This window comes from Centropristis striata, chromosome 16, assembly GCF_030273125.1.
Source record: "Centropristis striata isolate RG_2023a ecotype Rhode Island chromosome 16, C.striata_1.0, whole genome shotgun sequence".
Classification (NCBI taxonomy): domain Eukaryota; kingdom Metazoa; phylum Chordata; class Actinopteri; order Perciformes; family Serranidae; genus Centropristis; species Centropristis striata.
In genome coordinates, this window is record NC_081532.1 from 15,765,882 (window position 1) to 16,037,467 (window position 271,586).

Genomic DNA, 271,586 nt, shown 5'->3' on the forward strand with positions numbered 1-271,586 from the left:
AGTCCTTTCTGCGGCGGAGCCGGGTTCGAATCCGGCCTGAGCTCCCTTTGCTGCATGTCTTCCCCTCTATCACCCCCTTTCTATCTATCACTTTGAATAAAAAGCAAAAATGCCAAAAGAATAATCTTTAAAAAAAAAAGTAAAAAATAGCATCAAAGTACAAAAGTAAAAGTACTTATTCTGTGGAATGGGCTATTTAAGAATCATATATACAATAACACTGGAATATAATGAATGTGTTTATCACTTTAATGTTACCTTAACCTGCTAATTTTAATTAATTTGTACACTGCTGGTTGGTTTAACCTGTAATAATTCATCATTATTTATTGGTTGATTTAATTTTGTCTTAGTAATCTGAATCTACGAGGTAATTAATGTTCTCAAATTAATGTAATGAAGTAAAAAGGACAACATTGGGAATATAAAGTAGAAAAATCAAGTGAAATACAAGTATCATAAAATTCTACTAATTACAGTGCTTGAGTAAATGTACTTGATTATATTCCAGCACGGACTAAAAGGCCTTAAAAAGTGTCCTGACTGTGACTGCAAACTGCTCCATGTCTAAATCTACTGTGTTGCATGTGCAACTTCTACTTTCTCACGCAGACATCGGGCATGACTAAATTAGGAAACCCTTTAATTTCCAGTTTCCCTTTCCTAATAATTTCAAGAAAGGCCTTTATTTGTAACTAGTAATTTACTAAGAAGTGTCCCGGAACCATCATTATATATTATATAATGTTGAAAATGGAGTAAAAGTGTACTAGGAACAGCCAGTAAGGGCCTCAGTTAATGTAACTTTCTAAGAAAAGGGTCCAGTAATTATATAGTAGTTACGTAAAAATAAAATAGGCCAGTTTGATTGAGTTCATAAGGAGCTGTTAATGTCTTAAAATATTTTCCTGGAAGGAGCTGTCAGGATGCTGGATTCCTAATTGGAAAACTGGAGACAGAGATCCATTGGGTGATCCGTGTTGGTGGTGGGTAAAGTTTATTTAAACACTGTAGCACCTTTCTGAGTTATTAATAAAAACCAAGCAATTGAGAGTTTTTAGACACAAAAACATTAATGACAGACCAGTCTGTTCAAGCAGGTCTTAAGAAGCTGAACTTAATACAGACCAGACTACTGTGTCTATGGAAAAGTTGTGCCAGTGTATTGAAGCCACAAAGGAAAAAGCGTTGTCATCCCACTGTTGAATTTTGCCAAATATGCTTATTCAATATAACTCTCATATCTGTACTTTAAGCTAGAAACCAGGAAACATTTAGCCTAGTTTAGCTTAGCATAAAGACTGGAAGCAGGGGGAAACAGCTAGCCTGGCTCTGCCCTTAAAAATGTATTTTTTTGTTTGAAACAAGATATAATGAATAAGTTAGCTTCAGAGGTACTTAGCTTAAAGTTAAGATCTAGGCTTCATTCTCTTTGGTGCCACTTTTGGCAATAATTTATTGTAGTCATCACTTTTTTCTTTGTTTGTTCAGACATAGCAGAAAAACATAGTGGAAAAACCAAGAGAGACAAATAGTAAATTTGTGGCATTAGCTCTGCCTCTCCTCGCTGGTGGACCAACCACTGCCAGGTGATAGAAAATGGTCACTAATTGTGCTTTGCTTGTTATTTTTCTCTGGAAATGAAGCTTCACACAATCATTGGGCCCAATCACCATTGTGTTTCTTCATTTAGAAATAGATTATGACTTCAAATATATATATATCTACAAATCTACAAATCTAAGAATATTACTTTAATTAACTAAATGTGTGTGCTGTACTTCTTCATGTTCACTGTAATTAGCACAAAATGCCAATAGTTATGTTAGGACACATACCATTTACACATAAACACATTTCTAAGCCATTCCTAAAAAACAAAGGAACTCAAAAAATGATTATCTATTGTCCAGAGACAGCTAAAGAACCTCTTAGTGTTGTATAATAAAGATAATACAACCTTTATGTATTTTTTCTCTCATGATATTTGAGCTTCATGAACCCATAAGGGGCAAACATCCAAAAACATGGACAGTGAATGCATTGAGTTGTCCTGATATGCATCTACACACACAAACACAGAGGCAGTAACAGAGCTCTCTGCTCGCTGGCCTTCGAGTCATCTCACTACATCAATAAATACAGCAAAATAGCATTAGCAATAACTTCAACTATATGACCAGGCTCTAATATGATAGAATTAGTATCAGTGTTTTAAGGTTTGGCCATTTAGGTGAAATTCTAAGCCGGGCAGGGAGTAATTTGGACACAGGGAAAATTGATTTTGACCATCAGCACTTTCTCATTTTCAAACAGCGCCTGCGGCTAAATGGGTTAGCCTGTTAAGCACATTACACAGGTAGCTTCTCCTTTCCTCCCCAATGATTATGTGTCCGCCTTGAGCAATTGATATTTCTTGCAAATAAGAAAATTATCATATTCCATGACTGGAAAGAGAAATTAGGGCCTGCTGTTATGGAGTAGAGTCTCAGGACTGAGAGAGGGAGACCAAGGAACATTTTTCTTTCCTTTTTTTGTTTTTAAGGGTGGGGTGCAAATGTATCAAATGTCCCAAGCTATATTGGAATTGGGGGCGCTGTCAGGCCTCATCAATAAAAATATACCGTGATAGTCTGTAAGTGGTGGAGGGGGGACATTGAGACAGAAGGATGGGCTTTTACTCTGTGGAGGTAGAGAGAGCTGGAAAAAATATAGAGCAGTGTGTGTCATAGGCAAGCTGTAATTTCACCACCAAATGTGCATTGGTCTCATGAATCATAACTCTAGATTTCTCCTGTGAATTTTTATTATGTGGCTTTTTTAGAAGCATTTTGAGCCAGATGATTTGAACTTTTTTTTTTAAATCACTTAATATATGCATGAATCTTAAAATAAATATTACCAACCAGGTCGTCTTTCATTGACCTATCTTATCATCCAAGTAAGCAAAGAAGCCCAGTAATGATCAGTGGGCAGTAAGGCAGCAAAGAGGCCATGAGGCACCAGTTGCTAGCGATGATGTGTGTGCCGTGATGTGGGTTATTGAGCCTGCTGCATATCCACTCAGTGGGGCCTTTCCCTCGCCGCTCCCGCCCTGTGGCCTGAGAGGCTGTCTGCAGACTGTAGCTGGAGCCCCTGGCGGTTTAAGTGGAACCACATGGGGGAATCTGATAGTGGCGTTTGGCCAGAGGAGAAGTTAAACTGGGCAGTGCGGCAGGTTAATCCAGGCCCTGCGAGATGGATGGTCACTGCCGCCCAGCCCTGACCCATTCATACATCCACAATATCATCATGCATGCACACATATGTATGCACGCTCTTCTTCTCACTTGCCCTGATGTATACACTTCATCCATCCTGCCCGCTCTCAGGGGTTTCTGCGGCTGCAGTGCCCTCAGGAGTGGCCGACCGATAAGGAGCATTTACCGTAGGGCCGGTCGGCATGTGAACAACACCAAACACACTAATGGGAAGGAGACAAAGCCACAGGCCACAGACATCCAGTAAACAGCAGACCACAGTCCACGAGATGTATACTCTCTCCTCCATTTGACCATGCAGGTACACCAACCGGAGTTGTGACTTCCTCAAGTCTTGTGTGTGTTACCACTTGCTGTGCGGCCGGGGTAACTTGAGTAACTGTCTCCAGTAGGCTTGAATATACTCGTAAAAGGCCAGCTACTGTAGGTGTCATTAGGTTTGACAATGTCTTACACCTCAGCACTGTGAAGGATCTTTAATTGGTGGGTCACTTAATGGGAATAATCAGTCTCTCTCCTTCTCTCTCTCACTCTATCTAAGTGCTCTGCAGCCATGTGCTTCCAGTTAAGTTGGCGCTCAGCCCTGAGCAGAGGTTAAGTGAAACTACCTGCTCCTCTGTGTCTGGCGATTATTTGCTTTGTCCGCGGCGCTGCCAGATCATAAAACACTTGCGTCCACTTTCCTCCCGCTCTCAAAGTCCCCAAGGTTCATTACTGTTACGCCTGGACGTGTGGCTGTACAAGGCCGCCTTTTTAATGTCACGCTGTGACAGCCCACTGAGGGTTTCACTAACAACACGTACCGCAAGGCCAATATTTCAACAGCAAAATGCACTTCAAAACCTTTTCCAAAACGTTTTTGCCCCCCTTCATTTACTCAATATTGATGATCATCAGTCTGGAAGTGATACAGTAAATAATGAAAAATGAGGTTTCTGCAGGCAAATGGGATGAGACATGAAAGCGGACTGCAGTGCTGGCTCTGGTTTCCTGTCTGAATGGCTGTTAATTAATGGAGCAGACGACGGCCATAATTCTTCACTGGCCCTAAACTGCCACAGTGCCAGGCAGTTCAGTGATCACAGTCGTCCACATGCTGTTGGCCTCATGCTTAGATTGTTTTAGAGCATTTTTTTCTCAGTTTGAAAGAATTCATGTCTATTAGTCTGCAGGGAAACCCAAACCACTCTCTCTTTCTTTCTTTTGTACCACCCACACACTTGCAGAAAAGAAAGAGAGATAGGGAATCTGAAGCAGCTGATTCAGCAGAGATCAAACCTTTTTCACCCCCTATCAGTTTGGAAAGCCGGTCCATTCTAAATGATTCCCAAAACCGCAGGTGATTCGTCTCTGTCTCTCCCCTTGACTTCATTTGCAGGATTCGGAGATCAAAAGGGCACGCAGCTCTTCTAAGATGAGCTCTAATCGCTTGAACTCCAGTGCAGTCATTAAATACAGTAGTATGGATGTCTCTGCCCCAGTGCCAGCTGAAAATGTCCCGCTCTAAATTTCTTCTCTCTTTAGCAGACGCCACTCATGGGGAAACATTGGCGCCTCCCATAGACCGTGATTAAAGTACATGAATGAAATAAGATACAAGGAAATTGAAATGATTAGTTTTTATAGTAACCACGATGACTGGCAAGGCCTCACTGCTCCAGAACAGGAACGACTGAGCCAATAAAGCGATTGCATTCTACTGTAAACGAAGGGGCGGGCAAGCAGGCGAGGAGGGTATAAGAGCACATAGCAGAGTAAGACAAAAATTACATTGATTATGTATTCCAAACCGTGGGTTTCTCTGTGAAATATGGTCGGCTTTCAAACATGGTTGAATTTCAGAGGTATGGTCAGAAATCCCCTGAACAATGTCTGGTTTCGATCACTGACAGACGCTGACGTTTCTGTCGGGCTTGTAGTTCCCACCAAAATACTTTGACATCTATTTTGCTCATAGCATTTTTTTTGCAATATGCACATTTTAAACCTACAGTAATCAGAGTTTGTCCACTTAACACAATATTGTAATATTAATTGTATCGGCCAAGTGACATTTGAGATTTGTTTATTTGTTTGTCTGCAGGATTATGGAAAAACTACTGGCCCCGTTTTCATGAAACATGGTGAAACGGTGTAGCATAGGCCAAGGAAGAACCCAGAAATATTTTGAAGTTGGGTCCGAATCACAGGGTGGATACACAACTTTTGTTTTACTTTTGTTAACATTGCAAGATAAAGCATGGCCCACTTGGCAGATGTCAGCGCTCTAACCCTACAGTTACATTTTTAGACAAAGACAGTTCACCCCCTAATTTACACAGTGTTTTTGGTTTGTTTGTTTGTTTGTTTGTTTGTTTGTTTGTTTAAAATATTGTTTTTTGGCCATTTTTCAGTTTGTAATAGAGAGAATGGAAGGGGAGACATGTCACAAAGGGACCTCAGGGCAGATTTGAACCCAGGTCTGCTGTGGTAGGACAACATTGTTTCTTTCTTTCTTTGTTTGGCATCCTAATGAGCCAACAGGAAGCCCTGATTGTTTTGGAGTGAGTTGCAGATAGTGGAGACATCTGTCGTATCAATATCTGCCTTCTCTTGAATATAATCGTTACTCAAGGTTAACCACAGACCTTGTTTTGTATAGTTCCATGTCCAAGACCTATACTTCAAATTCATTTTTTTTTTTTGGGTGCTTTGAGTACCATATAGTTACTTTTTTCGAAAGAAGGCAGACATCTCTTTTGTCAATATTTCCAACTCTTGGCAACTCACAACAAAACAATCTACAGTGATAAATAGCACTACAGGTAGGAGGCAAAGACATGTCATTTTAATTTCTGGGTCAACTGTCCCCTTTTCTCTGAAAACACAGAACTAAAACAGTGAGCTACACGGCTATAAAGTTCTGAGTAGTTGAGGGAAACTGCAGAGTTGGATGATAATCCTCTGGGCTCATGACCCCTTTCACATTCTGTATATTTAGTAATGCAATCTATCGTTTTTCTAAAACTATTGATTATAGCTGCATTAATGTTTAGGTTAAAATTGTGCTGCGGCTTCATCGGCTTCATCTTTGACCTCAGCTATAATTCATAAGTTGTAGGTATCTTGAACTGACTTAAGTGATTTATTTTTATTAGTAGAGTATGTCAAAAAGCTGAATTCCTTCTCACCATAATGAGTACCCAGGCACTGTCATGACCCATTCCCACAATATAATGTATGTCTCTTTTTATAGACTTGAATTCATACATATTTAATTCATGCTTGACTTGGTGAACTTGTTTTGCTCTGTCAGCTTCACTCTTCATGGCTGTTTATCTTACTTATTTTTGTGTTTTTACACCTCATTCTCCCTCTCTGTGTCCTCAGGCGTGGGTGTAAAAAGGGACCGCATTCCCAGAGGGGACAGTTAAGTCCCTCACGAGTGGAAGCAATCAGACCCAAACCTCCAAATGACGAGTGTCATCTTCTTCCCTCCCCATCCGGCCGGAGCCTGTGAGTGGTGGTTGGTTTGTCCCATCCTTGCCACCACCGCTGCTGCTGGGCTGGGGTTCCCCACCGACAACCCGCACGCCGGAGCTGGAAGGGCTGAGATAATGAGACGCTACGAGGACAACAAATGGATCTGCCCCCGCTCTTAGTCACATTGCAAGTATGTATGTGAAATTCCCAACCTCAAATACAGTATGCAGAATCAGAGTTTGGACAGTGACACTGTTGACTGGCAAATTACAGACAATGGTCGTGGTGAAAAAAGTGGTACACATTTCACAGAATATGCTTTGCTAGTGCACATGGAGTAGCAATTTAAAACATGACTGAAACTATAAATACCTCACATTAACAAGTGCTTTGCAAATCTCTTACGGAGCCTTTTTATCTGCAGGACAAACAGTGCAGGAGCTTTTTTCACTTGAAAGTTGTGTGTCACATTGAGGGAAATGAAACACAGCATCTAACATTTCATGAATGGGTCATTAATGGCCTCAGTAAAATTCCAGAGATGGGAAAACCTCATAAACACTAACTGAGTGCGGGTGCGAGGACGATTTGTGCTGTTAATTAATCACATATGAATTAAAAAACGCCCAGTCAATTGACCACTCATCACACAACCACCAACCCCCACCACCACCACCACCCTCCACTGCCTCTCTGCTGTTTGATCCTGTGTCCACCCACCAGCCTCCCAGTGCCCTCTTTCATCCCCCGCCCACCTGGCAGGAGAAGAAAGGCTGCCTCTAAACACAGTGCAGAGTGGGCCGGGCCCAGCGGGCATCGTGCCATGCGTACATTTCCACATTCTCTCATCGCCTGTGCTGTGTTTCCTCTCCAGGAGCCATACATCAGCCACCGCTGGGCCTGCGCCTGGCCCTGCCCAGCTCCTTTCCGCCTCACAACACGACTACAAAGCCACGGGGTAAATGACAGGAGTGGAGACCATGTACAGCGTGACGGGGGAAGAAGAGAGGGGGGCGGATATTTAACATGGAAGTATTAAAGTGAAGTAGAAATAGGGGCATAGTCAAAAGCTCTCGAGTGAATTGAAACATTCAGCTGCATCAATGGCTGTCTTGCTGTGAAACTGGGTGAGGGTGTGGATGTCATGGCTGGTTGCCAAGTTGGAAGCTTCGGGGCTTCCTAGTAGGGCACAAATTGTCATCTGCACCAGTGGCCAAACCCAAACCACCATGACCAAGGGTGGAAGTGACATCATTCTCTATGGCTTGGCAGGCAAGGATGATGGCATTATAATAGCAATGGCGTCGCACTGGAGGAACAAGCCAAGAATTGGTTAACCGCAGAGGAAAAGACATGGGGACGCAATGAATGACAAGAAAGGAAAGGAAGGATTTGTCTTGTTTGTCAGGTGAAGGTTAATTGATCCTGTTTTTCACCCCACACTAGCAGCATGGGTCTGTGGATGGTAATGTTGCTCCACCGCTTTGGCCCAGACTGAAATATCTCTACAACTGTTAAATGGATTGGCATGAAATTCTGTACACGCATTTCATTCTCCCCTCAGGATGAACAGTAATTATCCCTTACTTTTTATCTAGTGCCATCATCTGATCAAAATTGTACTTAGTCCAATACTTAAAGGCACAATTTGGATTTAAAAAAACAACAACAAAAAACAACAATATAATCTTTCTCAGTCATCACTTATGAACCAGGTGTGTATCTGCAGAGACCCTGCCTTCTACCTGTATTTTCTCTTTTCTTATTATTTTAATGTGTTTTGGACATTTCTGGGTGTCATCCTTTGGACACGATGTGTAGCACCTAACCGATGTATGCAGGGTGTGAGGGCTGGATCATGCGGGTGACATCAAAGAGTAAGCTACAAAAATGGTGGTCACAGTGCTGAAAGAAACGCAAAAAAAGAGCACGGCCAAACACCAAGTGGACAGAGCTTGTTCCAAAACAAGAGTAAGTCTGGGGTTGGCTTCTATCCACTGCCGAGCCCTTTTGGTGTCACCCAGCCGGAGAGAAGGTGCCAACTTTGAATGTTGTGTTTATAAACTGCAATGGACAAACCTAACTCATTGTGTTTAGCGCTTATTAGCAAATATAATTAATTAATTATTATTAACTGCTGAACGTGCAAAAGTGAAAGTGCTAACCAAGACACCAGCTGGCCCTGAGCCAATATCAGCATGTAAACAATATACCAGCATGTTAGTAATGTAATTTTACACATGTTAGAATGCTGGCATGAGCATTTAGCTCAATGGACCACTGTACATAGGTACAGCCTGTCAGAACTGTTCAATCACCGTTTAAAGGCACAATGTGCAGGATTAGACCAGATTGCAGTTTGTAAACACAAAGTTCAAAGTTGGCCCCTCCTTGCAAGCTAAATGACATCTAATTAGTCAATGAGTTGAGGCGATCTTTAGTCTAGGTAGGTAATTGGCATTATGTCCAGACAGGAGAATTTAGCTGAGCCTTCTGAGCTTCCGGCTCAGATGACACCAATTACAATGTCAGAAGAAAAAATTGCAAAAAATTGCAACACAGCAAAATGAAAAGAAAAGATAGAATCCAGGTAGATTTCTAGTGGGTCATAAGTGATGGTGATGGGGAATATTGATGGGATGGGATATTTTTGTAGGAGTCACAAGTCATATTTCCATCAATGAATTTCTATGTGCATTTTGAAGATTTGAACTAAGAAAGCTTAATAGAAACACCAAAATTCGATGAATCTTTTGAAATTCCGCATAAAAGTTTTCACGCTCGCTTGATGTGGTTTTTGGCTTGTTGGAAAAATAGTTAATGCACTAAATGGGAGATGGAAACGCTTTCCAAATAAGTTCTGATGTAGTGAACATTTAACTCACATGACCGATCAGCTGTTTCTACGTCTGACATGAAAGAACAATTATAAGTTGCCCAGTTGAATCCAATTCCTGACTTCTCCACTTTCTCTTGTGGGTGGCCAAAGTTGTCCGATTACCAACCTCTTTTTTCTTGTTGGTTTTTCTCTCTCTTTTCAATCTCTACTTCCTCCGATGTTAACTGACCGATTATCCTACAGCAATACATTATGCTGCCATCTTCTGACAAAAGTAAGTTTATGCAGCTTTGCTTATTCACCCAAAACCAGTTGATGGAAACGTCCCCAATTTCACATTTTCTTCAATGCGACATTTCAAAATCATCTCATTGTGCCTTTAAGTATAGGCTACAGTTCATATTTCATGTGGTGGAACCAAAATTCTGTATCATGTATTAGTGACAAATAAAAAAAAATATATACTATATAAAGTATATCTTTTATCAATAAAGTTACCACCTTATTATCTATGTAACTGTCAAAATAAATGGAGACTGTAGAAATGTCTTTCCAGATGCTAACTTGTATTTTTTGGCCCCATACAATTTTGCAGCAGCCGTATCAAATGGCCCCTTTTCAAACACCTCTTTTAGGGTTTGCTGTCAGGACACTGCAGCTCCATGCTCAGCACTGGGGCTTTCAAACGAATGATACTCCCGAAGCATCCTGAATGTGTGTTTATAAACAAGACTCAATATTATTGTGATGTCTGAGCTGAATTCGATAGATTCCTCCTCTGTCAGTTGTGCTTCCGCTGCAATACGATCCGAAATTACATTCAACAGCAACAGGAGACGGGCACGGCTCATTCTCTCTCCCTGCTGTAGCGATCCCGCTGCCTCTCTAACTTCATCACAGGGGCTCGGCGGGGCTCGCCAGGGGCCATGGGAGTCTGAAAACACCCTGGTCCATTACTCAGAGTGAGAGGCTAACCTGGAGGTAGAGTGTCTTGGCTACCTCCATCAGAGTCCCGTGTCTGGCTCGAAGCGTTCCCTCAGAGGCTTTTGGATTTAATGGACTCTGCTAAACGCATTCTCTCTGTATATTACCTTTAGGATTGGCCATATCTGGTTTCTATATACTCTGTTTACACATGGCTCAAGCTTGTTCTGCCCGATGCTCTCCTTTTCTTTCCTTTTAATCCCTTCCGCTTTCTGCAAATATTCCTTTTTCTCTACATTCTTGAGTGTTTTTGTTTGTTTTTTGTTGACATCAATTCTCTTTTTCCCTTTGCATACACAAGGTATAGAAGTATACTCTGAAGATTTTCCCCAGCACTCTGCCTTCTACTCTCTCCCAAGAGGGTCAGATTATAGCCCACATTAGCGAAAACACCTCATTCATTCACACACATAACCCTACATCACTGCAGATTGTCTGGCTGAGACAGTTCATTGACTTTGGAATATCCGTCACTGTTTTCCCTGTCCTGTTCAGCGCTCCCACGTGTACGTCTGGTTTTAATGACTGCGCGTCACCCACAGAACCGTTATAACTTGATGGACCAAATAGTGCCAATACCACACTGGAAATTTTTACACTTTAAAAAAGCTTTTTTTTCAGCCTTTTCTAACACCAGCAATTGCTTTTGTCATTAATTGTGTTTGGTTGTCTTGGTTTGGTGTCATGCCATGGCTCTGTCCTCCTCTCTTTCCTCTGCTGCCTCTTGTTCTGATTCATCACTTCTGTGTGCACGCTAACCTCTCCTGTCATCTCACACCTGCCCACAAGACATTACTGTTGAGTTTCCTTACGTTTCTATACCTCTTTATCAACAATCAGCCCTGCTGTTTTAACTCTGTTGTACATTACATCCGTTATAGGTCCTTAGCTCTGTTCTGCCTGACTTTAAATTATTACCTTAGTGATCAGTCACGCTGTGGAGTTGACCCTAACATTAACATGTGCATTAATTATCAAGTTTCACGTTTATTAATTGTCATACCAGCCATATGTAAAGACAGAGGAATGAAACTGCGCTCTCAGAAGTGCATTAATAAATTAGATGCCTAAAAAACACAGTTAAGCCAAACGAAGACAATTCAATAATAATAATAATAATAATAATAATACAAGCAGCTGTTAAACGAGATCAAAGCTAAGATAAAACAAAACAAAAAATCAGAACAAAGTACTAAAATTAGAAAAATTGTATAAAATCAGCCTTAGTTGCACGTAGTATGTTTCCAGTTTGTCTATACTGCTGAAAAGCAAAAGTGCTAAAATAATCATTTTTTAAAAGGTGCAAAAATACAACAAAATCACATAAAAGTGGCAGTGTATTTTCACAATTAAACAATAGAAATATTAACTTCCTGTTTATATAAATGTATGATATACTTAGAATGTCACCTGATAATATTAGTCCTTGCAATCAGTGTCAAAGAGTAAAGGGGAGACTAATTTTAGCTAAATCTGGTTATGGACTTCAACTTCTGCTTGAAGAACAATCCTCGATGTGCAGTACTGCCTGCCAATGCTTCTTGTTTGATCCCTTCCATCAATAATCTTTAGTCAGTCCTGTTCAATTTTTAAGTGTTGGGAAGTAACTATGGATAGATGTAACAGAGTTGCGTAATTAATTTACAAAATAAATGTCATTGTAATCAGTTACGGTTACTGAGAAAAAATTGTAAAGAAAAGAAATATATTATTTTCGGTAGAATATAACATTGATTCTGTTGGTTTGTATCCTTTTCATGCAGAAATGCCTTATTTTGGTAAATTTCTGTGACGTGGATCAGCAAAGTTTGAGTGTTTTCTTATTCACTAAATCATTTATAACAAGTTGGTTTGAAAGGTCATCACTAAGTAATCAATTACTTTGATGAAGTAATTAAAATAGCAGCATTACGAATTCAATTTTTAACAGAATAACCAGTATTCTGTAACCTAGTACAACCTCTCTACCTACTCTGGCCTTTTAACTAAATAACAAAGTATTATATTTTCTCCCATTGCAAGGTCTACTTTGACATTATTCCCAGGGGAAAATACTCTCCACCTTGAAAGGGGCTAAATTAAAATGTTCTGCTTTACAAAATAAGATGAGTTTGTTCATGAATATAAAAGGCCTCTTTAAGCCCTAAAGAGTTCAGAGGATAAACCATACTGACCACGAAGAAAGAGCTCATTTATCACTCAGCAGTTCACAGTGGTGTTGTTGTTGACACTTGTTTAGATATTTGGCACTGGTGTGTTCATCATCAGATTTGGAATTAGATACATTGCCTTGAACTCGAGATGAAAGGAACCACTACAGTTTTTGTGCTAAACAGATTGTTAGTTCTCAGAGCACAAAATTGGGTGGGAATGGGATGTGTTTTGTGTGTGTGTGCGTGATTTTGCGCCCCCACATGCAATTTTGACACGTGTGCGTCTGTGTGAGGTTTCTTGATCCGGCAACTGATTTTGCGTGTCATGCCGGGGACAGATAGGGGAGACTGTTCTCCTACACAGCTGCATGTCCAGAGGCTGTTGACTGGCCACCTCTTATCGCATCCCTCCACAACAGCGTATTGTTTGGCTAAGTGAGAACTTGACTCTCTCATTAAGGTCACTGGGTAAGAGGATGGGAACTCAGAAGCGGAAACCCATGACGCTTTTTGGGCCCCGCTCAAGGGAAGACACTCGTGTTGAACTTGTGTGTGGGGGTATGGTGGTGAAGGGATGCTTCACAGCAGATATGGAGCCCAAAGCTTTCATCTGTGGTGAGAACTCTAATTTATTGGTGATTGTGGCTCTGGGATGCAGAGACACAATTGCATAAGTAAGAATAAAGATATAAATGTGGCATTTTTAATTTAATATTCTCACTCAGATTTAATGTGACTGTCATTTCTGGTAAAATAGCAGGGAAATGCCTCCCTCTTGTGGTAAATGTGAGTTTAGTGGGCTATGGGAGAAGTGGAGAAGAGTCTTCCCTTCAAAATACTTTATATTCTACACCTCAGGAGGAACATCTCACAAACACTTTCCACTGATAGTCCCGCTTGGACCGTTTTACCGGAATTGCTCAAACTTTTTTATTGCATCCTCAGAGTTTATATTGTTGTTGCACTTTAATTTTGATCAGTAATTATGATCATAAAGTTTGTGGATCTGTCTGAGTTCCTTTGGATGACAACACAGGAGACATCTGTGTGCCCGCAATGTACGGGCCGTGGAGCTGCTCTCCCTGTGGTTGCTGCTAGTGGAAAACCCATAATGGCCTTTAATTGGGACTTTAATTGTGTGTGGTGGAGCAAAAGCATTGACTACAAAACTGGTGGTATTTGAGTGCATACATGCGTCTTTGGTGTAAGTATATGTGTCGCTCACCAAATCCTCTTCCTCTCTTGGCCTGTGACTGGCTTCAGTTGGAATCAGAGCAGCTAGCGCCGTGTCAAATCATACACTTCATGATCTATGTGATATTTGCGTTATTTTGCCTGCAGGGGAAGATGGGATTTGGCGTGTCAAGCTCTATAAGGATACACATACATGGGCATTTGTGTTGACACAAAGATGCTTTTGGTATCAGGCGATTTACAAGGACTCCAGTCCAAATAGCCCTATCTTTATTCATCCATGCCCTTTGGATATGTCTAACAGCAGCAGCAGCAGCAAATCAATGGGAGGTATTTTGACTACAAGAGACGGCCAGTAATGATGGGCTGTAAGGAATGTGTCCACTGAAAATGAGCTTGATGACATTATGACCCTGATAGAGATTACAGTTTCTAATTTAGAACATGTAAAGTTGCAATAAGTATTTTGGCAACAATAAAAACAGTTTCTCCCAGAATATGTCTTATCATCAGTGGTGGACAAAGGATTCAGATCCCTAACTTAAGTAAAAGTACTAATACCACACTGCAAAAATACTCCACTACAAGTGAAGTATCAGCATCAAAATGTACTCTGTACTAGCATCAGAATAAAAGTAATCATTATGCAGAATGGCCCCTCAGATTTTAATACATTTTAAAAAAGATTATCATATTGTTTGTATTGATGCATTTATGTAAGCAGCATTTTGATTTTGTAAAGATAGGGCTCATTAAACTACTTTATATACTGTTATGAGGTATCTTGGGGGGGGGGAAGTGTAATCACTTAAAATTAAATCATGTTTTTATGTTAAATCTTCACCTGTAAAGTAACTAAAGCTGTCAGCTAAATGTAGCGGAGTAAAAAGTACAATATTTGACTCGAAAATATAGTGGAGTAGAAGTATAAAGTTACATAAAATGGAAATGCGCAATTAAAGTACAGGTACCTCAAAATTGTACTTAAGTGCAGTACTTGAGTAAATGTACTTAGTTACATTCGACCACTGCGTATCATCACCCTGTATGTAACATTAATAAAGGTGCTGTCCAACATGGACTAGATGACATTTAGAGGCATGTCAGGAAAAAAAATAGAAAAGAAGAGAAAGGATGTAGTCGGAGGAAGAGTAGTATAAATGGGGTGGAGAAAAAGGTGGCAGGGCATGTGTTGAACACAGAGAAGCAGCAAGAGAACAAGAGCACGAGTGCAGAGGGGAGGGAGGATGAAGGAGAGATGAAACAGGACGGGTTGTGCCTGTCATGATTACACTGGCACCAGTGGGAACATTTGGATGAGATGGAAAACAAGACGCCATCTTGTGTTCCATTCATGTCTGCAGCGCCTTGGCCTCTGTTCCCTATACACACACACATACACTCACGTTTACACATTCACACAAACACACACTGGCAGAGCGAGGCAGGAGCTTGTGGTTCCAGTCCAGTGACAGCGGCCTGTAGTCAGGGTGGCGACGCTTCAGGAGTAGCTCCTCGTATTGGAGAAGCATGTTTGTGTTGGCCCTGAATTAATAACTTTTCATTTAGTGCGGAAATGACAGGAATAGTAATTAAGGAAATGGAATGATTTTATTGGCCATGATGTTTATATTAAGTTCCAGATGTGAAGCAGCTGCTTGCACAGCGAGAGGCCCTGCCCCCCATGTGCTATCTAGAGAAACTCTTATTAAGAGCAAGATAACAGCGCCAGTAAAATGTATGTCTGTGTGTACGAAAACATGTCATTCGCAGCATGCAGCAAACTGAACTAATATCATGTCCAGTTTGATTAATGCTTATGAAGGACCATGAGGTCTGCTATGTATTCATAAATGTGCCTCTAAAGTGCCATTTATTTGTAGATATAATGTTACTCTATTTCAGGCCTGATTTGCCTGACTGGAAAAGTTAATATCAAGGAGTGGCTGCTCAGCATTTTTGGGTGGCCTCAACACATGTGAGATCCATGTCATACTGCACTTTAGGATTCATATACCTTAACTGGCAATGACAGCATTATACTGCCTGTCACAAAGCCAGTGTGGATTTCAAATTTAGATTAAATCAATCTCCACTGTAACATATGAAGATATTGTTTGGCCCATGAATAACACTGGCACAGGAATGAACAGAGTGACTCCTTTTCCTTTGCCTTAACCTGACCTAGAGTGTTGCCACAAGGTGTTCCTGAACAGTATAGAAATAGAAAATGAGTAGAACGGAAATTGCTAAATTGCAATTGGCTAGCAAGGAATTCTGCGCTCCTCCCAGCGAAGTAGTTCCCTAGCAGTGGGGAGTGAAGTGGAGGTACTGTTGGACTCATTTTCTGTAACCAGTGTTGCATGAAAGCATGGAGGAATTAGCAAAATAGCTATCTTACCAGCAGGGGGTTAAGATTAAGATTAATTACTTTATTAATCACACAATAGGAACATTCAACCTCTGCATTTAACCCATTCTCTTTTTACACAAAAGTGAACACACCATGCAAGGAGCAGTGGGCAGCACATTACTGTGCCCGGGGAGCTGTGCAGGGGGGTTAGTAGCTTTGCTCAAGGGCACTTCGGTCCTTGATCTATCTGTCTTGGGATTCGAATCGGTAACTCTCCAGTTAGAAGCCCGATTCCTGACACGGACTGGTTGGCTAGTGATTAACAAATACAGTTATCAATCACCTTGCAATAACAATGCAACAATAGTGTGTGGATAAATCAAAGATTACCTCATTTAGTGGCTGACTCTTTATGCTGTATACTATTGAACAGCTCGTTTGGTCTTTATTGTAAATCAGCCTGTGACTTGCCACAGGTCAGCTTATTAAACAGAAATATATATGAAAGTTAGCCCCCTTTGATTTGAATGGGACTATCCATTTTATTCTATTGTATTTCTATGCCTTACATGTACTGTAAATACTAATCTTTCTGTAATGTGCAAATATTTCATCTTCTCTGAACTGATTTATGTTCAACTATAATGTATTCTCTATGAAGCAGGTCCCCAACAGTTTCACTATTTGAATCCCCATAAACGGTTCAAATGGAAGCTACCACACTGTAACTTGGTTTTATACATGGCATGAACATTAAACATAAAGTTACTGTAAGTTCTTGCAGCCAGCTTTCTTTCCAAGCAAAACATGTTGCAGCTTCCAGGGCAGTGAGTGAATACACCCTGAGGGGAGCTTAGTGAACATATGAGAATACTTGGGAACTGTAGGAAGTGTGGACAACATAAACAAAGAGATCAACAGCTATTGAAGACAAAGAGCACACCCGTGAGACACACTGCAAAAGCTCACATTCATTTTGTACTGATGTCTGGAAATTTCAAGTCATATACACAACTTTATTAGGAAAACTTTAGGGGAAATGCTAATTAGCTTCATCTCCTTTTTCCTCTTACTTACTCTCTTCATTTGCTAGTCATTTATTATGAACATGTTTTCTCTTTTGCATGGCAATAGTAGAGCCCAGCCCATTACTGTAGCCAATGATGTTTTGTTCTGTTGTGATGTGTTCCCATCTGGTTTGCAGTGAAAATGCATCACTCCATTAACATTGCCTCTGATCTAGAGGATGCTTTAATCTAAGACTATAAACTCCACTTAATTACATCCTCCAAAAGAGCTCTATTAGTATAATGCAATCAAACAGTGAGCACATCCATTTTGGCAAGTCAAACACGCTCAAATGGCTCTTGAAAGGGTTTACTTTTGTCTTCTGATCTGATCATAGTTTCATATTTGGTGGTCCCAGGTTATGTTCGAACGACCTGACTGATGCTTGTGTTGTTGTTTTTTAAAATAAAAAATAACATGCATTGCTAATGCATATGAGATTATATTTGACTGCGGCAAAAACAACAATAACAATTGAGTTTAGAGGAGTCTGAACGGACTCTCTGTGTGTCACACTGATGACTTTATGCTTGACCTTTCATGCCTCTCACTGTATAACCTCCAGTCATATTCATAATTGCTTTCTGCGTGCGTCATGCCAGTTTCCATTAGTCTAGCAGTATTTTGCTATGAATTTAAACTTCAAAAGGAGGCAAGATGGCCTGTTTTAAAATTGTACACAAAGAGATTACTGTAAAACTCAAGATGCCTGACAACTACTTTTGCCATGGTGCCATGATAAGAAGTTCATTACAATTAAAGGAAGTAATTAAAGTCAGAGTTTCTTGTGGTGATGTAACGGGTTTGATATTGATTTTACGTCCAATAACTGTAATCTGATGACACTAAACTGCTTGAGGAGTTGCCAGTTTTTAGACAAATCTGCTTCTGTCCTCTTTGATTCCTATGCCTCTGTAATGGAAACAGCTGTGTTGTTATGTTTTTGAGTTGTCCATCCATCCGTACGTTCTTCCACCCATATGTACATATGTCTGTTTGTTTGTCCATCTCGTGTACACAATATTGGAGGATTTCCTGGGAAAAACTTCTTCAGATTTGGTGTAAACGTCAAACGTCAGGATGAACTGATTAGAATTAGACTTCAAAGGTCACTGTGACTTGCAGACAAGGTGAGAAGAGTTTAAAAATAAATAAATAAATAAATAAATAATAATAACAATACTACTACTACTACTACTACTACTACTAATAACAATAATAATAATAATAATAATAATAATAATAAACCATCTGGTTATCCAAGATGACTTTGATTTTGTCCCTCACCCTCCTCTCTGCCGCATTTTCTAATTCCTGCCTGCTCACCAAGCTAAAAAAAAAAAAAGCTGGCACATATAATAATAATAATTGTAGTCATTGTCATATAATTTGCATTATGTAGCTTTCTTTTTAAGTCTTCCTTCCTTGTTGTAATTTAGTGTTATTTCAACTTCATCCACTAGATCTGTCTGCTCCTGAATTTTCTTACTTACAGTAAAAATAATAAATATCAGCCTTTAATTATGCACCACTCCATACAAAAGAGAAAATAATGGTCAAAAGCTCAACATTTCCTATATTATTTTGGCAGCCATATTTCTATGTTTGCATATACTGTATAGAGTGACATGAGCGTGTCATAAACATGACATGGGAGGTGTCATGAACATTAATGACACTTTGAAGTAACATTAATGCTCATGATACTTGTCATGTCATGTTTCTGACAGGCTTGTGTGACTCTTATGTAGACACCTTCAAAATAAAGTGTTACCATATCTTGCTTAAGTCACAAAGGCATATTCAAAAAATTGCCTGAGTCATTTATTTATCTTAAGTTACATAATTTACACATAGTGTTATTACTATGCCAATAGCCATCCTTTGTTACATCCTTTTTGAGTGAAATGATCAATAAATGTCACATGTTACACTTTTGGTGATGTTTTTTTGTTTCCTGCAAAACTTGAAAAAATGAGTTAGGTTAGGTTATAACAGGGTGACGATATCTGAAATATAATAAAAGAAAAATAATATTAGATTTAAAAAAGACTAAAGGTAAAAAAAAAAAAAAAAACACGATACAAAACATAAACGTTGTTGCGAAGATGTTTTGTTATTTTTACTGATTTTATCTATTCGGTCATCTTAAGAGGAAGAAATTGAGCCTCAACATATTTTGGAAAATAAAATAAATGTAAAAAGTTTATTTTTCGTAATATCCGGCGTGAACATCACACTTCCTGTCTTCTTCCTCCGTGTAACAACAATGGCGTCCTGTAGTGAGGTTAGTACTTTCTTCATTTTAATACGAATATACCCGATTTATTTGATGGTTAAGACTATTATCGTCGATTTATATATTATCGTTTGAGAGTGGTGTTTCATTTAGCCGGAGACTGTGGTTTTGTTACACATTAGTTGTTCACAATCCCTTGTTGTTGTGCTAACTAAGCTAACAGATGCTAGTTACAGTTAGCTCGTCACAGACCATTTCTGCCAGATGTTTTACGTTATCTTCTCTGTAAAGGACTATATTCGGTAATTAAAGAGTCTCGTTTCATACAGTATTATTCATAAACAGTGGAGACATTAACCGTGTTTTTCCAGGTGTCTACTACAGCAACTGAAGAGGAACAGACTGAATCTCTTGCATCCCAGAAGAGAGAAGCGAGATTACGTAAATTTCGAGAGTTACATTTCAAACGGGTGAGTTGTTCACCTTTACCTGATTAAAGCACATTTACATTATAGAGCTTAAAACCTATTTTCGATTGTTTCTATGAGCTTTCTGTCTATGCGGTGTTGGCAAGCTAAGCTGACTCACAGCTCGTCACACTGTTAAAATAAAAGCCTAAGTCATTTTTTGTCAAAATTGTTTTTGTTTTTTTTGCCTAAATCATCTCCTCATGACGCCTATGGTAAAATCGCCTACATCCTTAGTTGACCAGATCATGTGATTTTACCCCTTTAAGATAATGGCCTATGTCAAGTGTGTGACTTAAGCGGATTTATTACACTAAGTCAAAATAAAATGTGAAAATGTGTGAATTTTTTGAACATGCCTTTGTGACTTCAGCAGGATATGGTAACACTTTATTTTGAAGGTGTCTGCATAAAAGTGACATGAGCGTGTCATAAACATGACATGGGATGTGTCATGAACATTAATGACACTTTGAAGTAACATTAATGCTCATGATACTTGTCATGTTTCTGACAGGCTTGTGTGACTCTTATGTAGACACCTTAAAAATAAAGTGTTACCATGTCTTGCTTAAGTCACAAAGGCATGTTCAAAAAAATGCCTAAGTCATTTATTTCTCTTAAGTTACATCATTTACACACAGTGTTATTACTATGCCAATAGCCATCCTTTGCTACATCCCTTTTGAGTGAAATGATCACTAAATGTCATATGTCAGAGTTTTTTGTGTTTCCTGCAAAACTTGAAAAAATGAGTTAGGCGATTATTTTAACAGGGTGACGAGCTGTTACTAAGACAAGATATAATCATGTTTAGGCACACACTCTGCCCCAAGTCATTTAGATGCTTGGCAAGACGAGAGGAATTTATTTGTATAGCACCGTCTATACACAAGGTCATTCAAAGTGCTTTACAGAGGCATAAAAATTAATTTAAAGAAAAGTACAGGCATTGAAATGGACATTAAAATCACGAGTAGCTGCATTGAAAGAAGAATTAAAGTATATTAAGACGGTAAAAATGATTTAGAATTGAATAAAAACAATCGAAACAAGCAATTAAAAGGATTAAAAAACATGTATATCTTGTACTTGTGAGAAAGCTAAAGTAAACTGTAATGTCTTCAGCCCTGCTTTAAAGGGACTGACAGGTTCAGCAGACCTTGGGTTTTCAGGGAGCTTGTTCTACAGACGAGGAGCACATAAACAAAATGCCGCTTCACCTTGCTTGGTTTTGATTCTGGGAATACTGAGTAAACCTGTTCCAGATGACCGTATGGGTTTGGATGCTTCATAACGAACAAGTAACTCTGAGATAAATCTAGTCTTAAAATATCTATAGTCTTAAAATATATTCTTTGACACAGGGATGTAAGGACAGGTGTGATGTGGTTTCATTTCCTAATGTAAGTGAGGACTCAGCAGCATTCTGGAAGAGCTGCAGCTGCCTGATTGATTTGCTCAGACCTGTGACGATACCATTACAATAATCTAACCTACTAAAAATGAATGCATGAACAAGAACAAGAAATCCCTTGATTCTTGCTATGTTTTTGAGGTTCCAAAAGGCTGGTATGGTAATTATTTTCTCTCTTGTATGAGTAATAGGCTGGTTATTTCTGATATATCCTACTTCCATACAGGTGCTTGTACAACATGTCAGCATGTGTTATTTTTCCCCTGCAGAATGAAGCACGTAAGCTCAATCACCAGGAGGTTGTGGAGGAGGACAAGAGACTGAAACTCCCCAGTAACTGGGAGGCTAAGAAAGCCAGACTGGAGTGGGAGCTTGCTGAAGGCGAAAAGAAAAAGGTATTTAAGTCTCTAAGCATTCAAGTACAGTATTCATAAACTCTATAGGACTGTGCATAGTCAGCATGATGACTGTTGTCACTGACTTGGCCTACAAACATGTAATCATATATGTGTTAGATGTCATTTCTCTCCCAATATTACTCGTGTTGAACTGAAGTAGCATTGAATTATTTTCTAAGCACAGGTGTAGTTTAGTCAAGTGGAAGGCTGCTTGTGGATAAAAAATGTTTTCATTTAGTAAACTGTGTTGAACTTAGGCAAAGACACAGTGGTAGCACATCAATCACCATGCAAACTATTGAGTTGGCATTTTTTCTTTAATACACGGCTTGCAGACTACTTGTTTGCTATAAGCGTGATTTCCTTATACGTTGCTCTCTGCTGCCTGCATCGCTATTCATACATTCAGAGCCCATATTGTATGTTACTGCTTCCTCTAAGAGCATACTAACAATATAGTGGGTGCCCTCTGGTGAACCAATAAAACCTCCATCAGTAAATTTTACATATCCACAAATTCAGCCTAGGGGCACTTTACTCATGAAATACCAAAACAGAGAATCATATATCATATATAACATAACTGTTTGGCTTTCAGGACTGTGCTGCCCGAGGGGAGGACTATGACAGGGTGAAACTGCTTGAAATCACTGCTGATGATGCAGAGCGTTGGGAGAGGAAGAAAAAGAAGAAGAACCCAGACACCGGATTTGCAGGTTAGTTAAGGGGACAAGACACGTCATGAAGTGTGAGTGGTTGTCTGTCTTGATGTGTCACCACCTGTTCAGGGTGTACCCTGCCTCTCGCCCAACCCAACGTCATCCAGCAAGGTGCTGCATTGGCCAATGAAATATAAGCACACGTTCATGCTGGATTACTTTGTCAAATGAACACTACAGAGTATGTTATTGTTTACCTGATAATCGTCATAATGAAAGAAAAAATAGTTGGCCCTTTGTTTTGCTGTGTTTTTGATGTCTAATATGCCTTGGGACATAACAATACAGGCTCTTGCACTTAAATGATCTTTTGCCTCTTCAACACATGCTGGCACCAACTCCATATTCACTTAAAAAGACTAGAAGGGCACTCAGAGATCGCAGATTTTTGGCGAGACCATGCCCTATTTTGCATTTTTAACAAAAGTTTTAAAAAATGTGTTTCTAACCCATGATTCAGATCCTTGTTTACTGAATATGAGGCACTAGTTTTCCTGTAATGCAGCTGACAAACAAACTACTGAACCAAAAAAATCCCCTCCTTGGTCGTGACAATAACTAGTTGTGTGAATTATTATGCCCAAAGTACACACCAAAGACTGCAGTCTTAATTTCATTTATTTTTGAAAAGAAACATCTTTCCTCATCAATCTAAAGGACATTTCTGTCCCTTTCACACCTAATATGATCAGCATTGGCAGTCATTGTTTAGCATACCGAAGTGGTTGTCACTCACTGATGGTATTAACTCTGGAATTTTATAGACACGTCAGGAAGTACATGCCTGATTGGATCAAACTGTTTTAATTTTGGCATGACACCACATAACCTCAGTCTACTCATTAAGTAAATTCTAATTTAATACAGTTGGCTCTTGAGGAAACAAGTGGTACACCGTGATTCTGGTCTGCTATTCTGTTCTGCTGTGCCATGGCATGTGACCTTTGAAAAGTTTTCCACTTCTTTACCACAGTGAAATGTTGCTGCCTCAGGCTACATTCACACCAAATTGGGCGTTCCAGAGATTAGCAAGGGTTATGCAGCTGTCTGTCGCCCCTCTGTGTCTCCATCTTCTTCCCCATGGTGCTACCATTTAGCCATGCTGCTAGTTAGTCAGGTCCTACACTTACCAGGATGCTAGGTCCATTAAAACGGTGTTTTAAACTGGTGTAGTTAGTGACTACGTGTAGAACATAATGTTATGTCTATTGTCCACTCTGATCACCAGTTACATGATTGGCCACGGCAGTGTGATGTCAGGTTGTTTCTACAAAAGTTGATTCTGTTGGGGTTTTTTTTGTATCACCTGTGATCCCCACCATTGCAGTCTAAATGCACTCCCCACATTCAGATAAATGGGACAGAATTTGCTGCTTTAATATTACATAGCAGCTGTGTCTAGAGTAATACTGGTTGCATGTAAGGACCCCTTGGGATGTTAATCATCTCAAACTGCTACCAATTTAATCTCCTAAAAAAAGACATGCTATGTCTCCCAAATATGGCTGCCATCTGTTGCATCAAAACCTCTGAATTAAAACCTCTGGGGAGAAAATTATCACCAGAGGGGCTTCAAGAGAGGAAGGGAGGAGGAGAGATGCCTCTTCATCTCTCCCTAACCAGCCGCAGGTTGTGTTCTTAGCCTCGTGCCTGCTTGCTGTTTGTTCCGGTAATTATAACTCTGTCAATTTTTTTTATTTCTCTCCGTCTCACACAATGGACTCCAGGTTATGCAGAGGCCCAATTCCGACAGTACCAGAGGCTCACCAAGCAAATCAGACCAGACATGGAAGGCTATGAGAAGCAGAGAGAAGAATGGTGAGTTAAGCCTTTGTCCTGTCTTCTATTGCTGTAACAATACTGTATTTGTGTCTTTCAAGACTTTAACCCAATAGACAGATGGGTAACCAAAATAAGGCTGTCTTATTTGATAAACTTGTTTTTATGAAGGTTAATGCGTTTCACTTTAAACTGTGAAAACATTTCTTCTGGGGGAGCATGTCCCTGGAACCCCCCTAGAAATTCCTGTAATTCATATTGCAAAATATACAGCATAAGAAAAATAATGTCAGTATATTTTAATATCCTCTGGCCCTAGTTCCCACTAACAGGGCAGTGAAAATGATGCTATTAAGACCGTAACTGTGAAATTTCTAGTCAAGTAAAATGAATTGTCCCATCACATGTGCACAAAGCATTTTCTATATGATAAGTAATGTACCCCCTCATTTGCCCTGGGGTTATTGTAGACACACTACAGACGTAATATTTAGGATTTTAGAATACAGTGCACACAGAATATAAGATCTAAGAAGAGTGCCTGCAGGTTTTTTCACCATTAGAGACTGACGTTCATGAAGGACACACATACGCGCTTTCCCATGAAGGCCACATGATCTTCTTCCATCGGGATGGCCATAATCACAATTATGACATACAAAAGTCAGTTTTAAGCATGTAAAAATTGTGATTATCTCTGGTTATGCATCTCTAATTTATATGCTGGTGCTCCACAGTGGTGAGGACTTCCACCCCACGACCAACAGCCTGATCCATGGCACCCATGTGCCCTCAAAGGAGGGCATTGACCGCATGGTAGAAGATGTTGAGAAACAGTAAGTCGAACTCAAAAACGGTTAAGTAGACAGGCCATATCCTCTCCTGACCAGCTGTGAATTTCATCTCGGTCTCAGCCAGCCCATTAAGTATCAGTTTGTCTCACTGGGCAGACCACTAAGATAAACTTTCATACCTACTGACTGCTCTTTGATTTCTGCTCTCTGAGGCTGTTGCCACAATAAACAAATACCAAGAAGCTCCTGACCGGGGGGAACAAGCTGAATAATGGAAAACTTCAGCAAAATAATTAACCGGTTCCTTGCTAATTATGATTAAGCAATTCTAACCGTTTTTGTCATGTAACTCAGAAATACAAAAAGACGCATTCAAATCTTTTTCCGGTCCTGGTACACCACAAAAAGAGTGTGGAGGCTGGAAATATAAGACATCTCAGTCAGAATAAATTATGCGTGGCAGGAGTGAGTTCATGACCTTTTTTCCCATTTGGAAGAGGGTGCTGTTCCGTGTGAACCAGGGTCTATCAGATCTGAAGAAATGCTTCAGAGTGAAAATCCTGGTTCAAGCAGCTGATGAGAGACAGTTCATTATTAACTGCATGGTGAAATGCTTAGGTGGGACAGTGTCAGAGTCAGACTAATTATGTCAAACAAATGGTCCCAGGCTGTTCTCATTCACTGTTTGTAGTTATATCTACAAATGTAATTACCTCTCAAACTGCTGTTTGTTGTGAGGCCTCTAGCACCTTTTGTAATTATGAGGAGCGCCAAGGAAGATGTTAGGGGATGTAACAAAAATACAGGGAAAGAAAAAGTTTGCGCAATGATGACGTTGCGGTAATTGAACAAACACAAGACTTTCAACCAGGAGTCTACTGTGTCCACTGTGAAACCATTAGTCAACAACGTTTTTGTTTTTTTAAGTTAATCAAATCGCACTAGGGTTCGTTTGGAAATGGACTGAGACCTCCTTTCGCAAGTGGTCTCGGCCCGGTTGTTTTGGCGTTCGCAAGCGACCAAATGACCTGTAACAAGGATTTAACCGCACCAGAGTTTGATTAAAACAGACTAAACTTTGGGTTGTGAAAGCGCCCTAACTGCCAGCTGCTCCAAAGTGTTCAGCTCCTCCACTGGTCCAGTAAAGGCTTTGCCAAAGAAGTCCTTTCACCTTTAAGTACCCTGGTCTTTCCCTGAGCTGTTCTACATTGGAGACAGTCTTAGGCCTGTGTTTGAGATGCGACTGTTGGGCATTAGACAAGGATTCAGTTGCCAGGGTATGACGCACAACAATGCTTTGAAGACACAGTGAATCAGGACTGCGAGCTCACAAATTGACAGTATTTTCCTCTTGACTGTGTATGTATGTGTGTGTGAGGTTTTCCATTGCCACTCTTCCTTGCCAAATTTAAATGCACACCCTCAAATTATTGCCTGTAGCCAATTATTGTTATTGGATATGCCATGGATAGTGGCCATGCTGGTTTATGAAATCCTCCTTAAGCTGCTTTTATTTGCGATTGTCAGGATAGAGAAGAGGGCCAAGTACAGCCGACGCAGGGCCTACAACGACGACGCAGACATCGACTACATTAACGAGAGGAACGCCAAGTTCAACAAGAAGGCGGAGCGTTTCTACGGCAAATACACAGCGGAGATCAAGCAGAACTTGGAGAGAGGCACAGCTGTGTAGAGGGTCCAGGTCACTGCGTCAGCTTTGTCTTCATTTAGTAGTCTTAGACGCATCCTTTTCTTCTCCATGCTTGCTAAATGATACCAGTAATACATGTATTAAAATGCTGAAATAGACTCTTGAACAGTTTTATATCTTGGTGAGTTATTTTGAGTTGAAAGACGATTCAGTTATTTATGCGATGTGAGGTTTTCCTCTGTACAATATTAGAAGTTAATACAACTGTTGTGATTATTCTTATCCTTCATTTTTAAATAAACCACTTATCTTGCACACTTGTTTGTTTTTTTGTGGGTTTGCTGCGTGTGGTCTCATGATGGAGAGTTTTTATAGCGTGAGAATGAACCATCAAACCTCGGGGCAAATTTAGCCGAAGATGCCAGCCAAAAGAATGTTTTAGTGTAGGTGCACAAAGAGATAAGGACCAACAATTGAGCAATTCAATTTATTCATTATCATCTGCATCTCAGTCTCACTAACTTGCCCCAAGCTGCGACATGAGCAGGAAAGCCTTGTGACTGGAGAAGAAATAAAAGACAACAGGTTCCCATGCAAGTTCCTCAACTCCTGCCTGTGTGAATGTACGGGGCAGTGAGCCCTCTACAGGGCAGACAAGCATCCGTTTGTGCACTTATTATAGTCTGTTATGTCTAATCTGGATGAATCAATCCCTGTGAACCTCCCAGAATAAATTTATGGGATGCCCTCAAAGGATAGTGTGCAAAGACGCCATGACACAAGTTGTTTATGTTTAACTGATGAAGGATAAGGGAGGGCTTCAAATTATGTCTTTGATATCTGACTCTGCTGGAGCTATTAGGGAGTGGATTAAATGTTCACGTTTATGATTGTGATATTTTTGTAGTTTTATCTGATTAGCCTGAAGACATTGGCTGGGAATCGTATAATAAAATAAATTCACTGTTGTGTCTCACAGATGGTCTGACACCTCTGATTCTTTCCAGGCCAACTGCCAGTTAAAAGTGTTCCCTGGAAACCAAAATGGGTACAATTTAACTCTCGAATATATGGACAGTGTAAGCAAAAACATGGGTTACTAACGTATGAGTTTTTCCATTGACAAAAAAGCCTATGATACCATTCAATGGTGGAAAAAGTATTGAGATCCTTTACTTAAGTAAAAGTACTAATATCATACTGAGAAATTACTCCACTACAAGTAAAAGTCCTGCAATGAAAACAATACAATAGTATCAGCATCAAAATGTACTTGACATCAAAAGTAAAAGTACTTATTATGCAGAATGGACCCACTTAGAATGTTCTATGTATTCTAAAAATACACAAAAAATATTATTTTATTATTTATTGATGCATTTATGTAACCTTGTGAAGATAGGGCTTGTTTTAAGTACTTTTTTTTTATTTTTTTTTTTTAAAGTGTCTAATCACTTTAAACTGATCATGTTTTTCATAGAAAAACTTGACCTGAAAAGTAACTAATTGTAGTGGCAGCTAAATGTAGTGCAGTAAAAAGTACAATATTTGCCTCAAAATGTAGTGGATTAGAAGTAGCAGTAGATGGTCACATTAAATGGAAATACTCAAGTAAATTACATGCACCTCAAAACTATGCTTAAGAACAGTACTCGAGTAAATGTACTTAGTTACATTCCTCCACTGTATATACAGTAGTGTTCAAAATAATAGCAGTCCAATGTGAATAACTAGATTAATCCAGGTTTTTAGTATATTTTTTTATTGCTACATGGCAAACAAGGTACCAGTAGGTGCAGTAGATTCTCAGAAAACCAACAAGACCCAGCATTTGTGATATGCACGCTCTTAAGGCTGTGCAATTGGGCAATTAGTTGAAAAAAAAAAAAAAAAAATAGCAGTGTGGCATTCAATCAGTGAGGTCATCAATTTTGTGAAAAAACAGGTGTGAATCAGATGGCCTCTATTTAAGGGTGAAGCCAGCACTTGTTGAACATGCATTTCTCTTTGAAAGCCTGAGGAAAATGGGTCTTTGAAGACATTGTTCAGAAGAACAGCGTACTTTGATTAACAAGTTGATTGGAGAGGGGAAAACTTACAAAGAGGTGCAAACAATTATAGGCTGTTCAGCTAAAATGATCTCCAATGCTTTAAAATGGAGAGCAAAACCAGAGACACGTGGCAGAAAACGTAAGACAGCCATCAAAATGGATGGAAGAATAATCAGAATGGCAAAGGCTCAGCCAATGATCAGCTCCAGGATGATCAAAGACAGTCTGGAGTTACCTGTAAGTGCTGTGACAGTTAGAAGATGTCTGTGTGAAGCTAATCTATTTACAAGAATCCCCCGCAAAGTCCCTCTGTTAAAAAAAGGCATGTGCAGAAGAGGTTACAATCTGCCATAGAACACATCAACTGGCCTAAAGAGGAATGGAGGAACATTTTGTGGACTGATGAGAGTGAAATTGTTCTTTTTGGGTCCAAGGGCCGCAGACAGTTTGTGAGACGACCCCCAAACTCTGAATTCAAGCCACAGTACACAGTGAAGACAGTGAAGCATCATGATATGGGCATGTTTCTCCTACTATGGTGTTGGGCCTATTTATCACATACCAGGGATCATGGATCAGTTTGCATATGTCAAAATACTTGAAGAGGTCATGTTGCCTTATGCTGAAGAGGACATGCCCTTGAAATGGGTGTTTCAACAAGACAATGACCCCAAACACACCAGCAAACCAGCAAAATCTTGGTTCCAAACCAACAACATTGATGTTATGGAGTGGCCAGCCCAATCCCCGGACCTTAATCCAATTGAGAACTTGTGGGGTGACATCAAAAATGCTGTTTCTGAAGCAAAACCAAGAAATGTTAATGAATTTTGGAATGTTGTTGAAGAATCTTGTGGAATAACAGCTGAAAGGTGCCACAAGTTGGTTGACTCCATGCCACACAGATGTGAAGCAGTTATAAAAAAACTGTGGTCATACAACTAAATATTAGTTTAGTGATTCGCAGGATTGCTAAATCCTAGAAAAAAACGGCAGACACTGCAATTTTTTTTAACACACCCCTTTCAACTAATTGCCCACTTGCACAGCCTTAAGAGATCACGAATGTTGGGTCTTGTTGGTTTTCTGAGAATCTACTGCACCTACTGGTACCTTGTTTGCCATGTAGCAATAAAAAATATACTAAAAACCTGGATTAATGTGGTTAGTCACATTGGACTGCTATTATTTTGAACACCACTGTATTGTATTACAAGACAAACCTGTCTGTCTTCTCCACTTTCTTTGGTATAAGTAGTGACTACTAAGCTTTGTTTGTGTGCATATCAATATATTAAAAACTCACTACTCTCAATACTATCACTTCTGCTCCAGTAACAGTTGCTGTGTTATGTATTTGCATGTCTTATCTCCTATGAAAGTAATTAATCACTTTACAGCAGGAGACACACAGTCTAGCTGTCAGACATAATCAAAACTGTGTGATTTTACCTTTTTATTACAACAGATTGTGACATGTACCTAAATATCAGCCTGAAAATCTCGAGAGCATTAAAATTTATTACTCACTTAATAGATCGTTGTCTAACCCAATAAGTAAGTTACCTTCTGGCAATAATAAACTCGTATTTTAAACATGTGCCAAGAACCAGTCAATCTGAACACACACACACACACACACACACACACACTTCAGGGTTTTTAGCAGCCGCAATGGCAGGATACATCAGGATACTCAAGTAGGAACATGTTCACATCGTGTGTAAGCAGACAGATGATCACCACAGAGTCCCAACGGCCAAAAAAAAAAGAAGAGATCTGTGAGTGTGGCTGTGATTTTAAGATAGTGAACAATACATTACTACGGATGTTATACACAGCAGAGGTAGTAGGAAAAGCACAGGTGTTACTGATAACATGAACCATGGCGTTATGTTTAAGTGTTTCTGTAATCTATGCCAGAAACCCAAAGCTTAATGGAATTCAGCCATCATAAAGTTTATTATTTGACACTTTTCCTACTGATGTCTCAGAATGACTTCTGTTGAAAAGGCTGCTGTACAATTTGATGCTATTCGGTTCTTCATGATGAAATCTACTGTAGAGTATTTCATTTATTATGGGTTTCTGTACTGTAACACTACATCAACTAAACTGATATTCAGACTGAATTGCCGTTTCGTATATTGTTTGTATTTTGGTTTCGAACTAGGCTGCTGCTTCAACCTCACACTGAAACATTACCCATCCCTAATATAGTGACATACCAAAAATATTCGAAATGTATGATAATACTGCCACTGTGTGGTCATTTTAGAAACAGCAGCCATACACAAACTCTAGTGTAGTATTAAACCCTTCAGAAACTTGGGGGAAGTGTGCAACTGGCAATGGACGGCTTAGAAACTAATTCTGTGTATTTTTTCACTGAGGGAAATTCTTTTACTTCAAATGTCTGATTATCTTCTTGCGCCTTGCTTATTTCCAGACAATATACATTTTTCACTGAAGCAATTTTGACCTGCCTCAGTAGGAAAGATGTAGGTTTAAATAATGAATGACTGATGCCGGAATTTAACGGTGTTGATTTCAGGTTCCCAGTATGACGCATGATCTCAGACAGACCCATAGTTGACCCCAGATCTGTGCCTTTTCTCCTATGACAACTCAAAATGTCTGCTGTGGAAAAAGTGAATAGTTTTAAATATGATTTCCTAAAAATGTTATTGCATCTCATATTTTGATTAAGGTACACTTTATATCCCACCATATTTTTTAAAACTTAGTTTTTAAGTATTGACATAGTTAGATGCATTTTATATACCCATAATTACTTATATTTATCCCACTGGAGTATCCAAATGCTGATACATTACTCTAGTAAGTGGGTCAATAGTAGCAGGAAATACACCTTTATGGATAATTAGGCTTGTCACTCTTGATCAACCAGTGAAAATCTCAAGCAATGAAAACTTTTTGCTGAACAGTTTTTCAAGGCTTTGGAAGAAGAGTCATTACATGCAGATTACTTTATGAAACTACTAGCAAAAAGACAGAGACAAATCTTTTTATCAAATAAATATTTTTATTTCAGACAAACAGCACAATATACAACAAGGGGAAAAGAAATAATCCCACCTGAATGAACTCTTCACTTCTTCCCATTTAATTCTTTAACATCTGGAAAAAAACGTTGACCATGAAATGGTAAAACAGATGAGCAAAAATATTTACAGTATTTACAGCGTCCATGTACTCTGCTATGCAAGTGTGTGTTTGCGTGCGTTGGAGGAATGGCGTGATCTCACTGGGACCCAGTGGCCATAGGGCTTCCTGCTTTCATAGCTGTCCATTCTGGAAGTTACCTTAACACTAGATGGAGCTGCTGCTGTTGGTTTGACCACAGAATTCTAAAGGAGACGAAGGAAAAAGACAAATATACGCTCAAATAATGTGAAGCAGTGTTAAGTTTGGCTTTTAACATTGGCAGTTTAGGAAAACCAGAAGAAGTTGCTCAGAAGTCACTTACATTAATGCTGAAAGAGATTATTTTCCTTTTTGGGGACATCTTTGGGCTGGACATTTCATCAGACTCCGCATCACTGCTCTGTTTCAAAGAGACAAGAAAAACAGGCAGAGTTAGAAGTGTGTAAAACTGATGGAAGTCAGCTTTGACAGTTTGAAGTTCATATAGATAGATTAGAGTTCCCATTGCTAGTAGTGAAAAGCACTTCTATGGCATAGTTAATTATTCAAGTGTTAGCTTCAACACTTAACCAACCCCCCCATCCCACTGCTGTCAGAGGCTTGGCTCGACATTAAATGAATCCTACAAGGACAGACCTTGAAACAGAATAAAACAATTAAATGCAAACAGAGTAAAAAAGGATGTCTTCTCTGTCTACAGTGGCAGAATGATGGTGACACAGGTTTCCCAGCCCTCAGCTGGCGAACCGACTTATCTTTGGCACATGGAGAGGAGTTCTTCGTCTGTTTTTAGCTCTCGACAGGGATAGTCACTATAATGCAGTCCACACGCCTTTGCTCCATCAGCGAGTGGAGGATTCTGCTAAATAACAACGACCCATTTCAACGGCAAGCATAAATACATTTGAAATGTCAAAATTCTCCTGCCTTTCTATATGAAGTGGAGTCAGTGTAATACAACATCTGAATTGCTCGTGCATCATCTATGCATCTATGTGTATAATTAGCATTTGTATGGCCTGTGTGCATGTCTGATTGGAAGTTAAACTACATGTGTTTTAGTGCAAACCTATAGTTGATTAACTTACACATTGTTAACATTAAAAGAGTTAACAGATAACCTTTCACGCAAACACATAGTTGTCACCCAAGTCACATGACAGCCCTTTAATCCGAGGTGCCGAAGAGTGAAGGAGACCACTGTCATGTTATCTACGAAAACAGGAATAAATACAGAGAGCATGTGTATTCCCTCAGGGGTGCAAGGATTAAAGCAAGACACAGGAAATTCAACACAACATATACCTGAAGCTAATAATATATCTGTAGCAATTACACTGTGCTTCATATTCTGTATTCTTTGTTTTTTATTTCATGAAATGGAGTGACAGCCAGGATCAAATTACTATAAAAGTGTTTACAATTAACAAGTCATTGTGTACTGCTACAGAACTGGGTCCCTTACTCATGGTAAAAAATGTTATCATGGTCAGTGCACTGTCATGCACAAGTATTATCTATCCCTAAAATGTTCTATCTCAACACCCCTTACCTTGTATTTACATGTTGTCCAAGATGGAGAAAAAAAAACTCTGCCTTTCATGAGAATATACAACAAAGAATTATGTTAAGTGTGTATTGTGTTTAATGTGAAGCTGACATTTACTGTCAGACACCCACCTGTGATGGAGTCTTTTCAGGGTCTTGTCTCACCCATGTCTCTGGTGACACCCGTTTAGTCTCAGACGGCTCTGATAGGATTGGTTTCACACTCTCAGGAAGTTCCAGCTTCTCCACTCCTAGGACTGTCGTAGCATTGGCCACTGCTGCTTTCAGTAGTTGACTTTTATCTGGGGAACAAAAAGTTTGAGAAAAGATTTAATCACTTGTGCAATTCAACATTTATGTCAACTTCAAAGTCTACCTATTGGACAACAAGTACAAACACCATGGGTATTGAATATTGCCTCACTTAATCAAATAAACTTACTGTCCAAACTCAAGTTCCCAGAATGCCCTGAAGATCCAGACCTGGAGCCCCCTCTGCGAGTTCTGGATGGAGATCGAGAAAGACGCCTCACTGTCCTCCTGTACTTGCGAGGGCGTCTGCTATGCGAGGACCTGTCTGGCGAGGGTGAGCGGCTGTAGGAGCGAGACTGGGCCCTGTAGCGGCGTGGTGGGGATCGGCGGCTACGGCCATATCTACGATGGTTGTCACAGCGACAGCGGGAGGAAGGTCTGTGGCAACGAGGGTGAGAGCGGGACCTGCCAGTGGAGGAGGACCTGCTGCTGGATGAAGAAGATTTTTTAGACTTGTAGCCTCTCCTGTGGCTGTCACGTCCCCTGTAGCGGTTAGAGCCAAGGGAGCTTCTACTGCAGCTGCCGCTTCTGGATCGTGAGCGGGAGTGAGATGAGGAAGGGCTGCTCTGGTCAAAGATTACATTGATGCCATCACTCTGACAAACGTTGGCCATTTCAGAGTGAGAGTCTTCTCCCTTAGTCATTGTTTGGTTTTCTGCCACAAGCTGAAATGAGACAAGAAACTGTTATACATTGTTATTCAATATGTAATCAAAGCACTTTTCAAAGTACCTTAAACAAAACAAAAAATGTATCAATACATCTGAATTGTTACTATACTAACATTAGGTCTTACCAGCTGTTCTTATCAATCTTGATTGCATGTTTTGATCATGATTATTTGATAAATTATTTAAGTGACTGTGTTGATGAAAACAAAATCTAAATCATTCGAATTAAAGCATTTCCTAACCTTGAAAACATAACGCTTAAATTTAAGCCTATACCAAACATACACGATTTTGTACCAACTCATCAGTAATCCTTGACAGGCCTTGATTATATCAGCCAAAGTCCACGTTTAAGCCGATGGCCATTGTTGCATAACACAGCGAGCAAAGCAACGTAAGAGCGACGGCTGACTGGACGGTGCTCGAAATTTACGGAAATTACGCAAGCTTCAGATAGCTTCAGCTAACATATTTTCGCTCCAAAAGACATAATCGCTAATACCTTCGCTTGTTATGAAACACATTTCGACATAAACCTTAAATTACATTGACACTCCGTGTATATTGACCAAACTTAACACATGTGACTCTTGTTAGTCTAAACAAAATTAGCATTAGCTATGCTAGGTAACGTTGTAGGCCTCAACTTACCAGGTCGACTGGAGCTTGAAACCTTTGTTGTGGAAACGTCGATGTAAACGATATATGTCAAGACAGTCGCTTTAAAAACGTACGATTTGACAATAATTACAAACAGAACTTAAAAATGGTCAAATTTATTTAGTCTGAAACCAATTTCCTTGAGAAAGCGCAACCGTCGTCTCTCGGTCGAAGTTGAACCGTCCGTCGTCGTCACTCGAATGAAAACGAGGCTGACGCGTATACTGGGGTAGCAACGGTCAACAGGCAGCCTCTGGAAAATTCCAGTCACGTGGTCTACCCAACGAGTCTTTGAGTCTTTGAACGGTTCTCTGTTATTGACTCAGTAAACCAGGAACCAAAGAAGTCGATCTAGGATCTGGGTTTTCCACAACTGCCATTATTATCTAATAATATGTCCCCGTTAATATAGAAATTATTAAAATAATATAGAAAGCCTTTATTGTCACTGTCTAACAATAACGTCACCCTGTTAAAATAATCGCCTAATTCATTTTTTCAAGTTTTGCAGGAAACACAAAAAACGTCATCAAAAGTGTAACATATGACATTTATTGATCATTTCACTCACAAATGATGTAACAATGGATGGCTATTGGCATAATAATAACACTGTGTGTAAAGTATGTAACTTAAGAGAAATAAATGACTTATTTCAACAGTGTGACGATATACAACGAAATTTGGAGCGCTGCTCCTCACCTTTGAGGAACAAGACTAGTGCAAGAAATACAAGAAAATATACTCAATGCAGTGGTGGAATGTAACTGTACTTAAGTACAATTTTGAGGTACTTGCACTATACTTGAGTATTTCCATTTTATGCAGCTTAATACTTCTACACCACTACATTTAGCTACTAGCAAAAATAATAATTATTTATTTTAGGTCGAGATGAACATGAAAAACATTATAAATTTAAAGTGTTTTTTTTTCTTGCTTGTAATTAAGCCTCATAAGAGTATATTAAGTAGTTAAATGAGCCCTATCTTTACTAAATTAAAACACTGCTTATATAAGTGCATCAATAATAACAATCCAATAATATATTTAAAATATATAAAACAATCTGAGTGGGACCAGGCTGCATAACGAGTACTTTAACTTTTGATACTTTAAATATATGGATGCTGGTACTTTTGTACTTTTACTTTAGTAACTTTTGAATGCAGGACTTTTACTTGTAAAGGAGTAATGTCACAGTTTTGTATTAGTACTTTTATTTAAGTAAGGGAACATATTCATTTTCCACCACTGATGGTTGTGACCAGATCGAAATGTACTGTATTATCATTATTATTATTATTATTATTATTATTATTATTATTATTATTATTATTATTATTATTATTATTATTATTATTATTGCAGTTAATACTGTTATTTTAGCGGTATTGCCCTTTAAATATAATCTCAACATGCTTGCGATCTCGCGATATTTTACGTAACCTCGGCTCTGTTTACCTCGTTGTTTCCTGCCTTTCCGCCAGGCTTATAAAGTCGTTGATCGGCGTGCCGCTGCCTTCGGAAGATTTGAAAGGCAGTCAAACATATCGAGCAGAGATGGATGTTCAGACTGTATTGCCGCCTGCCTTTGGATACGTTATATTGACCTACCTGTACAGCTGGATCATGCTGACATATTTAGGAGTGAAGGTCGGGGGTGCAAGGAAGAAGTACAATGTTAAGGTAGTTGAAATTTAATTGTAGTGGGAAAAATGTGAAACATGTTGAAGTGGACGCTCATACTTGTATTTGAAGCGTTTTTCTTAATAATTCTAACTAATGTGCGATATGTTTTATGTGCGCTTTATTCTGCAGTATCCCGATATGTACAGTGACAAGGAGCCGGTATTCAACTGTATCCAAAGAGCACATCAGAACACCCTGGAGGTGTACCCTCAGTGGCTTGTTTTCCAGACCATTGCAGCTCTTGTCTTTCCGGTATGTACCGTTTTTACACATAATAAAACTATATTTTTGTTTGTGTTGTCTATATTCTTTAGGGGTTGGAAGTGCATATTAAGTGCAACTTAAATCATTGTTACACAATGTCAGACCTGTGGGTGGGGCGAGCAATCCTCATGATCTTTGACACAAATCCTCCAGATAACAGTCAAGTGAAAAGAGAGTGTCACAATGATTAAGCATATTTTCATCAAACACTTGTTTGCTTGATATTTTACTGCTTTTACACTAATGCTGCTATTCGTTTGGGGTTTTTTTTGCACATATTCTCCTGTAGACTTGAATATCCTCATAAAATCTTAAAATATACCAATTCATAGAACCCTGTGTACTCTGTGCACCAATTTTAAATCAACTGTGCACTTTAACATTTAAAATGTTAAACGATTGCCTTATATTTTCTTTTATTTCCTGTGCTAGTCCTGTGCTAGTTTGTCTTCTTGAACTAGTCTCTCTCAAAGCAACTAAATGAGGAGCAGTACTCCAAATCTTGTTGTATACTGGTATGCAATGACAATTAAGGCTTTATATTCTACTCTATTTATTTCCATTCTACCTCTCCTTTTCTTTGTCCATGATACTAGTTGTCCGCATCTGTGCTGGGGGCAATCTGGGTGACCAGCAGGTTTTCATATGCCTGGGGCTACTACACAGGAGGTAAGACAGAAGGAAGGAAGGCTTTAATATCCAGTTAATTCAGTTAACCCAGTCTTGCTTGGCTGTTTAATAGATTTGCATAAAGGTTGAAACAATTAATTTAAAATACAGACATGAATTGGATGTAATATGATAGTACATGGGTCAAAGTTATATGAGTTTGTGGGCCGTAAATAAATAAAATACAATCTATCACTGCACTGCTAGTGATGAAGTTACTCCAATACTGATCAGAGTAATTTCATCCTATCATTCTTTTTAGAGATTAACTCACAACAGCAAATCTATTATTTCCACTAAATAATACTCATTGCATTGTAGCACTGGAAGTGTAAAGGCTGTAGTCCAAGTGACAGAGGTTACACTGCGGTGATTGCCAGGGGACTTTTGTTGGTCCTCACCTAGTTTGGTTTAATAATTTACAGAGGATAGCATTGAGCAGTAAACAACAATAAAAAGCTAAGACCTGCATTAATATGGCCTAAATTGTGGTCATTGTCATACATTCATCTTTACTTATGTCACCTTTCAAACTAATCAAATGCACTTCATTATGCTTTTACAAGCAAATATGGAGAGCGAAAACTCTCCATAAAAGCCTGACTAAATATATCTTTTTTTAAGCTTCTGTTCAATATCAATTTATCAATATTTTCAGCCCCTCTCAGTTCTTAATAATAGCTGAAAGCAGCATTACAAATTGTTTGTTTAGTGGAACAGCTAAAAGAGAAATACTAGGATCATAAACCAACACATTTCTGAGAGGCAGTCTGGTATTAGTAGTATAGTTTATAATGCACTCCATGACTGTAATCATGGAGTGCATTATAAACTATTAAAATAATTTTATAATCGGCACAAAAACAACATGGAACAAGTGTAAAAACACCATAATGTGTGCTCTCCTTTTGCACTTAGTCAACACTCATGCAACAGAATTAACTATAGACGATTCAATGTTTTCCTTGGTAGAGCACAAAGGAGAGTGAAATAACAGTCGAGCCTGCCTGATATAAAAGCGTGCATCAGTCTTTCCGTGTTATGTGGAATTTAATGTATTGTCAACAAAATAAAAGGTGAAAAAATACAAACCTAGACCACAACATTCCCCTGTTAACAAATTCAATATCCATATAATTCGGATTTTACGATAATTTGTCCTGTTTTATGTTTTATTCCAGATCCAGCCAAGAGAATGAATGGTGCCTATGGCTACATTGGATATCTTGGCGTCATCGGTCTGTCCATATATATCGCCTTGCAACTGCTCTTTTAAGACAATTATCATCTTGTTTACTCATTTTTTCACTGGCTTTAATGGTTGTTAAAATATATCAACTAGAAAATATCTGTGCACTTCTCAAATGCTGTTTCAAATTATGATCCTAAGCATATTTTTATGGACCACTAACTTGATATATTTTTATTCCAATATTTGTTGTGAATGTCTACTCCATGTGATCATCAAAAATAAAGTAGATGCTGATTAATGCTGCAGCCTCAGATATGTCCTCTAGTACTCTGTTCACAGTCGCATGCATTAAAGTTTGTGAATAATGAAAGGGTCAGCAGCATGACTAAAGACCCCATGTGACTCACACATGATGTCTCAGGAACAAATGTCAGATCAGAATGCAATAAAAAAATCTAAAACCAGTCAAATGTGTCTTGAAATTTGTTTTCTTTGAGATAAGTGTAAATTGATCTCCCTTTGTGTCAAACAGCTTGTTTTAATTGTTTAGCTGCTCTGCACCATTTATTCAGTCCATGCTCTGCACCAATCCCACTGAACCACAGATTAAGCAGTTAAATTCAAATAACCCATATGTATGAACCTTTTAATCATTCAATAAGTATTTGTTGTTTTGTATTTTTGCTTAGATAGGCGTTAATTATTTCCAGGCTCGATTCCAGCTTGTGTTGTAGTCTGCAATATAAAGTAAATGGGAAGTATGGTGTCTGCACGGTGCGTCCTTCAAGGACCTCGTAAACTCGTGTTTCCAAAATTTTTAAGAAATTAATGTCCGGAAGAAAATGAATACAACGTTGGCATTGAGTGCTTCTAGCATAGGTAAGACATTACACATGTATATGGTATTTTATACCGAAACTGTAGTATTACAGTGGAAAATCCCGCACTTGTAGTATGTTGTCTTCTATTTCATCGCTTTTACTATGAACTACTATCTACACCCATACACTCATTTATACTTAACATGTTTATCATGTCTAAGTCAATTAATTTACGAACATCACTACATACCAATGACATTATACCACTTTTTGAGTGGAGTTATTTCATGTTCTTGTAAAGTTGCACGAATTCCCACTTTGTCCACAACACTTGAAGGTACCAATATCAACAGCGTCTCAGAGGTTCTCAGGGTGTGTGTGAACTGCGCATGTGCGGGACTGAGCTATATCGGAAGCAAAGTCGGGCTTATCCAGGGGGTTCACATCAAAAACCGAAAATAAAAGGTAAGAATTCCTTTGAAAATGACATTACAAGCAAGCAATGCCGTTGGGACGTATGTTTTACCTTGGTACTACTGCTGTCCTTTTAGTTATGCTATCATTTTTATCAACTTCGTAGCAAGAAGAAACCTTCAAGGAAATGTTTGCTAATGCCAAAGCGGTGAACAAAAGAATCCGACGACACAGCCCTGTTTTTATCTCCTGATTAGAATACACTTTATGTTTTACTGTACTATAAAGTGACTACATCGACAGCCTTGTTGTCGAATATATGTTACCGAGCTTAGTGTACAAACAGTTGGTGAGTGTTGGTAACCTATATAAACCCAGGGAGTTAAGCATCACCCGTATAGTACAGCGACTGCGCACAAACAGAGACATTTGTTTTTCACAGTTCTTATATCTGTGGTTAGCGGAATATTACTTGGCTGTTAAATATAGCGTACACGTGTGATGTCGAGTATTTCAGTAAAGTTTTTGATGTTGTTTTCACTTTGACACACTGTTGGACATAACACCCTTTCGTTCCCAGAGCCATGTCTGGTTTCCTGGACGGAATCCGGTGCGGAGACTGCGAGTGCAATGTGGACTGGGGAGAAAGAAGAAACACCATTGCATCTGTAGCTGCTGGAGTGCTGGTATTTCACTCATTTTCTCATTAAAGGCTAGACTGAAGACACAGTGTCAGTAGAGCTATGGGTTTTTGTTATTAAATAACCAGGTTTCAGATCTGTCATCTGCTGACATCCATGTTCATACTTGCCCTTGCAGCCCTCAGGCTAACTGTGGATCTTGTTTCAGTTCTTCACTGGTTGGTGGATTATCATCGATGCAGCAGTCAAATATCCTGATGAGGGAACGTTTCATCACGCCTATCACACATGTGGAGTCATCGCTACAGTGGCCTTTCTCATGTAAGACTAACTCTGCAGACTGCTCCCGTCACACTGATCATACTGTCTTATCACAAGGTCCAATTATTTGCTGTTTCTGAGGCTTAAAGCCCCGTCTCCAGGCCTTCCTCAGCATAGGGAGCTGCTCATTTGTCATGGAGATGTCACATGATAATAAGGGTGGTCTCCTTCATTGTTCAACAAATAAACCATCTTCATCGAAATTGAGCAACCCCAGTTCCATGGCATGGTAAAATAATAATAATTTATTAATCCCTGGGGTGGAAATTACATTTTAAGGCACATACATTGGCATGAAATACACTCAAACAGGACCCATATATATGCAGTTGGAGAGAGATGTTAAAATGATTGGCCCAAACAGTTAGGGGGTCGTTACATTGCCTAAGGGCGCCTTGGCACTAACCTGACACTGACAGATGGTTTGTTACAGAACCATCAGAGAAGCTGTCATTGGAAACAGCTTAGAAAAGGGCAGGCACTTTCTAAAACTTCTTAGAATGTGATTTGATGAATCCTCTGTCAATCACTGTCTACGTCACAGTCACCCGTGTTGCTTTGAACATCGCCTTGTGCCGACCAGTAATCACACACACCTGTGGCTGCCACAAGCTCCTCACAGCAAACTGACTAGTCAAACAATGAGCTGTTCAAAATCAAACGCATTACTTGAAGCCTGGCAAGATGGATTTGCGATCTCATGATTCTAGCATGATTCTGTGATATTGTGAGAATCAAGCTGCAATGCAATGCAGTGCCCAGGAGTTGAACTGGCACCACACCAGCTACAGGTCCACACTCAGGTCCAAGCTTCTGAATCGCCAAATAACTGGAACTTGTGATGGTAAAAAAAAATCATATTACTATTTCCCTGCTTGTTAGGGGCTTCAGTTTGGGATTTGAGACCTTTATAATTTCTATATTTCACACAAGCTAAGGGATGGGCATATTCATTGTATTCAATTATTACCATTGAGATAAAGTAACTTACTAAGTAGCTTCTGATATGTTTATTTTTTTTCTAATTTGACCCATCTAGGATAAATGCTGTTTCAAACGGCCAGGTGAGAGGAGACAGCTACAGTGAAGGCTGTATTGGACAGACAGGTGTGTATGATAGGATATGATGAACTTATTTATAATCTTAGGATGTCTCCCTACAATCACATCTCCACCTCCTTATTACAGATACATATACTGTATGTGTTAATACCATCACATCTGATATCTGCAGTATCTGCCCTACTTTCATTTCATCTGTATTACTATTACAACATACATGCAGTAAAACAGAAACCCACGAAGAAGCGCTGTGTTGCATCAGAGAGTAACGCACCCTTTCTTATCTCTGTTTGCAGGCGCGCGAGTGTGGCTCTTCATTGGCTTCATGCTGGCTTTTGGCTCCCTCATTGCCTCCATGTGGATTCTGTTTGGAGGATTCGTAGTGCCTCGTAAGTCTTGTTTTTCTGACAAAGGGTGTTATTTAAGTACTCAATTTTGGTTGTGTGATGCTGAGACAGGAGTTTTACAGTATGAAGCAACTGAGAATAAAGACAGTAAGATGCAATAACTGTGCTACATATGCTGCATGAAAACAGCAAAATGTTGTATAATGAAGAGTTCTTAATTTACTTCTGTGTCAAATTATAAATGTGGCCTGTTTTATAACTTTTTAATCTCTTGCAGAAAAGGATGCCGTGTACCCCGGTATTGCCATTTTCTTCCAAAATGCGTTCATTTTCTTTGGGTAAGTTAACAGCCCTCTGCAGCATCTTACTTCAAACCCATGCTTGCACTTCAGCAAGTATTTTGTTAAAATACTTTTCTTTACACCATTTTTGTCTTCTGTTTAGGGGTTTGGTCTTCAAGTTTGGACGTACAGAAGATCTGTGGCAGTAATGAACCCTGTGTGTCTTCGTGTCAACTGTTTATACACTTGGCTTCTTATGTTGTATGAGACAGTATGCTTCAGCGGTTATTCACTTTATATATAAACCTTTTTAGCTTTCAAATTAACATGTTTAATTTATATTGTTTGCTGTATAAAAGCTTAATCATTACTAAGCACAACTTTTCATAGAGTCATTTAAAAGTTTTGAATGTGGCACATATTTAAATGTGTCTATTTGCACTCAGACTGTGTAGCCATGTTAGAATGATTTACAACTTGTGTATAACAAAATGTGTATTTTGGGAGCTTTACTTCACATTTCCTTTGGGTATACTTACTTGTACAACATCCTTTAATTTGAACAGTCTTTTAGTGGAAACCACATAAATTATTATGGTACAAAATATCATTGGGGGCAATATTTCATATACTGTACACATTTACTGAATGTAACCATAAGGGGTTGTTTGTATTTTCCTGAAATACCACGGTTACTTTGTCAGCGCAGAAACTTTGCAGTCATCCAGATTTATATTCAAAGGTTAATAAGCTCACACTGCTGACATAAAGTCAACAAAGGTTTCTCGACTGTGTGACATATATGTGTACTGGAGATTTGTGTTTGACTGCAACACGTAACCCATTTACTTGTGTAACATCCAAGCCATGAGGTCAGTTTCTGACCACCATGGCATCATTAAACAAATACATTCTGGGCAGTAAATGAGTCTTGCATTCTTGGTTGAACCTTGTTTTGTTTTTTTGCACACATAAAAACATCTAATAACTTGTATGAAATTATATAAATTAATATGAATGAACACAAAAAGTGGTTTATGCTTCCAGGATCAGACTCCGTCTTCTTACTTGCGCACCGCAAGATGGGGAAACTGCAAAACATGAAAATATTTTGTCTGGTGCTCTTTAACCAATTAACCCTTTTAATGTATAGTGCCAAATAAATGAATATCAAGCTGTTTAGTATCACAGTAGATAATATAAAGTCTTACCTCCCAGTAAGCCTGATCATCAAAACATTTCTTGTCTTGGGGCGGTCTCCAGAAGTTCCACTTAAGTATGACCCCTTTACACAATGACATGTACAAGTCATTAGGAAAATTCTAGAATGATCAGCATCCTGTATAATACGGTGTTGATGTACATGTGACCTGAAGACTTGACCTCTGGATTTCACTAAACTACTAAATAACCAAAGGTAACATAATATGTGTTACAGACTTTTGATAATGTAAACCTCACGAGAGAGAAAACTCACCTGTAATGAGTCCCATGCACAAGCTTACACTGATGGTGATGAGGAGAGATAAAATGTGAAATACAGCAAACCGGATTGCCCTACAAAATAAAGGACAGATTACACAGGGTGTCATGCCTTTTGTGTGTGTTACAATGTGATCATGAGACAGCAATGCTAAAAAAAAGCCAAAAGCTACAATGAGTCACAATATTGGAGGATCTTATCATTTTTGTGTATTTATGTCATTTATAAATATATTAAAAAGTGATGATGGTGTAATTTTTCTGCAAAGTCTGTAGAAGACAATCCGTAGTAGTATTTTGGACTTTTACAATGTGATTTGGATATGCCACTCCATATTGCCATTTATATGAAGATTCTGCTTAACTGTGCACCCCTATGTTACAGTTGCATGCTTACGTTGTGTGATCATCACAGTCTTTAATCTGCAGGAAGAGATGTGCAACCCATCCCAGTAGACCAGGGAGTCCATGTGTGCTCAGGACAGTACAGGTGTCATGGCACTCAAATGCGAGCAGCATGTGGATCTGGAAAATAAGAGTTTATGATGAGCTGTGATGTATCGATTAATCAATCAAGGGGGTAGGTGTCCATGTAATGATGAAAACCTTGATATATCGGAACCCAATCGTTGATACAACAGCAGCGGTGAATCCAATTGTCATAGCTTCCCATGGCTGATGAACCACTGGCATGGAAACACCAACAGCAACACCACCAGCAAGGATGCATGACTGCATGTGGATCTGACAGGAGTGAATATATTCTCCATTATTTATTGGATCTCACAGGTATTAGGCGTACTGATTGATTCTATTTTTTAGCATATCAAGTGTCAGAATACCAGGTTGAGTTTTCCCTTGGGGCTTGTGAACACGGACACCGCAGCTGCTGTTACAGCACTGACAGCCAGGGCCAGGTAGGTGCTGCACACGGCCCCCAGCTTCCTCCCAGGAATACCGTTATCCACAAGGACCGAATTAAAACTGGGCCAAAACAACCAGAGAAACAGAGTCCCTGCAGAAAAGAATATCTAGATTCTAGTTGATGTAAGCTTTTGGTGAGTTTGAACTTGAACATCACCAGTTAAATAATTGCTTCACCAATCCTACTTTAGCAGTAATTTCAGCTGAACAGCCTACACCTTACCCAGAGTGGAGAATAGTCCTGATTTGCGGTCAAATTTCTCTTTTTCAAACCGCTGCTCAGATCCTTTCCGATAAAGGATAAAGGTCACAATGACTCCAAAGAAGGCCCCAAAGATGTGAAGCAGCATGATGCTGTTCTGAGGCCGGACCTAGAGTTAGAAGACATCATTATAAGCACATGCCTGGTCTGAGGAACTGCTGTAAGGTTTAAACACCGGATTAAAAGTTACTCATACCATCAGCAGAGATTGGAGTAGCCATTCATTCAGGACAAACCCAGACACCTCCAGCAGGGCGATGAGGACGAGCTGGACAAGGTTGGTCTTCCCCACAAGGGCTCCGATTGAAATGAGAGCAGAGGCTGCGCACATCTCAGCAACCACTAAGCTATATTAAAATAACCATTGATTATAAAGCAGAACCATGAAATAAGGATTTAAGTCAGAATTTTGTTGATGTTGATGATTTTATTTCGCCATATACAGGTGCTTCTCAATAAATTAGAATATGATGGAAAAGTCCATTTCCAGTAGTTCAAGACAAATAGCGTCAACCAAGTATTGAGTGCATATAGATGGACATGCTTTTCAGAAGCCAATATTTCCATATTAAACATACTTTTAAAAATTGGTCTTTTGTAATATTCACATTTTTTTGAGACACTGAATGTTAGGTCTTTATTAAATGTAAGCCATAATCATTATAATTAGAAGAAATTAAATTAATGAAGACATGAAATGTTTCACTCCGTGTGTAATGGATCTACAGTCATGGAAAAAAAATATTAGACCACCCTAGTTTTTGTTTGGACAAATATAAGAAAACCATGGAAAATGGCTAGATATCAGCTCTTAAATTTGTTACCATTATATTTGTCCAAACAAATGTACCTTTAGTTGTACCAGGCATTAAAATGAAGAAGAGATTGAAGGAAAAGGGTGGTCTAATAATTTTTCATGACTGTATATAATGTGTTATTTCTACTTTTTGAAATGAATTACTGACATAAATAAACATTTCTACAATATACTAATTTATTGAGATGCACCTGTAGGCTTTATATACTATACAAAGACAAATAGATCCAGTCAAGATCATTTGTTCAAACAGATGTGTGAGAAAATGCATCGGTCAATGACCTACCTTCTCAAATCCATCCTGATCTTCCCCCTGTAATACAAGGACTCAACTCCATTGAGTATGAGAGCCCATTGGGTGGCCATGGCAGCCACAAGGAGGTTAAACCCAGAGCTACTGAAACCATGCCGCACTAGAAAAGTGCATAAGAAGCCAAAACCTAGAATCACCATCACATTTACATCCTGGAACTCTGCAAGAAAGAAAAAGTAATAGGCTTTAGACACGATAAGACAGCTGAATCACAATAAAGTCCTATAAAATACAGTCAACTGCACTAGCTTACAGTTAAATTTTAAGGAGACAGAACCAGGTCATCCACTCCTCAAGAAGCAACAAGTGCATGAGCTTATCACTGTCCACCAGGAATAACTGCAGCCCCTCCCCATACTCCTGGATTCTACTTTATACATTTATTTACATCTTATATATGAAGTTGCTTTAAATGTATTTTTCATTTAGGAGTTATTTACCTTTCTGCACCCATTGCCTCTCCCCTGCCCTATCCCAAACTCACTACTTACCTGAGTAAAAGCTGCTGAAGGCAACCCCATCTACTTTTACATTGCTTTCGATCTCAATGTAAAAGGCAAATACGATAATGAACCCCGTCTGCAGAAATACCAGCAAAGGTGCCAGACGGGAGCGCAGACTTGGTGCGTACTGAGGAGCCATTAGAGATGTCCACTGCGTACTTCCCTTCCAACTGACACAATTTGAACTGGGTGCAACCCAAAGCACGTTTAGTTTTATCAGCTGCTGGGCATGAGCACTTTGGTCTTGATTAACAGGCTCAGCAGGCTGGGGGCTGAGGGACTCTTACAAATAAGGCTTTAGGTCATGAGACAAATCTATCCTTTCCTGTTTATTTGCATATTTAGGCCTGAGTAAAGTCATTATAGCCAAAAAAAATGCAGTTTCCAAGAAAGTGGACAGAACAAAATGCGGCATTATAGCCTAATAGTATACATACAAACAACATCTAGACTGTTAGGGAAATAAAATCGTAAAACACAATCAGTAGTATTAAGATTCCTTACTAACACTGAAAAATTACTTCACTACAAGTAAAAGTCCTGCATTCAAAACTTATTTAACTAAAAGTACAAAAGTATCAGCATCAAAATTTACTTTAAGTATCAAAAGTAAAAGTACTTGTTATGCAGAATAGAGCCACTCAGATTGTTTTATACAAATATATTATTAGATTATTAGTATTGATCCATTTATGTAAGTGTTCTAATTTAGTAATGGTTCAGGGCTCATTTTAACTACTTAATATACTGTTATGAAGTTTAATTTAAAAAAAATCTAATCACTTTAAATTGATCATGCTTGTTTAATGTTAAATCTTGACTTGAAAAGCAACTAAAGCTGTTTAATGTAGTGGAGTAAAAAGTACAATATTTGCCTCAAAATGTGGAATAGAGGTATAAAGCTACATAAAATAGAAATACTCAAGTAAAGTACACATACCTCAAAATTGTACTGAAGTACAGTACTTGAATACATGAACTTTGTTACATTCCACCACTGAACACAACTATGGATTGCAAAGCAAAACTGTATTAATTATATTTGTATTTTTGCTACAAGAACTATTAAGGACCCTTCAGTTCTGGCCATAAACTAAGATACATCTTCAAAAAATATCTCTCTTCCACTTTTATTTTTATCATGTCACTTTGTTTTGGTCCTAAAGGCAATAGTAAACAAAAAGCCATTATTTAAGTTCATCACATTACAAGCAGTGACAACTGCAACCCATTTAAACACTAAAGCACTATGCACACATTTTAACCTGGTAACAAAACAAAGATGGCATTCAAGGCCTTGGGGCAAGTCTGCCAATGAACAACACACACAAAGACCTGATATAAATAACCCCCGTACGTTGGAATGGCTGTTTTGTGTCTCGCACAAAGGGAATTTTGTCCCCAAGACTGCATATTTTTCTGCTCATAATAAACCAGAGGCAAAACCCTCTAGGAAAAGAACCCGCCTCTGCTGTCAGCTCATTGGTCAATCAGCGCTTCCCGATTTGTCCACAAAAATCTGATTGGTTAAACGGCGAGACGTCCCATACTCAGAGTCCCTACTCCTCCTCACTCTCCCTGCTGTCTTTGGCTCATTTCTGTATCTGTCAATGCCAGAGTCTTCGGCGGATAGATAGATTGGATATACCAGCCGTCTGAGAAGTGGACGTACGTCACACACTACGGTCATACAGCGCGGTTTGGGCACAGAGCGCCCTTAAGCCCCGCCCCCACAGGAGGGGAAAACAATCCATCAATCTCCATTAACTTTGTATTGAAAAAAGGAGCCTCCTTGACAATTCTGCCTGATTGCAAACAACAGAAAAATGTCTAATGGGTGCTATGTGGTGAAATGCACTACCAGCAGGGTAAATAACCCATAACTAAATTTGTATAAGCTGACAAACCCTTTTAAGGCGACAAACATGAATACAGACTTATACAGACTTCAGTATATTCAGTATACTTATTGTTCAATTAACGTATGAAGTGCATTTTGTCACAGTCATACTTCCAAAGTCAGTTCCAGGATAACTACATTTCTATAAGTTAAGCTAAAGCAGTGACAATATGTAACTCGGCTGATGTTTACTTAAATAAACGTGCAATAGGCCTATTGCAATATTACTTCCTATGTGCAATTAATTTTTGTTAATACTATTATATATTTTTGTTATTCACATTTTTTATTCACTTATCTCTTTGTGTTATGCTTATTTTACTTTATGTTGTTCTTATTTTAATGTATTTTTTGTACTTCTAGGGCAATCTGGCTCAATAATTTCGTCCTGGATTAATAAAGTTATCTTATTGTATCTTATTGTAGAATGGATAATTCAGAATATGCAGTATTAAGTGCACATAGCACATATTAGCTTGCTGATAGCCATGTCGTCCCTGTCCATGTTTCTGGTAGACATAGAGTGCTAGAATAATCATATGATTTGCTTAAATGTCATAGTTTAAACAGACACTTTGTTCGGGTTTCAGCATGGTTGTGTATGCGGCAGCCCCCCCTCCCCCCCCCCCGGTGGGCGTGGTCTTCAGTGTATGACGCGCTGCGCTCTGTCTCTATGGAGTCTGCGCTAACAGAAAAAGAGGAGGTTCCCGAATAGAGTCCTTTATTTATTTCTTTGTTTCCAGTGGGGAAAAATAATAACAGCGACATATACCACAGGCACTTTATTTATTATCTTTGTCCGTATACACAAGAAAACTGGATAAGATTACAGTGGTTACTCGAAGGCCAAAGCCAAGGGGAGGAGGATGAAGCGGCGCAATGCGGACTGCAGCAAACTCCGACGGCCGTTAAAACGGAACCGAATCACTGAGGGTATATACGGCAGGTAACTCATATGGAGCCTGAGGAGGGTCCTCCTCACCACAATGATGGGGGGCACTGAATGGGGATGCTTGCGGCTTGATAGCTGCAGACTGTGAAACTTCCTAACGCTATCATTGATGTCAATGAACTGCCACCGCTAGCTAGCTTATTAACCTAGCTAGCTGCTAGTGGTAGCTTAGTGTATGCTAGCTGTATGTTGTCGTTGTACATTAGCAGGTAACGTTAGCTGTTAAGCTAGCCGTAGCGCTAGGCCCCAAAACAGCCCGCTTTGAAGCTGGTCACAAGGTGTCTGTCACAGCAACGTTCCTGTTTAAAATAAATTCTACTCGATGTTTGGACACTAACTAAACAACCTTGACTATCTATGACTTGCACACGTCAGTTGTCATCTGCTAGCCGCATTAAAATTAGTTGCTTCCCTGTAAGCTAATATGTTAGTTAGCCCAACAACAGCTTTATCTACGTTTCTAACTTCACCACAGCATTGCTTATCCTCTAATAGTGTTATATATGTTAACACGAGTTGATAAGACTGCAGCAAGTTTGTCGGACATCTGAGGCTTTGTGTTGCACTATTCATACAACTTAAAGTTGCTTAGTTGTCTTTCCCAGCCACACCTGACAGGTCCTACCTCCATGTAACTTCCTATGTATATCTGATGAAGCAAACGTTAAAGGCCACTAGCTACACACGTGGCATCTGGAGCTAGAGATGTGGGGCAGTTCTTGAATTATTGAACAGGTGCCCCATCACTAAACAGTCATGCTTTGACATCAAAGAACACCCCTACTGTGTCACTTTCTGGGTCTGAGTGATTCAACCACTAAAAATGTCATTTGCGATCAAATATATCTGTTCTATTAAATCAACATGTATTGCAGCACTAGTAAAGGAACCACAACCTATTAAAACACGAAGTGTGTATGCATTATTCCACAAACCTTAGAAATAGATATGCTGTAGCTTGGCACTGTTGCCATGTTTAAATGTTCACATAGGAACACGTTAAATGTTTTAGTTTTTACTTACAACTCTTAAGTTTGAACTTGCTCTGTATGTATTTATTTATGCTATATTTTATAACATCAAGTACTTCAGATAAGTGCATTGCACACAGGCATTTCATCTGTCAAACGGCAGCAAAAGGCTCCAGATATGCATCTTACACTAAATTCACACACACCCACACATGCACTTACAATAAACCTGAATCTCTTATGATGTAATGACTTGATGATGATTTGCTATATATTGACAGTTAGGGGTAAATAGGAGTACCATTCTTGTTAACATAAAATTGCCAATATATAAAAGACTATTTAATATTCTAGTGTATTTGTGTTACAAAACATCTGGCGTCATGCAATTCTTCTTCTCCTTTTTTAGTACCTTCCTGTACCTGAAGTTCCTGGTGGTGTGGGCACTGGTGCTACTGGCAGATTTTGTACTGGAGTTCAGGTTTGAGTACCTCTGGCCATTCTGGCTCTTCATCCGGAGTGTGTACGACTCCTTCAGATACCAGGGGCTGGTGAGTGGCTTTGTCCTTATCTTTGTCACAATTTAATAGTGGTGAAAAAAAGAGCATAACCGTCTTTTCAACCATTTGTTTTTCTCTGTTCACCACTCTACTTTTAGATATTGCACTAAAATAAACAAGTACAATACAAGCAAAGAGTAGTACACGTGTAAGCAAATATTTCCAAAATCTGAATCATCCTTAAAAATGAAAAGTCTAAATACTGTTAGTCATTTGCCACAAATGAACTGGAATGGTTATTTTTAAAATACAGATACATGCAAACAGTAATGCTAAAGTGTCTCTCACACCATATAACTAGTTTTATCACTGCATTGTCTGTCCAAATGCTAACCTAACCTAAATATGAACAAGTTATTACTGTAGCATTGTTTATCAGTTATAAAATCAACATACTCAACGACAAATTGTTTTTCACTGTCACCTCATTTGCTGCCTCATAGGATCAGAACTCTAATCTGGCACAGTGTACAAACTACAGTTCACATTAGGGTCATTAGTTTTCCTGTGATCTAAATGTTGCATGCTAATGTTTATCATAATATTATTTTGCCTTGGATCCATTATTTGTGCTGGACAGGTTGTTCTTATTGAAATGCATTGTGTAGGTGTGTGTTTGTTGGTTGGTGTGTCTGTGCCTCACAGAGATGCAGAAAAGGAGAACCATAAATGTAATATTCACATAACCTTTTGTGGTATAATACAGCAATGAAATATAGAGTTTAATCACGCAGAACGAGATCACTTCCATTATAAAGGATTAAGGCTTGAGGCTGGTTTTTTAGCCTGGAAACATTTCCTTTTTCTTTTTCTTTTTTTAAAGGGATTGTTTTAAACATGAAATTACTAACGGATACAAACAACCTACATATTTATTTACTGCATATGTTTGTTTATCATAACCACCTCTCATCTCCCCAACAGGCCTTCTCAGTATTCTTTGTGTGTGTGGCGTTTACCTCGGACATCATTTGCCTCCTCTTCATCCCAGTGCAATGGCTATTTTTTGCTGCCAGTACCTATGTGTGGGTGCAGTATGTTTGGCACACAGGTGAGGCTTGATATTTGTTATTGTAAATACTGCACTTAAAAAATCAGCCAATGCTTGCGATTTACTTGGTTTCTGCTATAAGTCTCCTCTGTCTCTACACTCATTCGATTTAAGAAAAAAAGGAAGGAAGAAGCTTTCTGTGTATTCAAACGACAGACTAATAAGATAAATGAGTGATAGGCCATACAAGTTCTTAGAACTTGCACTATTTTATGTCCACTTAGTGCTTCATGGAAAAGCAGGTGTGGAAAACATTGTGCAATATCCAGGCACATTGTGTTATCTTATTTACAAATGGTTGTCTTGCTTCTTAGAACTTTGCATGGTGTGTGTAAGTGAGCTGCACTCTGCGGATTAGTTGTCAGTCTGATTTAGCGGTATCCCCCTGCGTTGACCAAAGGCCAGGTGTCAGATGGAAATCCTAGTGCCAGTTGGGGGAGGGAGAAACATGGAGTGGTCCCCAGTTGCTTTCGGAGCCCTCCAACTTTCCTCACTAGAGACATTCACAGTAAGAGTATTAATATCTCTTACCACTCCACAGCCTGGTGGTGAAAATGCCTTTTTATTGCAGCTGAGGAGACAATGGGCAGTGTCTGTATCTTGACCACTGTTTACTGATAAGAGGATGTCGATAAAGACCTGCATAGAGAAGTTTAAGCTATCTACAGAATGATGATCTACCTGTCCTGTCTGAGCAGGAAAAGGCCAGGTCGTTGTGCATCAAGTTTTTACTTTCATGATATGGGCAGGTGCTGTTTCATCAGTTGACCTCTTACCTGGATAATTTCAGTTTGCTTGCAGTAGTGGCATTTTGGATGGAAGAACCATTCAGTCTTGAACCACAGACAAAAATGAAACCTGTATATCTTAGATCAAGAGCACAGTAGGGGCTCTTACAGCAGGGAGATACGCTCTTTAAGTTGTTGCCAATGTCTATATTGTAAAACTTTATTATTTTATTTTATTATGTTCTAACACTTTGGGACAGTTTAATTTGCTGCTACCCGATCTAGTGGGCACTTGGTCCAAATCAGCAGTAACTGTCTAAAAGCAGATAATCATTTTTCCTCAAATGTTTGTCTGTCATAAAAATGAGTGCAAATGCATCATTGTACACTAATGGTGGAGATGCATCAGATCTGTTGATGTTTGTGAAGTCAGCGGATCCTAGTCATTTTCCTATGGAGAGCAGGAGATCCAGCTGAGTGTTGCATGATGAATATGGCCCATTCACTGTATCTCAATTTACATAATCACAACTTCAGCTTTATGCAAATTAAGTCTGTCCAACACAACACAACAGCCTCTCAAAACTTGGATTCTGCCAAACAAGGCAGTGCTGATCAATTACCATTCAAGATTCTGTTACTGCATGGCCTATCTCTCACCCCGAATTTATTCAGAAACATATTTTAGTCCACTGTTTAGCTGTACACAAGCCCAAGCTAAGCACAGCCCACAGACCGCAGCTAACTGGACTATCTTCAGTTCCTGCACCTCTTGTTTGTTTGCTGGATTAAGTGTATCTCCATCATAAAAGACTAAAAAGAACTTTGCCTGAATAGAGCATTGAATAATCATTTTGGCAGTTTCTTAAGAAAGAAAAAGTAAACAATGTATTCTGTGCCAACTTTGCCAGTTTTGGTACTCATTGCTATGGACACAATTTAGGTGGTACTCATAATGTTCAATAGGTATTCATAATATTTCTGTCCTGCTTTGCTTTGTTTCTTTCAGAGAGAGGTGTCTGTCTGCCAACTGTGTCTCTATGGATACTTTTTGTGTACATAGAGGCAGCCATCAGATTCAAAGACCTGAAGAACTTCCATGTGGATCTGTGTCGTCCTTTTGCTGCACACTGGTGAGCCGCTTTTCTGTCGTAGGCGGAACGCTGTCCTTAACAGGCCTGCTTGACAGAAATGCATGTCTAGGTTCAGTGCCGACTATGAATATGTCGCTGCGGTGAAGAGGAATGATGTGAGGACAGCATTATATTAACTCATTTAGATTTTCACTTAGCTTCATTTATTGCTGCACACTACATGAAGTCAGTGTCACATGATTGGTTATGTGGTGGGCCACATGCCTCTGTTTTACTTCCCTTTGCCTTATTTTCATAAGTAAGTTAAGGGTGGATTCCCTGAGTGTTTTAAAGAATAAATATTCTTAAATATGCCTTGATATACAAGTAGAAACTGTAGGGAGACTTTTATGTTTGCACTCTTCCCACTTTATATAGAAACTGCTGCAAAGCAATTTCCCTCAGGATAAATACAGGTTTATCTCTTATCATAAAAGAAGTGTTGAGACTGTTGCTGTGCTAGTCAAATGAAGTTTTGTGCCACAGAAAACTGCATGTTTGCGTATTTTTTTCTTAGATTATCCCCTGAAGACTACATATTTATGAAAAATCCTGAAAGAGGTTTAAAGTAGCACTTCTACAGTGTAGGGCTTCAAGATGGATCTGCCTATTATGCTGTTAAGTTGAGCTGTTACTATGCTATTATAAAGAATTCCGAATGACTGATAACTTTTGTGCATTTTTGTGACAGTATAAGCATACTTTTTGTGTCTGTCTTTGTAGCATTGGCTACCCAGTGGTCACGCTGGGCTTCGGCTTCAAGAGCTATGTAAGCTATAAGATGCGCCTTCGAAAGCAGAAGGAGGTACAGAAGGAGAACGAGTTTTACATGCAGCTCCTGCAGCAGGCTCTGCCTCCAGAGCAACAGATGCTTCAGAGGCAAGAGCGAGAAGCAGAAGAAGGTAAGATTCAAACAAACATACATGCTGAATGCACATATGAAGCACCTGGTTCAGGAAATTGGAGGCTCACATACACAATCTGCAAGGACTAAACATAAAATCTCATTAAATGTTGAAAAATGTAGCCCTTATTTTTATTCAAATAGGCATATAATATTATCTTATTGCTTTCCTGTTTGGCAGATCATTCCACACCCAATCCACAGATCATCATCACTAACTCAAGGCAGGTAGCTAGCCAATCAGTCTTGTTTCAGTCAGGACTGTTAACTGAGATCGCAGGTTGCCACCAGAAAGTTCCAATAAAAGGCCATGATGCCTGAAGATCTTGTTGGGCTTTGTGTTGGGCCAGACAGAAACGGGTTTCTAAAGAATTTGAATCCTGCTCATGTGATTTTAACTGATTGTGACTAAACGTGGAGCATAGAGACAGAACAGAAATGCATTTTATATATACAATGCTTTTATTGAGTTTGTGTTGGTTTGTCATCAATCTGGTCTTGTCAAACAAGCCAACATTACTCCAATGTACATATGGAACATTTCCCTCCCTATCCAAAGTCTGTGGTTGCAGGTGTGTCTGCCCGGAGTGTAAACAAATACACCATACACATAATGATCACAGGAGGACCTGCTCATTGAGAGTGATTAGGCAAAGAAGCAGCTTGCAGAGCAAGGAGTTAGTGGGAAAATGTATAAATTGAAGCCAGGAATGGATATTTCACAAGCAGTCGATTAAGAAAAAGATCACTTGAAATGCAGGATAGCTGTGTGGTTTTGTTGTGACAAAGTCTAGTGGACCCACAAGTAACATTTATGCAGCAGTTGTGATTCATCTGTACCACTTTTTACTCATTTTTAATTTGGTACACAGAACAGGACCAGTTCCATGTTGGTGGAAAAGTTTTTTTGTCAGTGCTCACACTGCTTACATAAATTATGTTTTGGATATAAGATATGGAATAACAAACGGATCAAACGAGGGTAGAGAATGTCAGGAGTCTTTTATGACAGCAGTTGTCATATTTTATATGTATCCCCTTCACTTCTCTCTTTATTCATACAGCAGCAGCAGCAGCTAAAGGAATATCTGAAGTGGACACACCGCCAGTGTCACAGAATGGCACACCAGCCAATAAAAAGACATCGGCACCACTGCCGGAGTTAGAGTATAGAGAAAAAGGGAAAGAGGGAAGAGGTGGTGGGGAGGCTAAAAAGCAGCACAACAGCAACAGCATCCTGCCATCTTCAGTGGACTCTAAACTCCAAGAGATGGAGTATATGGAGAACCATATGAACAACAAGAGACTGACCACAGAGCTGGGCAGCACAGAGAACCTGTTGCTTAAAGAGGACAACAATTCCTCCTGTTCCTCCTCATCCTCCTCCTCCTCCAAAAACTACAAAAATGCTAGCAGCAATGCCGCAACGCTCAACTCCTCGCCCCGCGGCCATAACGCTACCAACGGCAGTGTGCCCTCCTCCGCACCATCATCCTCCTCTTCGACGGGGAAGAACGAGAAGAAGCACAAGTTAGCAGTGGGGAAGGGAACGTCGGGCGGCTCCCACAGGGATCCAACAGACAACTGTATCCCCAACAACCAGCTGAGCAAGCCAGAAGCACTTGTTAGGTAAGCAGACAAATTCATCAAGTGGCATATCCATTGATACTATTATAAATTAACTATACTGACAAAAACCTTTTAGATTGCATATAATGAAGTAGTATTGTACCTTTTGAGAGAATATTTAGTTTGCAACACTATATTTGGTTCTCCTTGATCCTAGGTCATATTGTTTTTCTGCACTGTACACACTACATTACATGTAGCAGTAGTTAAATGTAGTGAAAGTAGTTTAAATGTTTTCCTGTGGAAGAACTTGAGAAGGAGAATACAGCCTGTATTGGAGCTGACCTTTGGTTTTCCTTTCTGTAGTGTCCTATAACCCTATGGTATTTTGTGTATTATCTTATCATATATATTCTAATTAATCTAATTGTATCAAAGGATGTGGACAACATCCCAACTCCAGTATAAACAGAAAACTAAAGTCAGTCGATTTTTCTTCCCCTCCGTTTTCTCTTTCTTGCAGTGCTTGCTGCTTCACTCTTGACATGTTATTAACTGAAAGTCTTTGGCAGGCTGCTGTTTATTTTATGGTTTGTTTATTTAATGTTTCGTCCCAAAACCAAGTGATTCAAGGGTTTTTAAGGAGTGCACCAGTTACATTTTGACAGCTTGTGCACCTGGAGCAAACAAACAAAGGATGAAATTGATGGTTTTATATAGTCTTAACAGATCCATCAAAAGAAAAAGCCCGAATTGGCCTCTTTTCTGATCAGCTAGTGACATTCTTAGTTGTGAAACCACATACTGCAATCAGATGGTCATTAAAAAGGGTCTCTTGCTGGTGTGATTTAGTCGGGCTGAGAGTGTCGAAAAATTTAATTTCACTCTTATGTTCCAAATCTTTTGCACATAACTTTGAATGTTGAATTAATAACAGTTAATACTTTTAAAGGAAGTTATTTCTCAGGTGTAAAAGTGGGTATAGTATAGGGTTGATGGTGGCAATTTAATCTAACAAATCAAAATGAAAAAAAGCATAATCACATTTCCCATCTAATCTAATTTGTCAGTGTTTTGCTGTTTGCAGTTTGAATTTTTAATGCAGATTTTTCTTGGTGACTGTCTCAGTGACAACAGATAAACAGAAAACAACATAAATATATTATGTGGAACATCAAATCTTTCTTTAATGTCTCCGCTTGTTTTTATAAAATATTTCCTCGAGGTAGGATATGGTTATGAAGCCCCATGAAGGATCCCCCTTCATGGGGCTGTCACCATTAAGGCACATGTCATTAGGGCCACAGGGCAATCGCACCGAGCACTGGCCCCTACAGCTATTGTTATACTGTGGATTTTTTCTTCTTCCTCTTCCGGACACAATTTCGTCCCGTTACTAGTCCTGCAACTATTTGAGTTGCAACTCCTAGAGTTGCAGGATAAATTATATATCAAAACGTGCGGTTTAATCAGGATCGGTGTGCTATTACTTTTCTCTATGGAATACAAATTTTTCGCGAAAAACTGCCAAAAATTTTGCATGAAGTGAATGGGACGGCCGGAAAAAAATCAGCGAAAAAGAACAATAATTGGGATTTTCAAATGTCTACTTCTCCGGCATAATTTCACCTAGAGACTCCATTTAAACTTTAAACAGTAGACACAAATCGTGTGTATTGGTGTATTAATCCACGTTTCGATAGGTCAAATAGTTTTTCAATCCCTGTTCAATGACCATGATAATTTTTGGAGAAATTCTGAGATTATAATGGGTGTGTATTGCATGGAATATTCGTGTCACAGTGTGTGATGTCATCGCTCAGAGTGTAGAGGGAGAGAAAAAATTGTCAAAAAATACATTTGAAAACTGATTGCTCTGCTCTGATTGCCTTTGATCCTTTGATGTGATAACAGTTAAAGATACACGCACGCACACATGCGCGCGTAAGTGCCTACACTCCTCCAGATACACATGCTTCACTCACACACACACACACACACACACACACACACACACACACACACACACACACACACCTTTATGTGATTTTAGTTACACACACACATGCGCAAGTGTGCACACTCCTCCAGAAACACACGCTTCACACACACACAAACAAGGTAACTTTATGTGATTTTCATTACACACAAATGCGCGCGTAAGTGCGCACACTCCTCCAGATACACATGTTTCTCACACACACACACACACACACACACACACACACACACACACACACACACACACATTTTGAGGTTAAAGGGCAAAGGATGCTGTATAAATAAGTACTTGAAAAGGAATGCTTGTTGTAGGTGTGCTCCTTGTATATAATATACAGTAGTATCATAACATTACTAGTATTAATTGTTTGAAATCTCTAAAGAATCTCATCATAGTGTACACACGCTGGCAGTAGCCCCTGTGGCCCTTTCAGAATTTCCCCAGAGAAAATGTTCTAGTTTTCTTTGTAACACATTGAATTTGAATGTGTTAGACTTAAGCCATACTGACATTTACAAAAAAATAAAGACAAGCCTGAGTTTGAACAAGGTTTGGCAGCGGTAAGAATTTAAGGAATACTTTTTCCTGAGGCAGCTGTGCATAAATTCTGTGCATAATCCATAGCCGGGCCATTAGGCCACAATATCTGGTATATTGTATCCATAACTACATCCATGTATTGAAACTAAGGTGTATGTGGGGATTTACTTTTCATGCATTTTTTAATGAGCAGCATGTTAATGTGTCTCTCCTCTGTTCACTCTACCCTCTGGGACAGATTGGAGCAGGATGTTAAGAAGTTGAAGGCAGACCTGCAGGCCAGCCGGCAGGTTGAGCAGGACCTGCGCAGCCAGATTGGTTCGCTGGGCAGTGCTGAGCGCTCCATACGCACTGAGCTGGGCCAACTGCGCCAGGAGAACGAGCTGCTGCAGAACAAGTGAGTGGGGCTACTCTTCACTGGAACAAAGCAAGGTCACACTAGGGATCCATTTAATTTTGGATCATTACTAACTGGCATTGGAGTGTTCATTGTCATGTGTTTATATATATAAATAAACACTGTAGAAAAAGAGCACTTGCCAGAAGAAGAGTCATCATTACATCATAACAGCTTTATATTCAGCAGCTAATTCCGGATTGGAAAATTTCTGCGAGAGAGATCCCTGACACTTTTCAGTGAAATCACAATTACCAAGCAGTTTATATAGGCTCACTCTGCCACTTGTTAATGTGCTCTTTTATGATATGTTTGTCCGTGCACTTTTAGGCTCCATAATGCTGTGCAAGCAAAGCAAAAGGACAAACAGGCAGTGGGACAACTGGAGAAGAGGCTTAAAGCAGAGCAGGAGGCTCGGGCCACCGCAGAAAAACAGCTCGCAGACGAAAAGAAGCGAAAGAAGTTAGAGGAGGCCACAGCAGCACGAGCAGTAGCACTAGCAGCAGCATCCAGGTAGGTTGATGCTTGACATTTTCAATAACCATTTTGCTTTGTACGTCTCTGCTTACGGTCTAGTTTCCAGTTATACTGCATTATAACCCAAAATCAATTTTTTTCAGAGGGGAGTGCACAGACACGCTGCGGCGGCGGATCACTGAATTAGAAACAGAATGCAAGAAACTTACAATGGACATCAAGCTAAAGGAGGACCAGATCAGAGAGCTTGAATTGAAAGTTCAGGTAAGTGCCCCAGAACTAGCTAATGGCACAGTGCACAAGTCAAGTGAACATAGCTTAAAAGCACTAAATATACAATTGTTATTGGCAACATAAAAAATATTAATATATCAAATATTTTTTTAAATCATTTAAGACATTGACAAACCAGCTATAAATTGTTATACTGTAGCAACAGGGTTCCCACCTAAGAAAGAGGCTAGTTTTCAAGTCATGGAAACGCCTGGAAATTGCGAAAAATAGTCTGTTGTTCTGGAGAATTTTAATTGTATTTTACCCTCTCACGTGATTATATAAACCTTAGTTCGGATTTTGTTTTAAAATCAACTGTTGGTTGGGTAAGCTGCACAGTATGACAATTTTAGAGCGGGTTTACCAGACGCAAAACGGAAATGGCCGACCTTTTCAATTCTGATTCCATGTCAGTCAATCTAGTTGTTTTCACCAGATGTGGAACTGAAACTGGAACTTCCATGGATCTTTTCAGTGTTGAGTCAATGTTTTTTTAGAAGCCACATGTGGAATTCTCAGAAGTCCAGCCGAAGTTAGCCAGCTAGTTACCTAACATTATGCTGAAGGCTTTTCCTTTGGTTTAGTTGGGGCAAAAAAATAGCTTAGCATAGCAGAGAAGGCAAATGCTGCCCTACTATGTTACACTTTACAAGGCAGTGGAGGGAGGGAATAGTGGCAGCCAATGTTATCAAAGTTAACTAACTTATTGAAACTGTTGTTTTCCTGATGTTCAGGGGAAAACACCTAATCAGTTGATTTATGAACCATATCAACTCCAGTTTGATCTCAGAGCTGTCAAAGACCCATTTGAGTTTGCAAGCAATAGAAGATTGCAGCCATGAGACAATTTCTTACAACCTGAAACATGACACTAGAAGTGACACCAAAAAAAATATAATTGGTATCATAAATCTTTGTTCTTTCACTTAAGACTGGAGATAGGATTAACGTGGCTAGACGTGTCCTTTTAAAAGAGGAGGCCACACGTCCTTATTGAACAGCTGGAAAGTCTCCCACTCATTTTGAGAAATTATGATGACTGCTAAGAGGAGCCACTCAACAAATGTCAAGAGATTTCTTTTAGTTGACAACAATAATTAACTGCACTGTCACTGTAGTGCTAACAAGTGGGGTTTATAAACTCTGTGAGTCACTGCACTGATGCATTTAACTCAAGCACTTACATTCTAGGCCAAGGGTTGGCTCTCCATTTTTTTTTCTTCATGCAGTACAGAATGAACAGTGATGATGATAAGTTAGGGATGTTATGAAAATGAATAATTTGCACTGTCACTACTGTGGTAAAGTATCCAGTCAAAGATGGTAACCTCTTGACTCGACCCTAACTGTATCTCTTCTCCCCCATCTCTCAGGAGCTTCATAAATATAAGGAGAACGAAAAAGACACAGAGGTGCTGATGTCAGCGCTGTCAGCCATGCAGGATAAGACCCAACACCTGGAGAACAGTCTGAGTGCAGAGACCAGGATCAAACTGGACCTCTTCTCTGCACTGGGAGATGCCAAAAGACAGCTGGAGATTGCACAAGGTCAGTCTGGTTTCCATTAAAAACATTTTTACTCACACATAATACTTGGGACAGTGGTGATCACACCTAGAGATACTTTTTTTTCCCTCAAAATTCCCTTGTTTTTGGACTTACCAGCTGGTTTCTGTTTTCAGGTCAGATCCTGCAGAAGGACCAGGAGATAAAAGATCTAAAGCAGAAGATAGCCGAAGTGATGGCCGTCATGCCCAGCATCTCCTACACAGCCGACACCAGCAGCATGACCCCCGTGGCCCCACACTACTCCTCCAAGTTCATGGACACCAATCCCTCCGGCCTCGACCCCAACGCCTCCGTTTACCAGCCACTCAAAAAGTGAATGCTTCGTCCGGCCCCCCGCCCCTCTCCTGCCTCCATCCTCTCATCATTTTTATTTTTCCTGCAGGCCCACCACCTTCCAATCTGCTCGGCATGTCTGCGGCTGAGAACATTGTTTTTCTTGGGTTTTTATTTTTCTCCTCGCCAGGTCAGAAGGATGTTGTATCGTGTGACTGTATTTGTTGTAGTTAAAACAAAAGACAAAAAAAACTTTAAACGGACATCACATGTCAACTAGGAAGTCCCAGTTTTTTTTTCTCTTAAGTGTCTAGTGAAACCTCACAGAATCGGGTATGTATCTTCATCTCAAGGGTGTTGCTCTCCCTTTCCCATCACCACTGCAACCACCTTCAACCAGTTACCTGCTCTTTGGTCCTGGGGAATAGTTTTTTTTTTTTTTTTCAACTAAAACTTGGAAAACAGAGTTCTCCTTTGATCATACAGTCATACAGCCTGACTTGTATCTCAAATTCTTTGACAGATTATTTTCTCCCAAGTTAGTATGGCAGCATCTGTACAACCAGAGGAATGTAGTGCAAAGTTGGCACAGACTCTCACCCCTGTTATGTTTAATTTATTTTTTAGGACCCCAAATTAACCCTGCTCTCAGCTGCTTTAGGGGTTTGGTGGTAAATAGTTTTTAAAAGTGTATCGTGTGGTTCTATTTGTTCACTCTTTAAGATTCAAATGTTGATTTCAACAAGCTGGAAGTGTTGATTGCAACAAGTTGGAAAAGATCTTGTGTTATACGCAGAAATGAACCCAAGCAGCTCCTATTGTTTAGCATCAGTAAAAAACAGCAGTTTGGTTTTCCCCCAATCTATTTTCAAAATTAGGTTTTGAGTAGAACAAAGAGTGCAGTAACAGAAGTATGTGTATCGGCTTCTCAGTACTCTGCACAGTTTTTCATCAGTTGTCATGATCACAGTGCCTTGAGTTGAGGACATAGAGTGAGTATGATAATGAGATGTGGCCCAGTCCCTCTGAATTACTTGTGAAGCATCTGGCTAAGCTGTAAAGGATAAGAATTTGACCTCGCCTAGTGAATGGGGACAAAGTTGCCTTCAGACGCTGATTTGGCTTTCGGACTCCCTGCTGATTTCCCAACTGGTAGTGAAGCTGAGCCATTGTGTCCACTTGAGGGCAGCTTTGTCCCTTTATGTAAGTCACAATTCAAAGCTACATTAGACAACACCAAATGCATTGCACATCTATTTGCCTATTGCCAGTATGTTGACATGACATTAGTCACCACAGAGTCTACTGCTCGCAGGTCTCCGGCTCGTCGCAGGTCTCCAGCTCGTCACATGTCCACTCACAGAAGCTCATCTCTGCTGTTGTTAAACCCCCAAATCCATTGGTTTAGCTGCTGCCTCCTCTGATCTTTTTGATTTCCAGTTTAAAGTTGCACTGTTAGAAAACACATGCTGTTCGAAAGGGAAAACTGTAAAGATGGACCGTGCAATGTAAGCAGGGCTTTTTGGAAAATGCCAATTTTATTATAGCAAAAATTTTTATTTAATCCTCCAATTTCAGTTTGTGTGCCAAGACTGGGAATGCTTGTTTCTATAGAAATGTGGTGAAGAATGTACTGCAAATACATTGGTTGACGTGTTTGTCAAATATCCAGTTGAATATCACTTAATGGAAGTTTCTGTTAAGCAGGTTGAGGAAGTGGTCACCTGTTTGTAGTAGACTGTGTAGTTAAAAAGTAAGGGACTAGAAAGTCACATTTCTTTTTGTGAATGTTACAGTATTTGCAACTGTTGGGGGAGTGGCTGTTTAAAGCAGTTTTCATTACTCCTGTTTCTGGTATTATTGTTATTTTCCTGCAGGGAGAAAAATCGCTTGAGTCTGATGTGGTTTCACCATCATCTGAAATGGTCATTGTTGTGCGTGTGGTTTTCACCTACTGTATATGGAGAAGCTTTTTTTCGCTCAGATTGCTGTCATTTGGCTCCTGGAAAAAAAAACATGTTGTGAAAATTACAGTTTAGTCAGTTGTTTGGTCAACTGATTGTTGAAAGTATAGAGAAGTGTTTTGTTTGTTTTTTGTTTTCTATGCCCACAGTCACTGCTCTGTTTCTCCCCAGGTCTGACCTTGGCTGTGCTCTCGCTCTGTGAGGTTTACAAGGAATAAACATTTTTTTTCTTGCAAATTGACTTTTCTCAGCTTGTTACTGTTACTCCGACAGTATGTTCAGATATTTCCAAACAACTTGTTAGCTTTGTTTTCTAAAGTGGAATTGCACACTTCTACTACTACAAACTTTGTTGTCAGGGTTCAGTTTTGGCTTAAGACCTAAAATACTAAGTCTCATTTTTTTTTAAATTGTAGAGCAGGGTTTTAAAAAAGTGATAATCAAGGTATGTAATTTAAAAAATGCTATAGAGTTGCATTATGGGGAATGTAGGATCCAGAGTTTTGGGAGCTTGACCCATACTCGAGACTTATGTTGTGTTGCAAAATGCACACTTCTTTCTTTTAGTACATACTGTAGCTGACCTTACAAGGTACATAATGTTGCCTGCAATACATACAATACAATCGAGACATACTACTCTATCATAATGGTGTGCCTTGAAGTTCTTGCTCATATATGCTCAGCAGAGGATTGTGGGTCAGAATAGCCAGAAAAGTTTTGGTGAGTTTCAATACCCACACTACCATACTAATCACTTTGCCCTTATTTTTAAAGTATGTGGCCCTTATACATAGTAAAAATAAATAACAGGATGTCCTTCTACATCTGGTTGCATTTTGCAGTATGCAAGCCAGCATGCTTTTCTAGCTATTATGACCCATAATCCTTTTGTGAAGCATATATATGGGCCAAAGTTCAAGGCACTATGTTATGAAGAAGTAGTATGTCCTGACTTGTATACAGAACAATATGGCAGGATGCAGTAGGACATCCTGGTACAATGCATTTGAAACACTTGGAACATTAACTAAATTAATCTACTTCTTGGAAATCCCTAAAAATAATAATTCATGATATCTCAAACACTGTCAGCCCATCAATTTATTTTTGTTGTACCAAGTTATAGAGTTTTATTATTATGACAAACTTAAAGTTGGTCCCAAAAGTTTATAAAGTTATTAATCTGGCTATGTTCTGGTATTGGAGATTAGTTGCACTGTTGCTTTATTGCCACTATGAGGCAGTGTTGATCCTTACAGTGGGGGTTAGAAGAGCTAATCCCTGTCCACGCAGGCTCTGGTTATTAACTCTGTCAAGAACCACTAATTCCCTCTTTTCAAGACCAGAAAATCCCATCATGCTTGGACAAAAGGAACTTATGAATAATTTGTTCATGCTAACCACTAATCACTGCTAGTCAAAACATGGTGACCAATGGTGCTCCCACAAAGCTATCATGCAGCAATACGGTGGTAGGTAAATGAAGTTGGGAGTGTGCACATTATAAATAATGTCAGAGGAGATTTTTTCTGTCTTTGATGCTCAAAACTGAGAAGTGAAGCACGTCTTTCTACACCCCACCTCTTTGTTTGCTTTTCAAATTCAGGCGTTATCACCATCAGGGAGTTTCTGTGCTCTGCTGACCCCTGGGCTCGAGATTTTAGTCCGTGATTGAACCATAAATGGGAGCAAATTATGGGCTGCCACGCATTTTGATTGGAGTGATAATTCATTCATCTAATGCACTTGGAATTTTTGGGGTGGGAGATAAAGACTCCCTCTCCCAAGGACAGTGAATTTCAATGCATGAAAGAAGCCCTCTGCTCAGCATTCTGTCACACACCAGGCTTCCCCAAATACGCCTGATTAACCTGTGCAGTGAGACAAATGTGGGTAAAGCTCCTCACTCATTTTCTCTGCATTAACTGGTGCCTAGGTTGGGCATAATTTGTTTTACACTCAATCCTCAGTATTTTATTGCTCTCCTTGTTCCAATTTGGCATCACACTGTTTGGCAGAGTCAAGCATTTGGAATTAACAGATTATAATAGGTCTTTTTCTAGCGGTCTGCATTTGGCACAGCTGTACTCTGGATGCCATTAGACCTCACTAATCTACAGTAAATCCAGCTGTTTGTTGAGAAGAAGCCATAAATGAGAAATTCCAGGTATAGCACCCATGTTTCTCTTGACCTACTCAATTAACATAAAGTCCATAAGCAATTTTCTTGGCGGAAATAGACTTTCCGCCCCCCTGCGTCTGTACCTGTCCCTCAGAAAAACAAGGAATATGACAAAACAGATTACATTTCTCAGATGATCACTAAAGATTTTCAGCATGAGTGAATAGATACAGTATGTGTATAGGTATTCTCCCCTGGCTGATGCTATGAGGCTGCTTTCTTGCGATTCTTCTCATGCATAAATAAATCATGTTTTGTCTTTCATACTCCCCTCCACATTGAAGAATCATCTCTGTTGAATTTGAGCAATCTCCAGCAGAAACACATTGATTTTTCTTCCCTAACACACCTACTGTAACTACTACACCGTGTTGCTGCTTTAAAAGTCAAGATGTGTCTCGCATGCTTCAGTAACTGGCAGATTTATGAGCAGAAAAGTGCACTCTTTTGTCTCAAGCCTCTCACTGAAGCATGGTTGTAGCTGCCAACAAAGAAACAGGGATTTAAAAGGAATGCACCTGCCTGAGTACAGAGGGGAGGCGTGGTGTACAGTACTACACTGATGCAGTGATAATTCTCCCTTGGAAGCATTTTTGTGCAGAAAGAACTCAAAACTACGTCACCTTTAACTGCACTTCAGATTGAAGATATTGGTGGTGTTGCCTAATATTTGCTTGGGGAAGTATTAGCCGGTCGAGCTTGTCATCTTCTATGACATCCGATGCTGCAATATTTTTGAAAGCCATTCTGCTTCGTGGTTCATTCATAGTGTATGATGATGTAAGCGCAGTGAACTCAACATTGAAATTGGGCTTGGTGTAATTTAAAATGTATTAACAATGGACCCAATACTATGCCAAGGTTTTTATTTTTTTATTTCTTACTTTAAAGACAGTTTTCACTTTAAAAAACGTTCAACGAAAGAACAATTTTGCCTGAAAAGAATCTGCAATCAGCAACATTACAATAAAATCATGATATTATCAAAAACTAAAGTTATTATCCATATTTTTGGCTATACTCACAAGCTAATTAAGTTTGACCCAAACAAAATGTTATTTGTGTGTATGATTGTGCCTTTTGTTGGCCTATATCCTTAAACATATCTATACGGTTTCCTTACATATTCTGAAAGCTCTCTACAAAAAGGAGGACTGTAAACTGTCACAAAGGCCCATTTTGATCTCTGAGAAATGTCAACTGTCAGGATTGTTGTTAGTTGACTGTATCTCATCCTTTTGGCGATGTATTTTTAATCATGCACAAAGAGGTCAATGTGACATGTATTGCTCTTGGCATGGTCAGCAGGGCTCCCCATTCAGGCCTGTGAAATGAGGCATCTTTGTCTCCCCTCTGCATCTCCCTAACTTCATATTTTTTTCATCAGGGGACCCTTCTCCTCCAGATGTCCAGCAGAGACCCGTAGACTTTTAATTTTGAACAATGACTCACTGATATGGTGGGTCTTTTCCAAGAAAAAGGGCCTCACAGCCTTCCTCCCCTGCAGCTGGTAACTTGTATGATGAGCTCAGGGCAGAGCAACAGGGCAGGATATAGAAGCTATGGATACTTATGTTACACTTTTTTCATGCACCGTCAGTTTTGAGGTTTTGGGCTATTTTTCTCCCATCACATTTCTTCTCTCAGAATAACGGAAAGAAAGCATCTAAAACAAACATTTAGGTGTATATTTTGTGTAATAGATTTCCCCTAAATTCACTAAAAATCAGCGTTCTGCTGCAACGTGGAGTACCGACCTAAACCTTATCATCACAGGCATCATTAGAAAGCTCCCACTGTCCTGCACAATATATTGTGTTTTAGATGTTCTATATTGTTGTTGCTATGAATTAAATTCAATATTTTGCTTTAAAAAGTAATTTCTATTAAGAATGTATGGAATCTTTCAAGGCCGTTTTCTCAAAATTAATTTTTTCTCATGCTTTGAGCCATAAATCTCAACTTCAGCCACACGTAGAGACACCATATAAACTATATTCTGAAGAGTTTTACTGAGGGGTTGGTCTTCTTATCATTCATACGATGATTTATAGAACATTTTCTTCCTAAAAACATGACAAAAATAGATTTTTTTAAATGGATTTTGACAGTATTTTTGATTTAGAAAATGATAAAAAGAGATAACCCAATTTCTGTCTGTAAAAACTTTGAATCTAATTTATCAACTAAATAAAATAATAACTTTGATAATTGCTTTATTCAACGTTTAGCTTTATGTCTTTTGGATAATGTGCAAATGAATTCACACTGCATTTGCATATTCAAACATAAAATAAAATAAAAACTTGTTATGCAAAAAAAAAAAATGGGCATCATACGTACACATCATGCTCCAGCTAGGGGTGGGTGATAAATGCAAAGTAACTAAATACCAAAGTAACTTTTTTTCATTTTTTGAAAGATAATACTATAACATGTATCAACAGATTATAATTGGTCCATTTTTAGCATTTATTAGTCTTTTTTTGACAAAAATCGACATATTGTAGTATGACTTTTTTTTGGACATCCCATAATACGGTTTTGTTATTATTTGACATATAATACTATAACATGTATCAACAGATTATAATTGACCCATTTGAAGCATTTTTAGTCGTTGACTATACATTTTATGTCATACAATTTTTGGACATCCCAAAGTAACTAGATAGGCTACAAAAGACTGTAATTGGTCCATTTTAAGCATTTTAGTGATTTTAAAATTTTTGACAAAAATGGACATGGTATAGTATTTTTATAGTATAGTACTTTCTTTTTTCTCCCATTTTTGGACATCTCAAAATCTGTTGTTTTTCTGTCATTTTTTTTGACAGATTGAGTGAGTAGTTACCTTGGTACTTAGTTACTTTGGTAAGAAATCTGTTTTTTTTTTTCAAGGCATTTGTCTAAGGGGCGCTGCCACCTCTTACCCCTGCGTATAGCCGGCCCCACCTGAAAACGTGAATAAACTGAACTGAACTACTGCCACCCATCAAACTGTTTCTGGTCATGACATTACTGACATTTCCCCTCAATAGAAGATTAATTTTTGAAGCTCAATAAAAAGAAGCCATGTGGCTGAATTAAACATGAGAGGGCTAACCACAGCCCGTGATGCGACTACCAAATCATGTGTCACAAAAGACACTGGGTGGGAGTAGAACTGTGCCGCGCATTAACAGGAACAACACCGGAGCGCTGCTGCTGCTTCTGCTGCTGCTGCAACAACCTCACTCGCGTGATTCCACAAACGGGCGTCACGCACATTATCCGGTTAATTTACATACAAAACACCGCCCAGGGGGACGAACATGATAATCTACCATCGACTGAAAGCTAGCCGTGCGGAGGGGAGGAAAAAACAGCTGAAAAAAAGTTTGAACGGGAGAGGGCTGTTTTAAAACCAAGCGGATTGTTTCGACACAAACGGACAGGCGCTCGTCGGGCTCTTTGCCCCACTTTTGGATCACGATATGGACGCTTTGAAATCCGCTGGAAGGGCAATTATACGGAGCCCCAGTATCGCCAAACAGTCGTGGGCTGCTAGCAGACATAAAAGTGAGTACCCAGTTGTTCAATACACTACAACGAAGGCGTTAAGCTGGTGCTAATTTAGCTAAATATGGCGAAACCAAGCTAGCTGTGATAAGCAGCTAACCGTAACCGGTGTTACTTTACAACTCCCTCGCGGACGTCAGCTACAGTTGTCGGTGGCAACATATCTGTCAGTGTGGGGCTGTTTGGCAGACCTCGCCTCTCGATACACGGATAGTTGAACATTAGGGCGACTATTCAGAGTCGGAAATGTTTGTTATCGTCACCCTGTTAAAATAATCGCCTAACTCATTTTTTCAAGTTTTGCAGGAAACAAAAAACTTCACCAAAGTGTAACATATGACATTTATTGATCATTTCACTCAAAAAGGATGTAACTAAGGATGGCTATTGGCATTGTAATAACACTGTGTGTAAATGATGTAACTTAAGAGAAACAAATGACTTAGGCAATTTTGGAACATGCCTTTGTGACTTAAGCAAGATATGGTAACACTTTATTTTGAAGGTGTCTACATAAGAGTCACTCAAGCCTGTCAAAAACATGACATGACAAGTATTATGAGCATAAATGTTACTTCAAAGTGTGATTAATTTTCATGACACATCCCATGTCATGTTTATGACACGCTCATGTCACTCTTATGTGGACACCTTAGAGTAAATTGTTACCAATATTAGTGTCAACAATAAAACACTGATGAACTAAACTGATAACTAAACAATCTCTCTCTAGCTCTTCTTTGCTGGGTTCTTATCTGATGCCTATGAATGTGGCAAATTGTCAAAGAAGTGATGATCTTAAAGGGGTAAAATCACATGATCTGATCAACTGAGGATGTAGGCGATTTTACCATAGGTGGCCGGCGTCATGAGGAGATGATTTAGGGATAAAAAAAAATTACTTAGGCGATTATTTTAACAGTGTGACGTTATGCTTTTGAACTTGACACTTGAACTGGCAGCAGCTGGTAAACTGACTCCTGTTGAGGCACACGGAGAAACAAGTTCTCCGCGTATCTGTCGAATGAGTCGCTAGTTTCTTTCACTTAAACACGGACAATGTCATAACAAAAGTTTGTGAAGCCCCGTCTGCCACGTCACTCTGCCGACACGTTTGTGAAAATTACAACAGAGGCTCAGCAGGGAGGCTGAAATACTGTGATGTGGACTGGAGAGAGAGAGAGGGATAGATAGAGAGAGGGATGGATAGATAGATAGATAGAGATAGATAGATAGATAGTGAGAGAGAGAGAGAAGGGGAGTCACCGGGAGTGAAAAGGCATGAAAAGCTGAGTGGTCTTCTTCATGGCAAGGCTGTACAATCCCTAGCAAGGCACTGTTGCTAGGCGATACACTATGCGAAACAAAAAAAGAAGAGAGAGGCTGTATAAGGAGTGGTTGCAGAGACTCAATCTTATAGGGGAGTCTAGTTCATCTTTCAACCTTGTGCAATAACGTTCATTACATCTCATTTACATCTTGTTTATATCCACCCACGTCATAGGTACACACACACACACACATATATATATATATATATATATATATATATATATGTATGCCTTTTTATTGTTGATATTATGTACTTTTATATTGTCCTCATTTTTGTTTATATTCATGCTATTATTATTATTATTATTATTATTATTATTATTATTATTTTACAATACTGATCCTTTTTTCTGCTTTCCATCTGCTGCTGTAACATTGCAAAAAAAAAGAAAAGATGAATAATATAAGAAGTGGTGGCAGATCCTCAATCTTGTAGGGGAGTCTAGTTCATTTCATCTTTCAATCTTGTGCAATAATGTCCACTACATCTTGTTGATATCCGCCCACATCATGTGAGTATCAATATATATATATATTTTATTTTATTTGCTGATTTTGTTCTTCCCTCCCTTGTTTATTTTATTTTATATTTATGCTATTTTATTTTACATTACCCTTGTTTATACTCCTCCTTCTTCCTGCTATCCACTTGCTGCTGTAACAGTGCAATGTCCCCCATCATGGGACTAGTGTTTCTTTTATCTTATCTTATCCTTGTGCCAAGCTGGAATTAGGTAGGCTCAAACCTGGTATTTCCATATGATGCCTGGCTTCAGCTGCTGCTTTGTACCCTCCAATGTGTACATGATCACCCAGGCGGCTGAGCATGATCACACTGCTGCTAGCATGGCAGTGACATGCAGGCTGAGCTGCCTAGATCCTTTTATGTTTGCTGACACAAAGGGGGAATGTCCCCTGCTCCAATGCCCCCTTCTCCCTCCTTCCCCCCCTTTTTTTTATTTCATAGACAATAGAGCACTTGGCAGCAAGATGTCACACGTGCCAGACAGTGCAATCGATGCTTTGTTTTGGTCCGCTCCTCACTGGGGGCGGGGGAGTGATGCACAATCAGCATGGTCCTCTTCCACATCAGACCAGGCAGTGGTCACAGAGGGCTAACGACCAATCAATCCTTGCTGCTGGAAGCTCGGACTGATGGTGAGCTTTGCCATGCCTCCACATACAGTCAAATCTGAGACGATAGTCACATCCTCCCCTCTCTCTGCTTCTGCCACAGACAGACTGACAGAAGCTGGTTCTGTCAATCATTTAATATCCATTATAAATTATTTCTTCACTCGTATCGCATATTCAGTGGAGCTTCCTGTTTTGTCTGTGATGAAGAAACCTCAGTTACATCAATTCATCTTCCTTCTTTTTTCAATCTGGAGCTAATTATGGGCTTAAATGGGTTCTCAGTATAGGCACCAGTGAACTGCAAAGTCATGAATAAGAAGGCAACTTGTTTCATCTTGTCGTGTCAGTAAGCTTCTGCTACGAGGTGGATCTTGTTTTTTGCATGGGATGTATCCAAATACTGCTGTAATTTAAACCACAGAATACACATTTTAGTAATTCATTTATTGGTGTGCCCTCTGGCTTTGGTTGTATAAGCTTAAAATACAATATTCTTGCATTGAGACAGGTCTATAATGTGAAGCAAAGTTTTGCCACATGTCTGCAGGAAGATTGTCTCTCCATTCTGTGTGTGTAGGTTTGGCCTTGTCAAAGCAGCCTATTCATTTCTTTGGCATCCATCAGCACTGCATTCCTTTTCTCCCACTGTCAGTGTTGGATCGTAACAGGTTCCTGCATTGTTTTCACAAAACTGGCCCGTGTCTCTTTAATGATCATGGTATGTCAACATGTAAATCAGGCTGACATTAGCGTCCGCTTCACCCTTGTTTTTGCAGTCTTGTGCCTCTGCTCATGCAAGAATGTGTCGTCAATGTCATTTCCTGCATGGTTTTAAACAGCTCTGTTGCTTTTTGGCAGTCTGCTGAGCTGACAAAAATGTTTCTCAGCGCTGCCCTCTCATTACAGTTCCCATTTTAAGGGGGGTAATAATGGTATGTAACATCAACCATCTTTTTAGGTCATGATGGCTCTGTTTTTTTCTTTTTTCTTCTAATCTGTAACGTGTGGGAGGCAGAAAATCCCTGTCTGCATTGAAGAGAGACAGCTCCCTCCCACGTCCCTGGTCAAGGAGCTGTCTTCTGTGGGGTTGTCAATATTGAAACAGCTACATATCAGGATGTGAGTCGACCCATGCAGATGGCTAATGGGGGGTGTGTATGATCTTAAGCCATTTGGATTGCATCATTAGACCAACAGGATGTGTGAGCCAATGTGCATGATACTGCCACCGGAGATAGTTGGTGTAGCTGTTGACTAATTTGCATTTTGTACATTATTCAGAAAGCGTCAGTGCAATGACAGAAGTTGGGCATGGTGTTAAATTATACATCTGTAGTTATAATCTAAATGGCATACCAGTTAATGACACGCATAGGCCTTTCATTAACTTTTTTTCCTACAACAGACTGTTTTCGGTCTGCACCGGCCAGCACCTCTGGCCCCGCTCTGGCCAGTCAGTCCTCTGTCCCCTGCACAAAGTCACCCAAAGGCAGCTGCCAGGCTATAATGGAGATTGCTTCCTGTAGGATTCCTTTATGGAGTTGTAAAGCCCTTACTGATTTATAGCCCTGTTAGCTCTTCTGTATCTGTAAGCTTATGTGTGTAGAGTCAGTGTATTGAGTCACGTGTGAATATGTGTGGATAGGACTGCACAATCATGCTTTGTCACTATTTCTCCGAGAGGACAATTTTTAATCCTGCAAGGAAATGGATGTTTGACTTTCTCGTGTTCCAGCTGACGCGGCAGAAAAAAATAGGATACTTTAAACATCAGAATTGTTATCATTACACCAGTAACTGGCTCAGGATAAGTTGAGCGGTAAATTGCAGTATGATGGATTTGTGAGGCAATCTATTTTCATCTGTTATTCTCTGTGCTGTATTGCATTCAGTTGCCTGTAATTAGAAAATGTTCATCTATTCCCATGTGTTATTATTTCAGAGTAAACACGATTTCTCAGTAAACTGCAGAAGACATCTTATAATTATAAAAACACATTTAGAGAAGACACAAAATTAGAAAAACCAAGTTCCCACTAAGATTGTTTTCTTTCTTATTCAAGGAAATAGACAGAACATCTATTATTTGCCCCATTTCTTCACAGTAGGCAGTACTTTGAAAGACTTTGCCATTCTGTGAAGCCATAAGGAAAGTCTGGGCAGAGAGCACAGTGACTAACCCGTCACCTTCCTGGTAAGAAATAATTGATGTAATCTCCTTCAGCCATATGTGTAGACATATGGTCAGCGTGCTAGTTCACAGTTCTTTAGCTTCATTGTCAGTAGGAGATCTTGGTGACTAAATAAATGCTATGACTTTTATAGCTAGGGGAAAGCCCACAAATCCCAATTAAGTATATTTAGGCAGCTATGTCATTCTGGAAACTGTTACACTGTTGGTCATACAGTGTCCCCAGCAATTACGACTTCTGCGCTTTAATCTGTTCTGAGCAAGCGAGTTAATAATACAACTGCAGGCATGAGAAGAGCATTGCTCTCCTGCTCCGAAAGCATGACCAAGACCTCGTTGTTCCTTTTCTCTGGCTTGTTAGTCAAGCTGTGGAGGTTTTTGGATGTCTTTTGGGTGTTTGTTCAGTAGACAGGAATGAAACTCAAAGTAGTTGGTTAAGTTTCCCTCCCCCCACTCTGGTGAGCATGTAATTCAGGTAAGACTTGCTCTTTTTTAGCACCAAAACTCCTCAAAATGCGTTTGTGTTCCGCCAATGGCCATGAAATCGTATAAAACCTCATATAACACATCCTTTACTTAAAACTCATCTCGTATATGAAATCCCTAGGAATGCAGTAGGGGGATAATTTTAATGAATGGAAGATTCCTTTACCGCTCACTGACCCGCCATCCTCCCCTCCATCCTCCCCTCCACCTGTATGTCTGCCAATGCTGCCAAAATTACAAGGTGGAACATGTCTCTGCAAAAAAGCACATTGGAGTAAGGATGAAGAGAAGAGGTTTGCAGAGGAGCTCCACACACCTACACACACTTTCAAAATCTCAGGGACACATTACGCAAATCTGTGATCCTGTGTGTCAGACCGGTTCAACAAGAAGGCTACTCCTCAGCCCTTGGGGAAATGTGTGACGAAACAAAGATTTCAAACAGTCAGAGCAAAGTAGTGGCTCATTTATTTTTATTTTCATGCCGTTTTTTGTCACTGGTTTGGCGTCCTTGTGGGTTCTTTCTGTTATTAGTAACTGTGACGTAGTCTAATGTCTAATACCTGAGTGGACTTGCTATCAGTTCAAGCAGCCTGATCATAATCATCGCAGTTTTGTCCACTGACTAATAATTGTTTTTCATGCTTGTAGATTGGTGATGCGTCATGCTGCTGATGGTGAGGGTGTTCTGTCTTTCTTTTTTTCCCTCTCTCTCTGTCTCATTTTTTAATTTAGGCTTTGAACGATCATGGAAACAAGGCAAATGTACTTATTTATGTTTTATATACTCAATATATGTTTAGTAATTTTCAGTGATTTTCAGATTTTATTTATTTTTATCAAATATTTTTGTATTTATTATTTTAGAAGATTTATTCAAGTGTATAAATACATTATTTATAATTTGTTTAAATAATTTATAAAAATGTACATTGATTTTTTATTTGTTTTGAATTTTGAATTTAAATTGATGAATTCAATTTAAAGTTTAAGAAAAACCCACTGTTCAAAAAAACAGTAAAAAATGAACAATCCTGTTAAATAGTCATAATCTCAGTATTTACCAAAAAATATATACACTTTTTCTATTGAAACATGCTCCTCCTGCAGTCTACACTTACTTTTAAAACGTTTTCACATGTAACCACAAGATAATTATTATAATTTTAACCAGTCTGTATTAAATCTATATATGTTCTCCCTCAACTGGAACCATTAGGCGCTGAAGTAACAGCGGGGCTCCCGGTAGCTTTGCTAGCATACTTCTCAGCTGCCCTGTCATTACAGGCTGCCATGCTCACATTTATGTTAGCAGCCTCAGTTGATGCAAAGTGGGAAGCCTCATTAGTTGAACCTTGTGAATTCCACTCGCAGGATCCCTCTGTCTCGTCATCTCTTTTCCACAATACCTTTATTTAGTATTGTTTACCTTTCTCTCACTTGACACCGGCTGCATCATCCCAGAAAACTGTATTGCAGACTTGTATTTTTTTAATGATTAGCAGCAGGGGTGGAAAGGACACAGTTGGTTGTAATCTTTACTTGTGCACTGTGCTTGTAAATTATTTTCTCGGTTCGCACATATCTATTTTTAGGGGAAAATGCAAGTGAAATAGTGACACTGTAGAGCCCTGTCCTGGTTAGCGTGGCTGTGCACAGGGTGCTTTAAGTATTAGTTTCATAACTCTGGTTCTTGTTGAGAGTACATTCTGGCCTCAGCTGGTCATCAGCTGTAATCCCTGACTGGCAGGAGCACTCGTTTCTCCTCCCTCTCCTCACTTTCCTTCTTTGAGTGGATTTAGCCAATACTGAAAGACACGTGTCTCAATGTTATGACCTAAACCATGACTATAAGGCTCTTATCCTCTGCAAATCCTTTCCTTCACTCAACTGGAATTGTTTCGAATGGTCATCAAATTAAATGCTGATAGCTACACAGTCATGCAACACTTCCTTTGTATTACTGGGAATACGCCAAGCTATATTAAAGTGTATCATGAGGCTGCTGGTGTAGAGGATGAAATAAGAGGAGCACTCTGGTGTCCAAGGACGGAGAGAAAAGAGGTCACAGGCTGCTGGACATAAAGGATCCCCACTGACTGTTCATCTTACTTACTTTGTATCGATTGCCCCTTAAGTCAACTGTCCTGCAGTTTATGTCTCTGTGGTCTTTTGTATATATTGCTGTTGGTGTATTTGTGTATGACACACAGAGAGACTTTGACCTTGGTTTCCGATAATATGTAAAACATTTCCTCTATCCTTTCCACAGAAGCTGAAGTTAAGAGTGGGAACAATGGTACTGGATGAGTCTTTGTACCAGGCAGGGACAGACAGTGACAGACGCCCCATGTGTAGTAGCACACTTTTTCTTTCTCTTCTCTAACAATGCTCGATCTTAGTCTTTTCCCATAATAGTCTCATTTTAAGTAGTGGTGATGATGGGGCTTTTTTCTTTAACCTGCACTGACATCAACAGTGAACAGATCATAATGTTTCTTATGCATGCATTACATAACACGGTTAAAGAAGACTCAACTAGGGAAGTTAGTGTGCAATAGAAATGTAGGACTTAACTTTTCGTGGCATAGTTAGAGGTTGTCCAAGGCTCCCTCTCTCAACAAGCTTTGTACTGTGTCTCTGTGTATCCCTGCAGGCATCTTCCTCATCTGAGTCGGCAGTTTCTAAATTAGCCCAAAGTGTCCTGATTGGAATCTAATAATGCTGGAACAGGTCTTTTTTTTGCAAATGTCTTGTTGCTGTGAGATAAGAGGAGGTCATCTCACCGCAGGCCCAGGTCAGCTGAGGCCTGAAATAGCTGAAGATACATGAGCACATTTTGCTTTGGTGGCCGGCTGCACTTCTGTTATACCATAGTAATTGGGAACTATTGATCTTTTAGACACTCCCTTATGTTTTCAAAGGTTTTTTGTGTTATTTGTCTCTATTTTTCTTGTTGTCAACAAAGCCCCAAACATACACGTTCTCCCTTGGATTTATCACTCTGAGCCTTGTGTGTGTGTATCGAAAGCCTTATTTTTTTTTCTCTGTCTGTGCCATAGACTTCTATTGTTGTCCTATTAGAAAGCGATTAGGAACGCATCAGTGAGCGGCACCTTTGCACTGGGTGACATGTTTCTTTATAATGATGAACACAATAGTTTACAGGGCTCTAGACAAACCTTTTCATATAGGTGCAGTGGCAAGCATTTAGGCACGCTGAAAATATATCACCACAACTGCTCAACACTTGCTCTCTCTCTCACCAAGTTGAATTTGGAGGAAGGGACCCATTGCTAAATGTCATGCACAGTGGTGTGACCAGTAAAAATGTTGTCGATTTTTGGTCACATTTGGAGCAAAATGATCTCATTCTGGAGCTCTTGTTTATTTTGTGTTGATTCCAAATGCACAGTACTGCTGCTGAAAATACTAGCTGACCAAATGTATATCAATTCTATTATGCCAAAAATCACAAAAATTGTGGTCAGTAGTGGCATTAGATTATTAGAAACAGTACCTCTTAAAATGCATTTATTGAACTTTTGGGGGGAAAAAACATTCTTAACAGCTGATCTCCTTGATTTTCTTTTCATTGCACTGAAAACACATTTCGAAAAACAATTATCTTGTTTTTCATCATTGGAAGCCAAAATTATAATTGATGATAAATCACCCAGCCCCATCAGATGGTTCCCTCCCATTCCAGTCTGCCTGGAGTGAGAACTGATCATGACTTGCACTCAGATTCTCAAAGCATCTCTGGAAAGCAGATGATGTTACTTCTGTCCGTAGCTTAACACTGATCCTCACGAGACCAAAGGAAAGGCAGCCAGAGTACACACCTTTTCCCAATATCCCTCAGTGACGCACATCTCTAACCAAAGAAAGAGTTGACCCTGTTGATTGCCAGGTTTTGGTGCTTGTTTCCCAGTGTGAATAAGTTTTGAGAACAACAGAAACCCCAGGGGGGATTTATTCATTAATCTTGTTCAGGAAATGGCATGGCAGGTAGACAGAAGTGTGTCCAGCCAGACATGATCGTTCACAGTTCAGGATCCGGAGGGCTCAGTCTCCTCTCAGTCATTCACTGACGCCAATGTGACACCACATGGAGAGCTCTCAATGCTCAGAAGCTCCTTTCAAACCTTGACAAAGGGGAAATTGTTGATGCAGCAGGCTCGACTCGTGGAGCCTGCTAGAGCTGTGGAGCGCTGGTGGGGCTTTCACTGTTGACCTGAAAGTCTGTTTTTATGTTTGTATGTTCCTCTTCCCTTTTCTTAGAATCCCCAAATAAGAATTCATGACAGATATATATATGACAGATGACATATTATACTAATAATAACAATAGATTATAATAATAATCTGGTATCACTTGTAGAATGATACTAGTAACAAGGAAGTGAAAGGATTTCCCCAAATACAGGTAGAACATAAACCCTTACTGTTTCAAGTGATAGTTAATCAGTGTGTAGGTCTGACTCAGTCCTGCTCAGCTTTATCACCTTCAAATCGGTTTCGCTTGAGAAATGTGTCACTAACTGCGAGGATGAGTGGACATTTTCATCTTTAATTCCTCTCAGTCCTCAATCATAGTTTGTATTTGGAGAAGCATTTTCCTCCTTTTTCCAGCAGAAAAACGATATTAATGCTGTCTGGAAGCAAGCTAGATCGCAGTGATAAAACGACTTAGTTGTCAGGATGGCTGTGGTGATTTGTGTTTTTATGCTCGTATCGCAGCATGCAAATCTCCCTCTGTGCGAGCCGCTGAGTCTTAACTACCTTATTTAGCCTACACTCACAGCACAGCAGAGGGCTCCTGCTGTTTCCACTGTGATTAAACTGTTGCATCTCCCTAATTGTCCATTACATTTGTTGTGTGTATGTATGTGAATTTATAGTGTGAATATTTAGTAGCTGCCTCCATTTGCACGTTCTTGATATTTGACTGTATGTCATGATTAGCCAACTTCCCTTTTATCTGCTTGTTTTTCATTTATGAATAACCCACCGACGCCGACTGTCTGTCTGCGTGTCCTCTTCCCTTTCTCAAAGCGCAAGCAAGGCCAGCAAGGATCTCGTCTCCTCATTACTGTTGCTGTTGATGGCTGTTGACAGGGAGAGCGATAGCGATCCTTTCTGACCCTCCCTTGTCCAAATCGTCTGCATCATTTCCTCTGTCTTGGCTTTGACCAAAATATCCACATCCACTACCCCTCCTCATACTCTAATGCTGCACAGGACCTTAAATCCCTTTGATTATAATTTCTGAGACCTCTGTGCTGCCTTGCCTCTCCAGATCTCTTGTTGCATCAAAAGGGCCCAACTGCCTCTGTAGGTTTAGCTTCATTAAAACTTCATGAAAAGTCCCGGCTTATGCACGGACTCAAATGATCGCATCTTGAAGAAGAGGCTTTTCTAGAGCGTTTGTCTTGTGTAACCAGGCTAACGAACGCAGCCTGGTCTGACACTATATGAGCTTTCTGCTAGCAGACTGTCTGGATTGCTGCTCACCGGTTCATTGAACCCATCAGTTCCAGTAACCTGTCTAAGGTTTTGCCACTGTTATTAGTACACAGTGCAGCCTGCAGAAACTGTTAAATACTGGTGTCCTTTTCCACATCAAAGAAAAGTCTAGCAAAGTAGAGGTAATGGGGAAAGATGTTATGTCGTAAGCCCAGTCTTGAATAATTCTTTTAGTGTCTGAGAAGATTTTTTTTAGATTGATGTGCAGACTTCTTTTCTCGAAATCTGTGTTAAACACATTGTGACATTCACATGCAGTCTGAAATGCCATCAGACACATTCTTTGTGCAGAAACCTTATTGCTATAATGACCTGTTATTGCATTCGTTTACAGGAACATTTGATCCAGAGGTTTGATGCTTGTCTATTATTAAACCTGCCGGCATTTTACACTGTGCTCAGTTGACAGTGTGAAATAGCGATTTCAAAGGTTTGTAGACTTGCAGTACAGTTCAGATGAGGTAAACTGCAGATCACACAAGTTGCTTGTACAATGTATTTTCTTTATTCCTCTCCTGTTCTCCTGGCTGAGTTGCCGGTGGAGTGTTGAGACTTGTCTGAGGCAGAAGGAAACAGAGGGGATGGGAGCAGAGTGGACTCTACACAGGCTGTGTGATTACAGGCTGATTCAATGAGTGGCTGCCAATGTATTTTTTTTAATCTAAGGTTATGAGCACACACCTCTCTGCTAACTGTCATCACTTCACAAACTACATGTGAAATGTGTAATTGTGGATGGGTAAAACTAGCTGTCGAAAAGCTATCAAAAACTATTTTCCACAAACAAAAAGAAAACATTTTTTTTGGCACTCCCTTCAAGTTGCTGACATCTTGCCTTGGACAGACAAGGATATGATTTCTTATGTTTAGAGTGGTTAACAAGAAACATATTTTTCACATTTCCATTGTGCAATATAATCACTTTTCGTTGTGTAATGGTGCAATTCCAACTGAGTCTGTTTATATTGTATATAATATTCCTTATTTTTTATATTTCTTCTTGTTTAAATTGTTAATACTTTTAGATTTCTTGTTAAGTATTTCTTGTTATTTTATTGATTCTTCTTTCTGGTTTTGCTATACAATTTTGCTGCTGTAACACTGAAAATGTCCCTGTTATGGGAATAATAATGGAATATCTTGGATGCCAATGTAGGCTCGCAAAGCAAGGAGCAACATTTGTAAAGAGATGATGTAGTCCAGCATTGTTGTTATTATGCTTGCAGAGAGCGGAGACGTATATAGTGTCATAATGACGTGGCTCCCTAGCCTGTAGGAAAACAAACAAGTTCTGAGAAGGTTCGCAAGTTGAACCAACTGCGAACCAGCACCATACCAGCACTAAAACTAAGTTTGTGTTGGTCATAAAGGGGTAAGAGAAAATGTAAAGTAAAGTATAAATCTCTAAACCCATCGGCTATCGTTCTGATGACGATTTAGCCTTGGGGGAGGCAATTGCCAACATTTTGGGGGTTGAAGTTATATTTTAGTTATAGATATTTAGGTCAAGACTTTCTCTTCCGTCATTGTTTACAGTCTGACTAGCAAGCTGAGATGTGAGAATGTAGTTGGTAATTGAGAAACTGCTTATCTCTATAAACAGATATCTACATATTAATGCAGATGAATAATAAAGGCTAATAAAAAAGCTAAATCAGTCAACAGCCAGTGGGTTCCATGACTGCATTTCAGCCAATACATTGAGCCTTTTTTGCTCTCCACACAGACCGTTAACCTGCATACAACAAAAGCCCACTCAAACGTGATTGTTCTACACTTCTCAGACTCCAAACAGAAACCAGTATGCTTCAGATACCAATATCTTACACAATTGCCTACCCATTCTACAGATTTACATGTAAATATCTATTTATAGAGATTGTTAACATGAAATTGTTTGCCAAGATAAGACTTGTCTCCTGGGGTGACACGTGAGAACTCCCTGCATCTTGCTTTGAAGGCTCTTGCCTTTAAAGCAAGATGCAGGGAGTTGTAACCGTGATGACTGATGACATTTCACAAGTAATGTGAACACAAGCTTAGACAGGAACAGGTCTGCTGTCTCTGATGTAGCCATCGTCTTTAAGTCTTCACAGCATGAACGTTATACATGTTCATGAATATTAATTGAATGTATAAAATGTTTTTGCTGTTTTTTTCCCCAAACTCTAAAGCCAAACAACAGCGTAAAGGCGATTGTTACGGTTCTGCTTGAAAGCTTTGATGTAACAAATTCTTTAATCGGACTAGTTTTTCCCAGATGAGATTAGTCTGCTTAATCCCAGGTTGACAGATTCCGGGAGTGGTAAATTCTTATTTTTCAATCCTCCATCATTTGGCGGTCAACCAGCAGATATGTATTTTGTTCCTGTTCACTGAGTCTTCACACATAATTCTCTCATCTGACATCAGCATCTCTGTTGTAGTGTTGTTAATATTTATGTAGTGGTTTGTGTGTTGTTGAGGTTGTGAGCTAGGCAAGTGTTAAAAGAAAAAGAAAGATATCCAGAGGATTTCAGTGCAGGCACAAGGCCGTGTGAAGACTTGCAGAGCAGGAACCAGAACAAGACCGAATGAACCCCACTGGTTCATTATCCACATTATACTTTGATGGCTGAACAAACTCTCACACGTCTGACTCTCACTGATGCCGCTGCTGCCTTCTACCTGCCTCCCCCAATCCTATCCTCTTCCACTCAGCAAACATCAGCGTGCTCTCTTCAGCTTATTTACAGGCTGTGTCACCCAGGCTAGAGCCACTCACTGACCAGCCACAGCTCCAGCGTAGCCAAGGAGCCTTTGAAGTTTGCTCTAATCAGCACCACAGCTGCAGAGAGCTGCCGTGGAGGGGGCTGGTGCTGGTGCTGATGTTGGGTTGGGGGTTGGTTGTGTGAATGCAAATGTGACCAATATGAAAATGGATTATTATTCCATACAAAGCAGCACTCTGGGCATATGCACCAGTCTAAAAATAGCTCTGGTTTGTAAGTTGTTCATTTGAACTGCCATTGTGTCAGTTTTTGAAGAAAGCTGTTGTTTCTTTGTTGACTAAAACTGCTGTAGTGATTTTTTTTTTTGCAGAATATGCATTTACTCATGTATTTGAGGCAGGCTGAAAATGTCCCATCATCTGCATTGTCTAGTCCTATCGTAGTTTCCTCAGGATCTCTCCAGGGAAGCGGGGATTCCTAAGACTCTGCAGTCAATGTGAACTGACGGTCATCCCAAGAGACTTGCCTCCTGCACGCATTAGTATGAGCAGTTGAAGTGTAGAGGCTTGCTTCTCATATCTCTGCTGGACCAGCACAAGCCTTCAGCTGCAGCTGAGTGTGTTATGTGAATGACATCTCTCCTAAGCTTCGAATCACTCAGAGCATTTTGAAAGCACTTCTGACAGATTGTTGAAATTCAGTGAAGCAGACCTGTCAGCAATTTTACCTTTTGTAAACACTGGAAATCTCTGGACTCAGGTTCAGATTCACCATTGCTTTGACAAACACAAGCTAGCACTAAAGGTTAAAAATGCCAAGCTAGCTGAGGTTGAGCCTGCATTATCTCCACAATATTTGTGTAACTGTCTGCAAATGTCCTAAGTGGCTACACCTGGTAATGGATACTCCCAGTCCACTTGGAGCACTTGGTAACTTGATTTAGGTTGTGTATAGGAGCTAATGATTCCTCACCGCAGGTTATATTACAGTAAGGGTGCTAATTATCCAGGCACTAATGTAACCACAGGATCAGCAGAGGACCACAGCCTAATGCGTTCCCCACACTTAGGAGCTCAAAGACCTTGACCTTAGAGTGGGTGTTCACTCCAGACTCACCCATTACTTAAGTATGGGTTTGGTTAGAGCTGCATTTAGACAATTATAAACCTTTCTCGAGAACCACTCACCACTGACTCAGTTTCACCTGAGAAAAAAGAAAATGTATAGGTTAGTGTCTGCCACAGTTTCCAAGTGGTTCCCTATATAAAATCAGCCATATGAGTGTTTACACGGTGTAAATCCATTCAAATATCTTTAATAATGCTTCAGTTACTGGTTTATTGCTACATCTATAGTTTTTATGGTATACTGTTAAAATGGAGGACAATAACATAACATTTCTCTATGAAAGCCTTATTAAAAATGGTCAGCATGCGCAAGATTTCAACACTTTTTACTGTGTCTACAATAGGCTTGTTAGTTGTATAAAACACATGCTATAACAACTTAGCAGTGTCTAGAATTAAGTGGCATCTATCAGTGAGGTTGCAGATTACAATCACCTGAATAAAAAACACCCTTCCCAACCATGTCATAGAACTATGGTGGCCTTCAAGTTACGAAAGGAGTCAGTCGTTGGTTTGTCCTTTTCTGGGCTACTGTAGAAACATATTGGTGCAGCATGGAGGACTCCATAAAGAGGTCCCGCTTGCAGTATTTTATGGTGAAGACTTTACCTGCCCTGCTCTGCCACTATCCATCTCACCTGCAGAGCTTAACCGGTCACAAGTTGACATGTTTAAATGTCTTGTTTGGTCTTTCCAAAAACCCCAAACCCCAAAAATTTCACTTTACTGTCACGTAAGACTTAGAAAACTTACAAATATTTGCTTTAGAAAAAGGCTGTAACCAGTGAATTTTTGGTATTTTTGCTTCAAAAACGATTATTATCAACATTAAGGCCAGCATTTTTTCCTATTCCTCTTGACTGATTAAGCAATATGGGTGAAATGATACATTGGTCTGTATCAATTATATTGATTCAATAATCAGTGAGTGCAAATCGAGACATGTCATCATCCTCAAGATTCTACTTTATTTGAATTTCCAAATGTCTGAAAGAGCTCAGGTAAACTGTCAAATCATATTTTAGATGCTTTTTGTGAGTCAATAAAAATGTACCTGATTGTGTTAAATAGGCATATGATAACTCTTATTGATAACAGGCTTCTGAATTGAATTGAGTCAAATCAACATTGCATCTTGGCAGACTTTGTGGTATCAGAAAATATCTTATCGTTGTTAAAAAAATGATATAATATAATATCGCGATGAAACTTGTCATTTGTACCCCCGTTTCGTTGCAATCAGTGAACACTTATTCTCCCTACAAAGCATTTTTGGGGTTAACCCAACCCATGAGAGAATTATAAAGCACATGAGCAGAACCCTTTTAAATATAGCTGCCTTCACATCCCCTTGAACAAAAACCCAGTGGGTAGAGACCACAGGATCTTATTTAGCTCACCCTGAAGACACTGGGTGACATGAGGACCACCCAGGAGGGAAGGGTGTGATGTTGTTGATTGTGTTTTTAATGGACTTTCAGCAGAGACAAATGGACTTCTCTTCCACCACTCAACGTTAGAGTGACAATTCAATAAACATTTTATGAGCTTCAAGGAAAAGTTAGCATGTTTACTGTTGAAGCAAATGGCTGAATATTGAAGTGACATTTTGTTGTCTTGTGTGAACTTCCTCTCTGAAATGTTGTTCCCACAGTGTTGTAGATTTAGCATGGACTGTCAGCTTTATTCTTACATGAGTCTTAATGATTTGGTGTTATTTGGGAAGCAGGCCATTTCACACAAAAGTTTTTATTTTCTCTTTCCCTGCTCCATCTCTGCGGTGTAGTCCTGTGACTGAGTGCCCCCGGCTATCTCCATACTGATATAATATGAAAAGAAGTACATCGCCTTGAGCAGCTCACCAAGCATCCCTCTGATAAAAGAAATCAAAACCACAGCCTCAGAGTTTAATTTTAAAGACAAAATTTACAATATTGAGTCTTAAATTAGTGTCATCGTCTCGTACGCTGGAGGAGATATCTTTTATGAATGATTTCACCGGCAGTAGTTGGCAGGATTGTTAATGAGTTCTGACAAATTGTCAAGAGGGGCCAGTTTTATCTCCAGAACCTGCTTTTGACACCTAGTTTAAAACCACTATAATGTGTTTATTCCAAAGAACACCACTGGAGTAACATTTTGTGTGGTGATTGATGAGTCTATATTGTTTTTTGTTTTTTTTAGTTTAAATTGCAAATAAGCACCTGCATCTCTTCCCCTAACCATTGTGAAGCTGTGAAACCGCTGTTTATAAAAGCTGTGAATAACACTTCCGTTTAAACTCTCGCTGACTCGCTACAGAAAGAGTTGTTTGTATCATACATGTACGCAGAATTCACAGGGTCCTCAAAGACTTCTGCCCATAATGTTTGCTGCCTGATTAAAAAAGTTCTGAAACTTTTTTTTTTTTTTTTTTACAATGTTGTGACTCTGTTTCCGACTGCAAACAAGGATGGCATCTGGAAATAAAAAACCTTAATCACTGAAGCAAACTTTTAAAGGATTTATGATTAGCATTAATATGTCATTTGTAGAGCTTGTATATGTACTTACACCATTGTACTCGTTTGCTAGTCTACAATGCACTTGCATCCACTGTTGCTTTTCCTCCATTTACCTTGCAGTTCAATTGCAGTAAAACTTAGGTCAGATAGATGAGTATGCTAACATATTTCAAATTTATTTTAGCCAGTGAATTATATATATTGTATATATATTATACATGCTCTTGCCTTCCTTTCAAGAGGATTAGCAAAAATGTGTGCTCATTACACACACGCACCCATAATGAGGACATAGTTAGTAGGTGATTTGTTAATTTTTAACAGAGGGGATGGACTCGGTTTGTTTTGGGAAGTCCATCGACCAGCAAACTGCCCTATGGCCTGTAGATATACAACTAAACATCCCCTCTGCCCCTCTCTCTGCTCCTAGGGGGTGGCAGGTTAACAAGGGACATGCATTTTGGTAATTTTGCTTACAATCTTCCCTGAAAAGCACCCACTGGAAACAGATATAGGCTACTGTTCTATCTAATACAGTTGAGCATACATTCTGAGACAGTAGTCATATTTCCATCAACAAATTTTTAATATTTATATGAGAAAAGCCTGATGGAAACACCAAAATTTGCTTAAACCTTCGAAAATGCACATAAAAGTGTTTCCCCTTAATTGAGGTGGTTTTTGTCTTTTTTGAAAAATAGTTAATGCACTAAACAGGAGATTGAAATACTTTTTATGAATAAGTTCTGATCTAGTAAACATTTAACTCACATGACTGATCAGCTGTTTCCAAGCTGACATGAAATTATAAGTTGCCCAGTTGAATCCAATTCCTGAAGACTTCTCTCCATTTTCTTTCATAGGTGGCCAAAGTTGTCCAATTAGCAACCTCTTATTTTTTGTTTTTTCTCTCTTGCTCTATCTCAACTTCTTCTTCTGCCATCTTCTGATGAAAGTACGTTTATGCAACCTTCTTTATTCCATCCAAACCAGTTGATGGAAATGTCCCTAATTTTCATTTTCTTTAATGTGACATTTCAAAATTTTGCTTCAAAATTCGATTAGACTTTAATGAAAACACTGCCATTGTTTACAGTCAGATACACAAGTTGAGATGCAAGAGTGTAGTTGGGAATTGAGAAACAGTTAGTCCCTAAAAACCATATTAAGATAAATTTAAAAAAGCTAAATCGGTTAATAGCCAAATGTCCCTAATTTGGAGTTTTAAAATTTTACTTCAAAATTCACTTTGGCTTTAACAGAATCACGACTAATGCAGTGGTCTACACATGTCTGACAGAGCGTCTTTCAGTCTGCCTTAGAGTACGAGCAGCTGGCTTGTTGATGAGCAGAAGTGTCACTGATGCATGTCTCTCATCTGCAGAACTTCCAGAGAACTGGACGGACACGAGGGAGACCCTTCTGGAGGGGATGGTGTTCCAGCTCAAGTACCTTGGGGTCACAATGGTTGAGCAGCCCAAAGGAGAGGAGCTGTCCGCGGCTGCTGTCAAGAGGATAGTGGCCACGGTGAGAGATGACACACATCTACACACTTGCAGCAGGCAACACACATGCACATAACTGGAAGGATTTAAACAAAATGCACCCAGAATCTCTTGTCAGAAAACTATTCCCAGAAAATGAGTTTCTCTCAAGCACATATAATGTCTGTCCCACATCACCACCTCCAGCACTTGGAAATCATAGTTATCCAGTAGTTTTCTCCTGTTTATGACCTGAATGACACCTCGGTGAGAAGTGACTGGTTGGCTGCCTACTTCCCCCCCGGAGGCCCAGGCTGACATTTAGAGGAGGATGCAATTAGTTTGGACACTGTTGCTCGGTATATGGCTCAGCCTGCTTTATCATGGTAGAAAAGGCTTAATGTTATTGGATCTGGCAGCTCAGTGGATAATGAAGTTAGCGGCGGCAGAATGGTGCGACTCGGGACACGGTGATGTATGGAGAGGGAGGCAGAGACTCTGATTGGGCCTAATCTGTTGGCTGCCCTTAGTGTCCCTCTGAAAAGGATGTTAGGCTGCTGAATGGAATATTTTTTAATTTGCCAGATTGTGTAAGAGGTATACTCGGAGTAAAGTAATATATTTTCCAGCCAAAGTTGTAAAAGATGTCATTTACTCTGGATTGGATGTTTTTTACTCTCAAACAAACTTAATTCTCTTAAGAATATTCAAATGTGTGACAATGTCTTTGTTAATTGCATATGCTTATTTTCCTGCTGTTAATCAAGCCAGCAGTTCTGCAGTTGTTAGTTCAAAGGGTTCTCATATTTCCAATGATTTAACATCTTTTGATAGTAGTAATAGTTGATAATAGTTTGGATTCTGTGGAGACATGATTGGCTGGGCTGATCAAAAATGAGCAGCATTTACATAAATACAAGGTTGAGCCTTTGCTGGATTGATTTTCCTGTCTTATCTCTGTCTCACTCAGATGTCCTCCTGTCTCTTTGTGACCTCCACCCTTTCTTTCTCCTTCTCCCTTTTTCCTTTTTCCTTCCAGGCCAAAGCCAGTGGAAAAAAACTCCAGAAAATCACATTAACAGTCTCCCCAAGAGGAATCATCCTATACGACAGTGCCTCCAACCAGCTGATAGAAAACATCTCCATATACAGGTCAGTCCTCCTCTTATTTCGACTGTTCAACTCTTGTCATTATTCCTAACACAGTCTGTGTCCCTGACTCAGTCCAGCGGCCCCAGTTATGAAATACTTTCACCCTAGGCTTGTCCTTATCACCTACAATAAAACAAAAGTTGTTATTTGCTCTCATCCATCACTGGATGGATGTGAGTGTAAGAGCAGGTGTGGTACTCAAAGGCAGCGTAATGGCTTTCAGTATGTGTGTGTGTGTGAGAGAAGAGTATACTCCGTCTATCAGCAGAATGTCTCATCAATCTCAACTCTCTTGGGAGCATTACAACAGCTGTATGTTTGATACACACACACACACACACACACACACACACACACACACACACACACACACACACACACACACACACACACACACACACACACACACACACACACTAACAGGTTCTCTCTAGTAAATGCCTACAGATCTCCCTTGCCTGCTGTAGCCTGCACACTTAAAGCTGCCTAACCTCCATTGGCCTCGAGCTTATGATCCAAGCTTGAATCACTTCTCTAAAATTCCACATTCATGAGTCTGGATATCAAGGAGAGATGGGACTTTCCATCATTTTTGCGAGCATGAATAGGCTTATGTTGAATAATTTCTCCTAAAAGCTGGCAGATTGAGGACAAACTTCAATTGTTGACAGTTTTCTAAAGTTATCCTAGAACAGTTTGATTGACAAACTGTCTACACTGACCATGTTTCTGGCTCTCCTGTGTCACCTTTGGGATGTTACTTTATAATATATATATCATAGAGGACGGTTTCATTCCTTCTACCTACTCAATTTTGCATCGCTTGTCATTAAACAACTGCTTCCTGACTGTGCAGCTTCGAGTAATCATAGTGGAGTTAATTTCTCAGGCATACTGGATTTATCTATATTAAAAATCTGGGCTCTACATCGCTGGGCTGTTTTTTTTTTTTTCAGATTTAACATGAGGAACATTGCACACACAAGTCCATCAAAGGAGGGGAAAGGTAAAATGGCAAACAATAAATCTCTTAAGCTTTGATAAAGAAAAGAAAAGGGGTTTTAAGTGAATCCAGACACAATGAGATCAAACTGAACAGAAACACAGTTTTTTAAAGGAATACTTAATTCAATAAAATGAACACTTGTATATCAATTACCCAACCCATGTTACCTTGAATTCTTGAAGAAAACTTTTTTTTCGCGCCTGCCTCCATTGTGAATGGAGTAATGCTTGATGAACTGAAGTAAATGGGGGCCGTGTTTAACAACAGGAAATATCAAAACATCTGTTTCAAACTCTCACACATCTTGTGCAATGCCTCGTTTATCCAGTCTAATGCTCACTATTTCCCAAACACATGCACTTTTACTAAAATCTTAGTATTTAAAACACTATCACCTTTGTGTGGGTGAGTTCTTTAATTCATCAGGGATTTGCTCCATTTTCAAATTCTCTGTTCACTGTGGAGGCGTGCAAGAAAAAAAAATCTCTTTAAGAATTCAAGGTAAAAGGTATTAAGGAATTTATATAGAAAAGGTTATCTTGAGGGTCAAGTATTATTTATTTCTATGGTTTGTCTTGACCAACAGTTAAACCAGTAACTGAAGCAAATCTTCACATTTTAGAAGGCATCCAGAGATTGTTTGTCATTTTCTCCCCCAAAAAAGACTTAAATTATCAGTTGATTATCAAAATCACTAGTCAAGTCTGACATTGCCCCACAGTTAGTTAGCTGGTGCCCTAATTGGCAGCATCAAAAGTATGCTAAATAAGCTATTATCAGCTCCTATTTGCAATGAACCCATGGATGTGCAGACAGCTATCACTGAATTTCTTTGATTCTAAAGAAAACCTCAAAATGTCATCGTTCTCGACAAGCTCTGGAGATCAAAGGAGTTTCTTTTTATGATTTCTAAGCGCATTTATGGATGTTTATATGCAATACACCTCAAAGATAATATCCTCAAAAAGTGCAAGTCACACACAGTGAAACATCAAACATGTGCAGCCTTTCGGTGTGTACTGAGTTTTAAATGAGAAAAAGTAGCTGAACCTCAATTGCCTCTATGAGCTGTGTGGCACAGCCGCTGTTGCTGCTACAGAGGTTGAGGTGTTAGGAAATGTGCCATATGAGAGTAGGCCAAACTTCCTGTTCCACCTGAATTTTTTTTTTTACCTCACACAGTATCTTTGCTTCGTGTTTCTTCCTCTGCACCCCTCCTTCAACTCTCCCGGGCCAAGCCTCACAGTTTTAAAACCTCTGAGCTAATCGTTTCAGCTCCACTGAGGACGTCCTTATCACACACTTCACAGAAGTTTACAGCAGCATACAACTCTCTATTTTTGCAATGCATCCAGTAAAATGCTGCACTGCTAATGGATTCTCTCATTTGAAGAATATGAGGTAAATACTACAATAATTAAAAGGCTGACTGCATGAGGTGAGTCCAGCTGTGACCTCAGGATGGTGTGAAGACATAAAGCAGCTGGTTGTATCTCGCACCCCATTGGAGCTCTCCTCCCTGGACATCTGCTGAGAAGACAGACGACCAATAAAAGAAATGGATTTGCCTAGACACCCAATTTCCCTGACGCCCTGCCTCCCAAACATTGGCCCGTAAATCTTGGTTGTGTTCTGCAGACTGCAGCTGTGATTCTTAAACGTCTCCAAACTTTTCCTCCCTCACTTTTATTTATTTATTTATTACATGCCCACCTTGTATTCCTCAGTCATTAGTTAACAGAGTGTGTGACTATCCCACAGTGACGTTTGAGCACAGTGCTGATGCTCCAAGGGGAAAGGAAGGACAGATGGCAGACATTCATTATAGCCTTCCTCTATCGTTTTGGGTCTCCCTCCCCAACTGGCCCGTGTACCCATCATTTTGGTCTTAGGGTAATAACAGGGTGATCAAATGGTTGAGAAAAGCTATTTGTGTGAAATTACAGCTTAATTTAAATCCCAAATCTGCACCTGAGACTGACGAGCAGACTGATACCTCCCTCACACGCGACACAGAGAAATCTCAGAGCAGTAGATGACCTCCTACACCAGAACAAGACAGGAACAATCACCTCTGTCTGCATGAGTCTTTTCATGTACCTCACAGGGGCCAATCTAAAAGCTGTAATTCAAAACTCTGCGTGTGTCATGGTTTTTAAGCAGGTGGACACAGCGGGGGGGGTGATGTAGTAAGTTGTTTGGAAAGCAGAAAGGAGCGGCATCCCTTTGGAGAAACTGCACAGATGTCCACCTGTGCATGTTTTCGTTTTAAATACATGACATTGTTCAGCTTTGTACCTGCACACAGCTGCAGTGTGTGTATTTGATCATGTGCAGAGCGGTGTGATCTGTGAGTGCAGCTGGCTTCAAGCATGACAGGGATTTTTTTTTCTATAACAGAAATGCTAGATTGAATAGTTTGAATCAGATTGCTGGACTAGCTTAAGGGCTTAGTGGAGATGAAGTTGCACGATGGCCCCACTTGATCTGTTTTTATTAAAGTGTGTGCATCTGTGTGTGTTTTTCCTTTTTTCCCAGAATATCATATTGCACGGCGGACAAGATGCATGATAAAGTGTTTGCCTACATCGTCCAGAGCCAACACAATGAGACTCTGGAGTGTCATGCCTTCCTCTGCACTAAGAAAAAAATGGTACGTAAATGAATTTGTGTGTCTCTGAGACAAACACTGTGTGCATGAGTAGGCTGTTTGCCTAAAGTAGAGCTATAACTTATTCATGTGGAAGACAAAGTTACACATACACAAAGAGCCTGCAACCACCTACATCCTAATATTAGATATAATATTCTTACTGCACTTTCCATTTCTCAATTCTTAACACATGGATGATTTAACATTATAGGAAGTATGCTAATACTTTTGACAAGATGTATATACTAGCAGGCCACTTTATTAGGTAAAGTATATACATGGAACCAACAACCATGCCACATTCAAAGTCGCTTAAATCACCTTTCTTCCTCATTCTGATGCTCACTTTGAACTTCAGCAGCTCTTCTTCACCATGTCTACATGCCTAAATGCATTGAGATGCTCCCTTGTGATTGGCTGATAGTGGCGTTAATGAGCAGTTGCACAGGTATACCTAATAAAGTGGCTGGTGAGTGTACATCTCTCATGACTGTTAGATATGAAGCAACAGTCAGCAGCAAGTTAGCTTTGCACACAGACTGTAAACAAGGGGCAGAACCCTAATCAGATACTTTTGATTTTTTTTTTTTTTTTGTCACTTAAGTTTTTAATAACACATTTTTGCTAATACAAGCAAACTAAACACAAAGCTAAGTTTCAGTGATGATTTTGACCACATTACCAAGAACCCACTGATCAACAAGTGGGTTCCTGGCAGTCTGCCTGCGGGATTCAGACATGGCCACTTGGTATGGGAGGATCTCCTCGCAGGACCCCTCCCTGAGGGGCCTGGGTGGAGGTGGCTTGTGGATGCAGCTGTGAGCTTAATAGCACCCCACGCCCAAATCTTACCATTTGGGCCGTGAAAGGAGGGGTAACCAACAGATGATTCTGCTCATCTGCTTTCAAAAAGAAGCCCCTCCGAAGTCAACAAGAACCACCAAACAGCACCTTTAAAGTTATTAATCAGAAAGTCTGTGTGCCTGGCCGAGACATATTTCTGCACATGACCCTTTCATAAAGCCACAACTTGTTTTCACATTTTTTTATTCAGAATAAACAAACAAAATACAACATGTCTGTTTCCAGTCTTAATGCATTATCAGACTATTCAGCTGCTGGCTGTGGCTTCATGATAAAAATGTAGACGTGAAAGTAATTTTAATATTTTTAACTAATCTTGAACTATCCTTTTTTAATGCCATTGGTTACATATTAATAAATGTATAGTGAAATAAAGCTGCAGGTTGCTGCTACAAATGTAGGCTACAGACTCTTTATGGTGCAGGATTCTGCATTTAGGTATTGGATTCAGCTTTTGCTCCTGGCAATGTGTGGAAAGCTCTTTATGCAGATACATTATGTTGCAAAGAGACCACATAACTGCTCTGCAACTTTGAGTATAACTCTACTATGTATGTATGCAAATGTCCAAGCATTATGAGGAGAAAGACGAGGAGTGAGAACATGAAGGGCGGGGAGGTTGTTGTCCCTCTCTGGCATTCTCTCCATCCCTGGAGGTTTGCAGAACGAGAGAACCACTCCCTTTTCCTTCCCCTCACTAATTTAGTTCTGGCCTAAAGGCCATATATCCTCCCAGTTACGTCAACAACTTGTCATGGAGCCTACGGATTTCTCTTCCTCCTGTTCAAGTGTCTGTGAAGGATCCCCCTGTTGTTGGTGGTCACTTCCTGTTTTTATCAGTCACAGCTCCTGGACTTCCTCGAGTTTCTGCTCATGTGGATAAGATGAGTGTTACTCATCTTCCTTTTATTCTTTTACACTGTCCCTCTGTCTCACACTCATATCTCTTTCCTTCTATCCAACAGGCCCAGGCGGTAACCCTAACAGTGGCTCAGGCTTTCAGAGTGGCGTTTGAATTCTGGCAGGCTGCCAAGGAAGGTACGCATGGTCGCATCCGACATCCAGAGGAGTGTGACGAGCGAGTGAAAACGTTCGTCTCCTCTTCCCTCACCTCCCCCTTCTGTTGTTATTCTCTCCCTTTATCCCTTTATCCGTCTTCTTAGTGGCCAAACAATGATCCCGTCTTTTATTCTATAGTTTCCCACACGATGTGGAAAAATAAATTTCTCTTCCTGCTCTTGGCCTTGACACCCTCTACAGGGGTCATGTGAAATACTGGACAACTGCTCCTGTCAGTCAATGCTGTCCACACACACACACACACACCTACAGTAGAGGAATGTCCTCATTGATTGAACTCGTCTCCCCCACACAGTGGTTAAATCATCACCCAGAGAGCTGGGAGGCCTGTTTTAGTTTAGTGAAGCCTCTTTATTACAGGCAACTCAGTCATGGTTAAAGACTCATCTAGGTATCGACATGAGGAGGGGTGAAGAGGAATTAAGGTTAGCCCGGGGCAGAGGTGGGCTCACTGGAGGTAAATCTTCCCCGTCTCCTTTTACAGTGAGAATACGACTCAGATGTGTGGGAGCTGGGATTTTCCCTGGATATCTTTTGTCTTTACTGCCAAAATGTTCCTTTTCTCCTCATTATATATTTATATCTTTTTGTTTTATGCCAAACTTGGAAAGCATTCTTTAAAATCTACGTTTTTAATAGCAGAGGAGATACGCAGACAGTTCGTGTTGTGGCACCACGGTGGTGGACGCAGCAGGCAATCAAAGTGCTGTGTAAGGACGGTGCCACACACACTCTTTTGTACAGCTCAGCAGAACATGCATGTAATTTACTGCATGCATGGCTCCAGTGTAAATGAGCAGGTCTTGCCACATAATATTGGTTTCTGCATCACAGCCCCCTCCCATTTTCTTCATCTTTACATACATGTTGCCTTGTTGGCGCCCTTTGAATTTTGTGATTATCCCTTTGTTGTCTGTTGTGTTTTGCACCTGGCACCTTGACCCCCCAGCCCCCCACCCCCACCATCTCCCTTCCTTCCTCCTCTCTCGAATTATTTTCTTTTTTCTCTCCTCACCCCCCCATCACGGCTGGCTTCTGCTCATTATAAGACGGGTGAAGAAGAGGAGAGCGAATGGAGGGGGATGGGGAAAGAGGAGAGAGGGCAAGAGAGCATGAAAGGCGGGGCAGAGAGGGCTGTTGGGACGGAGTGTGTAAGAGAGAAAGGAAAATGATTGTGTGCGTGTGTCAGTGGGAGCTCAGCCCCCTGACAGATTCAGTGTCAGTGCCATTGATCCTGTCTCACGCGAAAGCAAGCTTATTTATTCAGTCCTTTAGAGACACACACTTGCACTGTATAAAAATTCTAGCAGCCTTTTTATTTACTCCACATTTCACCCCCTTTTCTTCTTCTTCTTCTGTGGTGTGTAGGAATGTTTTTATGTGGGCACATTTTCATTTTGAGGAGGGATTATTTTTCCTAACATCAAGGCCACAGGCTCCTTGCCTCACACCTCTTCATTTGGTTGTTTGCAACTTTGACTTGAATATTAAGTCTGCTGCCTCCTCACTCGTTCACCTCTTACATTTTGTCACCCATGTTTCTTTCATCATTATGTCTTGCTTCCTTTTTCCTTACTCCCACCAATCAGCACCTCTCCTGGTCTTCTTTTTCTGCGCGAGGCTTAATACGATGTTTAATTTGCTGAGCTGTTTTCAGTCGCACGATGTGGTTCAGTGCGGTGTCACTGATGAAGGAGAAGTCATGCCTTGCTGGTTGGGGGCTATGGAGGAGAAAGAAAGCGTAGTTTTTAGCAGTGGTGTTCTCTTGTGGCAGAGAAGAAGAAAGGGAGCTCAGGAGAGGGAAAAAAATCCTTTCGCTTCTGTTTCATTAAAGTTACAAGACCTCAGAGGATCAGGGCAGAAAGAGGGGGTCTCTGCTGTATGTCTGTCTAGTTTGCAGCTTCTGTTTCTTAAAAACTCTCCTCCACCACCCACAGTGGTTCTCCACAGCCCACCACACATTCCTGACCCACATTCCTCTGTATATTACTGCTTCCATCTCTGTTCATAAATCAGTGTTCATATAATATTCACTGTAAACACCACAGCTTGCTTTGAACTCTCCCATGTTTAGCTGGCTGGAAACTCTGCACAGGGAAGGCGGCGGAGGGAAACAGATGCCCTGGGGAAAGTTTTGGAACAGTGCCATCACTAAGCTACCTGGGCTCATGGGAAATAAGATGTTTTTTTTCTTTAGATTAAGAAGGATGATGCAATAAAAACACTTCCTTGCTGTAAGCAGGTCTTGTTTGACAGAAATGGACATTTAATGTGTAGCCACAGTATTGAAAGCTTGAGTTACAGTGGGTCAGCATCCTGGCACCTCAGGGAGTTCAGACTTCTAATTTAAGCTTCAGAGCAGCGAATCGCTCCGTATTTATTTATTTATTTGCATTAACACTTACCCATAAAAAGCTTTCAGGAAATTAAAATAATCCTTCTTGGAAAAATATCCTGTCAAAATATCTTTTAAAAGTGGGGGTTTCAGCTCCGAGGCTATATTAAGCACTCCATTTTTTATCCAGGATCCATTAACTTCTAGAAGTGGTAGAACTATTTTAATACTACACAGAATCCACATTTGGTTGCAAAAAACTAATGGAGATATTCATTTAAAATTAACTTTGTTTGGTAATTACTTTGATATATATTTTTTGAAAATATATTTTTATATATAACTTTTATATATATATATATATATATATATATATATATAAGCATGTTGCAAATTATTCTTAGGGTTTCTTGGCTGTCCAGTAAAACCCAATTCAGTGCAAAATAAGCAATCTGTGAGGCTCTGAATACATAGAAGTGTAAAAATGATGAAATTTAGCTCTGAGGTAAACTAAAAAAAATTCAGAACTAAAAAAGTGTTCAGAGTAGAGGTATAGGATTTTGCAAGGTCCTATGAATTTAATAGGAATTTTCAAAAACATTTTCCTTCAAGGAAATCCATGACATGAACTGGGAGGTCTAAGTGAGTTGGTAGGAGTATTTTCCGAAGTTTAAAAAAAGCTTTTACTCCTGGGTCGTTCCATATCTCTGCTCCAGAGGATTCTTTCTGTAGAGGTATTCAGTAAGAGGGGATATGTTTTAGAGTACTTAATGACAATTAGCTTATTAAAAGATTGTTTTTGACATTACTGACACATATCTGAGCCTGTCTTTTTGCAGGATGCAAAGGAAAAGTCAGCAGCAGAAACCTCTCAATGTTGCACTTTATTGTAACGAGGAAAATGCAGCTGTACAGCAGTCATTATTCTGTCAGAGCCAACAATTTCTGAAGTAATAAGTCAAAATTTGATTGTGCCTCATAATGCGCACGACGAGGCTCCTCAGTGAGAGCTGACTCAACTTAATTAAAATAGGTAAAATATTTTTATAGGGTCTTTTATCATTTTTAGTGGTGCTATTTCAATGAACAGTAAGGCTTTTTTTTTTTTTTTTTGAAAGGCGAAGACTCACCATAAGAATTATTTTCCCATCATGTATGATACATAAGGTGTTACACAAGAGTTGGACATTGGCAGAGGAGATTTCCTGTTTTTATGGATTAGTTTCAAGTCTGTTTAGTCCTAGGGGTCATCCCATGCAAACCCACACAGAATTGGAAACTTTTCCCACTTCATGTCAAGGAAAACCTTCTGTTAAATTTGTGGGACCTTGCACAATCATAAAGCTTATAACTCCAAATACTTTTTTGGTTATGAGTTTTTTAAAGTTTGGCTCTCGGAGCTAAATGTCATCACTTTTGCAACTCTTTGTATGTGATTTCTAAGCCACACCAATTGCTTATTTTTCACTAAGATGGGTTAAAATTTGTACTAAACATCTGAGAAACCCCAAGGATAATTTACTACATATATACATAGTAAATGGTTACTGCTAAATGCTATACAATAATCAAATTATTAAAAACTAAAATTACATTTAGAGATCAAAGACTAATGAAAAAAGCCAGTGGTGCGTTCACATGCTCCTTTGATAATCCCATTTTCTGAGTTGGAAGTTTGGTCTCCCATCTTTGGTGTGCTCATGAGCTTTAAGTCATACTGTGGAAACAACACAACACAAACACACAGCTCTACAAAGAAGGTTTGTTATACTTTATTGCTCAGAGCGTTGAGACAACACGTTGTCAGTGGTTTTCAGTTTTTACGTGACCCTGAAGTAACCCTGAAGAGCAAAGGAATGGGATCACATGAACCACATAATATGATCAATTTCTACACTAGTTTTTACTTTCTCGCAACCAAATCCCTCTGTGTGATCTTAATATATTTCTTAAATATAGAAGTTATTTGGTCCTGCATAAAATAGTGCCACAGATATTCCTAAATGTAGCCCTGGAGCTGAACAGCCCACTTTTAAGGATATTTTTCAAGAAGGATCATTTTCAGTTTCCTTAAAACTTTTTTAAATTGGAATGTGTTAATATTCATTGTATATTACGGAAGCCCAGAAAGGCAAGATGAATTTGAATTTGAGTTTTTTTTTTCAGGCATTTTTGGCCAGAACCTAAGTTTATCTCGTATATATCTCTGTGTAATATGTCTTATTTTAGTGTATTATAGAGTTTAAGTGTCAGGGATCATTCACTCATTTGGATGTTTTTCTGTGAGGAAACGAATAACAAGGAGTATTATTTAAACCTAAGTTTATCTCGTACGTACGAGGCATTGTTGGACACAGTGTAAAATGTAAATTTAAGTAAGTTTGAACATTAAATATATTGTCTTTGTGCAGTTTTGTAATTTAATTGATCTTACAAAATCACATTCTGTTTTATTTCCATTTTAGACAGCATCCCAACTTCTGAAATTGGCGTTGAACACTGTCTGTAATATAACATTCAGTGGTTTCATTACATAAATGAAAGATATTTGGCCCATGTTGATTTCAATGGTTAAAGTGAATTGGGAGGCCTTAGGTTAACTTTAACTGAACCTGAAATGCTTGATATATAATATTGGCCGTGTGTGTCTACACGAGCAGGAAATAAAACGAAAGCTGTTATCAGTTGCATGTGGTGATCCTGCACTGTGTGAAAACCTTCCTAGCAGGTGAGAATGTTTGGAGCGAGCAGAGCCTATTATCCATCTGACCCAGATGCCATGCCTGCACTATTTAAATGCTGCACTTACTGTATTTACTGCTGTTTGAAGCGAGTGTGTTACAATCTCCGAGGCCCAGGCCCCTCTAGGTTTCAGCTGGCAGATGGCTTGAGTAATGGCCTTAACCCTTTCTGCCAATTTACTGCTGCTAATTTGTTTACACTCATTATATGCTTGGTTAGTGGAACATTTTCAGCAGCTCGAAAAGTAAACAGTTCCTGGAGTAACTGGCCCTGTGGTTGCTCCTGAATCACAGTTGGCTTGTCTTTCACTGACTGCTCTGTTTTCTTTTCTTTCTGTCCTTCCCCACACAGAGAAAGAGAAGCGAGTGAAGTCGGGTTCAGACGGAGAAGGAGCTAGCAACTCCCAGTCGGACAGCTCGGCCAGCCTGGGCAGCCTGAAGGGAGGAGGTGAGTCATGTCACCCATCATCATGTCTTCCTCTCTCTCTCCTTCGCCCTCTCTGTCACAGTAATCGTAGCCTCGGGGGGGTAAGAAGGAGTATTCAGCCACTTGTCAAAGGTTGTCTTCTACTGAGGTCAGCTGACAACAATCTGCATTTTTTTCTTTGCTATTGTTCCCCGCTTGTATCATTACAATGAACAGCAAATGACATTTTGAGGTGATTATGTGTGATGTAATGGCGCTGATGATGGCCGTTTCAATCTGAAAACATTAAAGCCCCCTTGCCGTGTTGTGGATCTATTAAAAACAAATCTTGGTTCGCCGATCCCCATGACATTTTATAACAACAGGGGACTATTCATGGACAAACAGATATATTCTCTCTCACTCTGGAAGCACAATTACAGCGCTGTTTCTGTAGAATAGCATAAAAGAAGCCTACATTTTCTGTGACCCCCATTGTTCAATCAGATTCCAGGAATTGAGACGCGGGTCATGCCCTCCAAACATGTTGTTGACATCCACTGAGGCAGACAACCTTAAGGCATTATTAGTTGCATGTATTGTCCACAGCCAAGATGCAATAAGATGAGGAGCGTCTTGTTGCCAGTGGCACAAAGGCTGTTCACTTATTGCTCATAATTCTTTGTTTGTCTGTTTTGTGCATGCCTTTTTCCTGTCACACTTTGTAAGCAGCCACTGTACTAATTCTTTTGGTTCTGGAGGTTTCAGTTCAGACAGAGGCAGTCATTCTTTTTTAGCAGGCAACTCCAAAAACATCTAAAAACATCAGCTTTGTACTGAGCTCCCCAACCGCGTGTCCAGCCAGGTGGCCTCCAGCCAGAGAGAGATCTCTCTAAATCTGTTCTGACACTTTATTCGAGGCTGTGGCCCTGAACGTGTAGCATTTTATGGCCTACACAGGTTTTTAAGGATGATCCCCAGCGAGAAGACTCTGCAGAGTAGGACTTGGATGCAGATTCTGGCAACAGAGAGGCTTGGTGTTCGTTTTTGGACCAATATTATCCCACTGACCATTCAGTGGCACATTTGGCTGCCAGCGGATTGTATTTCTGTAAAGCAAATTGGCGTAATTGTACAGCAGAGTAATACACGGTAGAAGCTTCAGAGTGCCTTTTGAAATGGGATGAGCGTTTCTGTCCTGCCAGAGTTTTTTTTTTTTTTACTGCCTGCCCTAAAGCAGTGATTGGGGACAGCAGAGCTGTAGAGCTATCAGAAGGTTACATTTATGTACCCTTCACTCTGGCTGATCAAATGGCATGCCACCGTGTCAGAGAGACTCTCGGGATCAGTGGTGTTGTCAGAGGTGAGTCAGCTTTATTCATGAGACATGATACCCTCCGCTCTCTCCCGGCGCCAGGATTCTTACACTGGCTACAAAACAGAAATGCCACTCCTTCCTGTATCACCCTGATAATTCAGGGATTTAACCAGCTTGATGTTACTCTCTCAGTCTTTTTCTTCTTCATAGAGTTTAATATATAGCTGAAACTAACAAGATTAACCAATATTTCTGCTCGCACCTTTTTTTGAGAACCACCAAGTTTGAAGTTGATCTCATGAAATAACTTTATTTTAAACTTTTATACTTAGCCTTTTTATATCTAGTCACTACTGACTAGCTATGTAGGACCAGGCTATTTCCAGGAACAAAAGTGTCCATTCAGACCGTAGACTATACAATATATAAAGATGGATAGCCTGACAGCACCACATGAGTGAAGCCAAAACATCTTGCTCGCCCCCTGGTGGCTGGCAATTTTTTTTTTAAAGCGAAAAAACATGCATCAAATACATTTTTCCCATTGATGTATGTTCAAGTGTACATTTTTATTAGGTATTAAATGCTCTATAACGAGGTGTAACACCATGATTGTCCGCAGTGATTGGCTCAGGATTGGTCAGGCGGGTGTATGGCTGAGAGCTCCACCGGCCAAATATGGCAGCTCCTGTATCCAGGATGATTTGGCTTCCCTCTCGTACAGAGAGAGAGTATCCTCAGCAATCTACCCACCAAGTATAAAGTCAATTGGGCAAACATTTGTCAAGGAAATCAATGGGAAGACAAACAGACAGATACTGGAGAAAAATGCTCCTCACAATCTCCCTGAGCCCAAACATCACAAGTGACATCCTCACATTGTTTGTTTTGTCCCACCAACACTCAGAAAGCAAAAGACGTTTAATTTACTCTCATAAATGACAAAGAAAAATAGAAAGTATTTGGCATTTTTGCTTGAGAATAAGCTTTATCAGAATAGATTCATTTTCTTTCTAATTGTTTAAGCTTGAGCTGTGCCAGTTGAGGGCTCCAAGAATTTCACTTCCACATTGACAAACACCAAAGCTGTTAACCTCGGGGCATTAGCATCAGATGAGTCTTCATCCTCCTCTCTTTCCCCATGAGTGACAGCCACAGCCCCACTTATATTGCATTCTTCATAAGAGCGAAATACTCTTAAATGCCTTTGAGCCAGTGTTGACAGAGAGGACAAGTCAAAGGGAATTGCTGTTGCTGACTCACTTGTATATGAGCCTCTCTTTTGAGGAACACAGAAAACAGGGAAAAGGTCATTTAAGGATATAAAGTTTGAGCAGAAGTGCTCGCGTTCTCTGTTCTCGATGGGCAGCATTAGCCGAGAGACGAGACAGAAATTAGTGTTGACATACATTATTGACACACATTAATCATCAGGCAAGGCCATTACAAGCCAATCCCATTACAGATCAGCAGTGTCACCGCAGTTAGGCGTGCGAGTCAGGGGGTTACTGCATGCTCACTTGTCACAAGTGACAATCCACAGATGGCTGCATCTGTGAGATACATTACAAGGAAAACATAGTGGAAAGTCATAGACTTTCTGCATGCAAAGTGCCATTATTTTTTTCACAATATATAATGCTGAAAATGTTGCTTGGCGTGATTAAGAAATGGTGCTAACTATTAATTATTTTCTTCTTCTTTTTTTAAATAGTCAGCAATTGACTGAAACTGAACAGTAATTATGTTTATTTAGCTATTTATTTTATTCCTATTTATTCTTTATTTTATCAATTATCAATTATAGAATTTACAATGTAATACATTGCTTGTATAATGTATAATAATGTATAACAATGTTAAATATTATTTAATACAGTTTAATGTTTGAGAACATAGCTCTCAGGGTACATTTACAGAGTAGTGAAAAATATGTGCACATTCACATAAAGAAATAATTTTTCTTTCCCGCTCAAGAAAGTACTATATCAGTCACCATATAGGTTATCGAGCATCGGTCTTGTTCAGGCTCTAGTCATAATCACAAGATCCTATTAAATGGTTACTTATCTTTATTATTACACTGTTGTCTCTGGGCTACGAATTAAATCTAATGGTGAATTGTGGATGGTTTCTTGCAAATTTAAATGCATTTACATATGTTTTGTGTTTGTTTTGTGTTTCAGAAGTAGCGACAGGAAAACTTCTGGATTTGGCAGAGGGAGCCAACGTGGCGCTGATCCACTCAGGAACAAAGCAGACTGAATCGGATCCCTTTATGGTGCATAATCACGCAACAGAGAACAACAATACTGTATGGGTAAGACAAGAGTCAGGCTGGGCAGCAAGTTTCAGCTGCTCGGGCTTGATAAGATGGGAAGAAGAAGAATGCCATGCAGGAAGCACTGATTAATTAGCGCAAGTGCCTGGTGATGTAGCGTACCTGTTGTACTCAAAGGAGCCGATTCTACAGTTGTGCAGCTGCTGCACAGAGTCACACAATAGCCTATTGAACAGAGGTGGCCTTATCAAATGGTCACATAGCTGGAGAGGGTGTGGGCTGCAAGTAGCTCTCTGGTGAGGGTAGAGAATAGTGGTAACAGGGCACTGTGTACATGTGTGGTTGAGCACTGTTTGCTTATCATCCCGTCAGACGTCTCTAACCACAGTGTGTTTGTTCTGTTTGCCAGGAGTTGGAGGACGGTCTGGATGAAGCTTTCTCAAGGTGAGAACCAGTGTAGTTTTGGGTTTTCTCTAAAGGCTAAACAGCCACACAGGCTGCTGTTCTGAAAATAGCCACCTGCGGCTTTGGGCTGCTCCGGCAATAAAACACTGCCTCTCCCTCTGCTCGGTTCAGCCCCGGAGCGCTCCCACGGGCAGGAGACGGGCTCAGTTTACAGGCCCCGACACAGCCGACACCCGCCTGAGTCACGCTGCTTTTGTAGGCTCCGTTTACCATCATCTCAGGCCCACACACTGATTTCATTTAAAGCTCAGTAAGCCTGTGATTACAACTGAGTGCTGCTGAGGGACACACTGCTTTGTCTTTATATCACAAACTCATAGAAAAGTCACTGAGAGCTCTTTTGAGTCGTAGAGGAATAACAGCACAAGCAGGAAAACTCTGAATTCCTAATTTGCAGGTTCAAGGTTTACAGGAATGTCTTTGTTAATTGAAATTCCTTAAACTCAATGGAGTCTGCGATACTGCGATTAATGTTTCAATTTAGTGTGAATCAGCAGCTCGCACTCATAAGCTGCGGTGGTCTGCTGTCAGCTTGTTCAGTGCAACTGTTTTGTTTTAGACCGCCATAAAGACTCATTCAACATTTTATTGCATTTCTTTCCTCTGCCCCTGCCTTTCATTCCCTCTACTAATTGGACAGTGGGCTTTCTATTTTCTCACTTTCATTGAGTGAAGGGGAAAAAGGGCTCCACAGTCACTGTAATCAAGCGGTAAGAGGCCATTTCAGCCCGTTATCAGATGATTATTTGTCTGCACACACTGTAATTACACCCTAACGCCGTTAATCTCCTCCCGCTCTGTGATTAATGAGGATGCTCCCAGCATAAGAACACAGATGCATCCACATGTAGATTTTGGTAATTGATGGAAACTCGGGCAGGCCTGAGGGTCAGGGTGACATCTTTGTCCATCAGTAGAAGCTGATTGTGCCGGTGATGTTGGGGTCAAAGCTGAATGGAAAATTACAGACGATTGATGATTCAGTGAATGAAAATATTACAGAATGATGGGTAAATAATGGGTCATGTTGCACATACAGTTTTATGTGAAGATTGGAATAAGAGATACATACATAAATGTGCCTTGCTCTGAATTAACTCCTCCATAATATTATCAGATAAAAACACTGTAAATGGCAGAGATTCATCAGAGCTTTATTATACTTGAGAGACACATGCAACACATACAGCTCCTTTGAGACTGGCAACTATTTTTTTGTCTTCACTTCACGTGATAAATTATGCACTCATGAGTCTGATCAAAGTACTCCTGATGTGTAAACATCACAGGCTCCTCTCCCTCCCAACAGAGTGGAGATCATGTAACAGAGCATCATGAAACATCTAACAGATAAACATCTGCTGTTTTACACTTACACCAAAGTTTTAGTTCAATGTGGCTGTTCTTAACTTTAATTGCTGTTTATGGTTGATGATTGGCATTTAAATTCTCTTAGATGAGAAGTTTTGTCACTCTGATATTTGCTTTGAGCTGCAGATAAATTCATTTGGTGAGATCCGTTTTATTGCTATTTGAGAGACTGCACTGCCATCTGCTGGCTGTACAGCAGTCACTGCTGTAGATGCAAAGGTCTCTGAAGGCAAGACACTACAGGCAAAGATATTGTTTTTTCATGCAGGTTTTGAGCTATTTTTCTCCCATACCATGTCTTTTTTAAGAACAGCGGACAGATAACATTAGGGTGTATGTTTTACTGTGTTTGGCTTATTTGCGCCTGGAGATTTCTCCTAAATTCACTAAAAGTTAGTGTTCTGTTGCAGCATGTAGTACCCGAGATGTAGTCTAAACCTCATCATCAAGGGCATTGTTAGAAATCTCCCACTCTCCTGCAAAATATTATGTGTTTTACATGTTATATATTGTTGTTGCTATGAATTGGATTCAGTATTTTGCCTCGAAATATTAATCTCCATGATCCCTGTGTGAATCTTTAAAGGCCGTTCTTAAAATGAGTTTTTTTCTCATGCTCTGAGCCATAAATCTCAACTTCAGCTTCCCAACACTAAACTTACCAATGTTATTCTTACTATATTCTGAAGTTTTTTACAGAGGGGTTGTTCTTTATATCATTCATATCCTTTTTTAGACTTTTTTAGAACATTTTGTTCCTAAAAACATGAGGCAAATTATTTTTTTATGGCTTTTGACAGTATTTTTTGATTAATGAAATGACAAAAGGGGATATCCCTATTTCCTTTCTTTAAAAAAAACTTTGAATTTGATATATCAACAGCATAAAATATTAACTTATAAATTTGCTTTATCGAATGTTCAGATTTATGTCCTATATATACATGTAAATTAATGAATATTTAATGAGTTTCTGCCTCATTTGCATATCTAAACATACAATTTCAGAAATCCTGAAATGCAAAAAACCATTGTCTTAATGTAAATAACAAACTGAGGAAGTTTAATGGTGATGGCTATATATATAAAAAAAATAAAATAAACACCTGTAGTGTCTGCCCTTAAGTGCCTGTTGATGACAGTTCAAAATGTGCACACACAGTGGTCACATAGATGCATCCACTCCGTTTTATTATGAGGCTGTTCAGAATAGTTCAGAGTTGAAGTGTTGCCTGACTTGTGATGTTTCCTTTACACCCCCAGCCGCAGTCTGGATAGCTTTGAATCCTACTCAGGTAACAATGTCATTCACTGGATATAGTGACTTCCACCTCATTCTCCCCGAGTCAACCCACTATTGAAGCCCACTCATCCGTCTAGATATCAGTGTTCATCCAGACTGATTCAGACTCATGTCGTTCCACACTTTCTTGTAAGGCCATATACCATTAGCAAGACCTGTATCACTTAATTAGACACATCGATGGAGGAAAACTCGTCATTGTCACTCCACAGTTTGATCCATCCTTCCCCGAGCTTCATATAAGACCAGTTTCACTGCCACAGAACCTGATGTAGTGTGTCCACGTCTTCATCACGAGTGTTTTATGTGTCTGCCTCACATCCATCAGCTGTTAGTGCCATGACACTGAATGAGAGATGTCACGCTGAGTGAAAACCGTGTGTGTTCACATGTCGGTCTAACATGCGTGTGTGTTTAAATAAGCATTTTGTATGTACAGTACCAGACACAAGTTTGGACACACCTTCTCATTCAATGTTTTTTCTTTATTTTTATTATATTTTCTACTTTGCAGGTTAATATTAAAGACATCAAAACGATGATGGAACACATATGGAATTAATTACTAAACAAAAAAGTGGTATATATTTTATATCTTCCGAAGTAGCCACCTTTTGCTTTGATGACAGCTTGGCACATTGTTATTCTCTCAATTAGCTTCATGAATTGCTCACCTAAATGGTTTTCGGTTAACGGTTAATTTGTGGAAATTTTTGCCGCCTTAATGTGTTTTAAAGCACCAAAGCAAAAGGTGGCTACTTTGAAGACTCTGAAATATAAAACCTATTCTGGTTTAATGCTTTTTTTGTTTACTACATAATTCCTTATGTTCCATCACAGCTTTTGTGTCTTTGATATTAATCTACAATGTAGAAAATATATTAAAAAATAAAGAGAAACCACTGAATGAGAAGGTGTGTCCAAACTTTTGACTCGTCTTGTATGTTAGAGAAGTTCAATACTGTGCTGCCATGAATTGTTCATAAAGGGAATCATTTTATTGCAACATCTGTGCTTTTTGTAATCATTATTTTAAATACAAATAGGGCTCCTACTGTTTATTTCTCATGTTTATGTCCATTTCTGTGCACACGGCTCCAACCATTGTTCACAAGTTGTTCACAAGCTTTTGTATGTATGTATGTAACACTTTGTCATTAATGAAAACCAAATGTCTGTTCTTCTCTGTTCCTCCAGACTCGCTGAGTCTCGCACTAACCCCCAGGTCCTGGACATTGGGGTAAATCCTCAGGACTTCAACACTGAAGAGTGCCTGTCCCCAGGCAAATGGGACCAAGAGGACACAGACTTCACCACGCAAAAAGACACTTTTTAAAAGTGAAGCCTCCGTCAGGAAAAGGGGAAACAGGGAAGCAGGAGGAGAAACGGTGGTAACAAAAAACATGGTTGGAAACTGAAGTGACAAACAGACATTTGTGACATCGGTAAGGTTTCCAGCTCTCTCCCACCCGCCGTGTCCTCTCAGTGGTTCGGTCGAGTGGCTCTCTGATGCTCCTGCATCCACCGGAGGAGGACAGCATGAGCAGACTGCTCACAGAACAGGCCAAAGCAATACAAACCAATTAATCCCTTTTTCTATGAGAAAAAAACATGCAGTCATTTAATGTTTGTTACAGTCAGTGTATTACTTCCTTTTTGTGTCTGTTTACCCATTCACTGTTAGTAATGTGTTTGTGGTATGTGCTTGTGTACAATGCGTTAAAGAAACTGTGTGTGTGTGTGGATGTACAGTATATACATGTACAAAGCGAGATATGAAAGATATGATGTGTTGAGTTTTGAACAGGTCATTACATGAGGGAAAGGTCTACAAGGGTGCTGTCACATATTTTATTTACTTGGAGAAATGTAACTGGATCAGAGGGAAAGTTTCTGGTGAAGGCCACCAATGCACCAGTTCCAGTATTGGACAAAACTATGAGGTTACTACCTATGTGCTTCAACGATTCAGCCCTAAACAGGGCAACAAAAGCTTTAAAAAAATAAAAATAAAAAAAAAGTGTGTGTATGCTTTGTTCAAGAGAGTGTGTGAAAAATGGATGAGAGCAAAATGACAATCTTATTTTTTCTCTAATGCAAAATCTATTTTTGCACTCAGCATTCATCCACTTTTAAAAAGCACATATTTAATGTAAGGGAATTTAATGTTAAGCATCAAACTCATTATTCAGGCTTATATACAGTGCCTCGGCTCACTCTGTTCCTGTTTTATTGTTTTAACTATGGATCACAGTTGATTCTTGAACATTAATTATTGTGATTCATAGTTGAGAAAATGAAACATGAAGTCCAAAGGGGGTGAACGTGTTCTGTTGGCACGCTACCACTGTATGTTAAATTATATTGTTGCATTGACTTTGCTAGTTTACTTTTTTTTCTGGGAAGGGTTCCCAGTGTTTTTTTTTCTTTTTTTGGCATTTGTTTATGTATGAATTTAATTTAATTCATTAATTTACATAAATTTCAATAAAAGCAAAATTGTGTATGTGTGATGTTTATTCCACAATTATTTTTTTAGGTGGACCCTGATTATCTCTGACAGGGCTGCAAAGGTTCAGATAATTTCCAGTGTCCAAGGGATGTTACGTTTGAATTTGTATGCCTATTTAATTGATTTGTAACCATGCACTTCACACAGCGCACTCTTCCATCACATGTACAGACAATTTGCCATCATCCCATTAAATATGAGTCCAGTAAAATGAAAACCTGCTGCATGGACAGTGCGTTCCCCCATCACTACTGCACCATCTGAGCCGAAGGACTACAAGCTTTCATGTACAGCATGTTCTGATTATATTGCTGGAGAGTATATATATATATATATATATATATGAAGATATTTCAGTCAATCAGCAGAAAGTAGCCTTGAGCAAACTTGATAACTTGTTAACAGCTTCTGCTCATTTTTAGGGGTGGACAGGACAGGAAGACAGGAATGGAAGAATTAGCCATCAACCTGTCCGTACATATACATAAACGTATACAATAAACTTCGGATGGAGAAGCTTCGAACAAACAGCACCAGCGTCTTCTCACATCCGAGAAAGAGATACAGCATAACACGAGGTGAGGGGAGGAGCAACATAAGCACATACTCAGTACACTTTACAACATGAAAATTTGTGACATGCAACAGGGGAGGGGAGTGGGGGAGTGACTGGGGGTACAAAGCGGCGAAGGCGTGGGATGGGGGGTAGTAGGGGGGGTGATTGCATATCTGTACTTAACTATAACTTCATTAATTGTGTGTTGTAATTTACTCAAAACATTGGAATAAATTCAGGAATCCAGTACAACAAAACCAAACAATCACTTTCAAACAATTAAAGTCCTACATTCAAAACTTACTTAATTAAAAGTACAAAATTATCAGCATCAAAATACTTAGTACTTAAATGACCAAAAAGTAAAGTCGTTATGCAGACTGGTCCCACTCATATTGTTATATATATTCTAAATATATTATTAGATTATCATTATTATTGATGCATTTATGTAAGCAGCATTTTGATTTTCTCAAAGTAGGATTCATTTCATCTTCTTAACATACTTTTATGAGGTTTAATTTCAACAAATCACTTTAAATTGATCATGTTTTTATTTTAAATCTTGACCTGAGAGTAATTAAAGCCATCAGATAAATGTAATGGAGTAAAAAGTACAATATTGGCCTCAAAATGTAGTAGAGTAGAAGTATAAAGCTACTTGAGTACATGTACTTAATTACTTTCCACCACTGCAAACAATGCATGCCACATCAATCAAATAAATTAAGTATCATAAAGTAAAAACAGTCCAAAATAACTCAAGAATAACACCCATTCTCTCAGTTCTGGCTGGTGGTTTGTAGGTAAATAAGAGGGAAGTCTGAGCTGTATCGGCTTGGGGGAGTGACCAACTCAGGAGTGACAGGATGATGCTACATGTTGTTGTGATTTAACTTTATCCTGCTCTGCTTTCTGTTAATGTAACGACTGAAGAGAAATCATTGCCCCTGCTCCAACAAAATTGATCTTTATTTGATACAATGAATAATTTCAGCCACTAGATGTCAGGATGAGTCCAATTTATGTTTTAGTAGCCCTGCCTGCACTCAGCCTGTCAAAGTATAAGCCAGTTATTGATTTCTAACTGTTTAGTGTGAATGACCACTTAATACTGAGCCTTATAACAGAATTAGAGACTTTATGAGCGGGTCCAAGTCTTGTCAGTCTCAGTATTTATCACTGGGGATGCTCATTTGGATGTTTAAGGGAATAAATAACAGATACACAACAGGTTAGTGATCATGCTTGCTAGATTTCTTGGTGTGTTACAACCCCAGTTGTCAGTGAGTAGTGTGAAAGTGCTGCGTCACTCACATGCTCATGTACATATCTGTGCATCCTCATGCACATGCACAGCATTGCTCCACAGGTTCACCAGTGAAAAAAACTCTGAACTCTGAGTTCTCTGTTACTCTGAATTCTCCTGCCCTTTGGTGGCTGAACACATTTTCAATTAGCTGCCCCTGCTCTGGTATTTTCTTCGTTGGTTCCCAGTGGTGGAATCCCTTAAATAAAGGTACTAATGCATACTGTGACATTACTCCACTAAGAGTAAAAGTTCTGCATTCAAAACTTACTTAAGTAAAAGTACAAAATGCACTTAAATGATCAAAAGTAAAAGTATTCTTTTTGCAGAATGGACCCACTCAGATTGTTATTTATATTCCAAATATAATGCATTATATTTATGCATTTATATAAGTGGCTTGTTTTAACTGCATAATGCACTGCTATGTTGAGTCTGTAAAAAAAGTCTAATCACTTTAAATTGATCAAAATGCAGTGGAGTAGAAGTATAAAGTTAAAAAAATATATTAAAAAAGAAAAAAATCCTTGACCTGAAAAGTAACTTAAGCTGGCAGCCAAATGTAAGTGCAGTAATAAGTACAATATGGAATATACTCAAGTAAAGTACACACACCTCAAAATTGCACTTAAGTACAGTAGAGTAAATGTGCTTAGTTACGTTCCACCACTGCTGGTTCATGTATAGTATGAGCATATGAGTGACACACATTCCTGGCAACACTTTCACACGACTCACTGACACGTAGCATCACAGTAGGGATGGGCAACTTAAATGCTGGAGGGGGCCACAATTTTTCATCGAAACTACCACAGGACCACATATAGGACCGTGCACTTAACCAGATATGATGAAACTGCAATTTTAAATATGTTTACAGTGCAGTAACTTAACATATCCCATGCTCAAATGCATGTATAACAGTATAAATAGGAATACAAAAGGTTTGAAGCAAATAAAAAGTAACCACTTACTGTGATTTCTTTTTTTTTTCAGTGCAAGAACAGCAGACCAACATTAATTGTAAGACGTAATTTTGTGCATTTTTACACTGCACTTTTAAGATTTCATGCTCAAATGCATGTAGTTGTACTGAGGGGAACTTCAAGTGAGGCTGCGTATGCCGCCTCCAGTTGCCCTTTCCCTGCAGTAGACATTCTTGTCTGACTTGTCATAGGAAAGGCATAGGAAAGATGCTGACTCACTGTAACTCGTTGTTTTCCTCAGTAGTGATATGAGTTGTGCCAGTGTTTGTTTCAGTAGAGACATTTCAGCAGTAGATATTGTTATTAGCTGTTATTAACTGACAGATGGATTGGTGGAAGTACTTAGCGATTTATTTAAACGGTTTGTGCTGATTGAATTTAAGAGGAGCACTTTTCCAAAGTAGTTTTCACACATTCACTTTTGTTCACTTGGTAATACAAAGATGAGATTTTAGAGGCTTAACACGTCAATGTTGCGTGTTAAGCCCTGAGAACTTCCTCTTTTTCTCGCTAGCAGCTGTAACTTCCCCACAACCAAGATGCAGAGTCAAAGCCAGAATTCTTAATTAATTTATTTGTTATCTTTCTGTTGGCTGATTTGCATTCCAGTTGTTAACTCCAGGTTGGGAGGTGGAAGCTGGGAGGCACATCCAGCAGTGTTTAGATTTTGTTTTAGTTAATATGAGTTATTGACCTGGAGGTAATCAAGAAACCACCTGCCACGCCCTGAAAAACAAACTCCAAGTACAGCCAGACCCTGATTCACCCCACACAGCAGGACAAGGGAATTATTTTTGTTTGGAGGCTGAAGTGCAAACATGTGCATGTGTGTGCATGCACCTCACCTGATATTGTGTAAATCTGTCCCCTCATACAGCGAGTTTGTGTTTTATGACCAGCCACAGCAATGCTCAAACATCACCCTATTATTTTTTAACTAGTTTATCAAGTTTAGGTCAGACAACATCAGATCACCTAAGAGCAGTCATTATGCTTTAATTTTCAGTCATTATGTTATTATGAATATCAATAATGGCTGTAAAGTTTCACCAGGTGTGAAGTAAAAGCAGGCCAGCCCTAACAGCACAGTGATAATTAATGCTCTTTATTAACAATATGTGATGGTAAGTGAATGGCCAGGCTTCGGAGGTTTGCTGCCACAGGAATTTAACTTTTTAAAGAAGGTAAAGCTGTTACCTTTTAGTCAGGTTTAAGCAAACATTTTGTGGTTTGTGCATGAACAGTTTAATAATGACATTAATTGATAGTATAATAGTATTGGGGCGACTGTGGCTCAGTTGGTAGAGTTGGTTGGCCCCCAACCGAAGGGTTGGTGGTTCTATCCCTGACCGTCGCAGCCTACATGTCGAAGTTTCCTTGAGCAAGATACTGAACCCCAAATTGCTCCCGATGCTGTGTTCATCGGTGTGTGAATGAGTTCCCAATGGTGGCAGGTGGGACCATTTAGGGTAGCCTCTGCCACCAGTATGAATGTGTGTGTGAAAGGGTGAATGAGCGCAGTCTGTAGTGTAAAGCGCTTTGAGTGGTTGCAAAGCGACTAGAAAAGCACTATATAAGTGCAGGTCCATTTACCATTTATAAGACTTTAAAAGATGCTCAAAGACACTTTACATGAAATGCTTGAACAAATACAGAATACCGAAATCAAAAAACTGAGTTTATGACAATTCAGATTTAAGGAGGCAGTGGGAGCCATATATTGTAGGTTTTATTGAAAAGGTTTTGATTTGATTTTTAAATGAGTGGAGTTAGTCTGAGAGAGTTCAGAGGGTTGGAGCAGCAGTGGCAAAGGCTCTGTCTGTCAGTGCACTGCTTGGTCCTGGTGATGAGGGTCAGAAGGTCAGATGTGAGGTGGCGAGTAGGGGGGTGACGTTGGAGGAGGTCTGTATGGGAAGGAGGATGTGGTTTTTGAGAGCTTTGTAGGCGCTGATCAGGATCGTGAAGTAATTATATTGAGAGCCAGTGAAAGTGTTGAAGGTGGACATATTGTAGTTTTTAGAAGTTGTTGGAGGGAAGGTCGCAAACAATGCTGTTGCAGTAGTCCAGTCTGTTATGGTTATTAACGTTATTAAGGTGTGAATGAGTATTTCTGCAGCAAAGGAGTATAAGGTAGGACGAAGACATGCAATGTTACGGAGGTGGAAAAGCAACGTTCTGGAGATGTTCTTGATGCAAGATTCAGATGTTGTATTACAGTAGTATTTACCTTGTTTAATATGTTCCAGATGGAGAAGTGTCCAGTCCAGCACAAAGGGCAGACATCCCAAGCTATGGAACAGCATACCTTTTTATGAAAAAGCTGCCCAGACCTTAAATCATCTTAAAACGCTGAAGGCCTATTTATTTTCTCTGGCTTTCAGCTCGGTTGAAGAGGGTGCATTGGTTATCTAACGCACGAGCACAGTTAGTTTTATTGCTGTATTGATTGAATGTTTTACTGACGATGTTTTATTGTTATCTTAGTTCATTTTTATTGCCGTATTTATTATCTATTGCTATATTTATATCTGTACAGCACTTGACCATCAGGCAAGCAGAAGTGAATATAATGTGGAGCCTCCACAGGTCCCTCTCAGGTCATAGGGGTCAACACTGTTTCAACACTAAATAACATGCTGCTAAGAAAATGTGCCGGGTGACGAGGTATAGCTTCTGTACAAGTTAATGCTTGCATCTGATCAGCAATTTGATCAAAAACAAAAAGAAAACACTATTCATGTGAGAATATGTTGATTGATGCTTGTTTTGATTGTTGCTTTCAGAGGCTTCATGTGTGTGTCTGGGTCCTTATAAGGCATTCAATATTGATTATACTCTTCTTGTATTCAGAATCCTTAACCCAGCAGTTGTACATGGTAAACACACATACAGGTGTCCCCATGTAACATGGAAGGGCTATGTGTTGTTTCTCATAATGAATTTGTGGTTTGTTATATTAAAGCAAGTTTGTTTGAATTTTTTGTTAAGGCTTTTGATATGTGAAGATTAGAGCAATACCTAAGATAGTATGCTTAAAAATGTCAGATAAATAAAGTGACCTCAAAGAGACAGAAAAAGATAAGAGCTGATCACAGTCAGTAGGATCAAACAGCAAATACTTGCATGAGATAACACACCCATCCATTAACTTTCCACTTTCCTCATCCAAGTTCTTCTTGTCACGTGAAACAGGGCTCTTCTCTTCTGCTCTCTAATCACATGATGATGAAAACCCATGCACCCGTCCGCCTTTACCGTATTTCTCTCACCTTGCATCACCCATTTAGATCAAGAAGACTGAAAAAAAGTAGTTCCGTTTGTTTTCTTTCAAAACAAAACCATACAGTACACAAACTCTGTATAGTCGAATCTGTGTGGGAGAAAGTGACATCAAAACATTCAGAACACATCATAGCACTTCACTGAGCATTATATTATTTTTGTTTTATGCTTATGCTTGCTTTTTGAAAATTACTTTTTATTGATGCATTTTATTTTGAAGTTGTCGTTTTTTGGGGGGCGTTTCAACTTTACTTTTTTCCGGTCTCAGTTCCAGCACTGTCCAGTGCACGCTAGAAGGTTCTCCAAAGGAGGAGAAAGATGCAGCGGTCTACAATGGGTGCCTGGTGGTGCCTTTTTCTTTGTGAGTACAATGTATCATTTTAAATAATAGCACTCGTAAAACCCGTAGCATGCGCAGCAAAGAACAAAACGTTACTGTTGGTGTTGAAGTTAATTTGCTTACTCAGATGTTACTCATCAGATGTTTTACTCATGAATGAAAGTTTGCGTCATCCCCCGGTGAGAAACACAAGTTACAGTTGCAGCACTCAGCCTGACTCCGCTTATTTTGTAAGCTCCGCTCTCCGTGTTTTAGAAATGTATCACATAGTTGCATTGTTTTAGCGCCGTTTAGATGTATTTTTACACATGTTGACTGAGTGTGGTACCTGCCGTTTATGTGGCCAATTGATGATTTTTTGAAATATGGATTTCATTTTTGTCGAGGAAAATCTTACGGTCTTTATGAATCGCTTGGATTTTTTTTATTCGAGTTGATGTTGTCATTCTCGGTCAAAGTTGTTAAGGTGAAAAATGTGTCGCTCATGTGCGTTATGTGTTGTTTGAAAACACATGTTGAAGGGAGTGACGTAAATGAAGGGGGCGGTGATTTCGAGGACTGATGTATGCAAAGTAGGCGGTACATTAATTGTACATTTAGCTGACAGCTTTAGTTACTTTTCAAGTAAAGATTTAACATAAACGTGATCAATTTAAAGTGATTAGAATTGTTTTAAATTAAACCTTATAACAGTGTGTTAAGTAGTTAAAATGACCCGTGTCTTCACAAAATTAAAATACTGCTTCCATAAGTGCATTAATAGGCTACAATAACAAAAAATATTTATAACAATCTGAGTGGGTCCATTCTGCATAACAAGTTTTACTTTTGATACTTAAAGTAAATCTTTATGCTGTTTTTTTGTACTTGAGTAAGGTATTAGTACTTTTACTTAAGTAAGGGATCTGAATACTTTTCCACCACTGCTGGAGGCAAAGAACAAAGATGTGTTTTTTATTACTGAAGTCCATAGATGCTAAGATATTAATGACCAAATCTTGCTTATGGTGATTAATTTGCCTTTTTTGTCCCCAGGTGCCCTTCTACACTTTTGCAGTGCAAGTGACATCACAAGTGACATCGAATGCATTGTGACTGTGAATGGTGACAAGACCTACAACTATAACATCACAAAACCTTTTGTCTCCGATCCTTCTGACTGCGATTTATCATGGAAAGATGAAACTGTAAGTCAAAGCTACAATGTGTAGCTCAGTGATTTCTGATGTGACACTTTTTGTTGTTCCTCATATTTCTCAGGATTTTTCACAGCAAGAAAAGCACAGTTGGAACTAATAACATTATTATTATTATTATTATTATTATGACTTATACATTTATGGTTCCATTCTATTTAAATGTGCCAGTAAGCAGAAGCCATTATTTATTTTTTATATTATGCATATGGTTTGACTGTCTTTTTTGTTTCTGTGTTGACTCTAGCATGCTGTGCTGGCAAATCTAAACGACAAAAACCGTGACCTGGTCGTGGGATACAGCATAAACAACCTCGTCACCTCAAAATGCCATGGCGTCATTTTCTACTCACGTCACTGCGAATCAGAGGTATTACACTTCTACCATGTGGAAAAATGTATTATCATTTATTATTACTGCACACTGAGCGATTACTGAAACAAGCTGTTTTAATGAAAATATATAAGCCATGTAAAAAAAAATACAGCAAAGAACCAGATGTATAAATATGCACTGTTTTTGTCCCAATAATATTATGTGGTTAAGAGGCTGAAGAGTTGGGTTTAGTGGCACTTTTAAGATAGGATTAATTGAAAATGTGATTTTCCTGCCATAATATTCTCACTATGTTGCCCCTTTGTTTCTTCTCCACAGAAGGTAGCTTTCACTGCAAAGTGTTGGAGTGAGTATCATTTCCTGTTTGACCTAATTCAGTTAAATTCCCAGGGAGGGCGATTTCCAGAGGCACATAACGTAGCATTTATAAAAAAATAAAAAAATAAAAAAAAGCAACGATAAGATGCTTTTAGTAGAATAAAAGTAGATGGATTCAGTCAATAAAAACAACGCAAGTCACATTGTGGGAGAGAGGGGCATAAATTAACTCTAATAAAATATGATTTATGATGTAACTATCTCCATTTTCAGTGTAAACATTATGGTCTATAATTTACCCTGTGTCAGATTGTTTAATCAAGATGTATTTTGACAGTAATTTTGAGTGTTCCAATAATTATTTTTGAAATTACTTGAATTACTTTTTTTTAATCTATTTTTTTTTTTTTTTTTTTTTACAGTTAACTGCACTGAAACCTCCCTTGGGCCTGAGAAACATGAAGGTGAGGAATAACTAAAAATCACAAATGATGTTAAATCTTATGTATCAGATTCGGGTTACATAGTAGAAAAAATATGAGCAGTCATCTAAAGAGATACGAATCAGATATAAGCAATGATTTCAGTGAGCAGAAACGTCAGCAGTGTATCAGTGTCCCCTGCAAAAAGGGTGTGAAGTCACTGTTGCAACACCACAGACTTCCACAGGAAGTTTTTGTCATGTAACCTTTTGTAGACATTGGTCACTCTTTTTTTATTTTATTTGCCTATACATTTAAGCATAAATCTGTATATATAAATGTATTCATCAGCACCTGCACATATTGATCAATTGATTAGTCAAATAAAAAAAAATATTTAAAAAAATATTATACTATTAACCTATTAAAGAGATTACTTTCTTCACAGTGTGCTATTAAAATAAACAGACAACCTTTGTGTTGCTCAAGAGTTACTTCATATGTCAATGTTTCTCTGTTATTTTACTTGACAGTTGAATGGTGGCAAACTTCTAGCAGCTATTTATACTAAATCACCTTTTCCTGTTAGGAAAGTTATAAATTACCTTTTAAGCTATAAAGATGCACATTTCATATCAGTTTTGCATCAAATTGTATATTAAATTGTATGCAGAATGTTGCATCCTTCTCTGCACAGTGTAATATTTTTAGAGTTAGTGCAGTTTGCAGTAGTGAAGTGGTGGGGCACAATGTGATATTTTTTCATTTATTTTTCAAAATCCCTGGCTGTGCCCCTGCAGATTCGTGTAGTAGGGCGACATGTTGGTTCGATTTTTCATTCAAATTTTATATTATTTTTATATGATTTATTGCAGAAAGCCAAAAGAAAGTGTCTGTTTTCTGCTATTATTATGTTATTTAAATGAAACTTTGGAAATTTTTAAGTCAAATAAGATGTTGTCTTGGTGGATTAATTGTTAAACTATTTTCTGTTGACAGCAGATTCCAACAGCAAGCACGTGGTCCCTGTTACTGTTACTCTCATTCTTATCCTGGCGGCGCTGGCGCTGGTGGGGGTGATCATTGGTGTCTTCAACAGAGATAAGATTCTCAGGTTGTTGTTGTTTTTAAAAAATCACATCACTATATAACATGGCATACATTGCCCACATCCATCAACTTTTAAATAATTCTGTATTTTCATTTGTAGGTCACGCTACTGGAGCCAGATCAGAGGCATTTGGACTCCTGTGAAACAGGCCGATGATTCACAGGTGGCGTGGAATGTGGAGGCGGGGATCAAGTAGAAAGACGCTCTTCTTGAACCCTTTCTATGCGACTAGAGTAGTATAGTTTCTTAAAACGTCGTTCATGCTTTTAATCGTGTTTCCCTACATTATTTTTAACTGCAGTGTGCTCTCAGTACTGTATTTCTGCTGCACCACTGTTTACATACTGCCAGTGTGGTCAGGACCAAACCACCTTTTCCCTGTTTGAAACAATAGTCCAGATTCAATTATTTAAAATTGTTATGCATTAATGTCAGTTAAAATTGTGTTACTGTCAAGGAATGGGTAAGCAGCTGAAACAACTATTAACCAGTATAGCCGTTAACATGACACCGCTGCAAGAGAAAGTTATAGGGAAACACTTTTATTATATATTTATTGCATATATTATATGAACCTGTACACTTTATACAAATGATCCTTAAATGTAATCAGTTCAGGACAATCGTGTACATTAATGTGATTTGGGAAGCTATATATAGTGGACTCTAGCAAAGACTTTTTCTTTTTCTTGGCACTTTTAGCTTCCTTTTCAACATTATTTTAACAGTGTCGCCGTATGACGTATTGGATTGGTGCACAGATAAATAGTTGTTGAGGCTGTGGAAGCACACAGATAGACAGACAGACAGCGAGTGCACTTTTAAGGACCAAAGCTTGTAGCAAAGCAGTAATGTCCCCTGCCCCCCATATTGGTGTTAACGTGAACCAAAGCTGTGGAAGCTATAGGCGCGTAATGCAGTACCAATGTGTGCCCTTTCAGTGTCCTGTAGCATTACAGCTGCCCCTATCATAATGTTATATAGTATTATTATACATGATTGTATTATTATTATTATACACACTAAATATAAGCCTAAATATTAAATACCTAATAAATATGCCAAAATGTATTTGGAATATTTATATTTTATATGCTAAATATATATGTATTGTTCAATACACTAAAGGGTAAAGTGTGCAATGGAATCCCAGCCAATGCAATTGAATTGTGGACCAAATATAGTGAATATATAGAGTGAGTTTGTTATGTCCAGCCATTGTATGTCTTTTATTGTTAAATAATATACCATGAGTGCCTCTGTTGAATCTGTCTGCTTTCTGTTTTCTGTATTTTCAAATCATGTATTACCTCTAACTCTTTCTGCATTAAAAAGGGACCAAATGACTGAACCGTAACAAAGCCCTGAAATATTGGTCGAAATGGCTTACGTATGTAAATGAGAAAACAGAATAACTCCTAACCTCCTACCTATGGATTACTGTGACCCTACTTCGTAGTGTGTTTTTCTTTTTCTTTTCTTTTTTCTGAGACAAAGAGTTTGATTTCCCTCGGTGACCTGTATGTTCTGATTTATGTATGTTCTGATTTATGAGATTCATATGTCTTGATTGTTTGTGTAAGACACTGGAAAAATGTGAAAAATTAAAAATAAAGTTAAAAAAAAAAAAAAAAGGGACCAAATGAAAACAAGAGTTGTTTCCATTTTTGTTGTGGTCAAATGTGAGATTTGAGTTTCCACAGGAGCAGGGTGTGTCCTAATGTGGGGTGACAGAGTCTCAGCCAGTGAACGGAGGTAAACTCCTATGGTGTAAGATAACATAACCAAGTGAAATGACTGATGTGTTTATGCTGAAAGGTGCCAGCAGCTGGCGCACAGGGGAGGATAATTACGTGCCCCATCACACGAGAAGCCCCTGGCTGCTAAACGACTGAAGTACCACTGCTTTTGACTCCACCCACCTCAACGTCCGATGAGCTCCGCACCGAACTGCAGGCTGCAGCCGGGGTTACTTGGCCGGGGTTACTTGCGGTTACTTGTCTCAACCGAGCAGGGCGCAGAAACATGAGTTCCGACAAGCGGCGCGTTTTTCTCTTGATATGCATATGTGAGTACAATGTATCCTTTTGAATAATAGCACTCGTAAAACCCGTAGCATGTGCAGCAAAGACAAAACTGTTGTTCGAGGTGAATTTGCTTACTGAGATGCTTTTACTCATGCATGAAAGTTTACATCACCCTGTGATTCACAGGGTAGTTGCATCATTCAGCCACGACTAGTACTCTGCTTATTTTATGACAGTGAACTGCATTAAATGTTGTTTTAGAATGAAATGTATCATATAGTTGCACTGTTTTAGCACCGTTTAGATATTTTTACACATGTTAACTGAGTGTGTTACCTACTGCCTTTGTGGACAATTGATGTTTTCTTTTTATTATTATTTCATTTTTGTCGAGGGAAGACCTACGCTCTTCAATAACCTTTTTTTTTATTCGAGTTGATGTTGTCACTGTCGGTCAAAGTTGTTAAGGTGAGAATGTGTCGGTCACGTGTTGTTTGAAAACACACATGTTAAAGAGAGGGGCGTGACGTATGCCGGTTCCTTCTGGATTGTCCTTGCTGCGAAAGGAAAGGGGGAATGATTTCCGGGTGTGACTTATGAAAAGTAGACGAGACATGACTCCTGTCCCCTTCTTTTCTGTAATGCCCATAGACTGTATGAAGGTAATGCCTAGCGGTCGGTGGTGGAATGTAACTAAGTACATTTTCTCAAATACTGTACTTAAGTACAATTTTTAGGTGCTTATACTTTACTTGAGTATTTCCATTTTATGTAACTTTATACTTCTACTCCACTACATTTTAGAGACAAATACTGCAATATTTAATCCACCTGATTTAGCTGACGGCTTTAGTTACTCTTCAGGTCAAGATTTTTTTTAAAGTAAATTTAACCACAAAACTGTAGGTTAAGTAGTTAAAATGAGCCCTACCTTGAGAACAGCAAAATACTACTTACATAAATGCACCAATAAAATAATCTAATAATACATTTGGAATACATATGACAATCTTGTTTCCATGTGGTACCTAAACCAGTGGTGTAAATAAGTACATCTACTCAAGTACTGTACAATTTTGAGGTATGTGTACTTTGAGTATTTCCACATATGTAACTTTATACTGCACTACATTTTTAAACAAGTATTTTACTTTTTACTCCACTACATTTAGCCGACAGCTCACTTCTCAGATCAAGATTTACCATAAATAAACATGATACATTTAAAGTGATTTGACGTTTTTTTTATACGTACATTAAGAATTTAAAATACTGCTTACATAAATGCATCAATACATATCTGGTATTAGTGAATACTTCTTCCACCACTACTGGAAGCAGAGAACAACGAAGTGTGTTTTTTATTCTTAAGCATCCTGTGTGTGTGTGTGTGTGTGTGTGTGTTTCAGAGCAATTAAAAAGTCGTGTTTCAGTTTAAATTTAAAGAAATACAGAGATCTGGGGCATCACAACTATTAAGGAAATAATTACGTTTAGGCCTACTTCTTCCTTCCAAAACCTCAGAGTACACTATTTGCATGTTAGCATTGGCAATATTATATTTAATTGGGGAAATACAGACAGTTTTTTAAATAATTATATTATTGAAGTCTATAGATGCTAAAAACATTTAATAAACAAATGTTGCTTATGGTGATTCATTTGTCGTTTTTGTCTCCAGGTCCCCTTCTACTCACTTGCTGTGCAAGTGACATCAAATGCACCAAGAGTCAGAACGGTGACAAGACGGTATGCAGCATCGCAGAGGAAAGTCGTGTCTCAAATTCTTCCGTCTGCGTGTTCTCGTGGATATACGCAGATGATGGAAATGTAAGTTAAAGCTCTAATATTACAATACAACTTTTTCTAGCTCCACATATTGCTCAAGATATTTCACAGCAAGTAAAGCACAGTTGGAACTAATAACATTATTATTATTATTATTATTATTGTTATTACTATTATTATTATTATTATTATGAGTAATACATTTATGGCTCAATTCTACCTAAATGTGCCAGTAAGAAAGAGCCATTATTTATTTTGTATATTGTGCTATGACATGTTTAATAGTCTGCAGTGAAAAGGCAGATAAACTGCTCAAACATGACTAAATACAGTCAGATCCATAAATATTTGGACATTGACACAATTTTCAGCATTTTGTCTCTGTACACCATCACAATGGATTTGAAATGAAACAATCAAGATGTGCTTTAAGTGTCTTCCCGAGGATGTACAAGATACTTTTTTCGGTTTACATTGCTATGTGGTAAAAAAAAAAATACTGTGTGTATGATGTGGGGAGAAAAAATAAACATAAGTAAAAGTAAAAATAAAATTATATATATATATATATATATATATATATATATATATATATATATATATATATATATATATATTACGGAGCCCCCCAGGGGACACGGGGGAAAAAAAAAGATGGGTGAAAAAAAAAAAAAATGATGGGTGAAAAAAAAAAAAGGACGGACTTTTGCGAGATCCCGAGTTACTTTTGCGAGATCCCGAGATAGTTTTGCGAGATCCCGAGATACTTTTGCGAGATCCCGAGATACTTTTGCGAGATCCCGAGATACTGACGAAAGAAGAGGAGCAATGGAGGAGCGATATTCGCCTATTTTCCGGCCTTCTAACTGGAATAGCGTCACGAAAACCGCACCAATTTCCCCCAGGATGGTTTTATTTTGTACAGAAAACTAAGACTGACATTTCACAGGCTTGATCAACTCCCCAAAATCAGCGAGTCTGGCGAAAGATTAAAGTAACCGGGCCGAATATACGTCCTAGTGCCCAACGGCAGCCAGAGTGCTTAGGGACCGTCGCAAAAGTGCAACGTCTTTCTTTTCTATTTTTAATAACTCACTGGAAATTCATCTAATAAACACCAAACGACTTCTGATGTGTTCATGAACTCACTGTGGACTTCCCACACCCTTTATTTTCAATACACACCTTTTCAATTCCTTTTATTCAGTGTGTACAATATTTAAGCCTTTTATTTTGTAATAGCTCACTTGATTTTATAGATATCAACACTAAACAACTTCTGATGTGTTCATGAACTCATTGTGGATTTCCCACAACCCTTTATTTTCAATAAACCCCCTTTTTTAAAGGCACAAGTAATATGTGTGTATAGTTCTTTCATATATAAGGCCTTTCTTATTTGATAGCTGTTTGAATCAGTCACAACCCTTTAGTTTCAAGCAAAACCTTTACAAGTTGTTTAGATATAAGGAGCAATAAGCGTGTATATTCTATTCATACTTAAGGCTTTTATTTTTTAATAACTCACTTGTTTTTCTACATATCGACTTCAAAACACTTCTGATGTGTTCATGAACTCACTATGAAGCTTCCACAGCTTCTTGCTTTCCTTTAAAACCCTTACAAGATTCTTAGACATCATTCATTTCTTTACATTTCTCATTTTTTATTTTGACTTCACTGTTCTTTTTCTTCAAAATTGCTGCTGTTAATTCAGGTCAAGCATGCAAATTGTCATTCAAGCATGACACATACAACCTTTCAGGTAGTTTAGCATTAATTGCAAGCTGTTAAAGCAAAGTGAATAAACAAAAATATGATTACTACAGCCACAAGTATGCATCTGTACTTGACCATCAGCTCGTGATGCTTTCCAAAACAGAAAATCGAGAACAACTATAGCAAGCAATAGTGAGGAGTTAAAATACTAAGAGCAGTCTTTGTCTTTTGTTGAACATAGTCATATATAAATTGGGCTGCACAGTAATTAAATACGTAAATTACATTTTTATTCATTGTCTTACAGATGTCTTATGATTGGTGACACACTGGAAGGAATGGTATCTAAAATTGTCTAAAAAGTGTTTGTTTTACGACAATAAAGGATGTGGGGAATCCACAATGAATTCATGAACACATCAGAAGTGGTTTGGTGTTGATAGGCTATCTATAAAAACAAGAGAGCTATTACAAAATAAAAGGCTTAAATATTGTACACACTGAATAAAAGGAATTGAAAAGGTGTGTATTGAAAATAAAGGGTGTGGGAAGTCCACAGTGAGTTCATGAACACATCAGAAGTCGGTTGGTGTTTATTAGATGAATTTCCAGTGAGTTAATAAAAATAGAAAAGAAAGACGTTGCACTTTTGCGACGGTCCTTAAGCACTCTGGCTGCCGTTGGGCACTAGGACGTATATTCGGCCCGGTTACTTTAATCTTTCGCCAGACTCGCTGATTTTGGGGAGTTGATCAAGCCTGTGAAATGTCAGTCTTAGTTTTCTGTACAAAATAAAACCATCCTGGGGGAAATTGGTGCGGTTTTCGTGACGCTATTCCAGTTAGAAGGCCGGAAAATAGGCGAATATCGCTCCTCCATTGCTCCTCTTCTTTCGTCAGTATCTCGGGATCTCGCAAAAGTATCTCGGGATCTCGCAAAAGTATCTCGGGATCTCGCAAAAGTATCTCGGGATCTCGCAAAAGTAACTCGGGATCTCGCAAAAGTAACTCGGGATCTCGCAAAAGTCCGTCCTTTTTTTTTTTTCACCCATCATTTTTTTTTTTTTTCACCCATCTTTTTTTTCCCCCTGTCCCCTGGGGGGCTCCGTAATATATATATATATATATATATATATATATATTGATTGTACATTTTTCAATAAAAAAAAGATGACAAAAAAAGATGTGCTTTAAGTGTAGACTTCCAGCTTTAATTTAAGGGTATTACATCCAAATTAGGTGAACGGTGAAGGAGTTGCAGCACATTTTATATGTGCCCTCCATCTTTTAAAGGGACCTGACTGTGTGACTTACATTTTTCAGTTTTTGTCATGTGGCTTGTGTGATGGATTTTTTTTTGTTTCTGTGTTGACCCTTTCAGATTGTGCTTGCAAACGAGAAGCAGAAAAACCCAGAGCTGGTTGAAAGCTACAGCATCAACGACCTCGTCACCTCCAAACTACTGAACATCGTTGCCTTCTCACGTCACTGCCCATCAGAGGTATTACACTTTTACCATGTGAAAAAATATTACTTAGCGATTACACCAGTACACTATAATGTAATGTAATACAACTCTGCTTAATACTACAATTACAAATATTTTATTTTTGTTGACTGTCAGAAAGGTAATAATTCTACTTTATATTTATTATTGAGGTCACAGTTGCTGGTGGTGGTGCATTATATCGGCAGGTGTTTCTAATTTTCTGGGACTACCATGTATATAATTTGGATGGCCAAAATATTAGAAATACCTCCAAATATAATGCAAATTGCAAACTACAACCTCTATAATGAAGATATGAATTAGTTAAATTAATATCTTTCTGACTGTGCCAATAAAAATGGAAAATGATTCTTATTATTGTAAAGGCAGAATGTATGGATGGAGATGTTGTATTGGGTCACATTAGGTTACACAAGTAGACCTAATAAAGTGGCCAGTCAGTGTATAATCCATGCAAAATAAAAAAATACAGTCAAGAACTAGATTTTTTGTCCCAGTAATATCCTGTGGTTAGGAAACTGGAAAATGTAATTTAATGGCCATGTAGTTAAACTATGGTAACTTTAACATCAGAGGTGCCAAAAACATAGAGCTTCAGGAAAGATTAATTTGAGAATGCCATCTTCCTGAAATAATAATCTTACTATGTCTCCCCTTTGTTTCTTCTCCACAGACACCAGTTGAGGGTAAGTGTCATTTCCTGTCTGACTTATTTCTGTTCAGTTCCCTGGGGGGCAGTTTCCTGAGGCACGTAGAGTAGAACAAGTAACACAGGATAAGCTACTTTTAGTAGAATCAGTTTTATTATATACATAGGTGCATGATTTGATGAACATAAATAGATTGCATCAGTCCAAAAAAGTGCAGGTCACAGTGTGGGGGATAGGGACATAAATTAACTCTGAATGTGTCGGATTGCCTCACCCAGATGTATTATTGACAGTCATTTTGAGTTTTTTCCAGAACTGATTTTGAAATGAGCCAATGCAAAATGTCCCTTTTTTCAGTCAACTGCACTGAAACCTCCCTTGGGCCTGAGAAACATGAAGGTAAGGAACAACTTATAAATTACAAATGATGTTAAATCTTATGAATCAGATTTGGGTATCAGCAATATATCATGTGTTATACTTTCTATTTGATGGGCACAGCAACAAAAAGGTTGTGAAGTCACTGTTACACCACGGATTAAAGCATTTCCCATTCATAACTAAAAAACAGGAAGTTGATGTTATGTAACCTTTGTACTCACCAGTTACAGTAGAACATGTTGGGACATGTTGTTTTTGAATGTATTCATTAGCAACTGCATGTTTACAAAATGTCCCATTTGCCTCCCATATATTGATCAAGTTAAAGTTAAGTTATATAAGAACATCAGTCAAATTTGCAAAATATTAAAAAATATATAATACTATTAACCTGTATTAACCAGTGTGCTAATAAAATTAACAGGGTCTTCAGACAACCTTTGTGTTGCTCAAGAGTTACTTCATATGTCAATGTTTCTCTGTTATTTTACTTGACAGTTGAATGGTGGCAAACTTCTAGCAGCTATTTATACTAAATCACTTTTTCCTGCCCCTGTCTGGTGCCAGGACTGACAGACCCAACAGACCCGCCTTCTGCTAACCTTACTGGATCAGCTGAGGGAAAAGGTGAGCAGCATCATGTATATATGTCCAATTAATTACTTTATAATAACAAATACTTTTTTATTCTAATAAAAAATGACAAAATAATTTTCAATGATAAAATCTCAAGCACTAATTATTTTTCCACACAACTATGTTAAGTTATTAATTACCTTTCAAGCTATAAAGATGCACATTTCATATCAGTTTTGCATCAAATTGTATATCGTCACCCTGTTAAAATAATCGCCTAACTCATTTTTTTCAAGTTTTGCAGGAAACACAGACTCCCCCAAAAGTGTAACATATGACATTTATTGATCATTTCACTCAAAAAGGATGTAACAAAGGATGGCTATTGGCATAGTAATAACACTGTGTGTAAATTATGTAACTTAAGAGAAATAAATGACTTAGGCAATTTTTTTGAACATGTCTTTTGACTTAAGCAAGATATGGTAACACTTTATTTTGAAGGTGTCTACATAAGAGCCACACAATCCTGTCAGAAACATGACATGACAAGTATCATGAGCATTAATGTTACTTCAAAGTGTCATTAATGTTCATGAAACATCCCATGTCATGTTTATGACATGCTCATGTCACTCTTATGTAGACACCTTAGAGTAAAGTGTTACCAATATTAGTGTCAACAATAAAACACTGATAAACTAAACTGATAACTAAACAATCTCCCTCTAGCTCTTCTTTGCTGGGTTCTTATCTGATGCCTATGAATGTGGCAAATTGTCAAAGAAGTGATGATCTTAAAGGGGTAAAATCACATGATCTGATCAACTGAGGATGGAGGCGATTTTACCATAGGTGGCCGGCGTCATGAGGAGATGATTTAGACAGAAAAAAACATTTTGACAAAAAATTACTTAGGCGATTATTTTAACAGTGTGATGATATTCAATTGTATGCAGAATGTTGCATCCTTCTCTTCACAGTGTAATATTTTTAGAGTTATTGCAGTTTGCAGTAGTGAAGTGGTGGGGCCCAATGTGATATTATTTCATTTATTTTTCAAAGTCCCTGGCTGTGCCCCTGCAGATTCGTGTAATAGGGCGACATGTTGGTTCGATTTTTCATTCAAATTTTATATGAATTGCAGGAAGCCTAAAGAAAATGTCTGTTTTCTGCAATCATTATGTTATTTAAATGAAACTTCGGCAATTTTTAAGTCAAATAATATGTTGACTTGGTGGATTAATTGTTAAACTATTTTCTGTTGACAGCAGATTCCAACAGCAAGCACGTGGTCCCTGTTACTGTTACTGTCATTCTTATCCTGGTGGCGCTGGTGGTGGGGGTGATCATTGGTGTCTTCAACAGAGATAAGATTCTCAGGTTGTTGTTGTTTTTAAAAAAATCGCATCACTATATAACATGGCATACATTGCCCACATCCATCAACTTTTAAATAATTCTGTATTTTCATTTGTAGGTCACGCTGCTGGAGCCAGATCAGAGGCATTTGGACTCCTGTGAAACAGGCCGATGATTCACAGGTGGCGTGGAATGTGGAGGCGGGGATCAAGTAGAAAGACGCTCTTCTTGAACCCTTTCTACGCGACTAGAGTAGTTTGCTAAAAACAATATCCTAAAGAACGCTTCGGTCTACTTCAGCATTATGAAATACTCTTTCTTAAAACGTCGTTCATGCTTTTAATTGTGTTTCCCTACATTATTTTTAACTGCAGTGTGCTCTTAGTACTGTATTTCTGCTGCACCACTGTTTAATTAGTTCAATTATTTAAAATTGTTATGCATTAATGTCACAGTTAAAATTGTGTTACTGTAAACTAAAGGATTGGGTTAGCAACTTAAACTATTAAAGCAGTTTACCAGCAAGAGAAAGTTATAGGGAAACACTTTTATTATATATTTATTGCATATATTATATGAACCTGTACACTTTTTACAAATGATCCTTGAATGTAATCAGTTCAGGACAATCGTGTACATTAATGTGATTTGGGAAGCTATATATAGTGGACTCTAACAAAGACTTTTTTTCTTTTTTTGGCACTTTTAGCTTCCTTTTCAACATTATTTTAACAGTGTCGCCGTATGACGTATTGGATTGGTGCACAGATAAATAGTTGTTGAGGCTGTGGAAGCACACAGATAGACAGACAGACAGCGAGTGCACTTTTAAGGACCAAAGCTTGTAGCAAAGCAGTAATGTCCCCTGCCCCCCATATTGGTGTTAACGTGAACCAAAGCTGTGGAAGCTATAGGCGCGTAATGCAGTACCAATGTGTGCCCTTTCAGTGTCCTGTAGCATTACAGCTGCCCCTATCATAATGTTATATAGTATTATTATACATGATTGTATTATTATTATACACACTAAATATAAGCCTAAATATTAAATACCTAATAAATATGCCAAAATGTATTTGGAATATTTATATTTTATATGCTAAATATATATATGTATTGTTCAATACACTAAAGGGTAAAGTGTGCAATGGAATCCCAGCCAATGCAATTGAATTGTGGACCAAATATAGTGAATATATAGAGTGAGTTTGTTATGTCCAGCCATTGTATGCCTTTTATTGTTAAATAATATACCATGAGTGCCTCTGTTGAATCTGTCTGCTTTTCTGTTTTCTGTATTTTCAAATCATGTATCACCTCTCACTCTTTCTGCATTAAAAAGGGACCAAATAAAAACAGGAGTTGTTTCTATTTTTGTTGTGGTCAAATGTGAGAGGTACAGGAGCAGGGTGTGTCCTAATGTGGGGTGACAGAGTCTCAGCCAGTGAACGGAGGTAAACTCCTGTAGCGTGAGATAACTTGTGACAGGAAGTGAAGTCACTGTCTGATGTGTTTATGCTGAAAGCTGCCAGCAGCAGAGGATAATTACTTGCCCCATCACACTTTCTTCACAAACGACTGCAACCTGAGGTGAACTCTCAGACTGGCCTTTCTTTCTCTTCCTGTGAAGGCATTTAAAGATTAAAAGCACAACAGAAGCTTCTAACCTGTTAAAACTCTATCTTTCATGTTAAGATAACTAACTGTAGTGAGTAGTGTGCATCTTATCTGGAGCTACTCAAGATAAAGTCTTATTGACGGAGTGTAAAAAAGTTAGACGTATTTGTCAATGAAGTTTAATAAAATAATCCACAATGCATGTGTTTCAGCTCAGCAAACAGCAACCTGGCCTTGGTTTAGCGTGGAACTTAAACATAGTAAGATATTACATGAAATACAACCAACACACTGCTCCAGTTTTGCTTCACTTGGAGTCATTACTTCATGTTTATATGGGAAGTCATGTGACAGCTTTCTAGACTTGTAATAGTGGGTGTGCAAATATTTATGTGGCGTGACCAGCTCAGCCAATAGAAAACCTGTTGTAAAATATGTGAAAGCAAGCCAGTATAACTACGTCAGCCCCAGCGTAAACATAACAGAAGGGAATCCCCTTAATCAGTGTTCAGTTATTGTATTTAAGAATCAGACTCACTATTATGGTCATTTTTTTTAAATGTCTTGATATTTAAATAGTTAAAATTTGCCCTGTCTTTACAAAATTAAAACACTGCTTTACATATATGGATCAATACAGATATCTAATATTATATTTGGAATATATAAAACAATCTGCATAACGAGTTATTTTACTTTTGATACTTAAAGTACATTTTGATGCTGATACTTTTGTACTTTTACTTAAAGAAGCAACAGATTTATTTTGACAAGCTAAGGGATGTTGTGTTTATGTATAAAGTGTCACTGACATAATTACATTTGCACATCTGCAACAGCACACTTGTTTCTCATTGGCTGAACAGCTCACACCACCTTCTCTGCTGTGACACCCACTTAGAATGACATTACAAGAAAAATGCTGCATGACTTCCTTTATAAACTAACCCCAGTGAATTGTAATTGGAGTGTTTTATGCAGCGGTGGACAAAGTACTCAGATCCTTTACTTAAGGAAAAGTAATAATACCATATTAGCCAAATTGCTTCACCACAAGTTAAAGCCCTGTATTCAAAACGTACTTAACAGCAGCTGCTGAGATTGCCCATATAACCGAAGGTTAAGTGCTCTGTGTTGTTATGACAGAGACACACCCAGGGGAGTAATGCCAGTGGGAATATCCCCTTGTAAATATCAATATTACAGTGTTCAGTAATTGTATTAAAGAACTGAACCCTTGCTATCACCTGAAAGCCTTTATGTGTCTATCGTGTCCCTCGTCTTATTTTTACTGGTGTGTCCCAACATATTAAAGCCTCTTTTACTAAATTCAAATACAACTCCAGCTCCCAAAAAAAATCTGGATTTCTGTGTAAATAAAAGCAGAATGCACCAAATTCAGAATTCAGAGTTCATATTTACGAGTTTATCTGTTTGAACATACTATAATATATTGTCTTTGTACTTTATTTGATTGACTTAGATCAATAAGGAGAAATCATTTCACACTGCTTTATTTATGTTTTTCACAGCTTTCCTTACTTCCCCAAAACAGAGTTGTAGTCACACAAATCTATGGAGGAAGTTCAGTCTGTGTGTAAAAGATGATTTTTAGTTTCACTGGTCTGCCAGGGTGGTGACAAAGCAGCATTTTTTTTCTTCCAGAAAGCAAACTGTAGATAAAATATACAAAATAATTTAACTGAACTTGCACATGCTGAGTCAAGATTGGCCTTTACTTCTCTTCCTGTGGAGGTATTTGAAGATAAAAAGCGTCTAACTTGTTAAAACTGTATCTGACATGTAAAGATAACTCTATAGTGAGTAGTGTGTTGATAAGGTGGTGATTCTATCTGGAGCTACACAAGACAACTAATAATCTTATGGAAATAATGTTAGATTGACTGAAAAAAAGTTAGACATATTAAAGTTTAATAAAATGTGTTTAAGCTCAGCAAACAGCAACTTGGCCTTTGTTCAGCGTGGAACCTAAACATAGTAATTTATTACATAAAACACACTGCTCCAGTTCTGCTTCACTTGGAGTCATGACCTCATGTTTATATGGACTTTTTTTTGTTGTTGCATGCAACCAAACACAGTAATTTGTTACATAAAACACTCCAATTACAATTCACTGGGGTCATGACCTCAAGTTTATATGGGAAGTCATGTGACAGCTTTCTATTGACATAAAAATCAGTGGATGTCTGTGTATAAACATAATGTACCATCACAAATCATCCAGCAGCGAGGAGGTGACGGAACATGAGGTGCAAACTCAGGCGCATGACGATGTGTGAAAACATTTATGTGGTGTGACCGGTTCAGCCAATAGGAAACAGGCTTGCTGTAACGTGTTATAGTATTTCAGCTGTGCAAATACAATGACATCATCCCAAGCGTAAACATAACGGTGTGAACCTGCCCTTCTTAAAATCATTTAAGAATCAGACTCACTTTTAATATATAATATTTTTTAATATCTTTGCAGACTGTGTGTCCACCTATATGACCCTTTTCTTTTTCGTTTTTTTTTTCTACTGAAGTGCCCTAACATGTTAAAGGAGAAGTTATCCTTGATTAAAATAATAACATAAACCTGACCTCTGTCCTATTAAAAACTCAGGGTAGTCAGGGAGGTGACAGTTTTTTTCCAGGAAGCATACTGTACATATGACCATATCTGGACTTTTCATATACCAACATAAGTTAACTGAACTTGAACATGCTGAGTCATACTTTATGAGAGAACTGGTTTTGTGAGGTCGCATTGCCCCTTCCCGAGTCTGTTGATCATGCTTGGCTGTTATTGTGTATGGCCCGGTATGAACCTGTTGTGTGTCTGTTGCCAAGACAACAATCTCATGATTTACCAAAATACAAACGGTTCACACCCCAGAAATCTCGTCTGAAGTTTCTCAGAAGTCATGTGAGGTAGAATTGTGAATGTGTGTGAGTGTGAGTGTCTGTGATTGTGTGTGACTGTGTGTGTGTATGTGTGTGTGTGTGTGTGTATGTGTGTGTGTGTGTGTGTGTGTGTATCTATGATTCTGTGTGTGTGTGTGTGTGTGTGTGCGCGTGTGTGTGTGTGTGTGTGTGTGTGTGTGTGTGTGTGTGTGCGTGTGTGTGTGTGTGTGTGTGTGTGTGTGTGTGTGTGTGTAATACTGATACGGAGAGTGCAGGAATGCTGCAAGCATGACTCACAGGAAACACGGCCTCTTGCAATAGTGGAATCCCCCCATTGTGAAAACGAGAAAAACCTCCCCCAAAGCTTTTGATTGGATAAATGCACATGTCACCTGATCTTATCTTTAGGCCCATCTTCACAAGTTTAAAAGAGGCTTAATCTTTTACATTACTTCAACAAGACTGGACTCTCAAACACTATAATCTCCTACTGTCTCCTAATAAATCTAACACCACCAAATGTGTCATTATCTCACTCATGTCAGTCTCGCTGTCAGTGTTACTGTAGGTGTGATGTGGTTTGACCACAGATGCTGATCTCTCACCTAGAAGCCTGCACGATAAAAAGCAGTGTTACACCATTCTGCTTCTGAAATTGTTTAATTTCATCGTGGTTTGGTTGTTGCAATGGTCATTAGTGTTCATTCATTCACCACCGTGCAGCCTCTCATCAGTGTCTACAGAGCCATATCTATTTAATAATTTATTTTTCTGTTTATTTGACAGGGACAATGCACAATACATATATTGCACCAGAAATAGCTATAAACTATTGCTGCCTCTGCAGTGCCGGAGCAGGAAGCAACAGTAGCAGTTACTTCTGAGTATTAAATTAATACAAATAATCAATTATTTACAACACTATTGTTGGTATTAATGTGCACCACACTGTGAGTCGACTTATGTTGTTTACTGAAGCATGACTCCAGTGTTTGAACTAGATGCTGTGTTCCAGGTCGGTGATCCTTGACAAAAAGGTGGATTAGGAATTTAGAAACAACTGCATGATGTTTGAACATTTGAAATACCGGTTTTGTCGAGACTTGCAGTAATGTCGCCAGTGTTACCTTGAATAAACATAACGTTTACGGATACTTACATGAGGCAAACATGTTAACCTGAATTTTAATTTAATTTTACTTTAGCTAGAAGTTGTTTATTTTGGAACACCCTTGATTAAACTTTATTATGAGCTGAGTGATATGTAATTAGGTTAGTATTCTTACCTTAGATATTTTTTGCTTATTAATAACTTCTACTCAGGTATGATTAAAACAAACTTATTACATTAGGAAAATCTGCGGGTTGTTTCTCAGTGTAGATGTGTCAGGGCGTATCGGTTAACGTGTAAAATGATAATCCCCCACAGCGCTATTAAACAGTATGCATTTACCTTTATGATGTGACACTGACAGACTGTCTGGGATTATTATCTGGAATATCAATTAAGACAGTAAGGCCATTTTTTATTTACTTATTTCAGTACATTTGTCAATAAATTTAACTTCCAGTCTTGGTAACTTGACTTCAGACGACTGACATTATGATCACATTATCTGTCTTCAAAGGTCTACAAAATAAATTAACTAGAATAATGTTTTATATTTTTGAGGTTTGGATCCCTTCTTCCATTTTATCCTTTACATGTCACACTAGTGTTTTCAACATTATTTAGACACTCTTCATAGCTTTTTGTTATATGTATTGTTTTACCTGAAGCATTTATTAATACTCTCATTTATTTTCCTCCCATAGCCAGTGTGAATCATTGGTGACAGCTCTGTGTCTGATCTGATCTGCGAGCTGCTAGACATCAGTGTCTGCTGGTGGACTGTGGTGGAAAGACCTTCTCCCCTTCTTTGAGGAAGAGCTGCCCAGATGTCTTCGCCTTCCACTGTGACGGCAGCAGCAGCTGCATGGGGGAGGTCAGAGGTCAAGCTGCTCACCATCATGGAGAACTTTTATAGACTTAAATATTGTCCACCTTGTTGTTTTTTATGGATTTCAATAAATGATATTTACATTTGAGCTAACGTTGTCTTTATTGCTGTGTGAAAATGCTAGATTTAAAATATCTGATATAATACAACACAGATAAAACATTAAGCATTTATGTTCAACTCTTATTCCAGGATATATATGTCTAATTTTAAAAATGTGAGAATACAATCAGGAAGCTGATAAATGTGTGCTTTTAATAATATGACTTAATGCAAAAACGTAAAAACACTACCGCAGCAAAAGATTTAAGTCAAACTACACATACATAAAAACGTCAATATGTAACCTCAGATATTGATAAGTTGTTGATGTGTTTGAGTCCAGTTGTGTCTTCTCATGTGGAGCATCAGAGGTCCACCTTGTCTGCATCACCTCAGAGCAAAACTTTACACAGACAAATAGAGATGTAAGTAAAATATGTGTTACAACGGACAGGCTTTATTTTCATTTCAGTTTTAATATACTGCTTATTGTTTAGGATAACGAAACACATCCAACAGTATTAACTTCTCTCAATATAGGCTGTTAGTAAACGTTATCATCATCCACTGTCAATGTTGCTTTAGTTTGTTTGTTTGATTGCTGGAAACTGTTTATCACAGAAGTAACTACAGTCTCATCTTTCTAAATGCCATAATTTAGTAAGTGCAACTTCTTTTGCTCTATAGTGATAGGTTTCCTAATGTAACTGGGCCATTGCTGGAGTCTGATAACTCACAAGTGGAGCATCTATGTGATGTTAAAGAGGTTTGCAGTCTATGTTCTCCTTCATGTGTAGAAGAAACCACTTTGGATTCCACGTATGAGACGACATTACAGCTAATAATTAGGTTTGATGTTTAAAGGTGAAATCAGTCCAAAGTGGAATATTTTAAAGTTTGTTGAAGAGGTGAAGCTAAATTGCGGTGTTGGCTTCAAATGGAAAGAAGTTGAAATAGTTGTAATAATGGGAACGGGTTAAATTAGTATGGATGTGACTGAAAAGTTTCCCTTTAATGTTTAAATGCGTTGAATATATTTGAGTATATTTATGTGGACCAAATTTCTACATCAGTTTAAGATGATGCATTCAGAATAGTAGAAATGTAAATATATCTTTGGAATTCGATGTCAAATATTTAATAGAAGGAATAGTTTGTGTTGTTGAGTTTGGGTTGGTCTTATCCGCATGCACCAGCTTATCTTTATTTGCATTTTCTTTTGTACAGGTAAAATATCTGATGTGTATACCTGGATACAGATAATGTAAAGATAATCAGCTACCAGTTCAGGTATCAGCTCTGTGGTCAGGCGTTAAGAGCTTTCATGCAGTCATGTTTGTTTACTGAGCGATTTTTTTTTACAATTTGCAGTGTGCATGCTGTCCTAGGTAAAATGAAATATTTTGTGGTGGCTTCCAGTATGCAGACCTTCAGGATTAACAAAGCACCATCTTCTCTGCCAGAGCAGACTGCTAAACCCACCAAACTGAGCCAAGATGAGAACATCTTGATATCCAAGCGTCAGCAGTCAAAGACAGTCTCTGTCACCTCTAGGGGGAGCTGTATGACCATATTAACACAATATAGATCTTTTGGACATGGTTTAATGGTTATAGGGGAAACAGCTTTTATCCTTGAAAGAGGTCCCTTATTTTGACTGTCTGTCTTTCTATGTCATCAGTGTCTGTGATAATATTGTTTTCACTACTCGCATAGATTGTTGTCTGCGGCATGAGAGGACAAGTGTGCTTGTAAAGAGATATTATGTTTTCAGGCTGGTTCTTTGACATGGAGGTCGGAGCAGCTGTATGTTCGTTTGGTCATCAGACTCATGAATGAGCAGATAAATGTTTGATCCTAGGCTCTACCAGACGACAGCACCACTCTAAGACTGCCTATAATATACCTTTTTTATTCCAGCTTTAATGTGAGTAAAAATGGATGATATGTTTTCCTGAAAATGACATGACTGTTGCTGACCCTGCTGACCCATGTGGCTGACCAGACACCAGGAGCTGATGGCAAACAGTGGCAGCATCCCTCTGATTTCACACACAGGTCTGGATTTAAAATAGCCCTGAGGCAGACCTGTTCCAGCCAATTAAAAAATCTCTATCTGTGCTTAATTATAGGAACCGAAGACGGCTTGTAGACCAAATCCTCCAAGACTGGCAGGCCAAGAATGATGCAACACACAAGCGTTTTTCAAGGTCTCAAATATTTTGAAGCAGTCAGGTTCCCAAGATTATTCCACGTACATGGTCATAGTGATGATGATATGGTAGATCAAGGGATAATGACCCTTGGTGTGAAAAGCAAGGAGAAAACAAGGGTGGTCTAATATTTTTTTCCACGACTGTATATGGTCACTTAACCTGACTGACTGTAACCACATCAGAGTTGGAATATGAAACACATTTATGATTTTGTCACATTTTTCAAAGTAATTATTTCCCTTTTCAAAAGCAGCACAGGTATGCAATTCATTGAAATTGCATTTTGCTGTTGGACAACACTTAAAATATTAATGGAAAAGTGGTCAGAGGAGGATGGACAGACTGGTTGGAGATGATAGAAAGGCAACAGTAACTCAAATAACCACTCGTTACAACCAAGGTCTGCAGGCGACCATCTCTAAACGCTCAACAGGTCTAACCATGAAGCAGATGGGCTACAGCAACAGAAGACCACACCAACTACACCTTGCTGGCTAATATTGTGGCCATTGAGTGTATATCCATCCATCCATCCATTTTCATCCGCTTATCCAGGGCCGGGTCATGGAGGCAGCAGGCTAAGCAGGGCACCTTAGTGCGCTGGAGGGGTTTGTGTGCTCCAGTGACCCTGGGAGCTGTGTTGTCGGGAGCAATAGCTCCTGGTAGGGTCTCCCAAGGCAAAGTGGTCCCAGGGGAGGGGCCAGACTAAGAGCGATTTAAAGACCCTTATGAAGCGGATATATGAAGACAGGTGTACCGAGCCCAGCACGGGTAAACCAAGGCCCTCTCCTTGGAGTCAGACCCAGGAGGGGAGCAGGCAGGCGAGTGTCTGGTGGCCGGGCCCCATGGACAAAGAATGTTTATCCTTACATGCATATTAAATGACTACAATGTATATATGTGAGATGATATATATACTGTTGATATTATGAGATACATTTGGAGACAGGTGGAGATTATGTGTAGAAGAGTCCACTTTTGATGTAGTGATATAGTTTAAGAGTATAGTAAGGCTTTTGGATGTGGGCCTAAAGATAAGATCACACACTGTCTGGCGGGTTTATCTCTATGATTTATCTTCACAAACTCAAATGGTGCAGGCAAGCTTTGCACAAGCCCAGAGGGGTTTGTTTTGTATTTTAAGATGAACAAAGAACAAATATGTTTCCAAAGACACCATAGAAATCAGCCAATTTAAAACACCCACAACCTGTCAAAAAGTGTCAGTGTAAAAATCAGTGTTTTCTAGTCTGCTTTGTATTTCATGTTAATGTTTTATGTTTTATCCTTCATGCCTATTAAATTACTGCAATATGTGCAATTTTAGGTTAATCTTGCTGGACTGTCATTGTTCAATTGTTCATGGTTTGTTGGTTGCAAGAATCATCTGGTTACTCAGGATAATCCACAGATCTCCAAGTTGACAGTTTTCTGTTTTCTATCTGTTGACGCTGTGTGATTCCATTGTCCTGGGGTGTCAGGAGGAGTGAACATTAATAAACCTTAAACCCTTTAATAGTAGAACAGAAGATCAATGAATATGTTGATTGCGAGATGGTTTCTTGTTGCAGTTTGAGAAGCTGCGCTGCTACATGCTGGCAGTGGATGTATAAAGGGCCTCTGAAGTCCCAGGAAAAACATATCATTGTGTTCATGTTTATGGCTGGGGCAGTGTTTACATATGATGCTTTAAATAGGGTAGAAGATTCAAATACATGTCGAGCTGCACCCTCACAAGCCCTTCCTTGTATATAAGATTAAAAATGTACATGGCACTAAATTATTTCAATGTCTTTGGATGCACATTTACCCTCATAATCTGGGTATATGTTATCCGACTCGGATCATATTGAGAAATGACAGTTCCCCACATCACAAATAAAAGCACATTTTCTGTTTTAACCCAAGTGGTACCTGTTCTGTTCTACAGAGGTTTTGATCTCTGGATCTTCACCAGCCGAAACTTGTCACATGGGTGTTAGGATCAAACCCACTCATGCTTTTAAGGGCAAGGGTAAACCAAGTCAAGTGACGACTTGGTGATGTTGAGGAAATCTTATAAAGTATCGTTTTCAACCTTCACTGAACCTTGAGTGCAAAGTTCGAAAGTTATATGTGGAGTCAGATGCAGTAAAATGCAGATGATAATATCAATATTATAGAATGGCCATAACCAGCTCAAAAATGTTACACTATTAGTTTTGTTAATCTTAGTATGCATAAAAGTACACAGTTAAACTCTTTCTCCACTGGACATCAGCTACTGCTTGCATTTGAAAGACAATGTTTGTTCTTCATTTCAGTCACACACATCTCAAACTCCAATATAAACAATATATATGAGGGTTTATTGGCATCTTTTACTAATCCTCTTGTGTCTTGGTTAAGTCAGAATTGTGATATTTCATCTTATAGAGGCTTTGGCTAATATTCTCAAGTCAGAAAAAAGTGTTATTTTACTGTCCATATCCCAGCTTTTGCACATTTTCTCCTGTGTAGGCTTGAACATCCTCCTATAATCTTGAATGAAGCAATCCATATAACTCTGTGTACTTGCACCCGTTGTATCCCCCTGTGCGCTTTCCATATTTAAAATGTTGAATTATTGCCTCTTGTATTTTCTATCAATTGTCTCTCAAAGGTACTTAATACTCTGGAGTCCATGAAAGCACCAGCACATTACTTCTTCTTCATTCTACGTCTTGTATAATAATGCACTGTCTGAAGGAGGACTCTTAACTGATATGTATAAGTTAGAAGAGGCAGGTAGCAATGGTGGAAAGTAACTATGTACATTTACTCAAGTACTGGACTTAAAGTAAAAATTCTTATTTTATTTTTAATTTTTAATTTTTTTTATAATTATTTTTTAATGATTTTTTTCTGCGCTTCTGCGCATGCGCGGCTTTTCCGCTTCTGCGCATGCGCGGCTTTTTCGCTTCTGCGCATTGTCCAGAAAAGCCGCGCATGCGCAGAAGCGAAAAAGAGAAGCACAGCACATCTAAAATAATAAAAAAATATATATAAATTAAAAAAAATAAATAAAACAAAATAAATGTAAAAAAAAAGTAAAAGAAAAAGAAGTAAAAACGACAGTGGTGGAAGAAGTGTTCAGATCCTTTACTTCAGTAAAAGTACTAATACCACACTGTGAAATGACTCCACTCCGCTCATTTTAACTACCTAATAAACTTTTAAGTGGTTTAATTTATAAAAATGGGTAATCATTTTAAATGTATCATGTTTTTCATTTTAAATCTTGACCTAGTAACTAAAGCTGTCAGCTAAATGTAGAGGAATAAAAAGTACAATATATGTCTCAAAATGTAGTGGAGTAGAAGTATAAAGGAACATAAAATGTACATAAAAGTACCTCAAAATTTTACTTTAAGTCCAGTACTTGAGTAAATGTACATAGTTACTTTCCACCATTGCTACCTGCCTCTTCTATCTTATACATATCAGTTAAGAGTCCTCCTTCAGAAACTGTAATATTATATTTGCAACCATTTTTAACATTTGGAAACTTCAACTCACATGTGATCTATGCACTTTATTCCTATGACTGTTTCTTTTGTGCTCAAAATGTTGATCCAATAAGTCAAAGTGAAAAAATTATTAATCAGCTCAATGAGATGAGGTTGTGCTGAAAAAACTGGCAACAACACCACGGCATGGTAAAGGTTTTTTAGGTGGCAGAATGAAAAGTATTCAATAACCGACAAAATAGTCGAAGACTCCAAAGGTACTTAATGAGGAGCAGCGCCCCCAGTTCACTCCGCACACAATAACAATAACAGTTCTATTCTGGTTTACAGTTCCAGAATGAGAGTTTTGTCGATTCAAAATAGTAAGTAGCTGCAAAATGAAATTATAACAATGCAGCAGTCATGCAGTTTAGATAACATTTTGAACTTGAACAGCGCCCCACTTTTTAATCGACCCCCGTGTGCACGTTCACGTGTCAAACACCTGAGCGCGTGGCCGTGAGACCTAGGCGCGTGCTGTGAGCGACATACAGGTGGTCGGTGTTTTCAGTGGCAGAGGAGGAGGTGAGTTTATTTAAGTGCTGTCGCATTGTCGAGCGCATTAATGCAACATATCAGTTTGGCTGGCATCCCACTAACTTAAGTAACCACTGACAGTTTTAAGTGCATGTGCTAAATTACAAGCAAGGTAACCGCAGTAAGCTAACAGTTAGCTGCTAAAGTTTGAAGTGCTAGCATTAGCGTCAATGACCGCCGAGTTTTTCTACTGTGGGCAACCGCCTTTATTATTAAATACATTAGTTTTGCTAAGCGCAGGATACTTAGTTATCTAGCTATGTAATAAGTTGACAGATGTTCAACTTCATTAAATGCAATTTATTTTCTCTATCAACAAACGTTGTTTTGGCCGTAGCTAACGCAAGCTGGCTGTGAACTTCATGCTAACGTTAACTAGCTATCATATTAACCAAAACGCTACTTTTCGCTTTGGTCCAGAAAATTATTACAAGAGGTCCCTAAATGTAATGTTGGTCAGCGAGAAATTAACGCTCCAGGCACTTTTTTTCCGCACTTTGGGCAAACTTATGCTAGTGTTAACTTTATTTTGTAAGTCACGTGGCTCATGCTGACAATGGCAGATATTTATGAAACCATAACATTGTATTTTTCAGTCTTCAACGATTTCAACCTTAAGTCACCACATGAATAGGAAAAAAACAGGCAATAATTATTATTCATTTGTTTTAAATCAACCTGACACATTTGGTGGCTATTTGAATATTTTTTTGTTTATCTTTGAATTTAGGAACCCCCCAAAAGTGCGTCCATTCCTTTAACCCTCTGAACTCTTGGGCTATTATATCTGTTAAAAAATCTGTTTAAAAATCTTCACCATGCCATGTTGATATCAGGTTTTTCAGTGTTACCTCACCTATTTGTCCTGATAATTAATTTTTATCTTTGACTTACTTGATCAAAATTTTGAACCCAAAGAAACCCAAAGGAAACATACAATCTGATCTTGAAAATTATGTTTCAAAACACAGAATTTTAAATATTGCAAATATGAATACAGGTTGCAAATATAACATGAGGATAATATCTAGTTCTATATTTTATACTAAATATATTTGACATTATCACATCATGAAGAAGTAATATGCAGGTGGTTTCATGGACTCCAGAGGGTTAATAAATGTGTGTAAAATTGAGTCCGTTTTTAGGGTTTCGGTTAGTCATGCTTCTCAGGGTTAAAGTGCTCAGACACGTCTCTAATTTCAGGCAAGGCAGTTAAATACATTTTCTTTTCTATAGCGCTTAAAAGGGTACTCAAAGACACTACGTAATAAAAACTGAAGCAAGAAACCGTGTAATCAAAATTAAAAATCAACGACAAGGACAGTAAAGCGATAACATTAAGAACAATCTCTCTGATATGTCAAAACTATAAACTTCTAAGAAAAGTGAAAGCAAGAATGGAACAATGGAAATAAGCCTTAGGGCTTTATTGTGTCATCCCTGACTATTTTTTATTTATTTATATAACGTATGGCACAGGTTGGTGTTTCATATTTTTATATCAAGAATGGTCAAATAAAATAAATCAATCAATAACAGGCAATACATTGTAAGCATTTCCTTAACAACTTCTCAGGCTCACAATTCTTTTCTTGCTGCAAGCCCCTGAATACTCCTTATGTAGGATGAAGGATATAATTAACAAAAACATTTTCTTAAATAACTCTTATGAGCTACTACTGAAGTTAAAATATTTGAATTTCATCACATAAAAAATATAAAAGAGTATTACTATATTGTATATAACTTTGAGCACCAATCAATTATTTGAAAAAACTGCAATGCTTTTTTTAGGTTACGTTAACTGATGTGATGTGTTTTCTTTTTTCAGCAGAGATGGATAAACACGCACATTCATCAACAAACTTTGAACATTTGAAACCTCTCTCTGTGTATTGTAAGGATGCAAGATTGGTCACTTGTGAGAATGCTGTTCTCCATTCCCCGAAAAAGGCCTCAAACTCATTCATAAATTTTAAAATTGAGATCTTAAACAATTGTGCCATTAAACGAAAATTAGATGATTCTAGTCCAGATTTCGATTATGAGACTCCAGTGAAAAGGCCCTGCTCTCCAAAGGATCTGTCCCCAGACCTTGGCTGTTTCATGGACGACTGCAGTTCAGCGAGACAAGACTCCCCTTTTGTGATATCTATACCCTCATTGCTTGATAACAACATTCAAGATAAAGACACTGTGAGCTCTCAGCTACACTTGGAGCATGTGGAAGCAGAGCCAGGGGTTGATAAGGGGATTGTACCACACACTGTGAGGTCTGAGATGGTCCTCCAAAATCTTGCACCTGCCTTTGACTGGGATGTTGATGACATCTTGTGCCTACATCCCTCAAGCCCTGATCCTGATTTAGGATATTTTGGCCATGTAGAGGAGGTTGAGCCACTCTTAAATCCCTCCATGGAAAACCGGCAAGAGTTGGATAGAGGAGATGGACCAAAGGAAGAAGGACAAATGGAGAAAAAAATGTATATGAATGTAAATAATAATATAGAAGACAATGTAGAAGAGGATAAGGGTTATTTCTCAATGTCATACTTAAACGATCTTAAAATGGGAAAGAACCCTTCTCAGTCGATATGCCCCCAGATGCCTCTGGTTAGTCCCCTGCTCCAGATAGGTGAAGCTGAGGCACCAGAGAAGGAGAGCCCTCCTGAAAGTTCATCTGAACCAGCTCATACACCAGCTGCGTTGTCTGGACAGGACATTTCCTTTAAAGTTAGTGATTTGTGTCCTGTTGTAACTGGGCCACTATTGCAGTCAGATAACACACCTGTAGAGCATCTACAAGGTGATGTTGAAGAGGTTTGGACTATTGGATGTCCTATATTGGAATCCTCCGTATGTCAGGTCACACTTGGTGGAGAGGACATCTCTTTGAACACCACGTATGAGACAACATTACCCCTCCAAGTTAAGGTAAGCTGTTTTACCAGGACTGATACATACTGATGGTGTGGTTCTGCACATATGCAGTCATTTTCATTTATTGAGCTCATTTTGCACAATATGTAGTGTGCATACTGTATGTTAACTGTTTCTTTTCAAGGTAAAATCTGTTGTGGTGGCTGTCAGTCAGCAAACCTCCAGCGGCAAAGCAGCATCTTCTCTGCCAGAGCAAAGCGCTAAATCCAACAAACTGAGCCCAGATGAGAACAGACAGTCAGAGACTGCCAGCAGTGCCAGGAGTCAAAGGTACTGTAGTAGCCTCTGTCACCTCTAAGGGGAGCTGTATGACCATATATAACCAAATGTGGACGTTTTGGCCATGGCTTAATGGCTTTAAGGGCAACTATGTCAGTCCTTCATAATAGTTATATTCTTTCCTGTCTGTCTTTTGATGTCATCAGTGTCTGTTAGCCCATATTGTTTAAGGGATTTTTTTAATTTTTACTAGATTACTTTCTGTAGCCTGAGATGTCTAATATGGCTGCATGTGGTCAAGTGTCGAAATAGTGTCTCTTTTTTAGGCCTTCAGTCTTTGACAGGGAGGTGGACTGGGAGCGTGAAAAACGGCTGTATGTTCATTCGGTGACCAGACACATGAAAGAACATCAAGGAGCAAATAATGGTAAGACCCTGAGCTCTACTAGAAACACCCACCAGAGAACCACACTAAGACTGCCTATAGTGGAATTTTTACATTTGGTTTGAAAAAAAAAGCACATTTGTCTTTCTTGAAGATTGCATGAATGAGCTGCAGAGCCTGATGACCCATGTGGCTGACCAGACACCAGGTGGTGATGGCCAACAGTGGCAGCATCCCTCTGACTTCACACGCAGGTACGGCATTCTTATTAGGTTTTCTTTATAGTTATGAAGAGGTGCAGATTTAAAGTAGTCTTGAGACAGACATGTTGATAATGTATGTGTACAATGTAAAATATGGATCTGTGTTTACTTTTAAGGAACTACCAAAGACGGCTTGGGATCCAAATGCCAAAAATGACCCTCAAAGAATGGCAGGCCAAAAATTGTACAACACACAAGCGCTTTGCCAAGGTTCCAAAAGTTTTTCAAAGGAGCCAGTTCCCCTGATTTAGCAGACAACCTGGAATTACACTTCACTTTACAAGAATTGAACATGCTGGACTCTTGTTATACTAGGTACAGTTGGGGCCTCATTTCAAATTTTGCACTGCTCTTAGTTGAATTTGTGGTGTGTGTTTTTCGTTCGCCAATTTAAGTGTTGCTCTATATATTTTTTTTCTAATATGCATGTCCCTGTTTAAGAAAGTTAATGCATGTTTTAAGGGGTTTTGATGTTGTGAAAATGATGCTAAGAAAACGCACTTAAAGGTTTCAATCATCTTGAATGCCTTGCCTGTTTTACTGTGTTTGAAACTGTCTCTTTTAATGTGTATTTAAGTAAGTTTTGTACTTCTGCTGTTTGAAATGTTGGAGTAATCCCCATTCATGTTTAATTGGGATGTGATTACAACAGTTCTGGCCTTTAATGACAAGTCTCTTATCTGTTCCTGTAGATTTATTTGCCTCTTTGGCCCATAATGGCTTAACACGTGTTTCTGAAAAGTATTCTGAAAATGATAATAGTGTTGAAAATGATAAAACTCATCAAGTGTCCTGTTACATTATCCATCCTTGTACAACTTGTCAAGCCAAGTGTATGAATTGGATGGGAAAAGTTGGTTTGAGGTATAGTTTGGGACAAAGAAGAGTAATTTGTTATGTAAGTGTATTATGTAATCCAAGAAATGTTTACCAGGAGACTTTGTTGTCATCCAGTCCTGCTTTAAGATTCATGTTAAAAAAAAAAAAAAGGACATCCCTGCACTCATAATTGAGGAAATTTTTATTCTACACTGGGACAGAAAAGTTTTTTTTGAGCCCCGCACTTTGGCACATGTACTGATTGTTTAGGTCTTTTCACACACATCATATAAACATTTCTCAACCATCTAAATTGTAACATCCTGACAAATCTGGATAATCCTCAAACCTTTTGACTACTTTCATTATACCTTTTGGAATTCAATAGTTATCAGTGAAAACTGTTCACAACAATGGATTATAGCAACCCAGAAACCCTGCTTTTCAGCTCTTCAAAAGTAATTTTATGAGCACCAAAAACAAAACTAATTTGCACCTCCTTTTCTGAGATGTCAGCAAGAGCGTCAGTGGTTGATATTTCAAACCCTAACCAATAAACTAAACGTGACCACAAAGGGTTTACATGGTATAATGTTTTAAGTGATTTGTGTGAACTGACCTTTTTAATTGTATTGTAGAGCAGCAGCGAGTACAGTGTACTCTCAGCTGCTTGGAGGATTCTCCGCTCTGCGGTCTCATTAAACCCTGTAACGTAAGAAAAGTGTAAGTGCCACAGGCGCTGAGTGGAGAACTTGGCCCCTAGAGTCAGAGCAGGGCTGTGTTTGTGTGGGGGCGAGATAGTGCTGCTGATGAAGTACTCATAATAAAGCCTAGCCTGTTCAACTTAAACTATAGCTGTTGTCCCCTGTTAATGTTTGGTGAACCTTTGTCAGCTTTATTCTGACTTTACTTTTGGAGCGACTTGAGTGCCCTGCACAGGTACAGGCTGACCCCAGGGAGCCCAAATACATGGAACTTATCAGCATGGGGCCCATTCGTTGAATAATGCAGGCTGTTAAAGTACTCCTGTCTGTACAGATAGTGGGGCAGCCTGTCCCTGGCCAGCCATCCAGAAGGCGGAGGTGTGTGGGTGTCAGTAGAGTCCTCGTGACACATGCTGTGCAGACTGCGGGGCACGTGTGCAGCAGAGCAGCTGCAGCACGGCTCTACACCTTCAACAAGGTTTAGCTCCTCCAGAGTCATTAGAAGGATCTTGTCTGTGTGGAAGCTGCTTGTGTTTATCCGACATGCTCACAGTTCTTCTGCGACAGTGTTCGGTTTTGTCAAAACAGAGTGCACTGCTGAAAACAACAACTCTTCAAAAAAAAAAAAAAAAAAAGTAAAGCATGTCATTTCAGCAGCTAAGTCAAGCCAACGTTTGCTCTTGTTTCGGTGCATAAATATGTCTAATGTGGGACTTGAGTATGATCCAAGTGATTTGTTGTGTTTTGCTATTTAAGTCTCATTGATTTCAAACTCATTAAGAATTCAGGCACGTTTTCTGCCACAAGCTGCTGACTCGACAGTAAATGTTCTTGCCTGAAACCATGTTGGGGAAATTTTTCAGGGTTTATGTCTTTCTCAGGCACAACTCCATTCCTCCAGTAACAGTAAGACGGTCAATTGTAGGTCTGTGTGTTTCTTTGATGGAGAGAACTCTGACAGTTGAAGCCTGGGGTCCACATGTATTATTCACTAAAGAATAAGCCTGTCTTCCTTGGTTCTGTAAGAGTTTTCTTGGAAATATTTCACCACCCTGACTTTTTGTCCAGAAAGGTTTAGCTTTGAATGTCACCATTTAAACGTCATTGTGCACAATTAAGATCATACACAGACGATTTGGAAAATATTAGATATTTTATTGAAGCATACACAAGTAAGCATACACCATAGTCTTCATAATTGAAGCTGTGTAACCTTGTGCATAATAGTTAAACCATGCTAGCCCTCATTAAGCAATGACTCCTGTACACTTCATAGAATGAATATAAACATGATAGCACTAATAAAGCAGTTTATTTTTCTAAACCATGCTTCTTTGCCAATCTCATTTCTGCATGTCAGGAACGCATAATGAAATAGTCCCAACTACTGGGTGACATCACAATGTCTTTCTGTTTCCAGGCGTGTTTGTAGTATAATACAATATACACATTGTGTAAGTTGTTTTGAAAAATCAACTCTTTTTACTGGCCTTTTTCGCTTCAAAATAATCTGTTACTGCTACCAAGCATAAAGTATTTGTCTGGCATTGTATCATACACACAGTAGCATGAGAACACTGAAAGAAAATCCTCAGTGTGTAGTTAAAACGTGTGGTTTGGCACCACAGGGCGCAAGTGGAATGTTGAGTTCTTACAGTCGTCACCATTAGTCGAAAGTGATTAAGGAAATCTGTGGTCGACAGGTGTTTACCTAACCTGTTCTTAACAAGAGACCCCAACAGTGGCTGGATGTCCTTATGCCTATAAATAAATTGAATCCTGTTTGTTTCTTTAGTTGTAGAAACATTTAGGTCCATGTGTGTCTGACTGGGCAAGCTGCGCTGCACTTCATCTCCAGGTATGAAAAGTGTGGACTTTAGATAGAATTAGATACCCAGACATCTTTCACTAATTCACTCAACATGTGAAAACCTCTGTGTAGCTGTTTAACATGGTCAGACCCATGTCTAAGAAAAATTTAAAAATTAAATTATACACCACAGCTGTTTACCCTAAAACTGAGACTGCTGGATTATCATCTCTGTGTAGGAGAGCTCACTCAAACACTTTGCATGTCTGCAGAAGCTGCAACGTTTGAAGGAATAGTTTGACATTTTGGAAAAAAACTTTCATGCCAGGATTTGGATGGAAAGATTGTTAACACTCATGACTATATGCTAAAGTGATGTTTCCAGTCTTTATGCTTCAACTGGCTGTACTGATAAGAGTGGTACCATCCTTGTTCACTCTGCAACAGAGTGAATCAGCATTTCCCAAAATACCAAACTGTTCATTGATAATGAAATAACAACCCAGAAGTAGAAGTCTTAAAAAGCTCTGCATGACAATTGGTAATACTGAATGTGGTATTCAAAGGTATACTATGCAAAATCTTCTGGAAAAAAACCCCAATAGACTCTTAATCATCACTTAAGACCCTCTAGAAGTGTGTGATGGTGTCTGTATCTTCAGAGACTCTGCCCTCTGCCTGTATTTTCTCTTTTCTTTTCATTTTGTTGTTTTCCTGACTTTCCTGGGAGACAACCTTTGAGCACAAAGCTGCAAAAATAGCAGACACACTGCCAAAAAATGCAAATATGAGGCGCCAAGGCAAGTGGATAAAGCTCGTTCCAAAATGAGTGAATGTGGGCTTTGCTTTTGCATTCATTGAGGCGAAGAGGATGGGCCAAGTTTGAATATTGTGTTGACAAGTGACAATTCCTGCATAGTATGCCTTCAAAGTGTGTACCATAGAGACAGCACCATGCATGATACTCTGAAGACCACGCCCACTGGGGGGCGGAAACAAACTATTCCTCTCCATTGACTTTGTATTAAAGGAAGGAGCCACTACCAAAATACAGAAAAATCCTCAAAAGCTGCTCTGTGGTAAAATGTACTACCAACAAGTTAAAGAACCCAAAACTAAGTTTTTAAAATCAGACAAACTGAGTCACTGAACTTTAAAGAGGACAAAAGTGGATATTTACTAAAATTGGCTTGCTAACAGCCAACTTGTCCATTCTGGTAGACAAAGAGTGCTAAAATAATTAAATAATACGTTTAAATCTATTAGCTTTAGCTAGAAACAGACATTTTGTTAGTGTTTCAGCCCATGGTTGTCTTAAAGTTAACATTAAATATAGTTAATATCTTCAGTTTCAGGATCCAACAGTTTTACACATTGTAACTGCTGATGTGTCACGTCGGTATCCACTTTTGTCCTCTTAAAAGTTTATTTTTTCGGTTCTGCAGTTTATAAAAGCTTAGTTCTGGGTTCTTTAAACAGTTGGTAGTGGATTTTACCACACAGCAGCTTTTGAGGATTTTTTGGTAGCGGATGGAATTTTCAAGGAGGCTCCATCTTTCAATACAAAGTCAATGGAGAGTGAAGGTTTGTTTTCCCCCTGAAAGGGGCAGGGCTTAAATTGGCTCTGTTCTACTATAATAACTAGAATACTCACTCTGTTTATAGTTTTTAATCAGTTGTCATGTGAATTTTATTTATATAGCCCAGTTTTTGCTTCAAGGGGTTTTACAATTTGTACAGCATACGACACCTTGTGTCCAGAAAAGGAAAAAACAATTCCTAGCTGAACAGCAACAGATTTAATAATTCACCTCTCATGTTGCTAGCTGGAGTTTTACTCATTTAAGTAACAGACGAGGAGGAAACTAAATATAAAAGATGCCAACAGGGAGTATAGTTAAGAAATACGTTGTTGGCACACTTAAGTCATGGCCTTAGTTCAAAGAAACCATCCAGGGAGCCAATCATCATTATCCGTTACTGTGTGGCTGGATACCTATCGATTGGAGAGCCAGCTACCAGTGCAGTGTTCCTGGGGAAAAATGGATTCAACCTTCAGCTGCAGAAGTTTTCCATGAAGTGCTGATCTCTGGGTAATGCAGCAGAACACAGTTTGGAGGTCTCACCAAGTTTGTCCTGGCAACAGCTAAACGTCTGTGTTAATCAGTCAGAGGGCCCCCGCACTCTTAAGAGTGAAAGGAGAGGGATGGCATTGCATTAGTCATCGTTCTTCCCACTCACTCAACTGTAACCTTCACTGCTTTCTCTAAACCACCTCTCTTCCACTACCACACTCGAGGGCTAGGAGAGTTGTGACCTGTTGTTTTTGTCTGGGTTTACACTAAGTGACCAGCCAGAATGAGAGTCGACAGTACAACAGTAGCTGATGTGTTTATCATTCTGCCTGTCAATACAGTTCTCCATCCTTCAAAAGGCTCTCAACCATTATGTTTGGATTATTATTTAAAGTATCCAGCTCTTTTCATCATTTTCCTCATTGAAAAGTCTTTTCTTATTGCACATAAACAGCGCAATGACATAATGCAATAGAAATACATAATAGTAGAAGAGTGCTATGAAAAAAGACTAACAGCAGTGTAATAATAAAATAACTCACCAGTAGCAGTACTCTTTAACAGTAGAATTCTATACATTTTCCGCATTAGTCATATTTCATTAAAGGCTCTCTAAGCTGACGCCACCAAACGAGAATGAAATATAAAATGTATTTACACATTCAATGACAACCATTTTCCAGATTTTAAAACTTACCTCAGCCCGATCTATATGTCATCAATCAGTAAAGTTTCCTTTTTACTTTGCACACACATTTTAATATTATGTGAAAGCTAATGAATCTGACACAAATGTGAGGTACAGGGCCTTCTGTCGTTTAAGATAAATCATAAGATACAATTATTTTTAAGGCAGTACTACTGAGTTTGAATCAGCCCTCAAATACACCATTTGTTTTCTTACGCCTCATTTCCACACAGTTTTGTTTGTGTAATCCCATATAGTAGAGAGATGCGTCCCCTAGTGTTCAACACAAGGAAATGCATCACTTTATGGTTGGATAGAAATGCCAATGCAGTAATAAATAACTTTCTATCCTAACTATATTTTATCAAAATAACAATCAAATTCACAATGTGTTAAACTAGCCGAACTACCTTCTTTTTAATAACACAATTACACAGTTTGATTGTTAACAATGTCAAGTAACTGAATTGAATAAAATAGCCTAACTTGCCAATTCCACAGGAAGTTAGCACAAAATGCTAATTTTCATACAGTGCATGTGGTCTGTCTGAAATCTGCCACAAAATTTAAAATTTCTCACTACTTAAGACAAAGTCCAGACAGAAAAACACAGAAGTTTTGCAAACACATCCGAGATAAGAGAGGTTCTCATAGGAATGAATAGACTTCTGGTTGACTGGCATATGTACACAGAGCTATGTGGAAACGAGGCGGTAAAACACGTTTCGTTACAGTATACAGTGCACAGTACCGTATGGCAACAGTTGATCCCTTATCATTATTCTTAGTCTCCTCAACATGGAGTTTCAACGCAAATGTTGACTTTGATTTGTGAAAAAGTCTTGATAGAAGCCCTTCTGTCTTGGTGACATCTGTTCAGGATGTCATAAGGAAGTCTCTGGGTTGAATGTTGGGCCCATAAAAAGTTTTTTTTATTTTATTTTCCATGCTCTCCATCAGAAACATAAGTTTTTACAACAGCGCTGAAAGACTTCTCTTGAAGTTCGGGAGAAGGGTCACCTGCAAACAAGGCTCAGAATGAATCCCCTCATATTCAATGTGCAGTTTGTTCATCTCTCTGAACATTGCATGCTGGGAGGTTGAGTTTTGGACGAACAGGCTACAGAGTTTGAGTTAGTTTCTTCCGTGCTTCACCGAAGGCTGTTATTGCTGATATAAGGGATCTCTTTAGTGTCTCTACAGAGGCCACTTCTCCATAGACATCCACTGAGTCCAGCCGTGTTTAAAGTCCATTAATTAGATGAATGCACTCCGTTATGGCAGCTCTTTTACCTCCCCAGAATGCATTAAAATTCATCACGCTCAAAGAGAAAGACACAAGGGAATACTAAAGGGCTCATCCTGGACGTGGAATGTAACATTTCAGAAATCTATAATAAAAGCATGAAAGAAGCAAATGTGATGAAGATGATACCACACCTGGCCTCTTACTGTATATATATGTGTTTAGATCAGAGATGAGTTCACAAGAGTCATCTTTTCTGACAAGACTGGGTGATTCAGCTCTAGTGGGGAGCCAAGTGATCCCTCTAAAGCTGCTCTGGCGTCATCACATAACTTCTAAGAAATGGCTCCTAAATTAGCCAGGTGGAGTCTGGATTCCCTGAGGGGGGAAATGAGCTCGCCAGAATGAAAACATGTCCCACAGGCGTTTCTGCCTGAGGGGAGATCTAAAAAAAAAAAAAAAAATAGAAAAGAAAAATACCAGAACAACATCACTGCTCTGGTGGCACCTTGTTAAAAGTAAAACTACAATAATATAGTTTAATGATGTACAGTGTTTACCTTCAATACAGAAAGCATAGAAAACAGGATAGTATGAGGAAAAGAATGGATAGGATTAAAGTACAGGGGGTGGTGTCGATAAAGTGGATGCATCAGAGCCACCCAGTAATGGGAAATGTCCAAGTTTGTGGTTGTGGATAACGCATTGAAAGATGTAGTGACAGAGGGAGAGACAGAGAGTGAAGAGGTCTCTGGCTCTGTTCATCGGCTTTGGTCCCTGGGGTTGGTTTATCTGCAGTCCCTCCACTACTGGAGCCATTTGGCCCTAATCTCTGCTGCCCCATGGTACAGTAGTTATTGAGCACGACGCAGCCTCTGAACTCTCTCCACAGTCACTCCGCTGCAGAGTCTGCTCTCAGACCAGCTCCGGCCAGGCCGTGCCTGACCCCCGGAGTCATGCAGCTCCAATTCAGCGGCGGGCCCCGTGCCAAAGGAGAGCAAGTGCCGCCGAGGGGCCCACAGTCCCAGCCTCATCGTGACAAACAGATGGGCTTAAAAGGGGCTCGCTTGTTTGTGAGAACACAAAGTCTTTTGGATAAAGAGAAGACGTCCTGGCAGTCACACCTCAATGATGTTGACAGATGGCATCCTATTGTTGTTGTTGTTGTTCTTGGGGAACTGTGGGGGGAGAGAGGAAGATGACAGGTATGAGAAGGCTGGAGGACTCACAGGAATCATACAATAAGGTTTGTGGATGAGCATGAGGATGCCTCTGTGCTCAGATGTTTTATTGATGTTTATAGCAAGAGTGAAAGGAATATAGATTTGTTTTGACTTGTTGTCTGCACTGGTTTGAAGTGAGGACATGGGTATGGTATGGGGCTCTGTGCATTAATAAAAATTTACTCATTGAAACATGGATGGATTACTGGCGGGCCTATAGAGCACTGGGCCAGTAGCCTGAAGTGTCAGGGGCCTCTCTGGCCTCCACCTACAAAATGTCACTCAAAGAGACACAGAGTCAAAATGTCCACAAAGAAACATAGAAATACTACAAACAGTGACACAAAAATACTACAAAGAGATTAAAAAGTACTACAAAGGGACCAAAGCAACCAAAGAGACACAATTCAACTATGAAATAAATACAAAGAGATTCAAAATTTCAACAAAATTAGGCAAAAAAGAAAACCCTACAAAAGACCAAAACAATTACTAGTTGACAAAAAACAACTACAGCGACACAAAACAACTACAAAGGGACTAAAAAAGACATACTCAAAGACACAATACAACTACAAAGAGACACAGAAATACTACAAAAAGATCGAAAACAACTACAAAGAAACTAAAAAAAAGACTACAAAGGGACACAAAAATACTGCAGAGACCAAAACAAAGAGACTAAAACGTACTACGAAGGGACCAAAGCAACCACAGAACCACAATTCAACTATAAAAAGACTCTAAATGACTATGAAGACATGCAAAATGACAACAAAAACAGGCAAAATGACAGAAAAATAACTACAAAAGACCAATCTAGAGACCTAATTACAAGGTGACACAAAACAATTACAAACAAAATAACTACAAAGAGACACAACTGCAGAGAGATGCCCAAAGACTACAAAAAGACACGAAAATACTAAAAAGAGAACAAAACAACTACAAAGAGAATAAAAAACAACTACAGAGACTAAAGCAACCACTGAGGGACACAATTCAACTCTAAAAAGGACTCTAAATGACTACAAAGGGACATAAAACCACTGGAGGCTCAACAACTATTAAGTCTGTGTCTTGCTCCTGTGTAGGAGAGCTGGTGTGGCACGTCTGTCCCCGGGGGCCGGCTGTCTCACACTCTGCCCATGATCAGAAGCTGTGACTTGTGTGTTTATCTGAATGTTGCAGAGTCATGCACATAATGTTGAAGCGGTGTTGAGCCTGAAGCCGAGGCTCAGATGACACTATGATTGTGCATGAAGTGTCAGTGGAAAAAGTCTAGAAGTGGCCGGGACCATTCACCTGCCCGGCGCCGCTGTGGGGGAGGCACCCGGGGGGGGGAGGAGGAGGGGGTGGGTGGGTTATACCTTACTGCGCAACAGCCCCCCCGTCGGATGTTCAGGAGTGCTGCACTCGGAGGAGTTTTTGGCTTTGTCCTTGTTGTTGTTCGGCTCGTTGTCTTTGATTATGTCGTACTGGCGACAGAAGAGAGCAATCACACCTGGGAGAGGAGGCAGAGTGTATTCATCATCAGCCAACTGTGGTTCAACACAAACAAATGCACCTGCTGTTGTGTTTTTCTGTTATTGTGAGGAAGATTACCGCAGGAACACTGTGTGTGAAGCTGTGTGATCTTGGTTAAATCAACAGTTTTGTTCTCACCTGCCCACATGATAAGTACCACCACAATGATGATGAGCTCCCCCGCCCTCAGCTGGGTGGTCTGGCCCACTTCTTCCATCGTCACTTCGTCTGAGGAGTCAAGGAGCAACATATTAGACTGACAGTTAGTGGAAGTGGGTTATCACCAGTGGCGGAATGTAACTAAGTACATTTACTCAGGTACTGTATTACACTTTTGAGTATTTCCACGTATGTAACTTTATACTTCTACGTCACTACACTTTAGGGGCAAATATTGTACTTTTTTTTCTCTTCTTTCTACATTTCACATTTAGTTGCTAGCTTTAGTTACTTTTCAGGTTAAGATGTAACAGAAAATATGATTAATTTAAAATGATAATGCATGTTTATAAATTAAAACACATAAAAGTATATTAAGTAGTTACCCTACCTGGGTAACGGTAAAATGCTGCTTACATAAATGCATCAAAAATAAGAATGCAATAATATATTTGGAATGTTTACAACAATCTGCGTAACAAGAAATAGACAGTGATGCAAGATCACAACAAAATTAGGTAAAAATATAACCGAAAAAAAAAACTATGAAAGACCAAAACAATTACCAGGTGTCAAAAAAATTAGATAGAGATTACAAAGACTACAAAGAGACACCAAAATACGACCAAAACAACTACAAAGAGACTAAAAAAAGACTAAACAACCAAAAAACAACTACAAAGAGACACAGAAATACTATAAAAAGACCAAAATAAATACAAAGAGACTTAAAAATACCACAGAGACCAAAGCAACCACAGAGAGACATAATTCAACTGTAAAAAGACTTTAAATGACTACAAAGACACGCGAAATGACAACAAAATTAGGCAAAAAAAAAAAATAACAAAAACGAAAAAAAATACGAAAAAATAACAAAAAAATAATAAAACCCAAATATAATTACAAGGTGCAATCTGCATAACAATTACTTTTACTTTTGGTACTTTAATTACATTTTGATGCTGACACTTTTGTACTTTTACTGAAGTAAGTTTTACTGAAGGACTTTTACTTATAGTGAAGTAATTTCACGTTCTCCACCATTGAAAATATAAAATTCTGCATCCTAAAAACAACTTTTTAAATAACATTTCCTCTTGATGTTACCTACATGACAGCTTTGTCTGTTTTACTTTCTCTTTTAGTTTGCAGCAGTTAGATATTATGGCGGTATTGTTGCTTCGTCTCGGGGCAAGTTGTTGTTTGGAAGCCGAGGAGCTAATTGGCTTTGAACAGCAAAATTGTTCAACGTATCAGCAAAATAGTTTCCTCTAAAATCATGATTTTCTAGCGTCTAATGACTGACACTTCAAGCATGCTAAGCTCGGAGGCAAATAAGTCGGCATCACTGTGTTCGTGAACAGCTCTCTTGTAATAAGAATTGTCAGGCTGCTCGATCACAGAATGAGGACACAAATCCACTGCATGATAGAACAGCTTTGCATCAGCCGTCTCCTCAAAGGTAAAAACGTCTGACAGATCAGGGTGCTGTGATCAGAAAGGAGGTTTGTAATTTGAATAACGTTAGAGTTTGTGACACGGCTGATATAACATGCAGATATGAAATGGTAAACAACTTCTGATATCCATTTCTTCTTCTGTTGACTGTATGACAGCCATTATTGAAGGAGGAGGGGCAGGAGAGGGGGATGGTAATGTTTTTCTTTTAGCTGAAGTAAAAGTCTGACTTTTGGGAGAGCTGTAGTGCAGGTTTAACTTTTTCTCACCACAAATCAAGGTTTTTTATTTCAGCCTTTTCTTGTGAGACTAATTTAACAAAAATAATGACATTATTACACAATTCAGAGTGCAGAGAGGGTTATATTATTTAACACGGACGGACGGACAGACAGAAAGACAGAGTCATGGAAAAATGTATTAGACCATTGTTTTCTTCAATTTCTTGTTCATTTTAATGCCTGGTACAACTAAAGGTACATTTGTTTGGACAAATATAGTGATAACAAAAATGGCTCATAAGAGTTTAATTTAAGAGCTGATATCTAGCCACTTTCCATGGTTTCCTTGGCAATAACCAAAAATCATTATCAAGAAAACCATGGAAAATGGTTAGATATCAGCTCTTAACTTAAAGGGTGGTCTAATAATTGTTTCCATAACTGTAGATAGATAGATAGATAGATAGATAGATAGATAGATAGATAGATAGATAGATAGATAGATAGACAGACAGATAGATAGATAGATAGATAGATAGATAGATAGATAGATAGATAGATAGATAGATAGATAGATAGATAGATAGATAGATAGATAGATAGATAGATAGAGATATATAAGAATATCAAAAACAACAGGAGCAGAGGACAACAATTCTGTCTGTTTATTGACAAATTTCCTTTAACAAATTATTAATAGACATATTTGTGACTATAATAAAAAAAATAGTATTTCCATGAATGCATAAAGGTTTTAATGAGATGACACCATTTAAAAGTCTCCGTGTTTTAATTTTTAATTTTATTTTTTGCCTGGAGTTGACAGAAAGAGACAGAAAATGTGCAAAAATGCAGCTAGTGTCACCCTGCTATTTTGGTGATTAATGGTGAAAACAAATTGTAGTGACTTTGACCATTGATCATATGTTGAGATATTTGGGGAAGGATCTTGTATTTTATTTTTTCAAGTCAAGTGAAGCTTCCAGGCTAAATGTTTTTAAATTATAGACACATATGCTGTTCATACAAACTGTCCGAGTTGCTAGCTTGTTTTTCCAATTATTCTGACACTATTGTTATTGTTAATATTATATGTTATTGTTATTGTTACATTTATTGTTTCTTCCTTGGAACATGCTACAATCTTTCACTAAGTTGCATGAAAATCGGGCCTGTAGTGTAAGAAACGGAGCGTTCCCTTCTGTCTGTTTCCAAATTCTCGACATTTTAGGCACACCCAAGTAGGGCACCTTCCCTCCACCAACATGGCTTAAAAGTCATCTTTTTCTGCTGTTCCTGAGAGAATTACTGTCTTTACTGAGTTCCCAGTACATGTAGAGAATGAGCAGACCTGGTTGAACTATACTGCTCAGTCATTTTATCCATTTGGGGTTTTCATTGAGGCACTCTTTCATTCGAGATACTTGCAGTTCAAGGTCTACTTTCTCACTCTTGAGATCTTGAACTTCCTCGCACAGTTTTTGAGAGTTGGTGTCAACATTTTGCAGCTGTCTTATTCCCTGAATGCTTTGCGAATCGAGTGCTTTTACATGTTCAGATCTCAGTCTAGCCTCCATACATCCATATTGAAAACTGCTACTTGTCAGCCAGTCTTCTGCTGTCGCCGTTATGCCTGAAATTACAGTTCAACAAAGTAAATGGCAGGAAGCTGAAGCACAGGTGGCTGCAGCAGAAGACGTGATGATTTTAAAAAATACTGACTTTCATACAGGCTGGCGTAAATACAGCCAGACACTGGCATGTCTGAGCAGCTATAGAGATGTACTTTGTGTGATCGCTAATAGGACTGCTCCTGTGAGCGCCTGATGGAGTCAAAAGATCACAAAGAGGCAGAAACATGAAGAGAATAGTTAAGGCTGCATGCAGGCCACAGGGGATCCTTCGCACTGGAGCACGATGGAGAGATAAAGCGATGGAAAAAGTTAATCAAAGCACACAGGATCAATTAAATTCCATCATTGTCTTTGAAGTATGACCATCAGGAGAAATTTCAAAGAGTAAAGTGCGCTTTCTTTGCAGCAGAAGACGACGCCTGCAGGTTTCTATCGAACAAAGCAACAACGCGTAGTAACTTTTTCTTGCACTGCTGAGTGTTGTGGAAGTCAGAGGCTTGATCTAAAGTTCAGTGCAGCTTAGAGAGCGCTCCTCTATCCTTTTATTAGATGCAGCGGATGACATTTGGAGGGCCCAGTGTGGCAGGAACCCTACGCTCCAGTAGCTTTTAGCAACAAGCAATCCTGCTGATCGATTGGCCTCTGTTGGCCACTATTAACCAATCAAAGCGAAACAGCCCAAGGTGCCTGACACTGTTGCCAGCCGGCCTCACTGGGGCTAACTGGCCAGGCGGAACACCTCTGATGCACGCTGACCATTCCATAGACAAGGTTTCATGAATACACAGCTTTAAAATTCAATTAAAGATTTCAGCTCACAACTTCACACAAGAGACGTTGCAGTCTCTTTTATAATCCATCACAGTTAGTTCCATAGTTAAAGTTAGTGGAGATCATTGTAGACTTTCATCATGACATTATGTGTTTGTATCATGACTTTGTAAAACTGTTTGATGGGACATTAGCAACAGTTTGGCCAGGAAAATGTCTGTTGAGGGTTCTTTCCTCCATTGGGTAATAATAACCTACATTTCCAGGGTCCTATATTCACCTTCTGTAGTCATGGACAAAATTATTAGACCACCCTTGTTTTCTCTAATTTCTTGTTCATTTTAATGCCTGATACAATTAAAGGTAAATTTGTTTGGACAAATATAATGATAACAACAAAAATAGCTCATAAGCGTTTACTTTAAGAGGTAAAATCTAGCCATTTTCCATGGTTTTCTTGATAATGATTTTGGTTATTATCAAGAAAACCATGGAAACTGAACAAGAATTTGAAGAAAACAATGGTCTAATCGTTTTTCCATGACTATATAGCACATAATGGGAATCTAAAAAAAAAAAAAGAGGTTTGGGGAATATAGGCTTGATGGAGTCCAAAGGTTGCCTGACTTATTCCACCAGCACTATGAATGTTTCATGGATTTGTTCAATAAAGACATGAAATATCATAATTGTTTGTGTGGTATTAGGTTAAGCACATTGTGTTTGTCTGTACTTGCGACTTAGATGCAGATCAGATCACATTTTATGACGAACGTAATTTCAAAGGGTTCACATAGTTTTTCTTTCCACTGTATACCAGGGACAGAAACTTGGGATATCTCAGCCTCTCTTTTTTTTTTTTAAATCTTGATCTGTCTCTTGTGAGTCCCCAAAGTCACAAAAGTCCAATACTAAATTGTTTGTGCACCACTTTAACCCATACAGAAATGTAAACATGACAGTTTGTTGTCCTTGAAGGACTTTTGGGTGAATGATGGCTGGGTCTCCCCACCGGCAGATGTGTTTTAGTGCTGATTCATTTAAACAGCTGTATGTCCAAGAATTTCTCTACATTCTAAAATAGTGGGGCGGCATAGCTAACCAATTGTTCATTTTGTGATAAAGCACCAAATTTGGTACATATATATAGCTTAATATATTTGGAAAAAGACTGGATATTGGGCCATCCCATATTTGCATTCTGATGACCATGGCCGGTAATTTTCCAAAATGGCGGCCAGCTGTTACAAGTAGATAGAACCTGAGCTGCCTCCAAGCTGCTGTTCACATGTTTACAACACCACAAATATTAATTACATAAAAGTTCAAGTGAAAATATGTTTTTTCACAATGTTAAACAATAACAAATGAAAGAAAATGCAACAAAATGTTGATATTGCCTCTGCATGTTATTGTAATAAATGAACTCTTTGGACATTGGACTCATTGTCCAGCCGCCGGGATCATGGGGATGTAGCGGGCTTAATTTTCACATCATATCTATCTTATAAAACTATCTTATGAAAAAAGATCTAAGGAATCCATTGGTAAAAAGCAGGCCAGGATATCATATCGGGAAGTTGACGTAGTGCAAAGTGAGCCTATTTTTTAAATGGCTGCCACGGCAACCAGGGTCTGAGTTTGTGATGGCCCAATATCCAGTTTTGTTCCCAATATATTTATCAACATATCAGCCAAATTGGTGCTTTTATCACAAAATGAACAATTGGTATGATATATTAACCTATGCTGCCCCACTACAAGGAATAAATGGTCCATTTGTTATTATCTTAAATGGTCTAAATCAGCAAATGTATGTGCCACTTGAAAACCCTCCATGTGTAACTTTAAATTGCAGAATGTATCCTGCACTTTAGATCCCCATATTCCCAGAAAACAACACAGAGGACCTCTGTGTGGTCAGTGGTGGCTACAGTAACGCCCTTCTGGGTGGACGAATAAACTGTTTCCCCTTGTTTCTCTGTCTTCATGCTGAGCTAGGGTCCTGACTTACCTCTGTTTAACGCACAGCGATGGATATGTACCCTATCTTTTACTCTGAAGGTGAATAAGTGTATTTCCCATAATGTTGAGCTATTTCTTTAAGGTGCCGAAGCCATATTCTCCCTTTGTCTTTTCTGTGGCTGCTTAAAGAAAACCCAGAAGTATTTTTCTTCATCCTATGAGATGTAGCAGAGCTGAGGAGATATCTCACCGTATTTAAGTCTTACATGACAGAAGAAAAGAAGGAGAAACTTTTGCTCCATATTTATTTTTGAGAGAGTTTTCCTGTGGGCTGAAGATAGAAAGTTGATCTGATCTGAAGAGAGCAATGAGCTTTGTTTGCAGTATTTTTGATTTTCCATATTCGGTCAGCTTGAATTGTCTCTTACTCACTGACTTCTCTTCTTTCTCTCCTCTCTCACAGTCACTATCTACCCCCCTCCTCCTCTCTTCTCTGTACATCCTGTTATGTGCACAGGTTGTTCTGTTCCCCCCCCTGTCTCTCAAGCTTCCTTTGATCTCCTGAAGCTTAAAACCCATTGTGAAGGAGGAAATTAGATGAAACATGGAATAATCCAGCATTTCAGGCCCATCCTTTGCTCATTCCACTGAGATCAGCACGATAAGGCAGAACAGAAGGGCTGAGCAGTCGAGCGAGGACGGTGAAAACCTCCTTTTTTCTTCTAGGAACGTTTGCCTGTCATATTGGGACAATGGACTAACAGCTGTAGTCTACCCAGTGTAATTATCTGCAGTAAAAAACAAACTATTTCTCTCTTTTAGCCTCAGTTGTGCAGCAATCCTTTTCAATAACCATTAAACAATTTTGTTGTCATCAGTTTGCAGAATGCTGAGAAGCTTTATGTCACACTGAGTCATCATTTTAATCTCTTGGTGTGAACTGTCCCTTTAAGAACCGTATCTATTGTAAGAAAATGGGTAAATCATACAACATAAAGCCCTTCAGTATAAAAGCCCAACACATTCTAGTGGATTTAAACAAATCACTGTCTCGTTCCTTTAGAAAATAAACAAGCAATGATTTTGCACTGAATTACAAAATGTTGAGTTGAAGACATCTGCTCATCTGTCATGAAAAGGTTTCATTGTTCAAACGTAGCTAAGCTAATTAAACAGACATCCTTGAGCAGGCGGTGCAAATGAGATGGAGAGGGATGAGCGGTGTTGAGCTAAACTGTGAAGTTGTTGTACGATTGATGGGTGATGAATCACAGACCTGCTCTCTGTGGAGATGAGCTTTGAAAAATGTTTGGAAGAGCGGAGAAATCTCTTTTGCTTTGCAGCGGGTAGGGACTTAGACTCGCTCCGTGTGCACGTGTGTTCAGAAGCTGCCAATATGTGGGAAACTTGCATTATGGGAAATGTAAGAACTGAGGCATAGTGTTGTTCCCTCTACAGCCTCACAGAGGCACACACTGCATTCGACTCATTTAAAAATCTGGAGCACCCTTTTGGACGCAGCAATGATCTGCTAATTTTAAAGGAATAATGCAACATTTTGAAAAATTTGGCTTATTTTCATCGATGCTACTCTGATGTTTGTGGTGTTATCAGCATCAGTTTTTGCCCCTTTTTATTGAAGTTTGTTTTTGTCCATTGTTTAAGCCTGTGTCTGACACACGTATAATGATTTTTCAGTATTATGTGTGTGCAAATAAAATCATGAAGCTCCTGCCAGCAGTCAGCTTACTTAGCTTACCATAAAGGGGAGAAGCAGCTAACCCAGTCCTTGTAAAGTTAACAAAGTCAGTCCACCAGAACCTCTTAAATTCAAGAATGAACACATTACATAATTTTTGTTTGTTTGTTTGTTTTGGCCCACCACCACCCCCCACTTTTGGAGGACAACTTTATTTTTATTTACAGAGCAAGAAAAGCTCAAACAACTTAAACGGAAAATAAGGTAAATAATCCAAAAAATAAAAAATAGATAGATACAACATCAGGTGTTGTCAACATTGATTTCTGATAGTTAACAAGTAGGAGGAGGGTTATTGTGTGGCCATGCATATATGCTGGTATGCAAATCAGCAGACAGACAGACCAATGGGGGAATTTTATGTAAATGCTATATGTGTGTGTGAGTGTGTGTAAGTGTGCGTGTACTTTGTATTTATAAGTGCTTGTTTATATGTGTGGATATTTCAGGGAGAAAAAAGAGGTGTGTTGCAAAGTTCTAAGGAATTGGGATCAGGCATTTGTAGAGGTGAATTTTTGAATAAATGTAGACCAAGTTTTGTTGAATCGGGGTGTGTTGTGATTAATTGATGATGACATTTTTTTTTTTCTGTGACTTGTACCCAAAATTGTCTAATTGGTGTACATGCATGTAATTGGTGTGCTGTGTGCAATAGGTGCATTGATCTGATGTGGTGAAACCCATTTTATGTAATCTCTCACCTGTGTAGTGTGTTCTGTGGTTAACCTTAAATTGAATAAATTGTAAATTTGGGATTTTGCAGTGAGTGAAGTTATTTTTGCATATTTGTGACCAGAAATCTGTATTTGGAGTGATGGAGAGATCCTGTTCCCACTTATAGGTTGGGAGAAAAACTAAAGTGTCAGTAGTGTTTAATAGTTTATATATCCTTGAGAGTAATTTAACAGAGGCAGAAATCTTTGAAAAGTCATCTATGATAATTGTTTGATCTTGAGTGTAAAATGTATTGTTGATGTTAGGAGTAATGGTAGACTTGAGCTGTAAGTATTGGAGATATTGACTCTTACAAATGTTGAACTTCTGGATTAGTTGTTGAAAATTGATGATTTTGGAATCCTGTACAATATGGTGGAGATGTGTGATACCTTTTCGTTTCCATGACATGAAGTTTAATGATTTCCTGTTTATTGTAAAATCTGGGTTGTTCCAAATTGGTGAACGGGTGGATGGTGCAACCATGGAGCCTTTGATACGGGATATTTTCCACCAAGCTGTCAGAGCTGAAGCTATGGAAATGTCCTGAAAACAGGTGTCACTTTAAATTGTTTGGCTTTCCAACCAGTGTAAACATTACACATTACATCATTTTTATTTAATATGCACTTTAGAGGTGCAGATTTAGCAAACTATGGACTGAGCCAGGCTAGCTGTTTTCAGCTGTTTGCTAAGCTTAGCTAACCGGTTGTTGATGGTAGCTTTATGTTCAATGAATCACACATTTAACTTTCAGCAACAATGCAAATATCACACTATTTCTTGACAAAGTATATAACAAATCTGTCCTATCCCTCATGCAAATTGATTTACCTCTCTACACTCTAGGTACATTGTGCATCAGATGTAGCAACTGTTCTGTCCTCACAGCCTTTAAAACAGCAGGAGAGAGAATCATATCTGCAACCTCAAGGAAACAAGCATGTGCATGGACACAAAAGGATCAAATGTTGTGTTTGTGCTGTGCAGTTATTGATTTCTGTAAATTCTTTCTCTTGCAAAAACAACACACACACAGAGACACTTCCTGTGCTAATTAGGCCTCAGTGGTGAGAATAGCATGTCTTCACTGTATTTATATATTTTACATGTCTCTGCCAGTCCACCATGACAGAAGTTCAGATTCTTTCTGGCTCTGCACCCTGGGATGCATGGAAGTATAGTTCACATGAGAGATGAGTGTAAATGAGAGGAAGAATAGATGGAGCAGGGCTTCTGCCAAAAGCGCATCGATTCGCCACCCCTCGCAGCTCCGGCTGCCTCCTCTCTGTGTCTGATAAATGCCTCTCCTCATTTTAGTTTACTGTGCAGTTGTGCTGGGTGCATGCAGGGTGAGGCCCGCAGAGGCACGTCAATACACAATGAAGTATGGACCCCCCTCCGCAGCTTTATTCCCAAGTTGTGGTCAGCGGGGTCGAGCTTCAAGAGCACTCTGTTGTGAAATTTCATTTCACGCTTTGCGTGTCTATTGATTTTTATTGGTCTTTAGACAAAATCAGTCAAGATATTGTCAAAAGGCCAAGTCCCTTCTGCACTTGCTGTCTTACAAAAGGACAGAAACAGAGTGAGGAAATTAGTTTTTTTCTTTAAGTGTTGGAGCAAATGTTCATGTCTGTGAGCCACTTTACCTTTACTCTTAGAGGCCTGAGTCTCGGCCTCCTTGGGCGTTCGGAAGCGCAGGGGTTCGCTCAGCGGGCTCGTCCCAGACATGCTGATGGACTGGACATGCACAATGTAGTCTGTCTCTTCCTCCAAGTCCCATAATGCACAGGAGCGTGTGGTGGTGTTGACTTCCTGGATGAATCGCAGCATGCGCACGTCTTTCTTCTGTTGGAGCATGAGACGGGAGAGGACGGTGAACATTGTTTACAGCAGGAGGACGGATGTTCTTTGCTCTACAACAGTTGTAAAGGGCAGTGGTGTTCTGCTTCATATTCACACAAGAATGATGCTTGGGCCCCTCAGTGGGCATTTATGGACCTTCTGGTGTGATACTGAGGTAAAAAATATGTTTAGAAGTGTCATAAAAGTTACTGTTAATGAATATTTTGACACTGAGAGCAATGCTTCTGTTGTAGTATGACTCATATCCAGAAACTGTTTAAGTAACTTTTTAAGCACAGTTCAATGTTTTTGGAAATACACATCTCTGCTTGCTATCAGTTCTACTCTCATTTCTTTACAGAATTATGAAGGCATGTACAGATTAAACAAACAAGATATAACATGTTAAATAGTGAGCTTTGGGTGCTGGGTGGTATTATTTTTTTTCCTGTAAACGGAGCCAGTAGTTGCTTCCATTGATATTTTTATCGCTAATGCTCAAAGAAAACTGATAAGCGTACTTTTTAAAATGTAAAACTCTTGTTTTGAAAATCTAGCTGCCACTGCTGCAACCGTTACAGTGAGTTACTTAGAGGAGAAACATATCTGCACAATTTATGACGGATTTATATATTTAGCCTCTACTTTAGTTGCCTTTTTTGCAAACTACACACCTTCATGTATAATTTGTACCTTTAGAACATCACAGTTCAAATCTACAGCATTTTATATTACCTCCACACACACACACACACACACGCACGCACGCACGCACACACACACACACACACACACACACACACACACACACACCTCAGTATTAGTGTGACCCACATTGAACCCTGCAGCTGTCCTCCTCGATCATTTCATTCCCAACTCCTGTAAATGAGTGTTTGTGTCAGTGGAGTCACGATATGGCAGCTTGTAAACGAATGCTTTTAATGTGTGTTTGACTTTTATGTGAGCACGATGACAGCAAATAATATCCCTTTTTAATATGTCACAGAGCTGTCAGAGTCCTGTGATAATTCCCATAATGCACTCTGACTCAGAGCATTAGAACGACACAGTAAGCATGGCAGCAAACGACCAGTGATTAATTCAATTAGTGCGTGTGTTTGCAGTTTTTATCCACCTCGTTGGTACATTTAAATATACATCCAGTGTGTCTGTACCGTACCTGCTGTGTGATGGCAAAGCCAATAACGGGGTCTCCCTCTGGGATGTCCCATGTCACCACAGCAGAGTTTGCTTTCACCGCTTTGATGGTCACATTGACGGGAGGCGACAAGCTATCTGCAAGCACACAGAGAGAGAAACAAAAGCTTTTTTTATCTTCTGCAGTGAGAAGCAAATGAGAAGTTCTGCCGGTTGCAGGAATGGCCACAAAGTGGCAGGAAGCCAAAGTCAGTGGTGTGAATAAATGGCTTTGCTGGATCCATTATGTAAGGTAGAGGGATCTATAGAAACACAAAACAATCGGACACAGTGGTACAGTGGTTCAGCACAAGGCTCAGCAGACACTGCAGTATATGTGTTGTGAAGGGATCAGTGCAGTCTGTGAGGTAAACTCAGTCCCTCCACTTATTTATGAAGATTTGAAAGGTTGAAATTCAGTTTAAGGACATTTTTTCCTATGGCACCCTCACAATGTTGGTTTGTTGTTTTGAGTAAAATATCTCAAAAACTATTGGATGGGTTGCCTTTAAAATTTGATAAAGACATTCTTGACTCTAAAGGATCCATTGTTGTTACTTTGATTATCCTCTGATTTTCCCTATAGCAGCATCAGCCGGACAGCATTTCAATCTGTCCAATACTTTGAAATAAAATATCTGAAAAGCTTTCCATCAGCCCCAGTTGTACTTTGTGTTTATTGATATTTAAACTTAGACTATGAGATTATATCGATTATGGACTCTCTGGGCCTTTTCACACCTGAAAGTTGAACCAGGCTTCATGTTTTTGTTATATTTTATACATTTGATCCTGTTAGTTTTGGTTTCACATTCCTTTACACATAACTGTACATGACATACCTACACCCTGTCATTGTGACCTACTTGAGCGGCGTCTCGCTATACTTCCAATTGATTGGTGTGAAGACGTGTATTCGTCTGATGTCACTGTGATGTCACTTCGTCAGATTTCCTTCTATTGCAGCTTGAATTAATTTAGTCGTTGTCACTCTAATCATATTGTTTATTTATCTATTGAAAATTATTTTTATTTCAGCAACATACTGTATCTTAAAAATCTAATTTCACACTAAAAAATCACAATCAATAACCGAAAGAAAGAATAGGCTGTAGCACATGGCTTATTTTTGCCTAGCCTATAATGTGTACGTGTAGTGTTTTATGAAATACACTGCTGCAGCGATTTCTAAGTCTCAGGTGCCACTGATCATTCGTCCTTTTTTTTTAGAAAATAATTTTAAAGTATCAGAGTTCTTTTCCAACAAACTCTTTCTAAAATCGCCTTCCCAAAATATAAATTCAACATAGGGCTGGGCGATATATCGATATAAAGGATATATCGATATATTTTTAAATATGATATGGAATTGGACCATTTCGCATATATCGATATAGTTAAATTTTTTTTCTTACTTTATATATACATTCTGCCCTTACTAGGGTTTGTCATATTTAGTTCTTTATAAGTATATTTATTTTGGAAAAAATTGGCCTATTTTATTTCATAGGCTATTTTTTATTCAAGGTATTTTTTTATTTAAATGTGCAAATTATGGAGATTTGATTTTTTTTTTTTTTAAACGGTACTCTTGTTATACAGTATCTATGTTCACTTAAATAAACAGTTTCAATAAAACTACTTGTGGCATGTCATATTTGGCTTTGACTTTGACTGAACATTTGTTCTCACTTTGCCATAAAAATATCGGGATATATATTGTATATTGATATTCAGCCTAAATATATCGGGAGATGACTTTTCGTACATATTGCCCAGCCTTTTGTCAACATTTTGTCTCTTTCTCTCCTCATGTGCTGCTGCGGTTTGTTGGTTTGTTGTTCCTTTTTATGGTTCAGGTAGCCTGCCAGAACATTCTGTAATTGGTACAAAAGTCTGAAGCACTCAAAAAAATACCAGAAAAGAACCAAGTCATGGTTCAATTTCAAGTTTCAGCTGTTGGGTCCAGACTGTGGTCCAGTAAATGTGGTTCAAAAGACTGAAAGTGAAAAAATCTTCTCATCTTGACATTCAATACACACCTCTGATGTTCAAAACTTTTCTTTTCAGTATGACATGCAAAGATTTCTCATAACAAAAGTTTTAATGATGGAGAGAAATGAAAGTCTGAACAGCACAAATCAATTCTGCCAACAAGAGTTCAGCCAACCATAACTGCACCAATGAGAAGTAATGAAGTATTTCCGGACTTTTTGTCTCTGTGTCTGTCTGAACTCACCTAATGGTTACCACAATTTCAAACTATTTAAACACAAAATGACTTTGTTGTAGAAACTCCAAGCTCTGCATCGGATTTATTCCTCCCAAAAGCCAAGTGAACATTGCTGCAGTACATCAAAGGTAGACAGAGCTTTTTAATGCTGACAACATATTGCATGTACAAACAAAAATAATGATGCCAGAATACATTATATACACCAGGGGAAATAAAATTAAAACCATTAGCACATGTAAATCGTTCTCTCATTAAAATGACGTTTTGATAGCTGAACAGAAGTCTTAACACTGACAACAGAAGTCCTCATTAAATTGTCCGCTGACCTGTTTCAATATTTTCTAAGATTTTTGAAACAGAATAAATAACAAGTTCCATTGAATGAAAGCAGAAGGCGGGGTCACAGGCTACTAGATTCAGCAATAATGACTCGTTTTCATGGAATCATTAAGTGTGAGTGTGTGTGTGTCTACCTGAACTTTGGTGGCCTTGGCTATACTGCCGAATAAGACTCTCTAATTAATGTTGCTCCAGTCATCACAACACACACACACACACACACACACACACACACACACACACACACACACACACACAAACATTCAGTAATACTAGTCTTAAGTGAGTGTGTGCAGGTCAGGTGATCAAGTGCCTGCAGCAGAGGAGAACACATTAGTTTGCTTCAAATGAGAGCGAAATGGATTTTTCTTTCATGCAGTTTATACAATCTCATCTTCTGTATGTTTGTGTTCTCACAAAACTAATTTGAACTGTGAACTGTGTCAAGCATAATGGACTCAAAAACTCATCCACCTCATTGCCTTGAAGGGGAGGTGTAACAATATACTGGGCACAGAAACATGACCGTAAGAGCCACAGAGTTAGAAATGGATCATGTAAATCTAATCAGTTATGACTGAAGTGGAGATGCAATTAATGCCCTAGGGGCTAATTAAAGATCACTGTCAGCGGTCTGAGCTGCTGCCTGAAAATGCTGATTTTCCAAAAGAAAAGCCTAGAAAATAATCAATCAGTCAATAAAATTAGCTGATCTTGGGATGCTGCATTTAAATCAGGATTTGTCTGCCAAGTTCAGACATTTGCTTTTTATCTTGATTTCTAATTCAGATTTATTGGTTTTTCATTTTATTTAATTTTTTTTTTGTCCCACAAAAGTTGGGATGTTTGGGCTTCTACATGAACATGTTTACGTACTTTAATGTAAAAAAAAAAAAACAACCTGATTTATTTTGTCATACTCCCCCATTGCATCTCCCACACTTCTATCAAACATTCTGTCGCTTAAATGGCACTTCTCAGATGCACAAATCAGGAGAAAACTAACTTTGTTCAAGACACATAGTGTTAGTGTTAGCGTTAGCGTTAGCCAAACTGTGTCAATTTTAAGCTAATGGCAAAAAACGTTTTTGAACTAATGTTCGTAATGCTAAATGGCACTGATAGTAAATAATAACTTTAGCAAAGAAAACGTAAATTCACTATGCTTGACATTCAGAACACAACATACATTTCATACCAGCTAATGCGCCATCTTTTGTAATACAGTAGGCTCAGCTATCTTTGATGCGGCCAAGGTAATGACAGTATCGCAGTATAACAGTAAAAATTTACCTGTAATAGCTTCTAAACCAAAAACTACACAGTCAAACACTTCCCACGTCCAGCAGGAATGTGATCCAAAATTGGGGAGAAATAGCAACATCAACAACCAAGAGTAAAGGTTTCTCTGTTAGCATGTAGCAGCGTATTACACAGGATTAGGCGATAAGGGGAAAAAAAAAAATCTAGATTATTTTTTTAATATAACGACAATAACGACAATAAACTGTACTGTTAAAATTCTTCTTGCTTACCAGGACATTTTTCAGAACAACAGCTCTTGTTTATTTTCTTTTAACTTAAGCATTCAAGAGACTCCCAGTTAAACTTCAATGTAGAGAAATTAAATGGGTAAACATCAGTTTGTTTTCTTTTTGAGATATGATAAAAATACTCGACAATGTAAAATTGCATATTGTCAAAGCAACGTTAACGATATTATCAAAGACGATATATATCGCCCACCTCTCTCTCTCTCTCTCTCTCTCTCTATATATATATATATTGCATTAATGTGCCTGGAGTAGATGACCATATATGGAAACATGGCTTAAACTGACGTCAGCTTGAGAAGAAAAAGCTGTTACAAACGGAAACGGAGCATTCATAATGTTTGGAACGCTGAGGTTTTGGCTAGCAGGAATTACTATTATATACTTTCACCATTATTTGAAACTTTTGAAACGTTTTACATGAAAATCTAACACTGTAATATCATGTATATGACAGTAAATAAGGAAAAGCACAATATATTAACAGTTAAATGAGAATATATTGATATCACAGTCATGTCTGTACAGTGAATATAAAGCTACAGCTAGTAGCAGTTTAGCTCAGCTTAACATAAAGCCTGGAAACAAAGAAACAGCCTCGGCTGACTCAGTTGTTTTTCGGATGAAACAAAAATGACTTTTCGAGGTGACAGAGCCAGGCTGAATAATGAGTAGTCTGTATTGTTACACCTTTGTTGCAGCAGACATCAGTTTTAATAAATCACTGTGGCCTAGTGGGATTGATTGATATTTGTAATATGGAGCAGAACTGAGAGAGATGAATAGGGACGTGGAGAAGCGGTCACTCTCAGCGATGCTCCTCTTCTGTCTTTAATGGAATATAAATCTAATTCAGCCCACCAAAAGCAGTCAATGAGTTATTGAATAGGTTAACGCTCACTTGCCCTGCGACGGGTACAAATCACACAGCTGGTAATCACAGGATGATGGGCTGCTGTAGCACTTGTATACACACTGACACACTGTACATTTAGAAACCGCACACCACATCCGTGCAGGCCTCTGTGTTACGTTTCCACTCGCCTGCCGCTGACGTTTTGATGAATGGCCCGGCTAACAGTAGATGACAGGACGGAGACCTGCTGCATCTCTTCATCAGCGGGGACTCTGATGTTTGAAGTGGCTTTGCTTTTGTTTACGGCTTCCTGAGAAGCCTGAAGGGACGGAAGTCTTGGGCGGAGTCGGCGACAGGATTGAAGAATTCACAAATCAAACTAATTTTCTCTCCGTTAGTTCTTACTGTCTTTCCCCTCTCACGCACTAACACCACTCTAAAAACACACAACGTTTATCTTTGAATGCTCCTCAGGGAAGACATTGATTGTAGTGGGTGACACAGACCATTGCTTTGTTTGCATGTGTGAAAACGGTCTTCAGAACTGCAAATATCTAAGCTGTCTTTCTCATCTTTCTGCTCCAGCAAGGACCGTACCTAAAAGGAGCGCTCCATTGATTTACTATTGCACCTACACAAGGCTGGGAGACTTGTGAGAATCACATAGAAATAAATAGATAAAAATAATCAAAAACCAGTGCAGCAGAGGCTGTCGCTTATAATTAATGAATCTCAATTGTACTGCACCATACAGGTTTGGTGTTAAAGTGCCATGGGTCGAGCTCACAGGAGCCAACACTCCCCATAACTAAGTCAGGCCGCCATTGTAAATAAGAATTTGTTCTTAATGACCTGCCTGGTTAAATAAAGGTGAATGAATAACTCAACTTGATAGGTAAACTTTCTGCCCCCAGTTTGTATAAAAAGCTGTCTGTTATGAATTAATTTCTCTAGGCCCAATCCGAGATCACCCTGATGACATCACTATGTCCAACTCGTTCTTATAGAGCAATTATTTGTATAGAAACATTGAAAATGAGCATGCTGTTAGCAAAAAAAAAAAGACCATCATCACTGTGATCGTGAAGAAAACTATCTAGCAAAAAAAACAGCTTTCTCACAAGACTTTTTTTTTCTGTTGAAATGCTGTCTTGATTTTACAACAACTTGTCACTCAGGGTTAGGCAAGTATAAAAAATAATGTTATTATGAAAACGTGTAAAATATAATGTAATGTATATGTATAAAGGTGATTTTTATTAGTACCTTTTCGGTTAAAGACAGATTACAACTCTTTCTGTGAATAAAGTTTTCTTTTGTATTTTAGCTTATTTCTGGTTCCTTCTGCCGACGTGCATGCACAATCATGTTTGACGCTAGAGTGACCTGTTCTTATAAGGTGTCTATTCTTTCGTAACATACGGACGCTTGGTCAGGACTTCTTCGTGTCATTTTTTTTACACATTTGGTAGCCCATTGAAATGCGTCAAACTATGACTTTCCACTATGGTCACGGTTTAAAATGTTGAATTGTTGTGAGGAAAAGATCATGGTTTGGGTTCAAATAAATCCATCTGCTACCTTAACTCAGTTACGTAGCCTACACAAATAAATAAGTCAACATAGACTTTTCACATGAGACAGTTTTGTTTTTCTTTTACCTATCCATCCAGACGGTCCTCCACTTTACACAGACTTTGTGGCTCTTTATACTCTGTCACCTGTCTTTACGAGCACCTGCTCTCAGTGTCTTATTTTGCAGCGCATCGGTTTAGTTTGGAAGTAAAAGCCCAGTGCATCGTACTAAAGTGTGGCTTGAGTGTCCATATCAGAACAATTTACTATGTTATCATCAGGGTTATTTTCTCAGGCTGGACAAACCAGAACCACAGTGTTCCTCGAGACTAGTTCACTGATCTTCATTTGAGGTGTAAGACTGCAAGACTGCAAAAAAAGAAAGAAAGAAAGCTGATTTTGACTTCTAACACAACTTCTGTTGATTACATGAATTAACCTGGGAATTGAATCTTCCAGATGGATTGTAGAACTAGTCTGGTATCACTTTACTTCTCTCTCTTCTCAATAATCGCCTGACATCAGTCTCACCTCAGGCTTTGTACCTCTTTTGAATCCTACAATTTTGCAAAGAGGTGGTTAGCTTTTATTAAAGACTTTCCGATATTAGTTTCAGAAATATAGTCTCTTTGCTGCTTAAAAATGGAGCAGCCAGCCGCAAAACCCTTTGAAATGAGAACTTCCTTTCCCACTGGGTGATCTTAAAATAACGATACCTCACGTTTTCACTGATGTTTTTAACTTTGAATAATGTAGCAGAGTGCAGCATTCTTTTGTGTTCTCCTTCCTTTACTGTATATATTGCTGGCTGCCTGTTGGAAAGTGGATTATTGTGTTTTCATGTCTCTCCTGGAAAACAGACCTTGTTCCGTCTGAGACGCCGAGATTAAATAAGAGACAAATGATAAAAAAAAAGATTATTAAATATAGATTGCAGGAGATTGCAACAAGGTGGGGAGTTTAAAAAAAAGTGCCCTTGTCATTCCTCCTTAGCTTTCTGCAAAACAAAGTTAAAGCTTCTATTTGAGTGTCCTCACGTCCCATAGCTTCTGGTCATTTTTTGTCTGTCTTTGCCCATCTCCTCTCCCCCGTATGGCCGGGATACGCTGAGGGACAACGAGAGCGGACGTTGGCCGTGACCGCGGGCCTTAAATATCCACATGACATGAGAGTCAGCTCTAATGAAACACCAGACAGATGTCTTCATAAACTCTCGCTCATCGCGGCTGCACACAGGCAGCCTCACCCTGAGAGACGAGGGTGACTTTGAGCTGTGACGGATGTCCCAGGTGTGTGAATGTGTGTATGTCTGTGTGTGTCTTTGTAAGCCTAATGATGATCAGAGTGACAGCTACTTGTCTATCCCATGCTGAGGGGTACGAAGGGTGACAGCTCCTTAATATCCCTGTTCATTAGAGAACACACCAGGAGTGACTGTATACAGTCAAGGAGAGGAAACCGAGCTGCTGCTGCATGGCACACACACACACACACACACACACACACACACACACACGGAGTGAACAGTCCATAAAGCCTATCATCATTTAATGAACATTCTCCTCATCTCTGACATCAGAAAGACAGGATCACTCCTCCCACACCTCCTCCAGGCCTGCTGCCATCACTCCCTCCTAACTCCCCCTCTGGGTCTCTTCTTGAGCTTTTTGTCCGCACACTTCCCGAAACTGGGCAAAGTCCAGCTCGCTACTTTCAAGGCAGTGAATTTCTGAGTGGATTTATAGATGTGGAAATATTGCTGGGAGCGTGAGATGTAGTGTGGAGATCATAGTTTAGTATGACGAAGAGATCATGCTTTTGTCTGTTTTCCCTTTTGCCTTTTTCCCTGCAATAACCTATCAACATTTGATCAGTTTTGGGGTATCTTGATATAAAAAAGCATATTAATCCAAGGTGTAAATGCATGCAGAACTCAATGTGCAGGACGTCCCATATTTACATAATCAGCATATTAAAATCTGATCACAATGTGGGCAGAATTGAGTTGACAAGAACAGTATGAGGTGTAAATACAAAGGCCTGTGATCAGATATCATTATGTAAATATGGTTACAGATTGTACCAGTGAGAATGGGTGAAGGCAGGGATAAATTACCCCACTGGGAGGCTCAAGGGTAGGATTCCTATCTCTTTGCATTGTGGATTATATACTATTAAAATAATTGAGCATTAAGAGCTTACAGCAGGGCGACACATGACCTCTTCATTAAAGATTACACCTAAAGATGAGGTGAAAATGCAGAACTCTCATTATGTCCCAATCATTTCAGGGATAGTGACAGCGAATTGGTCATTAGAGTGAAATGAACCCAGAGGGTGCTGCAGAAATCTTGAATCACCCTGAAGGGGTCCATTTAATAGTAAAGACCCACTCACTGTACATTATATCCCCCTTATTACACGGATACTTACAAAATAAATGAATAATTTGACACAAAATACTGACTTCAACACAATTGTATTGTTTTAAAACTGATTTTAATGCCTCACCTTTAGAAAAATAGTACATTAGATTCTACAGTTATAGCAACGTAAACTGTGTAGATTATTTGAATATATGAATAAAATGACCACTGTCAGAGTCTGCTGACATTTTCTTTTTGATTAACAAACGCTGAAGTAGACCCTACTGTGTTCTGTTTTCCGGCATGTCTGTCTTATTTAATTTGTCAATTTCTTGGTTATCTGGCTCTTTGTCTTCTAACCTCTCCTCTGCTCTCTTTTCTCTATGAAGGGGAGTTCTGCCAATAACCATATAAAGAAAGTTTTGTGCTCCTTAAATATATTAAAATGAATAGTAGAAAAATCTCAGATGTTTTTTTCTGATTGTAAATCTACCGTACTTATTCTTGCCGGTTATTTATAGGATTGGCTGTGGTCCTCTAGAGTGTATGATCAAAACTGCAACCAGAGCAATGTTCTGGTTATTCATAGCAACAGCCTGCTCTTCAGAAATAAGAATATGAACACAGCGAAGGGTAGAACAACATAATTGACCAATCAGAGTCAAGTATTCAACAAAGCTGTAATAATGTCCTTTAGTGGTGTATAATCAGTTAAAAATGAGGCTATTCAGTTTAAAATAGGCTACAGTTGAATAAAAAGTACACGTGTACATAAAATGAATGTTGCTTAAGCTTACTGGGACACATGAACAGAACAGAACAGAGCCATAGGGCGCAACAGGAATGAGTTCTTATACTAGGAAGTAAGTTAGCATGTTAGTGCTCTGGGCTCTATCGAGGATTTTGAATGGGTTGGTGGTCAGATGCCTGAAATAAGGTCTGCGGTTAACAGCGTTTTGTTGTACAACATAAAATTTGTTAGTATGAAGTGAAGTTTTAACATTTATTTCGGCGGCTGCTAACAAGTAGCTAAATGACACTACAGTGGTTGTTGGGAACATTAACGTCATCATGCCGGACACGAATGGGAACTCTCTCACTAGTCCACCTCACAGCCTCTAGTTGTGTTTTTCAGTGCTCTTCTAAACTTTTGTAGATTGTAGATTTGGTGAATAAGCATCTTTTGCAGGCTAAGCTGTTGCTAGCTTGTCAAAACTGCTGGTTAGCTTGTCGGAGAGCGTCTGAAGCATAACAATAGTGACGTTGAAGTCATGTGACCGTGGTGCAGTTCACTACAGCATAACGTCAGCTTTTTCCTTCTGTCGGCTACATTAACATTTCAAACATCATTAAAGTGGTGTTCATTTGTGAAGATTAACCTGTTGGACAATACACGTAAGCATCAGAAACATGTGTTTGCAATGATCCAAAATCTAATGCAAAAATCCCATAGGGGAATTCTCAATAGACCCCATGGTGAAGCTAACTTCCGGGTTAGACTACAAAAATACATCATTCAGTTTTCTCTGTCATCTGTGATTTTCCTACTTTGATAAGTCTGCTGTAAAAAGTTCAATGTGATTGTGTTTTTGGAAAAGTTGTCTTAGTCCTGTCTCCACTATGGACATGAGTTTATTTTTGGATGTACAGTCTGAGTGCACGTGTTCGACTGCACTACACTTGTGACCCCCGTCAGCTGCAACAGTCTGATTCAGTGTGACACCTGAGTAGACAGCAGCTTTGCTTTGAGACTGAGAGACCATGAAAGCTAGCAGGGTGGTGCTCCAGCCTCCATCCGCCCCTGTGGGCAGATATTACTGATTTGTCCCACCTTATTACAGCACTGCAATTCTTAGAAGTGCATTTCTCAGAGTCAGGGTGGACTCCAACTCACCGGGATGCTAATGAGTCAGTCTGTAGACCTGTGAACTGTATAACCATCTTCCACTGGTATTATAGGAGCAGGAACAAGCTTTGCTATTTAAATCCCTCTGGGGTCACTGTGCAGCGACTCATTCGCTAAGAGTAAGTAAACAGTCAGTTTGTTTGAGAGGTGCAATAACCAGCAGGTGGGGTGGATATCATGCGTTTAATGGAACACTTTAGAAGTGGGGAAGACATAAAACTTGCTGCAACCTTAATGGCTGCAAAGCGTGAGGCCACGTGGGAATTTGCGACTGTAAATTAGCGGCGGGTTGATTATGCGGCGGGAGCTAACGACAGCACGGGGGGAATTACAAATGCTCACCCCGCTTGTTTCCCTCACTAACATGTTCGTCAGAGCTTGTGTGATCTGCTGAGCTCGAAGGGGGTTAGCGCACATTCAGCTGGCAGGGACGCTAGCTCCCCCTCATCCATAGTTAATGTGCCATGATAGAGCCATCAGGATTTTGTGCTGATCGGGAGTTTGCCCTTGCATGTGTCAGAGGAGACCTTGGCACGTGGCGTCGTCCTTGTGGTTACACAGATGTACTTATATGCAGAAGTTTGGAGCATCACAGTACGACACAAACACAAGTGTCTCATTTATGAGCTGAAACATCTGGTGAATAATACAAGTGCTCACTGTAACGCTGTGTCATGCTTTATAATGGCCCATAATGCCTTTTTCATTAGAGCCCACCAACTGTTTCACACCATCTCTTTTCCATATAACTGCTTAAAATGTTACGTAAACCACAAAACTCCTCTATGGATATCCTCTTTTCTTCTTCTTCTATGTCCTGCCATTTCTTTCATACAAGGATCTGTATTCACCGCCTCTTTATCTGAGAAAATCCACCTCACAGGTTCCATCCTCCATTCACTTTTTCTCTCAACGCCTGTTTCTTTAACTATAATGGACACTTGCTGCTAAACCTCCTCCTCACACACACACGCCCGCACCCTCTATCCGTTTTTGTCTCTCTTTCTTTTTCATCTTTGTCTGTCTCTCCAGCGCTCCTCACTATATTTCTGTACAACTACTACACCCGGTGCTTCTTGGCAGCTCCTCTATAGCCGGCTGTGTAGAGCTCTCTGCCTGTAACTGACACTTCAATGGGAATCTGGGAGGAAACAGTGGGAGAAGAGGGGAGACAGTCGCCTCACTGTGACTCACTTGTGAACTATTGTGCTGTTGATTAGCCTAATGCTACTTACCCAGTAGCTGCTGATCAGCTGTTTTGCAATGTAGGCAGATGTGCAGTTTAACCCCTTAATCAATCAAATCAATCAATCAAATTATTTTATTCATCCCAGAGGGGAAATTCAGTTAGTCTGGTAGAATCGTTTGAAGAATTTTTACTTTAATGTCCTCACAAAGAAAAACAATCAATTGAAGAAACTTGTGTTTGCATTTTTATTTCCTTAAGGCAAACATAATAACAATTGTTGTTGTTTTATGTTTTTAGCTGAGCCCACGGGTTGTTTTTTTAAAATATAGGACTGGGGGGAAAGAAATCTACCTGGTTAAATAAAGGATATATATATTTATATATATACTACATACTGTTATAAAATGTATTTTTTTTTACCTTGAAATAAGTAGAAGTACCACCATTAGTATTATTTTCACATATTAATTTTAGATATTTACTATAACAGTTCTTTGAGAACATCTCAAAAATTATGGAAAATAATGCTGAAATATAAAAATAATTAAAAAATATAAAGTTAAATAACATTACACATAATAATAGCAACAGTGAAAGTTCACACATTTTTCTATTTAATAATAATAATAATAATAATAATAATAATAATAATAATAATTATTATTATTATTATATTTGCATCACTAGCACTACGTTTATCACTCAAGGACAGCCATTTGGTCTAGCATGTTTTTGAACACACTTATAAAATAAAAAAATAATTAATTAATTAATTTTATAAATTTAATGTAATTAATGAAATTAAATGTATCATATTAACTACAATTAATGTTAAGAATTTGTTCGGATTTTTTTAATTTCTTCACAAACAAAACAAAATGTTTTGACCCGTATTTGACTTTGTTTTTGTTCTATCAGGTTCCATTACTCTGTTCAGTAAATCCTTTGAAATTATAATATACGAAAGAAAAAATGCCTATTGTATCACAAAGAGACACTCCATGTCGTGAGTGAGTGAGTATTTGTTACAAACATCTTCTAAGGAGGTGAACTTAAAAGGCATACTACACAGCAAGATCTAGTGGATTTTTTAGCACATACAGTTTATGTATATGTATAACATATACGTACATAAACTGAATAGTAGAGATGGCTCTATCTGGTTAACTTCAATATATATATATATATATTTAAAGATGCAGTGAATCAAAATGTGCTCCACCAAACAGTCTAGCAGAACATTTTTAGGGTTAAAATAGACTTCTTTTGTCCACCTATTTATGAATTTAGGACGTCTTCCTTTAACGGTCACAGAGTGCTCAAAAAGGTACTCTGTGACTGTGTGTGTGTGTGTGTTTTCTGCATGTCAGCATGTCATACAGCCTGTGTGTTCTCTGTGGTGCGTTCAGCCACTGTACACAGCAGCCCGGCACTGTCAAATAATCACACTTAAGGGCCTTTTTGTCCCTTTGTAGAGAAATTAGTTATTTACTCATAGGAAATGAATTTTCCATCCCCGCTGGCCACAAGAACGGTGAGGTGGGTAGGCTGGGATTGCAAAACAGAATCTTTCTCCCTCTCTTTCCATCAGATGGACACAAACACACACACACACACACACACACACACACACACACACACACACACACACACACACACACACACACACACACTCCTCTAATTAAATGTCAAAAGGCAGAGTATGAAAATCAATGCAGCATTGTGTGCAAAGAGAATGCATGCCAGCTAATTCAAAAAGGCAAAGGAGTGCCGTGAGGCTGAATATTTGACAAGCCCACTGCTAATGAAATCTCAAATCAGCTGGGATCAGTTGGCTGATAACGCTAAAGGAGCCCACAACTTGATATAAAGCTATGAATATGGTATTAGAGCTCAATACATAACTGTCCTCTTTTCTCTGTCTTTCACTCAAGACTTCACTCTCTCTCTCTCTCTCTCTCTCTCTCTCTCTCTCTCCCTCTCTCTCTCTCTATGTGGACTCGAGCACAGCTGGTAAAGTAACGGCTACAGTAGCAGCCTCGGAGGATTGGTGTCACAGGCAGGTGGAGGGGGAGAACGTGAATGATACTCTGTCTCTGATTCATACATGTTTCACATTATCCTTTTTTTGTCACAAGCGTTCTCTCCGTCTCTATGGGTTTGTCTTTCTCCCTAACACTAGCACTCTCACTCCCTTTTGCACGCATACATTTGCTTTCTCTCGATCTATCTGTGTCGCTCTCGAGCAAGTATTCCCAGAATAGGAACACATGCTGTGTGAGTGACTGCTGGCTGCTGACAGAGGATTCAGCCCCCCCAAAAAACAGATGTGCTGCTCCAGGCACAAAAATTGATCATGGGAAAATTACGCTAAAAAGCACAGACACTTATGTTCAACATATATAGGCGTGTGTCACAACTTCCTGAACACGAGACAAAACTTTCAGTAAAGGGAGATAAATAAGTAGAAGTGTGTGTGTGTGTGTGTGTGTGTGTGTGTGAAGGTGGTGCAGGTAAACTCTTAAATTCCCACCTGTGCTGCAGACTGCTCAAATGTAAAACACACCATCTGGGCCACCACAAAACCCCCCACAGGATTTGACTGCCTGGTGGCAAATAAAAACAGTATTTTTATGCTCTGCTGGGCTGCTGAGGAGAACAGGAGGTGGAAACCATGGGACTTAAATCATGTGTACACTAATATCTTTTTTTTAATCTTTTTTCCTTAAGTTAAGAAAAATGATGTCAGAACCACTCCTGACCATGCATACAAACACCCCCCCACTTGTAAAAAGGTCTTATTTAATTACGGACACATAAACCAACTCTACTGTCAACCATCTCCTCAAAGCCGTCAGACTCCTTTAACAAAAACATAATTTTAGCGTGCAGAACACAGAAGTTGCGACTTTGTGTGACTTTGGTGAAGCCGAACAAGCTGATTAAAACACCAAAGTCACACTATAACACAAAAACAATTACTGATCAAGGCAGCTGCAACTCCTGTTGTCCACAAGGGAAAACTAGTGTTTTTTTCAAAGAATCAAGAAAAGATCAAGAAAATACTAAATATATTTTTATATTCAAATCATAATTTAGCGTACTCTTAAAGGGACAGTACACCCCTAAATCACAAATACATATTTTACCTGTTCCCTGAAACTATACTAGAGAAAATCCGAACTATCCCTTTGAAACAAATGCAACAATTAAGATTAATTCATTATCCTCAACCGCTTATCCGCACTCGGGTCGCTGGACAACAAGTAGGGGCAATTTAAAATCAATCTAATTTCATATCTATGAATTGTGCAGGCTAAATCATGTTTTTTCCCTCTCTCCATACGGTATCTTTACAGTTTTTATATATCTCATGAGCTCAGATTAGCTGCACTTCATTTTAAATGACAGCAATTTTTCAGCTGGGAAACAATAAGAGTGTGACAGTTTTCCATTATTCAGCATTTAAACCAAACCATGTTAGTGCATAATAACAGATTGTTTACATGAAACAGGGACACAATCTAATGGTTGTAGAACACAATGGAAAATACAATAACGCCAGTATCGACACAGGAACACACATACAATGAGACTTGTGTCGATAAATCTTTCTATTCTATTTCTATTCTATTTCTCTCCACAACAAACAACTGTACATTAGTGCTGCTTTTCTTTATGTAAATGTGCCTGTACATGCAGTCTTACACACGCTTTGATATATGAGGCCTCAAGGCTTTTTAAAAGAAAAACAGGACACACACTCACGTACACACACAAATGAGTCTGTGACGCAGAATACCCCACAAACCCCTTCATGGCATTGATTCCCTCCAAAGGGCAGCTGAGACCCCCCTCCACCTGCACACATTCAGACCTGACACTGGACAGACTGCATCAGCAAGCTGCCGCTGCCACGTCAGTCTTTTGGCATTGCCTTCTCCTTCTCCCACAGGCCCGGTGTCCAGATGATAGCACCAATCTGTCCTCTAACGCCTGCTTCAGTCCTTTTCCGGCCAAAAATAAAAAGAGCCGCGGCTACATCGTTAAAGAAACACTTCCAAGTACTTTAAAAACATTTTTTTCAGGAGGAAAAAGATTCAAATCTAATTGATTCCCTTTTGTGTTTCTATCTCCTGCTGCTTGGTCTTAATCTTAGTGTCGCCACCAGATCTGAAAGCTTAAAAACATATGAGTCTTCGCTATCAACCACAAGGCCATCACTCGATTCATCTGTGTCTCGCTAAGCCATTGGCGAGCTCTCAAAGAGGAACTCAAGGAGGCTTTTTGAAGTGAAGAAGGCTGACGAGGTGCCAGGGGAAAGAGCAGCAGCAGGAGTATGTTGTTACAAACACTCAGCCGTGCTGGCACTTATTTAAGAGGACTTTGACAAGGAGGACATTATAGAAATGGACTCTCATCTCAGTTCTTTTATTTCAGTGTGTCAGGTGACAATTAAAACGTGACAGGGTGAGGGAGAGAGAAAGGAAGATTATCTGGGCGGCTTTGACACAGGAACAACAGCAAGGCTATGGCAAGGATGGACCTCTTCTTTTCTTTTTTGTCTTCCAGCCCCAGTTTGGTGTTCCAGAAATACACCTGCTCTGTCAAGCCAGGTATATAAATTAGTTCTGGCTTCATTTTTTGTATTCTAAAGCCCGTCTTGTACACACACCTGCACACCAAAAAAACCCTGTGTGCCTGGTGTCCAAAAGCAAACTAAACAAAAAAACTAATTCAAGTGTGAAGAAAGATAAGAAAAACTTAATTAAGGACATATCTGAGTATTAAACTGAAGGTACAGTATATCCCTTTATCATATGTTACACCTTATTCATCTAGAGGCCAAATATGTTAAGTTGCATCTTTGAGAACTGATATTCTTCCTCTGGTTTTTAAGGTTGAATAAAAGACATTCAGACTGTGTTAGCTGTGTGATTTGTGAGGAGTGGAAAATGACTCAGAGTGTCCATTTCTCATGAAATGACTCGACAAAACCCTGACACATTCTGGGGAACAGATGCTCAACAATTTGATTGATTGTTCAATTTTTGCGTCTTTTAGTTTGCTCACTTGGTTTAAAAAGCATTGAAAAGAAGCCAAGATGAACTGTCTGTATTTTGTTAGCAATTTATGATTTTTCTTGCAGACAAGAAGGTCAGAAAATCTGATTCAAATGTGACTGAAACTTTTTTCTAGCAATGTTTCAAAATGCAGCACTTTGAATGTGACTGATATGATTGTGTCTAGTCCATTTTCAGGACAAAATAATAAAAACTGACTCCATTCATTATTTTTATATTAAAAAAAAAAAAAACTTTTAAAAAAGGTGCACTGATAGTGTGTAAAGTGGTAACAAAGAGCTGTCTTTTCTTTCTAATTAAAACTAGTAAAGTGGACTCAGTAGAGTTCTTTAAATTTAATTTTCATATGTTGTCTGTATCTGTTCTGTACACACGACATGAATTGCATGTCTTTTGGTCCTGGGAGGGGTTCCCTCTTTTGTTTCTCTCTCTGAGGCTCCTTCCATTGTTTCCCTGTTAAGTATTTTTGTTGTTGTTGGAGCTTTTCCTTATACAATGTTTATGTGAAAGGACAGAGGTAGCCTTGTTGAAAAGAACTTCTTCGAGCACTTGTTTCAAATCTTATCAGCCTCGTACATGAGTTAGAAAGTGGCTGCTCCACCAACTAGTATGTGCAGAAGGTTGTTTTCAGCCCATTAAATGGCCAGTTGTAGTTTTGTTAGGTTTAGGTGCTAAAACTTCATGGTTAGGTTTACGAAAAAGATCATAGTTTAGATTGTGTTAATGTGCACACGTTAGGGAGGATATAAAAATCTACTTTTCCTTGCACTGTACTTGTTTCACACAGGACACAACACCCATCTCCTCTGTGAGGTCCTGCTTTCTAGGAGTCATTGACCACCCCACAGACTTTCCTGCTCTTTATACTGTTGTGATTACTACACCCATAGGAGGTTGGAGATTATCAATAAACATTAACAGTGAAAGTCATTTAATGGGCTGATAACAGCCTTCTGCACCTGCTAGTAGGTGGAGCAGGTCCCTTCTAATCCATATCTGTGAGGCTGATGATCACTGAAAACAGCCATTCAATAGTGTGATAGCATTTGAACAGCCAATAAAGAGAAGAGTGAGAAGCTAATAATGGTTTAAAACAGTCAGCAAAGTATGTTTTTCAAATATTGTCTCTGAGCATAAAATCATAAATGTGCACAAAAATTTGGCTGCTATGCCCAATAATATGCACGATTACTTGGGGACAGACAGACTTACTGTGTGTGTCCACAGCAGCCTGGAAACCTAAGTGTTATGGCAACTTTCCAATGTGTATATATGTTCTCTAGAAAAATAATCTGGTGAGAATAGCACTGCAAGATAAAGTCACGAAACACACTGGAGTTCTAGCATTGTTTCATGCAGTTGCAACATAATGAGGTGTTTCCCCGCCAAACCCCCCGAATCTGATGCAACATATTTGTAAGAAGAAAGTGTCGTGATTTTGTGCTTCACTGTGATAAGCTCCTGGAAACAAAGTGCAGTAGACTACTTAAAAAAAAAGAAACTGTAAACAAGATTACTAACAGCTAATAATTACAAACGGCTAATTGTGCGCACACAATTCACTACAGGGAAACTAATGAACAGATAATAACATACAAGTCTGCTTCCCCCCACGTCTCATACACACACACACACACACACACACACAGAGAGAGAGAGAGAGAGACCATCCTTTCTTATTAAAGTGCCAATTCAAATGGAATAGTAATGATTCCCTCCAATCAGGAGGCTGCCCCAGATACCCAGCAGGTCTAAAGAACACATTTGAATATAATCAGGGTGGCAGCATTTAAAGGCTTAAAAATGCACCACAAGACGCTGCTGTTATTTCTAATGTGCATGCTAACGATAGCACTGTCTCACCGTAGGACCAGGAACAAGCTGGCTGACTGACTGCATATCCTCAGACATTGATGAGGACAGGTGATGACAGACTTTGTGTTCAATGACGATCGCTGTCAGATGCATGATGCACCCTTTAGTGATGTAAACCCATTGTTGTCAGCATTATAAGTCCTTAGCAACAGACATTATATAAATGAGGCAAAGGTCCATTTAGAGTGTGTGTGAGGGGAAGTGGACAGTTACAGCTGATATTTTTAATGTGTTACGGCATTCCTTTTATTTGGGATTCCTGCTAGATGGGTTTCATTTTTACTATTTATGACGGGACTGAGACAGGACAGGAACAAAGTTAACAGTAGCTGACATGATGATATGTATAATAACAATAAAGCAGTTTTTAAATATTGAGAAATATAGACTCCAGCCCTACAAAAGTGTTAGAAACAGGCATCGACAGTAGCAGCTGGCCCCAACTAGGAAAAGTAAAGGACCCTAAGATTGGGAGGGGATAGGAAAATTTTCTTTTTTGTGTTTTGGGTGGGACAGGAGTTTTTCTTATGGGAGTTGGATGAAACAGGAGTGAAAATCAACTCCTGTGTCATCCGCTAGTGGACATGTCAAACAAACTGCAGACTTTGCAAGGAGAGTTTTTGCAGTAGACGTGTTTCCATTAAAGTTGAAGAGAATTTTGACGTGAAATTTTGAAATTTCGCTTTAAAGAAAATGCAAATTAGGGACGTTTCCATCAACTGTTTTAGAGCGAATATACAAAGCTGCATGAATGTACTTTGGTCAGAAGATGGCAGTGTAATGTGTTGCTGTAGGCTAATCTGTCAGTAAACAGTAGAAGAAGAGATTGAGAAAAATAGAGAAAAAACAACTTTGGCCACCCACAAGAGATAATAGAGAGAAGTCTTTGGGAATTGGATTCAATTGGCCAACTTATAATTGTTCTTTCATGTCAGAGCAGATACAGCTGATCAGACATGTGAGTTAAATGTTCCCTGCATCAGAACTTACAGACAAAAAACACCTGTGAGTGAGAGCAAAAACTTTTATGCCCTTTTTAAAAAAGTTTTACTGAATTTCGGTGTTTCAATCAAGCTTTTCTGATGCAAATCTTCAAACAACGCATCTAAATTTGTTGACTTTATTGTCAACAGTTCACAGGAGAAGAAGTTTTTTTAAGCCCCAAAGTGATTTTGTTTATTCTGAAAAGTCACAATGCATCTTAAGTAGCAGCAACTGACACACAGACCCTGAAACACCCAAAACCGGCTCTAAATGGGGGGAAGAATGTGTTCACAGGTGACAAAACTGTTATCTGTAAACAATAAAATCACAAACCTGAAGGCTGTTTCTTTACAATGAATAATGCACTGTGTTGCTTCTACCAAACAATCCTTAAAGCATAAACAAGTATTAGTGATCTGAGTTTGAGAGACAAACTTATGTGTGTGATAAATAGTGCAGAGAATCTTATGAAACCACATTTATTTTGACTTCTTCTGCATCTCTCTGAAACATTCACTGTGTAAGAAGATGGCCTGAAATCCTCCATTTGTTAAATAAATAAAATACTGGAGCTCACAGAGAATTTATCATCTGGCAGCTGGTTGCCAAAATGCTCCTAGATTTTTTGTTTACAGCATAAAAGATAACCTCTGACTCCTTCTCTAATTATTATAAGCGTGTCTGAAACAAAGAAACAAGCTGGAGTCATTCCACTGTTTGCATCACTGTTCAATTTCTTGATTGATTCATTGATTTCTCCAAACTCAGAACTGTGCGAGACGGAGGGAAATTGCCTGCGAGGATTTATGGTCTCATTAAGATTAATGTGTTAGAGAGTCGATTTACATTTTAAATGGAAACATTAGCTTTCCTTTCCTGACTGTTTATGAGTCACTATAAACACAGACACAGTAAAGACGTCACTGTAGTGTACATTTTATGGTGCCGTGGTGCGCTCCCACTCACTGCTGCCAGTCCACCTCTCCGCTTCGACATCGATTTGGTTTTCTCTTGTGCAGGTGTCTGACTGAGTCTTAAAATAAACTCTGAGACAAAAACATGAATCGACTTGAATTGTGAATCCAAAAGAAACTCAGTAACAACTTCAGCCTGCAAGTTTCTGAATAGGGCACATAAACATTTGGACTCATTGGGTTTTATTGGTTTATCTTTCAACTTCAAAACACATGTAGACAAATCTATTTCTCCTCAAGTAGGGCTGGGCAATAATTCAATATGATAATTTATTGTTTTTTCTATGGAATTGTAGCATAATCAAATCACTTATCGAGATATGATTCACACTTACATAACCTAAACTGATAATAACAGCAATTTGACGATAATCAGAATGATATAAAAGTGTCTATTGTATATATTTTTCCAATTTTTTTTTACAGAATCAGAATTGTTTTTATTGCCAAGAAGGTTTTCACATACAAGGAATTTGCTGTGGTATATTGTGCATAAGGACAAACAAAGTACTTAAGTACTTGCTTTAATCTATATCTATACTTAAGTCAAAAAACTGCAGATTAATTAGAAAATATGAAGAAAAAAAGTAGACATACAAAATATATTTTAAATTTTATATACATATAAATAGTAGAAACAATATTTACAAATATGGAGTTATTTAATTATTTATTATTAAATGAGGGAAGGAGCTGTGCAAACAGGAATGTGCAAGTCACAGTATTAATATTTGCAATGTGCAAGATAAGACCAGGTGCATTATGTTTTTTAGAGAAATGTTGGAAAACCAGAGGCTGAATTACATTACAGCAATATTTGCTATTGACTGTTGATTTACCAGAAAACGTGCTATATGGCGATATATATCATCTAGATATGAAATGACCTATGTCAGAATAGAAGATTTTGGCCCATATCGTCCAGCCCTAACTTTATTAACTTAGGTTTATTTAGTAGCTGTTGTTGAGCTTTTGATTATTTCACTTGATCTCCATCAGAGTGAAGTTTTCTTATCTGTCACAGAGTGGTTCATGGTTATATCATATACATATAGAATTATTTTCTTTGCACTTCTTTGAAGGGATTTTATGCCTAGATTAAATGCAACAAAGGTTGTGGGATCATGACTCATAAGTCATTGTGACGACCCTTCTTAGCATTTAAAGGACTTCGACTTAATTGGAATAAAGTGACTGGTCACTAATTGATTTGCAGCCTTTAAAAGGGCAAACAGACCAATCTTTCAACAGTATTGTTTAGGCATGTAAAAAAACATCCTTACACTTGAGTATCTTATCATGATTTGTGATATGGTATTGATTGTTAAATAGTTTACATGCAAAGATTCATGGCAGTTTTCAGTTTGTATTGTGTTTAAGATCACATTGTTCTGACTAAAAATGGTAGAAACGGATAAAATGTTAATTTTTTACTCAGATTTTATGCATGCAAGTGTTCTTTATACTATTTCAATTTTAATTAAACTTTATGAAAAAATATACTGAATCACAGTCCCTGTATCAATATATGTAAGCCTATCGTATAGCCAGATTCTTGCCCTACTTTTGTGTCTTCATCAGATACAAATTGGACAAAGACGCAAGGTAAACACATATATTAGTCAGGTATATAAATTTCACTGCACATTTGGATGAACACGATTTCAAATCAGGCCTCTTTTTATCTCAGATTTGATCATTTCACATGAGCTAAAGCTCCAGAAAAGCTCATATATGAACATAAAAGCATAGAAAAATAATCAATATTCTTTTCAGGTGCTGCTTAATAATATTGTGAACCTCATACAATCAAAATAGATCAATGTAGGTGCCAGAGATCATCACAGACATCCCACAAGCAATGAATAGAAATGCTATGGGGCTGTGAGTGAGAGAGAGAGAGAGAGAGAGTGTGTGTGTGTGTGTGTGTGTGTGTGTGTGTGTGTGTGTGCAGGAGAGAGAGGAGCAGCCCAGTGATCCATCTACAGTGGGAGGATGGTGAGTGAAACCAGGGAAGCATTTTGATAGCAGGAGTGAAGTGTGGCACTCCATCTCACTGTGTGGTCAAGAAGATGTGATGTTAGCGCTGTAAAAAGCATGATTTATAGATGCACTCTTACAGTATATGTTGGACACACACACACACACACACACACACACACACACACACACACACACACACACACATACACACACACACACACACACACACACACACACACACACACACACAGAGCACGCATCAGTGGCGTTTCCATGGATCTGTGTGAGATACCACTGTCGCTCCTCAGTAATCCAATCATGTGTTTGCCAATGGCCAGCTGCACTTAATTACAGATCAAATGTCTCAAAATGATGAACAAACAATATTCTAATAACATTCACACCCACAGTGACAGACAGTGTTAATGCTGTATACATCTCAGGTGTGTTTATATACAGAATACCTGCCAGAAATCAGATTGAAAGGTCAGTTTTCTCTCACACACACACACACACACACACACACACACACACACACAAACAGTTTGTCACAGGTCATTCAGCCCCACTAATTACATGATAACTGATTGTGTTTGCATCTAGATTTCTCAGATGTGAATTGTTCTCCTCAGATGACAACACGGAAATGCCTCTAGTAGCGAACACAGTCAGCCTTTTCCACCCAAAACACAACAGACTACGCAACGTCTCACAACAATACCCTAAACCCCTGCACAACCCAGCAGCCCCAATGCAACACACCAATATGCCTCACATGCAATCCCTGCCAGGCTCGTGTAATTAAACACTATAATGCCACTCTGTGAGCTGCTGCCGCCGCTTGGAAACGTCCCCTCTTGATTGCACATAAACACAAACTTACCCGCTGTGACTCGAGAGACGCAGAGACAGCTGAGGACGAGCAGGGAAACAAATCTCTCCATCTTTTTAACGCTCGGACGACGTGCGGTCCCATTTACTCTGGGTTTGCTGCTGTGTTAACCCGCCGAACTGCTTGTTGTTTCTGCTCGGCGTTCACGTCAGTACATGCGTATCGTCTCGACTAGGCAAAAAAAAGAAAAAAAAGAAGACAGCGACCGGTGTGGTCGGCGGCGTTTTCAGCACCTCGGACAGCGCTCCAGCAGCAACACCTCGGCTCATTCAACAGCCGCCACTGTCCCCCAGAGCCACCGGATAGTAAGCCATGATCATCTGCTCATATGCGTCGTCGGGTGCTCCAAATGTGCTCCAAAAACCCTCCCCGATCTGCTGCTGCTGCTGCTGCTGGTGCTGGTGATGCTGGAGGTGGTGCTCGGCTGCTGCAGACAGAGTGAAACGTGCTGGCTTTGTATATGAGCGTCTGGACTGGTCCCTGCCTGCCACACTGACTCCTGCGGGCTCCACAGTGAGAGAGAGGGAGGCTGCAGGACAGGCAACACAACCTGGCTACATCTTTCATATAATAAAAGTCACCAAAAGATCATTTAAAGGGGTTTTCCACACTTACATGCTCCTATTTCCATTGTTTTATAACAGCCACTGCCTACTTTGTTCCACATAATTCACAAAACAAAAGGAGAAGCAGTATTAAACAATACCAGAGTAATAATTTTAAGATGTATTCCAAGCTTCCAGAAACACAACAGCTGATCAAATGCAAACTTGTCAAAAAAAAAGCCTTTCATGCTCTACTTTCTCTCTCTCATCCTGCTGCTTCACTTGCCCACATGGTGAGCCAGTACTCTGAATTATTGCTGCCCACTCATCGATTAAATATGCATACAGTGGCCCACGCAAACAGATAAAGTCTCTGCCGCTTTCTCCACTTCAAAAACAAACACGTGCCTCTTGACTTCTCACTCAGTTGACCCCTTTTTCTGCTCACATTGTTTCACAGAGCGAGTATGATGAAGAGAAGTGGATAAAGTGTGTGTACAGTACCTGCTGGTTTCTCTCCCTGCAGCGCGCTGAGGACTTGGAGCTTTTCTGGGATGTGTGACTGTGTGTGTGGGGGGGAGTGTCAGTCCCGAGCCTGGAGACCCGCACTGTCCCCTAGCTGTGTCCCCAAGAAGTGTTTGCTTCACCCCGGCGTGCACCTCGATTCAAAGCCTGCTGCCTCTGACGTGTTTCAGAGGAGCACTGTTGGTGCTGGTGGAGGGCTTATTGTGCTGTTGTTGTTTCTTTTTTTGCATGCTTCACTCTCCTGTAGGCTACTGCTGCTCTCCCCCTTCATCTGTGTGTGTTACGTGTGTGTGTGTGTGTGTGTGTGTGTGTAAATGAGAGAGAGGGGGTTTGTACTGTACCAAACACCTCCACAGTCTGTATTCACAAGCAGCAGAATGCATCCTCATTCTTCACTTGAGTATAAAGCATTTTAAAATCTCTCGCTAGATTCAAATTTACAGTTCAACTCTTTACTCAAACAGAGACTTTTGTCAATCTACTGCTGGAGCAACCACAGCAGAGCTGGATGACACTGTCTGGATGATACTCCCTCGTGTTTGGTGTCATTTAATAATGTACATTTTTACAGACTATTCTGGTACAAAATAAAAGATATGCCCAATTTTGAGTAAAGGAACAACTGTTAATAAAAGGGGTGTTTGCACCATGAAACCTGTTTGCTTCAACCCAAAACTATAACACATTCTCTGTCCAGTCCACTCGGATCGCTTGGCTTCATGCCACGCTGGATTCTCTCCACAACTGAACTTATAGGACAGGAGATAGAGAAGAAAAAACAGCAAAGACTTAATGCAACTTTTTTAGCCTGTGCTGTGTCACTACACTGAACCATCTACAGCAGAGACATAGAGTCTCTCTGTCTCTTCAGGTAGTAGCGTGTCCAAACTGTCACAGCTCAAACTTTATCAGATGTAGAAGAAGTATTCAGATCCCTTTCTACAATAAAAGTACTAATACCACTCTGTGAAATGACCCCACTACAAGTACAAGTCATACATTCAAAACTTACTTGATTGAAAGTAAAAACGTATCATCAAAATGTACTTAAAGCATCAAAAGTAAAAGTACTCGTTATGCAGAATGTCCCAACTCAGATTGTTTTGTATAATCAAAATATATTATTAGATTACTTGTATTGATGCATATATGTAAGCAGCTATTTAATTTTGAACAATAGAGGTTTTTTAACTACTTAATATACTGTTATGAGGTTTATTTATTTATTTTTTAAAAGAGTCACTTTTCAACAAATTTAACATGTTTTTCATATTAAATCTTGACCGGAAAAGTACCTAAAGCTTGCAGCTGAATGTAGTGAAGTAAAAAGTGCATTATTTGCACTGAGTAAATTGAGTAAATTAACTTGGTTATAGTCCACCACTGAAGTTTATCATGTGTTGTCCTTGTTTGAACCTCGAATCTTGTTTGAATCCCGAATTAGGAGTTTTTGCTCACACATTCCCACCTGATACATCACATTTATATTAAGTATTTACTTACTTTTGTAAAAACTCTGATGTTGGAACTGTTGTTTTATTTATAACTGGTCCCAGTAGTTTCCACGTTGGTGTTCACACACCTCAGCTGTATACATGATGAATAAAAATATTAACATAACTCTTTACACATTGCGATTGAAATAGTTTATAGTTCACAATTTTGAAATATTGAGAAAGAATCTGGAAAGACAAGGAACCAGAATAATCTTTGCTGAGAGTCTTTTTCTAACTGTATATATTTCGAATAAACAGAGAAGGAGTTTAATCTGTGATCTTTGGACTAGGAAATGACTCAATGTGGACTATAATATAATGGCAGTGCATGCTGTTTTTAACAGAGATGAACAGAGATGAACTGTGTGACCTTTACAGAGAACATTCCAGTTGTAGGAGAGTCAGTGAGCCTTTTATAAGTGCTTCCTGTTGTGATAACTGCCATCTTTCCTCTGGGGATACTGATGTACCTGATGTACCCAGTTACATATGTTCTACACAGACAACCAAAAACTCCACCTGTCTTAAAGATAGAGTGGAACAACAGATTGCTGAAATGTGTTGGTGCAAATATCCTGGGACAAAATGTGGAGGTACTACCTGGCACCAGCATGAACATCAACAAGGATATAATGCATGAAATTCTTGTTCTTATTTCAGTTCAGTCCACTGTAAGTCAATAGATGTCAATACGCAGGACTGAGGAACATGACAGAGTGCTATGTTTGATATTCAGAGAAAGTGTGTTTTGAGTATGATTTTGGCCCGGGGGCAACAGTGGTGAGGTGAGTACTAAACACCCTCTGTTTGTTCAGAAAGCAGTTGAGTGAGTGGGTGGATGGATGGATGGATGGATGGATGGATGGATGGATGGATGGATGGAGGAGACAAATACTGAGTGAAATTGTAATGACAGAAGATTATTTTTTAAATATTTATTTAAACTTTAGCTTAAGCTGCCTATACTGTATGTATCAAACTGTATTTTTGCACATGTATATTTGCACACCTGTTTATTAACACACCTCTATATTTGCACACTTGCTGTAACTGTTATCTATGAGTAACAGCTACTAATGCACATGGACCATCCATTCCACCTCTTCTATACTAGGCTATGTATTGTGGGCTCATGTTTTGTATAGATGGAATATGTATGTATACATGTGTTGTGTTGTGTTGTGTTGTGTTTTGTTGTGTGTATGTGTACAATTAATGTTCTGCTGGAGCCACACACCACCAGGAAACGTCCTCCATTGAATCAACAAAAATGTTTATTTGTAAAGTTGAGTTCCAAACTTTTAGGTTGCCATGGTTCTAAACAAAACAGAAAAAATAGTAAATAAACTCTTCAAACAAACAAATCACACATCAGCACATTCATTACATTTGTTATATACGTGGATGTGGTTTCACAGACACATGGCAGGGCATTAGCTTGGAACCAGGAACAAAGGGCTTTGCATCACTCTGAACCGCCCTTTTATAGGGGGCGTCGTCCCCGGAAGTGGGCGCGGCCTCTACCTCTGGAGAGGAGGGTTAGTGCAGGGGAATAAAACGGATTTCTGACAGTATGTTAGCTGCTGGAACACCTACATTTCTATGCTGGGATGAATAAAGTATATCTTATCTTATCTTATCTTATCTTTATCTTATCTTAATGATTGTAATTCCTGCTTGGCTTGACGATTAATGTCCAGCAGATGGGACAGAGGACAGCCAGACAACTGATTTCTGAGTAAGCACTGCATCAAGACAAACTATAGGGGCGTGTTATACTGAAATTATAGATGATGAAAATCATTTGAATGACTTATTGTACATCAATAAAGTCTCTGTCCTTACATAAAATGTGTTGTTTCTGCAGGCAGCCTCCTACTTAACAGGGTTATTCTGTCAGACTGATGGCATCATGTTTATGAAACCACCAAATCATAACTCATAGTGACACAGCTGATATTTTTCTGTTGTGTGATTTCCAGTTTGGAGGAAATGTGATCGTCATCAGGGATGTTTACTTCACACGTCGACCTGATAAAATGTGCTTCAGCTGGGCCTGTTTCATGGCAACCACTGCAATCAAACATGCAACAAATATTAAGCCTTAGCCCAAATATTAATAAATAAATAAATAACAGCACATTCAATTATTTTCCTCTTCTTTAATCTCTGCCCACAGCAAACTTTAAAAAGGAAGCGTAAGGCAGCTGCAGCAGCAAACACATCCATGGTTCTTGTCCATCACATTAATACAAAACATAAACCATTAAAATATGACCCTGTTACAGTTATTTTCAGTAGTATGGGTTAAAACTGGAGTTACATTGTGAAAACTCTTCAACAGTGAAGGACACAGAAGTCTAAGAAATGACCTAATTTTACAAAAATCTGTGAACTAGTTTCTCGTTCCCACCTGCAAAACACTTTATTTCTGTAGCATGTTTTTCAAATGACAGCATGCTGTTTCCAAACACATTCAAAACAGAATATTATAACATTGTTATATTTTCAAAATGATAGCTAAAAGGGAATGGTTTTGGAATACATGTACTTAACTATTATTGCAGACCTGGAATTTTAGTAGTAAATTACTATGCACAAAGATATAGGGAGGGAAAATATTGTTGTAAAACGAAACACGGATTTACGTGAAAGTCATTCAAACTCTTAAGGTAACATAGATAATTTATGCAATGCTCCATGTTCTTAATGTTCTTTAGGTAAGTCAGTGTGTTATATGTGTGAGTGAGAACTGTCACAATTGTCGTAGTTGAACAAGCTCATTTTGAGACATGCATGAAGTGGTCTGTTGGTCTGAGTGAGTTTTAGAGGTTATATTGACTGTTTGGCCAAGATGCATGTTGGTAAAGCATGCAACTGCAGGTCATTCATACCTACTGCAGTCAAACAGTTTAACATCAGTATGACACATTGTAGCTATGCCCATATGTCAATATACTGTTTCTTATACTATACTATGTATATCTACAGATATATTATTAGGGCACGAGCAGGCAACGACCTGCGAGGTCCCTGTTGTATTTCAAATGATTTTTTTTTTTCTTCTTCTTCTTCCCAAATGATCGCATTTTTCACTCCATGAACATACCCAAAAATTCATGAAACTTTAAATATAAGTCACACCTGGAAAATATTTTATAATCTATTGTCATCCTGAATTTACACCACTAGGTGGCGCTATAATAAAGGAAAGTGCGTTTTGACTAATAACTCCCACATACTTTATCGCACATTCAAAAACCTTATATCCACGCGTTCACTGAGTTGTGCTGAATCTCGTGATATAGGCCATGCCCATTTTCGCCTAGAGTTTTTTTCCCGCAAATTCGCGAAATGTCGTAAACCTACTTTTTCGAACTCCTCCTAGGCAGTTTCATCGTTTTGCACCAAACTTTGCACACAGCATCTATGGACCCTCATCACAAGAAGTTATTAAAATAATTTTGATAACCCAAAGAATACTCAAGTTATTAAATAACAACTTCCTGCAGGTGACGCTATTTTAAACACAAAACACGTGTTGCATATCTCCACATTGGTGTGTCGGAATGACATGAAACTCAAGATCCTACTTCCCCATGAGCCCCCAAGGCTCTGTGCAAAATTTTGGCCGATGACCACTAGGTGGCGCTCTTTAAATTGAAGTATTTTATATCTCCAAATCGGTTGGTCGGATTAACACCAAACTTGGTATACTTACTGTCAATGCCTTCCTGAGGATTACCCTTGAAGGTTTTATTGGTTGGCCCCTAGGTGGCGCTCTTGTGGCAGTCTAATTTAATATTTGGCACTGTGCCCAGACCATAAGACTTAAGGCAATGAAATTCATTATAATTATCATGTTTTTTTTAAATCTTTTTATCTATGTTATTTACTTTATTTGTACCCAGAGGTGGATTTTGTTTGCAGTATAGAGTCCTCATACACACACACAAAAGAGGCACATATCACACATCATTTAATTTAAGACAGTGGGAGTTAAGAAATGGCAAGTTAAATAAAAAAAAAACTAGGACTGCAAGCAGTACTGAACGGGCCCTCGAAGTACACGCGTGTCGGGGCATGCTGCCGTCGGGGTGTGTGCGTTACAGGGGCCAGTCTATACCACCCCTATGAATTTCATTGCCTTAAGTGTTATAGTGTGGCCACGGTACCAAATATGAAATTAGACTGCCACCACAGTGCCACCTAGGGGCCGATCAATAAAACTTTAAAAGGTTATCCTCAGGAGGGCATTGACAATAATTGTACCAAGTTTTGTATAATAATGCATAAACTATCCCTTTAATCCTCATACAGTGTCTGAAGGAGGACTCTTAACTGATATGTATAAGTTAGAAGAGGCAGGTAGCAATGGTGGAAAGTAACTATGTACATTTACTCAAGTACTGGACTTAAAGTACAATTTTGAGATACTTTTATGTACATTTTATGTAACTTTATACTTTCTACTCCACTACATTTTGAGGCAAATATTGTACTTTTACTCCTCTACATTTAGCTGACAGCTTGAATTACTTTTCAGGTCAAGATTCAAAATGAAAAACATGATACATTTAAAATTATTATAAAGTTTATTAGGTAGTTAAAATGAGTGGAGTGGAGTCATTGCACAGTGTGGTATTAGTACTTTTACTGAAGTAAAGGATCTGAACACTTCTTCCACCACTGTCTTTTTTACTTCTTTACTCTTTTTTTACCTTTTTTATTTTTTTTATTTTTTTAAATTTTAAATTTTAAATTTGTAATTTTTTTTCATTATAATTTTTTCCTGCGCTTCTGCGCATGCGCAGCCTTTTCCGCTTTTTTTTCGCTTTTTTTGCATGCACAGAAGCGAAAAAGGCTGCGCATGCGCAGAAGTGAAAAAGGCCACGCATGCGCAGAAGCGCAGGAAAAAAAAATTATAATAAAAAATAAAAATAAAATAAAAAAAATAAAAAATAAAAAAAATAAAAAAGGCAAAAAAAAGAGTAAAGAAGTAAAAAAGACAGTGGTGGAAGAAGTGTTCAGATCCTTTTCTTCAGTAAAAGTACTAATACCACACTGTGAAATGACTCCACTCCACTCATTTTAACTACCTAATAAACTTTTAAGTGGTTTAATTTATAAAAATGGATAATAATTTTAAATGTATCATGTTTTTCATTTTAAATCTTGACCTGAAAAGTAATTCAAGCTGTAAGCTAAATGTAGAGGAGTAAAAGTACAATATTTGCCTCAAATTGTAGTGGAGTAGAAAGTATAAAGTTACATAAAATGTACATAAAAGTACCTCAAAATTGTACTTTAAGTCCAGTACTTGAGTAAATGTACATAGTTACTTTCCACCATTGCTACCTGCCTCTTCTAACATATCAGTTAAGAGTCCTCCTTCAGACACTGTATGAGGATTAAAGGGATAGTTTGTGCATTATTATACAAAACTTGGTACAATTATTGTCAATGCCCTCCTGAGGATAACCCTTGAAGGTTTTATTGATCGGCCCCTAGGTGGCACTGTGGTGGCAGTCTAATTTCATATTTGGTACCGTGGCCACACTATAACACTTAAGGCAATGAAATTCATAGGAGTGGTATAGACTGGCCCCTGTAACGCACACACCCCGAAGGCAGCATGCCCCGACACGCGTGTACTGCGAGGGCCCGTTCAGTACTGCTTGCAGTCCTAGTTTTTAATATATTTTGCATTTATTGTCCATATGACGAAATGGCAGCAATGTAATTATTTATTAAGATATGTCTTTTTTTCTATTATTTTTATTCTTACCTTTTGTCTTTGTAATCTGTATCTTGAGCTGCTATGATGACCGAATTTCCCCACTATGGCATAAATAAAGTCTTACCTGACCTTATCTTGTCTTATATTATCTTAATTGCACAGTGGCTTCCAACCTCTAGGGGCCTCCAAAAACTTGCAACTTGCAACCAACAAACCATGAACAACTGAACAATTACAGTCCAGCAAGATTAACCTAAAATTGCACATATTTGCAGTGATTTAATAGGCATTAAGGATAAAACATAAAACTCGTCTTCTTCTTCTTCTTCTTCTTCTTCTTCTTCTTCGTCTTCTTCTTCTTCTTCTTCTTCTTCTTCTTCGTCTTCGTCTTCTTAAATAAACCAGAGATTGTGTTGAAATACGGATCAATGAATGCAGCGTTCCTTTATCTTAAATGAGAAACATATTATGATTGGTTGCTGGCTGTGGTCATTATAATGATGACGATGGGGGTCAGGTGACCGTCAAGTGCAGAAACTTTTTGCCGGTGATAAACAGGTGATGTGAGCACGTGCATTAACACTGAACTGAGAACAAAGATGAGCCAACACACTTGAATTTTCTGTCAATACTGGAGAGTTGGAGCTGGACTTTGTTGATGGTAAAGGAGTTTTTTCGAGGAGAAATGGCAGAAAGAAGCCGCATAAGGTAGACTAGTGTTTTTTCAATGGGGTCTTACTGCATCAGAGGGAGTTTGCTAGCTAGATTTCTTATTTCTAGATAAAAACAGCGAAATGAATCCAAGTCAGTGCCACATATCGCTGTTTTCCAAGCGGGAGCTGTTGCTGAACTGTTGTTTCTGCTGTTGTTTATATGTTTCTGGAAACTTAATCATATTTAACAACATTTTCAAGCAGCTGCTGCATATAATGGAAACACTGTATTCTTTCTTTCTTTCTTTCTTTCTTTCTTTCTGGTGTTGTGTTTATACAGTGAGAAGTAGTTGTCAAGGCTTGTTACCGCTTGCACAATGGAGTGTCACCTATATCTGTTTTACAAACTGTATGTCACTTTACTTCCTGTTCAATATACAATGATATTAGCCTCCAGTGATCACAGTATTACAGTAACAGTACAGATGCTTGAGAGTGATTGACAGACAAAACTTTATGACATAATGAAGGCTGAAACTGTTGCATATTTATACTGTAGATCCCCATTATTTCCAAAATACACTTTCCTCCTGTCCATTCATACATTTTCATTCTTGGGTATGGCCTTTGACAAACTTTTAACTTAAAATGAAAGACCCTTTGGTGCCAGGGTGTTAATCTGTCCACCATTTCTTTGACAACACTTGTCTTTTCCATTCAGAAATTCATATTAAGCACACCAGTGTGATTTCCTAGCTGCTAACCAAAGAGCATGTGCTGTAGAGTAGGGGACACACCTCTCAAAGGCAAATGTACTTCATTCATTTTAAGCCAGGCAGCACAAAGATGGCCCCCGAACTGTCAACAGTTTCCACACTGGGGGGGACTCTCGGGGATCTCTCAAAGTCCTGGCCCAACAGAATGTTAATGGTCTTTAAATCCAGCACTCAGCAAACACATAAAGGACTCAGCCCAAGCGAGTAATTTGCTTCTGGAAATTGGCCTCACTGATACTTTACAGTCTTCTACATTAAACGCAGATCAAGCAGAAAATCTGCAATAAATCTGATGTCTTTATGGACATTCTAGTTCATCTATGTTCCTGTGAGCATCAACCCAGTGAAGGGAGACAGTGTTTATCTCAGTGTGTGTGTTTGTGTGTGTGTTGTGTTTGTGTTTGGTCAGGGAAAAGGATTTGTATGGTCCCTGTAATCATTTTTCGGAACGGGGAGCGGGGGGCCATGAAGTGGAACATTAGTCCAAAATTATGGAGGTTACGCTCAGCTTATCCAGCTCTTTCAAGTGTCCCTTTTGCTAACTTTAGGAAGCTGTGACTGTGTGTGGCTCACTGCTGCCTCCCTGCTTATATAACAACACAGAGGCCTGGGTCACAACTCACAGGTTAGTGCTGCTGACTTAAGACAAGAGGAAAGGGCCTTCTCATATTTAAATCTTCAATTAACTGTCGAATTAGCCACAGTATGTGTGCTGTACGTTTTTTATTAGTTACACAAATTTATAATTGTGCCCTTTCCACTGTACTAGGATTAAAACAGGTGGCAAATTTATGCTTCGATTGGCCTGATAGGATAGATTTAAACATATGTGGTCTTAAAGTACTGGAATCTGTAGCCTATACAATAGCTGAAATATACAATAAGCTTTAAATTGTACAATTTACACTTCCTCCATTTTGCTAAATCCAAAAAAGTTCCATTAAATATATAGAGGACCACATGGTAGCTGCAGAGACGGCTGTTATAGTTTTTAATTTTCAAGTTGTGTGGAATTAGGATTGCAAAGGGATGGAAAACTTCTGGAAAATTTTCAGGAAATTTCCATGGGGAATTGTAACTTTAAATGTCCCCATCCAGCCTGAGAATGCTATCAAGAAACCCTGATACAGGAAGTATGTTGCTGGGAATAAAAACATTTTGAATATCTTGCTTATTCTGCTGCCACCGCAACAAAATGATGAGGTGTTTGTTCAAAGATCAGCAAATAACCTCAATCCTGAACCTCTATTATCGCTCATGTATTCATTTTTAGTTGATATTAAGTATAAAATCCCATGTATATTGCAGCCCGGGGGCATTAGTCCACAGTTGTTTGAGACAATTCACACATCTTGTTATGCATTTAATTTGAAATTGCTGAGGCATGAAGCTCAGCCATTATCACTTCTAGTCACAAAGTAAGAACTCCATCTGGCCAAGCACTTCGGCCACAGAGGATTATAAAAAAGTCAAGACTCCGAAACAGTTGCTAAAATCCACAACCTGATATTGCAATTTTTTTCTTTCTTGAACACAATGAAACAGCAACTGGAACACCCCAGCATGAATATTTTACACGCACCAATATTTCCTGACGCGACATCGGAGCTTACCGGGACTTTTCTGCCTTTCAAAATGAGTTTGGATTATGAGCTCTGGCAGGTCGCTCAGAGGTGAGGACCAGGACCAAGGGGGGATTTTTTTAGAGATTGGTGTGGGGTGGAAGCAGGGATGGAGGGAGCAGGAAGCGAGGGACAGTGGTCTTTGTTCCTGTTTCAGCTTGATAGGATTGGGACTCAGGCTTGAGGAGAGAAGACACAACAAATACTGAGCTGTGACAGCAGGGGAAGGTGTGATTAAACCTGTGAGAGGAAGACAAGAATTATAATTCGCACTTGGGATAAGTTAAAAAAACAAACTTCTCTACTTTCTTTCTCTCCCTCTTTTTCGTCTTAGTTTGAGGGTTTTGATTGGCACCCACTGTTGACACGTCAGGGGAGGCGAATGGGTTGGTTCTGCTCACACATGGAGCAACTGTAGCTCTTGGATGATTGAGTTCTTGCTCATAATCCCATTACGGCGCTGCAGATTCAGAGTTCATTTGTAGTTTTATGGGAAGACACGCTCCTGTCTGAAAAATGGGGAAAATCTGAACTGGCAGCAGCTCACTGACTCAAAGCTTCTTATGGCGGAGCACGGGAGATGAAGCTTTTAAACTGACCGAAAATTAACCAAAATGAATTTCAACGGTAGCAGAAAGCACAGCCACCTCTGACAGGCAAATAGTCAGTGCCTTTGTCTGTCAGTGTGCTGTTTCCTGAAGCAAATTACTCTAGTTTGTTAGTAATTCTGACTATTTGATGAGGGCCAATTTTATCTATCTATCATGCTTTGTTTGGACGCGGGACAACACATGCTGTTGGATAATACAAAAGCTGAGGCTGGCAGTGTTAGATTATCGTGCAGTTTGTCAGGGTCTTTTCACATTTTTGGACATTGTCACTTTTTGAAGGCAGGTTATCAAACTTTGTGGCTGCATTTATTGGTTTGAGTAAAGTACAATGTCCTGTGGTCTACAGTATGTGTGTGTGCATGTGTGATTGTTCAGCTGACCATTCGTTTAAAGAACGACAAGGTCCACTCAGGGTGGGTGAAAGTGGTTGTGGGTGGTTCAAACAAACACATAATTTTGACCCATTGTTCCTGTTCCCTGCAAAACCAAAAGTCAACATTTTTTATGTAAATTCAACCCTCAAGCGTATGCAACTATCGTAACTATCTCACGTCCGGCAGTAGTGGTTTCATGCCAAACTATGTTTTTGTAAACCTAACCATGCCATTTTGTAGTAGTTTTATTGCCAAAACCAAACTAAACTGCTAAACTAAACAGTTTTTCCCCCATTAGATTTACCAAACGTAAAAAACACAAGAACATAGAAGAAAAATATTATGAATGTATTAACCTCTGTTTATGTGCTGCAATGTAAGCTGAGAAAGTGTTACATTTGCCAGGCTCATTGGTAAGTCCTTTTCCTAAAAATCGTTTCTTTTGTGAAAGTAAAATACTTTATATGTAATAAAAAAACATGCATTGTGTTATTCTTTGGTAAGCATTACAGCAGACTTTTATTAGAACAATATAACATTATGCTTTTTGCATTTTTATTTCCGCTAATAGTGACCTGTAAAGCTTTAATGCTTCCAACTGTATCGAGGTTGTCCTTCAACAATCAGCAGGCCATTGTCTAAGAGATTTGTCAGCTAACTTGATTTTTCCAGGCTATAAAAGCTGCCCCATGTGCTCACTCTGCCACTCTGTGACTTCCATCCTACAGCGGGCATCCACTCTGCAACACTTGCTTTTTTGTTGTTGTACCTTCGACATCTCCACAGCACACATAACACACATCCATGCACTGCTTTTATTGCCAGTCTACATTCTTTGTTTTGAATTAACCATAGCTGAGTAAATTATGTTGTATGCATAACCCTATGTAGACTAGCCTTGTTACATTCCCCGAGGCATTCTGTGAAAGGCAACCAAAGAGCTGTGCACTTTTGTTTCAGTGGTTGGAGACAATTTTCAAACATGGCATTAATTAGTGAGCTAGAACTGTTCAAATCCTTTGTCATGTTAACGTTATGGTGGTCGGCCACAATGATAAATCTGATTTAATTTAGTTCTGTTTAAAAAAATAAAAACTTTTGCAAGGTAAATCTGCTACTGTTAACGTTATTAATTAGTAATATATTCAAATCAAATCAAAATCCCTGAGGGGAAATTCAGTTAGTCTGGTAGAACCTCTGGAAGAATTTGACAGCCTGATGGCTGTGAGTGAAAGATCTTTTGTATCTCTCCATCCTGCAACGGAGAGAGCCATCCACTGCTGTTTTTTTGGTCCATAAAGGTTTTGTGTAGCGGATGATCCGGGTATTTCAGGATTGCCTCGAACATCTTGACAGGTCATCTCTCCACCACCTCCTCCAGTTTGTCCAACTTGGCTCCAACCACAGAACCAGCTCTTTAGACCAGTCTGTCCAACCGCCTTCATCTCTGTGTCTGATGCTGCCTCCCCAGCAGACTGCAGCATAAAACAACACACTACCACCACAGACTGATAAAACATCTGCAGCATCTTACTACAGATGTCCAGAGATCTGAGCTTCCTTGAGAAAAAGAGGCTCTGCCCATTTTTGTAGAGAGCGTCTGTGTTCAGGGACCAGTCCAACTTATTATCCAGGTACACTTAGATACTTATAACTTGGCACCACCTTGATATCCACCCCACAGGTATTCACTGGCTGAAGAGGGGGCTTGAACCTGTGGAAATCTATGATTATTTTCTTAGTCTTTGAGGTGTTCAGTAGGAGATAGTTCTTGTGCCTCCAGTCACTGAAGGCTTTTATATTTTGAGTTCATCAGCTGGTGACCTCCAGACTTGCTCCATTTCAATGAAAAAAGCTCCTTTCTTGAATAAACTCTTCTCTCCACAGAACTATCCATCAAAAATATTATAAAAATACATAAAAACCTAGCAAATTTGTGCAAAATCAGAGAGCTACCAAACTCTGCTGCGCCACCATGAAATACCTATGATTAAAGTTGACACCAATAACAATAGATGCAAAAAACATTTGTTCCATTTATTTCCATTTATGTTATGTTAAAATCAATTCATTTAACAGTCAAAGAGTATAATAATGAATATGTTTGTGATAAATATGTCCTGTTTTTTAACAGTTGGAACATAAACTTTATTACCACAGATGACAATAACAGTCACTTTATTTCTTAGCAATAAATAGCATTTAATTGTGAATAAATAAATAAAATATTTTAGTATGGCAATTGCTTTTTTCATAGCTGCCAATATATTTGACAAGGATATTGTCCTGCCAATTCATGGATTCGGCTCTCATTGTGCAGAAAGTGTTGGACTAGTATGTGTGTAGCTGCTTGTGTTAGTTTTCCTGCACCAGCTGCTGTATGAATGGCTGAACAACAGTGAACTCCAGTAGATTGTAAATCACTGAAGGCTGGAGGCAGACCTGACTTCTCAAAGCAGAGAGACCACATCCAGCTCTCTTTGGGACAGATAAAAGAAGTCGGGTCAGGGATGCAATTACAGTCATCTGCCTCCTCCCTCCTCACTGCCGTCTCTGTCTCCACCCTCCCCTCCGTCTCCTGTCTCCCCGACCTCTACATCCTCTGAGTCTGAGCAACTACAGGCTCATAATGACGTTCAGTCTCTCCCCTTGACCACAACAACGTCTTATCTCTCCGACTTTGTTTGGGTTTTTAGTTTTCTTCCACTATTGTCTTTCCTCTTTTCTTCTCTCTTTCATCATCTTTGTCTTTTGGCACTGCTTCATCTATTCATTTCCAGCCTATCTTCACTTTTTTTGTTTTGTAATCTTTTTAAAATGGCTTTCTGATACCATCTTGCAGTCTTTAAGCGTTTGCCTACATGAGACAGCGAGATTTAGAGCAGGTCCGCAGGTCAGGCCAGTTCAGGCTGTTCACGCAGGCAATCGGGCCGTCCACCCAAATAATGACCGCCATGAATCAAGCCGTGAACGAGACAGCCGTTGGATTCAGCACCACGGTCAGCACTTCTGCTCTTAACTAACCCTACGAGTGGACGATAAAAGTATATTGGAGGCTGTTTGTGTTGGAAATGAGTGTGGCAGGCGCGTGCTCTCAAGTTAGCCCGAGCTGAATGATTTGATTTGGTGGAATAGTTACAGTGGAGAGGGAGCATTGCTTCCCCTGTCGGAGAAGTCAATTTAATTGCCCACGTTTTGCATCATGGAGCACAATTGCATAGCTGTTTTTATGAGAGGCTGTGCAGGCCTCATTGGGATAAAGCTCTCTGACTCCTGCTGCAGCACCTATTCATCAAGACTGTAATCTTTACTTTAATGGGGAAGAGTTAATGTTTACTTTGTGAAGTGCAGGAAATGACCCGCCTGCTGAGCATTGGGAAGAAAAGAAGCTTTTCTTCTTTATGTTTTGTCTGTGCAATGCTCTGGACTTTTTTATCGATTTTAACTGCACCATAAGCCCACATGAATGAAAGTACTGTCTTTATATGCAGAGATGCTTTTTATTCACCATACGCTTTTATTTTTATTTTTTTACAGCTCTTAGGAGTTCAACTTAGTAGTGTTCTTAAATTACAGGTATATAAGTTCCCTGAAATGATAATTTAAAGAAAATAAATAAAAAAATAGAGCAGCTTAGGTAACTCTCTGTGGGCATGTGAGTGCTGAACTCTCTGATTCATAGCCCAATAAGTAAAACCTCTCACTTTCTGGGCCGATCAGTCGGCCAAACGATGTTCTGCTTACATCCTGCGCTGACGATGATCTAACATCCAAACAACAATCAGCATTTGCCAATTCCCCCCCAGTGTTCATCAAAGCTGCGTGAAAATCCACCACTTCTAAAAGCTCAGTGTGTGCACAGATCATCTGAGATGAAACAGCAGCGATTGATTGAGAGAAATCCCTTAAGCTGCTTCTGCATCTGGTTTCTGCCACTCCGACTCTTGATCTGCAATGTCATTGAAGTTCCAGCGCTCCAAGAAAGCACTCAGGAAAACTACTGCGGCTGCTGAGGAGAAAAAAAAGAAGGAAAAAAAAAAGGCTGACATCACCTTCCGCTGTTTGATGAATATTCATAAAGCAGGAGGAGTGGTGAAGGTGGTATTTGTGTGTGTACGCACGTAAAGACGTGATGAAAGTGCACATTTGACAAGCTCCTCAGTGGTTTGTGATGGGAGAGAGGTCACCGTGTCCTCCTCGGCGCTGACGGGACTGTCACATCTACTGACGTCACTGACCCTCCTGCTGACAACACACGCACAGATGAACTTGTTGTCATCCAAAAGTCTTTGAATAAACAAAAAAGTGTCCTGGCCAATCAGAAAATATCCTTTGTATTCTTCCTTTCTGGAAAGGTAGAAAATGTTTTAGCCAATTGCTATAAGATCCTGTACATGTGAACATAAACATGCATCATGCTACATCAAATGCAAATTCCAGTTAGTTCCAGAAGTAACGTGTTGATATCGCTAAAAAAACATAGGGGCCTAGGAGCCAAATAATCATGGCGAGTCCGATAATTGTTGATTGATAAATGTTTTACAGACAATCCACTGTGATAGAAAATGAATTCAAACAGTCAACGCAGTGGAGGAAAAAGTAGTCAGATCCCTTACTTCAGTAAAAGTACTTATACCACACTGTGAAAGTACTCCACTACAAGTAAAAGTCCTGCATCCAAAACTTACTGAAGTAAAAGTACAAAAGTATCAGCTTAAAAATGTACTTAAAGTATCAAAAGTAAAACAGTTGTTTTGCAGAATTAACCCACTCAGATTATGTTATATATTCCAAACATAATAATATTGTTATTGATGTATTATTACATCAAAACAAAATTTAAATATTGTCAAGCTAGCGTCGCTGGTTTCACTACTTATTATACTGTTATGTGGCTTAAATGATAGAAATGTCTCGTCACTTTAAATTAATCATGTTTTTTTATGTTAAATCTCAACCTGAAAAGTAACTTAAGCTGGCAGCTAAATGTAGTGGAGTAAAATGTACAGTATTTACCTCAAAAGTAAAGAAGTACAAAGTTACATAAATACTATTTATGTAACTTTGTACTTCTATTCCACTTTAAGGTACTTGTACGTTACTTGAGTATTTCTATTTATTAAATAGAAATACTCAAGTAACGTACAAGTACCTTTAAAATTGTACTTAAGTACAGTACTTGAGTAAATGTACTTAGTTACATTCCACCACTGGTTCAATTCGTTCAACGCCGACAGTCACCGCACACATACACGCAACTCAGGTAAAACTCACATACAGGCTACATCTTATTAGTAGCAGCTCAAAACCAGATAATTTACTGTATTTTATGAAGCAATTGAATTAATATTGAGCAGAATTTAGTTTTAAGTTTTGGTCCGACCCCCGCAGCCTTGGTGGTATTGGTCATGTGGCCCCTTGGGAAAATGAATTGCCCACCCCTGCCTTAAGAGCTGCTAAGTGGTTGTGTGGATGTTTGTTGTTAACTTTTAAATATGTTTCGTTAAAGGAGTTTTGTTTGTTGATTGCGGCTGAGGCATTCTACAACACGTGTTGCTAGTTGGACACCTTTACAAGCACAGAGCTTCTGCATGTCACTGCCCCATAAGAAGGGCCGCCATGTAACTTTGGATTGGTTTTGCGATGCAGGTTTTTCTTTGAACTCAGTACACACACACACGTACAGTACACATTAGAAGCTGAGGATTACCAAAGAAGCCCAGAGGGTTCACACAGGGGGAATTAACACAGATGATAGCAACAGGAGAATAGAAAGCACCCTCCATGCTGCACTGTAAACAGTCACACTGTGTGGGCGGACTCACTAGCTTGAGGAACACAATTACTGACACACTACAGTGCTCATTTGCCTCCTGAAATAGTGCATCAGTTGTTGTGTTCTGTAGTGCCTCTCTCAAAATCTTGCTTTGTCTTCCGGCTAATCTGATGTACTTCCCAGAAAAAGTGTGTGTGTGTGTGTGTGTGTGTGTGTGTGTGTGTGTGTGTGTTTCTTTGCCCTGTTGTTGTAAGACACTGAGAGGATGCTGCTGCAGCTGTGTTCTGCTGGCCGCCCTTTTCACGCTGTCTGCCTTTTTCGATTTATCTCCCCCTCTTCTCCATCTCAGACATTAATACTCTAAGCGGTAGCATTGTTTAGGCTCCACACACAAACACACACATGTACATGCACGCACACAGACAATATATAAATGTCTTTGCATTGACGTCATCTAGCTTCTATTGTTGCCTCTGTTAGTGCACTCCTGCTTAAATGGATGCACGCACAAAAACCTGGATGTGAAATCTCCATTTAACATCATTCATCAGGCTTGGAGTTGTTATTTGCCCAGTTTACAGAGGTAGCTTTCAGTTTTATTACAAATTTTCTTGAAACCCGCCACTTGAATTCAACATTTTAGAGATTAAAGATCATGTTGGATACTTCATGTTAGTAATACATTTACATACATTACATTACTTACATTTACAAAGAGATAATATAACACGTTAGGAATAGAATTACAGTATTATTATTTCAGTGACTTACTTCAGTTACAGTTCACTTTGTCACAACCTGAAATTGGGGAAACTGGATGGTAAATGTTTTCAGATTTTCCCTCCAATGTTCTCAGGTGCTCCGCCTTGACTTTTCAGTGATATGTGTGTCCTGCATTTTCCTGATGGACAGAAAGCTAAATCTAACCACTGTTAGCTGCAGTCAGCTAGTTTGGACCATTGGGAGGTGGAGATGGGTAGAGAGTGACCGAGCAAGAGGCTGTCGGACGAGACTTACTTTGTCTTTGGTGGGAGCTGCGTGAAATAAAAGGCTGTAAACAGACTCCGAGCTGCTCTTCTCAGTGCTCGCAATATTATGCTGACTTGCTATGTCTCGGTTACTACACTTGCTTGATGTTTGGCTGCATTAGCAACGTTGTCAACTAGTTTTTGATCATAATCATAACAAATGCATGTGTAATCCACCCACATGTTAATCATCTACAGCTGTCAGACTGAGTGAGGACGACCTCATCCAGACAAAGTATGAGGACAGCAAATGCTCATGGTGAAAAAACAATGTCAAACAAATCGATAGTTGTCCAAATATAATAATAGCCATCGGGGCAGTGCTTGTCTATCATACAACAGTGGCTAGATATCTGTAATATGTTGTTAATATATTATTGTCAAAAAAACAAAACCCAGCAGATGAAGCTCTGTGTCAGTGCTTTCCTGCTGGAGAAAAACATTATATGTGGACACAGGCCCTCTGGATTTGTAATGAAATGCAATAAACTGTGCTTCTGTGCTTTGATTACTCACTGTGGAACAATTAGCCTCAACTTTATAATGCCTTGTCGTATTTCTGCGGTTATTTTGGTGGAAGTCAAGCATAAGTAGTGTAAACACATGAATCTACACAGACAGTAATATTGCAAATGAACTTATTCCTTTCAATAGAGTGTAACTAGCAGTATGTCATATATTACATTTTTTAAAATAACTTGTGTTAAAGACTGTTAAAAAAACCTATAAAGTAACATCCTTTGCATGACAAACACAAAATAAAAATTCACTGTAGAAAAGATTTAACTGTCAGTATATTGAGTGCATCTACACCCCCACACATTCCACTGCTGGCTGCAGCATCCCCATCATCCTTCTCACCTGTCACTCACTGCCTCTCTCAATTAAATGGACCACTAAGCACCAGAGCTCATCTCCGAGGAGAGATTTCCTTGAAGGCGAGGGACTGAGGATTGGCGGGGCCGAGCCACAGGGCGGACAGACACATATGTTTGTGTTTGTCCGACTGCTAGGATCATATGTTTTTGTGTTTGTTTACAACTGTATTCCCACAGGAACGGCAAACCGGGCTTACAAGCCTTTGTGACACTGATCTTTTCACGGCTGTCTAACCATGGAACAATCCGATCCTGTGTGGGCTCGTCCTGTTTAGGCAAAAAAAAAAAAAAATCAGATTTGTGCCATCAGGACTTTGAGTCTCTGTGAAATCAGGCAAACAGCTGAGCTGAGACACACTGTTCGAATCCGAAATGAATCTTGCGTCTGATGACGTCTTGGATGGCTTCCTCAGTGTGATTGAACATGATTTGTCTCTTGATATTACTGCCTCTGTCTTTCATTTTTCCCTCTCCTTGTTTTTGTCTGTCCTTCTGTGGCGTATACCAGCATTCATGTGTTTGTCTGCTGTATATGTGTGTGTGTGTATAGTAGAGAGAGGAGGGTTTGGGTACTCAAGTAAGCTAGCCCACTTGGGAGCTCAGCGGGCAAAGCACCAGTGCTCACTTCAGAGTGTGAGTTGAACGCTGGCCTCTAATCGAAAGGCTCTGCTGCTAGAAACGCCCCCTCAGTCCAGCCTCTGATGTAACAGGTCACTTTCACACACCTACACTCTTTAACACCCTGTTCATCCTTCATTGAACTTGAGTTGGTCACAATTGCAGTGTACTACTACTACTACTACTAGTGTGAGCTTTCCATATGGAAATGTGTTGGCAACAGAGTCGGGGTGAACGCTGAAGAAAAATCCCTGAAAGTATTTCAACTTTGAAAATATATTTGAAATGACTTTTTAACATTTTGATGTTTCCTTTCAAACCAACAATGAATTGATGTGACTAACAAGTATTAACTGTGTCCAAAACTTGATAAAAACTATTAAAAACCAACAATATCTCCAACCTAAACAACTAGAATGAATAGACCGTTTGTTAATATCACCCATAACTACACAAAAGAGTGTCAAAATGACACATACAGTCATGGAAAAAAATATTAGACTCTTGTTTTCTTCAATTTCTTGTTCATTTTAATGCCTGGTACAACTAAAGGTACATTTGTTTGGACAAATATAATGATAAAAACAAAAATATCTCATAAGAGATTAATTTAAGAGCTGATATGTAGCCATTTTTCATGTTTTTCTTGATAATGATTTTGGTTATTATCAAACCAAACAGATGTACAATTTTTTCTATGACTGTATGAGCATTTCGCAGTAAAAGAGACTGCAGTTTCAGTGAATTAAGGCTAAAAAAACCACTGACCTAGGTTTAGGGCAAAAAACTTAATGGTTAGGCGTTATAAAAGACAGTTTGAACAGTAAATCAGTGTATGTAAATGCCAGAAGTTGAGTAGTAATGTCAGTGCTATTAGCCACAGAAGTTGTGTAAAAAACGGAAGTTACGTAGAAAGTTGTTAACTTTTGTTTTCATACTGGACAGAACCCCATTCTCCTGCAGTGTCTCCCACAAGATTTTCTGATAGTCTGGGGGGTGGGGGCATCGAACCATCTAGGAGGGAACATTTTGTACATTTATAAGTATAATGCATCAATCTCGTGCAATCTCGAGAGCAAACACCTCACATAACATTTTTCACAGTCTGGAGATTCCGTATTATAGAATATTTGTTATTCTACTGTGTCATTTTTAATTTCTGTCAACATGCTGTATCAACGTGTCTATTCCATCATATAAACTGATCTTAATGATTGCATATTTTAAGAATTATTTTAAAGGGGAATGAGGGTTCTTGTATATTTTATTTAAGGCATCTTATTTTGACAGTCTTCTTGTAAATTCTGTGGTGGATTCTGTTAACACACTGTACTCCAATTTTAAAAAAGCTTTTAGCGACAGGAAGTTATTCAAAACAGTTAGTCACAGTTTTGTGTGATTAAAACAACTTTAATTGTTAGATAACATTAGCTTGCGGCTGACGAACGGCATAATGCAGCAGTGTGTTTGGACCTCTGACCACCCGCACAGGTTGATAGTGTTGAGTTCGGCGCTCGCATACAGAGCGATCGCGTGGGGGGCGGAACTGATACAAACAGTGTGTGAATGCGTGAGCATGACTCTGCATCACCATCAATCACTACTACTACTTCAGCAAGATGGCGACGGAGGACAGTCTAAAATATGAGTCTTCTTTGGCTGCCTTCACCAACGCCCTATATTGTCATTTTTGAGGGCAGACCAGTCTCTTTATAATACATTAGTAGCTGTGTTTTTATTAAAATCAAAGTGAATTTGAAGCAAAATTTTGAAATGTTGCATTAAAGAAAATGTTAATTAGGGAGGTTTCCATCAACTGGTTTAGAGTGAAAAAGTGATAAGGGTACTTTCATAGGCTAATCAACAGTAAACAGTAGAATAAGTTAAGGTTGTCACAATACTAAAATTTTCAACTCGATACCGATACTCAGGAAAATATTCAATACTCGATACCATTTTCGATACCACAAGGATAAAAACAAAGGCCCCAAAATTTTACAGAAATATTTTTATCAACAAGAAAAATGCAACATGTAAAAATGAACAGAACCACAGGTTAAATATTTATAATAAAAAACAGTTGTGCAAAAAGAAACTGCAACTATGATAACAAGCTTCAGATACTCGATACCTTTGAAAATGAGTATTGTATCCGGATACAACATTTTAGTATCGATACTTTTTTGAGTATCGATACTTTTGACAACCCTAGAATAAGTAGAGATTGTTCGAGAGAGAAACAACAACAACGAAGGCCATAGTTTGTGCTGCTGTGTTGCATTATTTTATCAGGCGTTCCTGTCACTCTTTCCAATACTGTTTAAATATGAATCCCTATCAGGCTGTCATGGCCCACATCAAAGACTTGCTGTGGAAACAATATGATATTCATTACAGGAACACCAGTGACTGATGTCAGTATCATGATGGTGATGATGTGCAGAAAAAGAAACTCTTTAGATATGAATTGTTTCCCTGCCGGTGTGACGAACGCTGAGAATTGAAAGAGAATGAAATTACCCAACCAGAGTTTCTGTCATGAACGTTTTAGGTCAGCAAAAAGATGTCGCCATTCATCATCATGATTTGATTCTGCACTGGAAATCCCAATTTTAACGTTATTTAACAGGATGTACCTCCAGGGCCAATCAGTCACAGAACTGTCATTTTATTTTCCTCTTTCACACCCTGCACCTCCAGACCTCCAAATAGACTTTGTTTTGATTCGATGATAAAAGACCTGCTCTTTATGTAAAAAAAACAAAACAAAAAAAAAAAGCCATGAAATTATTTTATGCTGGTTCATTGTGAGGCCAAATATGTAAACACTTTAAATTGCTGCACTGTAAACCCAAATCATGCTCTCTTTGTATCTCTCTCTCCCTCTGTCAGTCTTTTTCTTTCCTTTCCTTTCTCCCTCATTGTCTTTGTGTCTCCCAGGTTATTCCTATTAGACATTATTCAGCATGGGGCTGACAAAGACCTGCCTGCTGCATGCTGATATAACCACAGAGCACTGCTCCAGCCTCTCCTCTCTGATGTTACGCCATGCACACACACACACACACACACACACACACACACACACACACAAACACTCACACAAATTCTCTTTATATTTAGAGCAGTATAATGTGTGTGTGGAGAAAGTGAAAAAGACAGAAAGGTTTGAAGCTTTAGCAGCTAAATAAATTCCTTTGCTTGGCCAGAGAACAAAGGAGTCAACGAGTTTTAGTGGACAATGGACGTAGAACACAGATTCTGATTGTCCAAAAGGAGGATAGCGGTGCATTTGGAGAGAGACGACGGGCTGCAGACAGTGATGGATGCACACAGACGGTGGGCGACAGTGAAAAATGAGAGGATGAGAATTGTTCTTGAAGTGACACATACTGATGATGGCAGCTGCGCAGTGAGGGATGAACAAAAAAAAGAGGGATAGAGAGGGGTATGTAAGATGAACCTGACTAGTCGGGTCAGTAAATTGAGTTTCAAACCGTGCAGGCTGCAGCTATAAGAGTGACATGTGAACACATACAACCTGCTTCAGCTTTATCCCTGCTGAAACGACTGGCAAGTGCAGTGGAACAGCTGCAGTTAATGCTAAGGAGGAAAGCAAAAAAAGTGCAGTTGGAGAAAAAGGAGGTTGTGCAAATAGATGAAAAGAAAACAGTTAATGTGTTGGAGGTTGGGGGCATGAGTATACAAAAGGCACGAACAAGAAATGACATTGAGGTGGTTTTCATGAATATAATGCTCAGTAATCAGATCCAGCTCAATCAAAGTGATTAAACAAGATTAAATGGGTTTTTAAGTCAGTTTGATTTACTCAGAGAAGTGTGTGAGAGGAGATGCGACTCCAAACTGCAGACATTGTTATATCAGGTGAAAAATGTCACAACATTTGCCAGATGTGCAGAGCAGAGCACCTTGATGCTCGTAGGAATGGTGTGAGTGTGAGGAAGAGAGATAGTAATGTTTTACCGTTGTGTTGCCTTTATGTTAGATTGAAGTGCAATAAAGGGGAACTTTATTCTGCTTATGGGTGTTCAGGATTTTACTATATATGTGAGAATATAAGTTGTATAAAGCCTTCTGTGAGTTAACAAGACCTCTGTAGCTCAATTATCATCTCAGCTTGAAGCTGTAGCATGCAGTTAATATTTACCATCTTAATTTAGCTTCTTAGCATGCTTATTTTTCTTAAGCACTTAACACAAACTACAGGTGAGAATGATGGCAATGTCATATTGCATGGTCACAAGTCATGTTTCCATCAACTAATATCAATGTGAATTTTGAAGATTTGCATGAGAAAAGCTTGATGAAAACCCCAAATTGCTTTCTACAATGCACATGAAAGTTTTTTATGCTCACTTGAGGTGGTTTTTGTCTTTTTTTAAAAATAGTTAATGTGCTAAAGATGATGGAAACAATTTAAACTTATGAGTTCTGACGTAGTGAACATTTAACTCACACGACTGATCAGCTGTTTCCGCTCTGCCGGTCAAGACGAGCTGATATTAAAGAACAATTATAAGTTGCCAAATTAAATCCAGTTCCTGAAGACTTCTCTTCTTTCGTGGGTGGCCAGAGTTGTCTGATTAGCAACCTCTTTTTTTCTCTCTACTTCTTCTACTGTTTACTGATGAATTAGCCTACAGCAATACATTACACTGCCGTAAGTATGTTTATGTAGCTTTGTTTATTCACTCTAAACAGGTTAGTTCCTAATTCACATTTTCTTTAATGTGACATTTGAAAATTTTGCTTAAAAATTTGTGTAGACTTAAATGGAAACACGGCTATAGTCTTGCATGGTTTAGCTGCACCTTTTATCAGTCTTCTGTAGGGGAAGATATTTTTTTATTTCTTTAATCCAATCACAGTTGTCTTTGGCTGCACTAAGCCCAGGATGCAGTTAAAATTGGTTGCAAAATAGATGGTGGTGGTGTGCTGTGGTTGTGGCATCAAGGCTATATTAGTGTCACCAATTCAGCATGCAACCCAATGTGAAGTATGTTTACAATATTCCCTTCTGTCCTTGAGTTATGGTGCTTGACCTGCTACCAAAAACTGTCTTGAGTCGAGTTGAGTAGAGCTGAACTATGCAAACGAAATGGAGTAAGTAGATGTTTGGATTTTCCTTTTAGGACTGATCATTTGGTTCTGACTGTGACCCCATTGACTTGTGTCCAACAAGGCATTCATATGATAATAAAGGGCAAAAAATTGGAATTCTACATATAAACCTATTGTTCCTGCAAAATGCAAAATTATGTATTTTTTTCTTTCATACCACAATATAAAATATGTATGACTTTGAAATTAAAAGCAAGAAAATCCATTTTCACAGTAAGATTACGTCTAGACTCGTGGGAGACTTATGAATATTTAAGCATGTATACATGTATGTGCAATGTAGCATAGAAATATGCATTAGCGTGTGTATATATAAGTACATGGATATAATCTAGATGTGTTTCTTTTTTAAAGCAGAGGAGAAAAAGGGGGGGGGGGGGGGGGGGGGGCAGTGAAAAGCCACATCAAACCTGCAACACACATAATTATTCACCAGCTAAACAGATGTGGGACCAGCAGCAGCTGTTGTGTACCTGTCCACTACATACACACACATCGCATGTAGCATAAATACTCTTGAGAAAAGAAGAAGAAGACGTGAGGAAAAGTTTTATAACGCTGGAGCAGTGTGATAGAATGCAGATTTCCCAACATGTATTTCACTTATTGGAGTTTCTCTTTGGCAGCGGGCCTTTTCCGTAAATACCTGCAGCACTAATATATTTAAACCCTGTTAGTGCCATAAACATACTTCTCTGCACGCCCTCTCTACAGCGGGTGAAGAAATGCCCTTCAGAAATATGCAAATAAGAATGCGAAGTGCAGAAGCAATTAAGAAAGTGAAGTATCTCGGTTTGATCAAATTGATCAGAGCACAGATGAAGTACTTCTTATTTAATGTGTCCAAGCTCAATAAAGTGCTCATTAGCAGCTGATGGATAACAAGCGCTCTTCTTAACGGTCACAAAGTACGTTCCCGTCTAATATGAGCCATAAACAACGTACAGTGCGGAAATGACATCCGTCAGGCGGGTGATTAATCTGTCATTCATTCAAAGCCACTGAGGAGGACTAAAAGGCACATTGCTGAAATAGTGTGCCGGGCTGTCAACCTGTCAACATCTCCGCTACAATATACCGTAGTGCACTCTGACTACTGTGTGAATGATGAGGAACACAATCGCAAAGTGGAATTTGGCAGCCGAAGGAGGTTAGCCCGGCTTGACCTCCTTTTTCCCAGCTCTTTAGCTGAAAAGAGAGCACCGCCGGATACGGAGAGGACCACTACTGTAATTGAACCGAATGAAGGCAACATCCAAGAAGTACTTCTCAGAGGATTGCTGATCATAAACAAGAAATGATCTCTCGTATGACATCAGAGTTGTCGTGTTGCCAGTTTTCAATGCACTGGTCGTCTTTTTCTTTGTTGTGTTTAAAGCATAGGGGAAGCACCAGGAAGCCAAACTTCAATAGGACGGCGGTGTCGTGTGTCTGAGTGACTCACCAAGTTTAATGAGGGTGTCTGTCAAAACAAAGGGCTTTTTCTTTTGATGTCTGCTTGTCCTGTCTTCTGACAGCTATATCAAAGCTGCATTAGTTTGTGGTGACTTGATGTTTGTTTTTCTTATTTGATCCATAGTGATTCATCTCTGTGTGAAATCCATCCGTCAGGACAACTTCAAAAAAAGTTCAGCTGAAAACTTCACATTGTACGGCAAGCGCTAATAACATTTATCAGTGGTTGTAATAACAATGGTAGATATTAACAATTGATTTTTCACTAGTTTGAAACACCCATAATGTAGTTTTGACAAGAAGAAAGTCTAATTAAGATATTTATAATGCATTTAAGTAAAAGTGTCAACATTAACCATTGACTTCTATTCAAAATCAATTACAGATATTTGTAATTCAAATTTGACATGTTGTAAGTTTGCAGCCCGTGCTCTTTAATAAGTGCCCAAATAACATGCCAAATTTTATATGCCAGTGATACGTGTGTCCTTCCCATTTATGCTTCCAAATTATGTGGCAGCAAATGGTGTATGAATTATACTTTGATCGATGAGACGAAGTATAAGTAGCGACCAAGTGGTAGGGGGTGGTGGACCCTAGAGACCCATGTTCCTGTGTGCAAAAAAATGTTTGATAGATTTATATTTTTTTGAGCATTTTGTTTTATATTCACATTATGCGACAACACTAAATGTAAAGACATCATTAACTTTGCCCAGCCATATCATCTTTATTCCTAAATCTAACCTTCTTGTTTTGTTGCCTTAACCTAACAGAGTAGTTCTGTTTTACTACTTTAACGGTGACATGATCATCCCCATCACAGTCCAGTTTACAATTCTTTAAAAGCCATGGAACGGGCCAATTAATGACTTGTTAAAAGCTTCAAGTGCGTGTATATGACATGCCAATGTTCCCGAAAAACTGTGCTCTTTATACACTGTCCCATGACACTGGGTTGCATTTTGACCCATTGCATTTTTAATTAATGATTTCTAACTGATCAAGATGTTAATTCTTGATATCAACACTTAATTTCTTACTAGTGGAAATGTTCAGTATTGAACTTTATCACAACTAGTGAACTTTTACCACTGACTCCTATTCCAATTCAATAACAGATACTTATATTTCAAGTTTGACTTGTTATAATACATTAACAACGTATAAAATAAGATTTACAGATATCTTAAATTAGCATATTACCAAGTCAATAATAGTTTGACATGTTAAAATCTAATTTCTACAAGTGAAAACTAAATCCCTACCAGTCAGTACCAAGCCCTCTTAAATGTTAAGAGGGCCTGCCTAGATATTGCCCATACATGAGAAACAAAAGATTGCTCTTGATTTTGACAAATGCGACAATAAATGGAGCTTTGCTTGTGACTGGTCACCTCAAAGCCACCCCGCCATCTGCTTCAATCGCCCTAATGAAGCACATTCTCTCTCAGGTCTTCGGAGACGCCACCTCCACACCAGCCCAATCAGCCTCGTAAAGCTTTAGCCCCTCTGGCGGCATCCGGATCGAGCCAGGCCACGTATCAGTCCAGATCGGTCATTTCATCACCACCCGGCCCTGAATGAACTGGAGAATGGAGGGCGGCTAGAAAACAGGAGAAAAACAAGAAAAAAGTAGAAGCGTAGGCTCTTTGTATTAATAAAGAGACTCTTTTCCTAATGAAAGTGGCTCTTTTGTTCCAAATTGGGCACAGTCAGAGGACGGGACTTAGCGGTCGAGTCGATCTGACCACTTTAACATTCAGCTCTGTGATAAATGGTCAAGCCGTGAATTATTTCTCCCTTTTGGGAGGTCTTTCTTCTCATATGCCAGCTCTGAATTAAGCTCTCATTTTAACTGATTGGTTCCTTTGTGCTTCATGGCTCATGCGCCGCACTCGCAATCTCTCACTCGATGTATGCAAAATGTATATTTCTTTGCAGAGGCAGCTCTTTCTGTCCTCTGCAACTGGGAAAGTCACATTATTCCAATATGAAAGGAGAGATTGTGAACTCCTGAATCACAAGAGTTATGTACCATCAGCATGGCTTATGATTTATTTCTTTTTTCGTTCAGAAGGAACCGTATAGAATCATAAAGTTGATAAATAAAACTGATGTGTTAGTCAGAAACAGTAATTAGCTGAGAGATGTATCTCCATTTAAATTGGGGGGGGGGGGGGGGGGGGGGGGGGGGGTGGCCTTGAAGAATATTACTTACAGCACAGTTTCAGTGTTATAATCGAGCATATTAATCATTTATATAACCCCCATCCACCACACACCCTGCCTCACCTCATGCCAGATTGTGGCTCTAAATATAGTCCCTCCTGTTCTCTCCTACACATACACACATGAACTGTACACATACACACACAGCATCATTGTCGGACTTGTAAGACTTTCCCTGTAGCCATGTGTCTCTCTGATTGAGCTCCCAGTAGATAACTCACTTTTGTATGGACATATGCCAGAGGGAAGCCAGTCAGGTTGGAGCAGAAAAACACGCTGTCTCCTCCTGTGTGTGTGTGTGTGTGTGTGTGTGTGTGTGCTCATCGATAGGCCACAGAACTTTATGCTGCGTTATGACGCTCGATTTTTAAACAAACTTGATTTATATGGTTATTCTCGTAAAGTAAGCCCCTGCAACGATGGTGGTGCATTTCCATTTAGAGGAGTTTTATAGAGGCTGCAGAAATGATAAAGCGAATGATTTATGAGCGGGAGCGACATGCCAGGTTAAATCTAATCCTGCAGCGAGGAGGGGGGGGGCTCCATTCTGAAGGAGGTAAGAGGGCAGTTTGGCAAATTGCAGATAGTACGAGGAGATGAGAACAGTACATGATGTAAAGGGATACAGGTTCTGTGTGCTGAATATCAACACATTAATGTGCCAGTTTGATTGAAATCTACACAGGCGAATGTCTGATTCTTTTACCATTTGTGCAAAGTGAAGCTACAATCTGATCCGAGGAGGTTAAAATAAAGTGCATCCCAAAAAGTGCTTTTTCGGAAATGCCCCTTCGATGTAGCATCTGCCAGTGTCTTCTGGCTACTCTGCACTCATTAGCAGGCAGACTGGTACAGGACTTTCTCCATCTGGTAGCCCCAAGCAGCACACACTGCACTGCACTCAGTCCAACACAGAGCTCATACTAAATACAATGCTGCTGTGCAACACAGTGTGTGTCTGTAGAGTAACAGAGAACATGCATGGCCTTACCAAACAGGTTGTAACGCATGCAGTTCATCCATACAGCTCTCTGTGTAGATAACATAATGTTTTTTGCTTTATAGTTTGATATTTTTGAAGTGGGGTTTTATTCGTTTCTAATACGTCGTCAGTGTGTTAGGCACTCAGTACGGAGGCTAACTGAGCAGTGTGTGTTTTGTGTTTCATTAAGTTTTGGATCAAAATAATCCTAGTAATTCATGCTAGCAAGGTTTGATACAGTAAGCTGGTTTTGCTCTTGTATTTCTGTGTGTTTAATAATTGTTATTGCAACTTTCGGTTTCCAAACTGTAGCTTTGTCTAACTTAATTCTCAGCTCATTGGCTTATTCACATACGGCTGCAGAACTGAAGGCTCGGCCGTGTTTCAGTTCAGTGAGTACTGATACCAGTCATAGATAAAATTAAAATTAAAAAATATACAGATCGATTAAAAATGTAATCCTAACGGACATTAATCGATCGTCGATTAATTATTCCCATCCCTAGTGTACGTTATATTTAGAATATTTTCACCACCTTACCTTGCCGTCAAACAGCCCTTTCCAACAGGGAACTGAAGGTGTTATGTCCATCCGTGTTCTCTTCAAGGCCACCACACTCCTTAGACTAAAACAGATATTTTACCTCACAGAACACAGAAGTTTCTGGACCACTGCTGCCTCAATAGGTTAAAATGTTTGTGTTATTGTTTGACTTCGGTAAATATGTACAAAGCAGTTAAAACACAGAAGTCACACAATAACACAAACAAACATGTCATTTGGGGCAGTGATCAACCAGCAATCCCTGGTGGCTTTGAAGATAACGGCTTCAGTTACCTCTCTGAAAGAGCTGTCTGGTGGTGATGGTGATGAAAGCAGTGAATCTCTAAATGTATCTAAATGTAGTGTATACTTGACTTGACATATAATTTTAAAGTGACTAAACAAGTTTGGGTCATACCAGCCTTGTTTTGTCTGGTGAACTGAACCCTGGAACATTTACCCCCTTTGTGTGTTTTTTTGGGTTGGTGTCAATCAAACTCTGTTGCAGACCAAAGAACCACCCTGTGGTACACCTCAAGGGGTTCATATCTGTTGTGAACACCATTCAAACCAAACCGAGGAGGCATACCATTTTATGGGTTATATTATGGGTTAAAAAACGTCATCTTTTCCTGTTTTGGCGAATGGTTACCTGGTCTGTTACCTCATCAGAGTTAGCCATCTTCCGTTATAAGGTCGTCTTCCTCAAAATGTCTGAATTAAATTATTTAATTCTAACAGCCTTACGAGAAGTTTATATGCATGGTCCTCTGTGTGACATTGTAGTCCCCGCAGGATTTGGCAAGTGATCTGAGCATGAGTGGCTGAGTTCTAACCATATGGCTTTTGTTCACAATTTCTGGACCGCAAAGTGTACCAATTTGAAAATGTGACAATGTATCATCCTTGCATTGGTTTGATTCAAGAAGTGGATCCTTAAATACATTTTAGTGCTGCCCCGATCCACAGCGGTACATTGCTTAACTTCCAGCTGTTTACTTCATAGTAAACTTTAATACTAACATCAGCATGCTCATGACAGCAGCCGTGTTTCCATTAAAGTCTAAGCGAATTCTGAAGTGAAATTTTGACTTGTTGGATTAAAGAAAATGCAAATTAGCGACATCCATCAACTGGTTTAGAGCGAATAAACAAAGCTGCATAATCTTACTTTGGTCAGAAGATGGCAGTGTAATGTACTTAATTGGGAAACTTATAATTGCTCATTCATGTCAGCTCATTTTGACCAGCAGAGCGGAAACAGCTGATCAGTCATAGGAGTTAAATGTTTGCAAAAATGCGCATAGAAATGTGTTGCTTGATTGATTGCTTAGAAGCCCTAATTCCCCCTTATGAGGTCTTTAAAGTCAGAAAGATTGAGAGGAGATCTGATCAGAGGAGTCTTCCATGTGAGGTGGTCTATAAACTGAAGAGTACACGCACACCTCTTTCCAACCTGAACTGTGCTCTTTTCTGAATTACGCAGTTTCAAATGTTTAACATATATGCTTCTCCTACCTGGGGGCAAGCTGACCGCAATGTTGATAATTCACTGACTATGAATAAGTACATCGTATAACCCCGCTTCAATAAATCCAAACTATCCCTTAAATACCATATATGAAGCAGCTGACACTACAGGAGACTTTTAGATCCCATCAAAGTAAGCAATAAACTGATGCCGACAGCAAAACACCATCATAAACAGCCTGGGCAATATTTTAGTCCCGTTCTCATGGGAATGTCTGGTTTCAGAAGAGCTACATGGTTTCAGCACACACACCTAAAATCACTTCTGAGCATTAAGTTTCAGTCTGGATCCGTCTTTATGAAGCATTAACCAAAGCTTCAACTCTTCTTTTTACTATTCTGAAAAACAAGGACCATCTGTGAAATAAATAAATTGGAAAGTGATGTGTCAGCACAACAAAAGCAGCTTTTAGTGAGCCGGGGGTTCCTGTCAGAAAAACGTTAAATCTGCCTAAGAGTCCCACTTGGCAGGAAGACAGCAACTCCTATGAATGAATAACAACCACAAAGTTATTTTTTAATGCATGATGCTTCACTTGAGTGAAAAACATTTGCAATCTGACTGTCAAAACATCAGTGCAAATGCAAAGTGAGCAACATTCATTTTTCTGTGGTTGCAATTTTTTAACCAACTGCAGCATCTATTTTAGTGTGATTATAATGTGGCGTACAGTAAGACTTTAGAGAACCCACAAAACATGGGTCTTTAGTGTGATTGCTCCCAGTGAGATGTGAACCAGGAACCCTGTCAGAGATAATGACATACTCTGCAGGACAAAAACTTGCTTCCTTATGTAATTTTTCACTTGCAAATGAGCTATTTTTGGGAAATATGAAGTATGGTAGGCAGCAGAATGAGCATCGACCCTCACTTTATACAGAGCAGAGCTGCTCTTCTGCATACTCTCCCATATTCAGAAGCAGTTTGTGCTGCTATTTTTGCCTGAAGTTACAGTTTAAATCACCCATCATGAGGACAAATTAGCAATTCTTTGTAAAACTTCTCAAAGCAAACAATTAATTTGGGTCTGTGTGTCATTCTTATCCCTCTCCTGCCAACTGTCTATCACACATATTGTGTATTTGTGTATTACCATTCCTGTAATGCTAGATGGGAGATTTGACAGTGTGGCACATCTATAATCTGAGGTATTTCAGGAACATTTGTTGATCCATGTGAATAACAGATTTGATCTTCCAAACACACCATTCAGTAGAAGAAATCCAAAAATCTAATGTGCCTGATAAAGATCAATCAAGATCTTAATAAGCTAAATCCCCCTGAAGCTACAAGCAGTGCTCGCTTTTGAATCATTTAGTGCAAATATATTTATATAAAAGGTATGACACCGTTTCACCTAAAGCGACTGTCAGATAGGAAACACAGGGCTGAACATGTGACGGCGTGGACAATTCCCTGTGCAATTCATGTAGCACAATAGTAGGATTAGCGCTTTTCCATTCACTGGAGGGATTACACGGAGGGGGCGGCACAGACTATATCTGTCTGCGGTGCAGATGAGACTTTTCTCACACAGTTAAAATGATTTATGGGATGGAGAAAAAGGATGGAATACAGCGAGAGGGAGAGGCGAAGCAGAGCAGGAGGCACGTGCAACAGTGTCTTGGGAATGAGAAGGAAGTTGGAAATGAGGTTGGCTTGAGTGACAGTGAGGTGAAGTGCCTGGGGAGAGGTCCACACGGTACAATATGCATGAATGTGGGCAGTTCAGCTGTAATTACACACTGAAATGTCATTTATTTAAACATATGAAGAGATGGAATGCTTTTGCATTAGCATTCACACATGTGCATGTTCACGGTCACTTACTAGCAGTATTATGTGTTATGGTACAAATGAAAGGTGCTGTGTTAAACAGAAACTATGACAAGAAATTATTTAAAAAAAAAACTTTTTTTTGACACATATTCAATTGAGAACTGTACAAAGACAACATATTCAATGTTTTACATCATGGATTTTTAAAAATATTTTTATTCTGAATTTGATTGAACATTCCACAGATAAATCGGTTAATTGGTAGCAGGTGATGGTGCCATGATTGGGTATGAAAGAAGCATATTCCAAAGGCTCAGATGTTCATTTATAAGTAAGGATGGGAAGAGGTTCACCACCCCATCCTAGCTGGGGACACCTCTGGTTGCAAAAAGAAGTCTGTTTGTATGTACGTCAATGGAAAGAAGACCTTTCTTGATGATTTATTACCTCAGGAAACATTCTCAGAATCAGTTTTATGGTCTTAACTGTTAGTTTAAAGTTGTCTTCAATACGGTATGATGTTTATTTTGTAAATTATGATCCCATTTAGTGTAAAATAGATGATAAAGCAGTCATGTTCAAACAGATTACAGCCTCTTTTGGAAGTTAGGCAATCTATTACTTATTCTTTGGAAATAACCGCACAGACCTCACCTCACATTTGTGCGGCACGTTTCCTTCATCCTCGACACAAAAGAAGCACTGCACTTGAGAGGAGTGTAGTGTGTAAGCCTGCATGGAAACAGACTTGGTGTTGGAGAGCCATTCACCCACTCCTACTTAATACTAATTGGTTTGGAATGCCAACAGAGTGAGAGTGGGTAATGTGAGGGTGAAGGGGCTGGATTGGAAATGGGTCTAATGCTGCGTTTCAGTTGAAGTTGGTCATTGGATTTTCCCAATTGATATAGTTAACTTCAACCTCAAAGTGTTCCAGGTGCACAATGCTAAATGTAAACAAAAACATGACTGACTGTGACAAGTTTTTATTTTTAACTCTGAGTTGTCTGGAATGCAGCTTAAAAACCAAACCAGCAGCTATCAGGCTCACTTAATGCACACTGGAGCAAAGTGAAATTTTGAAATGTTGCATTAACAAAAATGCAAATTAGGGACATTTCCATCAACTGGTTTAGAGCGAATAAACAAAGCTGCATAAACATACTTTGGTCAGAAGATGGCAGTGTAATGTAATTAATTGGGAAACTTATAATTGTTTTTTCGTATCAACTCATCTTGACCAACAGAGTGGAAACAGCAGATCAGTCGTGTTAAATGTTTGCAAAAATGTGCATAGAAATGTGTTGATGGAAACACAACTAACATTAACATTCTATTGTTTGTCATGTATATTTACCATGTTAACTGTGTTAATTTAGTTAGGGTGCTCACATTTGGATTAATCATTAGGATTCATCATCTAGGGACTACATATGTCCGTACAAAATTTGACAACAATTCTTCTCATAGTTTATGAGATATTTCAGACAGAAGTGGACCAATCAAAGAAAACATTTCGACAATGTAAAAGATAAACACAAAGCAGCCTTGTTCCAGGCACCTCCATCTTTTCTGCTTCAAAATATGACATAGCCAAGAACTTTATGTATGTAATTTTAGAGTGAGCGAAGATGAAACTTTTGCATAAAGAGGGCTGGAGGCTCCCTCCTGTGACATTTCCTTGACGGAGTAGTCTTTCTGAGAAGTGACTTATTTTTCCTCTTCTTACTTTTAAGACACATAAGGACACTCAGGATGGTGGGTAAGAGATGAAATACAAGAAAGAATCATAAACTACAAACTGAAACTAAAATACATTAAATATAAATAGTCTCACCTGAATTCCTGTGAGTGTTTTACTGTGGAGATGGTACTACAGCAGCCCACCTGTGTCCCCAGCTGAGGAGTGGCAGGTGACAGCGAGGCGTTTGTCACTGATGGACGAGCTCTGTCCTCACCATGTCTAAAGGCCACTGGGCCAGATGGAGGCCTGATGGGTGGTTCCTTATTGATGGGCGCCACACACCAGGGGAAGGGATCGATGCAGAGGATAAATGATTTCACCTGTGAATCTGAAGTGGCTTTGACTACAAATCAAAAGGCACCCACAGGGCTAGCTATTATGTACATCATCTGGGTAAATATGTCATGAGTGAATGAATGAATGAGTGATGAATAAATTGTAACTTTCCACTCACAGGCCTGCACCCATAACCCTCCCTGGCTTTCATCTGCCTGCTCACATTAGCCAGCTGTAATGCCTGCAGCATTTAGCTGGCAAAGCCTAATGACATATTAGCAATTAGAGGAGAGCAGGTTTAATGATTTCATCAGGCCTGCGGCTCGGCCCAGCTTTATTTAATTGCAGTCCAGAGGAAGGTTGAGGCGTGGCCACTGCCTGAAGGAAAAATGCTGCTGCTGATGGAAGTCACAAAGAGGTGTTGGCATGTTTCAACAGGAATTCAATTGCATTTGTTCACAGTGACAATCGATGAATAAACAGTAATGGAGGCAGTTTGTAAATTGGATTATTTTGAGTCTAAATGGGATTTTAGTTTTGAAATAAAAGTTCAGGATGAGAAGATTTTTTTCTTGAATTGTTACATGGTGGTGTAGTGGTTAGCACTCTTGACTCACAGCAAGAGGGTTGCAGGTTTGACTCCCGCCTGCGGTTCTTCTGTGTGGAGTTTGCATGTTCTCTCTGTGTCAGCGTGGGTTCTCACCAGATACTCTGGCTTCCTCCCACAGTCCAAAAACATGCACTTAGGTTTAATTGGTGTCTCTAAATTGCCTGTAGGTGTGAATGAGACCATGATTGTCTCTGTTTGTCTCTACCTGTCCATGTTGTACCCCGCCTCTCGCCCAAAGTCAGCTAGGATCCAAGCCCCCGTGACCCGAGTGTGGATAAGCAGTTAAGGATGAAGGATAATGAATGAATGTATTATATATATTAATATGAATATAATTAACATAATGACCTCAAATATTTGACCTTGCTGATCTACTACTCACACAAAAGCATAGCTGTTGTCTTTTTTCAAACTGAACCATTGAACTTTTATAAATGCTATTATTCCAAGTGGTGAAATGTAACTAAGTACTCAAGTCCTGTACTTAAGTACAATTTTGAGGTACTTTAATTGAGTATTTCCATTTTATGTAACTTAATACTTCCACTCCACTACATTTAGCTGACAGCTTCATGTCAAGAACAATGATAAACATGATAAACATGATCAATTTGAAGACATAATATAGTAGACAAAATAAGTCATAAGTAGTCAAAATTAACCCCACCTTGACACCATTAAAAGCTGCTTATATAAATGCATCAATAAGTATCCAACAATATATTTAGAACAATCTGAGTTGGTCCAATCTGCATAATGAGTACTTTTACATTTTGATGCTAATACTTTTGTACTTTTACTCAAGTAAGTTCTGAATGTAAGACCTTTGTTTTTACTAAAGTAAAGGATCTGAAAACCTTTTCGTCCACTAGTTTTTAGTCATTTGTTTTTTATCCTTCAGCGCAAGATTTACTGATCTTGTGGCTAGTCTTTTGACCGCAAGATATTGTATTATAGCTTCAACTAGATCTGCTACAGCTCACAGAAGAGTACTTTATGTAATTGAATATATTCGTGAGACATTATTTGATGTTTGGGACAAAATATCTGTTCTTTCAATATGAAGCTACAGCCAGCAAAGCCTGAAATCCATGTATTGTTTTTCAATGTATTTTTTTCCTGACCCATCTACCCACCCAATCTCTATTTATTGATTTTGTAAGCCATTTAGAGGCAATGTAATAATGTGTACATTTAAATTTATAAGAACTGAGGTGATAATGAAACGTACAGGAATACAATCAGTATCCTTTTGTTATCAGTACACTGGTAAATATGTATTCTGATTATTCTACATTGTAATAGCATTAACTAAAACCTAATAACAATAATAACTAATCACATCACTGCTATAGATTAAAGTGATTGTTTAATATGCTTAAGAGGAAACTATAGATTTAAGCTGCTCTGTATGTGTACTCATAGGATTTTTACGTGATTTAAAAGGTAGTCATTAGTATGAACCAGTGAACCAGTGAGCTATAATGTGTTGGTGTGTATGTGTTTTCTGTATCACAACCCAGTGATGGAGTGCACCTTTCACCATGTTACCTCTGTAACGTATGGCTCTGTCAGGGTGAACATCTGTTTGTGTGCACACACTTCACTGTGACTGTAGCTCATGTTTGATTGATACAATGAAAACTGTGTGTGTTCTTGCTTGTATGTGCACATGGAAAGTTTCATTTTATGACGTGAAGAAAGGGAGATATAATGTGTGCTCTTTAGATAGTGTTGCATAATGGAGTCAAATATACACCATAAACTGTATATGACAAGTGCATGTAGCCAGGAAAGCATCCCCCATTGGCTTGTGGACTAATGTTTTGAAGCCTTAAGTTTGGCATTTTGGACATATATTATCTATGCTAAAAAAAGACAACAATGTTTGTTTAATGAAGATATTTTAATTAAAACAGGAGAGCAGCGCACGCCATTAACAGTGGAGCGCGCCTCAATGAGATCGCACCACACATCTGGTAGATTACAAAATAAAACAGCAGACAAATCTGATTGTAAGTCGTCACTTTGTCAACATTAGTGTCTCCCGCTGCAACAGAATAATATGTTGATCAGCAAATCAACCTCAGGCACAAGGCATGTAATGGGCGAAGGTTTGATCCGTTAAATACACAGAGGATCAGGGAGATTTCAAAATAAAACACAGTGGATCGTGTTTTTCTGGTGAGATCTTCGCGACAAAGTGATTATGTACATTCACTGAGTGAATATTTAGAAAATAAAACATATATTTCTCGCTAGAAATGTAATCAAAACCATTTTTATGCACAAACTAAGTCAAAATATAGATTTTTTCACAAAAAATGAGAGAACTGTCCGCCATGTTTTTTGTTCTGACCGCCGGAACCTTGAAAGTCACTTGACTTGGACACAAACCAATAGGAAAAGTTTCACGGAAATTTGAGTGATTCCGTGGCTATTCCACAGATTTTGAGTTAAGCGAGTTAAATTTGATTCCGTGGCTATTTCACGGATTCCTGTGAGACCAGGTTGCTTCCATCCAAAGGTACCCGTATATTTAGAAAATCGAACCCACTGTACTGTGAATACGTGCGAACAAAGCCTACTTTTGATCTTCTTTTTATCTTGAAAAAGACACAAAAAGGCAGTTTAAAATCAACATATACACTAACTATATACACAGAGGAATGACTAACATTTAAAGCTTCCTCACACACTGAAACTTGAATGTAACTTTGTTCAAATGTTCAAGTCCTTAACTGAAAAACTCCACGCTCAGTCTGGTCACACATGACAGCCGTTCTAAATGGATTAGGATTTTTTTTTTTCTATTTACCAAAGTTGCAGTGCTGCTGAGTTAAATAACATTAACAGCATTAAAGAAGAGGGCTCTGACTTCTCACACAAGCTCAAAGGATGGATTTTGAAAATTGTTTTATAGTTGAATGGCTGTTTATCCACACTATATGATTTTCTGAGAGGAATGGTTGGTTATTAGCAAGGCTATTATCCCGCTCACAGATTCATGCTCGGGGCGAACATTGGGCCAAACAGACCTCCTGAAAATAGAGAAAATGTCAGAATTACAGTCTAAGTTGTAAGGGGCTTAATTATTATTTCCCAATCACTGTGTTTCTCACAAAAAATGATTTTAAACCTCCATGGCCGCTTGGGGCTACACAACAATGACATAGTATGACAAGCTGATATAGCAAAAAAGGTCCCATCTACACATCCAACAGACACAGAACAGTATGAGTGTAAGTCCAACATTCACCTTTCTTTTATCTCTGTTTTGGTCTCTACCAACTCATGAGGAAAATATCTGTCTCTTTAGCTGCTATACGCTAATTTACAATCTTTTGGCACTGAGCAGATTGTTGAAGTATTCTAAAGTATGGCTCGGTTAAGGTGGTTTTTACCCTTGTTGAAAAAGATTTGATGTACTAAATGGGATCTGGAAACGCCTTTGCCAAATGAATTCTGACGTAGAGAGGACTTAACTCACAACTGATCAGCTGTTTCCAGATAATATATGAATTTGACTCCAGACAGCATTTAACATGACCAATACTCGCTGACATGAAAGAACAATTAAAAGTTGCCCAATTTCACCCAGTGGTGACTTGTTTCTGGTTTTCAAACCTTTCTTAACTAACATAGTGACGGAAACCTAAGTTGTCAATTTTAAAAGTTTGATTGAAAGTCATTTCACAATTGAATGAACACACAGCTACTGCAGAATTCACCTGCACCAGCCCCACGTAGCCCAATGTGTGTGCCTGATCCGATCAAGCTGGCCTAGGTCCCAGACCTTCTGTCAGCTAATGTCTTCGTTCCTTCATCATTGGCTGTAAGTCAGCACCCATTACCTCTCCGAGCCACCCCTCTGTTTTCCCGAGCCAGCCTCTCACCCCACCTCTAATCACTGTCAGCATCAGCACAGGAATACTAACGGTACCCTGTGTTGGGAAGACTCCAAGCTGACAGCTCCACCAAAATAATAACCCACTCCCACGTTCTGTGGGCGCAACAACGGAACATTGCCACCGGCATTATTCCCAATATACACTTATTACACTGGCAGTAATAAAGGTGCTTTAGCAGGAATATTGCGGTAATGGTTGGGAGGGGACATTCGTGTTGATGGGCAGTTAATTACCCCACAGAACAAAACATCCACTCTTTTTGTTCCACTCTAACACAGGGCAGTACAGTATATAAGTAGCTATATATCATGTTTGTGGCCATTTATCTAAATGAAGATTACCGTGTTCAAGTGCCCCCACTGCAGGAGCGTTACAGCAGCAGACAAAGATGCCTTGCTGCTGGAATTGAAGTCCATCGATCTGAGCGAAGGAACTGCAGGTAAAAGCGGAAAACAGAAATAGAGAGAGTAAATTATTTTTTCCGTTGGCACATTATTGATCAGGAATGTTTGGAGCTTTTCCTACAGAATGGGAGAGGAAGTGAGTAAGTGAGAGAAAGAGAGAGAGCAATTTTCAAAATAGACACTGCCGTGAAAGAGATTAAATAAGATTCACTATAGAAGTTGGAATGAGGAAATAAATCCTCTCTGTGTTTCATTTAATTTCTCCCCCTCGCCAGAGTTATCAATGTCTGAGCCTTAATTACTTTGTGGACCGTGGTGAGTCGACGCTGTTATCCCAAGAAGGACTCGTTCTTTTTGTGGAGCATGGAGAAGCTCTTCACACAGGCCTGTTTTTTGAGGACCGCTCTGGAGGATAATTAATAGACGGGACAAAAACCATGAATAGCAATGCGGCAAATATGTCATTTTGTGAACGGCCTCCGATTCCGCTCGCTCTTTCATCTTTCTTTAGGGAGTGCTTGCGCTGTTTGACGGTCGAGGTAATTCATTTATCGGGAGGCTGTTTAAAAAATGGATGTGTGTTTAATCATGACGCCTGTGTTGGAGTGGGAGATGGTTTGGGTGCTCTGAATCATCGTTCATCTTAATCTTAAACCAACTCAGATGTCCTGCTGACCCTGATGATGTGCTGCCAGGGGACAGACATGGCCTGATTAAAAACATACACAACTGCCTTTAGCTTGCTGTAAATTCCCCTCATTGCCTATTATCACTCACAGCTACGGGCCGGTGACACCTTCTTGGATTGCCTTTTCGGATGCAAGAAGCACCGTCAGCACTCGGCGAACATTTTCTCGAAGAATGTGTGTGCGTGCTTTCCTGTTTATTCATGTGTGACAGAGTCATGTTGGATAAATTCCCAGCCATTTGAACAGAATGGATGACCGTCATTAACGAGGCAGGGTCTAAATCATTCGGCCTGATAACGGTACGGGCCGTGATGGCTCTGCCTATTGCATTACCACACAGCAGCGAACCCTGTAATCATCACAATTCCTCAATCGATGAGGCGTCCATTCAGTGCTCCAATTGACAAATCGACTCCTTAGCCTCCAGCTCACCCGCTCCTCCCTCTCTCTCTCTGTCACTGGCTCCAGATGAAGGTAGAAAAGACTCCCTTTATAGCACATTGTGTGTAATCCCCTCCCCATTTGCATTGCTTTGGGGTATTCAGCCTTTGGACAGAAAATAGCAGCAACCTAAGCATTGATAATGTGGCTGCTGGCTACTCTTGGAGGGCGTCGAGCACAATAATACCATTAAGTGTTCAGCTCCGCATCAGCACAGAGGCTGACATTTGCTTCCTCAGCTTCCCTCCTGTTCATCGCGCCTCCCTGTGAGAAGATGTTTATTTCTGCCTCAGCACACGTGCACAGCAGGGATGGTTGATAACCGTGTTTCCATGAAAGTGGAGCTGACGTAATTGATATTCGTGGAGATGCATCATTGGATCCTAAGTGCTGATAAAATACTGCGAAACGAGATTTTTTTCAGGGTTCAGACAAGACTATTTTAAGCTAACCCACTGCCCTCTCTGACATGGAGTCAGTGATCTACATGTCAGTCTCCGAAGCTCACACTGTTATGATTGACTACAACTCCGAGCCCCTGAGGTGTATTTGGAGCCAATTGTCTTTCCGACTATATCATGTTCTGTCAGTTCAATATCCCAGAGGGTGATTATTAAGACTATTATTGAGGAGTGATTCTTTGGCAGTGGGCTGTAACCCTGCCTCACTTAAGCTGATGGATATGTGAGAGAGTGGAAAGGGGAGAAGAAATTACATATATTTTTTTTAAAATGACAGTTTTAACAGTGATGCACTCCTTGAAGAATAAAAGTGATTCTGTCTTCATTTGCATTTGCATTTATGACACAAAATAAGTCCAAACAATTGTGACATTTAACACCAGGTAATTGTTGAGGGAATAGAAGACACTTATGGCTCAATTGGAGAAAATCAATGAGTTGGATAGAGTCTCTGAAGACCTAAGGCATGTGTTTAATGGCTACATTCAGTCTGCATACGTTAAAATGCCACTTATGGCTAGTATATGATTTACACTGATTAAATGTTTCCCAGCAGCTGATGACCTAGACTTGGTCAGATAATTGTCAAATGCTTGAAACATAAACATGATGGGTTATCAAGATGGCGGTGCACAGCAGTGCAGCGGCTTCTCTAGCTCTCAGTATTACGACTATGACTATTAAGTACAGCTCAGCTGAACTAGTGAACTTAAAAGGCGGGGGACTCAAAAAGGTGTGTCTACATCAACAAGAGTTGGTGCACAAACTGGACAGTGTTAGGCAGACACGGCTCTGAGGCTGTGGAACAGCTGATTGTGAAATGCCCTCTTTACCATTTGCCTTGTGAATCTACTGCAGTGTTAATAGCAGCTGTTTATGTCCCTCCACAAGCTAATGCTAAAGATGCTCTGAGGGAGCTGCTCAACAGCGTAGGCTCGCTACAAAATATACATCCAGAATCGTTGTATCTAGTGGCAGGGGACTTTAACCATGTGAACCTGAAGGACATTCTCCCCATGTTTCACCAGCATGTTAACATCCCCACTCAGGGTAAAAACACTCAAACAAAGTGACACTCAAGGACAAAGTGTTTACAAACAAAAGAGGAGCGTACAGAGCAGCGCCCCGCCCACCACCTTAGTGCCTCGGACCATATCTCCCTCCATCTGGTACATCCATACTGTCCAGTGTCAAGGAGCCAGAAGATGGACACAAACACCATCAGTCAGTGTGTTTACATGCACAGTTTAATCGAGCTATGCTTAAAAATGGATTTTGGCATCTAATCAGACTACTGTCCTTGTCCCAGTTTACATGCAACTGAGAAAATCGAATAACTGACGGGAACGTGTCCTCCTCCTCAACACTGGGTGGCAATATGCGTCATTTCAGCGGGTTAATACGGCCCCCTTTACAGTTGACCTCAGTTTGACACTTTGTGCCATTGCTACTGACCGGCTACTGCAACCTGCTACTGCAACTGGCTTCCTTGAATGTTTTTGTTACGGGGTCATACACCAGTGTGAGGGGTGGAACAATGCACACATGAGTTGTCTTGTCATACATGCCGGTGAAAATCCTATTCCAATTGCATTATCTGGGTGTTCCAATCAGTGTTGGAGAACTCCGACATTGGTCAGACTAACACGTTTACATGCACTTCAGTTGTCCAGTTATAGTCCGACAATAATTTGTTTTTTGTTTTTTCTTCTTCTTCCTCTTCCGGGCGCAATTTCGTCCCGCTACTAGTCCTACAACTTGAAGAGTTGCAGGACCAATTATATATCAAAACGTGCGGTTTGATCGGGATCGGTGTGCTATTACTTTTCTCTACAGAATACGAATTTTTGTCGCGAAAAACTGCCCAAAATTTTGAATTGAAATGAATGGGACAGCCGAAAGAAAATGAGCGAAAAGGGACAATATTTGGAGATTTTCAAACGTCTACCTCTCTCCGGCATAATTTCAGCTAGAGACTCCATTTAAACTTTAAACAATAGACACAAGTCTTGTGTATTGGTGTATTACTCCACATTTCGATAGGTCATATCGTTTTTTATCAATCACTGTTCAATGACCATGATCATTTTTGTAGAAATTCTGAGATTATAATGGGTGTGTATTGCACGGAATGTTCGTGTCACAGTGTGTGACATCATCGCCAGAGTGTAGAGGGAGAGAAAAAATTGTCAAAAAATAAATTTGGAAACTGCGCTCCAGGCCGCAAATTCCACTCTACAGAAATAATTTATACATAGAAACGTAGGAAAATTTGTCTTCTCACTCGCAATCCTCTGGTAAAGCTGTCAGAGTTAGAGTTTGGGCATAGGACGCACAGATGCACCACCAACACGCACCAACAGCCTCATTTGCTCCCATATTAAAAATGCAGGAAGATTTCTGAAAAAGGGAGATGTAACAGTTTTTTTAGATCGCTCTAACAAAGCTATTTTTTCATTTTTCTTACAGCTATTGCTGTATTGGGACCAGTGCTCGGTGCTACTGCCCCGTGTCCCTAATGAGTGGTTTGTAACTCCTAACGTAGCCTCTGTACGTTTGTTCCCTAAGTCTTTTGCAAACAGTTGATTGTGAAATCTCTAAAATCTGAGCTGTAAAGAAAAACACCAAAACAAATGTCAGTGGTTCTGTCATCAACTGCTGATGTTTTCAACAAGATCTCCAACCTAAATGACAGAATAGATTGTCACTACCACCTATAACGTCACACATGAACATTTGTCAAAATGAGCGTTTCGTTGCGCACGGCACCAAAAAGTAAATAAAGGCTGTATTTTCATTTAGGCTACAAAACTACTAATCAAGGCTAGGGACAAAACATCCTGTTAAGGCGTTATAAAAGACAGTTTAAACAGTAAATAAATGCAAGTAAATGCTGGAAGTGAAGTAGTTACGAGGTTGACGTGAACCATGTTACGTAAAAAAACAAAACGTAAGTTACGTAAAAAACAAAACTTCTCTGAGTAATATGAGTGAGATGTCTCACCATGTCATTCAAGATAAGCACCTCTTCTCATTCACCCAAGCAAGAAGGGTTGTCTGGTGAGACATCTCACTCATATTACTCAGAAAGGGGTTATGTAAAAAACCTAAAAAAGTTCTCTTTCATCAAACTTTGTTTGATGTCTCACTATGGGATATGGTTGCTCCCATATTGCCATAAGCTTATCTAGCATCCACCAACCCACTGGGTAAAATACTCTGTTCCAATTATTACAGCAAAAACAATCGTGCCACGCACGGAGCGGAGACGTCCAGCATATAGAAATGGACAAAAGTGAAAGGCGAGTTCCAACTCCCCGCAGCATAGATGTCCTGAAACTCCCCTGAATAAGGCCCTCGATGTGGCCCAGCCCTGAGTCTTGTGTGCTTACCCCTCCACCACCCAGTGGGATGGACGCTGCTTTGTGACAGGTTTCCCCTTATGAGGGTTAGCCCAGGACACGAACAGCTGATCGCTACTCCTGACACCCCTCGTCCTATCCATGTAAGTGCACACTGACACACTGCCCACAGACTGGACATAACGCATATGGCCACTGTCCACCTTGTGAAGCAGCAAAATCCACAAGGTCAATAGGAGAGGTGCTCCGCCCCCACCTTGGTGCCTCGGACAATATCTCCCCCCTGCTGGTACCTGCATACTGTCCAGTGTCAAGGAGCCAGAAGATGGACACAAAGACCATCACAGCCACTGGCCTGGTGGTGCTACTTCCAATGCTCCATGAATGTTTTGAGTCCACAGACTGGCAGGTTTTCAGGGAGGTTGCAACATTGGAGGGCAGTGTGGGCCTGGAGGAATACACATCTTCGGTGCTGGGTTACATTGGGAAGTGTATAGAGGATGTGACCACCTCAAAGACCATCACCATTCGGCCGAACCAGAAACCTGTGATGACCGCAGAGGTGCGCTGTTGAGAACCTGAGACGCTGCTTTCAGAGACGGTGATGTAGAAGGACTGAGTGCAGCCAGAATGGACCTCATGGCGGGTATAAAAAGAGCCAAGGCCTCATATGCTCTCAAGATCCAGGGCCACTTCACCTCAAGTCACCCAAAGAGCATGTGGAGAGGCATCAGGTGCATCACAGACTACAAAAAGAGTGGCGCTTAGTGCCCTGAAGCCCCGGCACTCCCACACCACCACTCCCTCCCAGCTCACCACCTCCCAGATTAGCCCCCAAGTCATCACCTTAACAGCAGAGGTGATGACAACACTGCAGAGGGTCAACCCAAGGAAAGCCTCAAGTCCTGATGGAACCCCAGGTAGGATTCTGAAGGGCCGTGCTGACCAGCTGTCTGAGGTCCTAGTGAACAAATTTAACACCTTGTTGTCCCAGGCCAGAGTTCCATGCCTCAAGACATCCACCATCATCCCTGTGCCAGAGACCCCAGCAGTATCCGGCCGCAATGACTATCGATCTATTGCACTCACCCCTGTTACCATGAAGTGCTTTGAGAGGTTGGTAATGAAACACCTAAAACAGACCATCGATGTGGAAAAAGAGGACTCCCACCAGTATGCATATAGGCGGAACCGTTCCACAGCTGATGCCATCGCTGATGTGACCCACCCTGGCCCTCTCTCACTTGGAGAACAAGTACTCCTACGTGAGGTTGCTGTTCCTGGATTTCAGTTCTGCATTTCATACAATCATCCCGCAGAAGCTGGTGTCCAAGTTGGCAGAACCTCCTCATCTCTGTACAACTGGGTCCTGGATTTCCTCACCTGCAGTCTATAGAGTGTCAGAATAAACAAAAGCACATTATCTTGAATACTGGCTCCCCCCAGGGCTGTGTGCTCATCCCACTGCTGTTCACACTGATGACATCCGACTGCAGAACTCAGTACAAGAACAATCTGGTGGTGAAATGGAGGAAGTCCCCTCTGTCAGGTACCTTGGGGTGCACCTTACCAACTCCCTCACCTGGCAGTCTATTACATGGCTGCCAAAAAGAAATCCCACCAGCACCTATATTTCCTGAAGAGGACTGGATTGGACACTGCTGTCCTCAAAGCATTCTATAGCTGTGTTGTGGAGAGTGTGCTGACACACTGTGTGGTTTGGCAGCTGCACTGTGGCAGAGATGGAGGCGCTGCAGAGGGTGGTAAAAGCTGAAGGACCATCGGCTGTAGCTTACCACCCATCAGCAACATCTACACCACCAGATGCAGGGAGAGAGCTCTCTCCATCCTTCACCATCCCACCCACCCTGCACATGAACTGTTCACCCTCTTGCCCTCTGGAAGGAGGCTGCGCAGTATCTGGGCCAGAATATCCAGACTGAAAAAGAGCTTCTACCCAGAGGCTGTCAGACTGCTGAACTGCTCTGCCACCCGTACACAGAACATTGCACCAGCGCCAATACTTCCCCCTACACAGTGCACTTTAATAATGTCATCATCATCATGTCACTTTACCAGCTGCTGCTATGCTGTTTATCTGCACTTTTGCATTTTTGCACTTTGCTGTTAGCTGCTGCTGCCGTACATTGTGCAAATCTTGTCTTATTATAGTTTTATTTATTTAGGTAGTGACATTTATATTTTCTACATATATATTCTTAATATTTTAATCTTAGTAACATTTACTGAGACCTGGAAAACTATATTTCAATCTTCCATGCTGTGGTTTGAATGAATAAAACTGTCTGAGACGTGATATTATTTCACCTGAGTGCCTCGGTTTTCTGCCATGGTTGTCTGTACTACTCCATATTTAGCAAGACTTACTGGATCCTGTGTTTCTATCTCTCTTTATTGCATTATTATGGATCCCACTACAGTTCCAAACAAGTCACACCCTGCGACACTAGAATTGGTCAGCGTGATGCTTTTTGTCCTGCAACACACAGTGTGGTACCACCACATTAAACCTTCTTTAGACCATGCATACGTTTACTCTAACCTTAAAATTATCGTCACCCATTAGATGTTACTTCTACTAACTAACCAACTGATAAACAACCTTTATCATTTTCCCATCATTCCATACTAAACATAACTTTTCTGTCCAACTCGTGGTCCCGGGTTTGATATCGCCATGATTTCCAGCCTGAGCTAATCAACCAATTGAGAAAACATTCCTCTATACACTTATTAACGTTAATGTTAGGTGATACATAAAAAAATCTACCAGGTACTATCCCCAACTTTTGTCAACGGAAAACCAAAAAAGAGGGTTTTGAAGTGAACCAAGTCCGGCCATGCTGCAACTTTAGTAGCTCATACCAAATATTGATAATCACTGCATGGAGGAACTGACATTTTGTATGTAGTAAAATGACATTATTGGCCCAACGTATTGCACTGTACCATGTACGTAACCCAAGAATGTGATACATGTGTCGGTGTGTGGGTGTTGTCTCACATGGTGGCTAACAATTTCTGAAGTGAGCAGGTCAGAGTGGCCTCCACAGGGCTGCCACTACAGATGGCTCATTAGACTAGTGTTTGATACCACCACCCCCTCCCCCACTGCTCTCCACTTCGCCTCCATCTCCCATCCCTCTGTCCCGCTGTCATCCCTCTTTCATCAGTCTAACACTCTACCAGCTGCTCACATCTAACAACCACAAGAGTTCAGGCACTAGAAAGAAAGAGAAAGCTGGGGAACATATTGCACTATGAAAACTGCAACTAAATGGTTCATAGCATGCTTTACTAAAATGATGCCCACTAAGAGAGTTTGAAAACCTCTCGAGGTATTTCCTGTTGCAGCAGCTTGTCAGTCTTGGCCTATTAAAAGGTCAGTGTTGTGCAAGTTCGCACTGCAAAAGAGCTACCTTAAAGTTCAGTTCACAGAGATTAAAATTAACTAGTTTGTGGTCATAGGATATGACTTTCAATTCTGAACCGACGTCACTTATGTCCCCCAAAAATGTATTTGTATACCTTCATTTATTCTTTTGTTGCTGATGTTTGGAATTGTTTTTTAAGAACAAATCGGTAAAATTTGCATTAAAAATATATTTTTTTGTTGTTGAAATCTGTATTGATTCCCAAGTCTCCTTGAAATGAAGTATCCCATAGCACCCTTTCTGTGGTAATAGATCTTATCAATCACAAGGTAACCATGGTCTAAATCAGTCATGTCCAAACTATTCCATGAAGGGCTATGTGGCTGCAGATTTTGGTTACAACCAATCAAGAGCACACCTGATTCGAGTAGTCAGCTGAGATCAGTTGATTAAATGACTCAACTCAACTTGTGCTTCTGCTTGGTTGGAAGGAAAACTTGCAGCCACATGGCCCTTCAGGCCTTCAGGTTTGGACATGTCTGTCATAAAGCATACCCTGCTTTATTGTCCTTTTTGCTCTAAATAGGACCATATTTTAAACAATTAACATCATGCTTGAATGAAGGCTTGAATGAGAATATAAAATTAGTAAGAAAATGTAAAATGAGGCACTCAAACAAGTGAGAAATAGTAATTTTCTAATACACTACGATACAATCTGACTTCTTTTTGTAACCGGATGAGTTGCCCCCTGCTGGCCATTAAAAACAATGCAGGTTTAAGGCACTTCCCCATTCAAAGGTTGTTCCTTGGTGATGCTAGTTTCCTCCCCTTTGCATAGTTGCATACTTTTGATTAGGCAACACCACAAACTCTTCCAAACAACTGATTCTACTTGATAAGAAAAGTCTTACATTTGAACGATGCTGCCTGAATATTACATCAAGCATTTTAAATTAGCTATTTGTCACTAAGAGCTTGAGAAGGATTTCAGGACACAGACTTTGAAATGGATTTACGACCACTTGGTGCAACCCACTCCAGAAGAAAAACAAGATAAGGACAAAGAGGTCATTTTTCGAAGTATATGTGCAGCAATTTATTGATTCGCTATGTGTTTATATAAAGTTTATAGTATTTTATTACAACAAGAGTATAAATCCCCTCTTATCTCTTTTCTGAAGCAATTACTGAAATGGATGCATTTATGTGTGTGCACAAGGGTGACCTATATTCTGTTGTACAACACAAAAGACACTTTACTATATAAACACAGTAAACAACCCCTATAGCTGCAAATGTTTGTTCACATACTGCAAAGATTTATTCCATTATCGCTAAATGCATTGGTCTTCACTGTGGCAATGGAGTGGGTGTGTTTTACGACACTTTCATCATCACAGTGTGTGTATCTCTAAAGTTTATTAGACATTATTTATGGCTTGGGGGTTAACACCGCACGCCTGGTGTGAGTTACTGATATGTGTCGAGTGTCTGTGTGTAATTGTGCTGCGAGGTGTCTTGTCTATGATCAGGTCATTACATGTAGCCCGGTGTTGACGGACAGTCCTTGGTTGTGAATGTGTCACTGATTAAATGGGTCCTGATTGAAACACGACAATAGCGATGGGCTTGACCCATAAAGAGCCGGCAGGGCCACCATGCCTCATTGCTTCTGTAACAACCACCATAATTTAAAGCGTTAACCCCCACACACACGCACACACACAAGCCTGTACTTTACAGCGATACAGGTTAAGCACGTGAAATGTCAACATGACCTATGCTTTTCATGCATGAGTGAGAAGCAGCCACAGTATTGCATCATGACTCAACTCCTCTGGAAATTCTGGGCTCAAGAGGAAAAATATATTTGAGAAAAACACAACTGAGGGCAAATGAATCGCAGGAAATTTTCATCAATATTTAAGGATGCCGTATCGGCTGTCTTACTGAAGGGGGAAAGGAGCGAGGAGAGTGAATAGCAAAGAGATTCTCTAAATGTGGTTTCAACCTTTTTATAATAAGCTGAATATTTTATCACAGCTGTAGCAATTAAACAGTGATAATTTTCATCTCCTGAAGAAATACAGGGTCTTCTCTTCTCTTCTCTTCTCTTCTCTTCTCTTCTCTTCTCTTCTCTCGGAGGAACATCAAAGCGACAGGATATTTAGAGACTAGTCTTTCCTCCCACTTCTAAGAAAATGTTTCCAAACACTTCATTCACCTTGAACTCGTGATGCACTTACAGATAGCTGGCATAGGGAGGGAATGGGGACTTGACTCAAGGAACTTTTTTTCCACAAGGCTGTCACAAGAAAATTGCATTAAAATTTCATTCATGAAGTGTTATGCAGCAGTAAAAAAAAAAAGCCCCCAAACTGTGCACAGATGGAAAGGGAGGAACCATGCATGGCTAAAACGGCGCTACAAACAAAGCCCAGGGGATGGAAGTGTTGCCAGACAGGGGGTGAAATTTCCTAGTGACTTCCGTTTGAATGACCCTAACCTGGTTACATCATTGCTGCATGCAAAGCCCGCAGAGAATATTATCCACTTCAGATTTACAGGCAGACATGTTTTCTGTGCAGTTAACACCTCCCCTCCTCTCTTTCTATTGATTGCACCCCCAAGGGACACCTTGTCCCTATCAATCGATAATCATTGGCCATATAGCCAGTTATTTTTCAATGTCGCCATCCTCTCTCCTCTGTATTTCTGTTACATTAAGGAGATAGTTCACCCCTAAATCACAATACATATTTTTCTTCAAACCTATAGTTCTAGTTATCAGTGTTTGATGTGAGTTGCAGAGTGTTCAAGATATCAGCCATTAAGATATCCAAATATCTAGACTTTATTGCTCTTTGTAGAACGATACATATAGGGGTTATGTATAGCCCTGTAGTGTTGTGTTTCCCTGTCATTTTGAGTTTGTGTAGATTTTTTGAGGGGTCGTTTTGCCTCTTTTTGTAGTTGTTTTGTTTCTCTTGGTCAATTTTTGTCTCTTTGTAGTTATTTTGTTTCTCTTTGACTTCATTTTTGTCTCTTTGTAGTCATAAGTTTTTAGTTTTTTGTTTCTGTTGGTCGTTTTTTTCTCTTTGTAGTTGGTTTTTTTTTAGTCGTTTTGCATCTCTGTAATTGATTTCTTTCTCTTTGTAGTCATTGTAAGTCTCTGTAGTTGTTTGTTTCTGTTGGCTTTGAATCTTTGTAGTTATTTTGTTTCTCTTTTTGGAGTCGTTTTGCATCACTTTATAGTTGTTTTGTTTCTCTTTGTGGTCATTTTTTGTCTTTTTGTAGTTGTTTTGTGTGTCTTTGTAGTTATTTTGTGTCTCTGTGGTTGTTTGCCCCCTTTCCTTCTCGTTTTTATTCTCTTTTAGTGTTTTTGCAGCTGTTTTTCTTCTATTTATCATTGTTTCGGTCTCTTGTTGCCATTTCTTGCTCCTTAAGGTAATTTGGCAACTTTGTATTGCATGTGTTCTTTTTTGTATAATTTTGTATCATGTTTTACTCTGTGCTGTTTGTTGTTGGATGGTCTTTCTCTCTTGTTTTCACCTACCAAGAGAGTGCAAATGAGCTTTGCGCCATAATCGGGTACGGTACATCAAATGGTGACAGTTGTGTTTTCCACTGAACATGGTCCCTTTTAAATACAATAGCTCATGGTGAGGTAGCGAACTTTGCAGCTTAGCCAAGGAGTATGTCATCATTGTTTACATCAGGTGCTATCATGAGCCTCTTATCCATGAGTAGATGCACTCTAGATCACCATCTGGCGATAATGGTGGGTATAGATGTGTGGATTTCAAAGATGGCTCTTTGAGCACCAAGCCAATTGCTCTCTAGTTCCATTATATTTGAGAGAAAGCTGAAATCTCTATGTTCGATATCTCCAACACTCTGCAACTCACATCAAAACAATCCAGATTAATAAATAGTACTACACGTAAGAGGAAAATCTGTATTTTGGGTTGAACTGTCCCTTTAAAGGTGCCTAAAAGAGTCAGTCAGAGGATTTTAAAGCCCCACTCACAGAAGGAGCCAGTGAGCAGCTACTGAAGCATAGAGTCTCCTTCCTTCGCTCGCAGTCAGTCCTGGATTTGACTCGAGGTTCAGTGTGTGAAAGTGCAGAGGTGGCTGCAAAAGAAAAACACATTGATTGCATCTAAAAGGCGCCGTTGTTTGCGTGTAGGTAATGTGTCTGAGTGCTGTGAGAGGGACACAACTGCTTGCTTACGTTGTCTAATGAAAGCTTCATTTTCTCTGCTTTTGGATCGGGCTCACCTCATCCATCACCAGAAGCCCATCAGTGAGAGACAGTGGGGAAAGTGTGGAGCCTCTGGGACTCCCTCTATCCCTATCTCTGAAAATGAAAAAACTAATAATAGGACATGGCTGGGCATTATCACAGAGGGGATCATAGTGTTTACTGCTTTTAGTAGTCTGACAATAAAAAATGGCAATGACCTTGATTCTCTCCAGTTGGAGCAAGCTAGTGTGTGTTTAAGGGATGAGATGTGTTGTAATGAGGCGGGTCAAAGATCAAAATCCAAACACTGTACTGTACCTACTGCTGCCATGACAGTCTTGTTGCTATTGTGAATGGCTGCTTAGTGCTCTCCTCTCCTGCATGTACAGTAAGAAGCTGCTGTGACAGAGGAAGATAGAAAGAGGTAAAGCTGGAGGAAGAATGTACAGATCCTTGAGGGAGTATTGCGGTGGCTTTACCACTAATGAACCCTGACTTCGCTGACCCCTCTGGGCTCCAGAGAATGTTAGCAGCCACACACACCGACGCCAATTAGACCCGACCTGGACCCAAGACACACACGATTACAAAGGAGCAGAAACAGAACCACTGATGAGTGTGTGTGCTGTGAGAAAAAGATGGTATATTATGAGTTGGTGGGTAGATAACGTACATTGTGAATCCATGAAAACATGAAATTAGACACTGGAGAGGCAGTATTTATTTAAAGCTGCACCGGTCAATATGTTTTAGATTAATAATCAAAGGACTGTGTGATGTGAAAGAGGTCACTTGTAGTGAAGAATCCACAGGGAATAATAACACAACTAAGCAGATTCCCTCAGCATCTTTCAGCTTATTGTTTTGGTCGGATGCCCTGCAACTTTAATTTTGGTTGAGTCTCACTGCTCTCATCAAGAGATTGCTGAGCAGGCAGCTGTTCTCAGCAACAAAAAACACAGATAAACCAGACTGTGTAAAAGAAATGGACTTGCAACCAGTGCTGAAATGCCTTAAACCTGCATTCTCGATAATGGCCAACAGAGGGCGACTCTGCATAAAGAAGTCCGATTGTATATATGTCTATGAGAAAATGACCCTACTTCTTACTTGATTTATTATCTCAGTAAAGGTTTTCCTACTGAATGTATGGTCTCAATCACTAGTTTATAGTCTTCTTCAATACAGCATGATGGAAATGATGGTGTCATTTAGAGTAAAATAGACCGTTACGCAGGGTATGATTATGGGCATGGCTAACTTGTGATTGACAAGTTTCTACCAGTCAAGATAGAGGTATTATAAGGTATTTCCATGGCACTGTGCACTTTTAAATAGCCTCAAACCTCAAATTATGAAAGCTAACCTAGTTAGCAGCTGGCTACAAAACAAAGCTGAGTTTGCCATAATGCAAAACTTGCACATCCAACAAACTGATGATGAGTAACATCACGTCTATGTCCACTTCTTTTATTTAAGTGAGATATACCCACTGTGTGCTTCCTGCCGGATAGCTTAATGTCAGACAGACACAGTTAGGAACTAGCTTGTGAAAAGAGACAGATTATTATCTCCGTATTTCCATATTGTGTCAAGTAAATCAGAGCTTAAAGGAGAGTGAATAGTGGATTGATATTCATCAGGTGGCCTGAAACACAAAATGGGTGCTAATGTTGCTACGTGTGTCATAGATCTGTAAATAGCTAACTGTTAGCTAATATGTTAGCTATATCAACTTTACAGCAGTCGTGTTTCTATGCACATTTTGAAGATTCGAATGATGGAAACAACAAAATTAGATAAAACTTTTGAAAATGTGCATAGAAGTTTTTTCGCGGTTTTTGTCTCATTTTTAAAATAGTTAATGCATTGAACAGGAGGGGAAACACTTTTTCCCAATAAGTTCTGACATAGCGAACATTTAACTCAAGTGACTGATCAGCTGTTTCGCTCTGACATGAAAGAACTGTGGTAGGTTTCCCAATTGAATTCAAATTTTATGTTGTTTTATCTGTAATCGCTACTTCTTCTACTGACGGATTAGCCGACACAAATACATTACACTGCCATCTTCTTTTTTTTTCCCCAATTTCTTTATTGAGTTTTTGCAGACAGTACAGAATAAAATCACAGTTACACATTGTGTTGGAAAGCGTCTGCCTTAGAGTGAAGTACTAAAATAAAAGAGAACAAGACAAAAAGAGAACCCCAACATGAATCCCACTATCCCTCCCAACAACCCACGTCAGATGTAATCACAACTAAATTATTACACAACATACAGCAACATAAGTAAATACTGAAGTATGGTTAAGACAAAAAAATAAATAAATAAAATAAACAAACAAACAAAAAAAACAAAAAAAAAAAAACAACAACCAACGGAAAAAAAAAAAAAAAAAAAAATTGGGGGGGGGGGGGGGGGGCACTCTCTCTTTCCAAGAATTAAGAAGCGTCCTCGGCATCATCAGGAGTCACAATAAGACTGTTGCTAATATAGGCCAGCAATGGGTCCCAAGTTTTATGGAATGCTGTCAGAGATCCCTTCTGTGAGAACCTTAACTTCTCTAACTTTAGACATTGTAAAATTTCCCGTATCCAACTGTTATGGGTCGGTGGAGAAACATGCTTCCATTTGAGTAGAATGGCACGCCTGGCCAGCAGGGTGGTAAAGGCCATGACACGCTGTACAGAAACAGGGAGATTCTTAGACAGAGGAAGACCAAAAAGAGCAGTCAGGGAATTTGGTTCTAAATTTACATTGAAAGCCTGTTTGAGAGTTTGGAATATACTGGACCAAAAGTTGGTCAACCTCGGACATGACCAGAACGTGTGCACATGGTCGGCTGGGGACTGTTTACAACGGTTACAGGCATCACTGTGACTTGGATATATTTTTGCCAATTTAGCGTTGGTGAAATGGGCTCTGTGAAGCACCTTCCACTGTAATAGAGCGTGCCTGGCACAAATAGACGAAGTATGGGTCAGTTTTAAAATGTCTCTCCACTGGATATCAGTAATGTCTATCCCCAAATCCTTCTCCCATGCATTTTTTAGCAATATAGTGAGGACTGGGCTCAGAAGTGCAATCTTATTATAAATAACAGATATCAGTCGCTTTTGTCGCAGGTCGAGAGACAGCAATTGGTCTATTTCAGCTTCGGGGGGGCGGTTTGGGAAATGTGGGAACTGCTTTTGGATAAAATGTCTCATTTGAAGATACCGAAAAAAATGGCTATTAGGCAGGTTGTATCTATCTGACAGAGATGCAAAGGATGTGAAAACACTGTCTTCATATAGGTCCTTAAGTGTTCTGAGGCCCTTATCCGACCAAATGCGAAATGTAGGGTCCGAGCGGGAAGGGAAAAATGCATAATTATTCAAAACTGGGGCAAGAGTCGAAGCCCTATGAAAACCGTGCTGCTTTCTGAACTGGATCCAAATTTTAATTGTATTGGTGACCACCGGATTAGGTGAAACATCAAGGGCACTTATGGGAAGCTGTGAACAGATCGTCGAATGTAGAGAACAAGAAGAAGATGATATCTCAGTGTGAGCCCAGGGTGGACAGGCGTCTGCACCTTCCCCATGGAGCCAGTATATAAGTTTATTAATGTTGCAGGCCCAAAAATAGTAGCGAAAGTTTGGCAATGCTAGCCCTCCTTCAGGTTTAGGAAGTTGAAGAATGTTTTTCTTAACACGGGCTGGTTTATTCTGCCAAATAAAAGTGTTAAGTTGTTGGTCAAGATTAACAAAAAATGATTTATTAAGACAAATTGGAATGTGTTGAAAAAGATAAAGAAATTTTGGAAGAACTACCATCTTAATGAGATTAACTCGGCCTGCAAGAGACAGGGGGAGGGCCGCCCATCTGGACAAGTCTGACTTACATTTATCTAATAAGGGCTGAAAATTCTTTTGAAAAAGTTCGCTGAAGGAGCTGGTAATAAACACCCCCAAATATTTGAATCCTTTTTCCGCTATTTTGAAAGGAAACACGGATTGTGGGAGAGATCTCGCCGAATTATTAACAAAAAATAGCTCGCTTTTCTGAATGTTTAATTTATACCCTGATAGGCGCCCAAACTGATCCAGAGTTGATAAAATGGGGGGGAGGGAGGATGTGGGGTTTGAAATAAATAAGAGAAGGTCATCAGCATATAGAGAGAGTTTGTGAACTAAACCGAAACGAGTAATGCCTTCAAACTCATTCTGGTTTCTTAGCCAGATGGCTAGTGGCTCGATGGCTATATTGAACAACAAAGGTGAAAGCGGACATCCCTGTCGGGTCCCACGTTTGAGAGGGAAGTATGCTGAATGGACGCCGTTAGTATTTACAGAAGCCGAGGGGGTGGCATACAAAAGTTTAGCCCAAGAAATAAAGTTAGAATCAAAGCCAAACTTCTCTAAGATGAAAAATAAAAATCCCCACTCCACCCGGTCAAAAGCTTTCTCTGCATCAAGTGCCACTACAATTTCAGGAGTGTTCGACGCAGGTGAGTATATGATATTCAAAAGCCTCCTGGTGTTAAAGAATGGATGCCTCCCCAATGTGAAGCCTGTCTGGTCTAATGAGATTATTGATGACATCACACTTTGGAGGCGAAGGGCAAGGACCTTAGCCAGAATCTTATAATCTATGTTTAAAAGTGAGACAGGTCTATAGCTACCGCAGGACGTAGGATCTCTATCCTTCTTCAGAAGTAATGAAATAGATGCCTCATACAGGGTCGCTGGCAGTCTGCCTTCAGTGAAGGAATCATTGAACATTCTCACCAGGATGGGGGCTAGTAACATCGAGTACGCCTTAAAGAACTCGACTGTAAAACCGTCGGGGCCGGGAGATTTCTTGTTTTGCATAGAACTGACTGCTTCCTGCACCTCCAACAAAGAGATGGGTCTGCCCAGTTCTCTGGCAATATTTACTTCAATCTGAGGATATGTTAACTGGTCTAAAGGATTGGGGGTCACTGTAGTAATTGGGTTGCATTCAGAAGTATAAAGTGTGGTATAGAAATCAGAAAAAGACTTATTGATAACTACTGGATCAGAAGTGAGGTTACCATCAGGTTGCTTAATTTGAGAAATCAATCTAGAGGCGCTAGCTGCACGGGCCTGCTGTGCCAAAAGTCTTCCGGCCTTATCTCCCTGCTCAAAAAAGCTTTGTTTCGATTGTCGCAGCTGTCTCTCCACTACGCGTGTCATTAGCAGGTCGTGTTCCGAATGTAGTAGTAACCGCTTCTTATAGAGAGTGGGGGATGGAGAGGTGGAGTAGGTTCCATCAAGCTTTAAAAGTTCCTCTGCAATCTCCACCAGCCTAGCTTGCTCAGCCCTTCTCATTTGGGAAATATAAGATATAACCTGTCCACGAATAGTAGCTTTAAGCGCTTCCCACAAAATGTTGCTGCTGACCTCAGGGGTGTCATTAAACTCTATGTAGGTACGTATTTGAGTCGCAACAAAATCTTTAAACGTATTATCTGACAACAAGTGCGAGCTGAACCGCCACCGTGAGCGTGGAGTTGTATTCTGTGGAAAACTAATGTCAACTGTGGTAGGGGCATGGTCAGAAGTGGTTATTGGGTGATACTCACATGCATTCACGGAATCTAGGAGATTATTATCAAGTAAGAAGAAATCAATTCGGGAGAATGTGTGGTGTACATGGGAAAAAAAAGAAAAAGCTCTGCCATGGGGGTTTTTAAACCTCCAGGGATCAGAGATTCCCAACTGCGATGCATACGTTTTTACTACGTTCGCTGATTTGGATAGTGTGGTTTGTGTAGGGGAAGATCTATCGAGAGTCACATCTTGCACCAGATTAAAGTCCCCACCTATAATAATGCGGTGACTATCAGCGTTTGGGATTTTTGCAAAGAGCCTCGTAAAGAATTGGTCATCGTCCCAGGTCGGCGCATAAACTGAAACTAAGACCACTGGTATATTCTGAAGCGTGCCCACAACTATGACATAGCGGCCGTCAGTGTCTAGAATTACATTTGTTGGCTCAAATAGGACCCTTTTATGAATAATAATGGCTGCCCCTCTAACTTTCTCTGTAAATTTTGAATGGAATAAGTGGCTCATCCATGCCCTCTTAATGCGTGGGGTGTCGGACGTTTTAAGATGTGTTTCTTGCAAAAACATCACGTCCCCTTTAAGATGCTGTAACTGTGTCAGGATCTTACCAATCTTAATTACGTTGTTCATGCCCTTAGTATTCCAGGAAATCAGACGCACTCCGTTATCTGTCTTCACAGCATTAGCCATAGCGCCAACAGAAAAAAGTTAGACTGACACTGCATGACCTGTATTCTGTATTGTAATAAAGGGAGAGAGAATGGGGAGTAAAGTTGGGAAAAAAAAAAAAAAAAAAAAAAGGGGGGGGGGGGCAAAAAACAAAGACAAAACAGTGACAACATTTGTGACCACCTGAGGGCTACACCCATAAGAAAGAACAACATCTGAGCTGTCCTGCTCACAGCTCACGGCTAACAGCTAAACTAAGCTTCCGGGGTCTCTTCCCTAACATTAACAATATATTGACCCCATAAGTCACAGGGAAAAACGCAAATAAACATATCAAGTACTATGTTGCAAACCAGGTATATAGACTTTTTTTTTTTTTTTTTGGCGGAAAAAATGAGCCTAGGTAGAAAAGATTACTGCATAGTATTTGCACATCTATGGCTCCATACTACGACAGATCATTCTGTATGATAACAACATCCATGTAGTAGAGCTTGTTAAACATTGTAAACACGAGTAGAAAAAAAAAGACAATTAAAGTAAATGAGCCAACACAGGGTACTAAAACTTCCTGTAAAAGATAAAACAGTATATATATACCCGACTGCAGTCTGTATGTAGATCAGCTTCCTATACTTGGCCAGAGAACGGGTAGAAGATAATCTAGGAATTCTCACAGTAATGTAAACGAAAAGAATGAAACAGGAAAAAAAAAAAAGAGGGAATTCAAAAATATTAGCGAATATCGGCTCTCAAATCAAAGTGCAGTAATAAAATGTGCAGTAATAAAATGTTCAGCCGGTGATTTTTGTTCAAACCTCTGCACAGTCAAATCACCAGCAATCCGCCAGGACCATGGTCTGAGACTACTAGAATGATGCAGTCTAAGAATTAACTCCAGGCCCGTCCGGGGCTGGCCATGACAGTTATTATAGTTGGCATCATAAACTCACGGTTATCCAGTTAGCATAACAGTGGCTCATCGCGGTGGTCTTACTGTAGTAGTCGCCCACGGACGTCAGGTCTCTTCCGCGCGGATGGATGCTATGAAACCTTTAGCCTCGGAGACCGAAGAAAACCTCTTCCTCTCCCCATCTTTCATCACGATGACCAGCCTGGCAGGGAATAGCAATGCAGGTTTGAAGCCCAGGTTGTAGAGCCCCGACATCACCTCCCGGTACTTCTGGCGTTGTTCCACCACCTCCGGCGCGTAGTCCTCGTAAATGGAGATGGGGGAGCCCCTGTACTGTAGCTTGCCTCGCCTGGTTCGGGCTTCACGTATGATCTTCTCCTTCACCTGGTACCTGTGCAGCCTGATAATGACGGGCCGTGCTCTCTGCCCCGGCTTCGGTTTCGCGGATAGGGTACGATGAGCTCGGTCACATTCGGGTGGTGACTCCAGGACGCCCTCGCCAAAAACCTCCATGAGCAGCTCTGCAAAGAAGGTAGTCGGACGCGGCCCCTCCACTGACTCAGGTATGCCGACCACTCTGATGTTATTCCGCCGGCTCCGGGACTCCAGGTCGCTAACTTTAGCTAACAGCTTAGCATTGCTCTCCGTTAGCATAGCACAGGATGTCTCCAATGTCAACAGGCGTTCGTCTTGTAGAGTAGCATTTACCTCGAGAGAGCCAATCTTCTGAGCGTGGTCAGACACTGTGGTGTGGACGTGGTCCAGCTTTGTTTCGAGTGTTGAGATGGAGGCTTTGAAATCAGCTGAGAGTGCTTGGCGGTGTTCTTCCAGAAGATTGGCAATGGCCGCCATGCTAAGCTCGTCACTTGCCTCGTGTGTGGGATTGACCTTAGCACCCTGGTCTTTTATATTCTGTCTGGTCGCGTACGTCGACATATTTAGGTAGTATGTCCGTCAAAAGAGATGAATAATACCCTTTGTTGTGACTTTCGGGGTCTTGAAAACGTTAAATTGACAATAGTTGCGGGAGCGAGACTCGACGCACGTCTACTCCATCGCAGCCAAACCGGAAGCCCCCACTGCCATCTTCTGATGAAAGTACATTTATGCACCTTTGTTTATTTGCTCTAAGCCGGTGGAAACGTCCCTAATTCACATTTTCTTTAATGCAACATTTCAATTTCGCTTGAAATTGAAATGTTAGTGTCATCAAATGTTGTTGCTTGATGCACTGCCACCTACTGGCCAAGACTAAATTGAATTTACATTTATTCACTATCCAAGCCAAGATATTGTCAAATGGAGCTTGGGAAAAATAAATCCACATTAACACAAATGGATGTTAAGCTTCAGGACAGCAATTACACTTGTCCCAACTTGTCTGCCTACATTCATGTCAGCACTTAATGGTTTTACTGTCTCACGGTGTTAATGACTGAGATATTTATATACTGCAAAGAACTGTGAAGCATTACATTATCTTTTATGTTAGTATTTATGAAATGTTAAGAATGGTGTAATGTGTCTCCTGCACCACATGCATTTCCCCTGCTTCTTTTTCTCCTGTTGGTTTTTGAATCTCTCTCTTTCACATTGGAGACATTAAGCCCTCCTTCACCTCCTCCACAACGCTCCCTGGGGATCACATCACGCCCACCTTCTCCCATGGATACCTCAACTCTCCCTCACATCACCGTGGAGACCCAGCGAGCCGTTTGCTCCCAGCAGGCATCGGTCTACAGCACGAATCCACCATTATCACCTGCACTAATAGAGTCGTTTAGCTGGTTTGCATTCCTTTGAACCTCTCTTAAGCTTGTGGCATTACAAAGGCATCCAATGGCTCCCAGGTTCAATGTTTCTAGTTGAGATGCACTTAATTTGAAAAATTTGCATCCTATTTGTAGTCTCTCTGCACTTGTTTCATCATTTAATGATACATTTGGTTTTGAAACTTGCTTTTAGTCGAGTTCTAACACCAGTATGGCCACTTTTCCCCTTCTTTGCCTAACTGTTTTGTGCTATTACTGAAAAATATATATGGAAAAAGATAATTTTCCCTTGTAACATGTTCAGATTTCTTATCTGAGGCTTGGTTGGGATATGTAACCTCCTATGTAGAAAGAAAACTTCAAGGTTTCTTTGTTATCCTAATAGACAATGCCGCCTTCAAAGCTGATTTATTCAATTAACCCAATCTCTTGTGTGATATTCTGTTGTTTATCTTCGTGTGATTCCTCCATTGGGTTTCTCACCTCCTCCCACTCCTCTACTCCTCTGCCTATAACTCCATAAATTTGCCCACAGCAATACCACTGTGGGCCTTATAATCAACAGTAATGTGTGTAATGTATATTTAAGAGGTGTGTTTTTATGTGCCAGGAACACCTTGAAGCAGTTTGGACCGCCTCCCATCTGAACCAACCAGCTTACTGCCTCTAGGAGATGAATTTCCAGCATTAGAAGACTCCCATCAGGGCCTTGATATAAAACTCAAAATCTTCAGTTAAATCTGCAAAGACCAACAAGTATTCCTGTAGAACACACAAGGTCAGCGGTGTACCACAAATCCTTGTATTTCTTAGTAATCCTCAATAATCTTCTATCACAGACGATTTCAACTCCACAACCTTCTGAACGCTCGGCTGCAACATATCATATGCACTGCACATCCTGACAAATACAGATTCAAGCAACCCCCTCCTGGGACACATTAACAGTAAGCTCAACAGCTCCTCCCCAGAGAACTATTACCCTTTTTCACCTAACCTTTACTATAATGCTGTTTTAGCTCACTTTTTGGGGGTTCATGTGGGAGGTCTGGCTTTGATTTGGCTTTTCGCTGATTAGAATGCTGAATAGCGCTGGTCATTCAGGGTCTGCAGGATCATGCTGCAGATGATCAGTCTTTGGTGCAGCTGCCACCAACAGGATCAACAAACTTATCAGTACCGATTTTCTTCATACACCTAGCTACCTACTGTACGAAAGTAATCACTGAAATTCGTACATAACCTGCCTAGTTGTGAGGTCGATGGCGCAGCTGATCATGATTATGGTGACATCTAGTGGCCGTAGTAATTATGGCAGGATGGAAGGAAAGCAGGAAATGAGGTGATGCAGAATTAAGCCAGAGAAAGTAAATGTATAGCATTCAGGAAGGGGACAGGGGTTGTGCATGGTTTGATCCATTTCAAAGTAAAAGTCAAGGTTATTTTAAAATAAACTTTTATTCAACTTGCATATATACGTCACGTCCTATGTCATATTCTTAGTCACCTACGTTAGTTATGTACGAAAGTAATTTTTTCTAACCCAAGCCCTGATATTTTTCAAAGTCTATTCCAAGTAGCTCCTTTTTCAAAATGTTCACAATGTTTTTCAAACAGCCACTGTAAAACAGCGACTGTGGGATTGTTTTGAAAAATATAATCCGAACAGCTACATTTTCATTTTGATGATTCATATCTAATACCATAGTCTTGACAGTTTGAATTACACTACACACCACACATTCATACTGGTGGCCGAGGCTACCAGGGCACACTGGTGCCACCATTGGGAATTCATTCACACACCGATGAATGCAGCATCGGGAGCAATTTGGGGTTCAGTATCTTGCCCAAGGATTGAACCACCAACCTTCTGGTTACTGGACGAACGCTCTACCAACTGAGCCACAGGCACCCCAATTACTAAATGTTTTGGCAATCTGATTACATCTTTTTTCTGTAATTTTAACAGAACAATTACATAACCCTGTTCCATGTATTCCACTTCCTCTCTCGTATTTATTAATTTCACTCTGTAAAGCAGGACTCTAGGGGATTAAAATTTTCTTCAATTAAGCTCCGGCTCATTTTATCAAAGAAAAAAAGACATTTTTTTCACATGGTTATCCAATTGCCATACAATACCTTTACAGAAAAAGACAGATATGTAACTTACAGTAGGCTTCTGCTCTCTGAGCCATTCTTGTTTATCTACTCTGTAGAAACAAAGTGAGATATTCTCATGTGTATACAGTGAACTGTGCTGCTCATTCTCTCTGTGTCTCTGCTCCCTGCTGAGCCTCTGCTCCCTGGAGGAATCTCTATCATCCACATGCACAATGCGTCTGTTTGTTTGATTTTGTCCCCATCTCAGTGCGCCAAGGGTGTGTTTTATATGCACTCTGACAGAATTATCCATATAGCTTGTAGCTATCTGACACCAGCATGCTTAGATCATACATTACAGTACACCCAGAGGCTCTACTGTAGCTTTGATATGAGCAGTAGCAGCTGAATCATATTCAAAGCCTGGGGCTCATTCACTGATTATCTGATTTATAAACATGTTTTTTTTCCTATGTGATGTATTGTAAGACAGAATACAGTTTACTCTACCCTTTAACTGTTAAACTGCCCATGATTGATGGTTAAGGGTGTCTGCAGTCACATATGGAGCATGGTGGAAAGTTACTGAGCCAAAACAGGAGAAGATGAAAGTCAAACCGAGTGTTTCTTTTTCTGCCTGGCTGGCGTGAAGCCACTGGAAGCTGCACATGGCCACCTTAACTCAAGCTGACATCCAACATTATGACTGCTCCAGCTCCACTCCTTCCTCTGGTGTAACTCCACACTCTCTTGATTTCCTCAGCCCCTCCTAAGCTACTTTCACCCTGAAATTATCAATATTTCTGTCAAATTATGACTCAGATCTCCTTACAAAAAACACGCTCGGTTGTCTTTCAGGTACTGTGTCGGGCTGGTGCATCGGAGGAGTAAAAGCCCTCTGCTTAACGGGCTCGTAAAAATAGAAGCCACAGTGTACCGGGCTCGTTACTGTGGAGTGAACGTGAGGGGGATTTTTATGAGAGATGTGTGGCCTGGTGTAAAGCCGGGAAACGTACGTGACAATGCCAAGAGCCAAGAGGCATCACCGGCAATGAAAGCAGCTCACACCAGGGGGGCTAAATCCCCTTTTTCATCCTCAAAGACATTTCTGTGCAGGACTTGAGGCCCATACAGGAAGCCCATAAAGTTAAACTTAGCCTTGACTAAAAGCTTCTGCCTTAAACTAATGCATCGGCCCTGTTGTAAATTCTAATTTATTAACGTAGTTTAATTCTTCAGACTGTTCTCATTCAGTATTTTGTACTACTAATGCACTAATTAATATATAACCCACATAATCATGAGCCAGGAGGTGCAGCCTATTATAACCATATTGTTGTTTGTTGTTAGGACCTAGATAATGGTGGTAGTAAATATGGCGGGAGCAATGGAGGAAGTCAGGTGATGTAGTATTAAGAGCAAGTGCAAAGAGGTATCATTGTGGGCAATGTATTTCTCACTTTTGGGGAGTAGTTTTTTCACAGTTTGTGCATGTTTTCAGATGGCCAGCTTCAGCAAAAAAGATTCAGAATTTTTTTTTTTTTAACAGCTTAGTTTTACGGGCAAAAGACAGTATCGGATTGGTATCGGCAGATAGTAAAGGTTGCCGTATCGGTATCGGACCTGAAAAGTGGTGTCGTGCCATCCCTCTTTTCTGCCCTGCCTAATGCTAAGCTAGGCTAACCATGTCCCAATTAAAGCTCTATACTTAACGTAAGTGAGTGAGGTATCTATCTTCTCATGTAACTCTGAAATATTTCCCAAAGTCTACTTGTGACCCATCATCAGTTGCATTTGTTTACGATCCGTTCAACCAAGTCCCTGTTTCTTTAAATTATTTTTAGATATCAGTGTATTCAGTAATTGGACATTAGACGAGATTAGATGAATAATATGTAATTTGTGCATGAAGGGTTCCTTCCTGCTGCCAGCCCTGTTGGGAAACAGTTCTATGTCTACATCGTTCTAGTTGATGTACACATTTGTCATTTTATTCTTATTTCTGTCATCTCCACATACATACTGTGCTGTGGCTTTGGTTCTCATGGGTATGCTGACAACTCCATGTCCTCTTCCTCTCTCCCTCTGTGACACACACTGCAGGTAAAACAGCCTCGAGGGACACCCCATGGCTTTCCTGCACTGCTGGGTGTTTAAGGAGATTTAAAGTCCCCCACAGAGAGATACTTGATATCAACATACTTCCTCTTTCTTTCTCTCTCTCTCTCTCTCTCTCTCTTTTTCTGCCTCTCTACCAATTAACACAACCAGCAACGAGACCTATAGAAGCTGCAATCAAACCCTGTGATTGCATGTAGCAAAACACATTTACAGTTAAGGATGTCACACAGCATGGTGGTTTCTGATGTGTGATTCTGTATGTGAGAACATGCAAGGTCTGCCCAGCGTACCTCACATGGTGGAGTCAGACTGGGAAGAGATCCACAGCTCCCCCTGTCAGTAACTGTGGAGAGTACAAGATAGATATTTCACATGTTTTATTGCACTCCATTAGCCTTGAACAAGTCTGTATGTTAACTAGACATGCACACGGGAAAAATGCAGAGGCATATACACACACACACAGGATCCAATTACTCTTGTGAAGTCCAATTAACTCTCTAGAGCGCTGCACCTCACCTCCCACCTCTCTCTCCCTCCAGCTCCCCTGAGGTCACTGAAAACAGCGCGTAATGTTTGTTCGCCTGTAAACGCGCCATAAAATAGATGGTCCTGGAGTAGGGAGAGGTTCTGCAAAGTCACAGTGACATTGCTGAGCCAGGGCGAGAGTGCTGATGGTGGTACAAGATTGTACACAGATGAATATTCCACCACTGAGAAATATCATTAATCAGGAGCTTACCTTTTCTGTCAGGCTGTGGTCAGACAGACGCTGGTTAAGGTCAGGGTGTGATGACTGATACAAAAAGTAAATGTTAAAAAAGTCTCTGTTTTACCTTTCCTGTCCTTGTATAAACCTAATTTTCTGTTTTATTTCATGATATACAAAGCTGGCCTTAACCATAAAGTGATATCAGCAGCTGCTTAGAGCCCACTGCCCTCTGGGTATTTGTAGTTGTTTTGGTCTATTTGTAGTCGTGTTTTGTCTCTTAGTAGTTGTTTTGCATTTTTTTGTATTTTCATTGCTCTCTTTGTAGTTGTTTTGTGTCTCTTTGTAGTTGTTTTGTGTCTTTTTGTATTTTCATTGGTCTCTTTGTAGATGTTTTGTGTCTCTTTGTAGTTATTATGTGTATTTTTGTATTTTCATTGGTCTCTTTGCAGTTGTGTGTCTTTTTGTATTTTAATCTGTCTCTTTGTAGTTGTTTTGTGTCTCAGTAGTTTTTTTGTGTCTTTTTTTGTACTTTTTTTGGTCTCTTTTTAGTCTTTTTGCATCTCCTTGCAACGTTTTGCATTTATGTGTGTTTCTTTTGGTTTCGTTGTAATACTACTTTTGTGTCTATGTATCTCTGTGATCATTTTGAGTCTCCTCCTCGTTGTAACGTGTCTCTTTGATTTTCCGGCAGGCCCTTTCAGTTCCATTTGTAATATGAAAAACTAGTGATGTATCTGTCTGTGAGTGAGCATTAAAATGGCTTTAAAGGACTTATGTACATGTGATGAATTATATTTGGATAACATGCTGTGCATATGAGCTATACAGTCTTGGGGAACATGGGATTTGTGTGTTACACAACTACCTGTGATCATGACATCCTTGTTAGCTCCAAGCTTTTATAATTTAGCATGAAAGGCGGTAAAAGGAAGGACAAAGTTAACACAGCCGTGTGCCCCTAAAGCTCTTCCTCTCCTCCTCTTCATCCCTTTTTATTCACAGCATAAACTGACAGCGGAATTAAATTACTTTAGAGAGAGTGAGAGGGGGAGGAGGGGAGGAGAAGAAAAGGAGAGGAAGAGGCTTCCTCCGCCCCAGGATATCGCCGCTGTCTCCTTTCCCCAAACTTGAGGAGCTTTAGAGCGGTAGATTCAGAGAGAAATGAGAGGCGATAATGTGACAATTTATCTACTCCATAATCCACTTCTGCTCGCACCAGGAAGAATGGGATGGGGCTGTGATATTGGTAATAGTCATATTAAGGCTGGGTGATTGTGTTTTTGTGTCAAATTATATTTTAGTCGAAGGGAAATTAAAGGTGCGGCTAACTGAAGCTTTGTGTCCTTTCTGAAGGACTTTTTGAAATGTCTCCTACATAAATAAAATTCACCAAAAGTTTGCAATTATATAAAGCACACATTGCGAGGAGCGACAGTAAACCTAGAGGGAAGTGTGGTTGTTTACGCAGAACTTTCCTCCCCCTGTTCCTTTAATCAGAAATGCAAGAGATTAGCACCTGGAAAGCCTGCTGCAGGCCTGTTAGTGCACAAACAGGAGGTTCAGTCTGTTCGGGTTTATCAGTATTTCTCTAACATATGCATGAAGAAAAGCAGGTTGTGCACCACAGAAGACTCCAGCTCTTCTCTCTGCTGGCTGCTTGGTTTATAGTGCTGCTGATTTGTAATTTCCCCGTGCCTGCAGGTCTCCCGCAGGAGCAGGTTTTTGCTGCTCGCCCTCGCTCTCTGCATTAACTCTTATAAAAGATTGAGGAGGCACGTGCCGACCTCGGTCTGGACCCACTTCTCGAAACACACCGATGCTATTAAATATAAAAAAGGCATATATTCGCAGCATAGATTTGAAAGAAGTGGGAGAGGCATGATGTAAATCTCAAATGAGTGAATTTTCAGAGCCTGCATCTTCTATATCATCCTATAAATAAAGTTAAATTAAAAAGCATAAAAACTGAGCTTAAACTGATACTGTTATACAGCTCCATCCAGGATAAAACCTTGTAATTCAACCTCATTAATAAAACTAAACCTTCTGGTATTATTTAGCCTTGGAATGATTTTTAAATTGCAGTTTCTTTCATCATTCCTGTACGTCCCAGCCAAGGTGGTGAGTTAAGGGCCCTCAGAGGATGACGGTGAATCCCAGCAGGAGGTGAAGGTGGTGGGGTTGCTTTCTTCAAAGGCAGGCTTGTCAGACTTCCTCAACCACCAGCGCTCTTATGTAACTGTGCGCCTGCCTCTCAACTTGACAAGCGAATGTGCCTCATCAGCTGTCTTCTCTGCATTATTCATGGGAAGAGTGGAAATGAGTGACTCGAATACACTCCATCTATCTTAAATGAACGTCTTAGCCTTTGGCAGAGAACAGAGAGGTCTGGGCTGGTGTGTGTGTGTGTGTGTATGTGTGTGTGTGTGGTCAAATCAGAAAATTGAAAAGAAAGCCCTTCATTTACCGTCGCTGACAAAAATAGAATCAAAGAAGTTAAATAATTATCCATTTTTATTGGATATATAAGGTTATATAACCAGCTTCACTCTCTCACACTGTTGTTTCACTGGTAGTAGATTAAAGGGTTAAAGTATCTGCAGTGTCGGGGAGCAGTGAACTACATGTAATTGAACTAGAAGTTTTTGCAGCAGCTTGCTGGTAGTTCATCTGATTTTATGGTTGTCTAGAGCAGTGGTTCTCCACCTTTTTGAGTCGCGACCCCCAATTTAACATCCATGTTGACACATGCACAAAAAGCCATACTTGAAGAAGTGGGTATGATATTTACGGAGCCTAGCCGGTGTCTTTCATCCTGACCATATATAATTGACTGTTACCTCACTGTTATTTGTAGGTCACGTGGTCAGGTAAATATATTTATTTTATAATTTATTTCTTACCTCATTTAGTTAGTGGTCAGATAATACAAAAGCAAAATTTGTTGACAAAAATGCTGCCAGATTGAAACCTTTTATTTGAAAAAAAGTGGATTAGTGAAAACCTGAAAATCTCTCTCTCTCTCTCTCTCTCTCTCTCTCTTTCTACTTTTAAATGGGACTTGTGGGAAAATACACATGAAGATAGGGCAATTAAAGGACTTATACCACCCCACCAACAACCACACACACACACACACACACACACACACACACTCACTCCATTCTCTCACCAATATCTTCCACTAATTACTTAATTTTGAAAAGACATGGACACAGGCATTATCACACGCACGCACACACACACACACACACACACACACACACACACACACACACACACACACACACACACACACACACACACACACACACACACACACACACAGGTATGTGTACACTGTCAATTATGATTATGATTATGATATGTTATAACTAAGTAGGTTGAACTACTTTCTCTAAGTAGCTTTAGTTGACCAAACTAGATTTCTCCGTAGCTTTACTGAAGATCAACTTCTTCTAGTGTGAAGGAAATGGTAGCTTCCCAGCACTGCCTATAGGGGCCAAAGTGTCCTGCTTTGTGTCTCACTCTGGCAGGCAGCTGGTAAAATGTTTGAGTGCAACCACTAGTGGGCGCATTCATTCTGAGAAATTTGTTCTTGCAATCCTGTCTGAGGGGTTGAACATTGTGATTTTCTCTGAAATTCCAGAGCCAAACATGCAGAATAATGCTTGAATGAAGTGGGTTTAAATTAGCTGAATAATGCAATCTGCTGTGGCAATCTCAAGGGGAACAAAAATGATCTAAAGCAAAATAAAGATTTACAGTATAGGTGCATTTACTGTTTGATTAAAGGATTTTTAACTCTCCCACTTCATTTCTCTCTTAATGATCCTGGAGCCATTATTAAAATTGACATCATATTGTTTACTGCAGAGTAACATCCCAGTGACACAGAGCCCACAGGAATATACTGGTGACAACAGCGATCTACAGGCAAGCACTTAAATACAAAATAAATAATGGAAGGTCAACAGCAAATGTCAAACCAAAAATAAAGTGCAGGTGTGCAGTGTGTTGTTTTAACCAGTTATTATCTATAAACTGCAGCTGACACCCAGCAGGACTCGCAGTGAGCTTCACCTCCATAAACTTGAAGGACTTCACTGCTGTGATGTCACAGCGTGTGTAACAGTGTCCCAGCTTCCTCACAGCTGCAGCTATTGATCCTGAGTTTTGATGCATTCTGTGTCTTGGGGGTTTGACATTTAGTTTCTGTGGTATTTTCAACTGTATGATTCACTATGAGTTCTACTGAAGCAGATGATGTCCCACTCCCACTCGCTGCCCATGTACAACCCTGATCCCAAATAAAGCTGGGACGTTGACTGAAAGTGATAAAACAGAATGTGATCATTTGCCAATCCTTTGTCACATAAATTCATTTGAAAATACAAAATATTTAATTTATTAAAACCCACATACTCGCCAGTTGGTAAGTGTAGGGTTAGACCAAAAAAGCTTTCTTTTTTTGTTAATTGTTGTAGTATCTGTTGGGTTTTAGCCACATGCTGCACAAGACTTTATTTACAAGCACGTCTGCAGAAACTAGAACATGTTACCTGTCAGATGAAGCCTCATATGTGCACTTTGGCTGAACAGTTCTTCTATTATAAACTTTGGCTAAAAATGTTTTTTGGTCTAACCCTTCCTCTACTCCTTTGGAATTGGGGTTGTAGTAAAGTAAAATAAAACAGTTTTAACAGCACAAGAAAGCATATTTAGTCTTATGTCTGCTGCTAAATTAAAGCTGTTACATATATAAGAGTTACAAATACATGTTATGATGTTACATGTAAAAAAAATAATAATATGAGAGTCAGTTTGTCCAGCCATCTTTTAAGCCAAAATAAATGTTCATACTACATATAATTATATTTTGATTTATTCTTCCCAACCTTGCATTTCACAAAAAAAATTATTGTAACAAACTTTTACTGAATAAGAAGTCTTATAGTGGTTATAGCTGTTTAGCAGAGTTAAAGTTAGGCTTTTACACTTTACCAATAATTTTCTAATTTATTTTGAGATGGGACACTACTTGAGAAAGTGAATGAATTTGAATATCTGGATCCGTGGTTTGATTCTCAGCTTTTTTAAAGACCAACATTAATTCAGTGGTAAATAAAATTAATGTTAGAATATTATATAATTGTGTCAACTGTGCCATCCTACAGGTTAGGAAAATAATTACATTTGAATTTACCAATACTAGATTATGCAGATATTGTATATCAGAAACAAATCTTTGTCTCCTCCCTGAAGTTCAATAGTCTCACTAGAGGAGCAGTTATAAAATCAATCCCTGTTTCATGTATGTGTCACTAAATTGGTTCGCATCTAATTGTAGTGTTGTAGATATTTTCACTAGTTGCAACTTATTTTAAATACATTTCTGTGCAATGCAACTAATAAATGTTGATCTTATAGTATAAGGCATACTTGTTTTTGTTGTTTTTCCATGCAGTGTGGATCATACTTTTGCCTCCTGCACATATTGTTTATTTAGTTATCTAGTTTATTATTACCTTTAGTTATATCTAGTTATATATTTCTTATCGTCACATTTTAATGCACTGTCTTCATGCTTTTCTGCAAAGCATCCCCTGCATTCTGTAGCCTTCTGGTAGGCAATTGAATGACTGTGGGCTCCACCCACCCCTTACCTTAACACCTGTGAATGCTTGTGCTCTGTTTTCTCTGATGAAGGCCTGTGTTGGCTGAGGCCCCCCCCTCTGTTTTAAAAAAAGTTGTCATTTCAAATCAACCCGCATAAATACGCCGTCGAGCGCCATTTTAACTATGCCAAACCTATGGGCGGCAGTGTAGGGAGAAGGATAAAGCCATGCAAGCCAATCAGAATCCTCATAATCAACAACAACGAATAACACGAGCGACTTCCTGTTCCTTTCAAAACAAATAATATGGTGCAAGGTTCCTTTGTGTGGACAGTGGCGCATAGAATGAGCGTGAGAACCTAAAACCCCGTTTCTCCCTGTTGACACGACAACACATAACCGGAGTTTTCCAAATTCTCCACTTTGTGCTGAGTTTTTAGAAATAATCATTTTCTGTGATAAATACGGGGTTTTCGTGTAAATGAGAGGCCAAACCGCATGGAAATATCTGCGTTTTCCCTTCGTGTAAACGGGGCCTGAATCTGGTTGGGGCTTTTAGTTGTTTTTTTTTAAATCTCTGCTAATGAGTTAAACTTTTGCTACCAGAACATTCCTTTTGAATCCCTTTTTCTTTGTACTGGAATTTCTAAAGAAACTGGGCGCTGTGCCTTTAAATTTAAAGCTCCATCTGTTTGGAACAACCTGTTCAATAAGATCTATTACCTCCTTTCATTTCTTTGAGGCATGTCTTTTCAAACAAGCGTCTCTCCCTTTTAAATATACTTGAATTATGGAAATGCGTAGAAGCACGTTAACTTATTTTTTAACATTAGTGTTAAGGAGCCCTGTGACAAAAGGTTTAAAGGTTTACCCTTCTAATAAAATGTCATGAAGCTGCTGAGAAAGTGATGTGACGTGTTTGTTTTTCTCTCTCCCCATGCTCCCTGTATGTGACCTTTACCCCAGCCCCACCCAATGCCACGTACATTTTCTTTGGAGGACAAAGGCATGTACCCGAATCCCACTGACTCCGTGGCAGTGGTCTGGTCCCAGGGCCGCACCACGCTGAGCCCCCCTTTGGAGGCCCACGTCCTGAAGGCTGCGGCATCAAAGAGATCCCGGGTCAGGGGGCCGAGTAGAACCTGGTTTAACCCTCCCGGCCCTTTGCATCACAATGTCCTGGTACATTCCCACTCTTTAACCCTCACTTTCCCCGTGATATGCGTATATCAATGATGGTGCCCTCTCCCTAACAACCTCATGTGTCCCTCCCACTGCTGCAGGTCACACTCTGAGCTACCTGACTCTCATTATAGAGCTCATTCTAGCTTGAAAATCCGACCTTGAAGGACAGAGTCTACATTTCCTCAGATTGATGAAATCATTTTAGTTTTTGAGTTAGAAATGAACCTGGAATGGGTAATATTGGCGTGAAATACTTTATTTGGATAATGATGATGTCAGAAATCGACCCGCTTTGCTGCGAGCGAGCACAGCATAAAATAATCAATCTAAATTGAATGTTCTCTTCTATTATTAGTCTGAAAACTGGCAATTTTTTTCCCGTCCAGACATTTTAAAGCATGTTAATCCTTCACTAAGAAATATTATTTATCTTAAATGTCCCTCTTTAAGACCCACTTTGCTCCCATATCAAACACACTTCACATCCATCCAGCAAAATGAGATTATGACCCATAATGATGTTATTCTGCCACGCATCGCTCATGCAAGATGACATTTTAGATCGAAGGAAGTAGACTGATCAAACTTTTCTGCGGGGACGCTTACGGTCCCACCAACTATATTACACCATCCATAAAGATGTCAAAGCATCACAAATCCCTTTACCTCACCGCCATTTCCACTGAGATGGCGATTATCCATGCGGTGCGAGACACATTATGCATCAGAGTATAAGAGACTTGCCATTCAAAGTTAATGGGATTATATTTCAGTCTGTGCCGCTCCGACATGACTATAAGCAGGGTTTTGTTGAGGGGGAAAACTTTTTTATTTTTTTTGCGATCTACATTTCTCAAGACACAATGGCTTTACATCCAGGAAGTGTGGTTAATCTATTTAGTCTCATTTTCAATCGCTCGCTGTAGCCCCCACGGTTATTCAAATAGTTGTGCTGGAGTAAAGTTTAAGGGGGAGACAAAAAGGCATGTGTCTTGCACCATAAATAAACAAAAACAGAATAGCTTTCACCCACAAATTCCAAGCCAGAAAGTGAAATGACACTGGTGGCATCCCTTCTGGCCGGTTTTAGCATAACAACATTCACTGTATTCTCATGAGTTGACTTTTCAGAGGGCGATTGTTTGAAAGGGGACGATGGACTTGGTTAACTCGAATGGGAGGAGGAGAAGAGAAGGGCAAAGGGCACGATCTTACATGAGTTTCCTCTTTCTCTGATGCCCAATAAAATGGTGAAAGGGCTGAGATTGAATGGCAGGGATGGGGTCACTGAGAGGCACAATAGTGGCTGAGGAGAGAGGAACTCTAATCAGCTTGGAGATGGTAATTTTATGGAGCACCAATTAAGGAGAGTTTTTTATGACACTTTTTTGAGAAAACAAAACAGGAGAGCTGTCCCCTTCTGGTTTGGGGGCCCCCCTGGTCGAGTGGCCCTCAGCCTCAGCAGCATTGAGCCCAGGCCCTAATGGGATGGCACCTCCTTTATGCCTGCCCTCGCCCACATTGGGGAAATGAGGCCGTGTCTGTTTGTTGTTCTGAAAGGCTGTGTGTCCCGTTTATCACTGTCACAGCACAGAAACTCACAGAAGGGGGGGTTCTGCTGTCCAATCTGTCCAGCTTTGGGCTTTACGACCACGGGCCCCACATGGCGAGTACCCCACCCTGGACCCATACATCTCCATTTCTGCCTTTCGGGCACCGACAGCCTTTGTATCGGCTCACTCCGGCTGCCAAGATATGCGTCTGCGCTGCTAACGGGGGCCCGGGCAGAGCTCCTAACTAGACAATGACAGAGATATAGTACGGCCAATGTTTAACCAGCGAGCGGCCCACTCACACCCCTGCCTGGCCTCCATAGCCCCCTGTGCCTTTGTGGGCTCAGGGTTAATCTTTTAAAGGCCAGAGCTTTGGCCCCCTCCTGCCCACTGTCCCCCCAAATATACTGCCACACAGTCACTAGAGCTGTACTTTTACGGGACCTTTTGTTTAAATGCTGCGTACTCTGCCTTTAAGTCCACAGCGCTTCATTACTCTCGGATCCTTAAATCTTTTTAGGAATTAACACATCATGAATAATAGATTATTTGGAGTGCTTTGTACTCTTCAGTGCTTGGTAAACATTAAAAATAAAATCATTAATTATTGCTTGCAGAAAATAAAAGATGTACTACATAATAGGTTATGAAACTTAACATACTTTAGGTTGTCAGACAAGATTCCAACCAGCGAGCAGCTGCAACAGGTGGAGAGTTATCTGACACCCTGAGGTGCTCCTTTCTCTTCTCCTTTCCTCCACTTTCCATTTTCATGCACACGGGAGAAATGTGCTTCTCTCTTACTCGATCGAGTATTTACGGGCCCTCGTAAACATGTATTGATATTTAATGCTGCACTCAGCAGGGCAGGGTCTGCGGGGCCAAACTTAGAGGCCTGCGCCTCTCCGAGACAGGAAAAGTGGGACAAAGAACGATATCAATAACAAAGGTGCTGTAAAGCCACAGTCAGCCCTCGTGCCGCTGAGAGGACACACGGCCGCATGACAGCGGCCTGCTGCTGCATCTAAGGAACAGAGATGTTGGTCTTTGCTCTGAGGGGAGAAAATGTGTTTGTGCTTTCCCTTTTATAGCATAGAGGCTTGTTATCTGTTTTCATAAAGACCTGTTAATATGTCTGTAAGGTGCTGAGGAGGACTGCTGGTCAGTGCTGGGTTCCTCCTGTCAGTGTGTTTGTATGGAGAGTCATTGGGGCCCTGTCAGTAGTCAGATCAGCACACCGCTTTATTGGGTATAATGATGTCCTATACTAAAGGAATGAAGTCAAACCAAGCCTATTAGTTGTAGCGCTGCTTCCTCGGTTAGCCAGCTAATCTGTCATGCTTTTTTTTCATGCTGAATGACTTCTTTTTAAGAAACTTTTACCTCTGGTAAACACAGAATTAAAAGTGATGCTTATGTGCGATTCTTTGCAGAGGAACTCAGTTTTGCAGATCAGTCTATTAAATCAACAAATCGATTAGTTGACAAAATCCTATATCCTAAATATATGTGTATATATATATATATATATATATATATATATATATATACATATACATATATACACAAAAATGGTTCTAGTATGTACATGCATTTATAGGTTTAAGGGGGATAGTTTAATTCTAAAAATAAAAATGTTATTTATTTGACTTATTTGTGTCTGTTTTTAAGAAGTCATTTAAATTTGTTTTCAGTCAGAAAACCTGTGTTTGAAGCGTTTGTTACTTAGCATAACAAAATTAGAGTTTGGCGTCTGGGTTCCCACCTCCCTGAAGATGATATACATGAGATGCTGGAGCCTGAAGGTGGATGCTGGTGCTGGTGGGGCTGACAGAGCAGGATGCAGCAACATGGATGCAGGGCAGTAATTTGAAATGTTGTGTTGCTGCACTTATTAGTTTTATTCATAGCCCTTTTATAACGTCTGTGTTTCAAATATACTTTGTAAACCAGTAAAAATAAACCAGTCCTTAGTCCTGATTGGCCGAGTAATCAACTGTATAACTCAGAGGAAAAATACAAACAATTCCACATCTGTAATTGCATAACAATTCTTATTAATGTTCAACCTGGAAATCCCCACAGTTCACAACATTTAGATTAAAATAATAAAAGTGTAATGATTGCATTTATATAACTATACTGTTTAACTACATAGTGGTTCTGAAATGAGTCACAAAGTGTTTAACAGAGCGCCAGCAAACACATAAATAACAGCCAAACAACAGCGTGATTACAATGTGTGCAGCCACAAATTAAAAAGTTAATAGAACAAACAGCACTTATAAACTCAATATAGTAAAATGTATTAAATGGAATAATTAAAAAGTTTATTCAGGAGGTTTTTTTTAAAGGTTTTTTTTAAAGGTTGTTTAAAAGACGGATGTTGTATTAAAACAACACAGATATTCTAATATGTACGTTGACATAGAAGGAAAGATTTATTCTGACATGAGTCGAATCTAATATGAGACTGAAAATACAGGTAAATATGCAATAACGATATATAGATATAATATTAGATTGCCATTTCCCTATTGAAATATGTTAATGTCAACACAACAGAGGAGGAGATCCAGAATGCATAGATTTCCATAAGACTCCATAAAGTACAAATTACATAAACATCCTCATACATATCAAGAGCAAGCAGGAAAAGTAGAAAACGTCTGTAATGTATGTCTGTTATGTGTTTTTAAATGTACTAGTACTAGTGCAGTGCCCGTAGGAAGTATGTATTCGTATAGTGGGAGAATAAGTAGACAGAAATAGTTTTCTTTCTTTTGTCTTTTAAGAAAAAGAAACGTAATCATTCAACGTGGTTAGACATATATACAGACACAGATATAACATGGAATACGTTTACATGCAGCACAAACAGATGGATGTGAATAGTGTAATGTGAGTAGGGGGTTATTAGATGGGTTGTGGACTGTGTAGATTGATTGATAACTATTGTGTTTCATATCTTGTGGCTATGCAGACCACTACAACGTCTGCAATTCCATAAAACACATACTTTTCATAAGACACCATCCAGCACATACACACTGAACATTGATATTCGCTGAAAATTATTAGAATATTATTGGAAAATCGAACCTTGTAGCGCACTTTAAAACTCCGAAAGATAGGTAGGCTAAATAGATTTACAGATGAGA

General features: G+C 39.4%; 10 protein-coding genes and 1 long non-coding RNA gene across 22 annotated transcripts; 8 read left to right on the forward strand and 3 right to left on the reverse strand.

The window, feature by feature from the left end:
* Positions 1 to 19,502: 19,502 nt before the first annotated feature.
* syf2 (SYF2 pre-mRNA-splicing factor) lies at positions 19,503 to 27,092 on the forward strand. The gene is made up of 7 exons (XM_059354087.1): positions 19,503 to 19,600; positions 19,924 to 20,022; positions 21,706 to 21,831; positions 22,433 to 22,550; positions 24,281 to 24,371; positions 25,070 to 25,168; positions 26,654 to 27,092. The coding sequence occupies exons 1-7, from the start codon at positions 19,583 to 19,585 to the stop codon at positions 26,817 to 26,819; spliced, it is 717 nt and encodes a 238-aa protein (XP_059210070.1). The 5' UTR covers positions 19,503 to 19,582; the 3' UTR covers positions 26,820 to 27,092.
* A 4,762-nt stretch (positions 27,093 to 31,854) lies between these two features.
* rsrp1 (arginine/serine-rich protein 1) lies at positions 31,855 to 35,428 on the reverse strand. 4 transcript variants are annotated; one of them, XM_059353731.1, is made up of 5 exons: positions 35,179 to 35,427; positions 33,987 to 34,521; positions 33,677 to 33,846; positions 32,319 to 32,396; positions 31,855 to 32,199 (listed from the first exon to the last, which is right to left on the reverse strand). In XM_059353731.1, the coding sequence occupies exons 2-5, from the start codon at positions 34,498 to 34,500 to the stop codon at positions 32,050 to 32,052; spliced, it is 912 nt and encodes a 303-aa protein (XP_059209714.1). In that variant the 5' UTR covers positions 34,501 to 34,521; positions 35,179 to 35,427; the 3' UTR covers positions 31,855 to 32,049. The 4 variants fall into 4 exon arrangements, 2 of the variants coding, with proteins under 2 accessions (XP_059209714.1, XP_059209715.1); XR_009395884.1 differs by lacking the exon at positions 31,855 to 32,199 and adding an exon at positions 33,085 to 33,592 and having other exon boundaries at positions 32,356 to 32,855; positions 35,179 to 35,428; XR_009395883.1 differs by lacking the exon at positions 31,855 to 32,199 and adding an exon at positions 33,085 to 33,592 and having other exon boundaries at positions 32,356 to 32,858; positions 35,179 to 35,428.
* Positions 35,429 to 36,683: 1,255 nt separating this feature from the next.
* Positions 36,684 to 39,468, forward strand: mgst3b (microsomal glutathione S-transferase 3b). The gene is made up of 4 exons (XM_059353347.1): positions 36,684 to 36,876; positions 37,009 to 37,131; positions 37,740 to 37,812; positions 38,994 to 39,468. Exons 1-4 carry the CDS (start codon positions 36,751 to 36,753, stop codon positions 39,086 to 39,088), a joined length of 417 nt encoding a protein of 138 aa, XP_059209330.1. The 5' UTR covers positions 36,684 to 36,750; the 3' UTR covers positions 39,089 to 39,468.
* Positions 39,469 to 40,157: 689 nt separating this feature from the next.
* tmem50a (transmembrane protein 50A) lies at positions 40,158 to 43,816 on the forward strand. The gene is made up of 7 exons (XM_059353963.1): positions 40,158 to 40,290; positions 40,820 to 40,925; positions 41,089 to 41,201; positions 42,241 to 42,308; positions 42,560 to 42,652; positions 42,888 to 42,948; positions 43,055 to 43,816. The coding sequence occupies exons 2-7, from the start codon at positions 40,824 to 40,826 to the stop codon at positions 43,098 to 43,100; spliced, it is 483 nt and encodes a 160-aa protein (XP_059209946.1). The 5' UTR covers positions 40,158 to 40,290; positions 40,820 to 40,823; the 3' UTR covers positions 43,101 to 43,816.
* A 32-nt stretch (positions 43,817 to 43,848) lies between these two features.
* Positions 43,849 to 47,331, reverse strand: rhd (Rh blood group, D antigen). The gene is made up of 10 exons (XM_059353962.1): positions 47,181 to 47,331; positions 46,663 to 46,849; positions 45,756 to 45,906; positions 45,521 to 45,668; positions 45,216 to 45,388; positions 44,980 to 45,117; positions 44,771 to 44,898; positions 44,369 to 44,448; positions 44,103 to 44,176; positions 43,849 to 43,982 (listed from the first exon to the last, which is right to left on the reverse strand). Exons 1-10 carry the CDS (start codon positions 47,329 to 47,331, stop codon positions 43,956 to 43,958), a joined length of 1,257 nt encoding a protein of 418 aa, XP_059209945.1. The 3' UTR covers positions 43,849 to 43,955.
* Positions 47,332 to 49,822: 2,491 nt separating this feature from the next.
* On the forward strand, positions 49,823 to 64,696 carry maco1b (macoilin 1b). Of its 2 annotated transcripts, none has more exons than XM_059353522.1 (11): positions 49,823 to 50,038; positions 51,425 to 51,566; positions 52,500 to 52,626; positions 54,364 to 54,487; positions 55,211 to 55,389; positions 56,456 to 57,020; positions 59,741 to 59,899; positions 60,230 to 60,412; positions 60,520 to 60,640; positions 62,023 to 62,197; positions 62,332 to 64,696. In XM_059353522.1, exons 1-11 carry the CDS (start codon positions 49,959 to 49,961, stop codon positions 62,532 to 62,534), a joined length of 2,058 nt encoding a protein of 685 aa, XP_059209505.1. In that variant the 5' UTR covers positions 49,823 to 49,958; the 3' UTR covers positions 62,535 to 64,696. The 2 variants fall into 2 exon arrangements, with proteins under 2 accessions (XP_059209505.1, XP_059209506.1); XM_059353523.1 differs by having other exon boundaries at positions 56,459 to 57,020.
* Positions 64,697 to 69,959: 5,263 nt separating this feature from the next.
* On the forward strand, positions 69,960 to 110,185 carry ldlrap1b (low density lipoprotein receptor adaptor protein 1b). 3 transcript variants are annotated; one of them, XM_059353503.1, is made up of 9 exons: positions 69,960 to 70,201; positions 88,603 to 88,745; positions 89,742 to 89,854; positions 93,399 to 93,513; positions 95,343 to 95,415; positions 100,886 to 100,981; positions 104,444 to 104,538; positions 104,948 to 104,982; positions 108,875 to 110,185. In XM_059353503.1, exons 1-9 carry the CDS (start codon positions 70,117 to 70,119, stop codon positions 109,011 to 109,013), a joined length of 894 nt encoding a protein of 297 aa, XP_059209486.1. In that variant the 5' UTR covers positions 69,960 to 70,116; the 3' UTR covers positions 109,014 to 110,185. The 3 variants fall into 3 exon arrangements, with proteins under 3 accessions (XP_059209486.1, XP_059209485.1, XP_059209484.1); XM_059353502.1 differs by having other exon boundaries at positions 104,447 to 104,577; XM_059353501.1 differs by having other exon boundaries at positions 69,962 to 70,201; positions 104,444 to 104,577.
* Positions 110,186 to 116,604: 6,419 nt separating this feature from the next.
* LOC131988815 (uncharacterized) lies at positions 116,605 to 130,758 on the forward strand. Of its 2 annotated transcripts, none has more exons than XM_059354078.1 (8): positions 116,605 to 116,683; positions 123,755 to 123,903; positions 126,961 to 127,080; positions 127,763 to 127,775; positions 128,097 to 128,138; positions 128,688 to 128,747; positions 129,968 to 130,079; positions 130,177 to 130,758. In XM_059354078.1, exons 1-8 carry the CDS (start codon positions 116,641 to 116,643, stop codon positions 130,271 to 130,273), a joined length of 636 nt encoding a protein of 211 aa, XP_059210061.1. In that variant the 5' UTR covers positions 116,605 to 116,640; the 3' UTR covers positions 130,274 to 130,758. The 2 variants fall into 2 exon arrangements, with proteins under 2 accessions (XP_059210061.1, XP_059210063.1); XM_059354080.1 differs by having other exon boundaries at positions 129,971 to 130,079.
* Positions 117,718 to 121,671, forward strand: LOC131988816 (uncharacterized). Of its 2 annotated transcripts, XR_009395896.1 has the most exons (6): positions 117,718 to 117,849; positions 118,106 to 118,228; positions 118,514 to 118,541; positions 118,936 to 118,977; positions 119,935 to 120,049; positions 120,146 to 121,671. It is a non-coding gene; the product is annotated as an uncharacterized LOC131988816 (long non-coding RNA). The 2 variants fall into 2 exon arrangements; XR_009395895.1 differs by having other exon boundaries at positions 119,935 to 121,671.
* Positions 130,759 to 142,720: 11,962 nt separating the features above from the next.
* Positions 142,721 to 149,780, forward strand: LOC131988053 (S100P-binding protein-like). 4 transcript variants are annotated; one of them, XM_059353055.1, is made up of 6 exons: positions 142,721 to 142,895; positions 144,742 to 145,844; positions 145,975 to 146,120; positions 146,396 to 146,496; positions 146,609 to 146,708; positions 146,834 to 149,780. In XM_059353055.1, the coding sequence occupies exons 2-6, from the start codon at positions 144,747 to 144,749 to the stop codon at positions 146,961 to 146,963; spliced, it is 1,575 nt and encodes a 524-aa protein (XP_059209038.1). In that variant the 5' UTR covers positions 142,721 to 142,895; positions 144,742 to 144,746; the 3' UTR covers positions 146,964 to 149,780. The 4 variants fall into 4 exon arrangements, with proteins under 4 accessions (XP_059209038.1, XP_059209039.1, XP_059209040.1 ...); XM_059353056.1 differs by having other exon boundaries at positions 144,745 to 145,844; XM_059353057.1 differs by lacking the exon at positions 142,721 to 142,895 and adding an exon at positions 142,907 to 143,019.
* A 2,642-nt stretch (positions 149,781 to 152,422) lies between these two features.
* On the reverse strand, positions 152,423 to 192,623 carry fndc5a (fibronectin type III domain containing 5a). Its single transcript, XM_059353059.1, has 6 exons — positions 192,339 to 192,623; positions 168,519 to 168,634; positions 167,143 to 167,341; positions 156,948 to 157,037; positions 156,653 to 156,786; positions 152,423 to 155,237 (listed from the first exon to the last, which is right to left on the reverse strand). Exons 1-6 carry the CDS (start codon positions 192,397 to 192,399, stop codon positions 155,178 to 155,180), a joined length of 660 nt encoding a protein of 219 aa, XP_059209042.1. The 5' UTR covers positions 192,400 to 192,623; the 3' UTR covers positions 152,423 to 155,177.
* Positions 192,624 to 271,586: the final 78,963 nt, after the last annotated feature.

What these genes read in the sequence shown, in the direction of transcription:
- syf2 (XM_059354087.1), top strand. An exon ending in GAGAGTTACATTTCAAACGG is followed by an intron (nt 20,023 to 21,705) that starts GTGAGTTGTTCA and finishes TTTCCCCTGCAG; the next exon opens with AATGAAGCACGTAAGCTCAA. An exon ending in CCCAGACACCGGATTTGCAG is followed by an intron (nt 22,551 to 24,280) that starts GTTAGTTAAGGG and finishes AATGGACTCCAG; the next exon opens with GTTATGCAGAGGCCCAATTC.
- rsrp1 (XM_059353731.1), bottom strand. Translation starts at nt 34,500, where the DNA reads ATGACTAAGGGAGAAGACTCTCACTCTGAAATGGCCAACGTTTGTCAG. An exon ending in TGGGAACTTGAGTTTGGACA is followed by an intron (nt 33,847 to 33,986) that starts GTAAGTTTATTT and finishes TTTGTTCCCCAG; the next exon opens with ATAAAAGTCAACTACTGAAA. An exon ending in CTGAAAAGACTCCATCACAG is followed by an intron (nt 32,397 to 33,676) that starts GTGGGTGTCTGA and finishes TCTTTGAAACAG; the next exon opens with AGCAGTGATGCGGAGTCTGA.
- mgst3b (XM_059353347.1), top strand. Translation starts at nt 36,751, where the DNA reads ATGGATGTTCAGACTGTATTGCCGCCTGCCTTTGGATACGTTATATTG. An exon ending in GGAAGAAGTACAATGTTAAG is followed by an intron (nt 36,877 to 37,008) that starts GTAGTTGAAATT and finishes TTTATTCTGCAG; the next exon opens with TATCCCGATATGTACAGTGA. An exon ending in CTGGGGCTACTACACAGGAG is followed by an intron (nt 37,813 to 38,993) that starts GTAAGACAGAAG and finishes GTTTTATTCCAG; the next exon opens with ATCCAGCCAAGAGAATGAAT.
- tmem50a (XM_059353963.1), top strand. Translation starts at nt 40,824, where the DNA reads ATGTCTGGTTTCCTGGACGGAATCCGGTGCGGAGACTGCGAGTGCAAT. An exon ending in GCTACAGTGGCCTTTCTCAT is followed by an intron (nt 41,202 to 42,240) that starts GTAAGACTAACT and finishes TGACCCATCTAG; the next exon opens with GATAAATGCTGTTTCAAACG. An exon ending in TGGAGGATTCGTAGTGCCTC is followed by an intron (nt 42,653 to 42,887) that starts GTAAGTCTTGTT and finishes AATCTCTTGCAG; the next exon opens with AAAAGGATGCCGTGTACCCC.
- rhd (XM_059353962.1), bottom strand. Translation starts at nt 47,331, where the DNA reads ATGGCTCCTCAGTACGCACCAAGTCTGCGCTCCCGTCTGGCACCTTTG. An exon ending in AGGACTATTCTCCACTCTGG is followed by an intron (nt 45,389 to 45,520) that starts GTAAGGTGTAGG and finishes TCTTTTCTGCAG; the next exon opens with GGACTCTGTTTCTCTGGTTG. An exon ending in GACTGTGATGATCACACAAC is followed by an intron (nt 44,449 to 44,770) that starts GTAAGCATGCAA and finishes TTTATTTTGTAG; the next exon opens with GGCAATCCGGTTTGCTGTAT.
- maco1b (XM_059353522.1), top strand. Translation starts at nt 49,959, where the DNA reads ATGAAGCGGCGCAATGCGGACTGCAGCAAACTCCGACGGCCGTTAAAA. An exon ending in AGAGCGAGAAGCAGAAGAAG is followed by an intron (nt 55,390 to 56,455) that starts GTAAGATTCAAA and finishes TTATTCATACAG; the next exon opens with CAGCAGCAGCAGCTAAAGGA. An exon ending in AGCTTGAATTGAAAGTTCAG is followed by an intron (nt 60,641 to 62,022) that starts GTAAGTGCCCCA and finishes CCCATCTCTCAG; the next exon opens with GAGCTTCATAAATATAAGGA.
- ldlrap1b (XM_059353501.1), top strand. Translation starts at nt 70,117, where the DNA reads ATGGACGCTTTGAAATCCGCTGGAAGGGCAATTATACGGAGCCCCAGT. An exon ending in GGCTGCTAGCAGACATAAAA is followed by an intron (nt 70,202 to 88,602) that starts GTGAGTACCCAG and finishes TCTCATCTGCAG; the next exon opens with AACTTCCAGAGAACTGGACG. An exon ending in AGAACAACAATACTGTATGG is followed by an intron (nt 104,578 to 104,947) that starts GTAAGACAAGAG and finishes TCTGTTTGCCAG; the next exon opens with GAGTTGGAGGACGGTCTGGA.
- LOC131988815 (XM_059354078.1), top strand. Translation starts at nt 116,641, where the DNA reads ATGCAGCGGTCTACAATGGGTGCCTGGTGGTGCCTTTTTCTTT. An exon ending in CTGGTGGTGCCTTTTTCTTT is followed by an intron (nt 116,684 to 123,754) that starts GTGAGTACAATG and finishes TTTTGTCTCCAG; the next exon opens with GTCCCCTTCTACTCACTTGC. An exon ending in AACAGAGATAAGATTCTCAG is followed by an intron (nt 130,080 to 130,176) that starts GTTGTTGTTGTT and finishes TTTCATTTGTAG; the next exon opens with GTCACGCTGCTGGAGCCAGA.
- LOC131988053 (XM_059353055.1), top strand. Translation starts at nt 144,747, where the DNA reads ATGGATAAACACGCACATTCATCAACAAACTTTGAACATTTGAAACCT. An exon ending in AGCAGTGCCAGGAGTCAAAG is followed by an intron (nt 146,121 to 146,395) that starts GTACTGTAGTAG and finishes TCTCTTTTTTAG; the next exon opens with GCCTTCAGTCTTTGACAGGG. An exon ending in CCCTCTGACTTCACACGCAG is followed by an intron (nt 146,709 to 146,833) that starts GTACGGCATTCT and finishes TTTACTTTTAAG; the next exon opens with GAACTACCAAAGACGGCTTG.
- fndc5a (XM_059353059.1), bottom strand. Translation starts at nt 192,399, where the DNA reads ATGGAGAGATTTGTTTCCCTGCTCGTCCTCAGCTGTCTCTGCGTCTCT. An exon ending in CGTCTCTCGAGTCACAGCGG is followed by an intron (nt 168,635 to 192,338) that starts GTAAGTTTGTGT and finishes GTGTGCTTGCAG; the next exon opens with ATAGCTTGTCGCCTCCCGTC. An exon ending in GGGGGCTGTTGCGCAGTAAG is followed by an intron (nt 155,238 to 156,652) that starts GTATAACCCACC and finishes CTCCCCCCACAG; the next exon opens with TTCCCCAAGAACAACAACAA.